This window comes from Scyliorhinus torazame, chromosome 11 (genome assembly GCF_047496885.1).
Source record: "Scyliorhinus torazame isolate Kashiwa2021f chromosome 11, sScyTor2.1, whole genome shotgun sequence".
Lineage (NCBI taxonomy): Eukaryota > Metazoa > Chordata > Chondrichthyes > Carcharhiniformes > Scyliorhinidae > Scyliorhinus > Scyliorhinus torazame.
The window spans coordinates 17,782,716-18,071,073 of NC_092717.1; the positions used below are offsets into that span (position 1 = coordinate 17,782,716).

The 288,358-nt window shown below is 48.1% G+C and overlaps 1 protein-coding gene across 1 annotated transcript; it reads left to right on the plus strand.

Moving 5' to 3' along the window:
• The first annotated feature begins 11,251 nt into the window (after nucleotides 1-11,251).
• ofcc1 (orofacial cleft 1 candidate 1) lies at nucleotides 11,252-222,138 on the plus strand. Its single transcript, XM_072468662.1, has 13 exons — nucleotides 11,252-11,404; nucleotides 16,220-16,363; nucleotides 28,334-28,519; nucleotides 28,639-28,702; nucleotides 40,610-40,698; nucleotides 48,845-48,969; nucleotides 87,350-87,565; nucleotides 94,242-94,494; nucleotides 105,220-105,383; nucleotides 141,404-141,563; nucleotides 165,206-165,418; nucleotides 209,908-210,032; nucleotides 218,502-222,138. Exons 1-13 carry the CDS (start codon nucleotides 11,252-11,254, stop codon nucleotides 218,545-218,547), a joined length of 1,938 nt encoding a protein of 645 aa, XP_072324763.1. The 3' UTR covers nucleotides 218,548-222,138.
• Nucleotides 222,139-288,358: the final 66,220 nt, after the last annotated feature.

Below are 288,358 nucleotides of genomic sequence, written 5' to 3' on the forward strand. Positions count from 1 at the left end.
GGAGGTGCGAGGGTGAGGGCTAAAGGGCTGTTTTTTGTTTTGCTGTCAGCCATATGACTGGGATGAAGTCCCAGCGTACTGAGGTGGGCCTTTTAATAACAATAATAATCTTTATTATTGACACAAGTAGGCTTACATTAACACTGCAATGAAGTTACTGTGAAAAGCCCCTAGTCACCACACTCCGGCACCTGTTCAGGTACACAGAGGGAGAATTCAGAATGTCCAATTCACCTAACAAGCAAGTCTTTCGGGACTTGTGGGAGGAAACTGGAGAGCCCGGCGGAAATCCACGCAGACACGGGGAGAACGTGCAGACTTCACACAGGCAGTGACCCAAGCCGGGAATCGCAACCGGGTCCCTGGTGCTGTGAAGCAACAATGCTGAACACTGTGCCTCCTTAATCAACCTACCTTGGCACCCGGCAGCCCCGTCTGCTGCCTCCAAAAACTTTCCCAGAGTGGAGCACCCAACCACAGTTAGCACCACCACTCCTCCTGGAAGCAATATCCCCACGTCTGGTGGCACCTTCTCCCAAAGCGGACGGGCCAGCAGGGAAACTTCCTGGCTCCCCCCCTCGAGAATGAAAATCTCGCCCTATACTTCAAAAAACTCTCGACTGACTGTGAAGCAATTTGAAGATTCCGAGTGGTGCTTCACAAATGCAGGTTCTTCCTTACAAACACCTTTCAAACAAACTCCAAATGAAATTCTCAAAGATTTATTTCAGACGGCTGTCAGTTAAAAATGATTAAATTTCCAATTAGGTCAACACAGATCATTTTCAAACTCACTGGTGATTATCATAGAGATTAGCATAGAATTTACAGGGCAGAAGGAGGCCATTCGGCCCATCGAGTCTGCACCGGCTCTTGGAAAGAGCACCCGATCCAAGGTCAACACCTCCACCCTATCTCCATAACCCAGTCACCCCACCCAACACTAAGGGCAATTTTGGACACTAAGGGCAATTTATCATGGCCAATCCACCTAACCTGCACATCTTTGGACTGTGGGAGGAAGCCGGAGCACCCGGAGGAAACCCACGCACACACGAGGAGGATGTGCAGACTCCGCACAGACAGTGACCCAAGCCAGAATCGAACCTGGGACCCTGGAGCTGTGAAGCAATTGTGCTATCCACAATGCTACCATGCTTCCCAAAACTTTCACAGAACATACAATGCAGGAGGCCATTCAGCCCATGGAGTCTGCACCGACCCACTTAAGCCCTCACTTCCACCCTATCCCCGTAACCCAATAACCCCTCCTAACCTTTTTTGGTCACTGCAGGCAATTTATCATGGCCAATCCACCTAAACTGCACGTCTTTGGACTGTGGGAGGAAACCGGAGCACCTGGAGGAAACTCACGCAGACACAGGGAGAGCGTGCAGACTCCGTACAGACAGTGACCAAAGCCGGGAATCGAACCTGGGACCCTGGAGCTGTGAAGCAACAGGGCTAACCACTGTGCTACCGTGGCGCCCTTTTAGCAGCAACACTTTTAAAATTCTAGCTTTTCATTAAGGTTATTTATTGAGAATTGATTGCTATTTTCTCAAAGGCACAGTGGGAAGTTATTATTTATTTCTTTTGAGCTAGTGTTGGGAGTTTAGAAGAATGTTTTTATATTGAAGACTGGGAAACGGTGTTGAACTTTATTTCTGGAGGTTTTCTATTAAGTGATTTTTTTGAAATAAATTTAGAGTACCCAATTATTTTTTTTCCAACCACGGGGCAATTTAGCGTGGCCTATCCACCTACCCTGCACATTTTTGTGCTGTGGGGGATAAGACCCATGCAGACAATGGGAGAACGTGCAAGCTCCACACAGACAGTGACACCAGGATCTTTACTCCACATATTCCAGGCCCCACTGTTCCCAGAACAACAGGAATGCCTTCTGAAATGTTAGAACTTGGAACCTTCCTGAAAATACCGCTGAACCCAAAGTCTTCATCCCAAGACACTAGGCCCTCAATGCTAATAAATTAGTACCCATGATAATACGATTTGATGTAACACCTCTCTTTATAGAATCTCTGTTTCACCGTGAGCAGCACCTTAAGAGATTTGTATTTTTACAAAATCATGCAGTTTTCAGAAAAATATTTAAATGCAGACTGAAATATTTATGTCAGAATGACATTTACTTTTCCCCTTTGGGATCTCTAAATGGCTCATTCACTTTTGATTTTCCTCTGGGTAATTTGCCACTTCCACTTCCTTCTCTCTCCTCTGATGGATTAGTTAAATTTGCATAGGAAGCTTTTCTCTATGATCTACGATGTGCCCACTCAAGAGCGGGTTTCAGGTGAAAAATTTCAGCTAAGTTGCAAAGTGCGAGGTTTTAGGAGGAAGAATGAAGAGAGACCATCCCAGGCTAAATGGTGCCAGACTAAATGGGGCTCGGGAACAGAGACACATGGGCATTTACGTAGGGCGTGCTGGTAAGGTTGTTAAGAAAGAATGCAGGATCAATAGCTTTAGAGGCATTGGGCTGGATTCTCGCCACCGAGATGGGTAGTTCCAGTTGGAGAGCTTATTACTGTCGCAGACCCAACTCAATATAAAGGGCCCCCTCAAACGCAATTTTCATTCGGGTGAGGCTGCGGCATAATGGAGTTGGGCCTGCTCCCTCTGAGGGCAGTTCGGAGGGCGCCATAGAAATGGGTGAGTGCTGAGGAGAGGCTGGTGAGAAGGCCCGCCTTGGTTTTCTGAGAAATTGGCCGGTTTAAATAGGCTTTTCGGCCCTCTAGCCCTCACCCCTGCCCATCCCCATGCCTCCTCCATAACACCTCACACCCAATCCCCTCAATGCCCCCTCCATAACCACTCTCCCACTATCCACTGGAGACCTCAGGAGCCATGTGGAGATGAAAAAAATATAAACTTCTGACAATCTGACATAACTCTCACTCATAAACACTTGATAAGGCAAGAAACCTCCCATTCATGAAACCCATTCAAAGAGTTTGAATCCTCTCTGTGGCGAATATGCCGTAAAACAAAAACACTTCTATTCCGTAAGACAGCTAATCCATTAATGCCCTCATGAAATTGTCAATCAAAATGTGACCCCTGCAAGCCGCTGCCGCCCCCCCCCCCCCAAGGTTTGTAAATGTCAACAACAAAGTCGATTGAAATTGTAATTTTTAAGCGATACCAGATGGCCTGTCAATATACTCTGCTACATGTAATTTCTTTTATTCCATCTGACTTCTATAGCCTAGTTTCATTTCAGTTTTAAAGGGCTGGAGATTTAATAAACTCAGTTCATGATATTTAAACAAACCTTGTCAAGAGCAATTGCGCCTCCTCCATAAATTCTCAATTCCCACACTGTGGGCTGAGGTGAGGCCTTTGCACAGCGGAAATTGTCTCTGTTTAAACTCAGCACCATTTTCAATTGGCCACAAGATTCCTGTTTATTGCCTGTGTGATTCACGCCCCCACCACTTTCACCGTCAGCCAAATATTGGTGGCAAACCTCCACAACTGGGTCATGCCGCCATTCTTAAAGGCCCCCAAGGCCACCCTGACTCCACAAACATCCATCCCAAAACATAATGGAAGTTATAGAATTTACAGTGCCATTCGGCCCATCGAGTCTGCACCGGCTCTTGGAAAGAGCACCCTACCCAAGCCCACACCTCCACCCTATCCCCATAACCCAGTAACCCCACCTAACACTAAGGGCAATTTTGGACACTAAGGACAATTTAACATGGCCAATCCACCTAACCTGCACATCTTTGGACTGTGGGAGGAAACCGGAGCACCCGGAGGAAACCCACGCACACACGGGGAGGACGTGCAGACTCCGCACAGACAGTGACCCAAGCCGGAATCGAACCTGGGACCCTGGAGCTGTGAAGCAATTGTGCTATCCACTATGCTACCGTGCTGCCCCTGCTTATGTTAAACCTTTATAACTCATGGGTTATACTCCAGCCGGAAAGTTGTGCCTACTTCTGTCAATGCGTCAGGACCTGGGAGAGTGCGCCAAGGAGATTTTACCTGGTCGGTGAGGGACTTCACTTACGTGGAGAGATTCGAAAGCTGGGATTGTTCTCCTTGGGGCAAAGAAACCTCAAGGTAGATTTGACCGAGGTGCTTAAAATATGAGGGGGATTTGACAGGGAAGGTAGGGGGAAACTGTTTCTGTTGTCAAAAAGGCGGGTAACCAGAGGGAACGCCTGTAAGGTGAATGGCAAAAGAGGCAAAGGCTTGATAGGGAAAAAATATTTTTATGCAGTGAGTTGTTACGATCTGGAACGCACAGCCTGGAAGTGGAGTGGGAAGCAGATTGAATCATCAATTCTGAAAGAGGACCGGACAAATTTACAGAGCCATTGGGGGAAGGGGGGGGGGGGTGGGGGGGGGGGGGGTGGCGGTGGGGGGGAGAGTAGGGGAGTGGGACTAATCAGAAACTCTTTCACGGAGCTGGTGCAGGCACAGGGAGCTGAATGCCCTCCTGTCGTCCATGATGTTATCGTCCTGAGCTGGGGATCAGGCGGGCTGAGCCTCACGTAATCAGTTAAAGTTAGAAGGTCGACAGGCGGGTCAATCAGCTGCGCAGAGTGGGGTGCACATTCCCCCAGAAAACATGGGAGATGTTCATGATGGGCCCTGCACTGCACGGTGTCGATGTTGAACACGGAATGTCGGTAGCTGTTTGCAGAGGATGTAGTCGGTGCTTCTGGTAATGTGGTGAGCATCACATGTGTTTCGTTCAGTTTCTGATAACGGTGCACCATGCACGCTGAAATAATTTAGAGGAGTTTTAATTAAACACAAGCATTTTAATTGTTTTAACCACATCCTGGAAACATGCTCCAGAGTAATACTATTAATGTAATCAAACATGGAACATTTAATTAATCCACTATTGTAAATATATTCAAAATGACGTCAGATCGGATCTTTTTCCTATCACTTTGATAATCCAACTTTAATGAATTGTAGCTGTTTGTTGAAGGACAGAACTGATAATAAAACTTGTTTCTTAAACCAAACGGTTTCCTGTGTTGGGTCCCGAGCCAATCAATAACTTTCAGCTTTTGGTGCTTATTTTTTCTTGAATTCAGTAGTTGTAAATTTTTGGCTTCATTGCATTTTGTGTTTTTAATTCCTCAGTTTTGTTTAATGCTTTCTGATGCTACCATCCCCGGGTTCAGTGCAGCATCTGTATTCTTATTGTTCGCAGAAATCTAACTGGACCAGTCACTTTATTACTGTGGCGAAAACAGCAGGTGAGGGACTGGGCATTCTGTGGTGTCTATCTCTTCTCCTGACTCCCCAAAGCCTTTTCACCACCCACCAGGCACGTGTGTGATGGAACAGTCTCCACTTACTTGGATGAGTGCAGCACCAACAACATTCAAGAAGCTTAACACCATTCAAGGCTCCATTGGCACTCTGTCTACCACATGAAACATTCACCCCCTCCACACTGCTGCCCAGTGGTGGCAGTGTCTCCCGTCAAGGAGAGGCACTGCAGCAACACGCCAAGGCTCCTTCGACACATGCTTTCCAAACCTGTAACCTCTGCCATCTAGCAGAACAATGACAGCAGATGTACGGGAACGGCAATGCCTGTGAGCTCCCCTCCAAGCCAAAAGGTTAGGTGGGGTAACTGGGTTACGGGATAGGGAGGGTTCTGACCTTAGATAGGGTGCTCTTTCAGAGGGGCTGAATGGCCTCATTCTGCACTGTAGGGATTCTATGTTTCCTCAATGATTATATGAGAGGCGCCCTCTCAGTCATGGAGTCTGTGATGAACGGTTACTGTAACACTGTACCCTTGTCATCATGTAAGGTGATGTCCCCTTTAAGACCGGGCTTGGAACCCTGGGGAACTCCGCCTCTGCCCATTTGGGAGCCATATATAAGGGGCCGCCTTGTGGGCGGCGTAGCTGTTAGCACACGTCTCGGCACCAGTCTAGTTCTTCGTTTATTAAAGCCTTCTTTACCGTTTACACTCTAAGCTTCGTTATTGAGGTTACCACAGAGTCTTTACTGCAGCCTGCTGCTCTGTCGAGCTGGAAGGCCTCTGATTGGCCGGCCTGCTTCGAGAACCACTCCCCACCCTTAATTGCACAAGGAAACAATTTTCATGCTGATTATGGGGATTAGAATGAACGACTGTTTCTCCATGGGGGCACTGCCAACCTGTGCCAGAGATGTACCTCTCCCACCAGGGATATACTTACCTTTGTGCACCCGGCGAGATTCCCTTGGCTGTTTACCGTCTTCCTAGAGTTGTTATGAACCTCGCCAACATGAAGTTGCATCGTCACGGTTTGAATGTTCAGTGAGGGGGGGGGGGATCACGTGATGGCTTGGCCCTTTGACGATGCGCAGATTCATTAAAATGGATTTAAATGCGGTTCCCACCCTTCCTGGGCAAGAACCACATTACGTCACCAGCGGTGGGGGCGGGAAATTCACAAAGTGAAAATGGCCCTCTTGGTGTAAATTAGGATGCGGGGCAGCAGGGTTTTGGATGAGTCCAAGTTTAAGGTGGGTGGAGGTTGGGACAATCTCAAAGCAACCTCTCCAGCGATTCTCCGGGTGATCATCGGAGACAGGGGTCTGGATTCTCCGCCGTCGGGGTGCTCCGTTTTGCCCGGGGGTTTCCCGACGGCGTGGGGCTGCCCCACAATGGGAAACGCCATTGACCGGCCGGCGAAACGGTGCATCCCGCCGGCGTGCTGAACCGGAAATCTGGCGCGGCGGGACGGAGGATCCAGCCCAGGTTTTCCGTTTCCGTATCATGGCACTCAACATTAAAACTGGAGAGCTGTTGAGCATCACTTGGGAGCCCCCCCCCCTCCCCCAAATGCCCCCAATGAAATAGGTGAGCTCCTGACCCATCTGCCAGCCAGGACATGGCATTCAAGCCTCGAGAACCACTTTCACAGTTGAGCCATTTTTATTTTACTATAAAATTGTACTGCAGCATTTTACAATGTTGAAGTAACATATCGTAAAGGCTTATCCTATGTGTTTTAGTGTACAACGTATGAACATGAATTCTCATGTATTACGTAAATGTCAGCAATGGTTTGCCTAATGGCTTTAAACTGGTTTGAAAAGTTAGTTTGGAAATCGCACTGACACTATCAAATGAACACCAAACGTGCTTGTGTCAGATTGCTGTTTTGAGAGGCGTTATTCCACAATTGATGGATTTAAGGATAATGAGGGAGAAAAGTATAGTAGTATATGCGCTGAGGTGACGTAGGGAGTGAGTAGGCTTAATGTGGAGCATTTATGGTCCTATGGTTCTATAAACACCAGTACAGGGAAGTTGGGCCGAATGGCCTGTTTGTGTCCTGCAAATTCTATATCATGTCGTTTTAAAAATTGCAGCATCAAACGTCCAAGCTTATGCTTCGGACTGGTCGATCCCGATATTTAATTTAGGACTAAGTGAGTTTGTACTTTGGCAATTACAGATATGAGTACTGCCACACTTGGAAAATAAATATCCAATAATTTAAGTTATCGTGCATTTATATATTGGGGCCTAAACAAATGCTGAGGATAAGATTGCATTCATACACTGCATACGATTCACCCCAGGGGGTCCCACCATGATTTAAACAGCAACTTTTCAAACTTGACATTTAATCCCTGTCTATAAATCACTCAAGCCCTATTATTCATTATTATAAGGGCACAGTAGTTTTTTTTATTATGAATAAAATGAAATACAAATGTAGTGAAATATGTAATGTCATTTCTGCAGATTTCTCACACTGTCTCGTATGCGTTCCCAGTCACAGATAACATAAACGTGCTAGAGATAGCGCTGTTAAAAAAAAAAAGTCTTGTTGGTTAACAAATTGGTAATCATTTTTAGAAAAACAAAACATAATAGTATATGAGCATATTTTTACATTTGATTTATAGTCCAGCGGTTGTATAATGCCTTTAGACAGCTGTGTATGAATAATACAGTTCATTTCCTCGTTGTCATTTATTATGCCCACTCTTTCTCCATTCGAAGAATGTTTAGAAAACTCCACTATCAGGACCTGATTGATATCTCCTCAGTTATTCATTCCTTTAGCATGATGAGTCCAACACCTTCTAGACGATTTCTCAATATTCCAACGTCTACTCCATTGCACACTTTGTGCAGTAACTATTTCAATGCATTCTTCATGAACAGATTTTTTTGGTAATTATTGGATCAAAAATGTCAATCTCAGGATTTGGCTGTCGCTAACACGGACGACACTTAGGACCTGGTTTCCCTTGAGAAAGCGGTTCTCCTTGAACTGTTGCAGTCCACACGCTATAGATCCACCCACAGTGCTGTTAACGATTTTGACCCGGTGACGTTGAACGAATGGTGATATATTTCCAAGTCGGGATGGTGTGTTTCTTGGAGGGTAGCTTGAAAGTGGTGGTGTCCGCATGTACCTGCTGTCCCTGTATTGTTATGGGCCAGAGTTGAGAGAACCCCAAAATGTATCATGGAGTTCACCTGACCCAAAACTTTTAATAGATTGTGGTGTGGGGAGCACACGGCCCACTCTACAGGTGTGGTACAGCAGAAATGGAAAAGTATTTTTTAAGGCAATACAATGTTTATTCTATGAACTCAAGTTAACCTTTTTAAACCATACAGTGACCATCTTAGCAAGCATCAATTCAAATATAACCCCCAAAGAATACAACACTAAGTAATCCTTAAGCTGTCCTTTAAGCTGCCATGGGCAGCTCGGTAGCAGTGGGCACACGGTAGCATTGTGGATAGCACAATTGCTTCACAGCTCCAGGGTCCCAGGTTCGATTCTGGCTTGGGTCATTGTCTGTGCGGAGTCTGCACATCCTCCCCGTGTATGCTCCGGTTTCCTCGCACAGTCCAAAGATGTGCAGGTTAGGTGGATTGGCCATGATAAATTGCCCTTAGTGTCCAAAATTGCCCTTAGTGTTGGGTGGGGTTACTGGGTTATGGGGATAGGGTGGAGGTGTTGACCTTGGGTCGGGTGCTCGTTCCAAGAGCTGGCGCAGACTCGATGGGCCGAATGGCCTTCTTCTGCACTGTAAATTCTATGATTAACATCCATAAGACTTAAAAAAACCGTTAAACAGAAGCACATCAGGTTAAAGTCACTACTGAGAGCAGTTATTAGTTTTAAATCACCAAAGGATCGATTTACTGTCTTTAGATTACAGAGAGAGAGATTCATACACCTTCTGGCTGTGACTGCAGCTATCCAGCTCTGAAAACGAAACTAAAACACACCCTGCAGCAAACAGCCTAAAACAAAAGTAAAACGCTGTTAGACAGCCCAGCTCCACCCACTCTCTGACATCACTGCAGTAGTAAACACCCATTTCTTAAAGGTACACTCACTACAGATATTTATATACATACCCATTTATAAACACCCATTTCTTGAAGGTACTCTCACATGACAATATACTACTGGTATCATGTCAGGGAAAGTCTGCCAATGGAATGAATTTACAGTTAATCTGTTGGAGTTAATCATCTGTCCTTTACACAACTGGCCGGTTGCACATTCTGTTGATTTAAGACAGGTTCCACGAAGGGAGCAACCTGCCCCATCAGATTAATGTCCACCCATTGAAGATGGAAATTAGCCTTGAGGTGTCTAAAAGCAACAAGGTCTACATTGCGCCAAATGTAACAATAGGGAGCAGTGGAAACCTGCACCTCAGATGAATGGTACAATTTGTGTTTATTAGCCCCATTGAAGTGAACCCATGTCCTGGTCTGCTCTCCAAACTGTTAGGCATCTTAAGAGTTACAGAATGACATGGCACAGAAGGAGCCGGTTCAGCCCATTGTACCTCTATTGGAAATAATTTTACCTAAACTTAAATCTGATTGCACAATGCCTTTCTCTCACTCTAGGTTTTACCTTCTGAAAGTGACGTTCAACCGGAAATGGTCCTAATCTTTGAGCTCTTTTTGCTCCGTGGAAGTCATAGCAATATTGACCGGGCAGTAGGATGGGCTGCATTTCCAATCTGTAACAGCCAGCAGGAGATTTTGGAAGGAAAATACAAATGTCCCCTTTTAAGGGGACACAGGGACGTCAAAATAGATGAATTCAGAAAAATCGAACACCTTATATCATCAGACATAGATCATTGGCTGTGCAACCTCTACTTCCAGGTACAGAATTGTGTAAAGGGTTACTGTGATTCTAATGGAGCTGTATTTCACCAACAATCACAACACTTTGCAGGCCGAACAACTGATGAGCATCATTTACTGCCAGCATGTTACATGGTTCCTTAAAGGGCGTGGTAATGTTTCACTTTCACTGCTTACCTCACCTGGTATGGATGCCTTCAAAGTTTTTTTTAAAGCAGCAGTTGTATAATGCAGATCAATATTAAGTTAAAGATAAAGGGTCACCTTTACCTCTTCACTATTCCTCAGTTCTCCAGGGAAAGCAAAGGGCAATGGGGACTGACGGCAGTTGTGGTCAGGTCGCGCACGCTCCCACAGCCGTGCCCCAGTAAGTTCCCAAAGAAACATTTTTGGATCTGAGCCTGGAGCTGTGGTAAAGCCATGTCAATAGCTGAGGACTCTGGGTCTGTACTCGATGGAGTTTAGAAGGATGAGGGGGGAATCTCATTGAAACTTACAGAATACTGAGAGGCCGCTACAGGATGGACGTGGAGAAGACGTTTGCATGGGTGGAAGGGATTAGAAACCGAGGGCACAGCCCCAGACTGAAGGGTGGAGCCCTTAAAACTGAGATGAGGAGGAATTCCGTCAGCCAGAGGGTGGGGAATGTGTGGAATTCCACAGCAGAAGGCTGTCGAGACCAACTCACGGAGTGTCTTTAAGACAGAGATAGATAGGTTCTTGATGAATAAGGGGATGAGGGGTTACGGGGAGAAGGCAGGGGAATGAGCATTAAAAACATGTCAGCCATGATTGAATGGCGGAGCAGACGTGATGGGTTGAATGGCCATATTCTGTTCCTATATTTTATGGTCTAATATGATAATAGTGAGGCAGGAAGGGGATTTCCTATTTTTCCATCTAATCTTCTTTTAGCTGTATCCATGAGGTGCCCAAATGGAAGAGCATAGGGCAAAAACCTGGTAGTGGGTGTTGTGCTGTTATACTTTATCGCCTGTCGGGCCTCTTACTCTGGGTCACCCCCTCCTGAGATCAGACATTGCCGTCCCACCCCTCCCCACCTCAACTCGGGACCTACTTTAGTTGGCATTTATCAGAATGATGACAGCAATAAGGGACTTCAGGTGTATGAAGAGACGGAAGGTGGAAGTTGTGATTGCTCTTCTCATATTAGAGAAGATGAAAGGAAGTGTTCAAAATGATGAGGGATTTTGCGAGAGCAAGCAAGGAGAAGCCATTTCCTTTGGCAAGGGGGTCAGTCACCGGAGGTCATAGGTTGAAGATAATTGGCCAGGGATATGGAGGGTAAATTAGGAGAAACCCTTTCACACAGTGTTGTTGTGATCTGGAATGCATTACCTGAAGGATAATTAATTGCCTTCAAACGTCAGTTGGACAGGTACTTGAAGAGAACCACTTTGCAGAGTCATGGGGGGAAAGCTGAAGTATGGGACTAAATTAGAGAACTATTTTCAACAAGCACGACAGGCGGAAGGATCTCGTTCTACCCCTCAGCAGCTTCACCTCACTATCGCAAATTTACAAGATCGATGGTGCAAAAACTGGAATTATTTGCACGAGTAACGAGTGGCGTGTTGCTTAGTGCATCTTACATCATTACGCTCCTCGTTGAGAGCTTAGAATAATCCAAATGTAGTAAAGTTAAAGTTGCTTGTGACAGTGGCAGTCACCGACATTGCTCTGTCTCCAAAGAGTTTATCTGTAAACCACCTTGTGTCACGGAGTCAGCAGCCTCCCTTGTAATTCAGATTTGCAGTATCCCCAAATTGCATTAGGCATGCTTCTGTCTATAACTGTTATTACGATCTCAGACCCGACCCCAACAGTGCCTAGGATACTGGACAGAAACCCCAATATTTTATTTTAATTTTGTAAGACGGTGAGGAAAGGATACCGTGCTCCAGCGATGATTTCACGCAAAATAGGGATACGGTATATTAAAACAAACTTTATTACTAACACAGTATTGAAATGTCTTTAACATCACACAAGAAAATAGCTTACAATTACATCTTAAACAATGCTGATCAATGCAGTGACACAATACCCCTTAACTGCTATCTTTATTCCCACTCAAATAACAAAAAGCATCTCAGATCCCAATCCACTTTTAAATACAGTTAGCTTGCTGTAAGAAGATGTCTAGGATACTCCACTGTGAGAAAAAGAGATCTTTAGAGCCTGCTTAAAGAAAGAGACCTGACACCCTGCAGCTGCCGAGAAACACCTGGCTAAACGCGCCCTAAAGCGGATTCTGTTTTTTTCCTGTCGAATCACGCCCAATGTCTCCAATTATCTACTCCGCAGGGAACCCTCTTAATATAAATAGAAGTTCATTAGCCCTAACTTTTACGATGCTTTAATTGCACCTCTGGCTCCAAAAAGCTGAGCTGTCTCTCAAACCAGGATTTTTAAAAACACTACTGCAGCAGTCATACACACACTAACCCAGGGATTTAGCCCTTACTGAACCACATACATATAGTACACTATATCTGAAATTCCTACATTCATCATACTGTGACTGAGGGCGCTGCTGTGGATTGTTGGTAACACCCTCACCTCGGAGTCAGAAAGTTGTGGTTCAAGTCCCACTCCAGAGGCTTGAGCACAAAATCCCGGCTGGTGTTCCAGTGCATTACTGAGGGAGTGCTGCATTGTCAGAAGTGCCATCGTTCGGATGAGAGGGTCAACTGGAGCTCCACCTGCCCTCACAGGTGGATGTGAATGACCCTATGGTGCCATTTTGAAGAAGAGAATGGCGTCCTGACCGATATTTAGCTCTCAATCAAAATCACTGAACAGAAACTTTGATGCGTTCAGTCCCACACTGTTGTGTGTGAGAGCTCGCTGTGTGAAAATTAGCTGCCGCTTTTTCAATATTACCACAGTGACTGCACTTCAAAAGCACTTCATTGGTTGTAAAGCCCAGTGGGACATCCCCAAGTTGTGAAAGACTTCTCGAGAAATGCAAACCTCCTTTTTTTTCCGACCATTGGGTGCATTTAAAGTGCGTCTGATGTAGCCTAACCTGGGTGGTGGCCCTGCCTTGGTATTCCTCTTTCAGGGAACATTTGAACAGAGGAATTCCCGTGTGCTGCCGTTGTGGTTGTAGTCTTCCAATTTTCCTGCCAATCATCTTCCAATGCTCTTTAAACCACTTCTACAAATGGCACTGCTCCGGGCAACCTTTGGCAGCCATTTGTTATTGATGGGCGCATCAGAAACTGCTTTGCCAGTGTGCAAACCAGGGCAACGATATACGTAGGCCTCATTTGCATGGATCGGTCTAGCCGGTGTTTCTGGCGTCTTTGAAAACTGCTGCAGGGAGGATGGGCGTAGAGAATCCAATGCCATCCCTCTCTGCTGCTTTTGCCCAGTTGATGCCCATTTATCAGACGTGACCCACCTAAAAATCCACCAAGAATTTGTCAAGTGAAATAATGAGTATTAACAGAAGGACTGGCAATGGGGAAATAAGAAAGAGACTGGATCTTGAGGCAGCAATGGTGGTCATGGAGCTTGGACTGAGATTTGACAGCTGCATTAGTGAGGCTTGCCCCCCCCCCCCCTGTAGTGTCACAGGCTAGACCATCTGTGGCGCACAAAGACTCCGTGAGACGAATAGAGTGAAGTCGATGAGGCTTTATTAAGCGTGTCTGTTCCCCAGCAGTAGGAGTATGAGGTCAACGGCCAACCAGGACCCGGGATCTGTCAGCCAATGACATTAGGGCTTCCAGTCCCACATGACCCCCAATACATACTACCACACCATCTTCAGCTGCTTTATTCCTCGGCCATAAGGTCAGAAGTGGGGATAGTCTCTGCGGATTTCACAGTGTTCAGGAAGCGTGCAGCTCCTCAGATACTGAAGCAATCCATGCCTGCATGCAGCAAGACCTGGACAATATTCAGGCTTGGCTGATAAGTGGCAAGTAACGTCCACACCAGACAAGTGTCAGCCAATGATTGACCATCTTCATCCAACGAGAGAGTATCTAATCACCTCTGCTTTACATTTAATGGTACCACCATCGCTGAATCCCCCATTATCAACATCTTGGGGATTACCATTGCCCAGAAACTGAACTGGACCAGTTTTATAAATACCCCGTGGCTACAAGAGCAGGCCATAGGCTGGGAATTCTGTGTCGACTAACTCCTGATTTCCCAAAGCTTGTCCACCATCTATAAGGCACAATTCAGGAGTATGATGCAATGCTCTCTGCTTACTTGGATGAGTGCAGCTCATACAACACTCAAGAAGCTCAACATCGCCCAGAAGCAAGTAACCCAATTTATTTGCATACCATCCACCACCTTAAACATTTTCTCCCTCCATCAACGATGCACATTGGCAGTTGTGTACCATCTATGAAATTCACAGATGCAACTCACCAAGCCTCCTTCGACAGCACCTTCCAAACCTGTGACTGCTACTATCTCATAGAATTTACGGTGCAGCAGGAGGCCATTCAGCCCATCGAGTCTGCACCGGCTCTTGGAAAGAGCACCCTACCCAAGGTCCACACCTCCACCCTATCCCCATAACCCAGTAACCCCATCCAACACTAAGGGCAGTTTTGGACACTATGGGCAATTTATCATGGCCAATCCACCTAACCCGCACATCTTTGGACTGTGGGAGGAAACCGGAGCACCCAGAGGAAACCCACGCACACACGGGGAGGATGTGCAGACTCCGCACAGACAGTGACCCAAGCCGGGAATCGAACCTGGGACCCTGGAGCTGTGAAGCAATTGTGCTATCCACAATGCTACCGTGCTGCCCTTATCTAGAAGGATAAGGGCAGCAGATGCATGGGAACCCACCACTTGCAAGTTCCCTAGCAAGTCACACACCATCCTGACCTGGGACTATGGACGCGATCTAAAAGAAACGTTTCTAAGTGTCATATGTGGCGTGCTTTGCTGGGATTTTCCCATTGTCTTTGTTGGCAAGTTCCCCACTGCTATCTAACCATACTTAGTCACTTTTTGGGGCCCTGGGGAGTTTCTCCCTGGTCAAGTCCACACTTAGAATTATTTTCATCACAGTTGAGCTGAACTTGCTGGCCAGACCAGCTCCTCAGTGATCGGGCCACCATTTTGAAAAGGTGCCCAATCTCAAAGACAGGTTGTTCCCCCCACCCATGTGCAATTTCAGGTCCCTCCCCCCACACACACAGACACATGGGCATTTCCCGACACCCCTCAAGTGATGACACCCTGCTATGGGGTTGCTGAGGGCCCTCCGATTTTAGGCCTTCCCATGGCCCCCTTTTGAGACCCCTCCTTTCATGTGCATAGCTTCCCCAGGCTCTGACCCTTGGCACTGCCACCCTAACACCCTGGCAGTGCCTTCTTCTCTTAACACTTACCCGCACTTCCCTTACTTTCTATTTATCTTTATAGTAAAACAATCTGATAGTCCCAATTATTATATTTCTGTATATTTATGATGATGTTTATCATGGAAGCCACCTACGTAAACTTATCAGGTTATATTTGTGTCCACTGCAACAGCTCCACTGGCAGAAGGATATAATAATAATAATAATAATCATAATCATCTTTATTGTCACAAGTAGGCTTACATTAACACTGCAATGAAGTTACTGTGAAAATCCCCTAGTCGCCACATTCCGGTGCCTGTTCGGGTACACAGAGGGAGAATTCAGAATGTCCAATTCACCTAACCCGCACATCTTTGGACTGTGGGAGGAAACCGGAGCACCCGGAGGAAACCCACGCAGACACGGGGAGAACGTGCAGACTCCGCACAGACAGTGAACCAAGCCGGGAAATCGAACCTGGGACCCTAGTGCTGTGAAGCAATAGTGCTAACCACTGTGCTACCATGCTGCCCCAGTACCATGCTACTGATATATAAATTACTATTGTATAATTCTATCAAGCATTCTTGGAATATTTTAGTGCTGTTGACACTATTTAATATATTTCTTCGCTTGCAGCAACAGCAACGATTGTAATTTATATAGTGTGGAGAAATGTCCCAAAGTGCTTTGATTTTAAATTCTTTAACAGGTAATAAAGCTCCCCAAATCCCTTGTTGGGCGGAAGGAGTATGGAGGGGAAATCCAGCTACCTCCACACACTCCTGAATGTTCTTGCGCCTCTGAGAAGAATGAGACCAATGAGAACTTCCTGGGCACCGACTCTGGCCTAAAGGTAACTGCGCAGTCTGATATCACAATCTAAATGCAGGTGGTCCTCAATTACAACCCAAGGTTAGTAACCTCATCTGATTTATGTGTCCGATTCATTGTAAAAGAAACAAATTGTGTACTGTATCTTTGACAAATGTTCACAAAACATTTCTGAAAAAGCCATGAAGAAAGGGGGGCATTCAGTCTTATATTGACGACCACATTACTTTTTTTGGATAGGTACATGATGGATATTCCATCTGACCAATCTTTTCATCTGACTGCTAAATGTTCCTTTTGCCTTTTTCCGTTTTCCTGTGGCTCTGTTCCAACTACGGCAATCAGTGGGTTTGTCCTTCTTTCTTTTGGTATCTATATTCTCATGCTCAGAGTCGGCAGGTATCAAATGATACCACCACAAGGTTCAACCGGCTATCGATCAAAGAGCCAAACACCAGTTTGTTAGTTCAAGGTCAAGGGTACTTTATTTACACACAATTAGTCATGCAACATAAACACGACTAGTTAAATACACCCATCGACTAAGACAACCTGTACTTAACTTCAGGCACCCGGCTTAGGTCAGAGGAACAGTGGCCGCTGTCCAATTCTGGATCTATCGAGTCTGAAGACGTAACTGCTGCTCAGCTGGGCTCATCCGTCTGGTAGCTAGCGTTGAACTTGGACTTGCTTCTGGTGGTGCTACGATTGGAGAGGGACGTTGCCGGGGCACCAGGACCAAAAGAGAATGAACGTATGGTGGATTCGCTTCTTCTAATTGGGGGGTTTTTGCGCTGTTTTGGGCGGTCCTTCAGTTTGGACTAATTGGGTGATCCCCGATCACTGTGTTCGATTTCTGACCAATAAATAGGCGGGTGCCTGGATGGCTGGGCGTGTCCCAAGCGGTCACTGACCCCGTTGTTTATGCTTCCCTAGAACAGGGAGTGGCGCCAAAATGTCTGGGACTGTACCGGTCGCTCAAGTACCAGTCCTTTGTCTTGGTGGAGATGGGCCATCAAATGCTAATCGGCCCATCAAAATGCTAATTGGTCGGAGTTTCGATACCGTCTGGACTTCTTGCTTGCAAATATACATTTCAGGCTCTGAGCCTGCCTGAGTCTTGCCTTGTCCATTTTACCCGCTAGGCTTTGCGAGTTTCTCTGTCCCTAGTTGTAAGTGGCCATCCCAGATGGCTACACTCTTTAATATTTTTCATTTGGTTTTACTCTCTGCGTTTGCAAGCCTTAAGTGCAGCTAAAAGGAAGGGTACCACAATTCCAATGCAAAGTCACCTTGCATGTAATAATGATGAAATGCTTAGAAATTTAATAATGTCTAAACAAACAAAAGATAATTTAATTCAAATTAAAATATTATGTGATGGGTTAATGAATTTCTTCTCATTAAAATAGTAAGATGTTGCAAATGTTTGAATTAAGGTTTACCTAAATGAAGCTGATATATAAATTGTTCATCTTAAATGTGATTGTCTATAAAAATAATGATCCTAGCTCTGGCCATTCAGGAGAATGCACACTAATTGCATATAGGCCATAGCATTTGCACTAGTGTAATTTTCTGCAATATTATTGTTGCAGTTTTTCCTCAAGTAATGAATAGTGTCTAACAGGAAAAGGTAGAGATATTCAATAAATACTTTCTGTCTGTTTTTTATACTGGAGGATAAGGACAAAATACAAACAGTATAAGGGAACCTAAAAAGATAAGCCAAGGTGAGGAATTTTGTAGATTTAAGTAAAAGAGTAGTAAAAGGGAAAATAATGGGACTTAAGGTAGACAGACCTCCACGATCAGATGGATTCCATTCTGTGGTATTAAAAGAAACAATTGATAAAATTACAGATGTGTTTACCATTGCACCCCACAGCTCTCTAGATTCACAATAGTGGCCTTGATTGGGAAAATGAATGTCACTTCATTGTTTGAGAAGCGAGGTTGAGAGAAACGAGAGGCACCATCTAACGGAATGGAGACAGAGTCCTGTAACGAGTGCGTTTAGCCGGGTGTTTCCCGGTGCTCACTATCTAACCATGCTATCTAACGGGACTTTGGTTCGTTTCGGGGTCTGAGCGGGGGATACCCTGCCGAGGCCGTACTTTGTTCCATTTCCTGCACTGAGGAGCTCCGCTCGCGTGGCCAATCCACCTAACTTGCACCTCTTTGGGTTGTGGGGGTGAGACCCTGTAGACACGGGGAGAATGTGCAAACTCCACACGGACATTGACCCGGGGCTGGGAACGAACCCGAGTCCTCAGCGCCATGAGGCGGCAGTGCTAGCCACTGCGCCACCGTGCTGCCCTACAACATGGGATAGTAATTGGTTAGGAAGGTAGCAGGCAGAGAGCATGATAAAGAGATAATTCTTTGATTGGTGGGATGTGACAAGTGGCGTTCCTCAGGGATCTGCACTGCTATCTCAGCCCTTTACTGGATACATTAATGGCCTGGATGAAGGAATCAAGTTTTAAATCCAAGCTTGCAGATAATGTACCTATAAGTTAGGAGGTAGGAAGTTAAGTAGATGGGAGCAGCTAGTTAACAATGGGGGATATAACTGACTCAGTGGGCAAACTATGGAAGATGGTGTTCAATGTAGGGAATGTTGAATCGATCCACTTTGGATAGGAGGAAGGTGAATTAGAAAGTGTTTGTAATGCTAAGGGGTGAGAGTAGCAATTGGCATGTCTCGCATCCGATATCCACCTGTAGGTTGGATATAAAGTGCAGCAGTTTAGCCCCTATACAGCTTGTGCCCAATCTAAGCAGGCATCAGATCCACTGCCAAACCAATAGGGCCCTTTTTTCAGGCATCCTGGGCAGACACCTAAAAGAGCCATCCGGCCTCCTGATCTTGTAATTCCGGATTTAAAGCCCCCCTTTCAGAAAATGGCAGTCATCAGCAAGGTAGGTATAATCTTTATTAGTGCCACAAATAGGTTTACATTAACACTGCAATGAAGTTACTGCGAAAATTCCCTAGTCGCCACATCCTGGCACCTGTTTGGGTTCACTGAGAGGGAATTCAGAATGTCCAATTCGCCTGACAATGACGTCTTTCGGGACTTGTGGGAGGAAACCGGAGTGCCTGGAGGAAACCCACGCAGACACGGGGAGAACGTGCAGACTCTGCACAGGCAGTGACCCAAGCCGGGAATCGAACCCGTGTCCCTGGCACTGTTAAGCAACAGTGCTAACCACTGTGCTAGGTACCTGATGGCTCCCTCAGAAACTATTGACGGGAGATGAAACTCTCCAGGGACAAAACACAGGTGAAATTTTCAACTTTTCGAGTGAGACACAAGTTAAGCTTTGGAGACTCCGTTGAGAGTCTGTCAGTCCATGTGGGGCTTCGAAACCTAATTGACTAATTTCATGGATAAAGTTGGTGATGTTTTACCCCAAATTTTGTGATTATTTATGCTTATTATATCCTGCGACAAATTTTATTTTTAGCTGTAGGCACTGATCTGAATCAGGAAAGAAAATGGTACTCTTAGCAATTTAATTAGTTTTGTTGTCATTGCTAGTTCTGGATTGCTGAATTTTAGAAAAGAGCAATTTGATGAGATGGCTTTGCAGTGCTTGCTAATTGATGGTTGGTAGCTTTCTCCAAATATTGTCAGTGAAAGTGTTTTTGATTTGAGTGAAACCAAATAGCATGGTTAATGTACTAGATAGAGGCTTAGCTGTGCTAGCCACTATATTGCGATTTTTATGTGTTATTGATGTGTAACACTATATGGATGAACTAAAAGTACATTGATACACAATGTTGCCAAGATAAATAAAACGGTCTCAGTCACAATGGGGAAGATTCTCTGACATCCCCATAGCGTGTTCCTCAGCGGTGGGAGGCAACCTGCCATTGGCTGGAGTTGGGATCTACTGGTCCCTCTGCTGTCAATAGGATTTCACATTGAATCCACCTCACGCTGCTGGCAACCCCGTGGCGGGGCCGCGCCATCGGCGGGATTAGAAGATCTATCCGCCGTTAAGTAGCTGGAAGATCTCGCCCAATGTCTTTGATGACAATCGTATCTTTAGGTAGGGTCAAGTTACCAACTACTTAACTTGAAGCTGTTTTTTAAAATAAATTGTATCGAACTTCCAGTGACTATGGGAAAATTTATGGAGGATCTGTCCACCAGCTGCAAACCTGTTGCAATCCTGCTGTGGCCTTTTCTGGGAGGCCCATTAGACTATCATAGAATTTACAATGCAGAAGGAGGCCATTCAGCCCATCAGGTCTGCACCGGCTCTTGGAAAGAGCACCCTACCCAAGGTCAACACCTCCTCCCTATCCCCATTAGGATTCAGACCTGGTCAAGCACGTCCCACCCTCGGGCTCATGTGAGGGGAATTCTCTCCCCACAGAATTCTTAGTGTGGGCTGAATGGCCAAATGTCCGGATGGCCAGTCGGAGGCTGACAGTTCTCCAGTACCGGCATCACCACCAGGAGTGGTGGCTACTGCTGGTGCTGCAGTGTAGCCTGGGAAGAGGATCGGTGATGGAGCGCCAGGAGTGAGGTAAGGGCCGCGATTTACCGGTCGCCTCCCTCCAGAATCAGAATGGGGCGCATCCCGTATATCCCAGGGGAGGTCGATTTCCGGCGATCGGTACGTCTAACGAAATCTTGCGCGATGTTGCGATCTGGATACCGCCCAACTCGCATAGCTAAAAGAACTTAAAAGCTCACTTAGCTATGCTGCCGCCAGATCGAACGACCACCCCACATCAATCTGCCTCGCCGAGAAGACCCCATCCGGGCACTGCTCAGCACTGGTCACCACAAAAGGGGACCAGGCGCAACAACACTTGGGGATCTCCCAGGCAATCGGAGGACCCTGGGTGGGCAGCCTCTGGCCAGGCTGGCACCCTGGCACTGTTGGTGCCACCTGGGAACCTTGGCACTGCCACCCTGGCAGTACCACCTGGGCACCCTGGCAGTGCCAGAATGTCAATGCCAAGGTGCCAGGCTGGAATTTTGCCAGGGTTCGTGCCCAGGGGTGTCCTGCTGATATGTGGTTGGGTGCGGGGGGGGGGGGGGGGGGGGGGGGGAGGAGCTCGAGGACCCCTCAACAGCGCCAAACACTTCCTGCACTGTGGAACTCCGCTCATCGGAACTCCTCAGTGCAGGAAATGCAGCTAAGTGTGACCTCGATGGGGAGTTCCCCACCAGGGGCCAAAAAATAAACCAGAGTGCCGTGAGGTATTGGGGTCGTTCCCGGCGCTACAAGCACTGGGACTGACCCTCGATTCCCGCTCAGATTATGTTTTTTTTAATCAAATCGTGCCCAAGGTGGGCATGTTTGCTGGGGTCTAGGTGAGGGGGTGCAAGAGAAGGGGGAATGCAGTGAGTGTTAAGGAAGATGGGGATCTTCATCCGTGGGTGACCCTTGCCTCCGGTGGGTGGCTCCATTAGGCCTGGGCTGTTCAAGTGGAAGCGACCACTCTCACCAGGCCACAGGCCTACTCACAAAGTTTTATCTTAAATGGCCACTTCAGGGCCTCAATTGGCCTCGGGAAGGCCAGCCTTGGGCCTTTCCATCCTGGACTAAAATTCAGGGAAGTCGAAAGGCAGTGGGATTTCCACTCGGCACCTCCCCACCCCCCCCCCCCCCGCCAATCATCCCCCCCGCCAATCATCACCCCCCCCCCCCCACCAGCCTCTGAGGGGTGGAGGGAGGGGGGGATTCACTTAAATTCCAGCCCCTATGAATTTGTAAGGATAATTTCCCAGCCTAAAGCTACTTGCAGGGTGATCTAACACAACATCTGACACAAGATCACTCCACATACACGTCCATGAAGTATAAACCTCTTTGGAGGGTGCCAGCAAGTGGAACTGCGTTGAAGGCTAGCTCGTGTATTGAAATAGTACATTGTAAAGCAAAATGTATGTGTTGAGGATCGCTTAGGGTTGGTTTAGCACAGTGGGCTAAACAGCTGGCTTGTAATGCAGAACAATGCCAGCAGCGCGGGTTCAATTCCCGTACCGGCCTCCCCGAACAGGCGCCGGAATGCGACGACTAGGGGCTTTTCACAGTAACTTCATTGAAGCCTGCTTGTGACAATAAGCGATTATTGTTTTAAATGTTGTTGCCTGTGTCAGGTACTGATTCCAGTCGTTCTTATTTAAAGTTTCACGAAGTGATTCATCCAAAGGCTATAACACAACAAATACTGACTTTATTTTGGCTTGAAGTTGCCAAATTGATCCCCACGAAGAGTCTGGTAGATTAATAATTTGCAATGTCAAAGAGCTGTTGCAATACAACATTACTTAACTATCCCATAGAACTAAAGAAAATAGCCAAATACTGGGGGTTACAAAAATGTGATAATCATTATTGAATTATGTTGTAATTATTGCATCTCTGATTGGTTACAAGGGAAATCTAATATTACTACTACAGAGCAGCTGTGTCAGAGAACTTAAAAGTTTTGTTAAACTCCAGACCTTTCCCAGATTAAAGCTCCAGCACACCAGACTAGCAGTCATTTATATTAATGCGTAGGCCCACTTAGGGATCATTACATTGCCTCTGAGGTTCAGAGGTCTATGCTAACTTGAGTAAGATCCCATTAAGATATCAACAAGGAGTCTATGATGTGTGTGGTCACTTGACATGAATATTACTTACATCCTCATCTATTTCAGCAAGGTTACAAAGTCGCTTCTGGTTGTTAACTTTTATTCTCAAAGGACGGTTTTTCATCTTGCCGTCAAACACATTTGTAGGTCTTAAAACGGAGTACGTTTTTAACATGTAACCGAGGTCTAATCAAGATATATTATATAAATAGAATCCTACGGGTAATTTCTTGGCAAATTATTATTTGAAACCAATTATTTGTGCTGGAGCTAAACGGCATTTGTGTCTGCAAAGCCCAATTTCTATTTTCCTGCTAAAGTTTTGGAAATAGGTCCCCACTTCACAGTGAGATCAGTCACGGTATAATAATAATCACTTATTGTCGCAAGTCGGCTTCAATGAAGTTACTGTGAAAAGCCCCTAGTCACCACATTCCGGTGCCTGTTTGGAGAGGCCAGTACGGGGATTGAACCCGCGCTGCTGGCCTTGTTCTGCATTACAAGCCAGCTAGTTAGCCCAGTGTGCTAAACCAGCCTCACAGTATCCCCTCTCTGAGATTTGATCTGATTCTGTACGGCCACAAACTGAAGGTACTGCAATCCAATCTACAGAACAATGCAAATAAAATGTGGCTTCCAGATTCTGAGTATCTGAGCATGGCGTGGACTTCTAACAGTCAGGAGACTTACAAATAAAGAATTCTACTGACATAAGCTCCTGTCAGGAGAGTTCGGTCTATTATGAAAAGGGTTGTTTTCAGCATGGAAAGCAAAGCATTTTTTGCACTATCTTGTTCAGCAACGTGCATCGCCATTGACTGATATCAAAACGGTTTGTCCCTTTTAATTAAAAAAGGCATTTCTTTCTGCCTTTGATATCTCTATTCTCCTGCTTTGTTACATCCAAATTATCCTTCCTCAGACAAGCTGTTGAGTATTATGGAATATCAAAACGGAGGCCGTTCGGCCCATGCTCGCTGTGCTATAAAATCAGTGCCACTCTCCTGATTTTTCTCCTGCTGTCCTGCAATTTTTCTTGTCCTTTTAAAGGACGTGTCCTGCACTTTAAAAAAAAATTGATTTGTGGGTGCGAATTGCGCTGGCTGGGCAAGCTTTTATTGCCCTTCAACAGATTGTTTTGCTGGGGTCATTTCAGAGAGCATTTAACAATCAACCACACTGGATTTGTATTGGATTTGGGTTTATTGTCACCTGTATTGTTCTGCATACAGTTTCAGACAGATTGTTCCTTACATGAAAAAACATAGGATATACGATAGATACACAATGTAAATACATAGACACAGACATTGAGTAAAGCATACGGAGTATAGTGTTACTCAGTCGAGAAGATGCGTGGAGAGATCAGTTCTGGCCATAAGAGGGTCATTCAGGAGTCTGGCAACAGTGGGGAAGAAGCTGTTTTTGAATCTGTTCGTGCGTGTTCTCAGACTTTTGCATCTCTTGCCCGATGGAAGAGGTTGGAAGAGAGAATAACCAGGGTGGGAGGGGCCTTTGATTATACTGCCCGCTTTCCCAAGGCAGCAGGAGATATAGACAGCGTCAATGGATGGGAGGCTGTAGTTTCTTATGGCCCTGGGCCAGGATAGATTATTGGTGATGTGCACACCTAGGAGTTTGAAGCTGTCAACTATCTCACCTTGGCACCATTGATGCAGACAGGGATGTGTACGATACTTTGCTTCCTGAAGTCAATGACCAGCTCCTTAGTTTCACAATACTGAGAATCTGGAGTCACATGTAGGCCGGACTAGGCAAGGAAAGATTTTCTTCCCCAAGGGGGCATTCGAGAACCAGATGGGTTTGTACAACAATGCTCCATGGTTTCGTGGCCATCATTAGATTAGACATTTAATTCCAGATTTTAAAAAAAAGTTGGATTCAAGTTTCACCATCTGCCGTGATGGGATTTGAACCTAGGTCCCCAGATCATTACTCCATGTCTCATAAATTACTAGCCTAGTGATAAGGCCACTAGGCCACTGCCATCACAACCTCAAAGCCAATGGCTCACATGGTCCTATGTTTCTATTACAGCTGCACCAATCTGAGGCTAACGATAAATGTAAAGTGGTCACAGAAGCTTAGTAATTAATGATGATCCTAATGTATATCAAAACTAGTTTGAAACCGGGTCTACACAATAGGGGAGCAACACATTACTATTTAAAGCTGAAACCCTTTGCTTAATAGCATTATCATATATTGAGTTGATGTGAACAGTTTACATCTATTGTTGCCAAATGGATGTATCTATATGGAAAGTTTGGAAAATACCAGCCATATACTTTGATGGTTCGATTTACCAAGTTGCCAGGGCGTGGCGGCATGGTGACGCAGTGGTTAGCATTGCTGCCTCACAGGGCCAAGGACCCGGATTCGGTCCCAACCCTGGATCACTGTCCGTGTGGAGTTTGCACATTCTCCCCCTGTCTGTGTGGGTCTCGCCCCCACAACCCAAAGATGTGCAGGGTAGGTGGATTAGCCACGCTAAATTGCCCCTTAATTGGGCAAAAAAAGAATTAGGCACTTTAAATCTATTAAAAAATATATTTACCAAGTTGCTAATGCAAATGTTAAGTTCTGGCCGCCAGAAAGGATGTGAATGCATTGGAGGGAGCGCAGAAGAGGTTTACAAGACTGGTTCCGAGGATGAGAAACTTCAGTCATGAGGATAGTTTGGAGAGGTTGGAACTGTTTTCCTTAGAGAGGAGAAGGCCCAGAGGAGATTTGATAGAGATGTTCAATATCATGAGGGGGCTCGACAGAGTAGACGGGGAGAAACTGTTCCCCCTCATAAAAGGACCGAGAACGAGCGGAGGCAGATTTAAAGTGATTTGCAAAACAAATCCTTTTTCACACACCGCATGGTTGGGGTCTGGAATGCACTGCCTGGGAAGGAGGCGGGTTCAATTGAGCGTTCAGGAGGGCATTAGATAATTATTTGGATAGAAACAATGTGCAGGTTTACAGGGAAATGGCACTAAGTCATGATGCTCGTTTGGAGAACAGGTGCAGACACGACGGGCCGAATGGCCTCCTTGGGCGCCTTAACAATTCTGTGATTCCGTGATGCTGAGGCGGATTATTTTATTTAAAGTAAGCTCTCAGCCACACAAAGCCATGGGGGGAGATTCCCTCTGTTGTGTTATGTGCAATCTGTGAAGGATGGCTTTACGATATTATTGAGCACAGTGAAAATCTTTTCCATGTGTCTATAAAGAAATTGAGATGATCCACCCAACTCACTGGTCCGTGTCTTCCTCCACCTTATTGTAGCAGCCCAATATCTTGACTGTGTGCCGTCCTAAACTGTGGACAGCAATAAAGAGATGCTGGAGATTTTTATCTCTATGTTATCAAAGATGTCGGTTGCAGTTAGTGACCATCTGGAGTTTCTGTTCAATTGCACCAGGTTTTTCAGAGTAATTCCACCAACCTTGGCTTCAGCAACACAAACCTTGTTGCATTTTAAGCGCAGTTTGCGTCCGGCGCAACTCACGTTTCGCAATGTTTTGTGCTAGTTTTAAAAACATTGCTTTCGAAAACGGGCCACACCCACAAAGCTGGCCGCCTGCCCCCTCTTGTCTAATTAACCACAGTTGGGAGCGGATTGAGCTGACATGTGGCTGAGTTTGAGTGGAAACTTGGAAGGAAAATAACACATCTATCAAAATGGATGCAGTTTTGGGTGAAATAGGAGTTCGAATCGCTGACTCTGCCCCAAATGACAACCATACCCCAATATGTTTAATTAAGGTAGTATGGAAATCTCCTGACTTGACGAAGCTGACCCGGGGGACAGAAATCTGGGTCAAGACGTGTTTCACCTGAGCTGCAATTGCGCTATCCCTCTGGAGATTTTCCATGTTTTAACACACGGGTTCCCAAACTGCGGGTTGCCACCCTCAGTGGGGCCGCAGGACAAGCAATTGGGGTCGTGGGCTCACGCTCCTCCATGGCAGCAACATGGAGCAGAGATTCAGATGGGACAGTTCTGGAACATTCTCTGAAGGCACTTGACATGGGCGCGGACACAATTTATTTTCTTGCCTCGCTTCAGTGGGCGTATCCAAAGCCTGAGAGTTGCCCCCCCCCCACCCCCCAAAACAAAGCCTGCAAAACGGTCGGTGAAATAACGTTACCACCTGTTCTCTGACCCCCCCGCACCTCTGCTCAAACAACCTTAACCACTCCTCCCTCTCCACTCACACCTCTATCCCGACTCTCACAACTCACAACAGGGGGTTAGAGCTGTGAGAGTGTGGCTGAGTAGGGCCTACTCAGCCACACTCTCACAGCTCTAAGCCCCTGCTCTCCATAGGTCCACCCCCTCTCCTCTCATCAATTTTCTTCCCTCACAACTTCCACCCATCCTCTGCTCTGACAGCACGGTAGCATAGTGATTAGCACAATTGCTTCACAGCTCCAGGGTCCCAGGTTCGATTCCCGGCTTGGGTCACTGTCTGTGTGGAGTCTGCACGTTCTCCCCGTGAGTGCGTGGGTTTCCTCCGCGTGCTCCGGTTTCCTCCCACAGTCCAAAGATGTGCAGGTTAGGTGGATTGGCCAAGCTAAATTGCCCTTAGTGTCCAAAATTGCCCTTAGTGTTGGGTGGGGTTACTGGGTTATGGGGATAGGGTGGAGGTGTGCGGTTGGGTAGGGTGCTCTTTCCAAGAGCCGGTGCAGACCCGATGGGCCAAATGGCCTCCTTCTGCACTGTAAATTCTATGAAATCGATGACAGCTCTATCTCTCCCCCCTCACTTCCTACATTCACAGATCTATGTCCCACTTGCTCTTACTCAAATGGCAATTTGAAGCCTTTGAAATGGAGTCACAGTTGGAAAAGGTTGGGTACGCACTGTCTTCATAATGTCTGTGTGATGCGTTGTAAGCAGCGTTGCCTTCTTCTGAGTGACTGTTCAATGCACCAGCACCAGTCTTTCACCAAGAGTTTTTTTTCCACATCTTCTACTACAAGATGCAAATGTATGCGACAAGGTACTGAATAAGATAATTTTTTCATTTACCATTGTCCCAAAGGAAGCAATGGGATTGATTTATATCCTGCAGTTAAATTTGATCCTTGTTCAAAATGAAAATTTATTTTCATGTTTAAACAACTTTGAAAGTTTTCAAGGCTAATTTCGAGCACATTTCACTGATATATGTGGATACAACCTACTGGAACAGTAAAACTTTATAACCAAATACAGCTTCTCTAATTATAAATTGAATTTGACAGGCAAGTTATATTGTAACCTGGTCCATTTTAAAACGATGCTGGCTGACAACCCCGGACTGCTTTCAGAGCGCAGGAACATGTGGAAAAAATTGTCCTTTTATATTTCGCAGCTTGTCACTTCCTCCCCAGGACAACCTTTGACCTCCCAAAGAGATCCTATCACCCACAAGGGAAGTATTCCCACTGGTGTAAAGGAAGCAGAGAAAGGTTTTCATGTTGTGGAGGGCGGGGAGGAAAGCAAACACAAAGAAAGAGGGAGAAAAAAAGAGGAAAGGATCTTAAAGTGCTTCCATCAGGTTGGCCATCTGATTTTATTTTGTTGTTGTATGCATCACCACATTCCTTTGGACTCCAAAGGGCAGAACATGAAATGTGATTAAATTAGCACTCTTTCTCCGTCTTCTTATTCTATTAGGAACCAGCAACAAGGAATGATTGTCATAGGAATGGGGAAGAAAAAGCAAATTTGAACCTTCAAGGTATTGCCAAATGAATTGTATCCATGAATGTGCTGACAGGATAGTTCTTGTATGCAGTCTGTCAACTTGATGTTTTATCAATAGGGCGAAAACAAGCATACTTAAAACCACTTTAAGTAATAAAGAGTCCAAAGCAGTTTTTTTTTTGTCTGCACATGCTTGAGATACCCAAGTTCAAAGAATAACTTCCACCCTGCTATGCGCGTATTTTGTTTGGCCAGTTGTTTCTCGCTGAAATTAGGATTTTCCTTCTGCACAACACATTGCGCAGTTTAATATTCCAGCTCTGCGTAAAACTAGAGGAAGTTGATTATTAGAAGGGCAAGCATGTTTTAAATTTTAGAAAGTCTTCCACTGCAGTTAAAATTAGGCAAGAAACTGTGTGACAGAAAATTCCCACTCATCATCACTGTGAATTCCTGGCAAGTGACTATTCCTGACGTGTGAATCCAATTTTGTGGCAAATAACTTATTCAGCTAACAGGATTTAATTTTTTGCCTCGACACATTGATATTTACAACGCAGTAATGTTCTCAAATACTTCACTATTTCACACTAACCGGATTCAAGGGGATTGCGGCTTAATACTTCTTAGAATTATTTCCCCCCCGCCATAACAATCGGCCATTCAAGGGTTTGATCGAGTCAATAGGAATCGTAAATCATGTCAGAAATCTTGTGTTAATGCCATAAGTTCTTGCATCAAAATATCAAAATGGTATCGTTTAAGCAAGGTTGCCGTAACAATATAGACAGTCATTCTTGCAATCTGGAATGTGATTCTGTCTCAACATTTTCAGCATGTTGCAACTCAAGTCTGTCTTTCCCATATATTTGGAAGGAGAATGGAGTTTTATTTTTAGAAATGCACTAAGAGCAGCTTACAATAATTGCTTTCTAATGTGAAGACTTCAACATGCCTAGAGAGTACAGGACACAAAATAAAATCTTAGCCTCTCTGTGCTTGCCACTTTTATTCAGCTGGCTACAGAGAAAATCAGTCGTGACTAGACTTCATTTTGGGGACGATTCTCCGATATAGAGGCCAAGTGTTCGCGCCGTCGTGAATGCCGTCGCGTTTCACGATGGCGCGAACAGGGCCCGGGCCCCCACAGGGGGCTAGCATGGCGCTGGAGCGGTTCACGCCACTCCAGTGTCCACTGCGCCAACCCGCGCATGCGCAGTTGGGGCAGCCCAATCCTGCACATGCGCAGTTGGGCCGCGCCATCCTGCGCATGTGCGGGGAACGTCAACGCACGCCGGCCCCTTGCCAACATGGAGCCGGTGTTCTGGGGCCGCGCGCGGAAGGAGGTAGGGGGGGGAGAGAGGCCGGCCCGCCGAACGGTGGGCCCCGATCACGGGCCAGACCCATCGGAGGCCACCCCAGTGAAGGAGCCCCCTTCCCTCTCCCACAAGCCGCCCCCCCCCCAGCGTTCCCGCGTGGCGCGTGGCGCGATTCGCGTGGTGCAATTGGGAATTGAACTGTGCTGCTGGCCTGCCTTGGTCTGCTTTGAAAGCCAGCTATTTAGCCCAGTGTGCTAAAGGCTTGGTGTGTTACACCTCCACTGCACTGAGCTTCAATGTCATGGGGACCCTCTGAATAATAATGTGCTCAATGGGATCGTTTGGTCTTTATAGGAACAATAAATATATTTGGAAGGTATTTTCTGGCAAAAATTTATTTTTGAAAGCTTTACCCCTGTATTTATCGCACTGATAATTCTACGAATATGGTCAAGCATCAGAAGACTGCTCATTTCCAGTTGGCGGGCGGGTCTCTACTGAATAAATGTTCAGATAAATTACTAAGAATTGTAAATTTAAAAAAATTATATTTTTGTGAATGAATGGTTGATAAGTCAACAATGTTCTCTCGCACTTTAAAACAGAAATTATAGTTTCTGTTTTGGACAATGTAAGTTCAGCAGCTACCCACACAAGAGCTCTCTGTTACCTCTTCAATCAAATGAGAAGCAGATCCTTGTTATTTGCAGCATGCTGATTGTGTGATGACATTCCCAGCACACTGCGAAGATGTCCTAAGAGTGATCCAGACAGTGTGAATTTAAACAAACCTTATTAATGAAATCAGCTTGTAAACGCTGAATAATTAAACGGGAGCCAAAACTGTAATAGCTGCGTTAACATCTCATTGACATACTGGGCGCGATTTAACCACAAAGTTTCTCAGTGTGGTAGCGAGCGGGAACTGCTGCGAGCTTCCCAACGCTTGGCCCGTCAATGCGCTAAAATGTTAATTGGTCCAATTAACGAGGCCCCATGGGCTTCTCGCCACTGATTCACAGAGGCAGCGCTCACCAGCCTCCCAGTAACAAGGGGGAAGCAGCACTTAAACCGCTTCTGCGCCGTCAACCGCACTCAGCTCACAGCCACGGTGGCAGACTACTCGAAGCGGTCGAGGCCAGACAGGATGCCTTCTTCCACTGAAGGTCTGGGAGGGTCAGCCACAGGGCAGCCAGTGGGAGGAAGTGTCAGCGGCAGTCAGCTCGGGGGGGGGGGTTGACACGAAGAGCCGGCAGCCAGTGTCGCAAGGAGGTCAACGACCTCCACCCGGCCACTCGGGTGAGTTTGCACTGGACCCCCCCCACCCCCGCAAAAGAATAAGCATGGCACTGCCCCCGCCCAGCACCGTTCTGTGCCCCAGCCCAGCCATAACACCATATGACATCGGAGCAGAATTAGGCCACTCGGCCTATCGAGTCTGCTCCGCCATTCAATCATGGCTGATATATTTCTCATCTCCATTCTCTTGCCTTCTCCCCATATCCCCGATCCCCTTATTAATCAGGAACATATCTATCTCTGTCTTAAAGACACTCAGTGATTTGGCCTCCACAGCCTTCTGCGGCAAAGAGTTCCACAGATTCACCACCCTCTGGCTGAAGAAATTCATCCTCATCTCTGTTTTAAAGGATCGTCCCTCTAGTCTGAGATGGTGTCCTCTGATTCTAGTTTCTCCGACAAGCCATGTCCAGCAGTGACGCCCAAACCGCTCCATTCCTCCCCCCTCCCCACCCCAAATGACCCATTTTTCCAAGCCCCCTCCCACAACTCCCAAGCCCCCCTCCCTCACCCCAGCGAGGAACCAAGCGGCGGCTAACCGACGAGAGAGGGTCCAGACAAGCGGCAGGGTGGCGGACACCAGAGCCCTATGAGGACTCACCCCCTATGAGGAACGGGCCCTGGAGGCTGCAGAGGTAGCCAAGAACAGAGAAGTGACCACCGTAGAGGTCGGCATACGGCCCAGAGGTGAGGATCCCCCGCTTCCCCGCCCAGATGACCTGTCAAAGTGAGTTGTTAGTACCATGCAGACTGACCCATCTCTCCCACCTACCACATGTCCATTCTCCTGCAGGACCTGCGGCTGACACCGCCGGCCCATCCAGGTTTGCAGAGGATACCCAGTTGGATGGGAGGGTGAATTGTGACGAGGATGCAGGGATCCTACAGCATGATCTGGACAGGTTGGGCGAGTGGGCAAATCAATGGCAGATGCAGTATAATTTGGATAAGTGTGAGGTTATTCACTTTGGAAACAAACACAAGAAGGCAAATTACTACCTGAATGGCTGTAAATTGGGAGAGGGGAGTGTGCAGCGGAACCTGTGTGTCCTTGTGCACCATCCGCTGAAGGTAAGCATGCAGGTGCAGCAGGAGATAAAGAAGGCTAATGATATGTTGGCCTTCATTGCGAGAGGTTTCGGGTACAGGAGCAGGGATGTGTTGCTGCAATTATACAGGAGCCTTGGTGAGGCCACACCTGGAATACTGTGTGCAGTTTTGGTCTCCTTTTCTGAGGAAGGATGTTCCCTCTCAAGGGAGCGCAGCGAAGGTTTCCCAGACTGATTCCTGGGATGGCGGGACTGACGTGTGAGGAGAGATTGACTAGGTTGGGATTGTTCTCGCTGGAGTTCAGAAGAATGAGGGGGGATCATACAGACTTATAAAATTCTAACAGGACTAGATAGGGTGGATGCAGGAAGGATATTCTCCATGGTGGGTGGGTCCAGAACCAGGGGTCACAGCCTGACATTTCTTCACCCAAAGAGTGGTGAGCCTGAGGAAGTAGTTGAAGCTAAGACATTGAATACATTCAAGAGGCGGCTAGATACGGCACTTGAGGTGAATGGGATTAAGGGTTATGGAGAGAAAGCAGAATTAGGCTATTGAATTGATGATCAACCACAATCGTGAAGAATGGCGGAGCAGGCTGGAAGGGCCGAATGGTCGCCTCCTGCTAATATCTTCTATGTTTCTACAACATTTCAGAGGAGAGCTCTGTTGATACCAACATTATCGCGGCACAGCCGTAATTCCCAACCTCCACCAGCGCAGAGACACACACTTTGGGGGTGACAGTAGTGATCAGGTTTCTGGGGTATATCCTGGTGAGCACCACACGGTTACTGATGCACATCAGGTGGAGGCAGGAATGCCCAGGCGAGACAGCAGTCGGAGGTCTGCTGGATCCCAGGACCCAGTCAGATGCTGAGCCTGTGGAAGAGGTTTACCCGGAGCTGATGTAGATTATAGGGTGCGGACGTGAGATTCGGGGGGGGGGGGGGGGGGGGTGAAGGTGGTATCAGCAACACTCCAACAGGTCTATAGCCATTTGGAAGAGCCCCAGAGGCTACGGGTGCAGGAGATGGTGCCGGCAATGCGTGCCACCAAGGCCAACACTGCTCGGGTGGCGACCGTGTTGGAGAGCTTGGTGCACGATGTCGGCACCATGAGTGGAGGTGTCCAAGGTAGGGCTCAGTCGGTGACGGCCATGGCTGAGTACCTCAACAGCATGTCCCAGTCACTGAGGGACATCACCCAGTGCTAGGTGGACCTTGAGGAGGCAGAGCATGTATCAGTCCTAGGTGGGCATAGTTGAGGTGCTGCAGAGCATGTCCCGTCGCTGGGGGACATGTCCCAGTCTCAGATGGGCATGGCTGGGTGTTCCAGAGCATGTCCAAGTCACTGAGGGGCACCGCCGAGGGTGACAGCACCATGCTGCAGACATTGGAGAGCCGCCAGGGCTGCCAGAGCCAGATGATGGAGGAGCAGCAGGGGCTTGATCCAGCTACCCCTCCGTCCCGAGGTGAACCCCAGGGCCCAATGGGCACCGACCGGGAGGAGGGGGCGCCATGTCAACCTGAAGCCATCCTACTGAGTGGCAATGGCAGCCACCAGCTCCCCAGAGTTCCACCCCCCTGACAATGGCGCGCCTCGCAGTCAGCACCTGGGTACATTGCGGCAGAGTGGGGCCTGTGCCACCGGCAAGTGCACCGGGGCCCTCTAGCCCCAGAGTCCCCAGAGGACACCCACCAGGGGCATCGAAGGCCATGGGACGTGGTAAGCAGCTGGCTGCCTCCACCTCAGATGTGCATCCTGGGGACACATCTAGACGTAGCGGTAGTGCAAGGAAGGCAAAGCACTTCGAGGATCACTGAGAGGGCACGGGGGATTTTCATAGATCATTATCATAGAATTTACAGAGCAGAAGGAGGCCATTCAGCCCATCGAGTCTGCACCGGCTCTTGGAAAGAGCACCCTACCCAAGGTCAACACCGCCACCCTATCCCCATAACCCAGTAATCCCACCCAACACTAAGGGCAATTTTGGACACTAAGGGCAATTTATCATGGCCAATCCACCTAACCCGCACATCTTTGGACGGTGGGAGGAAACCGGAGCACCCGGAGGAAACCCACGCACACACAGGGAGGATGTGCAGACTCCGCACAGACAGCGACCCAAGCCAGAATCGAACCTGGGACCCTGGAGCTGTGAAGCAATTGTGCTATCCACAAGGCTACCGTGCTGCCCGAGGCTTGGGGTAAGGGGGGGTTGCGTTGGGAGAGGGGAGTGTGGGGGAGCATCTGGGAAGGGTGGGGAGAGTGGGGCGGCACCACTGGGACAGTGGGGCAGTTGGGGACACTTCTGAAAATCATTAAAATCTGTTGACGTTGATCAATAAGTGCCTCTGGTACTTTATCCCACAACATGTGCCAAGCAGAAATCCCTGGTTTTCTCTCACCACCTACCTTGTTCAGCCCATTTGTAATTTTAAAGATCTCTATCCAGTCACCTGGCAGCCTTCTCTTTTCTAAATGAGCGAGCCCCAGCCTGTTCAAGCCTGCACCCAGGGTGAGGATTAGATTCCATCAGCTTCTGGAAAAGGGTCAAAGAGCTGATATGTCAACGCCACCTTCCCCTGTCCATCAATCTGCCCATGCTCCCGGACCTGTTGAAAGCATTTTCTGGCATTCTTCATCTTTTATTTTCAATTCCCAGCCCCCTGCGACATTTGTTGTCAGACCCTGTTTGTTCTGCTTTTCCTGCTCGTTTTTCAAAATAAATTTAAAGTACCCAGGCACAATTTAGCGTGGCCAATCCACCTACCCTGCACCTCTTTGGGTTGTGGGCGTGAGACCCACGCGGACACGGGGAGAGTGTGCAGACCACACACGGAGAGTGACCTGGGGCCAGGATCGAACTCGGGCCCTCGGCGCCGTGAGGCAGCAGAGCTAACCACTGTGCCACCCTGCCGCCCTCTCCCTCTCTTTTTTTCGAACTGGCTGCTTGCTAATTTAAGGCTCTGTGTCACAGAAGAAAGCACGCAGCAGAGTTACGCGATCGCGCAAAGTTGGAGATCTTTGGCGAACAGAAAAAGTGCCACAGACAACTAAGTTTAAACTTATGGTTTGTGAATACTGCGTGTGAAATGTGATATTCATTTACCATTACACAAAGTATCTGGATGTTAACCTAAGTGCTTTAGGTGTCTTGCTGATTGTTCGCCTTTATTCAGAGTAGCTGATTACAGTAGATATATTTGAATCCCGAAGCGAAAGAAAAATTACATCGGTTTAAAATTTTCCATATTTATTATATTGCTGTGACTGGCTGCAAAAGAAATTTCTTGTATTGCAATTTTCGCATGCATCAAGCAAAGGTTTACTTAATTAGAACCTCGAGGCAATGAAGAATTCTTTTTTACATTCTGTGGGTCTTAATATGCTAAATAATGCAAAGCTTCAACTCTTCAAGCATGAGACACACATCTGGTGGCTTAACATTTAAATTACAGAAAAAACACTTTGGTAGTAATTTTCCAGAAAGGGAAGAATAGAAGTTGTATTACAACTAAATTTAATTTCTTTTTAGATTTTTCATTTCCCCTAATTGCGAGTGTTTGACTGATTTTCTTTATATGTTTTATTCAGATCTTGGTGCAAATTATATTGAACTTCAATTTGAGTAGCTCCTCGCTGTTGTTGCAGTCGAGAAATTATTGTTATTGCGTTTTATTTAGCAAATTATTACAAGATATTTGGAGAGTAGGAGTTGAAATGAATTCAGGCAGCCATCGCTGCAGCTTTGGGTAATATCATTGAATCTTGGGCAAAATGAAGAAGAGGGTTTGGGTAGTCTTGGTAAGAAACTGGACTGACTGTGTGTTGTTTCTTTTTAAATGCTTGTGAAAAATAGAAATGTATTCTAGGAATGTGAAAATCGACAAATATGCCGACTCGATGGGTCGAATGACCTCCTTCTGCACTGTGGAGATTACATGGCTCCATGTAGAATTCAGTTTCTGGTCACCTAGACCTCAATGCGGGCGCAGTGGATTGGCATCCCTGCCTCGGAGCCAGAAACCTCAAATTCGAGTCCCACCCCAGGACCTTTTTTTAAAATTTAGAATACCCAATTCTTTGGAGGCACCGGCCCCTAGGAGCACCTCACCACCCAGATCTTGCCTGGGGATAGTCAACTACTATGGCCAATTCCTCCCAAATCTATCAACATTACTAGCACCATTACTTGTGCCATTAAAGAAGCACCAGAGATGGTGCTGGGGAACACCACCAGGAAGATGGTTTTAACCAAGTTAAACAGGTACTTGGAAAAAAAACACCTTATTGTCACAAGTCGGTTTACATTAACACTGCAATGAAGTTACTGTGAAAATCCCCTAGTCGCCACACTCGGGTGCCTGTTCGGGTACACAGAAGCTGTACGGGAAGTCTTCATGCATATTGTTACATTTTGACCCCTCTAAGAAGATAGTACTTAGATGTGATGCATCTCCATCTGGGGTTGTGTTATCCCATACAATGGACACGTCCGAGAGACCCCATTGGGTTCATATCAAGAACCCTAACCGACGTGGTAAGAGGATACCTCAAATAGAGAAAGAAGGCCTGGTTATTATTTACAATGTTGGGCGTGGTACTCATCAGCATTGAATATAACGTCTCCATTGGCCAGGAGCACAATTAGCCAATGCAGACGCTTTAAGTCACCTCCCGTTACCAGAAAGCACGCCACCCCCTCTAGTCCTGGAAGAGAATGGAATAATGGCCTTAAACTTTCTGGACTCCATACCTGTGATAGCACAGCAAGTTAAGTCCTGGACTAATAGAGACTTAGCAAAGGTTATGGATGGCGCTGTATAGATGGCGGAAACAGAAAACCTTGGAGGAAATTAAGCCTTATAGGCTCAGGGAAGATTAGCTTTGTTGTGAGGATGGTGTCATCCTTTGGGGATGAGAGTGATCATTTTGACATGTCCAAGTCGGGCGTGCCCAAGATGAAAATCCTAGCGAGAAGCTATATTTGGTGACCTGGCATCGACGTGGATAAGAAAGGATTCTGAAACAATGTCACCAATGCCAGATATACCATAAATTGCCAGCCGCAGCTCCCTTGCACCCCGGGAATGACCAGGTTGACCATGGGTGAGGGTTCACGTAGATTATGTTGTCTCATTCATTGCCGTTATGTTCCGTTTGCCAGTGAACGCCCATTCAAAATGGATGGAGGTATTTGAAATTGAAGTCAACAGCTTCATATGCCACAGCTGAGAAACTGCGCAAATGTTTCGCCAACCACTGCGTTCCAGAAGTACTTATCTTGAACAACGGAACGGCATTTACAAGTGTGGAGCTCCAGAAGCTCACGACGTGTGATGGAATAAAACATGTTCCGAATGCACCACATCACCTTTCATCCAGTGGTTTGACCGAAGGCGCAGTTCAGACGTTCAAGGCTGGTCTGAAGAAGAAACCACCTGTGTCACTAAGAACCAAGATAGCACGGTTCCTGATAGCCTACAGAACCACCCCACATACACCTGGCATAGCTCCAGCTGAGTTGCTGATGGGTCATCACTTGAGAACCAGGTTGAGCCTGGTAATTCCAAGTTTGGCTGGTCGGGGGGGAGGCGGGGGGTGGGGGGGGGTGGAGACAAGGCAGAGTTGTCAGGAAAGGAACCATGATTCAGCAGATGCGGAGAGAGCATTTGAGATAGACGATCCAGTTTTGTAAGAGTTTTGGAAGCGGACCAAGTTGGGCTCCGGGAGTTGTGGTGACTAAGACTGTCCAATGATGTGAAAATGCAGGACAGGTTTTTGAAGAAACACATAGATCATTTTCAGAGCAGTTGGGAGCCCTCCCAAGGGCCAGGGCTACTGCCTGATGCAATGGTTCCAGCAAGTTGTGTTGTTATTTGTCCAAGGAGTGAAGTTACTGATCAGCCAGAGGCAGGCCAAAGTGCTGCTCTGCATGCAACTGAGGAAACAGTGGAAAGCGATGTACTGCTACCAAGGAGAGTTCCAGTGAAGCAAGTCTTGTAGAAGCAATCTCTACGGCAGAACCTCAACCAGCTGAGCTACACCAATCCCAGAGAAAGAGAAAGTCCTGTGATAGACTGAGGACGAGATATACTGGTCACGCTGCACCGCAAAAGCAGCATGGCGTGGCCGGTAGATGCTGAGAGATCCCACTTCCGGGATGTACTCGGAGCGCAATTCCTCGTGAAACCTAACACGATCTTGCGAGATGTTACGATGTGAGTCCCACCCATTGTGGGCAGGATCACTTTCTGTCAAATCTGCATATTACAGTGAAAAAGCTAGTCTCACTCTAATATGCGTTCCTGGATGTAACTCCCTGGCCTTGTAGACCTCGTGCGAGCGCTGTTCAGTGCTGGTTTCCACAAACGGGTCCAGACAGAGCTGAGCTCATGGGGGTCTCCCAGGGAATCAGAAGCCCCCAGGTGCTTGCCCTCTGGCAGGGTGCCACCCTGGAACTGGGGGTGCCACTGGCACACTCTGGCAATGCCTTCATGGCACCCTGGCTAAGTGCGGCCTCAGCCACGTGTTCCTGGTTGAGGCCCCCGATCTACCCAGATGGGCGTTAGATAACGGGGTGTTTCTCAGTTCTCCGAGCAGCGGGAAACACATGGCTAATTGCGTGTTATGTATTACGGGCCAGGGTTTAGAGAACCCCAAAGTGTATCATAGAGTTCACCTGACCCACAACTTTTAATAGATTTTGGTTATGGGGAGCATAAGGCCCACTATAGAGGTGTGATGCCATAGAGATCTAAAGTACTTTTAAAACAAAACAATGTTTATTCTATGAATCCAGTGACCATTTTATAAACACACAGTAAACATCCTAGCAACTATCAACTCAAATACTCCTCCCAAAGAATACAGTACTCTATAAGTAACCCTTAATCTTTCCCGGCAAAATCCATAAGACAAATAGCCTCTTTAACACAGGCAGCAGATTTAAATTCTCTATTGAGAGCAGTTATCACTTTTAAATTAGCAAGTGATCTGAAGGCATTCTTTACATGCAGCGAGAGATCAAAATTACAACTTGTTTGGCTGGATGCAGCTCCAACTCTGAAAACGAAACTAAACGCACACTGTAGCTGCCAGCTCACAAATGAAAGTAAAAGCAAACAGGCAACCCAGCTCCACCCACACTCTGACATCACTGCAGCTATTTGATAAATACCCATTTCTTAAAGGTACATCCACTACAGCTATTTGATAAACACCCATTTCTTAAAGGTGCTCTCACGTGGCATATGGAACTCTGTCCCCGTTCGGGTATAACACGCCCTGAAAAACTATGTTAATAAATTGTTCATTATTGCTCATGCTTTGCAAGTTGTTTATGTTATCACATAACATAATAAAGGACTAAAATGGGAGGGATGTAAAACCCCAACCCCCCATGGGGGCGTGCATTGGAAAGTCATGTGACCTGATCAGCCAATGGGGAATGAATGCGGGGATCCCGGAGCAGAGTGTGGGCTTTGTCGCTAGTTGTGATCCTCATGCCGAGAATGAAGACGTCGATTATTGTGCTCTGCATATAGATCATTTGTTAATAAACCCTTCGTTGTTCATTGACCAACTGGACAATCATTGCATTTAGTACAGTCTGAAATAAAACATGGTGAGATTTCTTCACCTCCCCCTTTTTGTGTTGATTAACACACCACATTCCATGTCTGGGGATTACCTTTCCTCCATTGCTTTCAAAACACAAATATTTCATGTTTGCAAACATTGCGAAATAGCACCGAAGAAATCTGTGCCATGGCCCAATTTGTTTTATTTGCAATCATCTCAGAAATAAAAGTCAATGAAAATGCGATAGCATTTCATTGATACAGTGCTCCCCGCGTAATCATTCCGAGTCTTGGCTTTCACCCAGAGGACTTTGCAGCTGCTAAGCATGTTGCCCAACAGCAGGGGCAGATTTCCTCTGGTTGCTATTTCCAGTCATCAATGTTTTCGTGAAGAATCTGTCTCAACAATTCTGTTAGAATAACCGACAGAGGAAATCTTCCCAACTGTACTCACAGTGCTGCTGCACTCAGTGAGTAGAGAATGCTTACATTATCTTGCCTATTTAGCGGGCAATCTCGTCACGTCAGAAAATAAGGGAATGTCCTTCCATTCTTCTCCTTAAATCCATTCAAGATGGCGTCTCCCGGACGATTTGATTGTGTTGTTTTGAAAAATGTGGCATTGGCAGAGCAATACCTTTACCGGTGCCTTTACCGGTATTTTTTGCTCCTTTTTTGCAGCTCAGGATTCCTGTGGAACTAACACCGGCCACGAGGAAAGATTTGATGGGCTGGTCGCAGCGAACAGCGAGAGTGGAATGTTCTTCAGGGTGAGCATGTTCTCCTGGATACTCGATGCAGTGTCACTGCACATGTTTGCAACCGTTAGCTACATTTTGTCAAAATACGTCTTACACCTAAAGGCATTTACTATCTTCCGGGGTAAATAAGATGTTTCTGACGAGTCAAAACCAATGACAGTCTGTGAAATTGACAATGCCAGCCAATCCCTTATTGTTGAGAACACCTTCTCAGTCTCAAGAAAAGGCCACTGAAATCAATCAAAGTCGGTCATTAACCTGCCAGCCTTTCAAATGAATCCACGGGTCCATTCTTCATAGAATCACAGAATTTACAGTGCAGAAGGAGACTATTTGGCCCATCGAATCTGCACCAGCCCTTGGAAAGAGCACCCTACTTAAGCCCACGCCTCCACCCTATCCCCATAACCCCACCTAATGTTTTGGACTCTAAGGGGCAATTTAGCATGGCCAATCCACCTAACCTGCACATCTTTGGACAAAACCCACCCTTCCCGCCAGCAGGTTCCTCTTTAAGTTTCCCAATTTGGTTTTGCTGATTCCATTGGACCTCAACGGGCTAGCATAACCTGGGAGCTGAGCAGGGAATAGCAAAGGTTTCCCCACCAGGCCAAATCTGCCAGGAAGAGAAGCAAGTTCTAAAATAAAATTGTAGGGCAGGAGGATAAGCAACATCTTTGCTCCTTACAAAGAGACCATGCGCCTTCCTTGCCCAGGGATTCCCTTCCTTGTGCCCTACGATGGGCTGAGCTTGCACCGGGAACCATTCACGAGGCCTCCTAATGTTGCTCAAACTACTGTTCCTGGTTGTCATCCAAGCAGTGATTCCTGCTGGGTTCAGTAGGGAGCCTGATATTTAAAAAGATATTTCTTCATTCATTCACAGGATGTGGATGTTGCTGGGAGGACCAGTATTTACTGCACATCCCTAATTTCCCTTGAGAAGGTGATGGTGAGCTGCCTTCTTGAACCACTGCAATCCAAATGGTGTAGGTACATCCACTGTGCTGTCAGGAAGGGAGTTCCAGGGTTTTTAACCAAGAGACGGTAAAGGAACGGCACTGTAGTTCCAAGTCAGGATGCTGTGTGGCGAGGAGAGGAACCTTCAGGTGGTGGTGTTCATGGAATCCCAACAGTGTAGAAGGAGGCCGTTTGGCCCATCCAGTCTGGACCGACCCTCTGAAAGAGTACCCGAACCGGGCACTCTTTCAGAGGGTCGGTCCAGACTGGATCGGCCGAATGGCCTCTGCCTTATCCATGTAACCCCACCTAATTTACACATCGTTGGACACTAAGGGGCAATTTAACATGACCAATCCACCTCACCTGCACATCTTTGGACTTTAGGAGGAAATCAGAACACCCAGAGGAAACCCACGCAGTCACCCAAGGTCGGAATCAAACCAGAGTCCCTGAGCAGTGCTAACCACTGTGGCACCGTGCCATTCCTTTAAGTTCCCAAGTATACGCTGCCCATATACTTCTTGGTGGTAAAGGTCGTGGTTTTGGAAGGCGCTGTTGAAGGTCGTCAGTTACTCCAGTGCATCTTGTAGATGGTACATCCTGCTACTAGGTAATGGAGGGAACAAATTTTTAAAGTGGTGAATGGGGTGCCAATCAAGCAAGGGACTTTGTCCTGAATTCTGTTGAGCTTCTTGAGTGTTGTTGAAACTACACTCATCCAGGTAAGTGGAGAGTATTCCATCCCACTCCTTACATGTGCCATTTCTAACATGTGCCTTGTAGATCATAGAATCTACAGTGCAGAAGGCAGCCACTCGGCCCATTGAGTCTGCACCGGCCCCTACAAAGAGCACCCTACTGAAGCCCACGTATCCACCCTATCCCCGCAACCCAGCAACCCCCACTTAACATTTCTTGGACACTAAGGGCAATTTAGCATGGCCAATCCACCTAACCCGCACATCTTTGGGAGGAAACCGGAGCATCCGGAAGAAACCCACGCAGACACGGGGAGAACGTGCAGACTCCGCACAGACAGTGACCCAGCCGGAATCGAACCTGGGACCCTGGAGCTGTGAAGCAACTGTGCTAACCACTGTGCTGCCATGCTGCCCTTGGGCAGTCTTTGGGGAGTCAGGAGGTGAGTGACCCGTTGCAGAATTTCCAGCCTTTGACCTTGTGGTGATATGCATCACTGTAGATACACAAGGGGTTAATGTAAATACACTACAACTAAATAAACACTAGAGGGAGCACCAGAGACATCATGACACACAGACATTCAACCAATAGGTCAGTAAGATAGGACACGACCAATGGGCAGTCAAGACACACCCAGAGGTGACACTACCACAAGGGGGCTACCCATATAAAAGGACTGGGCACACATGCTCTTTCTCGTTCCATAGGCGACACTCAGAGACACAGGGGCAGATCAGGGAAGCATCACACCCACCGCATGGATTAGAGCAGACTAGTTAGGTAGATCGAGTTATTATAGTAAGATTAGCAGGAGAGTCGAACCCAAGTAGGAGAATTGTTAACTGTTCAATAAATGTGTTAAATCTATCTCCAAGTCTGAACCTTCCTTTGTCAGAGTATACATCAAGGAAGCAGCTTATGCTACATGAAGAAACATAACACAACAGACCTGTTCTTGTAGCTACTGTATTTACATGGTCAGTCCAGTTCAGTGCCTGGTCAATGTCGTGATATTCAGGTAAACATCATAGCACATACATACATACATACTGATGGACAGATCAACGGACCAATCTACACACACAACACGACAGCCAATCACAGGCAAGAGCATACACAGTACAAAACAGGGAACACGACAGTTCCTGGGGACTCGAGCAGGAGACGGCTCAGGGCACAGAGCTCATTACAAGCCACTCAGACATCCACCATGTGCTGAGTGCCACTACAAGATAGAATTAGGAATAGGTCCACAGAATCAAGGGTCATGATCGCACCTCAGTAAACAGTTTACCACTGTAAATAGATGTTTGAAATAAAACCGCGTTGTACCATTCGCAACCGCGTTGGTTCGTCTGTGTAGCAGAGTACCCAACACTTCAGTCAATGGTAAACCCCAGGATATTGATAGTAGGTTGATTCAGCGATGGTAATGCCATTCAGTATTAAAGGGAAATGGTTAGACAGTTTCTTGTTGGAAGTTGGTCATTGCCTGGCGAGAATGTTACTTTCAAATGTAAATGAGGGCCTCAACGCCTCAGCATATGAGCTTGTTGCTTCTACTGCACCCCCCGCCCTTCCCTTCCCTTCCCAACACTGATCACACCTGAGTTAAAATTGAGGCTTTACTGCTTAATCTAATGTATTTTATTCTTTTTATTTCGATTCAAATTTCACTTTGGCTGAGCAGTCATAAATACAAGAATTACCTTTTAATGCATCCCACAATAGACTCTAAATTAGGAAATAGTCCTGTTTCTGGTCGCGACCCTGACATGCACCCAACCTACCAATCGCAGGCAACCCCGATTTGCCCTTGTCAGGGTCAATATTGGAAGTCCGGTTGACTTCAAATCGATCAACAGTTCGATTTGGGAATGCTGACTGAAGGAATACTGACTTCCCTTCCCGATTCCCGAATGCAAACTTGCATCCTATAAAACTCTGCACTGCGAGCCTTGCATAATTAGTCCTTTTTGTGAAACGAAACGTGCAGCTTGTAACTGGTTGAGTCCTGGAGGCCAGGAGAGAGTTGTTGGTATTACTGCTGCTTCGATGGCGGTGAAATCGGAGTTCAGAACACCAAAATCTGTTGGAGTTCGCAGCTCGGGAAATGTGCAAATTAATCGGAACATTCATTCAAACTTCCTAGTCTAGGAATGACTGCTGGCAATATGAGCAGATGAATGTTTAACTTGCTCATATAATGCTCCTCGGGTTCTTGTTTAAGCACTGGTATTAACCCATTTTGTTCACCTTTGACTTCCCCGTTACCCACTCACTGTGCCTATCATTCACTTGGTATTTCAATATAATCCCTCTTTTGATCTATATACCCTGACTTTGAAATTGCCATTGTCTCTCAGCCATTTTCCATGCCTTCCCCATGTATTTCTTCCTTCTGCCCCATCTCCCCCTCTACTTTTACTGACCTTTCCCATGAACAGCAGCGGTCAAACCTTAAATTCACGTCTCCCACTTATGTTTGATGCTGAATTGATCCGTGGTCTCTGGCTGGGCAGTCGCGAGAGGTGTGCGTCAGGGCGATCAGGCACAGGGACCCTCACGGATATCTGGGTGGCCAGAGACCAAGTTGGGAGGGATGGGGATGACCCAGGGACTGGGATTACTGAGCGAGTGCTGGGCCGAGAAGATACTGCCTGTGCCTGGTAATCGCGCAATAATTCTCTCCAGGGCCAAATAGGAGAAAGAAAGGTACAAATGCTGAAAATCTGCAGCTTTATAGAATTTACAGTGCAGAAGGAGGCCATTCGGCCCATCGAGTCTGCACCGGCTCTTGGAAAGAGCATCCTACCCAAGCAAGCCCCCCCATCCCCATAACCCACCCGACACTAAGGGCAATTTAGCATGGTCAATCCACCTAACCTGCACATTTTTGGACTGTGGGAGGAAACCGGAGCACCCGGAGGAAATCCACGCACACACGGGGAGAACGTGCAGACTCCGCACAGACAGTGACCCAAGCCGGGAATTGAACCTGGGACCCTGGCGCTGTGAAGCAATTGTGCTAACCACTATGCTACTGTGCTGCCCTTAAGGGTAAGGTGGTCAGCCGTCATTCCCTGAGGGAAAGGCACAGGTTAATATTTCAGCTAGTTTTCAGTACAGTCCCTTGGGTTGTACCACAGGACAGGGAAATCTTTGGGACATGACAGTCAGTGAAGAGCAAAATAATTGACATGATGATGCAATAATTTGGGCAGGGTAGGACAATCAATTAATCTGTCCTACTCTTTACTTTATGCTTTTCAGTCCGTCTGTCAGTATCTAACATGTTAAAAATATTAGATCGACACGCACTTTGTTGGTTTTTCCATTATGAATTCTTATATCCACCACCTAATGAAAACTGCCTTATAAACATGTGCTCCTATGGAAAGTTGTGATGCAATAATAACAAACCTATACTGTAACTTCCCCCGAAAGAAGCAGCAAGTGATACACTTGATAGGACAGCACGGTAGCATTGTGGATAGCACAATTGCTTCACAGCTCCAGGGTCCCAGGTTCGATTCCCGGCTTGGGTCACTGTCTGTGCGGAGTCTGCACATCCTCCCCGTGTGTGCGTGGGTTTCCTCCGGGTGCTCCGGTTTCCTCCCACAGTCCAAAGATGTGCAGGTTAGGTGGATTGGCCATGATAAATTGCCCTTAGTGTCCAAAATTGCCCTTAGTGTTGCGTGGGTTACTGGGTTATGGGGATAGGGTGGAGGTGTGGACCTTGGGTAGGCTGCTCTTTCCAAGAGCCGGTGCAGACTCGATGGGCCAAATGGCCTCCTTCTGCACTGTAAATTCTATGAAATCTATGTTCATAACTTGATAGTTACAAGCTTGATAGTCACCATGTTCACTCTAAGTAATCAACTATTGTCTTAAAAACCCTGGATCTCTGGTCAATCCTTCCAAGCAGTGATTGTCGCATCTTTACAATCCTACAGGCAGCAGTGACCGATTTTTAAACGGATTTCACTTGTTGAAACTCATTGCTTTGACTAAACATTCTGACTGCCAGAAAAAGGCATTCAAGATTTATTTTTTCCCCCCGAGCTGGATCTTCAAAATGAAGTTTGAAAGACAAGCCAAAATGACCTACTCCACGACAATACAAAAACATGTACCAGTTGAATTTTTAATGCCAAACCTCCTGATACTTGGTCATGAAGTTAATATTTTCGTCCAGAGCTGGGCACCTGTGATCTGACTTTAGAATATGCATCCATAACATTTTTTGTGTGCCAGCTCAGCTAAGATGTGATGGCACAGTCAATTGGTTAGCACTGTTGCTTCACAGCGCCAGGGTCCCAGGTTCAATTCCCGCTTGGGTCACAGTCTGTGCGGATTCTGCACGTCTCCCCGTGTCTGCGTGGGTTTCCTCCGGGTGCTCCGGTTTCCTCCCAAAGTCCCAAAAGTTGTGCTGTTAGGTGAATTGGACATTCTGAATTCTCCCTCAGTGTACCTGAACAGGCGCCGGAATGTGGCGACCAGGGGATTTTCAGAGTAACTTCATTGCAGTGTTAATGTAAGCCTACTTGTGACAATAATGAAGATTATTATTATTATTTAGCTCTTAGTGCTCAGTTGAATGCTTGAAATTATTTTGCCATATGAAGAGGCAATTTTAGCATTCTTTTTCGAGCCACAATTTATCGTAGAATCGTGGATGGTTCGAGCACCGAGGAGGCAATTCAGCCCATCAGTTGTGTGCTGATTCCTCACAAGAGCAACTCCACCTGGTCCCACTCTCCTGCCATTTTCCCCACGGCCCTGCAAATCCGACTTTTCAGGTAATTATCCAATTCCTTTTTGAAAACCTGGATTGAATTTGCCTCCGTCACACCCGCAGGCAGCGCATTCCGGATCCGAAGCACTCGCTGTGTGAAAGCATTTTTCCTCATGTCACCTCCGATTTGTTTGGAAATCATCTTAACTCTGTGCCCTCTGGTTCTTGATCTTCCCATCAACGGGAACGGTTCACCCCCATCTACTCTGCCCTGATTCTCCAACCCCCCCCCCCTTCATGACTTTGAACGCCTCCATTAAATCTCCTCTCCATCAACTCTCCTCCAAGGACAACCCCAGATTCTCTGATCCATCCACGTAATGGAAGTTACATCCTATAAACTGTCAACACCAGGAGATTATTTCCGTTGCGATTATTTTTTAAAGGGGCCTTGTGTGTCTCTCTCTGCCTGTAGACAAGGGGCGGAATTCTCCAACCCCCCCGCCGGGTCACGCCACCCCGACGCCGGGACGCAATTCTCCACAGTGCGGAGGATCGGTGCCGGCGTGGTCAATGCGGTGCCGGTCGGGGTATGCGCCGACTCTCCGGCCCGGGCCAGTGTGCCGATTCTCCGACCCGGATGTCCCGCCGGCGACGTTATAACATCCTCTGAGCCGGCGGGACCTCGGCATCGAGGGGTCCGGGGGCGGTCTGTGGGAGGGGGGGGGGGGTCGTCTGACCCCAGGGGGGGCTCCGTAATGGACTGGCCTGTGATCGGGGCCCACCGATCGGCGGGCGGGCCACTCTGCCCCCCCGGCCTCCTTTCCCCCGCGCCGGCTCCTGTAACCCTGCGCCATTATGCGTCGGGGCCAGCGCGGGGAAGAAGGCCACTGCGCATGGGCTCGTTGGCACCGGCCCAACTGCGCCGCGGGGATTCAGGCCGGGATCGGCAGCTGGAGCGGCGTGGGCCAGTTGCCGTCCTAGCCCCTTGTGGGCGGCAGAATGGGGGTCCCAGAACGGGCGCCGACGCCGCAGTAAAACACTCCCGTCTTTACTCCGGCATTGGCACTTAGCCGCCCGTTGGGAGAATCCCGCTGCTTACGTGTGATCACGTTCCTGTCGCAGTCCACTTCAGGAAGTGTATTAATCTGAAGGGTGGTGAGAGGGGGAAAGGGCCTTCCTTCATTCAGTGCTGATCTCTCATAACATCAGTCAAACATTGAAGACGACTAGTTAATTCATGTATCCATTCTGCTAAAAATGTCAATCAACAAGCAAGGGGACTTATGGACATTAATCCCCTGGAATCTAAATGCTTTCTTAAAACAACACTGAGAAGCACACGCGTGCAGTTTGTGAGGCACCATGAACCCTTCAGAAGAAAAAACATCACAGATGGAAGTAAAAAAATGGGGGTTATTTTTTTCCAAGTAATTAATTGTAGCTCTGGATCACTGTCCGTGTGGAGTTTGCTCATTCTCCCCGTGTCTGCGTGGGTTTCGCCCCCACAAACCAAAGATGTGCAGGGTAGGTGGATTGGCCACACTAAATTGCCCCTTAATTGGAAAAAAATAATTGGGTACCCTAAAAAATGTATTTTTTTTTAAAAGTAATTAATTGTAGCAAAATATCTGGTCAAGAGCGTGGTAGTCTCCCCTTTAACGTGCCCAGGATGGCTCTTTGCTCGAAATGTTAGTAATTTTTCAATGGTTTTCTGGCAGGTTAATATTCCTCAATTTGTTTTGTTTACAGGCTATTCGTCATAATCTGCTTGAATTCAACACCAAAGATGAATGTCCAAATCCTGTTGAGAAGGTCAGATCTCCACAGGTGCCCTCATACCAGGTGGACCCGGATCAATACCGTTTCTCTGTCGCGTGAGTGCCATTCAAAAATAGGCTGCCCTTTACAAAAGGCATTTCTTCTCCGCACCCATTCTTTCATTATTTTTACCGAGTTATCCTTTTGGCACGTACAATTACGTTTAATAGGTTCCTCTTTTATCTGTTGGGGAATCTCAAAGCTAGGGGATTAAGGTGCCTGTTCTTGACTGACTAAAGGATCAGTGTTGAGAAAAAAAATCATGTTAATTAGATTAGCTTAATGCAGGAGTGAAGATGTTAAAGGGACATTGTCAAAAAAGCGCACATCTAACCTTTAAATTCTGATTATGTGAGGGAGAATGCGTACGTTCTTGGCTTCAAACTAGGATGAATTCCGGAGAGAAACATGAGGATGATTTCAGATTTAACTTGTTATTTTTTGATTTCATTTTGAATATTTTCGTTTCAGATTATCAATCTTAAGTCATTTGTACACATCGGCGTCTGCCATATAGAGTTTGTAACTGCAAATTATATAGGCTGTATAGCTAGTGTTTCAGTAGGAGTACATGTTTTCCCAGATCCAAATCATTGTTAAGTACTTTAAGTCGTGATGGTCCCTCGCCCTGAACACTCTGATGCACTCTGATGGTCATCATAAAGGCATGGATTATTGTTGAGTGCTGCTTCTGTGAACCTTGGGGGAGTGGGCCTAGCTGCGTTGCTCTTATAGAATGCCTCATGGACAAGATGGGCCGAAGGGCCTTCTTATGTGCTGAATCCTTTCTATGATTCCATGTAAAATCCAGCAAGAGCTACCTTTCGCAATGTGTAATGTTGGAGCAACTGCAGTCCTTGGTTCACTGCAGATGCCAAGTTTCAAAACTTCGGAAGTCTTTGAGGGTTGATTGTAACTCATCACAATCTTTGCTGACGAGGAATTAGCAGCCACAAAATGGTGCTGGTGAGCTTAACGCCTCTGCAGAGATGACATTGTCCGCTATCTGGCTCTGAAGGTCCGAAGCTCCTACCTGTTTCAGGTGAATGATCCCGTTTAAAACCTAATTGGCGCTTTCCTGGTGTACACAGAATCCCAGTTACCTAACTACAATAATTGGTTTGAATATGTACTGTGCAATCATGGACAGGTTTCACTGTTGATGGAGCCATCGTGATCCTCCAAAAGTAAGTTTTTTAAAATAGCCGTGTTCGCTGATCTGGACTTAATTGGAATGTGCCTTCCTGCCCCTGACTTATGTAGCCCGAATCTAGTGCCTGAACCTAGCAAGCGGCATCCCAGGACAATCATCTCAATGCAGTCTGGGACTCAGTATGGATACTGCCTTAGATTTTTGTAAGAATAATAATAGCTTATTGTCACAAGTAGGCTTCAATGAAGTTACTGTGAAAAGCCCTTAGTTGGGGGTTTCTAGAGTTGGAACATAGAACATAGAACATACAGTACAGAAGGAGGCCATTCGGCCCATCGCGTCTGCACCGACCCACTTAAACCCTCACTTGAAATTAAATGAAATGAAAATCGCTTATTGTCACAAGTAGGCTTCAAATGAAGTTACTGTGAAAAGCCCCTAGTCGCCACATTCCAGCGCCTGGTACGCGAATTGAACCGTGCTGCTGGCCTGCCTGGGTCTGCTTTCAAAGCCAGCGATTTAGCCCTGTGCTAAACAGCCCCTATCCCCATACTTCCACCCTATCCCCATAACCCAATAACCCCTCCTTACCTTTTAGGTCACTAAGGGCAATTTATCATGGCCAATCCACCTAACCTGCACGTCTTTGGACTGTGGGAGGAAACCGGAGCACCCGGAGGAAACTCACGGAGACACGGGGAGAACGTGCAGACTCCGCCCAGACAGTGACCCAGTGGGGAATCGAACCTGGGATCCTGGTATTACTTAAAGGTATTTCCTCTCTATATGAAGACACTTACCACTGTTGACTGACCATAAAGGTTTTAATTTTGCAGCCCAGAAGCAAGAGGCGTGTGGTGGTCTTGCAGTGATAAGGCGAAGGTGCTTTGTGGAACAAACAGAATTTATGGATAACAAGGGACGATAGTACTGAGGCCGCTGGACTCACTGCCCTGGAGCAGCACGGAGCTGCCCCTCCAGCCTTTACATCTTTACTACATGGCTCCCCGATATATTCTGCCTGAGAGGGCACTCCACCCTCTAGGGTGATCGTCTGCTCTCGGTCCCCATTGGTCCCCGGAGCCAGGACACCCTCCTCTGCTGTGCTAAAGGGACTGGCACTTTAATTCACTATCAGGGAGAGAAAATGAAACAGGAATCGAACTGCCGGAGGGCATCGGATAACCCAGGACTTTCAAGCAATAAAGTTTGATCCACCAGATAAAGGCACTTACATCCTACCTCCCCACCAAATCCAGCTGTTTAGCACAGGGCTAAATCGCTGGCTTTGAAAGCAGACCAAGGCAGGTCAGCAGCACCGTTCAATTCCCGTACCGGCCTCCCCGAACAGGCGCCGGAATGTGGCGACTAGGGGCTTTTCACAGTAACTTCATTTGAAGCCTACTTGTGACAATAAGCGATTTTCATTTTCATTTCATCACTTACCAAGACTTCTGTCAAAATAATTTACAAGGCAGGAATTTAAATTCCTGTCATCCAGGGCGAAATTCTCCCCCAACGGCGGGATGCCCGCCGACTGGCGCCAAAGCTGGCGCAAATCAGACGGGCATCGCGCCGGCAAAAAGGTGCGGAAGTCTCCGCATCTTTGGCGGCCTAGCCCCAACATTGAGGGGCTAGGCCGACGCCGGAGGGATTTCCGCCCCGCCAGCTGGCGGAAATGGCGTTTGTTGCCCCGCCAGCTGGCGCGGAAATGCGGCGCATGCGCGGGAGCGTCAGCGGCCGCTGTCAGTTTCTCCGCGCATGCGCGGGAGCGTCAGCGGCCGCCGAAAGTTTCCCGCGCATGCGCAGTGGGGAGAGTCTCTTCCGCCTCCGCCATGGTGGAGGCCGTAGCGGAGGCGGAAGGGAAAGAGTGCCCCCACGGCACAGGCCCGCCCGCGGATCGGTGGGCCCCGATCGCGGGCCAGGCCACCGTGGGGGCACCCCCCGGGGTCAGATCGCCCCGCGCCCCCCCCCAGGACCCCGGAGCCCGCCCACGCCGCCTGGTCCCGCCGGTAAATACCAGGTTTGATTTACGCCGGCGGGACAGGCAGTTTCTGGGCGGGACTTCGGCCCATCCGGGCCGGAGAATCCAGCGGGGGGTCCCGCCAACCGGCGCGGCTGGATTCCCGCCCCCGCCCAATCTCCGGGAGCGGAGACTTCGGCGGGGGCGGGGGCGGGATTCACGGCGGCCAACGGCCATTCTCCGACCCGGCGGGGGGTCGGAGAATGACGCCCCTGATTCCCGAAAGTTAAAAGCATGCACAGAAATGAATTCTGAGCTCTGCATGAGAAACAACTTCTACCAGCAAATGTGAACACAATTCATTGCCCCTTTCTACATTTGCTTTTGAACCCTATGGCCGGGATTCACCGGCTGCTCACGGCGGCGGGAAATTCAGGTCCCACGCCGGCGCACGGGTTTCCCGGTGGCGAGGAGTCAACGGTGGGATGGTGAGGTCCCACTCGCGGACCGACCCCAACGCTGAAAAACAGGCCGGCGGGTGGCCGGTTAGCCCTCTGATTGCCACTTGTGCCAGATTAGCTAATCTATTACTGCTGTGAAGCGCCTCCTGTGCAAAATGAGGTTGAACAATGGCTGAAGGAGCAAACTTGAGGAACAGCACCTCAACTCCGATGAGACAGGTTACAGCCTTCTGGACTTAGCCTTGAGTTCAACAACTTCAGACTGTGAACTCTCCCCTCCACCTTCACCCCATTTTTATTTCTATCAATTGATTTTCATTTCTTCCTTTGATTTGTTCCTAGTTGCCCTTTGACACACTGCTCACCTCTGTTCTGCTATTCACACATTCTAATATCTTTATGTGCCACTCTCGGCACCCCCTTAATCACCTTAATCACCCCCATTTGCATTCCTTTTGTCTTTCTGTCTACGGCATCTTTGTCAATCTCCACCTATCCCTGGCCCCCTATCCAGCCCCACCGCTCCATGCCTCCCCCCTCCACAACAGTATAAATCTGACCCTATTCCCATTCCTCTCTCTACGACAAAGAGTCGTCCAGACTAGAAATGTTAGCTCCCTTCTCTCTCCACAGATGCAGTCAGGCCTGCTGAGGTTGTCCAGCATTTTCTGTTTTGTTTCAGATTCCAGCATCCGCAGCCATTTTGCCTTGATCAGCTGCTTGCTGCAGTTGGACCACTGGCTGAAAGCCTTGTACTTACACTAACACGGGGTGCCAGGCCCAGCTCGGGAATACCCTGGCACTGAAGACATTCAGTGAATACACTGGCACCAGGCTGTACTATCTCTTCAGGCAATGGGACCCTGTGTGAGAACCTCTCTGGCTACATCAAGAGCATCTTGAAACCCATCGTACAAGGTACGCCCAGCTTCTGTCGCGACACGACGGACTTCCTACAGAAACTCAGCACCCATGGATCAGTTGAACCAGGAACATTCCTCGTCACAATGGACGTCTCCGCACTCTATACCAGCTCCCCCATGACGACGGCATTGCTGCAACCGCCTCAGTACTCAACACCGACAACTGCCAATCTCCAGACGCAATTCTGCAACTCAACCGCTTCATTCTGGATCACAACGTCTTCACCTTCGACAACAAGTTCTTCATCCAGATGCACGGAACAGCCATAGGGACCAAATTCGCACCCCAATACGCCAACATCTTCATGCACAAGTTTGAACAAGACCTACTCACCACACAGAACCTTCAACCGACATTATACACCAGATACATCAATTACATTTTTTTCCTTTGGACCAACGGCGAAGAATCACGGAAACGACTACACGATGACATCAATAAGTTCCATTCAACCATCAGACTCACCATGGGCTACTCTCCAAAATCAGTTGCATTCTTGGACACACTCGTCTCCATCAAGGACGGTCACCTCAGCACTTCGCTTTACCGCAAACCTACGGATAACCTCATGATGCTCCACTTCTCCAGCTTCCACCCTAAACACATTAAAGAAGCCATCCCCTATGGACAAGCGCTCCGTATACACAGGATCTGCTCAGACGAGGAGGAGCGTAACAGACATCTACAGACGTTGAAAGATGCCCTCATACGAACGGGATATGGCGCTCGACTCATCGATCGACAGTTCCAACGCGCCACAGCAAAAAACCGCACCGACCTCCTCAGAAGACAAACATGGGACACAACCGACAATCGTCGTCCAGTACTTTCCCGGAGCGGAGAAACTACAACATCTTCTTCACAGCCTTCAACACGTCATCGATGCAGATGAACATCTTGCCAAGGTCATCCCCACACCCCCACTACTTACCTTCAAACAACCGTGCAACCTCAAACAAACCATTGTTTGCAGCAAACTACCCAGTCTTCAGAACAGTGACCACGACACCACACAACCCTGCCATGGCAATCTCTGCAAGACGTGCCAGACCATCGACATGGATATCACTATTACACGTGAGAACACCACCCACCAGGTACGCGGTACATACTCGTGCGACTCGGCCAACGTTGTCTACCTCATACGCTGCAGGAAAGGATGTCCCGAAGCGTGGTACATTGGCGAGACCATGCAGACGCTGCGACAACGAATGAACGGACATCGCGCGACAATCACCAGGCAGGAATGTTCCCTCCCAGTCGGGGAACACTTCAGCAGTCAAGGGCATTCAGCCTCTGATGTAAGACCTCTTACCTTCTTACCTTACAATGTTGTAAGACTTCTTACTGAAGACATTGGAAGGGGAGTTGAGGAAGAAGGTTCGCTGCCTCCTCCACGGAGACTGCAGCCAGTGTGCCCACTTCTTGATGATGTGGAGATGCCGGCGTTGGACTGGGGTGAGCACAGTACGAAGTCTTACAACACCAGGTTAAAGTCCAACAGGTTTGTTTCGATGTCACTAGCTTTCGGAGCGCTGCTCCTTCCTCAGGTGAATGACGAGGTAGGTTCCAGAAACACATATATAGACAAAGTCAAAGATGCAAGCCGATACTTTGAATGCGAGCATTTGCAGTTAATTAAATCTTTACAGATCCAGAGAGAGGGGTAATCCCAGGTTAAAGAGGTGTGAATTGTCTCAAGCCAGGACAGTTGGTAGGGTTTCGCAAGCCCAGGCCAGATGGTGGGGGGTGAATGTAATGCGACATGAATCCAAGGTCCCGGTTGAGGCCGTACTCATGTGTGCGGAACTTGGCTCTAAGTTTGAAAATGAAATGAAATGAAAATCGCTTATTGTCACAAGTAGGCTTCAAATGAAGTTACTGTGAAACGCCCCTAGTCGCCACATTCCGGTGCCTGTTCGTGGAGGCTGGTACGGGAATTGAACCGTGCTGCTGGCCTGCCTTGGTCTGCTTTAAAAGCCAGCTATTTAGTCCAGTGTGCTAAACCAGCCCTGTTCTGTTTGCCGATTCTGCGTTGTGCGTCCTGAAGGCTGCCTTGAAGCATTCTTCACATCTTCGATTACCCGAAGATCAGAGGCTGAATGCCCTTGACTGCTGAAGTGTTCCCCGACTGGAAGGGAACATTTGTGCCTGGCGATTGTCGCGCAATGTCCGTTCATCCGTTGTCGCAGCGTCTGCATGGTCTCGCCAATGTACCACGCTTCGGGACATCCTTTCCTGCAGCGTATGAGATAGACAACGTTGGCCGAGTCGCACGAGTATGTACCGCGTACCTGGTGGGTGGTGTTCTCACGTGTAATAGTGGTATCCATGTTGATGATCTGGCACGTCTTGCAGAGATTGCCATGGCAGGGTTGTGTGGTGTCGTGGTCACTGTTCTGAAGGCTGGGTAGTTTGCTGCAAACAACGGTTTGTTTGAGGTTGCGCGGTTGTTTGAAGGCAAGTAGTGGGGGTGTGGGATGACCTTGGCAAGATGTTCGTCTTCATTGATGATGTGTTGAAGGCTGCGAAGAAGATGTTGTAGTTTCTCCGCTCTGGGGAAGTACTGGACGACGAAGGGTACTTTGCCGGTTGTGTCCCGTGTTTGTCTTCTGAGGAGGTCGGTGCGGTTTTTTGTTGTGGCGCATTGGAACTGTCGATCGATGAGTCGAGCACCATATCCCGTTCGTACGAGGGCATCTTTCAGCATCTGTAGGGAGAAAAGACAAAATGGTTCATGATACATCCACAAACCCTGTAGCAAAGGGTGTACATTAAGTAACATGCAAGGAGCAGAAACTCGATCCAACAGGTATTTAACACACTAAAACAACTTTATTTGCATCAACGGTGCGAGGGGAGAAATGGCAGCGGTGTTTGCAAACCCATTTCAAAGTTCGAAACAGCAACACGCCTTGACCCGGGAGCAGATGTGAAGCTGCTAACAGAAGTAAGGCAGCTACTGTCGGAAGCAGCACATGTTGAGCCGACTCTCCAGGAGTTCCTCCCTGGGGTCCTGCTTTCATGTCCAATCACAGATTATTTCCTCATCCTCTTCATATGCGCTGTTTCTTCTGCTTGTTCATCCAGAAAATAGAGCGTTTGGAAGGAAAGCCGTGCCTAATGGCCAACCTTTATTGGAGAAGCCAAACATGTCTTTGCAGGCCAGGGAGGAGAACGTGCTTGTCGGTGGAAGATTACCTGCACTATAGTGAGGTTAATGAAAAATTCTGGGACAGGCATGGGAGTGGGATGTGCGTGTGAGTGGAACACACACGGGGGGTGGGACATGCATGTGAGTAGCACATGAGTGTGAGCAGCACGTGTGACGATCAGACCATCAGCTTGTGTTACATTATTTAAAGGGTGAATCTACAAGCATTTGCTTCTAATGTGGAAGGTGCTATCGTCTTGTTTCTGATCTGTGCTTTTGTCTACTTAACTTCCATGTCTTCCCAAATTACCCCAACACAACTTTAAGTGCATATGAGCATGTGAATTAGGAGCAGGAGTAGGCCACTCGGCCCATCGAGCCTGCTCCGCCGTTCAATAAGATCATGGCTGAGCTGCTTGTAACCTGGTGCCTACCCCCAATAACCTTTCACCCGCACTAGTTTATCAAGAGTTTATCTTCCTCCGCCTTAAAAACATTCAAAGACACTGCTCCGCTGCCTTTAGTTCCAAAGAGCCTCAACGCTCGAACAGAAAGCATTTCTCCTCATGTCTGTCATAAATGGGTGACCAGTTATTTTTAATCAGTGACCCCTAGTTCCAGATTCTCCCACAAGAGGAAACATCCTCTCCACTTCCGCCCTGTCAAGTCCCCTCAGGATCTTATATTTTTCAATCAAGTCGCCTCTTAATTTTTTAAACTCCAGTGGAGACAAGCGTAGCCTGTCCAATTTTCTCATAAGACAACCCGCACATGTATTAGTCTAATAAACCTTCTCTGAACTGTTTCTAACGCATTTACATCCTTCTTTAAATAAGGAGACCAATACTGTACGCAATACTCCAGATGTGGTCTCATCAATGCCGTGTACAACTGAAGCATAACCTCCCTACTTTTATATTCAATTCCCCTCGCAATAAATGATAACATTCTATTAGCTTTCCTAACTATTTGCTATACATGCGAACTGGCCTTCTGTGATCCATGCGCTAGAACACCCAGAATCCTCTGAAACTAAGCTCTTCAATTTCTCACCATTTAGATAACAGATTCCTTTTTTATTATTCCTGCCAAACTGGATGATTTCACATTCATGGTACGTCTCCACCCTATCCCCATAACCCAGTAACCCCACCTAACCTTTTGGACACAAAGGAGCAATTTTAGCCTGGCCAATCCACCTAACCTGCACATCTTTGGACTCTGGAGGAAACCGGAGCACCCGGAGGAAACCCACGCAGACACGGGGAGAAAGTGCAAACTCCGCACAGTCGCCCGAGGCCGGAATTGAACCCGGGAACCTGGAGCCGTGAGGCAGCAGTGCTAATCACCGTGCCACCTTCATCACTCAGCAGGTGAGCGATGAAGGAGCTGCGCTCCGAAAGCTAGTGATTCCAAATAAACCTGTTGGACTTTAACCTGGTGTTGTAAGACTTCTTACAGCGATTGCACTCGAGAAGGTACAGAGGGGATTTACAAGGATGTTGCCAGGAATGGAGAATTTTAGCTCTGAGGAAAGGTTGGATAGGCTGCTATTGTTTTCTTTGAAACAGAAGAGGCTGAGGAGAGACTTAATTGAGCTTCTGAAGCGGGCAGCACGGTGGCGCAGTGGGTTAGCCCTGTTGCCTCATGGCGCCGAGGTCCCAGGTTCAATCCCAGCTCTGGGTCACTGTCCGTGTGGAGTTTGCACATTCTCCCCGTGTTTGCGTGGGTTTCACCCCCACAACCCAAAGATGTGTAGGCTAGGTGGATTGGCCATGCTAAATTGCCCCTTAATTGGAAAAAATGAATTGGGTACTCTAAATATATATTTTTTTAATTTAAAAATTGAGCTTCTGAAAATTATGAGGTGCTTAGGTAGGGACAATAGGCAGGACCTATTCCCCTTGGCAGAGAGGCCAGTAAGAAGTAGGTGTAAATTTAAAGTAAATGGTGTAAGATTAGCGTAAAATTTAGGAGACATTTGGTCACCAAACTCCTCGGTATCCTGCCTAGTTCAATCACATCCTTGCTGTAATGTGGTGACCAGAACTGTGCGCAGTACTCCAACTAGTGTTTCATGCAGTTCTACCATAACTTGTTGGGGCCTGGAATTCACTGCTTGAAACCGCATTTAAAAAATACGCACTTCAGATGCTGGAACCGTCAAGGCTACGGACCAAGAGCTGGAGACCAGGATTAGACTGGATACCTCTTTATTGGCTGGCAAGAATGATGGGCTGAATGGCCTCCTTTGGAGCCATACATTTTCGCTGTTTCTCAAGTCAGAAGGATGTGAATTCGGATATCAGGCACAAAATCTAGACTGACTCCCCAGGGCAGTACTTTGGAGCCACCGACTTTCAGGTGGTACATTAAGTTACGTCTCCCCTCTCCTGATGGACATAAAGGTTTTCTGGACACAATCTCGAAGATGATCGAATGACTTCTCCCCACTGTCCTGATTGATATTTGTCTCTCAATTAACACCTGAAAACAGATATTTCTGGCCATTACCAGTGCTGTTTGTGGGTGCTTGCTCTGCACAATTTTTATTTATTCGTTCATGGAATGTGGGCGTTGCATCCCGAATTGCCCTTGAGGGGACAGTTAAGAATCAACCACATTGCTGTGGCTCTGGAGTCACATGTAGGCCAGACCAGGTAAGGGCATTACTGAATCAGATGCTTTTTTTACGGCAATCGACTTCATGATCATCATTAGACTTTTCATTCCAGGTTTTTATTGAATTCATATTTCACCATCGGCAGTGGCGGGATTTGAACAGCATTACTCTGGGTCTCTGACCAATGACAATACCACTATGCCACCACCTCCCCAGGTCACTGTGGTTCCTATATTACACCGGTGAGGACACCTCAGAAGTACTTCATTGACTTTACCGTGCTTTGGTGTGCCCTGAGGTCACAAGGATCTGTACAAATACAAGTCTTTCTTTTGTTTTTATTTTTTCATTCCTTTCTCATTGTTTTACATGCTTTTTCCTCTGTTAGCCCATACAGTTTTCAGGAATTCAGATATTTTCGATGCAAACTGAGATCCTTGGGCGCAATAGTGAGGGATTTATGGAAATCCTGTACTCCATAAGAAAAGGTTCAATAACATATATATCTTTGTGCGTCATACTCTGTGTCCTACCATAGCATTGTACACCCCCCTCAAACAATTCCCCTGAAGGGCGGCACAATGGGTAGCACTGTCGCTCCAGGGGTCCCAGGTTCGATTCCCGGCTGAGTCACTGTCTGTGCGGAGTCTGCACGTTCTCCCCGTGTGTGTGTGGGTTTCCTCCGGGTGCTCTGGTTTTCTCCCACAGTTCAGAGATGTGCAGGTTAAGTGGATTGGCCATGCTGAATGGCCCTTGGTGTCGAAAAATGTTGGGTGGGGTTACGGGGATCGGGTGGAGGTGAGGGCTTAAGTAGGGTGCTCTTTCCAAGGGCCGGTGCAGACTTGATGGGCTGAATGGCCTCCTTCTGCGCTGTAAATTCTATGAAAGGTTTTACCTTGGGCAACTATATTTTCTTACAATATTTAAGTGATATTTATATCCCAAGGTGAAAAATTACTCTGCCATCAGGGCAACTTATTGACGAATATGATTCACCCGAATATTTTATTCCTAATGCATCAAAATCTTAGTACGACAGTTTGGCCAATCCATCTGAGGCACTGAGCATGTGGATGTGTACAGTTGTTGAAAATATGAACGTACGCTTTGGTTGCGAAGATTTCGCGAAGTTGCAAAATTTTGTTGGCCCAATTCTAAAACTGATTCCGTGAAGTACATCCCACTCACAACACTGAGGAATCTGGTGCACCGTGATTAAAATGCCACTGGCATTCTTTTGAAATTCGAGCACGTTTCGTTCACTTAAGTTTAATGATGGTGAAGTGTTTGGAATGAATTTCAGGTCAGCTTTCGTCTCCGCTGCCCGGTTGGACAGCCCCTCGCTTGTCGATTGTGCCCAGAAACGGTAGGGGCAAGAAAGGGGAGGAAAGTGATGCAAGGCCCTGGGAGAGACTTTCACACAGCTGTCGACTCAAAACCTTACTCTGGGCACTCGCATTCTTCAGGAAAATAAAGCACATCAGTTAGAAATTTCTCTCAGCTTTATGCCGGGTCTTGGAATGAGCTTGTGACAGCACAGTGGTCAGTAAAGATTTTGGCTAGCTGAACAGAGTCATATTGTTAGATGCATGTAGTTCCCACACCCGATAACTAGGCGTCTGTTGTCCAGTGATAAAGAAAGCACAGATACATGAGGCAGACGACCCAAAGTGCACACACTTTCTTCCATTGTTCCCCTGAAAGAGGTGAGTATTCCAGATCTAAAGAATAATTTAGTCATTGAAGTTCTGCTCTTGACCGAATCCCATCGATTCAGAACATGTTGAGTCTTTTTCTTTTGGGGAAACCCTGATTATATTCACAATAATGCCATTAGCTGCGTGCCGGTAGATTTTGAAGAACTATCTCTTTGCTTACACACAAGCCACACTGCTTGTAGCTCTCACGCTTAGCTTAGAGATTGGTCCCCCAAATCCCCACTGCAGGTTTTTATGGCATTCTGCTAGAATGGTCTCAGGTGTGTCCAAGACCAGGATTCAGGACAACCAGGCCTTAAGCCGCATTTTCCTGGATTGCTTTGTGCCTCTGCCCACATCTACAGGACCATTGACTGAACAGGGCAAGACGCGTTGCGGGGACATCCTTAGACTAGGCCTTTCTGCTCCCCTGCCTTCATTCCAAACCCAACCCAGCTACCCTCTGAGATTTCTGCGTAGCTCCACCTCTGGCCTCTTGAGAATCCCCGGACTGCTTATGCCCCAGCATTGGTGGCTGTGCCTTCAGTCATCCCAGCGCTCAATACTGGATTTCCCCCTTGTCAATCATTATGTGTCAGAAATATGCTAAAGCTGTCATGCATCGTGGTGTTAAACCATCTGTGCTGGAATTCCGCTTCATTTACCTGCTGTAAAAATGATCTCACTGGGTGTCACTGTGATGGATCTTGATGGAAAGATTGTATTGATGAATATTATTGAGGCTTTGATGACAGATATAAGATCATTTAAATGAGTTCAATCACTAATAAAATATGCAGGAGTAATTACCAATGATAGGAGCAGCGTTATTTCTGGGAAAACTGGCGGCAAGATCAAAAAATAACATGGAAATGCACATGTTTGATTGGATTTTGAAACTAGAGCAGAAACACACAGTAGGGCTGTGCAAGTTATTCCAATCCGTGTTGGTGGTGGAGGGAATGATTTTGTTTTTGGATGGGGTGCCAATGACGTGGGCTGCTTTGTCCCGGATGGTGTGAGCTTCTTGGGTATCGCTGGAGCTGCACTCATCCAGGCAAGGGGAGAGTATTCCATCACACTCCTGAATTATGCCTTGTTAATTGTGGATAGGCATTTGGAAGTCAGGAGATGTTGATAGTGGGGGATCCAGCGAAGGTAACACCATTGAATGTCAAGGGGCAATGGTTAGACTCTCTCTCTTTGGAGGTGGTCTTTGCCCGGTACTTGTGTGGTGCGAATGTTACTTGCCACTTATCAGCCCAAGCCTGGATGTTGTCCAGGTCTTGCTACATTTGGGCAGAGATTGCGTCCTTATCTGAGTCGCGAATGGTGATGAATATTGTGCAAGCATCAGAGAATTTGCTGTACATTATTTGCCTGCTGATGCAAGTAACAGGTATGGATCCTTTTTGATGTCTTCCTCCACGCAGAAAGCAGCAGTGAGCATGTTAATCGTGCATTCCCAATCATTTTTGAAATTACCTCATTCCATATGCAGGTTTTAGGTGCATTTTACTTGTCTGCACCAGAAATAAAAATCAGTTTTTGGGTAATAGCTGCCTCTCGCTTAATCTCCACTTTGCTGCTTGGCTTGTAGTCGGATTCCATTCCAATTGTAATAATATCAAAACTGAAGCCAGGCCCTTTGGCACAGGGATTACTTATTTGTCTGCAATTTTTGATTAATGTGAGACACGTTATTTTCCAGGCTGTGTATTGTAAATGCATGAATAAATCTTATGTGCAAAGAAAACATAAGAAAATGAGTAAAGTATTGTCAGCATAATTAATTTCTCTCCCTGTCAAGACAGTTGTATAATATCTCTTGCATTCTGATTGGTATTCATTACAGCACACTCGCTCATCCACATAGGTGTGCTCCTTTTGCATAACTTTATTCATATTATTCAAATTTGTTTATGGTACCATATAATAAATAACCAGCCGGCTACAGCAGGGAACATGCATAGGGTGCCAGAAATTTACCAGAATTATTATAGTGCACCATAATCCACTTATAATACAACCAACTTGCATGGTACGTGTGCAGTAATGACTCAACATCAGCACCATTATCACCAGTTTTGGTTAAATCTGTTACGCATCGAAACCCTTATTTCTGACAAATTAGTGATAACTTTTTGACTTGAATCTCAAACAAGTCTGCAGGGTTAGCATTCACGTATGACCTGAGATCTACAGCACACAGACAAACCATTCAACCAAATTGGCCCATACCAGTGTTTGGGTTCCACCACAAGCCTCCTCCCACCCTCGTACACCTCACACTATCAGCATAAACCCTTCTCATTCCTTTCTCCCCGTCTACTTATCCTGCTCCACATTTAAACGTATCCATGCTGTTCACCTGAACTATTGCATTTGATTTGATTTGATCTGATTTTGTTTATTGTCACATGTACCAGATCATTAAGTACATGAAAATAAAATAAAATAAATGAAAATACATAATAGGGCAACACAAGGTACACAATGTAGCTACATAACACTGGAATCGGGTGAAGCATACAGGGATGTAGTGTTAATCCGGTCAGTCCATAAGAGGGTTGTTTAGGACTCTGGTAACAGTGGGGAAGAAGCTGTTTTTGAGTCTGTTCGTGCGTGTTCTCAGACTCCTGTATCTCCTGCCCAATGGAAGAAGTTGGAAGAGTGAGTGAGCTGGGTGGGAGGGGTCTTTGATTATGCTGCCCGCTTTCCCCAGGCAGCGGGAGGTGTAGATGGGGGTCAATGGATGGAAGGCTGGTTTGTGTGACGGACTGGGCGGTGTTCACGACTCTCTGAAGTTTCTTGCGGCCTTGGGCCGAGCAGTAGCCATACCAGACGGTGATGCAGCCCGATAGGATGCATTTGGTCGCAAGTTCCACATCCTCACCACCCTCTGAGTAAAGAATTTCCTCCCAAATTCCCTTTTGGGTTTATGAATTGCTAGCTCATGGCCCTTAGTTTTGGGCCTCCCCATAAGGAGAAACATTTCCTTCACCTCTATCCTATTAGCCCCTTCTATTAGCTCACCCTTCAGCCTTCTCTGTTGCCTTACGTGGTGCACAGAGTGAGTTGGATTATGTTTGCTTTCGCCACTTTCTCTGTAAACTGCACCTTTAAGCATGCACTTTATTTGTTTTTGCAGCTTCTGACCCTCTGAGAATCCTAGGCGGGATTCTCCGCTCCCGGGAGTAAGTGCCCGCGCCTTCGTGAACGCAGGGGGCCAGCACAGCGCTGGAGCGGTTCACACCGTTCCAGCCACCTTACGCGGCACCAAATGGGCACCGCGCCAACCCGCGCCTGCGCGGGGAACTTCTTACGCGCGCCGGCCCCTCAGCAACATGGCGCCGGGGTTCTGGGGCCGGCCCCGGAAGGAGGTAGGCCCGGGGGGGGGGGGGGGGGAGAGGCCGGCCCGCCGATCGGTGGGCCCCGATCGTGGGCCAGACCCCATCGGAGGCCCCCCCCCGGTGAAGGAGCCCCCCTCCTGCCCCCACAGGCCACCCCCCCAAGCGTTCCAGCACAGTTCCCGCCGGCAGCGACCAGGGGTGAATGGCACCGGTGGGACTGTCATTTTTTTCGCCGGCCGCTCGGCCCATTCGGGCCGGAGAATCGCCGCTCGCTGTTTGCGGCGATTCTCCGAGCGGCCCGGCGCGATTCTCGTGCCGCTGGTTTCGGGGGGGGGGGGGGGGGGATAATCGCGTGAGGTGTCGGGACGGCGTGGCGCGACTTGAGCGGCGCCCCGGAGATTCTCCCACCCGGAGAATTACTATGGAGTAATGGTAAAGAAAACAGATGCCGGAAATCTAAAGTGCAGCTAGTTAAGTAAACTAGAGAAATGAAGAGAAGTTTCCGAGAAGTCTGGAGTTAATGGAACAGAGGAAACTGAGAACCAGAACAGATTACTGTTCAGTAAAGTCACAGAGAGTTGAAAAGGCATTGGACTATGATAGGTCAGAAAGATATTTGCGGCAGTGCTAAGGTTTGTGATAAATTCCGACAGTTTGGGAGACATTGGCGGGGATTCTCCGACCCAAATCCCCAGGGGGGGTGCGAGAGAATCGCACCCTGCCGCCCCAACTTCACCATTCTCGGGAGCCGTTTTTTAGGCGCCTGGCCCGCCGCGCCAGTCAGGGGCCGTTGACAGCGGCCCCCCTGCCGATTCTCCAGGCCCCGATGGGCCGAGTGTCCGACGAGTTTGGCCGAGTCCCACCGGCGTGGGTTGCTCAGGTCCCACACGGCGGGACCTGGAAGGTGACTGTGCTGTCCTGGGGGGGGGGGGGTGCTCCTACGGTGGCCTGTCCCGTGATCTGGGCCTGGTGGGCTGGTTCCATGGGGGCCTACTTTACTCCGTGCCGGACCCCTGTAGGGCTCCACCATATTGCCCGGGGTCCGGCACGGAGAAGGGAACCCCCGCGCATGCGCGGAAATACACCGGCCATTCCGCCCATGCGCGGACTCACACGGCCGTTCCGCCCCGGCTGGAGCTGCGGGGACGACTCCAGCGGCAACCCAGCCCCCTATAAAGATTAGAATTCCTCACTTTCGGGGGCCGTTGATGCTGGAATCATTGGCGCCGGTTTTCACGCCAGCGTGAGGACATAGCCCCATTACTAGCGAATCTTGCCCACTGTGTGAAATAAGTGACTGGGGTTTGTGTAAAAGCCTTTAATACAAAGGAAACCTGAAGAGAGAGGGTGTAAAACCTGAAAGTGAAACTTTGATGGAAGCAGTGGAGGGAAAGCATAATTTAAAAGAAAATTTGAAAGTGTGACTCTTGAAAGCGGAATTTGAAATCGCTCATGTGAAAACTGGAGTTCAGTGAAACGAGGTAGCTCACGGTATAAGAATCATCTGGGGGGGGATTTTGAGGGGAAATCCACAGACATTCAATTGGGTTCAAAGAGGAGTGTGTCTTACCACAGTCATCTTCTGTGCTTAAAAGGGACTTTGTGTGTTAATGAGACCATTGTAGTTTAGGATGTACTTTGTAATCTGTGTTAATCTTAAAGTCTGTGTGTATTTGTTACGCTAAAGGGGGGAGTCAAGGAGGATAGTTTCACAATCCAACTTTTCATGTTTCCTAAATGTTTTTTTCTTGGTGTTGAAACTAATTAGCGGTGCCGTGACTCTGTTCCTCCATGTTTTATGCAAAAAAGTAAAAGTTACGGTCTTTTGAGCCAGGATTCCACTCTGGGATATTCCAGTCCTTGTTATAACATAAGAAGATAAGAACTAGGAACAGGAGTAGGCCAGCTGGCCCCTCGAGCCTGCTCCGCCATTTAATGAGATCATGGCTGATCTTTGTGGACTCAGCTCCACTCTCCGGCCCGTACACCATATCCCCGAATCCCTTTATTCTTTAGAAAGGTATCTATCTTTTTCTTAAAAACGTTTAAAGAAGGAGCCTCAACTGCTTCACTGGGCAAGGAATTCCAGAGATTCACAACCCTTTGGGTGAAGAAGTTCCTCCTACACTCCGTCCTAAATCTACTTTCCCTTATTTTGAGGCTATGCCCCCTAGTTCTGCTTTCCCCGACCAGTGGAAACAACCTGCCCGCATCTATCCTATCTATTCCTTTCATAATTTTATATATTTCAATAAGATCCCCCCGCATCCTTCTAAACTCCAATGAGTACAGTCATCAACTGGGATCGTAACACATACAGAAGCAAGGATAAACAAATGCCTTGTGCACATTACTTAGAATAGTAACTAATCAAGGGACCAATTTCAGATGTAAGTCGGATCCCCGGTGGTTTTGGGCCTGTGCCCATGGTTTTCTCACATGTGGACTCAGTGACCCAAAGCCAACCAGGGACCACTACACCAGGCATCTGTAATTCACTCCTAGCCATCTGCTGTTCTTTAGCAAGCAGAAACAAACACTAAAATGAGTCCTTACGAGGAATGGATGGAATACATATTGGCTAGGTTGCCTTTTGGCAAACTACAGATGTAAACATCAACTCCTCAAACCTGAAATCGCAAATAAACACACTGATTCTATTTATTAGCATCACATATGAAACAAAAGACGATTGCTGGGAATGTGAACATTAAGCTGCAAAAAAAACTTAAGCTGTCATGCGTGACCCAATAAAGCAGCAAGGTGGCTGAACTCTCATGATCATAGAATCATAGAATCCCTACAGTGCAGAAGGAGGCCATTCAGCCCATTGAGTCTGCACTGTGACCCTCCGAAAGAGCACCCATCCCAGGCCCACTCCCTTGCTCTATCCCCGTAACCCCACTTGACCCTTGAGTACTAAGGGGCAATTTTAGCATAGCCAATCCACCTGACCACATCTTTGGCCACCAAGAGGCAATTTATCATGGTCAATCCACCTAACGTGCACATCTTCGGACTGTGGGAGGAAACCAGAGCATCCGGACAAAACCCACGCAGACACGGGGAGAATATACAAACTCCACACAGTCAGTCACCCGAGGCTGGAATTGAACCCGAGTCCCTGGTGCTGTGAGGCAACAGTGCTAACCACTCTGCCACTATGACCTGATGTTCAATATTTCAAGTGATGAAGTGAGACCTGTACTGATGTTCTGAAAAGCTTCGGGAAAACAAGGGGATGCAATGATGGAATGGTATTGTCACTGGACTATTAATCCAGAGACCCAGGATAATGTTCCGGGAACATGGGACGTGATTCTCCAACCCCCCACCAGGTCGGAGAATCGCCGGGGGCCAGCGTGAATCCTGCCCCCGCCGTGTCCCGAATTCTCCGCCACCGGCGATTCGGCGGGGGCGGGAATCGCGCCGTGCCAGTCGGCGGGTATCCCCCGGCGATTCCCCGGTCCGCGATGGGCTGAAGTCCCGCGGCTGTCAACCCATGCCAGCCGGCATGGATTGAACCACGTTTCGAACGGCGGGACAAGGCGGCGCGGGTGGGCTCCGGGGTCCTGGGGGGGGCGTGGGGCGATCTGGCCCCGGGGGGTGCCCCCACGATGGCCTGACCCCCGATCGGGGCCCACCGATCCGCGGGCGGGCCTGTGCCATGGGGGCACTCTTTTCCTTCCGCCTTCGCCATGGTCTCCACTATGGCGGAGGCGGAAGAGACCCCCTCCACTGCGTATGCGCGGGGATGCTGTGAGCGGCCGCTAACGCTCCTGCGCATGCGCCGCACGGCAAAGTCATTTCCACGCCAGCTGGTGGGGCACCAAAGGTCGTTTCCACCAGCTGGCGGGGAGGAAATCAGTCCGGTGCGGGCCTAGCCCCTCAAGGTGAGGGCTCGGCCCTCCAAGATGCGGAGAATTCCGCACCTTTGGGGCGGCGCGATGCCGGACCGATTCGCACCGTTTCTAGCGCCCGCGGACATCGTGCTGATTGCGGAGAATCCCGCCCATGGTTTCAAATCCCACCACGGCAGATGGTGAAATTTGTTCACTAAAAATTAAAAGTCTAATGATGACCATGAAACCATTGTCGATTGTTGTAAAAACCCATCTGGTTCGCTAACATCCTTTCGGGAAGGAAGTCTGCTGCCTTTACCCGGTCTGGACTACACTTGATTTCAGACCCACAGCAAGTGTGGTTGACTCTTAAATGCCCTCTGAACAAGCCACTCAGTTCGAGGGAAGTTAGGGGCGGGCAACAAAATGGCCACATCCCCTGAACCAATTTTTAAAAACCTAAAGTATCTTTTGAAAAATTAAGCGATATTCTAAGAAATATCAGCCTGAGAATCTGTGTCTGGAATGTTCCAGTGCAATTATGGATGTCAAGCTTGGAGCATTGAGAAAGAGGAAGGAAAAAAAAATCAACAACTTTGAACTGCGGTTCTTAAGAAGGGCCCTAAGGTAAGCTGGTTGGAGAAAACAGCCAATGAAGAAGTATTGAATGAGGCCGGAAGAACAAGGGGATTCTTAAATAATATCGAAAGATGACAAATGGAGTTCTTCGGACCTGTTATCCGTATGGCAGAGTTAGAACCCAATTGCCTCCGGATGGGTTAATGGAAGAAGAGCAAGAGGCTGACAGTGAAGGAAGCAACTTGACAACATTAAAGACTGGCTTAACCAGAATGCCAGGCAAAAGCCTGCTAGAAGGACAAAGGGAAGGGCGTTGTAGTCAGAAATTAGTTTTAAACCTAGCAAGATAACACAATGATGTGGGGAAATATGGAATCCTCTTCATTTTGTGCTGTGATGTGATTCTTGTAATAAGTGAGTTTGGCTAGGGAACTCAGACAACTGAAAAGGAGGAATGTGTTGGGTTATGGGCAGGGAGAAGGCAGGAGAATGCCGCTAAGGGAATTGTTCATTCATTGAAACATAGAAAATAGGAGTAGGAAGGAGCCATTCGGCCCTTTTAACCTGCTCTGCCATTCATTATGTTCATGGATGATCATCGAACTCAATGGCCTGATCTCGCCTTCCCCCAAATCCTTTGATCCTCTTCACCTCAAGTGTTATGACTGCTTCTTGAAGACATACAGCGCGGGATTCTCCCATCGGGCGGCTAAGTGTCGACGCCAGCGTAAAAACACGAGTGTTTTACTCTGGCGTCGGCGCCCGTTCCGTGACCCCATTCTCCTGCCCACAGGGGGCTAGCACGGTGATGGAGCGGCCCATGCCCTCCAGCTGTCGATCCTGGCGTGAACCCGGTGGCACGGGGTGCGCACATGCGCAGTGGCCTTCTTCCCCGCGCCAGCCCCGATGCCAAATGGCACGGGGCTACAGGAGCCGGCGCGGAGGAAAGGGGGCCGGGGGGGCAGAGAGGCCGGCCCACCAATTGGTGGGCCCCGATTGCGGACCAGGCCAAGACGGAGGTCCCCGCCTCCCCAGGGCCGGACCCACCCTCCCCCCCCCCCCACCCCCCCCCCCCCCCACAGGCCACCCCCCGACCCTTCAACGCCGCCGTCCCGCCAGCTCAGAGGATGTTAGAACGGCGGCGGCGGGTCTCGGCCTTTTGTTGACGGCCGCTCGGCCTATTCGGGCCGGAGAGTCGGCGAGTACACCGACCGGCGCCACGCCGGCACCGATGGCGCCGATTCTCCGCACTGCGGACAATTGCGTCCCGGCGTCGGGGTGGCGTGGCGTGATTCGCGCCGCGCCGATTCTCCGACCCGCCCACAATGTTTTGGCCTCAATTATTTCCTGTGGTAAAGAATTCCACAGGCTCACCACTCTCTGGGTGAATAAATGTCTCCTCATCTCTGACCTAAATGGGCTACACCGTATCCTCGAACTGTGACCCCTGGGGCGAAATTCTCCGGAAACGGCGCGATGTCCGCCGACTGGCGCCAAAACGGCGCAAATCAGTCGGGCATTGCGCCGCCCCAAAGGTGCGGAATGCTCCGCATCTTTAGGGGCCGAGCCCCATCCTTCAGGGGCTAGGCTGGCGCCGGACGAGTTTCCGCCCTGCCAGCTGGCGGAAAAGGCCTTTGGTGCCCCGCCAGCTGGCGCGGAAATGACATCACCGGGCGGCGCATGCGTGGGAGCGTCAGCGGCCGCTGACGGCATTCCCGTGCATGCGCAGTGGAGGGAGTCTCTTCCGCCTCCGCCATGGTGGAGACAGTGGCGAAAGCGGAAGGGAAAGAGTGCCCCCGCGGCACAGGCCCGGCCGCGGATCGGTGGGCCCCGATCGCGGGCCAGGCCACCGTGGGGGCACCCCCCGGGGCCAGATCGCCCCGCGCCCCCCCCCAGGACCCCGGAGCCCGCCCGCGCCGCCTTGCCCCGCCGGTAAGGTAGGTGGTTTAATCTACGCCGGTGGGACAGGCATTTTAGCGGCGGGACATCGGCCCATCCGGGCCGGAGAATCGCGTGGGGGGGGGCGGGCCGCCAACCGGCGCGGCGTGATTCCCGCCCCCGCCGAATATCCGGTGCCGGAGACTTCGGCAACCAGCGGGGGCGGGATACATGCCAGTCCCTGCCGATTCTCCGACCTGGCGGGGGGTCGGAGAATCTCGCCCAGGTTCTGAACACCGCTCCCCCCCCCCCTACTGGGAACATCCTTCTGGCATCCACCCTGTCTAGTCCTGTTAGAATTTTACAGGTTTCTATGAGATCGCCACCTCATTCTTCTGAACTCCAGCAATCCTAACCCAGTCAACCTCTCCTCATATGCCAGTCCCGCCATCGCAGGAATAAGCTGGCCAGAGAGCTAGCTATCAGTCAGCGAGTCAGAGCCAAATGGCCCCCTTCTGTGCTGTTTAATTCATGATTCTGCGATTCTAGTTGAGATACTGGATGGGCAAAAATGTGATTCAGAGAGTTAGAAAGGCTGTTTGTCCTTCAAATTGATAAGTTATCAGACTGGATCAGATGTATCTGAGAATATTCAGAGAGAAATAAAGATGGAAGTTGCTGAGGCACTGACCATAATCTTCCAATTGGATACCAGAGGACAGGAGAACAGTAAATGTTGGTCAGGGTGTCATCTCACCATGTTTACTCTCAGCCCACCCTCAAAAAAGGATACGGACTGGAGACACAGCCACAGGTCACAAGGGGGCTATTAATATACTGCCAGGTTTCACATCTTGAACTATATTTGACTACATGCCTGGGACTTCCAAATACTGGAGGAGAAGAGCTTAGCCAAATATATTTTTTAATATTTTAGCTTGACCTCCTGCCCAGTTATTGTGTTTTTGCACTCTCAGTGCCACCGGTCACTCCCAAGAGCAGACCTTGAGCTCTCTGTGATCCACAGTGCAGCTTTTGCCACTCAATACTTCAATGGGAGCATAACCTGAGGAATACAACAGTGAATCCTTGCATGTGTATGCTGGCAGCTGAATTCTCTCATGTGCTTTTGTTTCACTTTACATGAATGAAGGGTATGCTGGCTCTGATACCATCCAATTTCTGGAAGTCCCTGGCTATGACAAGCAATGAGGTTGTAACTTATTAACTATTTCAATGTAGGTTCTTAAGCTCGAGCTAATATCTCAACACCGTACTTACTCCCTGTTTCTGGGAGAATGAGAATAAGCCCGTGAGATAGAGATCTCCAGGATCTTATGAAGCTCCCCAAGCCTAAATCAATAGTGGTGCCAAATTGGCAGTACAAGGCATTTTGCCAGGGGAAAGAGATCTCAGTCCAGCAAACCCATCCATTAGGTTTACTGTTCAGAGCCGGGGGCGAAATTCTCCTACCCGCCCCGCCACATTTCTGCCCCGACCGGCCGGCGGGAGTCTCCGTAACACCGGCCGGTCAATGGGGTTTCCCATTGTGGGGCACCCCCACGCCGTCGGGAAACCCCCGAGCGCCAGCAGAACGGAGACTCCCGCCGGCGGAGAATGACGCCCCCGGGTTTCTACCCTTTGATGAGGGAAAGGAAGTCCCCTGCATCTGTTTCAATGAAGTCTCCTGTTGTGCAAATGGCATGAACTGATCTCGGATCCTCCGCCAACCTCTCAAAAGGGTCCTTCGGTCTTCCTCTTTCGGCTTTTCCCCATGTTACATGAGGTCACCAGAATGTTGATTCCTTTGACTCCAAGCATCGTTTTTTGGATTTGGCAGGTGATTTTACAGACAGATGACCTTCCTGCTGCTAAACCTTCCCCATAATCTGGGGCTGGAAATTGTAGCGTGGCTAACCAGGTCTCTTTACTGCTCTTAACGTCTGTCATAGGCACGTTGGAAGGGTTTTTAGGTTAAAAGCCAACCGGTTTGGCCATGGTTTCGGAACCGACCTTCCTTGGACATCAAGTCCTGGAGTGGAACTTGAACCCAGAGCTTCAGGCTTGGAGATAGTCCACCCTCTGTACCGCAGGACCTCCCATACATTTGGATAAGGCATAGAGGTTATAACCTTGTTTAAACTCTTGGCACAGAGAGGGCATTCCTGGTGTAGCTGGTGAGTATTGCATATCAGATGACATTGATGGAAATGCTGCCCAATGGGTGTGGTAAATTCATTTGAGGGCGAGCGGAGTGGAAATGCTGCTGAAACCGGCTGTTAGTGCAGGCGAGCATGAATTGTTCAGCTGAGCCATTCTTTAGGGAACTGCTGCTGAAGGACTCTGGCTACATTCAGGGGCAAATTGGTGCAAAATCCAGCAGACACTATCAGAGCATCGTAGAAAGCTGCCAGGGAAGCAGGTGCACACCTGCTTGATGCACTGCAGGTGATTCACACCAGTTAAGCATCACTGGATTGGAAGGTCTTGTAATTCCTGAAGCCAGTGAGATGGGTCTCAGCCAGTTTGAGTCGCAGTAAATTCACGTCATGGAGTTTATTATCCTATGTGTATCTGATGAAAGAAATCACCTTTTTATTAATCTTACACAACTGGAACCATTTTAAATCAGAATTTCATCAGTTAAAACTAATTCTGAAAAGGTTATTATCTATTTGCATTCTTTGTCATTAAACCTTAAACAAAAACAATTATTTTCTGACAACTGACAAGTGCCACACTATGATTTATTCACTTAAGTAGACTTCTCTGGTGGACGTAGTGAGTTGAACAATACTTTCCTCTGGCAAAATGCCTTGTACTGCTAATTTGGCACCACTATTGATTTAGGCTTGGGAAGCTTCATAAGAAAATAGCTTCAAGGTGCAAGCGGTAAGCAATAAATATTTCTCTCAGTGAAAAGAAAAAGCTATTAATGGATGTGAAAGCGTGTGTACATTGGACATTTTACCAGGATAGTTAATGGTTTTACACAGTTCTTCACTGGTGCTGTTTTTTTTCTCAAAAGTTAAAATGGCACAGGCAAATAATGAGATGGACCATTATGAGGGGAGGATTACAGTGCTCTGTTGAGTATAATGATTGTCCACAGGAAAGATTGTAATGAAGATTTTTTTCAGTCCACTTAAGCTCTAATTCCTGGAAACGGGACAGATAGAGTTCAATTGGCACATGGTGAAAGGTCACCTGAGCTACTAAAGTAACAGGCAGATTGTGCTGGGGTCATTATCATGTTCTAAAACCCATGTTTTATATCGAAGATGACATTATTGACGCAGTTGAAACCACTGGATCAGTAAAACTACTGAACAGCAACATTTTAAATTACTTAAACAGCAGCATCCAAGATAGCTGTACCCGGCATTTTCCGTAGCCATTAGAACAGAGTTGGGCTGTCAAGAAGTCGCCCAACAGAGACCATCAACTTAGATGCACTTGAATGACCCATCTCCTGAACCATTCACATACATCCAGACATCACCTGTGTATTCAGCTGAGTGTGGACCAAATCACTAGGCTTAATCACTTTGCACAATGGATCTTGGCTAAGAAGAAAAATCTTCATAATCAAAGCACCTGGAATAAGCTTGCTATGACCATATTCGTGTAACCGGTCAGTCTTCGAGGGGATCATGTGACCTTCTTTGTGGTTCAAGAAAGCTATTTTTTCTAGGCCAGGCAGAAGAACAGAGAGTCTGAGTGAGATCAGAAAGACCTGGAGCGAGCCCTCTCTCTCTTTCCAGCCATCTTGCAACCTGGTGCCCTACTTGGTGCTCAACCAGTCACATGCCATGGGCAGTGTCTTAAAAAATCAACCCAACAGCTGCTGACTCCAGAAGAAAAGATAAAAGTTGTCTGTCCAAATGTTTTAATTACCTCAATGCAGAAACCAGAAATACTATCAAGCCCAGTGTGAAACCATCTAAATCGTTAATCTACCGGATCCCTCGACAAGTGACTTTGCTTTCGGACTCTTAAAACAATTTAGCGTAATCTTCCAATTTGTAGTTTATACGCGTGTGTGTGTGTGTGAATTGTTGAATGCATGTGTGACTGAGAGTATGAGCATTTTTTTTTCTGTGGTGTTAAGTACAATAAATACTATTTCCTTTTCTTCAAAAGACTACAAGGAAAACAGGCCCTTCAGCCCTCCCAGCCTGCGCTGATCCAGATCCTTTATCTAAACCTATCACCTATTTTCCAAGGATCTACTTCCCCCTGTTCCCTGCCCGTTCATATATCTGTCTAGATGCATCTTAAATGATGCTATCGTGCCCGCCTCTACCACCTCCGCTGGCAAAGCATTCCAGGCACCCACCACCCTCTGCGTAAAAAACTTTCCACGCACATCTCCCTTAAACTTTCCCCCTCTCACCTTGAAATTGTGACCCCTTGTAATTGACACCCCCACTCTTGGAAAAAGCTTGTTGCTATCCACCCTGTCCATACCTCTCATAGTTTTGTAGACCTCAATCAGGTCCCCCCTCAACCTCCGTCTTTCCAATGAAAACAATCCTAGTCTACTCAACCTTTCTTCATAGCTAGCACCCTCCATACCAAGCACCATCCTGGGGAACCTCCTCTGCACCCTCTCTAAAGCATCCACATCCTTCTGGTAATGTGGCAACCAGAACTGCACGCAGTATTCAAAATGTGGCCTAACCAAAGTCCTATACAACTGTAACATGACCTGCCGACTCTTGTACTCAATACCCCGTCCGATGAAGGCAAGCATGCTGTATGCCTTCTTGACCACTCTATCGACCTGCGTTGCCACCTTCAGGGTACAATGGACCTGAACTCCCAGATCTCTCTGTACATCAATTTTCCCCAGGACTCTTCCATTGACCGTATAGTCCGCTCTTGAAATTGGATCTTCCAAAATGCATCACCTCGCATTTGCCTGGATTGAACTCCGTCTGCCATTTCTCTGCCCAAGGTTGAGTCTTTCTGCAGGAAGAGCAGCAAAAGTAAGTGGAGAGGCTTCCTGGAGAGAGGCCATCGACAAGAGTTAATATTGTCATCCAAATCGATAACACCTGGCTGCAAACAAGGAAAATGTTGGCCAGTATCCAAAGCATGATATTTCGTGGGGCCCATGAGACTTGGAACACCCCTAAAGCGGGCAGTACTGCACCCTCTGGGAGATTGAACTATTGTATGCAACTATTGTTCTGTCACATGCACTCTTTGTGCTGTAGGGGACAGGCGGAGGCTAAGGAACAGCAAACTGCGAGATAGGATTCCAGCCGAGGAACTTGCTCTGCCTTTAGGATGCTTCTGAATAAGATCAGCTTCCTGCCTAATGATGGCTCAGTTGCTCAGCATGCTCATCTCTGAGTCAGAAGGTTGTGAGTTCAGATCCCACTCCAAGGACTTAAGTTGAGACTGTCACTCCAATGCGATCTTAAAACAGGTGACCAAATGGTCAAAAGGAATAAGGATTGTCTCAAACGAGGTGGAGAGGTTTGAGGCGGGAACCTCAGGCCAAGCCAGCTGAAGGAGTGAGAACTGTTGCACACTTCCTTGACTCAGCAGTGACCACAGAGATCAGTTGGAAGATGTGATTAATAAGAGCTATTACTTTCCAGCTATCTTTTCTGAAGTGAAATATTCAGCTGGTCCGGAAGAAAAAGTTAGTCAATACCATGAGAATGTTTCAGTGACCATTTTGCAATGGTGGAATAATGTATCGGTCCCCGTATTACATTTGTTTGCCAAGAGATGGTTGACTCAGCCTTCACTGCTATATAAGACTAAAATTATTTAACTAAAATATCAGCAAAATTATTTAATTGAAACACTTAGAGGAGTGCTGTGGACTCAGGAGGAAATGCAATAACTTCCTGTGCTGTATGTTTGTACCTTATTGATACTCTTTGAAAAGGATAAAATTCTGACAGGGATTACAGACTGAATGCAGGGGCAGAAATTTACTACCATCCCAACCTCAGAACCTGTCTTGGGGGGAACATTGGCGGGGGCAGGGTGGGAAACTGATTAAAAAAACATTTTCCCATTCCGGGTGGGAAGGGGGCAGAGCCTCACTCTCAAGGGCCCCTCAGATTTGAGATGACCTACCCCTCCTACTCCCCCCTCCCCCCCCCCTGGAGATTGGAGTGCCAGGGCAGCTCCTGGCCTGCCCCCCAACGCTGTGATTGCTCCCCTTCCCGACCACACAGGGGATCCCCTACCCTCCCACCCTGGGACCCCAGGGACTTTGCAACAGTCCTGGCACTTAGACCCAGCCACAGCATTGCAGTACCGCTTCTAGCCACTGCTATACTGTACCTGGCCAGGTTAAAGAGCTGTCGGCCAACCTCATTGGCCGAGAGCCCCCATGGGTGGGACCTCCTTCCAAGAGCGGACAAAAGTCCTGCCCCTTGCCAATCAACGTTTAAAAGAGCATTAAATGGTGACAAATGATTGCTTGTTATCCTCAAGCTCCTACCCCAGCCTCTGGCTGGGAGGGTGGGGGGTCTAAATCAATGAGTCACAGTGTCAGGATATTGCACGGACCATTTAAGACTGAGGTAAGGAGAAACGTCTTCACTCAGAGGGTGGGGAACCTGTGGAAGTTTCTCTCAGCCGAAGGCAGTGGAGGACATGACACTGAATAGATTTAAGAATGAAAGAGATAGATTTCTAGGCAGTAAAGACATCAAAGAGTATGGGGAAAGAGTGGGATATGGGGAAAGCGTGGGAGTATGGGGAGAGAGTGGGAGTATGGGGAGAGAGTGGGAGTATGAGGAGAGAATGGGAGTATGGGGAGAGAGTGGGAGAGAGTGGGAGTATGGAGAGAGAGTGGGAGTATGGGGAGAGAGTGGGAATATGGGGAGAGAGTGGGAATATGGGGAGAGAGTGAGAGTATGGGGAGAGAGTGGGAATATGGGGAGAGACTGGGAGTATGGGGAGAGAGTGGGAGTATGGGGAGAGAGTGGGAATATGGGGAGAGAGTGGGAGTATGGGGAGAGAGTGGGAATATGGGGAGAGAGTGGGAGTATGGGGAGAGAGTGGGAGTACGGGGAGAGAGTGGGAGAGAGTGGGAGTATGGAGAGAGAGTGGGAGTATGGGGAGAGAGTGGTGGTATGGGGAGGGAGTGGGAGTATGGGGAGAGAGTGGGGGTATGGGGAGGGAGTGGGAGTTTGGGGAGAGAGTGGGAGTATGGGGAGAAAGTGGTGGTATGGGGAGGGAGTGGGAGTTTGGGGAGAGAGTGGTGGTATGGGGAAACAGTGGGAGTATGGGGAGAGCGTGGGAGTATAGGGAGAGTGAGGGCGTATGGGGAGAAAGTGGGGGTATGGGGAGGGAGTGGGAGTATGGGCAGAGAGTGGGAGTATGGGCAGAGAGTGGGAGTATGGGGAGAATGTGGGAGTATGGGGATAGTGAAGGAGTCTGGGGAGAGAGTGGAAGTGTGGGGAGAGAAAAGGAGTATGGGGAGAGAGTGGGAGTAGGAGGAGAGATTGGGAGTATGGGGAAAGAGTGGGAGTATGGGGGGAGAGTGAGAGTAGGGGGAGAGAGTGGGAGTATGGGGAGAGAGTGGGAGTATGGGGAGAGAGTGGGAGTATGGGGCGAAAGTGGGGGTATGGGGAGGGAGTGGGAGTATGTGGGGAGAGTGGGAGTGTGGGGAGAGTGTGTGAGTATGGGGAGAGAGTGGGAGTATGGGGAGAGTGTGGGAGTATGGGGAGAGTGAGGGAGTATGAGGAGCGAGTGGGAGTATGGGGAGAGAACAGGAGTATGGGGAGAGAACAGGAGAATGGGGAGAGAGTGGGAGTATGGGGAGAGAGTGGGAGTATGGGGAAAGAGTGGGAGTATGGGGAGAGAGTGGTGGTATGGGGAAACAGTGGGAGTATGGGGAGAGTGTGGGAGTATGGTGAGGGTGAGGGAGTATGGGGAGAGTGAGGGAGTATGGGGAGAGAGTGGGAGTATTGGGAGAGAGTGGGAGTATGGGGAGAAAGTGGGGTATGGGGAGGGAGTGGGAGTTTGGGGAGAGAGTCGGAGTATGGGGAGAAAGTGGGGGTATGGGGAGGGAGTGGGAGTATGGGCAGAGAGTGGGAGTATGGGAAGAGAGTGGAAGTATGGGGAGAATGTGGGAGTATGGGGCGAGTGAAGGAGTCTGGGGAGAGAGTGGAAGTGTGGGGACAGAAAAGGAGTATGGGGAGAGAGTGGGAGTAGGAGGAGAGAGTGGGAGTATGGGGATAGAGTGGGAGTATGGGGAGAGAGTGAGAGTAGGGGGAGAGAGTGGGAGTATGTGGAAAGAGTGGGAGTATGGGGAGAGAGTGGGAGTATGGGGAGAGAGTGGGAGTATGGGGAAAGAGTGGGAGTATGGGGAGAGTGAGGGGGTATGGGGAGAGAGTGAGAGTAGGGGAGAGAGTGGGAGTATGGGGAGAGAGTGGGAGTATGGGGAAAGAGTGGGAGTTTGGGGAGAGTGAGGGAGTATGGGGAAAGAGTGAGAGTGGGGGAGAGAGTGGGAGTATGGGGAAAGAGTGGGAGTAATGGGAGAGAGTGAGAGTAGGGGGAGAGAGTGGGAGCATGGGAAAAGAGTGGGAGTAGGGGGAGAGAGTCAGCGTATGGGGAAAGAGTGGGAGTATGGGGAGAGAGTGAGAGTAAGGGGTGAGAATTGGAGTATGGGGCGAGAATGGGTGTATGGGGAGAGAGTGCGAGTATGGGGAGAGAGTGGGAGTATGGGGAGAGAGTGGTGGTATGGGGAAACAGTGGGAGTATGGGGAGAGTGTGGGAGTATGGGGAGGGTGAGGGAGTATGGGGAGAGTGAGGGAGTATGGGGAGAGAGTGGAAGTGTGGGGACAGAAAAGGAGTATGGGGAGAGAGTGGGAGTAGGAGGAGAGAGTGGGAGTATGGGGAAAGAGTGGGAGTATGGGGAGAGAGTGAGAGTAGGGGGAGAGAGTGGGAGTATGGGGAAAGAGTGGGAGTATGGGGAGAGAGTGGGAGTATGGGGAAAGAGTGGAAGTATGGAGAGAGAGTGAGAGTAAGGGGAGAGAATTGGAGTATGGGGAGAGAGTGGGAGTATGGGGAGAGAGTGGGAGTATGGGGAGAGAGTGGGAGTATGGGGAGAGAGTGGGAGTATGGGGAAAGAGTGGGAGTATGGGGAGAGTGAGGGGGTATGGGGAGAGAGTGAGAGTAGGGGAGAGAGTGGGAGTATGGGGAGAGAGTGGGAGTATGGGGAAAGAGTGGGAGTATGGGGAGAGTGGGGGAGTATGGGGAAAGAGTGAGAGTGGGGGAGAGAGTGGGAGTATGGGGAAAGAGTGGGAGTAGGGGGAGAGAGTCGGAGTATGAGGAAAGAGTGGGAGTAATGGGAGAGAGTGAGAGTAGGGGGAGAGAGTGGGAGCATGGGTAAAGAGTGGGAGTAGGGGGAGAGAGTCGGAGTATGGGGAAAGAGTGGGAGTATGGGGAGAGAGTGAGAGTAAGGGGTGAGAATTGGAGTATGGGGCGAGAATGGGTGTATGGGGAGAGAGTGCGAGTATGGGGAGAGAGTGGGAGTATGGGGAGAGAGTGGGTGGATGGGGCGAGAGTGTGAGTATGGGGAGAGTGTGGGAGTATGGGGAGAGAGTGGGAGCATGGGGAGAGAGTAGGAGCAAGGAGGTGAGATAGAGGATGATTCGAGTGGCACGGCGGCACAGTGGTTAGCACTGCTGCCTCACGGCGCTGAGTACCCGGGTTGATCCTGACCCCGAGTCACTGTCCGTGTGGGGTTTGCACATTCTCCCAATGTCTGCCTGGGTCTCACCCCTACAACACAAAGATATGCAGGGTACGTGGATTGGCCGTGCTAAATTGCCCCTTAATTGGAAAAACATTTTATATTGAGATAGGAGGTCAGCCATGACCAGGTTGTGTAGTGGAGCAGGCTGGAAGGGGCCGAATGACCTACTCCTGCTGCTATTTTCTGTGTCTTTCTGTCTATATTTCTATGTTTTGGGTCTGATACTTGCTGTGCTGCTAATGAGCACCACAAATAAATGAGAAGAAGATACAATGGCTGACGTTTTGACACCAAGCCCATCTGTGACTGCAGCATTTTATGCTGGGGGAAAGAGTAATGATTAGCTAAGTGGAGTAGGTTAGTTCAGTTGGGAGTTGCAGCCTTTACTTCAGCTCAACCTGATTCCTTGAAAATGAACTGTCTCGCTGCTCCTATCACTAGAAGAACTTCCACATTTCACAGGTTCCAAATTTGCCAAAATATAATCATGTTGCTCTAAAGCCCAAAACCCACTAAAGACCACACACAAAACGCCACTCTATATATGGGCAGACTTCGCCCAAGGGCCAGTAAGCAGCTTCGGTTCAAAGTTGCTGCACAGGTCGATGCCACGAGGACATTGATGCACTGGAGGATGCCCTTCTGAGGTTGCGGCTGTATTTATCGGTGCTGCACCTGAATGGTAGTGCTTGATGCTGGCACTCGGAAATGAAATGTTCTTCACCGCCATAACCCCCTCACCTTAATCAGTGCAAAGGTAAAAGAAAGCCAATTTGAACTCCGCATTGTCCTGAGCATTTATGATGACTAATTAACCATGAATTAACCCTGAAGCAAGGAACGGCAATTACACCTTGCTGGCTCACGAGGAATCATAGAATCCCTACAGTGCAGGAGGCCATTGCAGTCGGCACGGACCCTCTGATGGAGCACTCTACCTAGGCCCACTCACGCACCCTATCCCTGTAGCCACAACCAATCTGCATACCTCTGGACACCAAGGGGTAATTTAGCACAGCCAATCCACCTAACGTGCACATATTTAGACTGTGGGAGGAAACCGGAGCACCCGGAGGAAACCCACGCAGACACGGGGAGAAAATGCAAACTCCAAAAGCTCGAAGTTGGAATTGAACCCTGGATATTAAATGACTGCCTCAATATGACTCAATGGCCAAGATGTAACCCCCAAAAATCCATGTCCAGTTTTGCGAACGTTTAGCGAGGTGTTTCGAGGCAACCCCGCTGTTCAACGGCACTTTGTCATTTTTGTTTGGCCTTAGCAAGGAACTTACCGTCAAGGCCGCACTTTAGTAATTTCCTGTACTGGCGATCTAAGCGCACGGAGACTACCCACGATTGGGTCGCCATTTTTAAAGTCAGCCCCGATCTTTCGACCCCACTCAGCGAACCCACTGCGGCCTCCGGTCCCCCTCAATTCACCCAGCTTACCTCTTCTAGGGTCCCTGAACCTCCCTCTCCTCTTATGGGCAAGGCACCCTGCACCAGACCCCTGGCACAGGCAACCTGGCACCCAGACATTTGGCATTACCAACCTGGCACCCTGGCAGTGCCTCTGCCAGCCAGGCAGTGCCGAGGTACCAGACTGGCAGTGCCTATGTGTCCAGTTGCCAGAGGGAGTGCCAGAATGCCACCCTACCCAATGTCCTACCACCAAGGGGTCTCCAATGGCCTGGGAGCCCCCCCCCAAGATGTCATTACGATTAGTCCACGCTTGTGTGGCCCAGTACTTAATGACGCCCTGGCGAGATCTCCCAGGCGCAGCCGGTGAATTCCCGGGCCGCTGAGAGTCCGACAGACGGATATTTCAGTGAGCCTAGTGGATCATTTAAATATGCATATCTAGATCTCACCCAGCAAGAGCGAGATCCAGATCGTGACATTTCAAGTGTCGTGCATCTCGTGAGAGGCCTCACACAAGATTCAATGGCCTCGTCCCGACATCAAATCAGGCATGACGAGGCCATTGAACAGCACCCAACATCACTTGTACCTGCCTTACATTTAAGTCATTTGAGTAATCATGTCAAATGATTCTACTGCTGAGCAGATCAGCATTTTGGGCCTGGACTCTGTTGGGACTTACTTGTTTTACTTGTTTGTGGGGTGCAGGTGTTGCTGGCAAAGCCAACATTTGTTTCCCGTCCCTTGAGAACAGTTAATAGTTAATAGGTCTGGAGTCACGTGCAGGCCATTCATGTGCCAAATTGTCATCCCACTGCCAGTGGGTGGGTTGTGCGCATTGGCCCCTTCGCACCCCCCAACTCAATTGCGGGACAGTCCTCCCCCACCCCCGCCGGCAGCCTGATGCGCAACCTCCTGCATGATTTAGTGGGCCAGGCAGCTATGTTTGGCACCACAGTGGGTTGGTTTAAATTGCAGCCCATGTCATTTCCAAGCAATCAAGTGTGCCGCTTCCACCTCTGAACAAACCCTCATTGTAAACAACTGCAGCAAAGAATTAAGCTTCACCATGTTCTTGTATAATGTTGTGTGTGCTTGCATGTCCTCGAGCTGAAAAGGTGCTCGCCCATGGTATGATGTATAGAGTCACATGGTATTACACTCAGAGGGAAGATTCTAGGGAAGTAGTTGGTGAGAGTTGCTAGCAGTACTGTGCATGCTGTTAACTGGGATCTGCACATAGTTATGGATTAACTGTGGATGGTTCATGTTTAAACATACAAGTCTCAAGATTTCATCACTTACACACCAAATGAACCATGAAGCAACAATTGTAGATGAGAAGGAATCCATTTAAAAGAGTTATTTTCCTATGAATAAGTGCTTAAAAAATTTAAGAGAGTTAATATTTCTTAAAGGTTAATAAATGAATACTGCATGGCCATGGGCTCCTGAGCAAGGGAGCTTTCTTCAGCTTAGAACCATCAGGGTAACTTTTGATAAGAGGGATTCACCCCTCAAGTCTCAAACCTTACCACAGGTTAAAAGATTGATATTGTAGTTTTGGCAACTGCCACGCAAGCTGCAACAGTTTAATGTTAGATAATTGATGATTTTATCCTTATAGTCCTAAACCACAGTTAAGTGAAATTTTGACAAAACTAACCCAACCCAAACTGTATCATGACCTTTAAACACAACCAGATGAATAATGAAAATTTGAAAAGAAAGAGGTACGTTGAAACTTTTCATGGTGCACTCATCAGGACATCAGTGACCTGATGTGTGCAAGACGAAAAGCTTCGACAAAGAATGCCTCTTTTTTTCAGCAATGCTCAAGTTCTGCACGGCCAAATGACTATTTGTGTACATGAAACAGAGGTGGCAAAGAAAATGAATGTTTGACCACCACAAGGCTCCCAGCTTGCTCCTCTGCTAGTTTTTTCAAAAATCGGGGATGGCTGGGTAGAAATGAACAAAATAACAATATTTGAGAAATAAAAGAGGATGGACTTATCATGCCTGCATATATAAGACATTAACTATAAAACCTAAGAAACAGTGTAAAAGTGCTCATTGAGGGCGGAATTCTCGCTATTCGCTGGCAATATTTAAATATAAAAATTAGATTCTCTACTAGAAGAATGTATTTTCGACTTTTTCCTGGAACTATTGACTGCCTCACCACTTACGAATTGCGTGTTCAGTTCTTCAATAAACTCCGACATATTTTTAAATGTACAATATCTCACATAATCTTCTGTATCGCTAACACGTGACCCCATCTCTTGGGTGAGGAGGTGCATTACTGAAGAGAGATGCTTGCGCCCTCCTAAGATCTCGACAATTGTAATCTGCCTGAAACTTTTTAGAAAGGCTACATGTAGGATGGTAATGTTCCAAGCTGGTTCCTTTCCTATGGGAAGAGTTAAATCAGTGCTTCAGATCTATTCAGTGATTTAGGATCTGCCTTTCTCAACCTTACGTCGAGAGTGATCAGCTGAGAAATGCAACTGATCTTGAATGGTTCCAAAAAGGGGCTAGGATTATTATCCACCACATAGACATGTATGTGTCTGGTAACCATGCCGACATTAAGCAGACAAATTCTAACCATGTGCAATGCATCCTGATAAAATACGTTCCAACCATATCTTATTCAGTAGCAGTGAATGAAATGTTCAGCATAATAAATTAATTCACACTACAGTTTAACAACTGTGTGGGGAAGCGGTAGTATTAAAATGATATGCAAAAATTCACATGAGCGTTTGGAAGTCTTCCTCAGCGTTGATTTATAAACTTGCTGATCTGTAACAGAATAAGAGCAATTAATAATTTCAGTCTTCAGAATGATTTAAAAGCTGCAATTGAGTATATTTAATTTCATATTATCCAAAGTTACTGAAAGAAACTGTCTAAATTGCAAGGGAGTCTATTTAATTAATAATATTGTTCTCTATAATGATTCATAAAAGTATTATATGTACAGCGGAAGGTACCTCTTAGTTTAGAGTACATGATAAATCTCACTGATAGAATAGCTAACATCTTGTGCTTTATAATTACATGGTCACATTTGCTCCATGGACAATCTACTGCATATTGTAATTTTATCATATTGACAACATAATAATTGACCTGCTTCTATGAAATATGATTCCGTGATATTGTATGAATTTGCAGATTACCTTTAAAGTAGACACAAGTGTCAGGCAATGACCATCTCCAACAAGAGAGCGAATCTAACCATCTCCCCTTGACATTCAATGGCATTACCATTGCTGAATCCCATCAACCTTGGTGGTACTATTGTCCAGAAATTCAACTAGGCTAGCCATATAAATATAGTGACGACAAGAGCAGGACAGAGGCTAGGAATTCTGTGGAGAGTAACTCACCTCCTGACTCCCCAAAGCCTGTCAAGGCACAAGGCAATGTCAGGAGATTGATGGAATACTCTTCACTTGCCTGCGTGAGCATAGCTCCAACAACACTCAAGAAGCTCAACATGATCCAGGACAAAGCAACCACTTGATCGGCATCCCATCCATCACCTTCAATATTCGCTCCCTCCACCACGAACACATTGTGGCAGCAGTGTGTGCTAAATACAGGATGCACTGCAGCAACTCACAAAGGCTCCTTTGACAGCATCTTCCAAACCCACGACCTCTTCTATTTAGAAGGACAAGGGCAGCAGTTTTATGGGAACACCACCACTTGCAAATTCCCGTCCAAGCCACCCATCATTCTGACATGGGGCTATATCGCTGCTCCTTCACTGTCGCTGGGTCAAAATCCTGGCAGTACTGTGGGCGCACCTACACCACGTGAACTGCAACAGTTCCAAAATGTGGTTCACCACCACCTTCTCAAGGGAAATTATCGATAGGATAAAAATGTTGGCCTAGCCAACGACACCCTCACCCTGTGAATGAATAATTAAAAAAAATCTTTGCTATAATATCCATTCAGCCTCCATAGAACTAGATTGTACGATCACATATGGTTTAAATCACTTTAGGCAGTATTCAGATTTAAAATCTAGAATTGCCCTCATGTTTAATAAACAAAAAGGCACATTTCAATCAGGGGCAAACACTGCGATAAACTTTTGCGTCATAACAGCTGTAAGAACACAGAGGATCATCCGTAGCACAGATCCGTATCACACGGCAGCACAGTGGTTAGCACTGTTGCTTCACAGTGGCCGGGGTCCCAGGTTCGATTCCCGGCTTGGGTCACTGTCTGTGCGGAGTGTGCACATCCTCCCCGTGTGTGCGTGGGTTTCCTCCGGGTGCTCCGGTTTCCTCCCACAAATCCCGAAAGAAGTGCTGTTAGGTGTATTGGGCATTCTGAATTCTCTCTCCGTGTACCCGAACAGGCACCGGAATGTGGCGACTAGGGGCTTTTTGCAGTAACTTCATTGCAATGTTAATGTAAGCCTACTTGTGACACTAATGAAGTTTACTATTATTATTGTGTTGTACAATTGGTTGATGTCAGGATTTTGGAAGCTTTAACATGATGAAGATGCCACAGTAAATTGTAAAATGTTCTCCTCCTTTCAGAGATGGAGTCCAATGACTCTGCTGGGTCTGTCCTGCCGGTGAGACAGGACATACCCAAGGATGGTTTTAGTGGTGTCTGGGACATGGGACTGGATTCTCCACAAATGGGGCTCTGCCCCCACGCCAGCGTCAAAACGCTGGCGTTTCACTCTGGACTTTCCTTAAGAAAGTCCTGAGTGATTCTCCAACCTGCAGGGGGCTGGCAGGGCCCCGGAGTGCTTCTCGCAGCTCTGGCTGCGGATACGGGGCCCTGCACGTCCGGTCTGGAGTCCGCGCATGCGCACGGTGGCGGCCTGCGGCAGCTGCCCCGTGCAACATGGCGGACTCGCACCGCGGACCCTGATGCAAGAAGGAGGTCCCTCCGAGATCAGGGGGGGTGCCATTGTCAATGGCCACCTGCCCGCGCCGCGTAGACCGCGCGTGTGCGATTCGCGGCGATTCACCAGGGACCGGAGAATCGTTTCAGCGGTGCCTGTTACGATTCCCGCGCGAACGCTCATTCTCCGCCCCCGCGGTAAACGCGATTTTGGCGCGGAAACTCGAAGAATCCCGCCCATTGTCAGTAAGGTATGATTCTGTGAGTATGACCTATCAGGCTGTTGCTTAACTAGCCTGTGAGACAGCTCTCCCAACTTTGGCACAAGCCCCCAGATGTTAGTAAGGAGGATTTTGTAAGGTCGGCAGGGCTGGGTTTGCCGTTGTCGTTTCCAGTGCCTGGTTCGATGCTGGTTGGTCCATCCGGTTTCATTCCTGAGATTCCGGAGATCCTGAAAAAAGAGGAAAGGAGGAAGATTATAGATACGGTGGAGGATGCTCAGCACCAGCTGGCTGGACAGAAAGACAAATGAATGGGTTTGACCAAGAAGAGAAATTCAGGAATCCAAAGGGTTGCTGAGTACAATTAGAGAGAGAAAGATAGTCAAATACGGACATTGGAAAAGGGGGAGAAAAGAAGAAGAAAAAAATAATGAAATCACGACTCTGTAAACGCAGTAAAGCCTAGGAACAGTGACGTCTTCCTTAGTTCCCTGGTCCCCAGTCAAATGATGAATTATTTTTGTGATTTTCCAGATCAAATTCTTCCCCCGACAACGCAGTGAAAACTCTTGCCACGCACTCCCGGTTTATGGGTCGTATGTTCCTGGAAGAGCTCGGAATTTCGGACTGGTGCTCGTCGGAAGCCTGGCTCATTGTGCTGCTCGTAGCTTTGAACTGGTTTGTTCGCCTTTACCTGCATTACTGCAGCCAGTGGCTCTACCTCCAGGCGATTGGTGTCCCCGTCAACAAGTAGGCTCGTTTGGCTTTGATATTTATGTATGAGATGCCGAGAAGCAGCTCAAACCAAACTTTTGCATCTTTAGTAACTAGTTTATTTGCTCTTTATTGAAGGAATCAAAATGACATGACAAATGAGTTTGTGCAAAAAAAATGGCAAGGGTATCAATTTTATGTATTTATTATACCACAGTGACCTCTCGAAGTGTCTATACTGAGGATTCGTATTTATCTTTGAAACGTATTTAATAATCAACCGTCTCTGAGTTGTAGGGAACTCAGAAAGTAACTGTGAATTTTGAGGACGATGGTTACATGTTGTCACGCAACGTATGCTACCATTAATGGCCTCTCACCAATCCCAAATTGTGCGTATCATATGAGCTTTTGTTTCAAATTGCTCCAAAACAAAAGCTTTTCATCCGTCAACCGTGCATCTTATCTTCTCTTTCTGCCTTTCCAGAATTTAGCATTCAAGCCGTTAGATAGTCATTGCAAAAGGGAACTGTCTTCATGAAAAAGTGTCTTAATTTATTTTCAAATATGTGACGCCACAGCATAAACCCATTGAAATGCATCATCCTGTCACTGCCCTGTGACATTGGAATACAGATGATCCGCAACACATTCCATCTCCTCTGCCCTCGTACAAAAAGGTTTCTGAAGCGTGCTTTCACCTTCAGTTAAAAAGATAAGTTGACAAGCACCACAGCGTGCTACTGTAGGGTCACTCAGCATGCTCGTCAGACATTCTCACCCTTGATTCTTTAGTAAAGCCGGAAATCTGATTTTGTGCCTCCATTAAAGCAACAGTTTCCCCCACTGCAGTGTGTAGAATTCGGGATTATAATTGCAGGATAATGGACAGGCCATTTAGGATTGAGATGAGGAGACTTTATTTCGCTCAGAGGTTGTGAACCTTTGGAATTCGCTACCCCAGAGGGGGTACCCAGTCATTGCATACACTCAGGATTGTGTTTGCGAGATTTGTGGACACGTGCTGAGGGCAGCACGGTAGCATTGTGGATAGCACAATTGCTTCACAGCTCCAGGGTCCCAGGTTCGATTCCGGCTTGGGTCACTGTCTGTGCGGAGTCTGTATGTCCTCCCCGTGTGTGCGTGGGTTTCCTCCGGGTGCTCCGGTTTCCTCCCACAGTCCAAAGATGTGCAGGTTAGGTGGATCGGCAGTGATAAATTGCCCTTAGTGTCCAACATTGCCCTTAGTGTTGGGTTGGGTTGCTGGGTTGTGGGGATAGGGTGGAGGTGTTGACCTTGGGTAGGGTGCTTTTTCCAAGAGCCGGTGCAGACTCGATGGGCCGAATGGCCTCCTTCTGCACTGTAAATTCTATGCTCTGTCTATACAGGAATCAAGGGATATGGAAGGAAGGTGAGTTTTGAGGGAGAAGTATGGAATTCCTACAGTGCTGAAAGAGATCATTTGGGCCACTGATTCTGCACCGACCCTCTGAAAGTGAACCCTATCTAAGCCCACTCCCCACCCTTGTCCCCGTACCTCCACCTAACCAACACATCCTTGGATACTAAGGGGCAATTTAACATGGACAATCCACCTGACCTGCACATCCTGTGACTGTGGGAGGAAACCGGAGTACCCGGAAGAAACCCATGCAGACACGGGAGAAAGTACAACTCCACACAGTCACCCAATGCATGAATTCAACCCTGGTGCTGTGAGGCAGCAGTGCTGACCACTGTTCCACAGTGCCGCCCAATGATCAGCCATGATTTTATTGAAGGGCGGAGCAGGCTCAAGGGTGTGTAGGGCCCACTCCTGCTCGTCTTGTTCTCCAAGGGATGAACTTAAGACAAATTCACAATGCATTTATATGATAGTATCACACAGAATAACACGTAGCCCTGGCGGTTTACATATTCAATTTGGCGTTGAGTAAATGGCATCATAAAAATGCATACTTTCAAATCCTCGCTAATAACGTTACATCAGATGATAAAAAGATGAAAAGTGAATAAAATACATTGTTGATGAAGGTGGCAAACCGGGCTGGGGCTCGCAATATTTGGGGTGGCAGAGGAGCCGGGAGTGCAGGAGGCGAAAGAGGCCGGAATTCTGGCCTTTGCATTCCTGGTTGCCCGGCGAAGGATTCTCCTTCAATGGAAAGATACGAAGCCCCCAAGCGTGGAATCCTGGATCAGCGATATGGCAGGGTTCATTAAATTGGAGAGGGTGAAATTCGCCTTGAGAGGGTCAGTACAAGGGTTCTTTAGGCGGTGGCAACCGTTCTTAGACTTTCTGGCAGAACGCTAGACATTGGTCAGTGGCAGCAGCAGCTCGGGGGGTGGGGGGGGGGGGTTACTTTATTTTTGTTTATGTTATTTACACTGGAAGGGTCTGAGGGGGTGTATGCACCTGTTGTCTTAAGTTGGGGTGTTAATGTTAATTTATTATTTAGGTACGGGGGGAGGGGTTTGGGGGGTTGCTTTTTTAGATTGTGTTTTGTACTTAACCCTGTTGGGTTCTTTTTTCTTTCTCATTTTGTTATTGATATTTTATGAAAACCTTTAATAAAAATTATTTTTTTAAAAAAGATGAAGGTGGCACCATCAGTTAAAGCTAGTACCGAAGCATTCTTCCCCTTCTCAACATCATCACTTCAGCTACTTACTCTCCATTGGTCAATGTTGCTTCTGGAAAATAAATGCAGAACTTATTTTCATAATCGTAGAAGAAGATACAGCTAGGGAGGAGGCCATTCGGTCCCTCATGTCTGTTCTGGTTGCAAAACGACAACCTGCCAACTCTTGGTCAGTGTCGTCTGCAGCCCTCTTTAAATGCTGTTGTGGGCCAGGGTTTAGAGAACCTCAAAGTGTATCATGGAGTTCACCTGACCCACAACTTTTAATAGATTGTGGTATGGGGAGCACACGGCCCACTCTACAGGTGTGATACAGCAGAAATGGAAAAGTATTTTTTAAAGCAAAACAATGTTTATTCTATGAACTCAAGTTAACCTTTTTAAAACATACAGTGAACATCTTAACAATCATTAATTCAAATACAACCCCCAAAGAATACAACACTAAGTAATCCTTTAAGCTTCCCTTTTAACATCCATAAGACTTAAAACACCTTTTACCAGAAGCACATCAGGTTAAAGTTACTACTGTTATTAGTTTTAAATCACCAGAATCGATTTACAGTTTTTAGGTTACAGAGGGAGACTCCGATACATCTTCTGGCTGTGACTGAGCCTATCCAGCTCAGAAAACGAAACTAAAACATACCCTGCAGCAAACAGCCTAAAATGAAAGTAAAAAGCTGACAGACAGCCCAGCTCCACCCATTCTCTGACATCACTGCAGTAATATGAGCAGCCAAACATTTCTTAAAGCGACATTCTCATGACAATGTAGTGAGGATTTCCACTTGTAAGACCTTTTTAGGCAGTGAGTTTCAGACCACCCAACATCCAAGGATGAAATAAATTCTCCCAAATTCCTCAAATTCCTCCACTTACCTTAAATCTGACCACCATTTGCTGACCTCTCTGTTCAGGGAAATAGTCCCTTAATGATTTTACAATACTTTATATATAGAGCTGATATGAAGAATGCAACAGACAAGCCCAAAGGTCACCAATGCAACATTATTTTGATGATTGTTACTTACATTTTTACCCACAATATTTTTTGTCCCAATTTTTCCCTTGTGCCTCCCTTTTCTCTGGGTCCATGAACCTATTCTCTGGCTGAGGTAGACCATCTGCAGTCAGACAGACCGCTTTTAATGATGGTTAGTGGCTGCCCTCTATGCAATGCCACTGGACTGAAATAACTCCATCCACCCATTGTTAGCATCCTTCATTTGGAACAGCATCCCGTGACACAGGCCTGGATTTTCATCTGTGGGTCGAGTGCACAGAGTCGGATGAATTCATGGCTCTGCGAAACAGCCTTAAAAATGGCTATCCAGACGTTGACTATTGGTCTGGGTGGTGTTGGGGGAAGGAGGGAGGGGGTGTTGGTGCGGTTGCTGGGCTGGATTAGATTTCAGGGTGGATGACCCTGGAAGAATTGAGGAGGGTGCCAGGTGCTCAAGCAGATTGGGTGGAATTGCGTCCAAAGTTCTAAAATAAAGATTAAAACATGAAACATCCCTTCAGCCTTTACTCCTCACCCGCCTCACTTCCCGGGCACTCTCCATGCCCCATGCATGCCAGTTCCATGTCAGCTCATGCCTTGTACCCACCCATCATGGCCCTCATATCCTCCATGCCAACCTATGCTCCTCCACAACCCCATAACGTCAAACGCTTCATGCGAATCGATGCCCCTGTACCCAGCTCCATTGCCCTTTCCAATCCCTGTGCCAACTTATGGCAACCCATGCTCCACACTGGACTTCCTTTTCCGTGCAGCTACCATGCCAACTCTTCCAGTATCCACCATGGGTAGACCCCATGACCCAGACTGAGATGAGATAATATAAAGTTCTATAACCTAAAGTTCTGAGTGCCTATGGCAGGCTTCATTATATTGAAAAGAAAGTCTCATCCATCAAAGTACATTTACTCCATTTACAGTCCTTCAACTAAATAAAGCCTTATAACAACATACATTTAATTTGCATGCACAATTCCTTATAATAACAAGCATTGGAATTCATGGCCTCACTTCAAAGAGTATGTAACCATTTGTAGCTGTCAATCAAACTGTGCAGGCACCCTACTGTAATAACGGATGGTTGTGAAATCAGTCATGTAGCAGTAATCTAGTAATGGAACCCTCAGACATAGTGAAATAGCAAGCAATGTTTTTTTCTCTAACTCTCCAGACATTTGTTTCAAAGGATTAAGGCGAAAGTCTCTTAAATGCTTTGACAGCTTCATAGTTTTCTTTGACAGGTATTTTTGACAGTTCCTCTTAACAGTTTTGACAAAGTCGGGAGAATTCTTGACTCTGCGAAACAAACTTAAAAAATGGCTGCCTAGATGTTTTTTTATAAATTTAGAGTATCCAATTATTTTTTCCAATTAAGGGGCAATTTAGCACGGCCAATCCACCTAACCTGCACATCTTTGGGTTGTGGGGGTGAAACCCATTCAGACACGGGGAGAATGTACAAACTCCACACGGACAGTGACCCAGGGCCGGGATTCAAACCCGGGTCCTCAGCGCCGTAGTCCCAGTGCTAACCATTGCACCACATGCTGCCCTGGCTGCCCAGATGTTTGACATTTGGTCTGCGGGGTGTTGTGGGGAGGGGGTTGGATGGGAGGGAGGTGGTGGTGGAGGACAGGGGGCTAGTACGGGAGGAATTAGATGTCAGGGCGGACGACCTTGAAATAACTGAGGAGGATGCCAGGTGCAATGACAGGCACCTTCGACAGGTGCTTTTGACAGTTTTGGCAATTGATTTTGACAGGTTTGTTGACAGTTAATGAGTTAATGCCCTCCTTACGCACATTTATGCCTACTTTTAGGAATTCCAAAGAGCCTCTTACCTCCTCCAAAGGTGCGCAAGACCAGATCCAAAGGGGTACCTGACCTCCACAAAGTAGTACCCTGGCTATCCAAATGACACCACAAAGTTCAGACCTGTTTTTACCAGGTCTAATCTGCACACCTTGGGTTTCACACTGCAAGGCTACCAAAATGCCACTTGAGTGGAGGCAGTTGATGATTTAAATGGCCATCTGCCTCTGTAAATAGTGCACGTGTGAAACTCATCCACCTGCCATTTTTACCACCGCAAAAATCATATTTGGGTTGGACTTACGATTTCTGACCACATCTGCCATTTTCGCCACAATTTGAGAGGCTCGTTAATTTGATGAAAATCTGGGCCATAATGTCGGATTGAAATATGGATGTGACTCTGGTCCTTCAACTATACTGCTCTTAACATTGTGTTGAGAATGACATTGAGACTGTCAGCACTGATTGTTTAAGAACAGTGTCCACATGCATAGTTTTAAGGCTGGAAATCTGTCGGAATTTCTGTCAGAGATGCCCTGGCCCTCTATAGGTTCTGGTATGACAGTCTTCACTGATAGGCTTGACATGGAAATCAATGCATTGGTATGAATTTGGGATTCTTTGGTATTAGGTCCCATTAAACATGTCCAAAAGGTTAGGGCTGATGCATTCTACACTAAGAGAACTTTTAATGGTAAGTGAGAAATTACTGCCAACAACTGCCCTGACTCGGAAAAACCTTATTTAATAAATTTGGAGCCTCATGCCTTCAGAAATTAATTAGTGTTTGAGATTTACAAGCAATAAATATAAAAAGTTAGTTTTTTTTTAGTTTTTCTGTCTGCCTGGTTTACCTCGCTCTCTTAATCCCAAATATCTTCACCAATCTTTATTTCTATTTCTCTGCATGAATTAAATTTATTACTTTATATTTCTTGGTTCAAGCTCTGTGTGGCTCAGTAAGGATTTTTAAATCTGATTGGTTGAAGAGCTGGTTCCTCTCCCCCCCCCCTGCTGACAGAGGGCCCATTGTAGAGAGTGTCACACTGGATTAAAGGATGTCTTTGCTCAAAAGCCCACAGAAACTTGTGAGCAACTGTCAGTGAGGCACATGTCGAGTGTCGTTCTTCGCCAATGACAGCCTAATTTGGGCCTTACATCGTGTAGTCATGACATTGTAAGTACAGATATAATCATGTTAAGTTTTTCAATTTTTTTTTTTGCCTTTAAGGTTCCATTTTTATCCACACACAGTTGAACTCATCTACCAGAATTCTCTGTTGCATACTTGCGAGGAGCTGGCCATTGTAGCCCTGGGACCTCTGACCTTGAATGTAGCGGTGCTTATTATGGCTATGATCAGATGGGTCTGTCACGTATTGTTTGGCTCATTCCCTTCCTTCCTGTCAAGGTTTATCATGGCAATGGGACTTTGGATGGTGCTTGACCCTCTGGCGATATTTATAGTGGATGGCATCCTGGGGGTAAGTCAGTTAAAATAACTTGTACACGCAGACTTTAAATAGATTGCACCGCATCGTGGAAAAGATTTGAAAGTGAATGGTGCTGTGATGAAACAGACAGTTGCCGATGGTTAGCATTTTTACAGTAGATGGGAGATAAGATCGCGAACGATGAATGTGACCCTGTGCTGGAAACGCTATTAGTTGTGTGTTTCGTTGGAACTCACAGCCAACACATGGAACTAATATTCTGCAAAAGACCAGCTGTTTCTTTCAACCTGCCCCATTCCGCTGTGATGCCTTAAGCATTGGAATTCACCACCCTCACGCCCCTCCCAAAACCCCACTGCCCCACACAACTCACCTGAAACCAGGTAACCTCCCAAAACCAACAAATAATTATTTTCGAAAAACAAGGCTTGTTTTGGGAGAGCGAAGATGGAACTTTTCTCTCAGACACTCGTAGGCAATTGAAACGAACACACGAGGCCATGGTGATCGAGATTTATATTACTTAGTATTCCGTCTACCTTTTGTATGTTGTGATCTCTGCTCCAGCTCCCCCATGAAGCAATACAGTGAATCAGTAGAGCTTGCAACATCTCTCATGGGTCTGCTGTCCACTGGGAGGAGAAACGCCACCTCACATGGAATCATAGAATCATAGAATTTACAGTGCAGAAGGAGGCCATTCGGCCCATCGGGTCTGCACCGGCTCTTGGAAAGAGCACCCTACCCAGGCCCACACCTCTATCCGATCCCCATAATCCAGTAACCCAACCCAATACTAAGGGAGATTTTGGACACTGAGGGCAATTTAGCATGACCAATCCGCCTAACCTGCACATCTCACCTCATTCTGCCACGCGTGTTTTACTGGTCCTCCCAATACCTTTAACTGAACTAACTTGCTGGTGTGAACATAGTCTAATTCCTTTATTACTTTAAATGCCACCGCCACCTTTAAGCATTTGAGTCTACATGTTACTATTGTACCTATCTCTGTGACTGAGGTGCTTTAAGATGGCTATCATTCTCGTGGTCCTCCAGTGAACTTTACACAAAGCCTTGTTATTACCCACCACATGGGACACAGTGTTCCAAGTGATACCTAAAAAAAGTCTTATACAAGTACAAAGTGCACAGATGTGCTGGTTATGTGGATTGGCCATGCTAAATTGCACTTTAGTGTCCAAAGATGTACAGGTTAGGTCGGGATACGGTGATAGGGGGAGGAGTGGGCCGAGGTAGAATGCTCTTTCGGAGGGTCGGTGCAGCCGCAATGGGCCGAATGGTCTCTTTCTGCACTGTGGGGAATCTCTGGAACATGGTTAGTTTCATTTTGTGTTAAATCATTCTGTCAAGGCAGGGTAATAAAACCCCTGGATGAATCAGGTTGGGCACCTTAAGCGAATTATTTATTACAACGCCAGTGTCTTTTTCTTTACCAACAGACTTCAGTCCTGTACCAAATAGAGTATAAGTATACTTGATACTTTGTTTTACCCAGGTGCGGATTCATCACCTAGTGTCAAGGACACGTCCATTCCCCCAATGGTTCAAGATCTGTTTGCCGTGGCATATTCTCCATTGTAACACTCACACAAACCTTTGTGTCATTGACAATCTACCACATTGTTCACAACCTTGCCGATCCCAACACCTCCATCTCGGTCAGTAATGAATACAGTGAAAACAATGGTCCCGACACAGATCCTGGGACATCATTGGGAACCCATCTTAAAGCAGACCCACTTTCCCCCTATGGGAATGCAACAAATTCCCTGTCCACAACAACTTCCTACCATCTTCAGAAATTCTGTCTCCAGGGATGGAATTTTCCGGCTCCTCTGGCCGGCAGGATTTTCCAGTCCTGTCAAAGTCAATGGAATTTTGAACAACTCGATGCATTTTGTGATCCCGCCCTGCTCCCGCTGCGACCTGGCCATAAAACTCCGCCTAAAGAGTAACCTATTGTAAAGTATCTGATCAAAAACTTTCTAAGTGGACAATATCTGACATTCATGAGCCTTGTAACCTTGTAAAATCCAATCAAGTTATTGACTGATGATCAGAATCAGGGTCTGGTTTAGCACACGGGCTAAATTGCTGGCTTTTAAAGCAGACCAAGGCAGGCCAGCAGCACGGTTCGATTGCCGTACCAGCCTCCCCGAACAGGCGCCGGAATGTGGCGACTAGGGGCTTTTCACAGTAACTTCATTTGAAGCCTACTTGTGACAATTAGCGATTTTCATTTTTCATTTCATTCAGAAGTTGGATTGAATGCTAACATCTTCAATATCTAGGTGAGCATAGATAACATTGCCAATAATCTCTATCACCTTGCCTGTGACTGATTTCAGCCTCATTCATCTATGGTTCCCTGGTTCTTGACTTGTCACACACTTGGATAATAACAAGTTCTTGAGATTCATCCATTTCGTGGAAACTAACTCCCATTCTAGTAGACTGTTATAGATAATCTTTGGCTGGACGACATCTGAACTTGAAGAAGCCTGGAGACATGCCTGCCTCTTCTCTTCCTCCTCTCCTGACTCTACTCAGGTTCAGATGAAGATCAATAATATACCAGTGGTTGCTTCAAGAGGCAGGTCCACCCCACAGTTCGCTGAGGTTTTATGTTAGCCCATTACTTGTGCCATTCACTGGGCGCATAATGTATTTTCCTCAGTTGCTGAGGCTGAAGTGCAGATCTGCTGCTGCATGTGCACACTTCACTCCCCACACACACTCATCTCAGCCAACAAGATGGCACTGGTTGCGCTTGGGTGCGCCAATCCCGCTGATGGGTTGGCTGGGGCCAGAGGGCACCTAAGTGGGTGCACGGGGGGAGGGCACCCATATGACCTGTGGCCCTAAGTTCACAGTGGACAGTTAGCGGCGAGTGCAGCTGCATGGCTGCCTTGCACGCCGTGGCAATGGTGTTCCGTGCCTCTCCACCCTGGCCCCACCTCCTGGCCACTCCCCGCTACTCCCCCCCGGCCCTGGCAGAAGAGCCCTGGCCAGCGGCACGACTGTCAGCGAACTGTGGCGATGTTGGACATTTTCTGAACCCCCTCTCTCTCCCTCAGCAGCCACGGTGCCTGTTGCGCAATTTTTAAAAGGTCAAGTGAACCTCCCCTTCGGGAATTCACCCCGGTGGAGGCGAAGAATCGCGAAGGCCCTGGAGAATACTGGGTTAGGCCCGCTTATGATATACCAAGGGTGTTTACTGTACATGTGGAGTGGAACACATTGACGCCGTTGTCGAGACACTGGAGAATTGCGATTCGGCGTGAAACCGGCGCCCGCCACGATTTTGGCCTCAATACCGATTCTCCGTCTAATCACGTTTCCCGAATCCGACGTCGGCCGATGGAGAATCCCGCCCCCTAACTTTCATCTGAAGAAAACAATTTTGGAATAGCGCATGTGGCTTGTGCACATCTGACATCCGCTGTCTCGCATTCTTCCTGGTGAATCGGGTTCATTGTGATGCTTAATGTCCGTCACCGTGTGTGCCTGGCTTGAGTTTCCTTACTACTTTACAAGTGGGAAAACTGGCTCGGGAAGTGAGATTTGAAAGAACACTTTAATATAATTGATGGTCAGTTACTGTGTTTATTCCTCCACTGTGGAACGTTAGCTGTTTTAGATTTTTAATTCAGATACGAGCAATTGCCTATTGCATAGTTTGTAGTGATTCAAAACAGAAATGCCCGAGGGCATTTTAGACTAAAAAGAGTTATAGCACAAGGCATGACATGGAATAACCGGCGATATAATCATGTAATACAGTATAAGGCGAGTGAATAAAAATTTAAGTTGCATGCTGCCCAATTCACCGTACATTTTAATACAAAGTGATTATGGGTGAGTTCTGGAGCAAAACCCAACTTTGGCAGTTTGGCTGATGGAATGCCTCAGAGACTGAAAGGAATTATTTTGGTATCTGACTGCATTTGTTTTAATGAAATAAAACAAGCACAATACAGATAACATATTAAACAGCTTACTCTACAAAAACTTAGCAGTTCAAATTCTGTCAGCTGGTTTTTAAAGAGAGAATATTATTGATCAGGAAGTGAACTCTACTCTGCAATCTAATCAAAAGGTTCAGGGGAGATCATTTGTGTAGCGCCTTTCTTGGCTGGAGAAGGTCCCTAACCACTTCTCGGCCAATCAGTTACTTTTCAAGTGTTGTAATGTGGGAAATGCGGCAACCAATTTTCACACAGCCAGGTCTCACAATGTCACAGTGACCATATAATCTGTTTAAGAACATACAGTGCAGAAGGAGGCCATTCGGCCCATCAAGTCTGCACTGACCCACTGAAGCCCTCACTTCCACCCTATCCCCGTAACCCAATAACCCCTCCTAACCTTTTTGGTCACTAAGGGCAATTTATCATGGCCAATCCACCTAACCTGCACATCTTTGGACTGTGGGAGGAAACCGGAGCACCCAGAGGAAACCCACGCAGACACGGGGAGAACGTGCAGACTCCGCACAGACAGTGACCCAGCAGGGAATCGAACCTGGGACCCTGGCGCTGTGAAGCCACAGTGCTAACCACTTGTGCTACCGTGCTGCCCTTTATGATGTTGATTAAAGGATTAATATTGTTCAAGGCACGAGGCAGAGTTCCCTCTGCTCTTCTGCAAAGCAGTGCCGTTCGATCCTTTATGTCCGCCCCAGAGAGCACACCACCTTCAGTTTAACGTATCGTCCGAAAGACGGCACCACCGACAGTGCAGCACTCCCTCCGTATTACACTGGAATGGGACTCAAAGCCACAATTTGCTGACTCCAAGGTGAGAGGGCTACCCAACTGCACCGTGACAGTGAAACTCGGCAATTTTAATAGTTCTCTAAACCCTCAAGATTAAATTACAACCATAAATTCATTTTCAGGTGACATTTTGGAAAAATAATATGCCGACTTCTTCCCGTGTGGAGGTTTGGGCCATTTCTGAGAGGCTACAAGTTGAGTTGTGGAAGAGTACACTGCCAGAAAGGATATCACAGCCAAATCCAACCCTACTCTAATCTGGGGCGGGATTCTCCGATATCGGCGCGATGTCCGCCGACCAGTGCCAAAAACGGCGTGAATCAGTCCGGCATCGCGCCGCCCCAAAGGTGCGGAAGTCTCCGCATCTTGAGGGGCAGAGTCCTTACCTTGAGGGGCTAGGCCCGCGCCGGACTGATTTCCGCCCCGCCAGCTGGCGGGAAAGGCCTTTGGTGCCCCGCCAGCTGGCGCAAAACTGACATTGCCGGACGGCGCATGCGCGGGAGCGTCAGCGGCCGCTCACGGCATCCCCGCGCATGCGCAGTGGAGGGGGGTCTCTTCCGCCTCCGCCATGGTGGAGACCGGGGTAGAGGGGTCAATTACTAGGGGGAACAGGTTTAAGGTACAAGGGGCAAGATTTAGAGGAGATGCACGAGGCAATTTTTTACACAGAGGGTAGTGGGTGCCTGAAACCCGTTACCGGAGGAGGTGGTGGAAGCAAGGACGATAGTGACATTTAAGGGGCATCTTGACAAATACATGAATAGGATGGGAATAGAGGGATACGGACCCAGGAAATGTAGAAGATTTTAGTTTAGACGGGCAGCATGGTCGGCACAGGCTTGGAGGGCCGAAGGGCCTGTTCCTTCACCTGAGGAAGGAGCAGCATTCCGAAAGCTAGTGACATCGAAACAAACCTGTTGGACTTTAACCTGGTGTTGTAAGACTTCGTACTGTACTTTTCTCTGTTCTTTGTTCTTGTTTGTTCTTTGTTCTTTGTTTATGCCTGGTCCCTCAATCAGGCACTGAGCACCTTTGAAGAAAGCCCCTACCACCCCATCCGGGAGCCTGCAAGCAACCCCACGTAAGTTTGCTCACCATGCCCGCCGCATGGTGATGCCCCACGACCACCACAGGGTGGATACCAGCAGTGGCAGGATGAAGCCCTTGTGTGGCCATTAATTATCCAATAACGGGCATCAGTTGGTGGCTGGGTGTGAAGGTCATCTCCCTGGGCCTACCCGCCACAGACTTAATCGGGGGGGTGGTGTGAACGCGTGGGGTCCACACATATCCTCCCTCCTGACTGAGTGGCCCCCTGTCAACAAAGTCGCCAGGTGGGAGGGCATTAAGTTACACCCACTGGCTGTTCAGAAATGCAAGCTGATGACCCCTTCTACACACTGAGTAGGAAAAGTTAATGGCTTAAACAGAAAATAAAAGAAAGGAGGAATGGGGAAAACATGTAAGAATGCCATGAGTTCATTTTAGACTTGGCAATGCGTGGGATGATTCAGGAGGAAGAGCCAGCACCAAAAAGAATCCCATGGAACCTGTTCCCGCAAGAAATTACTTTCATCGGATTTCAGTGGAGAACTGTCCCCATTTCTAGCCTGACCACCCTGTGACCTGAATGTGGTGGGAACCGTGCACTGTCCCGTTCTTTCCCCCCTGAGACATTCTTGTTCGACAAAGTGAACACAGTGCGCCCAAAGGTTGCACAATCAGACTTTTGGGAATGCGCCTGGCCAGAGTCTGCACTGCAACTAGGAGCAAGAGGAAGCCTTTCAGGCGCTTGATCCTGCCCCACCATTTGATGAGACCCTGGGCAACACTTATCTGTTCACCTGTCTTTGCTCCATTAGTCTTAATGTCGCTGCCCGACGAGAATCTTTATCAATCTCGGTGTTGAAAGTTTGAATTGATCCTGCAGCCACAAAAGAATTCTAAGGGAAGTGAGGTCCAGATTCGCACTCGCCCACTGGGAAGCACATCCACAAATTAAACCATTGGAGGAGTGTATCAGCTAAAAGATTTTAACCTAAACTTGTCTGCTACAAGGTTTTAACATGATTCCTGATTAAATTGCTGCCAGTTTATTACATGCTAGGACACATGCTGAACAGATTAAAGTGTCTTCCTGTGACTTTCACTTTTAATTTCAACCCTTTAAGAATTAAACTGGATACACTTCTTTAAAACGTGCATGCATTATTAATCGAGAGAGATCTGCAAGCATTATTCTCTTTACACTTCCTTTCTGCTTCCATTGTGAGTCGGCCGCAGCACTCACACCTGCAAGAGATAAGGGGCTGGATCCTCCAAAAATGGGGCTCTGCCCCCACGCCAGCGTCAAAACGCTGGCGTTTCACTCTGGACTTTCCTTAAGAAAGTCCTGAGTGATTCTCCTACCTGCAGGGGGCTGGCAGGGCCCCGGAGTGCTTCTCGCAGCTGTGGCTGCGGATACGAGGCCCTGCACTTCCGGTCAGGAGTCCGCGCATGGGGCCGCTCCATGCGACATGGACCCTGATGCAAGAAGTAGGCCGCCCCCGAGATCGTGCGCACCTGTGGGTTGATGACGCCCTCGCTTGCCTCGCCGTCCATGAGGCCCCTCCTGGTGATCGATCCCCCCCGCCCCCACCAGGGCGGCCGCACGCTGAGTCCGCAGCCGCCAGGTGGCGTTCCCGACGGCCGACAGGTGGTTCGAACCACGGCGTCGGGAACTCAGCCGATTTCACTCGGAGAATCGCGGGAGGGCGCGCTCTGTCGATGTTCCGCGCTACCGTAGTTCGCGTGCGATTCACCGAGGACCGATTTGCCGACCATTCTCCGCCCCCCGCACCGAACGCGATGTCGGCGCGCAGAGTCGGAGAATCCTGCCCAAGCTTCTGGGTTTATGCCACACTCAACACAAGTTTGGGCGTCATTCTCCGACCCCCCGCTGGGTCGGAGAATCGCCGGGGGCTGCCGTGAATCCCGCCCCCGCCAGTTGCCGAAGTCTCCGGCACCGGATATTCGGCGGGGGCGGGAATCGGGCCGCGCCGGTTGGCGGGCCCCCCCGCTCGATTCTCCAGCCCGGATGGGCCGAAGTCACGCCGATAAATTGCCTGTCCCACCGGCGTGGATTAAACCACCTTTTGAATGGCGGGACAAGGCGGTGTGGGCGGGGTCCGGGGTCCTGGGGGGGGCGCGGGGCGATCTGACCCCGGGGGGTGCCCCCACGGTGGCCTGGCTCGCGATCGGGGCCCACCGATCCGCGGGCGGGCCTGTGCCGTGGGGGCACTCTTTCCCTTCCGCCTCCACCACGGTCTCCACCATGGCAGAGGCGGAACAGACTCCCTCCACTGCGCATGCGTGGGAAACTGTCAGCGGCCGCTGACGCTCCCGCGCATGCGCCGTCCGGAGATGTCATTTCCACTCCAGCTGGCGGGGCACCAAAGGCCTTTTCCGCCAGCTGGCGGGGCGGAAATTCCTCTGGCGTCGGCCTAGCCCCTCAATGTTGGGGCTCAGCCCCCAAAGATGCGGAGCATTCCGCGCCTTTGGGGCGGCGCGATGCCCGTCTGATTGGCGCTGTTTTGGGCGCCAGTCAGCGGACATCGCGCCGTTTCGGGAGAATTTCGCCCAAGATCACCACTCACACTGCAACATGGTAGTGAGGGGTACCACACTTTTGGAGGTACTGTTTCTCAGATGAAACCTTAACCTGTTTTAGTTGGATGGGGAAAAAAAATCCCACTGACCTAACTTGAAAAGGAACAGGGGAGTAATCCCACTATTTATCCCTCTATCTGGTCATTATCACATTGCTGTGTCTGGGAGCTTACTGTGCGCAGGTTGACTACATTTCCGACATGACTGCACTTCAGAACAGTACTTCATTGGCTGCAAAGCACTTTGATCTGTCCTGTGGTTGTGAAAGGCGCTATAGAAATGTAAGCCTTTCTCTTACTGAAGAATGGAAGATAACATTAGAAATTACACAGATTAACATACAATTTACAAGAAACCATTGGGCCCAACAGATCTATACTGGTGTCCCACAGGTATATTCACACTCTACTTCACCTCATACCATCAGCATATGTCCTTCTGTGTCTTTGTCCCTCATTTACTCATCTAGCCTCCCCTTAAATGCATCTTCACTATTCGCCTGAACTACTTGTGCAAGTTCCACATTCTTCGGGTGAAGAAAATTCCCGTTGACTTAAGATGAACTTTGTATTAAGTCCAGGATGCAATAGACATCACATAGTTTAATTGCTGTAACTTCTTTTTATAAATTTAGAGCATCCAATTTTCTTTTTCCAATTAAGGGGCCTGCCACCCTGCACCTCTTTTGGGTTGTGGGGGTGAGACCCACGCAGACTTGGGGAGAATGTGCAAACTCCACACGGACAGGGACCCAGAGCTGGGATCAAACCTGAGACCTGGGTGCCATGAAGTAGCTGTGCTAACCACTGGGCCACTATGCCGCCCATAATTGCTGTGATTGTCGGCTTTGCAAATAAACCATACTAGGACCCTTTAGGTGATGCCAACTACTATTTGTTTATCAGTTGAATTGGTTCATGGTGCCCCGGGTAGGAGCATGGGGCCTTATGCTGGTGAATAAAGTTAATGTTGTGAAATGCACAATATATCATGGTGACGGTGATGATGTTACAGTTCACTCAGGGAGTCTGGATTGCCATGGCAACATGCATATTTTTACATGTGTGTCTTAGTTTGGAGCTATGGATAGTGACTGCAGCATCTCCAACATTTTTTTGCATCACATGGCTGACCAGACATTCCTCCCACTCTTGCCACCTGCCATTGGAGTGCGTTGGGAGGATTTGCAGGTTGCTAATCAACCTATTTGGCCACATTACAAACACACCTTCCTTGGCCGTAAAGCCCTGGACTGGGACTTGAACCCGGAGCTTTTGGCTCAGAGGCTACTCACTGCACCAAAAGACTGTCTCAAATGACAACATGCGCAATGGAAAATAGCTGAGTTCGTTGGGGGAGAGAAATGACACATCTTTCCCCCCTTTTTCAAGCTTAAAATGCTCTCAAACATGACGGGTTTTTCTGTCATGTTGCATGCCCAAATGGCAGCAGACGTGTGCTTGATGCCATTTTGGGTCAGGTGCTCATTAGATACTCCTGGCAGCCCTCTGAAACCTAAGAGAGGCCTTAGCTCACTCGGCCAGATGACTGGTTTGCGATGCAGAGCAAAGCCAGCAGCGCCGGTTGAATTTCCCGTACCGGCTGACGTTATTCATGGAGGCTCGCCTTCTAAACCTTGCCCCTCGCCTGAGGTGTGGTGACCCTCAGGTTAAATCATCACCAGTCAGCTCTCCCCCTCAAAGGGGAAAGCAACATGTGGTCACTTGGGACTATGGCGACTTTACTGGAGAGAGGCCCTTTAAAAGACCCAGAGACACCCCTTCACCTCCTGGCTCGTGACTGCTGCCAGGAACCTGGGCACAAACATGGAGCATCTTTGTAATGCGAGCTGTGCAAGAACTGGAGTTGCAATAGAGTGAGATTCTTGGCACTTTAAAGGTTTTTGTTGTCTGGACAGTTCTGAAGGAGCCCTTGGGTTTGGCCACATAATCGAGTGTCCGCACTGACCATCTTGCTGCCCAAAACAGGCCTGAATCAATTTCCTTCCCGTTGCATATTAAGAGAGTGTAAGGTATTGGTTGCGTGGCATGAGCAAGCGAAACATTTTGTCTCGCGTCATATAATCTGTGTAAAAATGGTGCAGCAGTGCAGATGCTGCCCACAAATTCCTCTAAGTTTGTAACAGCTTTGTGTGTAACTAACTGTATAATTAAGCAGAGATTTCTGGATTGTAGAACTACCCGCTGTCCCTGTAAAATTGTTAACATGCCAGCGACTAGCTGTGAACTGAAAAGCACACAGAAATTGTTTTGTGAAACACTGATTGGTGTATCTTGCTTTTCAGCGCCTGGCTTACAGTACAGATACTCCAATAGCAGATGCAGCCAAGCTTTACTGGCTGTTTTACAGAACGCAACATTCTGGGAGACCTGGCATACTGATTACAGTCATCTTGTACACTGTGACGTTCATTAGCTCCATTACCATACTCTGTTTCTATTTCCTAAGGTAAGAACTACTTCAGTAACTTGTCAAACACTTTTTTTTAAAAAAGGAGGTGGGGGGATTGTGGGCTTTTCAATTGTGCTTAACTCACTTGTACTCTCTCTCCCCCCCCCCCCCCCCCCCCCCAAAACCGCGGAGGTTCAGTGAGAGCTGAAAGCATCTGGAAGGGGTGAGAAAAATAGGCTGCAGAGTTCCCCGTAATCTCAGAAGCTTGTGGTGTTATTTACAGGGCGACATTGGGTTGAACTCTGCACAAGCGTTGGCGTCTATCAATGTATTTTTTAAAATCCTGTGGTAGGCACAGATAATTTGCTAATATACCAACATACGCTGATATTTCTACAGTCTGTACTTCAACAGAAGGTTGGGTTCACATGTAAGGGGAGAAATCTGTCAAAGTGCTTTGCACTGCTCTAAGCTGAAAGGCTGTCTGGCCTATCAAGCTGGTACTTTGTGGCTTCTGTTGAATATGACTCCTCCAAAGTGCCTTTTCTGTCTTTCCACCAGTATTATGATCTTGTTCCTTGCTACATAGCATTACATCGGATTTACCGCACAGAAACAGACCATTCGGCCCAACAAACCAGTGCAGATGTTTATGCTGCACGTGTGCCGCTTTCCATTGTATTTCATTTAACCTTATCTGTGGGTGGAATTTATTGTCCTCCCCCAGGGGATGTTTTGTGGTGGGGAGGGCATTTAATAGGGCAGGGAGAATGGCGTAAGAGGACCCTGCCACCTTCCTGCCACTGTCCTGATTAAGCCTGTGACGGGACGGCCTCCTTAGTCCAGTACCAATTGAAGATTTTTACGTGGGCAAATAATGGACGTAGAAAGCAGAGGAGCAGGCGGAGGCCATTCGGCCCTTCAAGCCTGCTGACCTCATCAGGGATGGCACCACGGGTAGCACTGATGCTTCACAGAGGCAGGGACTCGGGTTTGATTCCGGCCTTCGGTGATTGTCTGTGTGGAGTTAGCAGATTCTCCCCTTATCTGCGTGAGTTTCCTTCGGGTGCTCCGCTTTCCCCCCATGGTCCATAGATGTGGATTAGGTGGATTGGCCATGCTTAATTGCTCCTTAGTGTCAAAAGGTTAGGTGGGTTTACTGGGGATAGGGTGGGGGAGGGGGCCTAGGTAGACGATAGGTGCAGACTCGATGGGCCGAATGGCCTCATTCTGCACTTGTAGGGATTCTATTCTATGATCTTGCCACTGCTGGTATTCAACCAATAATGGGCAGAGGGAGTAGGGGGGTGGGCGGGGAGAGTGCTCGCCTTGCAGGAAACGCAACAAACCAACCCTGCTGAAATTGCTTGCGACTTTCTGAAGGGGATGGGGGAGTAGATGGGGTGCCGTGTCCAAAAACACTCAGTGCGTCTTCAAGGAACCCAATATCAGGAAGTGTGGGGGGGGGGGGGGGGGGGGCACTGAGAGTCACCCTGTGTGCCCTCGCTGTTGACTCACTTCCTTCCTTCCCACGACCCCGATTCAGAGCATACCCCTCCCACCATCACTCAGTGTGGACAACCATATGGCTGGGTGGGTGTATTACCGACAGCAGCCACCACCCCCCCCCAGTGGCACTACCGAGCAGCGAAGAGTTGCCAACCTCTGATTGGTCAGCAGCGGATTGGGCTTCTGTCCCTGATGTCCTTGACCCCAGTGAAATCTCACCCGACCTAGTTAAGTGCCTGATTGGTACTTAATGCAGCGAGTCGTCCTGAAAAGCCAGTGGGCAAGATCCCTGTCGCCTCCAGTAATACTGCCTTGCATACACTTCTACTTTATTCCCCCTTCTATACCCATCCAGCTTTCACTTCAATGCAACAGTGTTATTTTCCATAACGACTTCTTGTTATTAATATGCTGGTGGCACTCCACTAGTTACAACCTGCCAACTTGAAAATGCCCAGTTTATCCTACTTCCTGTGCATTCAGGGTGATCCAACGGCCCTTATTTTATGTTATTGTCCCATAACTAAGTCCACTGCCTGGGTTGCGTGCACCTGGAATGCTGTTTTTCATGTCATTTAGACCTTTAAATCTTGTGCATGTGCAGTAACTCCTCTCATCTCATTTTCGCCCTCCCACAGCTCTGGCAGGAATCTCCCCGCCCACCCATCCACGGCTACTTACACAGTCCTGGCACAGCCCCCCCCCCCACCATCACCACCACCCTTCCACCGCTGACCATCCCGGTCTCTAGGCTCCCCCATGCCAGAGTGTCCATCAACCAATCTTCCACCCAACACTAATATTTTACCCCCCAACTCCACAAGATAAACCTCTGCTCAGCACCTGATCAAATACCTTTTGGAAATCCGCGTGTGTTGCATCCACTTGTTCCCCTTTATCTACCCGACCAGTAACATCCTCTAAGAGAACACTCAATAGATTTAACAAACACGATTTGCCTACTATAATACCATGAGGACCCTGTTTGACTGCACTGTCATTTTCTAAATGTATTGTCCTTCTTAATAGTAGATTCCTGCGTTTTCTGAATGGCTAATGTCAGGCTAGTTCATGGCCTGTGGATGTCTGCTTTCTCTCTCCATGCTTGCTTAGCAGTCTTACATTTGCCAACACCCTCCTAGACTCAAGGAAAATCGGGTAAATCATAACCAGCGCACCCATTATCTCGGCAGTGACCGCTTTCAGAACCCTCGGATGTAGACCGTCAGGTGCTGCGGATTTGTCGACTTTCAGATCCCTCTAGTTTCCCTCATGTTTTTATCTCTGCCGCTATCAATTACTTTCATTGCTTCCCTCTCTTACAAGCCCCTCTGCAACGTGGCGGAAAAAGGCCAAGCTGAGTTTTTTGTTGTTGAAATCATCCTGGAATTCCACACTTTCGCACTTCTGCTTCAGTCTGCAACACTTTATCACCTGTTTGATGTTTCAGGCTCAGCTTCCCCATGATCGATGCCTCCCAGAACCGCCACTGATTGATGGTTTTGTGCACCCCTGACATCCCTTTCTCCTCCACCCCCAGTTCTCTGAGCTTTGCCTCTGACAACTGATGCCTCCTGCAGCTTTGCCCGTCTCACCACCGGTCGATCTCTCGGTCTCCCCTGGCTACCTACGATTGATGACTGTGCCATGTTGCAAGGAAAGCCACCTTCTTTCCCTTTGCAGATTTCCTGATTTTTAAAAGGGGTTTTTAATCACGTAACTGTTTTAAAATAAAATATGGGGTCATAAATTTAGTTGAGGTTAGAGTTCAATCCAATGTTGGACGCTAAAATGATTGAAAAACAGAACAATGTATTGAATTTTCCTGTAAAAATCCAAGGATACACTTTGTCTGGGCCTCTTCCAGTGAAAGGTTTAAATTGTATGTTTAGCTATTTAAAGATTCTTGGCAAAGTTCCCTTCCGTGATCCTGCTCAAAATTAGTTGGGATTCCAGTGGGAATGAAAGCTAAGTTTGAGAATGGGCGGCACGGTGGCACAGTGGTTAGCACTGTTGCTTCACAGCACCAGGGACCCGGGTTCGATTCCCGGCTTGGGTCACTGCCTGTGCGGAGCCTGCACGTCCTCCCCGTGTCTGCGTGGGTTTCCTCCGGGCGCTGCGGTTTCTTCCCACAAGTCCCGAAAGACGTGCTGTTAGGTGAATTGGACATTCTGAATTCTCCCTCAGTGTACCCGAACAGGAAAGTGTGGCGACAAGGAGATTTTCACAGTAATTTAATTGCAGTGTTATTGTAAGCCTACTTGTGACACTACTAAAGATTAAGAATAAAGTTAGGGGCAGCACGATGGCACAGTGGTTAGCACTGCTGCCTCACGGCGCCGAGGTCCCAGGTTCTATCCCGGCTCTGGGTCACTTCCGTGTGGAGTTTGCACATTCTCCCCGTGTTTGCGTGGGTTTAATCCCCACAACTCAAAGATGTGCAGGGTAGGTGGATTGGCTACGCTATATTGCCCCTTAATTGGACAAAAATAATTGGGTACTCTAAATTAAAAAAAAAAGAATAAAGTTAGTTCCCTGACTGAGTTATCCCTTCCTCACCTACTGCCTCCCCTCCGCCAGTACTCCTGTCAGGATTGCCTTCATTCCGTCTCTCCACCTCCAACCAATCGCTGATATTTTCCAACTAACAAATGAAAATGCTAAAATAAAATCAGAACACACTTTTTGTTTGAATGCCTTTATGATTTGTAACCTTGCTTTTGTTGACAGCTGTGTCCAGGAAATTAACCTTTAATTCCTGAAGATGGTGGTTGTTTAACTCAGTTGGTTGAGCAGCTGGTTCGTGATGCAAAGCGATGCCACCAGCAAGGGTTCAATTCCCATATTGGCTGAAGTTATTTATGAAGGCCCCGCCTTCTCAAACCTGCTCTTCGTCTGAGGTGTGGTGACCTCGGGTTAAATCACTGCCAGTTTGCTCTCTCTCAAAGTGGAGGACAGCATGTTGTCCTCTGGAACTGTGATGACGTTTACATATAAAGGGCGGCACAGTGCCATAGTGGTTAGCACTGCTGTCTCACAGTGGCAGGGACCCGGGTTCAGTTCCGGCCTTTGGTGACTGTGTAGAGTTTGCGCATTCTCCCCGTGTCTGCGTGGGTTTCCTCCGGGTGCCCCTGTTTCCTTCCGCAGTCCAAAGATGTGCAGGTTAGGTGGATTGGTTGTGTAAATTGCCCATTAGTGTCCAAATATGTGTAGGTTAGGTGGATTTATGGAGATAGGGCAGGGGATTGGGCCTAGGTAGGATGCTCTTTCAGACTTGGTGGGCTGAATGGCCTCCTTCTGCAATGTAGGGATTCGATGGAATTCTGGAGAGTTGGCACCCTGGGCGGGATTCTTACCCGGCAGGACCTCGGCGTTCATCCTGTGGGGGGCAGCCCGGTGTGGCGAGGGAGGGTCCGAGCCCAGGGGGGCCTCGACCTTGGCCTGGCCCGCAATTGGGGCCTACCGTTCGGCGGGTAGGCTTCTCCTGGTGGGGGCCTCTTTTACTCCACGCCGGGCCCCTGTAGCTCTATGCCCTGTCGCGTCGGGGCTGGCGCGGAGAAGGCAATTAGTGCGCATGCGCGGGTTCGCGCCGGTCGTAACACGCATGCGCGAAATCGCTCCGGCTGCAGCGCCCATACGCAAACCCTTGGCACCCGTTTGTCGCCGGTATCGGCAACTGGAGCTGCATGAGTCACTCCAGTGCTGAGCTGGCCCCCTGTGAGGCGCTGGGTCGCCGATCCTGGGGGCCTGTTGACGCCGTCGTAAAATGCGACCGCGTTTACGACGGCGTCAATACTTAGCCTCAGGATCAGAGAATCCCGCCCATCTCTCGCTAAAGGCCCTGCTGGCCCATCTCCAGGAACGATTTCTAGAAAAAGGCTCTGCTTTTCTCAATCCTTTTCCACGGTATTTTATTTCTTAAGTCTGTGATAATGATTCAGGGCAGGGAAAGATTGTGTTTACAGAAAGCAAATCCTACTTCAACATTCAACAGTTGCTAGTCTGCCGTGCAGGGCTTAAAGCTTGAGGGGCGCCATTTCACATCAAGCATGGTTGACCAGGAGTCTTTCCCGCTCTTACCGCCAGTAATTGGTGTGTTTGGAAGGATTTGCAGGTTGACGCATTCAACCCGCCTGACCACGTCATCAACGCACCTTCCTTGGTATATGAGTCCTGGGGTGTGGACGCACACCCACTGCGCCACAAAACCTCCTCCTACCCATTTGGACATTTCTTACTGAAGCAATAATAAGGGAAAGATCATTTATATTTGCCTAGGGGCTGAATTATTGTAAAAAAAAATAATCTGACTTGATTGCATAGAATGTACAGTGCCGAAGGAGGCCTTGCAGCCCATCGAGTCTGCACCGGCCCTTGGAAAGATCATCCCTACCTAAGCCCACACCTCCACCCTATCCAGGTAACCCAGTAACCCCACCTAACATCTTTGGGCTGTGGGAGGAAACCGTAGCACCCGGAGAAAACCCACGCACACACGGGGAGGATGTGCAGACTCCGCACAGATAGTGACCCAAACTGGGAATCGAACCTTGGACCCTGGAGCTGTGAAACAACTGTGCTAACCACTGTGCTACTGTGAGGCCCACTGCTATCGTGCCGTCCATGGTTCTTATCTTTTATTCAGTTGCGCTAGTATGCTCGCCAGTCCCTTTACATCTTGCTGAACCTTTCGCATTCTCCTTGTACGTTTGGTATGCCATCTCTCGATGTCCCAAGTCACTCAGCAGATGACTCAGTAAGGAGATTTTCTGTCATTTGTGTTGCTAAATTGTGTGTATTTCCCCAGGAGTGTGCAACTAAATTAGTCCATTAGGCCTGGATTTGCATGCCCAGATGCCTGTGTTATTATGAACATGGTTAGGGGTTGTCTCCTTGTGAGCAAGCAATTACAAACCACTCAGCTCTCCTCCTTTCCTTTCTAGCCATTTGCTTCTGGCCTGTAAATACGAGTACGGAGTGCAGAGCTTTACAAGTCCCTAGTTAGTCCCTTTAGCCAGAGGCATTTGCAGGTAAACGTGAGATTAGAGCCAAGGTAAAAGATAGAATTTCACAGTATCTATGTTGGCAGTGTTAAAAAAAGAAATACTGAATCTATGACGGTGCATTTAACACTTCCCTTGACCTTAGTGCCATGTGAGATGTTAACCCTGCCAGTGCATGAATGAATGAGTTTGCATTTATGTAGCACGTTTCCTAACCTCAGGATTTCCAAAGGCAGCTTTCCAAACCATTCACGCACTTTTCAATTGTAGTCAAAAGTTGCAATGTAGGAAATGCAGAAGCCAAGTTGCAAGACAGCAAGATCTAATGAATGAGATTATTTGTTCTACTTTTGGTGTTTCAGTGATACATGTTGATCTGGATATTGCTGGGGACATGTGTCGGACAACCACAACTACGCACTGTCACACTGTGACTGTCTATTCTGGTAGTGACTGTCTATTCTGGTAGTGACTGTCTATTCTAATAGTGACTGTCTATTCTATTAGTGACTGTCTATTCTGGTAGTGACTGTGTATTCTAATAGTGACTGTCTATTCTATTAGTGACTGTCTATTCTAATGGTGACTGTCTATTCTAATAGTGACTGTCTATTCTGGTAGTGACTGTCTATTCTAATAGTGACTGTCTATTCTATTAGTGACTGTCTATTCTAATGGTGACTGTCTATTCTGGTGGTGACTGTCCATTCTAATAGTGACTGTCCATTCTAATAGTGACTGTCTATTCTGGTAGTGACTGTCTATTCTAATAGTGACTGTCTATTCTATTAGTGACTGTCTATTCTAATGGTGACTGTCTATTCTGGTGGTGACTGTCCATTCTAATAGTGACTGTCCATTCTAATAGTGACTGTTCATTCTAATAGTGACTGTCTATTCTGATAGTGACTGTTTATTCTGGTGGTGACTGTCCATTCTAATAGTGACTGTCCATTCTAATAGTGACTGTCTATTCTGATAGTGACTGTCTATTCTGATAGTGACTGTCGATTCTGATAGTGACTGTCTATTCTGGTGGTGACTGTCCATTCTAATAGTGACTGTCCATTCTAATAGTGACTGTCTATTCTGATAGTGACTGTTTATTCTGGTGGTGACTGTCCATTCTAATAGTGACTGTCCATTCTAATAGTGACTGTCTATTCTGATAGTGACTGTCTATTCTCATAGTGACTGTGTATTCTGATAGTGACTGTCTATTCTCATAGTGACTGTCTATTCTGATAGTGACTGTGTATTCTGATAGTGACTGTCTATTCTGATAGTGACTGTCTATTCTGATAGTGACTGTGTATTCTGATAGTGACTGTCTATTCTGGTAGTGACTGTCTATTCTGATAGTGACTGTGTATTCTGATAGTGACTGTCTATTCTGGTAGTGACTGTCTATTCTGATAGTGGACGTGTATTCTGATAGTGACTGTCTATTCTCATAGTGACTGTCTATTCTGGTAATGACTGTCTATTCTCATAGTGACTGTCTATTCTGATAGTGACTGTGTATTCTGATAGTGATTGTCTATTCTGGTAGTGACTGTCTATTCTGATAGTGACTGTGTATTCTGATAGTGACTGTCTATTCTCATAGTGACTGTCTATTCTGGTAGTGACTGTCTATTCTCATAGTGACTGTCTATTCTGATAGTGACTGTGTATTCTGATAGTGACTGTCTATTCTCATAGTGACTGTCTATTCTGGTAGTGACTGTCTATTCTGATAGTGACTGTCTATTCCCATAATGATAGTCTATTCTGATAGTGACTGTGTATTCTGGTAGTGACTGTCTATTCTCATAGTGACTGTCTATTCTGATAGTGGACGTGTATTCTGATAGTGACTGTCTATTCTCATAGTGACTGTCTATTCTGGTAGTGACTGTCTATTCTCATAGTGACTGTCTATTCTGATAGTGACTGTGTATTCTGATAGTGATTGTCTATTCTGGTAGTGACTGTCTATTCTGATAGTGACTGTGTATTCTGATAGTGACTGTCTATTCTCATAGTGACTGTCTATTCTGGTAGTGACTGTCTATTCTCATAGTGACTGTCTATTCTGATAGTGACTGTGTATTCTGATAGTGACTGTCTATTCTCATAGTGACTGTCTATTCTGGTAGTGACTGTCTATTCTGATAGTGACTGTCTATTCCCATAATGATAGTCTATTCTGATAGTGACTGTGTATTCTGGTAGTGACTGTCTATTCTCATAGTGACTGTCTATTCTGATAGTGACTGTGTATTCTGATAGTGACTATCCATTCTCATAGTGACTGTCTATTCTGGTAGTGACTGTCGATTCTCATAGTGACTGTCTATTCTCATAGTGACTGTCTATTCTGGTAGTGACTGTCTATTGTCATAGTGACTGTCTATTCTGGTAGTGACTGTCTATTCTGATAGTGACTGTCTATTCTCATAATGACTGTCTATTCTGATTGTGACTGTCTATTCTCATAATGACAGTCTATTCTTGTAGTGACTGTCTATTCTGATAGTGACTGTGTATTCTCATAGTGACTGTCTATTCTCATAGTGACTGTCTATTCTGGTAGTGACTGTCTATTCTGATAGTGACTGTGTATTCTCATAGTGACTGTCTATTGTCATAGTTACTGTCTATTCTGGTAGTGACTGTCTATTCTCATAGTGACTGTCTATTCTCATAGTGACTGTGTATTCTGATAGTGACTGTCTATTCTCATAGTGACTGTCTATTCTGGTAGTGACTGTGTATTCTGATAGTGACTGTCTATTCTCATAACGACTGTCTATTCTGGTAGTGACTGTCTATTCTGATAGTGATTGTCTATTCTCATAATGACAGTCTATTCTGGTAGTGACTGTCTATTCTCATATGACTGTCTATTCTCATAATGACTGTCTATTCTGATAGTGACTGTCTATTCTGGTAGTGACTGTATATTCTAATAGCGACTGTCTATTCTGGTAGTGACTGTCTATTCTGATAGTGACTGTCTATTCTGGTAGTGACTGTCTATTATGATAGTGACTGTCTATTCTGATAGTGACTATCTATTCTCATAGTGACTGTCTATTCTGGTAGTGACTGTCTATTCTCATAGTGACTGTCTATTCTCATAGTGACTGTCTATTATGATAGTGACTGTCTATTCCAGTAGTGACTGTCTATTCTGATAGTGACTATCTATTCTGATAGTGACTGTCTGTTCAGATAGTGACGGTCTATTCTGGTAGTGACTGTTTATTCTAATAGCGACTGTCTATTCTGGTAGTGACTGTGTATTCTGATAGTGACTGTCTATTCTGGTAGTGACTGTCTATTCTCATAGTGACTGTCTAATATGATAGTGACCGTCTATTCCAGTAGTGACTGTCTATTCTGATAGTGACTATCTATTCTGATAGTGACTGTCTATTCTCATAGTGACTGTCTATTATGATAGTGACTGTCTATTCCAGTAGTGACTGTCTATTCTGATAGTGACTGTCTATTCTGATTGTGACTGTCTATTCTCATAGTGACTGTCTATTATGATAGTGACTGTCTATTCCAGTAGTGACTGTCTATTCTGATAGTGACTGTCTATTCTGATAGTGACTGTCTATTCCAGTAGTGATTGTCTATTCTGATAGTGACTGTCTATTCTGATAGTGACTGTCTATTCTCATATGACTGTCTATTCTCATAGTGACTGTCTATTATGATAGTGACTGTCTATTCCAGTAGTGACTGTCTATGCTGATAGTGACTGTCTATTCTCATAGTGACTGTCTATTCTCATAGTGACGGTCTATTCTGATAGTGACTATCTATTCTGATAGTGACTGCCTATTCTCATATGACTGTCTATTCTCATAGCGACTGTCTATTCTCATAGTGACTGTCTATTATGATAGTGACTGTCTAGTCCAGTAGTGACTGTCTATTCTGATAGTGACTGTCTATTCTGGTAGTGACTGTCTATTCTAATAGTGACTGTCTAATCTCATAGTGACTGTCTATTCTCATAGTGACTGTCTATTCCAGTAGTGACTGTCTATTCTAATAGTGACTGTCTATTCTAATAGTGACTGTCTATTCTGATAGTGACTGTTAAAGCCGGGTGGCACGGCTGCTAGCCCCCCTCCGGGCGGAGTATCGTGCGGGGGCGGCGCTGACTTTTTGGTCGTTAAACCAGATGGATCCTAGGAACATAGCCTCAAATTCAGAGAACCCAGCTCTATGTTCTCCCGCCGGAGCTGAATTGCTCCTGCTTGGAGCACAAATCACAAAGCAAATCAGTATCCCTTGCCATGCAAATCTATGCTGAGGAATTCCAGGGATTCCTGAAGAAATACCGCTGTCGGGTTGCCATTAAGCGGGCAGCCCGATAGCAAAGTTCCATGGCCACGTCCCCACAACGCCCCCTGCTGCAAGTCAGCCCCCTTTCCCCACCGCATTGCAAAGTAGCCCCCCAGCCTGGACGTACTGGGTGCCTCCCCTTCCTCCAAGTATGTGGCTGACCCGACCCATCAACCCCCCCCCCCCACCCCCCGAATCCCCTAGATAGGGAGACCTCCCACAAGGACCCACTAAATAAAGGAACCAACCACAGGGACTCCCTAACTGATGGAACCCCCACAGAGAATGCCTAACTAGAGGGACCCCCCACAGTGACCTCTCCCAGGGATCCCAGAAAGAGACCCCTGTCTAGAAGCTGGAAGCACCACGTGTCCATTTCTGGACAGAGAACTGTGGTGACCTGTGTTTAAAGCCCTCAAATCCATTAGCTGCAAGACATTCCTTCATTTCTGGTAGTAAGCTGTGATTGACAGCTTAAATAAAACAGCTGTTAGCCTTACTTCATTCATCTTCTTCATGGCCTTCACCTTGAGGGGCTAGGCCCGCGCCGGAGTGATTTCCGCCCCGCCGGCTGCGGGAAAGGTCTTTGGTGCCCCGCCAGCTGGCGCCGAAATGACTTTGCCGTGCGACGCATGCGCGGGAGCGTCAGCGGCCCGCTCACGGCATCCCCGCGCATGCGCAGTGGGGGGGGGATCTCTTCCGCCTCTGCCATAGTGAAGACCATCGGCGAAGGTGGAAGAAAAGAGTGCCCCCACGGCACAGGCCCGCCCGCGGATCAGTGGGCCCCGATCGCGTGCCTAGCCACCGTGGGAGCAGCCCCCGGGCCAGATCGCCCCGCGCCCCCCCCAGGACCCCGGAGCCCGCCCGTGCCACCTTGTCCCTGCCGTTCGAAAGGTGTTCAATCCACGCCGGCTGGCGTGTGTTGACGGCGGCGGGACTTCGGCCATCGCGGACCGGAGAATCGCCGGAGGGTGGGCCCGCCGACCAGCGTGATTTCCGCCGACCGGCACGGCGCGAGTCCCGCCCGCGCCGAATCTCTGGTGGCGGAGAATTCGGGACACGGCGGGGGCGGGATTCACGCCAGCCCCTGGCGATTCTCCGACCTGGTGGGGTGGTCGGAGAATTGCGCCCATGAAGTGGCATGATTGGAATGCACCTGACCCTCTCCGCCGCCTGGACATCCAAATCTCCTCCACATCGGGGACCCCACTACTGGCAGTGGGCAGCGGAGAATGCAGCCCAATGTCTTTAATTATTTACTCCCCAGGGAACCCTATTTAAATAAACAAAATTCATTCCATTCGGCAAACTTTTACGATGCTTTAATTGCACCTCTGTCTCCAAAAGGGCCTGTTTCCTTTCAACCCAGGATTTTTAAAAACATGACTGCAGCAGTCGCACACACTAACTCAGGCATTTAACCCTTACTGCACCAATTACATATAACACAATGGGCGGGATTCCCCATTGGCTGACGCTGAAAACGGGAAACCCGATTGGGCGGAGAATAGTTCCAACGGCAAATTTACGGCGGTCGGTGCCTCGACAGCCGCGTCAATGCGGTTGGGAACACATGCACTATAAACACCGTTTGCATATCATTATTGTGTCTGACCCGGTATTCTCCGGGGCCTCCGTGATTTTATGCCTCCGATGATCAAGTTCCCGATGGCGGCAGTTCACTTGTGCTTTTAAAAATTGTGAAACTGGCATCATGGCTGCTGAGGGAGAGAGAGGGGAATGGAAAGTTTCGAACATCGTCAAAGTGTGCTGACAGTTGTGCCACTGGCCAGGGAGCTTCTGCCAGGGCCAGGGGGAGTGGCGGAGTGTGCCAGGAGGTGGCCTGTGGACGGGGCAGACAGGCACAAAAACACCATTGCAGTAGCCTGGAAAGGCAGCCATGCAGCTGCGCACGCAGCTGACAGCCCACTGTGAACTTAGGGCCATGGGTCGTATAGATGTCCCACCAGGCCAACCACCCTAGGTGCCCTCTTGCCCCAGCCGGACCCATCGGTTGTGTGGGTGTGCTCCAGAGCAACCAATGGCCATCCTGTTCGTTGGTTTGAGCATGTGTGGGGCATGTAATGTGTATGTGTGGCTGCAGCTTGTCAGCCTCCTGAACATCATTCACAGACCCCGTGAATCCTGCACCATTTCTCATTGGAATCGGTCATGGTCCACATGGCGATGGTGCTAGTCCCTCCACGGTAGCTGAATCGGTCCAGGTTCGGCACCAGTTTTGCTGTTGTGAAAGCCCACGAATCCTGCCCCGTCGCCAACACTTACTCTCAAGAACAGAGAATCCAGCCCAATATATCTCAAATTCCTACATTCATCACACTGTTTATTCTAATAGTGACTGTCTGTTCTGATAATGACTGTCTATTCTGATCGTGGCTGTTTATTCTATTAGTGATTGTGAGCAGATTGGAAAGCCATGGTGTGCTCCACCTGCTGTATGTGGGAAATTGCAAATGTTTCCAATGCCTGTGGCCAGCCTGTATGCAGAAAGTGTCTCCAGCTGCAGCTCCTAGAAATCTGGGTTTGCGGAGCTGGAGCGGCGGCGGTGGGAATCCTTTGGAGCATCCACGAAGCGGAGAATATTATGGATAGCACATATGGATATTAATGTCGCCATAGTCCTCGAGGACCATAGGGCATCTTTTTGGGAGAGAGCTGACTGGTGGTGATTGAACCTGAGTGTCACCACATTACAGGCAAGTGGCAAGATTGAGACGATGGTGCCTTAATCGATAACCTCAGTCGTATAGCAAGATGGTCACATCAAAGGCGAAGCCTCCACAGGCAGGAAGGGAAGGGTGACCACCAGGTAGGGCAAGAGGATGAGGCAGGAAGTGCAGGAATCTCCTGTGGTCATTCCCTTGCTTTGCATACTGTTGGGAGGAATAGCCTCTCAAGGCAAAGTAGCAACAGCAAAATTTGGTTGGCTCTGCTGGACAGGGGAGAATTAAACAGTGTGGGAATGGAATAATTATAGGCAATTCAATTGTAAGGGTAAGAGAAAGGTGTTTCTGTGGCTGCAAACGAGATTTCAGGATGGTGTGTTGCCTCCCTGGTGCTAGGGTCAAGGACATTTCAGAGCAACTATAGGACATGCTGAAGGGGGAGGGTGAACAGCCAACGGTTGTGGTACAGATTGGTGCAAACAACATAGGTTAAAAAAGAGGATGAGGTCATAAAAGCGGAACATAGCGAGTTAGGAAGTAAGTTGAAAGGTAGGACCTCAAAGGTAGTGATATCAGGATTGCTACCAGCACCACGTGCTAGTCAGAGCAGAAATAGCAGGATATATCAGAGGAATACATGGCTGAAGAGATGGTGTGAGGGCCAGGGTGTCAGATTCCTGGGACATTGGGACCCGTTCTGGGGAGGTGAGACATTACAAATGGGATGGGTTACATCTGCGTAGGACCGGGACTGGTGTCCTGAGGGGAGCAATTGCTAGAGTGGTGAGGGAGGGTTTGAACTAAAATGGTCGGGGGGCGGGAACCTAAGCAAGGAATCAAAGGAGGGGGAAACACGGGCAAGAACAAAAGACAGAAAGGGGAATAAGAAAAGTGATAGGCAGAGAAATTAAAGAGGGCCACAGTGAAAAATAATGGAATGGGACAAGGAATGTTTAAAAGACAAGCCTTAAAGCTTTGTGCCTTGATGCACGGAGCATCTGCAATAAAGTTAGTAAAGATTAATCGCACTAATAGATGTATACGGGTATGATATAGTCGGGATTACGGAGACATGGCGACAGGGTGACCAGGGATGGGAACTGAACATCCAGGGATATTCAGCATTTAGGAAGGACAGACAAAGGAAAAGGCGGTGTGTTTGCATTGATGATGAAAGAGGAAATTGACACACCAGTGGGGAAGGGTGTTAGCTCCGACTTTGTGGAATCTGTAAGGGTAAAGTTGAGAAACACAAAGGGCCAAAAAACATTCATGGGTGTTGTATATAGACCACCAAACTGTCGTGTTGATGTTGGGAATGACATTAAACAGGAAATCAGAGACGCATGCTCGAAAGGAACATCTGTAAATATGGGTGATTTTAATATGCATATAGATTGGACAAATTAAATTAGTAGCAATACGAAGAGGAGGAATTCATGGAATATACATGGGATAATTTTCTGGACCAATACGTTGAGGAACCAACTAGAGAACAGACCATCCTAGACTAGTATTAGAACAAAGAACAGAGAACTAAGAACAATACAGCACAGGAACAGGCCCTTCGGCCCTCCAAGCCTGTACCAGTCGTGATACCAACTTTTGCCAAAACCCTCAGCACTCTCTTGTGCCGTATCCCTGTATCCCCATCCTATCCATGTATTTGTCGAGATGCCTTTTGAATGCCGTTAATGTATCTGCTTCCACAACCTCCCCTGGCAACACGTTCCAGGCACTCACCACCCTCTGTGTAAAAAACCTGCCTCGCTTGTCTCCTCTAAACTTTGCCCCACGGACCTTAAATCTATGGCCCCTGGTGACTGACCCCTCCACCCTGGGAAAGAGTGCCTGCCCATCCACTTTTTCCATGCCCCTCATAATCTTGTAGACCTCTATCAGTCACCCCTCAACATCCGTCTTTCAAATGAAAACAGTCCGAGTCTATTCAGCCTCTCCACGTAGCTAAGCCCTCCAGACCAGGCAACATCCTGGTGAACCTCCTCGGCATCCTTCCAAAGCCTCCACTTCCTTCTGGTAGTGTGGCGACCAGAATTGTGCGCAATATTCCAAGTGCGGGCTTACCAGGGTTCTATACAACTGTAGCGTGACTTGCCAGCTTATATACTCAATGCCCCGTGCAATGACGGCAAGCATTCCGTATGCTTTCTTGATGACCTTGTAACCTTGTGTTGCCACCTTCAAAGATCTGTGGACCTGCACGCCCAGATCGCTCTGACTTTCTATATTCCTAAGAGTTTTGCCATTTACAGTATATTTCCCCTCTATGTTAGACCTACCAAAATGCATCACCTCACATTTGTCCGGATTAAATTCCATTTGCCATTTCTCTGCCCAAGTCTCCAACCTATCTATGTCCTGCTGTACCTTCTGACAATCCTCAGCACTATCTGCCACTCCCCCAACCTTGGTGTCATCCACGAACATACTAATCAGAACGGCTACATTTTCCTCCAAATCGTTTATGTGTAAGACAAACAACAGAGGCCCAAGTATCACGGAGGGAGTTGCAGACGGGGGATGGCGGGGGGGGGGGGGGGGGGGGGGGGGAGTGAGGGGCTGTAGGGATGGGATGCCGTGCCCCTGGCCAGTCCTCCCCCTCCAACTACCACCCCCCCCCCCCCCCTCGTCAGTGAACCTAGAGACGATCAGAGCGTCCCGTGCGCATTGGCCCTGGCGCACGCGTCGTGCAGCCTCCCCCGCACGGTAGCATTGTGGATAGCACAATTGCTTCACAGCTCCAGGGTCCCAGGTTCGATTCTGGCTTGGGTCACTGTCTGTGCGGAGTCTGCACATCCTCCCCGTGTGTGCGTGGGTTTCCTCCGGGTGCTCCGGTTTCCTCCCACAGTCCAAAGATGTGCAGGTTAGGTGGATTGGCCATGATAAATTGCCCTTAGTGTCCAAAATTGCCCTTAGTGTTGGGTGGGGTTACTGGGTTATGGGGATAGGGTGGAGGTGTTGACCTTGGGTAGGGTGCTCTTTCCAAGAGCCAGTGCAGACTCGATGGGCCGAATGGCCTCCTTCTGCACTGTAAATTCTGTGATAATCCTCCGTATCCTCCCCGTTGAACGAGGCCTGGTGTTGCACCTCCTCCTGCAGCACATCGCCCCTCTGCTGCGCCATGTTGTGAAGTCGCAGCAGGCCGCCACGATGCGGGCAACCCTCTGAGCATTATACTGGAGGGCCCCTCCAGAGTGGTCTAAGGACCGGAACCGCATCTTCAGGAAGCCAACGCACTGCTCGATCACAGACCTGGTCACCGTAGGGGCGTCGTTGTAGCGGATCTCAGCATCGGTCTGTGGCCTCCGGATAGGCACCATCAGACACGACCGCAGTGGATAACCCCTGTCACCCAGGAGCCAACCTCCCAGTCAGGGGGGCATCTCAAACATGTCACGATTTGAATGTGTCAGGATGACTGTGTCGTGCAAACTACCCAGGTATCGGGCACAGATGTGCATGTGTGCAGCTGATGGTCCCATATCAGCTGAACGTTCATCGAGTGGAACCCCTTTCGGTTGGTGTAGAGCGGCCTGTCATCTGCTGGTGCTTGTAGGGCAACATGCATTCCGTCGATCACACCTTGGACCTGGGGCATCCGGTCATTGGCGGATAACACCGCTGCCAGGGCATCCTGGTGGGCTGGGTCCACATCAAAATGGATGTATTGATCTATCTGGGTATATAGGGGCTCCTTGACGGCGTGGATGCACCTGTGTATCGACGTCTGTGAGATCCCACACAGGACCCCACTCGGCATTTGGAAGGACTCCGTGGTGTAAAAGTTCAAGGCAACCATGATCTTGACGGGCACCGGGAGCGGGTGCCCTCCCCATACCCCCGTGGTGCCAGGTGTGCCATCAGCTGGCAGATACGTTACACTGTCCCCCTGCTCAGCTGGAGACTTCACCGACATGCCTGGTCCTGCAGGTCCTCCAATCACAGGCATTGCGGTACACATGAGGTCTCATGCCACCCCCCCCCCCCCCGGGCCAGTGACGTGCCCGGCAGCCCATGGTCGCGCCTCTTGTGTCCTACCTCATCTCTCTCTAACCCATCAGCCACGGCGCCGGTTGCACGATTTTTAAAAACACAAATGAACCCCGTCGTCGGGAACTCGGCCCATCGGAGGCGGAGAATCGTGGAGGCCCCGGAGAATACCGGGTCTTGCCCGCTAATGACATGCAAACGGTCTTACTGTACCTGTGTTCCGGAACGCGTTGATGCCAATGTCGAGGTGATGGAAAATAGCGATTCAGCGTCAAATTGCTGCCCATCGCGGTTTTGGCGTCGGCACCTATTCTCAGCCCAATCACGTTTTACGAATTTGCTGTTAGCCAATGGAGAATCCTGCCCTGTGTTCTCCCACCAGACACCCTCCACTAGGGATCCCTGTAATAGGGAGACCACAGCCCCCAGGAATTCCTTGACTAAAGGGAGCCCCCCAGGGCCCCACTGACTAGAAGGCCTTCCCCATAAACCCCTCCGCCCCGACTGGCCCAACACCCTCCCCACATGAGGGAGCAATCTACACAGGGGCAGTGAAATGAATTCCAGTTGTAACACTTACCTGGAAGCTCCACGTGGAGAGCAGCGATGACCTGCATCTTGACTCCACAGATCCATTATCTGCCAGCCACTCATAACTCTCTGATAGTGGGCAGTGCTTGACAGCTTCCACAAACCAGCTGCAGCCTTGATTCATTCAACTGCCCCATGGCAGTGATTGCACAGCACCCACCTCTCTTTGGCATGATCAATGTTTGTAAACATTGCTGTTTTACCACTTAGAGCCACTGATTCATGAAGGGAATTCGATCCCACCGCCAGCGGGGGTGTTGGAGCATTGTGATCGAATCGGCGCCTGGTGTCAATCGTGATCTACCCACAATGCCCGATTCTCCGTCCCATCAGGGAATGCAATCCAGGTGTTGCGGGAGAGAGAATTCCGCCAAGTAACTGTCTGTTCAAAAAATGACTGTCAACTCTGATGGTGATTGTCAATTCTGATGGTGATTGTCAATTCTGATGGTGACTGTCACTTCTGACAGTGACTGCCAATTCTGATGGTGCCTGTCAATTCTGTTGGTGATTGTCAATTCTGATGTTGACTGTCAATTCTGATGGTGACTGTCAATTCTGACAGTGACTGCCAATTCTAACGGTGACTGTCAATTCTGATGGTGACTGTCAATTCTGATGGTGATTGTCAATTCTGATGGTGACTGTCAATTCCGATGATGACTGTCAATTCTTATGGTGATTGTCAATTCTGATGGTGACTGTCAATTCTGATGGTGGCTGTGAATTCTGATGATGACTGTCTATTCCGATGGTGACTGTCTATTCTTTTTGTTTTTTAAAATATTTTTTAAATTAAAGTTTTGCAAAGGTTTTCATAATAAATAGTAATAATCCTAACACAGCAAAATAGAGTGAACATTAACATAGTGCAAAAAGAGAATATACAATAGCAATTGACTAGACATGACCCCACGCGCCTCAGTCTTCCCGTACCCTCCCAATGGAGCATTCACCCCCACTCCCCTATGCGTCGCTGCTGCTGCTGACGTTTTAATTTTCCCTGAGAAGCCATCGGACGGTATTATGCCCCCACTCAACAGCAGCAGCTCTGTATACTTGGCAAAATTATTTACACACATAAGTAGGCATCTGTTCGTGGTGTTGTCGTCCCTTGCATCTCCCAGACGGAGTTCGCTGCCGTTGTCGTCTCGTTCCGCTTCTGCGCACTTCCGCTTCTGCGGCCCTCCCGTCTTCCCAGTTTTCTCTGTTCCTGTGGACGTTAATAGATTTCATAGGTTGCATAGAATTTACAGTGCAGAAGGAGGCCATTCAGCCCATCGAGTCTGCACCGGCTCTTGGAGAGAGCACCCTACCCAAGGTCAACACCTCCACCCTATCCCCATAACCCAGTAACCCCACCCAACACTAAGGGCAATTTTGGACACTAAGGGCAATTTAGAATGGCCAATCCACCTAACCTGCACATCTTTGGACTGTGGGAGGAAACCGGAGCACGCGGAGGAAACCCACGCACACACGGGGAGGACGTGCAGACTCCGCACAGACAGTGACCCAAGGCGGAATCGAACCTGGGACCTTGGAGCTGTGAAGCAATTGTGCTATCCACAATGCTACCGTGCTGCCCGTTAAGTTTGTTAACGTTTCCCTGCCTCCGCCCTCCCCCTCCCTGGCTCTCCTCCATTGTTCCGTCTCTTCCCTCTACCCCCCCCTCTCCCCGCTCCTGCCATCCCCCCCCCCCCACGTGGCTTGCATTTCCTTCCTCGTAGATTTAGCTGTCACCCCCCCCCCTCTCCCGGTCTATCTCTCCCTTTCATGCTTTGGCTACTCTCCCCTGTTTCTTGGCTACCTGGCTATTCTTCTGCTTGTTCATTGGCCACAAACAGGTGCCGGAACAATTGGGTGAATGGCTCCCACGTTCTGTGGAAGCCGTCGTCTGACCCTCGGATGGCAAATTTGATTTTCTCCATTTGGAGAGATTCTCAGAGGTCGGACAGCCAGTCTGCAGCTTTGGGTGGTGCTGCTGACCGCCAGCCGAACAGGATTCTACGGCGGGCGATCAGGGAGGCAAAGGCAAGGGCATCTGCCCTCCTCCCCAGGAGTAGATCTGTCTGGTCTGAAACCCCGAAGACCGCCACTTTCGGGCATGGCTCCACCCTCACCCCCCCCACCTTGGACATTGCCTCGAAGAAGGCTGTCCAGTACCCCGCAAGTCTGGGGCAGGACCAGAACATGTGGGCGTGGTTGGCTGGGCTTCCTTGGCACCGCTCACATCTGTCCTCCACCTCCGGGAAGAACCTACTCATACGGCTTCTTGTTAAGTGGGCTCTATGTACCACTTTTAGTTGCGTCAGGCTGAGCCTTGCGCACGTGGAGGTGGAGTTGACCCGTGCAGTGCTTCGCTCCAGAGTCCCCACCCTATTTCGATCCTGAGGTCCTCCTCCCACTTCATTCTTGTTGCGTCCAATACGGTGTCGGCCCCTTCTACCAGTCGGTCATACATGTCACTACAGTTTCCTTTATCTAGTATGCTTGCGTCCAGTTATTCTTCCAGTAGTGTCTGTCGTGGTGGTTGTGGGTATGTCCCTGTCTCCTTTCGTAGGAAGTTTTTTAGTTGCCGGTACCTTAGCTCGTTCCCACTGGCTAGCTGGAATTTCTCTGTCAGTTCGCCCAGTGTTACGATCCTGCCGTCCGTGTATAGGTCTCTGACTGTCAATGTCCTTCTGTCCTGTCTGCACCTTTTGAAGGTGGTATCAGTCAGCGCTGGTGTGAACCTATGGTTCTTGCAGATGGGAGCTTTACCTGACATTCTGGTCAGGCCAAATTGTTGCCGTAGTTGGTTCCAGGACTGGAGGGTGGCTATTACCACCGGGCTGCTGGAGTGTTTTTTGGGTGGGATGGGAGTGCCGCCGTGGCGAGGGCTGGGAGGGAGGTCCCCATGCAGGAGGCCTCTTCTGCGCGCACCCATTCGGCTTCTGGCTCCTTGATCCAGCCCCTTATTCGCTCGGCCATCGCCGCCCAGTGGTAAAGTTGTAGGTTTGGGAGGGCAAGCTCCCCTCCCCCCCTGGATTTTGTTTTTTGTAAGACCTTCTTTGGGATCCTAGCATTCCCCCCCCCCTCATACGAACATCATGATTAGTTTGTCTCGTGTTTTGAAAAAGGTCTTGGGGATGTCGATCGGGATGGATCTGAATAGGAAGAGGTACCTGGGCAGCACGTTCATTTTGATCGTCTGGACTCTCCCCGCGAGGGAGAGTGGGAGTGTGTTCCATCTTTGCAGGTCCTTTTTTACTTCCTCTGTCAGACTGGTGAGGTTCCATTTGTGGATCCCTTTCCAGTCATGGGCTATTTGGATCCCCAGGTAGCGGAATTTGTGTCGGGCTTGTTTAAGCGGCAGTCCCGTTAGGGCTGCCCCACCTACTTGTGGGTGTACCGGGAAGATCTCGCTTTTGCTCATGTTGAGTTTGTAGCCCGAGAAGGCGCCAAACTCTTTCAGGAGCGCGATGATTCCGTCCATGCTGCTTTGTGGGTCCAAAATGTAGAGGAGCAGGTCATCTGCATAGAGTGAGACTCTGTGCTCTCTGCCGCCCCTTCGGATCATCCTCCAGCTTTTTGCTGCTCTGAGCGCGATTGCTAATTGTTCAATCGCTAGAGCGAACAGCAGTGGGGACAGTGGGCATCCTTGTCTGGTGCCCCTGTGCAGCTGGAAGTATCGGGAGTTGGTGTTGTTGGTCCGTACGCTCGCCATGGGAGCGTTGTGTAGGAGCTTTACCCAGGAGGTGAATCCTGTTCCAAGCCCGAACCGCTCCAGGATCACTGAGGTATTTCCATTCGACTCTGTCAAAGGCCTTTTCTGCATCTAGGGAGACGATCACCTCTGGTGTTCTCTCCCCGGAGAGGGTCATTATCACGTTCAGCAGGCGCCTGATGTTCGAGGTAAGCTGTCTACCTTTGACAAAGCCCGTCTGGTGCTCTGCGACCACCTCAGGTACACAGTCTTCTAACCATTTGGCTAGGATTTTGGCCAGTATTTTGGCATCTGCATTCAGCAGTGAGATGGGTCTGTATGACACACATTCTGTTGGGTCTTTATCTTTCTTAGGTATCAGCGTGATTGAGGCCTGTGCTAGCGTGGGTGGCAGTGTGCCCTTAGCCAGCGAGTCTGTGAACATCTCCCGCAGGTGCGGGGCCAGTGCTGTCGCAAGTTATTTGTAGAAGTCCGCCGGGAACTCGTCTAGTCCCGGCGCCTTCCCCGCCTGCATGGAGCTAATGCTGTCCATGATCTCTCCCAGTGCTAGTGATACTTCCAGGCCCTGTTTTTTGCCCTCCCCCACGACTGGAATATCCAGTCCATCAAGGAACCATTTCATCCCAGACTCCCCCATTGGGGGCTCTGAGGTGTACAGCCCTTGGTAGAAGGCCTTGAAGGTTTTGTTGATCTTTTCTGGTTCTGCTTCTAGTGTGCCTCTGGTATCCCTGATTTGTGCAATTTCTCTGGTGGCTGCCTGCTTTCTCAGCTAGTGTGCCAACAGGCGGCTGGCTTTGTCTCCGTGTTCTTATAGGGTCTCACGTGCCTGGCGGAGTTGGTGCACTGCTTTCCTGGTGGAGAGCAGGTCAAAGTTCCTTTGTAGCTGTGGTGAATGTATAATTACTGATAATTCACCAGTGCACTGTGTTAGGTTATTAACCCTGTGGGCTCTACCTATGGGCCATTGTGTGGCTCCACCCACAGGGGATATGTTGGGGCATGTACGGGCTCCGCCCATGGCTCCACCCCCTTTACAGGAAGTATAAGAGCTGCTGACCTGCGGGGCCGCCTTCAGTGTTGTACCGGTCACAGGCAGGCTCAGTTCTAAGCTGATTAAAACCACGGTTTACTTCTCCACGTGTCTTCGAGTGAATTGATGGTCGCACCAATTTTTATTTTTTTTAATTCTCCTCCTTTTTCACATTTTCTCCCACATTTACATTCATCAACAATAAACAATAATCAGCAAGATATGTCAGCCCCCATAATAACAACGATCCCATCTACCCACCAACCCCCAAACCTCAACCCGCATGTTTGCATAAACAAATGACAAAAAGGAATCAGGGATTACCCGTAGTCACCCTTAATCTTACACAGCTACCTGCCCCCCCCCCCCCCCCCACCCCCCACCACCACCACCACCACCACCACCCACCCACCCCAGGTCTCCAGCTCCTCCCGTCCACTGCCTCTTGTAAAACTCCTCCCCCAACCTCGGTTCCTTCCCCCCAACTTTCCACCCCGGCTAGACCACTCGGACCCTGTTCTGCCAGGCTCCGATGGCCGCAGCCCCTCCCCTCACCTCACTCCCGTTCACTGGCCGGCTTAAACCGGCCAGCGTGGAGGCCCCCGCCCGGGTCCCTTTCCCACTTGCCCGGCCCTGGGAAAGCCCAAAGATCCCCTTTTAGCACACAAACCCCGCAAATCCACCTACACCCCAAAGAACCCTCATTTAGAGTGAAAGTCCCGTCCCTTCCCTTGTCCAAATATATACAACATTGGCCCCTTTAGCCCCTACACCCGCGCGCAGTGATACAAAAAAGGAAGAAAATACAGTCATGAGGTTACATCGGCACATGGCCATTCCTCAATTTGTCAGTTCTGCCACAGTCCTTCTGCTTTCGCAAACTCCTCCGCTGCTTCCGCCGTTCCAAAATAAAAGTCCCTGAGCTTGTAAGTCACCCTCAGCTTCGCTGGATATACAATGCCGCACTGCACCTTGCTAATGTACAGTGCCCTCTTCACCCGGTTGAAGGCAGCTCCACCGTAAAGTCCTGGTATACACGTATACCAGCTCCAGCCCACTGCACCACCGGCTTCTGCTTGGCCCAGCTCAGGACCTTCTCCTTCACACTGTACCTACGGAAGCACAGAGTCACTGCCCTTGGCGGCTCACTCGCCTTTGGTACAGGCCTCCACGACCGATGAGCCCGATCCAGTTCATATCGGGAGGGATCCTCTCCCTCCCCAATAGTTTTGCCAGCATCGCGGCAAAATACTCAGTCGGCTTCGGTCCTTCAACTCCTTCGGGCAGCCCCACAATCCTCAAATTCTGTCGCCTGGATCTGTTTTCCAGGTCTTCCATTTTTCCTCGCAGATCCTTGTTAGTATCCATCACCTTCCGCATCTCTTTCCCCATCGAGGCAAGTTGATCACCGTGCTGCAATAACGTCTCCTCCACTTCCTTCAGCTCCTCCCCTTGCTCTCGCACCTCCGCCACTGCGCTCACCACCTCCGTCCTCACCGGAGAAACCGCCTCCTCCACCAGCACACTCAAAACCTCCCTCATCTCCTTCCTCACCATCTCCATGCATTTCGCAATCTGCGCCAACTGCTTTTCAAATTCCGCAGTCATCACCTTAGTTATGTCTTCAGCCGTAAGCAGTGCGGCCTTCCCTGGTGCTCCAGCCTCCATTTTTCTTGGTGACCCCGCGGTGACCTTTCCACTCCCCAACGGACCTTCAGCTGTTTTTCTTTCGGCTGTTTTCTTGCTCACCCTCGACATTTTTCTTTGGGTTTTTTTTTTCCTCCTGTGTCTTCACTGTGCCTCCTCCGTGCCTTCTCCCTGCTTCTGCCGCCTCCGTGGACCCTGGGACCGGGCTTAAAGCCCCGAAAATGCCGTTCCCGAACGGGAGCCCTCCATTGTGCGGCCGCCTCCCGCCCGCCGTCACCGGAAGTGACCGGTCGCATCAATTTAATCAGCTTAAAATACTACTATGGAATCAGCCCTCAAACCTGACAGACTGGAACTCGATCCACAGGCCGCGGACGAGAAAGAAATGTTTTCACAATGCCTTTGATGCTTCAAGGCCTATCTCGCCGCGTCGTCTACGCCATCCGTCACTGATGAACAGAAGCTGAGCCTCCTCCACGCACGGGTTAGCCATCGCATTTCTGTGCAGCTCGACGAAGCCGCTTCCTATACAGAGGCCCTCGCACTACTCGAACGCCTCTATGTGCGGCCTGTGAACGAGGTATACGCGCGACTCGTCTTCACCACTCGCCGCCAGCGTCCCGGGGAGTCGCTAGATGATTACCTATGCGACCTCAAAGCTCTCGCGCGTAACTGTAACTACCGGGCCGTAACGCCCCCTCAGCATATGGAGCTCGCCGTCCGAGACATTTACGTGGCGGGGGTCCGATCGAACTATGTGAGACAGCGCCTGCTCAAAAAAGGCTGCCCAGGACCTGGACGACACGGTAAAACTGGCTACCTCTCTGGATGCCGCTTTTCAGAGCCTTACTGCGTTCCCGGCCGATCACGCGACCCCCTCGTGGGCCCCCGAACCGAGACTACCCCAGGCCTGTGCCGTGCGGCCGCCCGGCCATCATGGGGGGCTACCCTGCTACTTTTGCGGCCAGTCCCAACACCCCCGACTGCACTGCCCGGCCCGCAATGCGAACTGCAGCAGCTGCGGGCGAACAGGACACTTCGCCAAGGTCTGCCTGGCCAGGTCTAAGAACTCAAACTCACAGACCCGATCCACAGACTCACAGGCCCGCAGACCCCGCAAGGTGGCAACGTGTCTGCCGACTCCGCCTCCGCATAACATTTGCGACTCATGGGGGCCGCCATCTTGGACGGCATCTTCCTCACCGTCCGCCTCGCTCGACCAACGGGGCCCGCCATCTTGGCCGCCATCTGCTACGCCGCTCGACGCGTACAACCTACACGGACAGCCATCGCGGGACCGCACCAGCACCACCGATCACACCGCCGGCTACCCACACCTCAGCGCGGTCACCCTGGACCAGTCGCGACCTAAGCACCTCCGGAGCTCCATGATGGCCGTCCGGGTTAACGGGTACGAGGCACCTTGCCTTTTCAACTCCGGGAGCACAGAGAGCTTCATTCACCCAGACATGGTAAGACGCTGCTCGCTCCCAATATTCCCGATGCAACAAACCATATCCCTTGTCTCTGGGTCGCACTCGGTGCAAATCCAAGGGTGCACTACTGCAACCCTAGCGATCCAGGGCGCTGAGTATGCTAATTTTCAACTATATGTGCTCCCAGACCTCTGCTCTCCTCTCCTCTTAGGACTCGATTTTCAGTGCAACCTCAGGAGCCTAAGTCTTAAGTTCGGGGGGGCCCCTGCCCCCGCTCACCATATGCAGCTGCGTGACCCTAAAAATCGACCCCCCCCCTCTTCGCAAACCTCACTGCCGATTGGTGGCCAGTAGCCACCAGAAGCAGGCGGTATAGTATGCAGGACAGGACGTTCATTAGGTCCGAGGTCCAGCGTCTCTTGCGGGAGGGGGTCATAGAGGCCAGCAATAGCCCCTGGAGAGCTCAGGTGGTGGTCGTCAAGACCGGGGAAAAGTTCCGGATTGTGGTTGATTACAGCCAGTCCATTAACCGGTTTACGCAACTCGATGCGTACCCCCTTTCCCGGATTGCAGACATGGTAAATCAGATCGCGCACTACCGCGTGTTCTCCATGGTGGATCTGAAGTCTGCATACCACCAGCTTCCAATCCGCCCAGAGGACCGCCACTACACGGCGCTTGAGGCAGACAGCCGCCTTTTCCATTTCCTCCAGGTCCCCTTTGGCGTCATGAACGGGGTTTCGGTGTTCCAACGAGCGATGGACCGAATGGTGGACCAGTACGGGCTGCGGGCCACGTTTCCGTACTTGGACAATGTCACCATCTGCGGCCATGATCAGCAGGACCACGACGCCAACCTCCACCAATTTCTCCAAACCGCCCAAAAACTCAACCTCACCTACAACAAGGAGAAATGCGTTTTCCGCACAACCAGGCTAGCCATCCTCGGCTACGTCGTGGAAAACGGGGTCCTATGGCCCGACCCTGACCGTATGCGCCCCCTCCTACAACTCCCTCTCCCTCACTGTCCCAAGGCCCTGAAGAGGTGCCTTGGATTTTTCTCCAACTACGCCCAGTGGGTCCCCCAGTATGCGGACAAAGCCCGCCCACTATTTAGGGCCACCACCTTTCCACTGGCAGCCGAGCTCGCCAGGCCTTCAATTGCATCAAGGCGGACGTCGCCAAAGCTGCGATGCGCGCGGTGGACGAGTCCGTCCCCTTCTATGTGGAGAGCGATGCCTCAGAGGTCGCTCTCGCCGCCACCCTAAACCAAGCAGGCAGACCGGTAGCGCTTTTTTCGCGCTCTCTCACCACCTCCGAAATTCGACACTCCTCGGTCGAAAAGGAAGCCCAAGCCATCGTGGAAGCCGTGCGGCACTGGAGGCACTACCTCGCTGGTAGGAGGTTTACCCTCGTCACCGACCAACGATCGGTTGCCTTCATGTTTGACAATACGCAGCGGGGCAAGATCAAGACTGATAAGATCTTGAGGTGGAGAATTGAACTCACCACCTATAACTACGATATAGTATATCATCCTGGGAAGCTCAACGAGCCCCCAGATGCCCTGTCCTGCGGCACATGCGCCAGCGCGCAAGATGACCGACTATGGGCTATCCACGATGACCTCTGCCACCCGGGGGGTCACCCGGCTCGCCCATTACATCAAGGCCCGCAACTTGCCCTACTCCACCGAGGAGGTCAGAGCTATAACCAGAGACTGCCCAATCTGTGTGGAGTGTAAACCGCACTTCTATCGACCGGATAAGGCCCACCTGGTAAAGGCATCCCGGCCCCTTGAACGGCTCAGTATCGATTTCAAAGTGCCGCTCTCCTCCAATAACCGCAACACGTACTTCCTTAACATCATAGATGAGTTCTCCCGCTTCCCGTTTGCCATCCCCTGCCCTGATATGACCACCCCCACTGTCATTAAAGCCCTGCATAGTGTCTTCACCCTGTTCGGTTTCCCCAGCTATGTCCACAGCGACAGGGGCTCGTCGTTCATGAGCGACGAACTGCGACAGTACATGCTCAGTAAGGGCATCGCCTCGAGCAGGACTACCAGTTAAAACCCCAGGGGAAACGGGCAGGTGGAGAGGGAGAACGCGACGGTCTGGAAGACCGTCCTACTGACCCTGCGGTCCAGGAATCTCCCAGTTTCTCACTGGCAGGAGGTCCTCCCCGATGCGCTCCACTCTATTAGGTCCCTCCTTTGCACGGCCACAAACCAGACTCCTCATGACCGTTTGTTTGCTTTCCCTAGGGGAACGACCTCAGGGGCCTCGCTTCCGCCCTGGCTGATGACACCGGGTCCAGTCCTCCTCCGAAAACATGTTCGGAGCCATAAGACCGACCCCCTGGTAGAGAGGGTCCAGCTCCAGCACTCCAACCCACACTATGCGTACATCGAACACCCCGATGGCCGGGAAGATACCGTCTCCCTCCGGGACCTGGCGCCCGCAGGCTCCAACACCACTCCCACTACTGCATCCCCCACACTATGTCCCGTCCAACCTCGCATATTCAGCGCCCCCACCCCTATATGGTTTCCGCGCTCCCTCCCACCCGCTGCACCGGTCCACATGAATGAAGCTCCGGAAGAGCCGCTCCCGGAGTCCACGCCTGTGCTGGAGGCCCAGTTCCACAGCTACCCGAAGCGGCTGGAACACCAGTGCTTCGGCGGTCGCAATGTACAATCTGGGCACCGGACCGACTGAATCTATGAGCCCCTCACCCCCGCCGGACTTCATTTTTAAACAGGGGGTGAATGTGGTGAATGTATAATTACTGATAATTCACCAGTGCACTGTGTTAGGTTATTAACCCTGTGGGCTCTACCTATGGGCCATTGTGTGGCTCCACCCACAGGGGATATGTTGGGGCATGTACGGGCTCCGCCCATGGCTCCACCCCCTTTACAGGAAGTATAGGAGCTGCTGACCTGCGGGGCCGCCTTCAGTGTTGTACCGGTCACAGGCAGGCTCAGTTCTAAGCTGATTAAAACCACGGTTTACTTCTCCACGTGTCTTCGAGTGAATTGATGGTCGCATCAGTAGCTCTTTCCTCTCCGCCAGGAGCTCTACGGTCGGGGCCTCGGAGTACTTACGGTCTACCTCCAGTATGGAGTCGACCAGCTGCTGCCTCGCCACCCTTTCCTCCCTATCTCTTCGCTCTTTGAAAGCAATGATTTCCCCTCTTAGTACGGCCTTTAGTGCTTCCCAGAACGTGGAGGGTGAGACCTCCCCGTTCTGGTTGTTCTCTGTGTACTCTGCAATGGACCGTGATAACCTTTCGTTGAAGGCCTTGTCCGCTAGTAGGGTGATGTACAACCTCCGTGTGGGGCGTTGGGCCCTGCCCACGTCCATGTAGTGTGGAGCGTGGTCTGATATCACAATTGCGGAGTATTCCACCTTGTCTATCCCCGGAAGCACAGTTTGCCCCACCACAAAGAAGTCAATTCTGGTGTATACGTTGTGACTGGGGAGAAGAAGGAGAATTCCTTCTCCCCCGGGTGGGCGAACCTCCAGGGGTCCACCGCTCCCATCTGTTCCATAAAGTGACTGAGTTCCCTTGCCATGCTTGAGGTTCTCCCCGTTTTGGGGTTTGATCTGTCTGTCTTTGGATCCTGTACACAGTTGAAGTCCCCCCCCATGATTAGTTGATGTGTCGCTATGTCAGGGATTTCTGTCATGGTCTTCTTGATGAAGCTCGTGTCGTCCCAGTTGGGTGTGTACACGTTAACTAGTACTACAGGTGCCCCATCCAGGGCCCCGCTGACCATGATATACCGTCCCCCTGGGTCCGTAACCGTCTTTGTCGCCCTAAACATCGTCCTCTTGCCGATCAATATCGCCACCCCCCCTGGCCCTCGTCCCATAGCAGGAATGGTAGGTTTGTCCCACCCAGCCCTTTCTTACCCGCAGTCGGTCCTGCTCTCTCAGGTGTGTCTCTTGGAGGAAGACTATGTCGGCCCTCATATTTCTTAGGTGGGTGAAGACTCTGGATCTCTTCACTGGGCCGTTGAGTCCCCTTACGTTCCAGGTGACTAGCCTGGTGGGGGGCTTCTACCCCCTCACTCCTGTGGGATTAACCATACTTACCTGGTGGACGCGCCCCTGCCCTCCGGGGTTTCCCTTTGTTAGGGGGTCGTCCAGGATGGCCGCTGTCACTGCTCTCTCCATGCGGTTGGGTCCCTGCGCTCCAGGGTTTCCCTTTGTCCCGGGGGCACCCGACATGGCCGCCCACTGTGCGTCCGCCATGCGGGTAGCCCCCTGCACTCTGGGGTCTCCCTTCGCCCAGAGACCGTACTGGGTGGGTGCTTGCAGCGATTCCTTGTCTTGAGCCCTTGGTTGTGGCTCATTGTAGCCCAATTCCTTTTCTAGCCCTGTTTGTCCCTCCTTCCCTGTGTCGCCCCTCCCCGGTCTCTCCTTCCCTGTGTCCCCCCCCCCCCCTCCTGGTCACTCCCCTTCCCCCCCCTCTCCCTGTACCCCTTCTTTGTCCCGCTTTCCCCTGTTCCTGTCCCAGTTTGCTCTCCCGTCTCTGTTGAGTGGTCCCCCCCACCTCCAGCCTGGCACCTTCCCCCTGTTGGGGGCGCGCTGCGGCCCTGCTTTGTTGCATGCCCCCGGCGCTAGCTTTCCCGCTAGTACGGTGGCCCCACTCTCGGGAGTTACTGTCTCGCTTCTCCCCTGCCTGGCCTCTACGGTTTTCTGCCGCTCTTCCCCTATCCTACCCTGCATTCCTCATGCTTGCTCTCCCTTCTCCGCGACTCTCGTTCCCTCGTGTTGGGGCCTGGTCTCCCACCTGAAGCGGTCCCTCGGGCAGTGGTCTGTTCTTAGTTCAGGGTGCGCTCGCCGTGGCGGGGGGGCCTGGCGTTGTCTCACCCCTCCCCTCCGTGTTGTTGCCCCCTGCCAGGGGCCCCTCATTTCTACCTTCGCTCGTGGTTTTCCAGCCCGTGTTCCTCGACAAACTTGTTTGCTTCGGCGGGGGCTGTAAAGAAGTATTCTCTTTCTTGGTATGCGACCCAGAGTTTCGCTGGGTACAGCATACCAAAACGTACGTTGCTCTTGTGAAGAGCAGCTTTCGCTCTATTAAACTCGGCCCGTCTCCTGGCTAGGTCTGCCCCAGTGTCCTCGTAAATTCTAATGGCATGTCCTTCCCATTTGCAGGTTCTGTTTTTCCTGGCCCAGCGTAGGATTGTTCCCCTATCTTGGTACCGGTGCAGTTTAGCTATAACTGCTCTCGGGTGTTCCCCTGCTTTGGGCTTCGGGCGCAGCGACCGGTGTGCTCTGTCCATTTCTGGTGGGCTGGGAAAGGTTTTCTTCTCCATTAAGTTGCCCAGCATCTCGGCCACGTATGCCGTGGGGTTTCTACCCTCGATCCCCTCTGGTAGGCCCACTATCCTGACATCTTGCCTCCTCGAGCGGTTTTCCTGGTCGTCCACTCTGCCCTTCAGGCTCCCCTGTGATGTGCCCAGTCTCGCCATCTCCCTCTCCAGGGCCGTGATCCGGTCGCTCACGTCAGTCGCTGCTTTCTCCAGCTCCTTGATGGTCGCCTCTTGGGCTTCCAGTTTCTTCCATTGGGCGTCCAATTTCTCCTCTGCTCTGCCCAGGGCCTGCACTGCGGCCTCTACGTCTGCCCCAGCCTCTGCCTTGTTTACCTGCTGATGTCCCCTCAGCGCATCGGCAAAGGCTGCCTTCCAGTTCCAGCTCCCCCCTGGCCCCGGGGAGAATGCACCTGTCTGCCCAGCTCTTTTTGATGCGGCGATACTTCCGTTCTGCCGCTTTGCTCGCTGATTGGCACGTCTGAACTGGCTCGCCCATTGTCCCGTCTGCCTCTGGTGCCCCTTCTCCCTCTGCTTTGGCTCCCTTCTGGCATTTCCCCCCCGCTTTTCTTCTCCTCCCCCCCCCCCCTTATTTATTTATTTATTTATTTTCTCCCCCCCTTCCCTTTTTCTTCTCCCCTCCCTTCTCTCCTTTACCACTTGATTTTTCCCTCGTTTATAAAATTCTTCTCAGGTGAACTTGTTTTGGGTGAGAACAAGAAAAGTGCAAAAATAATTTTTTTAAAAAAGTTTTAAAAGTTTAAAAGTTTTCTTTTCAGCGTTTTGTTTTTGCAAAAGTTCTTTTTTCCTTCCTTTTCCCTCACTCACCCAGGTAGAGAGAGAGAGAGAGTGTGTCTTCTGGTCTGGAGACCCTCTTTGTTCCTGCCTCGTGGTGGTCGCCGCCGGGGGGGATGGGGATGGGGACGGTCGGACGGTCCCCGCTTCATTCCCCGCTTCGTTCCCCGCTGCTCGGTCAGGGCCGCCGCTCATCGCACCCTGCGCTCTCCTGCTGGGGTGTCACTCCAAACACCAGCACTCACTCCAAACACTCACTCCAAACACCAGCACTCACTCCAAATACTCACTCCAAACACCAGCACTCACTCCAAACACTCTCTCCAAACACCAGCACTCACTCCAAATACTCACTCCAAACACCAGCACTCACTCCAAATACTCACTCCAAACACCAGCACTCACTCCAAACACTCTCTCCAAACACCTGCACTTACTCCAAAAGCCGTGACTGTCTATTCTGATGGTGACTGTCAATTCTGATGGTGATTGTCAATTCTGATGGTGATTGGCAATCCTGATAGTGACCATCAATCCTGATGTAATCAAGGCAAGTATGCTGCGCCTGTCTCCTCTTCCTTCACACTCCTTATCTGAAGAGGGAATGTTTGCAGTGTTACCTGTAACATGCAGGGGATTGGGACTAGGTGAGTTGAACATGCAGAGAACCAGCACCGACCTGACAGGCTGATTGGCCTCCTTATGTGTTGGAAACCTTCCATGATTCTAATATTCTTGCTCTTCAGCTGTCGAGGACATCCAAAACAATCTTTCCAGCTGAGAAGTGAGTATTGAACTCCTCATCCCACGGAACCTCTCTCCTTGGCACTGGTCGCTGGTTTACCCTGACAATATGTGGGTGCGAACCCTTCTCCTATCTGCGATAGAAGACTAAAGCCTTGCCAGCATTGCCAGAGAACCTGGGGGGAGTGGGGTGATGGTTGGTGTATTGGGAGGAGGGGGGGCGCTGTATTAGGGGTGGGGGGGGGTTGGATTGGGGGAGTGGGGGGGGGGGGGGGTTGTCTCATTACCAGAGTAACTCAAGCTGACACCTTGTCCATAAGGTTTAAGGGACACAAACACCATCCCTCCCATCCCATTTATCATCTTTGTTGAAAGACTCTTCTCTCTGTCCAATGTTTTTCATTTAAACAAGTGTCTAAACAGAACCAATTATTTAGTTTTTGTTTTATAAATTTATAGTACCCAATTAATTTTTTCCAATTAAGGGGCAATTTATTGTGGCCAATCCACTTACCCTGCACATCTTTGGGTTGTGGGGGCGAAACCCACGCAAACACGGGGAGAATGTGCAAACCCCACACGAACAGTGACCCAGAGCCGGGATCGAACCTGGGACCTCGGCATCGTGAGGCAGCAGGGCCAACCCACTGCGCCACCCTGCTCCCGAAACCAATTATTCAGTACAACTGAGTCACTGTGCAGAAATTAGGTAAGTTTATTAGAAATAGCAAAAGAAACCTACTCTGGGCCATAATTGCATCCCCGGTGCGATATTATTTCACTCGCTATTAACTTAAATTTTAGGCTGGATGCTCCGATTGTGAGGCTATGTCCTCACGTCAGCGTGGGAACGGTGGCATTTTACGCCCAAACGTTTGGCGTAAAACGGCCACCGATCCTCCGTGTAGCTGGGGCCTAGCATGCTGACTGCGTAGAGCACCCGGCTCGAGCTGCCGACACGGCCCGAAGCATTGCCGGGTCAATGGCCGTGCGTGCGCACGGTGGTGGCCAGCAGCGGTCGCACCGTTCAGCATGGGACCCGACCTGCAGAAATAGTGTCCCCCTTTGGCCGGCTCGCGAGCCCCGGACCAACCCCCAACAGCACCCCCAGCTCCTGATAAAGTCCCCCCTGCCTGCGGATCGGCCCTCCCCCGACTGAGTCCGCAGCAGCGACGCCGAGTTCCCGACTAGTGAGACCATGAGAGACCCCCGCCGTCGGGAACTTGGCCTGTCGGAGGCGGAGCACTGGGGGGGTGGGCCGCACGCAACGTCTTGAAGCTGTCAATACGTACCTCTGCGACAAAGCCGCTTTGGAGGGGGCGAAGTATTGTGAGAGTGGAGCACCCCCAATTTGGTCGGAATCAGGGCCAGGATTCTCCCCTACCCAGGGGGAGGGGGGTCCCGGCGGGATGGAGTGGTGGGAACCACTCCGGCGTCGGGCCGCCCCAAAGGTGCGGATTTCTCCGCACCTTTAGGGCCCAAGCCCTCACCTTGAGGGGCTAGCCCCGCACCGGAGTGGTTGGCGCGCCGCCAGCCGGCGGGAAAGGCCTTTGGCGCCACGGCAGCCGGGGCCGAAAGGGCTTCGCCGGTCGGCGGAAGTCTGCGCATGCGCGGGAGCGTCAGCGGCTGCTGACATAATTCCCGTGCATGCGCAGGGGAGGGGTCACTTCCGCATCGGCCATCGCGGAAAAGAGTGCCTCCACGGCACAGGCCCGCCCGCGGATCGGTGGGCCCCGATCGCGGGCCAGGGCACCGTGGGGGCACCCCCCAGGGCCAGATCGCCCTGCCCCCCCCCAGGACCCCGGAGCCCGCCAGCGCCTCCAGTCTCGCCGATAAGGTAGGTGGTTTGATTCACGTCGGCAGGACTGGCGTGGCAGCAGCGGGACTCCGGGCCATCGCGGGCCGGAGAATCGCCAGGGGGGGGGGGCCCGCCGACCGGCGCGGCGCGATTCCTGCCCCTGCCGAATTTTCGGTGCCGGAGAATCCGGCGGCCAGCAGGGGGGGGATTCACGCCGCCCCCCGGCGATTCTCCGACCCGGCGGGGGGTCGGAGAATCCTGCCGCCCGGGTATTCTCCACCGAACACGATTTCAGCATCAGTGACCGGAGTATCCCACGCGTTGTTTTTAATACAGGATTGAATATTTCTCTTCTCGAGTAGCATTTCTTTCTGATATTGCCTCAACGTGGAATAAGACAAAGCAATTAAAGGGTTACAGGCAGGCTTCTTGCTGTGAGGATGCGCTTGATGTGCAAATGGAATGTTCATATGTATATACAGCATTTAAATAAGCATTTTTGTGCCCTTTGATTTAGTGCGCAATCACTTATTCTGGTGAGAAATACTAAAGGAGCATGTTGGACAAATGCAGCTAGGCATTGGTCATTTTAGATCACAGTATTCGCTGGCTTCCTTCAAAAATGGTTTCCTGTAACAACCCTTAATTAACAGTGAGGCTCCAGAATACAAGTCCTTAACCCTATTTGTCCTTGCCAAGCAGTGGGACGAGCGGGCTGACAAGTGCAGAGGATTAATAAACAACACACAAAATTTAAAAGAAAAAAAAACACACACACACACTAAAGCATTCAGAATAGGTAGACAATACCTCTGGGCTTCGGTGTTCGAATGTACACCTCTCCCATTCTTTTAATGTCAGGCACGGGCGCTACTGCTGAACTTGGCCATCTACCCGCTAATATCAATATCACACCGTTACTGCAGATTATCTGCTTTAACTAAGTGACCGATATTAAAATGTGAGCCAAAAATAATGGCTTCTGCCACTCACAGTGCAATGGTTTGTTGTAAATCTAGGACACTGACGCATCTTGGCTTCAGATGCAGCTGATTCCTATTGGCTGTCAGTGGAACCCGTGACACGCTGTTTGACCTATTTCTATAAAGGTGCCTCAGGGGCTATACATAGATGGGCTGTGTTGCTGTTCCAGTTTTAATTACATATTAAAGAGGTACCGTATATATTTTTAAACATTGCATTGATTTTATAGTCACACCTTAAGTACAAAATGATGCTATTCCCAGGTAGGCTGTGCGGAGCCCAGAAGTTTGACTGGTTAGAATTGTTCCCTTAAATTTTAAATAACATCCAACTCTGAGGCCAATGCCCCGAGGAATGCAGGATGGACTTTTGGGACTGTGCTCTCCTTGTTTGTGTGCATAATATTAAACACAAAGATGTGAGGTGAATAACTATGAATGAATTTTGAACCACTTTGAAGGCTGCGCAACAGTGGGAAGCTGCTAGATGTCTTCTACCGTCTGCACAGCGCCGAGGAGAGATTTCTTGTACCCCTGGACTTGGAGATGTCAAATCAAGAGCTGAACTACATATTAAAAAAGACAGAGCAATGGAGGGGGATCAGTGGCGAGAGAAGAAAGGTGAGTGAGCAAACCAGCGGGAATCAGTTTACCAATTGAAATATAACAATGCACTGGATCCCCATCAGAGAAGAAAGCAGCCCCCTTCCCCCACCCCCACCCTCAATTCATTAGATACCTCAGATCATCTCTCTTAATTGTGCTAAATATGAAGCTGAATCTTCTGCTTCATAGTATCTCACAAATCCAACTTGGGCAGCACGGTAGCATGGTGGTTAGCACAATTGCTTCACAGCTCCAGGGTCCGAGGTTCGATTCCCGGCTTGGGTCACTGTCTGTGCGGAGTCTGCATGTTCTCCCCGTGTGTGCGTGGGTTTCCTCTGGGTGCTCCGGTTTCCTCCCACAGTCCAAAGATGTGCAGGTTAGGTGGATTGGCCATGCTAAATTGCCCTTAGTGTCCAAAATTGCCCTTAGGTGGTGTTACTGGGTTATGGAGATAGGGTGGGTAGGGCGCTCTTTCCAAGAGCTGGTGCAGACTCGATGGGCCGAATGGCCTCCTTCTGCACTGTGAATTCTATGAACTTCACCTTCATCTATTAACACCCATAGAAACTCACCACGAAAAGCTCCCCCCGGTTCTACCACAGGGCCCCAGCTGCAGAGGTCAGCCGCAAAGCCCATGGCTATTTGCCTTTCCACCCATCCTATTGGCAACCTCAGCTTCGATCTGCCAGCTTTAAAATCGGCTTTCAAAGTGGGGCACGCCGCACGATAATGCATTGAAAACAGGTTCCACTCCATAATCCAGCAGCACATCTTGACAATCAGGCTCGCTGTTGTACTGTCACATCAGCAGCCCCTTTGGAAAGGGGTGTTGGGTTGGATACCGACATGATTGCTGGAAGTGAGTGCTTGTTGTTGAACTGTAGCCCCAATGGTGATTTTGATTGAGTTTTCTTGGCCGTCTCTCTCAACTGCAAGGCCTCAGATCAGCGGATCCAGTGTCACCTGACTTTGCCTTGTCCACATAAATTCACCATTATTCAGGGACGTGTCCCCACCCACCAATACTCAAGAACAAGATAATGGCATTGGATGACAAAGATGGGACTGCAGGAAACAAATTCTAGAAGTTAATTACATTTTAATTAGGTAATCATGCTGTGCCATTTTTGTGACAAACACGTTCAAATGAAATCCCTCTGATTGCAGTTGTAATCAAGGTTTATAACTCATTTAATGTTTCCTACATTGCAACAATGACTGCACTTCAAAAGTATTTCAGCGGTTGTAAAGCACTTTCGGACGACCTTAGGTCATGCAAAGCTGTATAAATGCCGGCCTTCCTTTGTAAAGTCGAAGTGATTTCATATTTTGTGTTACAAACAACATCGGGCACAGTTTTGCCCCACAGTTCTGTAACGGAAACTAGAGTACTTGCTGTTTTTAAGGGTGACAGATTCATGAAAATCCGCAGTCACTTCACAATGCCCTGGTCAGTGACCACTAGACATCAGAGTTCGCGATTCAGACTCTCCTTTTCTGTTGTTATTGTGCTAATGATAGGAAGCTATCTTTTGTTATTTACTGATTTAATGTCACACTGTTGTTGCATCTTCCCTCTTCGAGACACAGATGGTGCATCATTTCCAAAGTTCAGTGTGGCCCATGTTTCTATTCTAGTGTTGCAATATAATACACAATACTCCGTTAAAACCTCTGATCAAGCCGAAATGATGCCCTGCGGAGAAAATAACCAATTTACAACCAGAATTATATATTATCATAACTTATTAAAGTTTGGTCACCACTTGAACTTTGCAGGTGGGATGAAAGCAACATTGAATTCTGGAAATACGATAGCTGCTGTGTTTATCTATGTTTATCCTCCATTGTGGTTTGAACTTTGCAAAATGTTTAGCAAGAATTGGTTTTGGGAATGTATATGTAGAATACATGTTTCATGAGATGTGGATGAGTTTATTTTGTTGCTCTAATTTAATTATTTGAAATTAATGATATGTGCAAAACAATTTGATAAATACAAGCTCGCACGCTAAGTTGCAGTATTTGCATTTAAACGCCATTAACTTTTAATTATGTAAAATATTAAAATTGTGACAACGGAAAATGTTACCCAATTTAATATCCAAGCAGTCACTGATCATACATCTTAAAGTCTGTATCATAATCCATGTTAACTTTATGTCCTAATGAAATAATGCAGCGTTTCAGAATTAGCGAATAGTAACAATCACCTTGCCAATAATCTTGGACCTCCATTAATAACCCTGCTCTCTTTTTTGGCAGAATAAGCTAAGTAATTTGCTTTTTCAATCATCCCTCTTCTTCCTTAACGAATAGTGCTCCCCCATCACCACTCTGGCCTGTCACACGGTAATGTGATATCTTCTTCAAGGCAGCGTGATGCTGCATAATAGTACTATTCTTTCCATATGCCAGTGACTTCCATGTGCCTTATTTTCAGTGAGAGTGAGCTGTGAATACTACAAGGTGCCTCTGTAACTGGCAGGTTTCAAGAGGGGAGCCTTTACAAATCTGATCTCATCATTTGATATGACATGTGCTGATTTAGCAGAGAAAATATCTCCCCTTCAAGGTGGACAGCATAAAATAGAAGAAAATGCACTGGAGGATGTTAAAAGCAAGATTAGAATTCAAAGTGAAATAAAAGAACAAAATGCATATTTTTCAAAAGGGGGTGCTTCTGAAGTGATTTAGAAGCTATTAATGACTGCATTTTACACAGAAATAAGTTATGCATTAAATGATTCAAGTAGCTTGTTAGCAGCTTGATGATTCGCTATATTATTTCTTTAGCTGCAGTGCTTTTTAACTTCCAGAATATTAAGATTTCCTGTCAGCCTGACAATAAACTAGCTAATAAATTGCAGATGTTCATGTGGAAAATATCAGAGCATGGAGATTCAAAATGCACTTTGATGCATGGGAGATACACTCGCCCGGGGACTTTAAAGCTGGTTGCTGTGCTGTTTGTGCCCATATTTAAGCTACTGAGAAGCACATACAGTGTGCCTAGGTGGTAGTGGGCCTGCTTGGGAGTATATTTTGTGAATCCTCACTTGAGTTGCTGAGTGGTAAACCTCCATATGCTATGAGGCATGGATCATTATAGAACAGGAGGAAGTTAATAGGCTGTAAGTGCACCTTCAATTGATTGTAGAAAGGCACCAATGCAAACGCAGAGCAGTGTGTCACCCAGATTGCCCCCTTTCCCTTGAGTAACAGAGGTTGTCTGGCTGTGAGAAGCCTTTGTCAGAGGCGTTGTGAAGAGGAAGAACACCAACGATTTAAAAGAAAGAGTCCTTGCGAATTACCGACTTGCCTCTGCAAAGAAAAAAGACGTCCAACATTTAGACGAGTGGTTCACTCAGCCGGACATGTTTAACAAATAATTTATAGTTAGGCATTTAAGAATTAAAATTTTGATTTTAAAATGACCTGCACGCCCACACTCAAATTAAACTTACATTAGGAATGGGAGCAACTTTAAAGTATTATGGCATTTATTTCGAGAAACAAAATGAAACACATTAAAGCCAAACCATAGTCCTTTACTTTGCCAAGATTCCCTGGGGTTTTTGGTGTATTCTCCGCAAAAGCTGAATCGGATCCATTCATGATGCACACAGGTTTCTGACAGAGAGCAAGAACAAGAGGCAAAATATAATTTCCTCCGTCTTTTAAATGATCTCATCCGTTTGGTTCAAATGGAAGGGTAGACAATACAAAAGCAGGTATTATTTTGAGCGGATTTCCTAATATCGTTAGGGGTTTTTTTTCTTTAATATTTTTGGGGACGCTGTCATGATTGGGCAAGAAATGAAATCCTGTAGCAATAAATCCGCTGGTGAAAACTGCTTTGCTTACTGTATGTTGAGGAGGTGAGTCGCCCATTGTTGTAACATGCTCTATTTTCGCTTTAATTTGCTGCCAGCAGACTGCTAAAATATATTAGAATTTAAATACTTCTGGCATTATGATGAAAACGCAATTTTATTTCACTTGAGTCTTCTCTTTTTGCGGGGTTGAGCTATGGCATTGTTCAGTTGGTCACGTAATTGTTTGAGCCAATTTTTTTTTGTAGCAGGGATAAGGTCACTTTCTCCAGTTAAACAAGTCATCTCCCTATTAAACTAATTTGCCTACATGCAAATTTTGTCATTTTTACCTCATTAACTATTTATCATGGAAAAAAAAATTTATATTCATGAAGGAGAGGCTAGCAGCTTGATGGAGCTGGAACTAATATTTTGCAACTGTAATGATTTTTGCATCCTTAATTAGGTAGAATAAGGTTGATATGATTAGGTCAAGATGTAGTATTTTTCATTAAAAATACATTTCAGACACTGTATTCATAATATGTCCTTGCAATTAAAATAAGGGAGCAAATGTGATTCATGTAACGTTCCTTGATTAATGCCAAGACAGGAAACTGTATCATTTTAGTGCACAGCCAGAGGTAGCAGCTTCAGCGCAATACAGGTGTGGTACGGAATGTTTTATTTCAGGTAAAGTGTACCAATCAATTCAAGTTCATAACGAAGACATTAATTATTTAAAAGCAGCCATGTAGATGGATCTAATTAATTGTCTCATGTCATCTTTGTGATTATTGTCCCTGTAAAAATGGGGGAGGGTGGGGTGGAAGCTTGGGGGTGGGGTGGGGGAGGGAGAAAGGCAATTTGTTAAATTGTATAACGCTTGCGTAGATATGCAAACTCTTGTCCCGGAATATTTGGACAGTGATGGAAAAGCTATGCGGTTTTCTATAATTTTTGTAGTAATTCATTTGAAGCTTTGCTGACACGTGTTAATAGCACTTGATTGCCCTCAAGATGTTTTCACAACAGAAATCTCAAAGTGTCACATCAAAGTTTGCTCAGCCACACAGTTTTTATTCCCTCCCCTTCACATCCAAGATAATTTGTGACCACAGGCAGACATTCAAAATCCAAGGTGGTTTGCAACCACCCTTTTGGGCGAATCTGTCATCAGTTAGATGGCACAGATTCGATCCCGAATTAATAATAATAATGATCTTTATTGTCACAAGTAGGCTCACATTAACACTGTAATGAAGTTACTGCGAAAAGCCCCGAGTCGCCACATTCTGGCGCCTGTTCGGGGATACAGAGGGAGAATTCAGAATGTCCAAATTACCTAACAAGCACGTCTTTCGGGACTTGTGGGAGGAAACCGGTGCACCCGGAGGAAATTCACGCAGACACGAGGAGAACGTGCAGACTCCGCACAGACAGTGACCCAAGCTGGGAATCGAACCTGGGACCCTGGAGCTGTGAAGCAACAGTGCTACCCACTGTGCTATTGTGCTGCCCATCTGTGCTGAACACACCTGTGCCCACCTGCGCTGAAGAGTAACTACATGCGGTTCTCGCCATTCACATATAAGCAATTCTTCTATCTGATTCTGAGCTGGCAATATAGTCAGACCTGTCCTGTCCTATGTAGTCTGCCTCCTCGCAGAATCTTATCCACGCTCATTCTTTTCGCACGCTGATTTCCATTTTGGGCATTTTGGAATCAGGAAGCAAGAATATGGGGCAGGATTCTCTGATCCTGAGGCTAAGTGTTGACGCCATCGTAAACCCCGTCGCGTTTCTCGACGGCGCCAACATGGCCTCAGGAGCAGCAATTCTGACCCCTTTAGGGGGCCAGCACGGCACTGGAACGACACATGCCGTTCCAGCTGCCGATCCCCGGCATCAGATGGGCGCCGTGGGTCTGCGCATGCGCAATGGGGCCAGCGCCAATGCGCTCCCTTCTCTGCGCCGGTACCGACGCAACATGGCGTAGGGCTACAGGGGCCGGCACAGAACAAAAGAGGCCCCCAGCCCGAGAGGCCGGCCTGTTGATTGGTAGGCGCCGATCGCGGGCCAGGCCACAGCGGAGGCCCCCCCCCCGGGACCACCTTCCCTCCCCCCCCCCACCCACCAGGCCGCCCCCAGATGCATCCACGTCGAGGTCCCGCCGGGTAAGAGCAGGTGTGGACGGCGCCAGTGGGACTCGGCTTTTTTAGCGTGGCCACTCGGCTCATTCCAGGTCGAGAACCGCCAGGAGGGGGGCCCCGTAGAGCGGCCCCTGACCGGCGCCGTGCCGACCGCGCCAGTACCAATGGCGCTAATTCTCCACTCTCCGGAGAATCGGCGTCGGGGCGGCGTAGCGCAATTCGCGCCGGTCCCGTCGATTCTTCGGCCAGGCCCCCGGGTGAGAGAATCCCGCCCATGATAATTGGGTTACCCTGTTATGTACACCTCACTTAGTTCACTGTTTGAGGTGGAGTGGTATGTCTTCATCAGAACATAGAACGATTACCAAATTGTCCCTCCTGTGGACACCATTTTAAATTCAAAATAATGCAGTGGAACATATCAGGATTGACTTTATGTGGGCCTCTTAACGGGTACAAATTAGAAGCATTTTTACTGTTGGAACTGACCAGGCAGCTTAAGCCAACATTTATTAAAATAAATAATAAACCAAGTTGTTTGCCCTTTAAAGTCATCTTTATAAAAGCGAGGGTTCCTCAAGCAAATCTCATGTGTAAACAGCCTCTTTTCTCTGGCTGTGCTTTTATTTGAAGCTACAAACTCAGGAGTGCCAATATTTTGCAGACGATTGCAGCTTAGTCGCCTGTTAAGCCAGTCAACGGGGGTAACGAGAGGTACATTGCTTTTTTGACCTACTTAGCCTGTTTTCATTTGCTCATTATCACAAGGGGCAAGGCAGAGCAGTTCACAGGGCAGAGAGCTGCATGCCTCGCTGTTGCAAAGGTAGCTTAAGTTTTCAGAGAGACGTGGGAGGAACAGGACAAAGGCAGATCGAACAATGTGATTGTGAGGGCTCAGGTCTTGTAAAGCAACATGGTTGAAAAAAAAGAATCAAATGATCCAAAGATTAAACTTCACAAGTAGCTGCAGACACGGTTTGCAGTAGTTTAGCAGGATATAGTATGATACAAACCTACACTATTGCAGAATTAGTGATGCAATTCATCTTGTTTCTGACTAATTATAACTGAAAAACATATAGGGCTGGATTCTCTGATCCTGAGGCTAAGTGTTGACTCCGTCGGAAACGCTGTCATGTTTCTCGACGGCGTCAACATGGCCTCAGGATCAGCAATTCTGGCTCCTACAGGGGGCTAGCATGGCAGTGCAGCGGCCCACGCCGCTCCAGCTGCTGATCCCGGAGTCAACTGGGCGCCGTGGGGTCCGTGCATGTCACCGGCGCCAACACGCGCATGCGCAGTGGCTCCCTTCTCCGCGCCGGCCCCGACGCAACGTGGCGTAGGGCTAAAGGGGCCGGCGCGGAAGAAAGGAGGCCCCCCCGCCCGAGAGGCCGTCCCACCAATTGGTGGGGCCCGATCGCGGGCCAGGCCACAACGGAGGCCCTCCGGGGTCGATCCCCCCCCCCCCCCCCCGCCCCTCCACAGGCCGCCCCCGGACCCTTCCACGCCGAAGCCCCGCCGGCTGAGAGCAGATTAGAACGGCGCCGGTGGGACTCAGGTTTTCTGTTACGGCCACTCGACCCATCCCGGGCCGAGAATCGCCGGGGGTGGGGGTGGGGGGGGGGGGGGTGTGCCGAGTAGAGCGGCCCCCGACCGGCACCGCGCCGACCATGCCGGCACCAATGGTGCCGATTCTCCCTTCTGCGGAGAATTGCGTCGGGGCAACGTGGCACGATTCGCGCCGATCGAGGCGATTTTCCGGCCCGGCTCCGGGCTGAGATATCCCACTCATACATCTGCTTTCTCTTATTTTGGGGGGCATTTTTGACTTACCAGTTTTGATTCTGTACTGTGTCCCTATAACATGGTCTAAAATGCAGCTCAGAGTGCCATTTCTGGTAACATCGGCTGGTGGAGCAGTGCACTGGAATTATATTTTCTTTCCATGTTCTTCCTTTTTCGATCAACAGACTTCAAGTGAATGCTTATTTTTAACAGGAAATAATGGACCATGAGAACCAGCAGCTGAACCGACTTTCAAATGTGTTAAATTGAAATATACAATATTGTTGCCTAGTGATGCCTGTCTAAATATCTGCTGGTTGTCTCGAAATGGTATTGTTGCTCTTACAATATCAGAGCGCAATCTCCTCTGTGCTGCACTGTGTTCACTTTGCTCTCCAAACCATTAGGTATGTTTGACTGTGCTTTATTTTAACAGAGTTGCCTGCCACCTTCAGAGAGAAAAAAAATGTTTCCCTCACCAGTCACTGACTTGCTACCCTTGCGTGCGCTACCTTTCATTTTAAATGGAGCAGGAACCCTCGAAAGGGACGTCTCCAAAATAAAAAGCAACACAAAACACCCCGGCCTATCGGCGAAGTGCAGCAACATATTTCACCAGGATCCACTTTTTCATGACTTTAAATCAGGGCAGGAGCAGTGGGGGTAGAGGGGGGAGGGGGATAAATAGCGGGAGACCCAACCTTGTTTGCGGAGCGCGTGTTTATTTTATTTCCCCCTCGCAAAGTACATTTGAGGAGGCTGACAGGGGTCAGAATCGGGGGATTAGTTGCAGAATTTAATGTGGGCGAAGTCTGCTGTCCATTATGATGGCCAGACCGTTCTGTTAGAATGACACATAAATAACCTATTATGTCCCCCACCCATGGAAATTCAAATGCACCTGTCAACTTGATAAAGCACTCGCCCAGAGGGAAGCATTGTTTACATTTTCACTCTGTCTTCTGAAAAGTGAGATCCTAATTATTTTTTCCCTTGGAAATTAATGCCGGGTGTGATTGAAGTGTAAAAAAAAGCTGTGAACGTCATCCATAAATGGCGATAAATGTATTGCAGGTTTTCTTGTGTTTTAATGAGACCTGTAATGTTTACACTGTAGACTCATTACTTTCTTAATGTGCAGCCGTTAGTTCATTGACTACAATGAGAAAGGTTAAGGCAAAGCTGACAAGTGTTGTGCCGTTGTGTGATGCAGATGAATAGAAAAAAGCACATGCATAAACTCACATGCGCATATATATTTAACCATGTTTGCAATATATACCTACATGCACATGTCTGTACAGTACATTCTCATATGCACACTTTCACATACAAAAAAAATGTAAAAAACAATTACGTATTCATCAATATAAATAATAAAATGTTTGCATTTTGATTTTTGGTACATAGAGGTTTTGAAAGGGTGATATATCAACATTGAAAGAGGATTTCTCCCTGGAAGTATCGAAAGTCTTTAATTTCCCCCTTGTCTTTCCATCAAATTTGGTTGTCTTTTACAACTTCCTCTTCTCATCCATCACCAATACTGCGAACAGGTCAGGGGAATTTGTACCATATCTAGATGTTAGAATGGGTGCAATGCATCTGCCTCAGACCTTTTATATTCATCAGGTTAGTGCAGGCTCAAGGCAAGGTCGCCCTGAATTCATTATCAGATGACTTATTGAAATGATTGCTCTTCATGGACACCCTGCAGGGAATGTCTTTATCCCTCGCTATTGCGCCTTGCAGGAGTGCATGGTCAGCAAGCAGCACTGTTGTGGAGAGTTTTTCTCATGCTGGATCTCCCATGCGATTGTTTATGGCAAATTGGATTAAACTCTGTTCCATAATGACATGAACATTACTCTGCTTTTGAAGTGGAGGTGGGCCTGGTCAGGCCGCCTCCTTCAGGCTTCCAGGTCCAATTCCTGAAAATAAACACAGTCAGAACTCAATGGTTGTTTAGTGAGGTAGGTTTGAGGATTGAAAAGCACTTGAGCATTCATGAATCCAGGAGAGTGAGAAATGCCTTGGGAAGGCGGATAGATAGGGGAGTGTGGTACGGTAGCGCCGTAGTTAGCACAGTTGCTTCACAGCACCAGGATCCCAGGTTCGACTCCGGCTTGGATCACTGTCTGTGCCGAGTCTGCACTTTCTCCCCGTGTCGGCGTGGGTTTCCTCCAGGTGCTCCAGTTTCCTCCCACAATCCAAAGATGTGCAGGTTAGGTGGATTGGCCATCATAAATTGCCCTTATTGTCCAAAAAAAAAAAGGTTAGGTGGGGTTACTGGGTTACAGGGATGTGGTGGTGATATGGGCTTAAGTGGGATGCTCTTTCCAAGGGCCGGTGTAGACTCGATGGGCCGAATGGCCTCCTTCTGCACTGTAAATTCTATGATTCAATGACACTAACAAGACCTAACAAAAACATCTATCAATCACAGTTTTGAAAATTTAAATCAATCCAATACCGAATGCTTTTATGGGGGGAGATTCTAGATTTTCACTACTATTTATTTAAAAAAGTGTTTCCTGGTCGCACGCCTAAAAGGTTTAACTTTAAGATTATACTGCCTTGCTTTGAGTTCTCCGTCAGAAACAGCTTCTCTTTATCTTGTCCATTGCATCTTTTAATGGACTTAAATTATCTCACCCAATTCGTCTTTGACACTCAAGGTAATTCAGGTTAAGTTTCAACGACCTGCATTATAACTTAATCCCTCAAACTCTGGCGTCATTCTGGTGAATCTGCAGTGTAGCCTCTCCAGGGCCTTTGCTGAGATTTGACATCCAATACCAAATGCAGCGTTCCAAATGGAGTCTGACACAAGTTGCGGAAAGCTCCTTACTTTTGAATAACACGGCGTTCTGTTCACCTTTTTAACTACACTTTTTAGTCTTCGATCATGGGGTGTTTGCACCAGCGTTTATTGCCTCACCTTAATTGCCCCCGAGAAGGCAATGGTGAGCCTATCCTCTAGTTTTTAGAGATTTCCATACACGGGTCCCTAAATCTCTCTGCTCTTCCACAGTTCTGCCTTCAGCTGTAACCTTATTAAATGGTGGAACAGATTAAAGGGGCTGGGTGGGATTCTCTTAGCCCACGCCGTGTCGGAGAATCGCCGGGCCGGGCGCAAAGCGTGGCGCCGCACCGACGCCGGTCTGCCGATTCTCCGCTCACCGGAGAATGACCGCGCCGGCGCCGATTGAGCGCCCCCCCCCCCCCCCCGGTGATTCTCCGCCCGGGGTGGGCCGAGTGGCCCCCCAAAAAAGCCTGAGTCCTGCCGGCGCCGCTCACATCTGGTCTTACCTGGCGGGACCTCAGCTTCCATCCTGTCTGGGGCGGCCTGGTTTTTTGGGGGGGGGGGGATCCGACCCCAGATGGGGCCGCCACCATGGCCTGGCCCGCGATCGGGGCCTACCAAACGGTGGGCCAGCCTCTTGTGGTGGGGGCCTCATTTGCTCCGCGCCAGCCCCTGTAGTCCGACGCCATGTTGCGTCAGGGCCGGAGAGGAGAAGTAGGCTACTGCGCATGCACGCATTCACACCGGTCGCAGCGCGCATGCGCGCATTAGCTCCGGTCGCAGCACCCATGCGCAGACCTGCGGCGCCCATTTCACGCCGGTATCGGCAGCTGGAGCGGCGTGGATCGCTCCAGTGCCGTGCTGGCCTCCTGTAGGGCAGAGGATCACTACACTTAGCGGTCCGATGACGCCGGCGTTAAACTCTCCAGTTTTTACGACGCTGTCAATGCTCTGCCTTCAGATGGGAGAATCCCGACCCTTATGTTCCTCCTCCTAGTTTCAGATGAGTTCACCACAGATTCGAGGTTGACTCTCTGACCTTCCTGATCAGTATGGTTCAGGACTTCAGCACATGGTGCATTTACTCACAAAGCGATCGGGAAGCTTGACTTTTTTGCAGATTTAACATAGTGTGGCAGATCTAGCGTTTATCAGAAGACATTAGATTGAGTGATCTGCTGAGCTGAAAAAGTCAAACCACAAAGAGTTGGGATGGGCTTGTTGACAATTGGTTGACATGGAGCGATTAACTCTTGTTTTGCAAAGGAAAAGGCCCTTTATTCAAAATTGCTTAACCAACAATTGGGAAATTAAAGGGATGATACACATTTTATTGACATGAATAGATTTGGCTACATGCTTCCAATCGTTCAGTTTGGATTTCAGTGGTCAGATTGAACTGAGATTCTATATTAAGCCCAGTACATTTTATTCATGGTCTATCTACTGTAACAACAAAATAATGAATTGGTTACAGTCCATTAATGTTACCCTTTTGTTTTATGTTTTACTCTCATTCAGTTCCAGTAACATCCCTCAATTTCACAAGGATGGAATGAAGCAAGAGAAAGCTTTTGGTTCGAACATCAGATACAATTCCTTACTTGCATTTTCTTAAATGGTCAGGATGATTGAACATTAGCTATTTAACACCCCCATCATTCTTTACTCAAATATAGATTCTCTTTTGAATTTATAAAACTATTTTGGTTCATTTTCCATAGACCATTAAAGAATTTATCGCTTCTGCTTATTTAAGTCCCAACAATCAGGATGTAATGCTGACGGCCATTGACTAAACAGGAGATGTAATAATTACTGATTTTTTTTTTTAACCATTGATTAGTAATGAATCATAGCATATTCAATAAATATTCAGATGATTTGATTTTGGCTAGTTCCTTTTCAGTTATGGGCGTCACGGTAACACAGTGGTTAGTACTGTTGCTTCACAGCGCCAGGGTCCCAGGTTCGGTTCCCGGCTTCGGTTACTGTCTTTGCGGAGTCTGCACGTTCTCCCCGTGTCTGCGTGGGTTTTCTCCGGGTGTTCCTCCCACAAGTCCCGAAAGACGTGCTGTTAGGTGAATTGGACATTCTGAATTCTCCCTCCGTGTACCCAAACAGGCGCCGGAATATGGCGACTCGGGGATTTTCACAGTAACTTCATTGCAGTGTTAATGTAAGTCTACTTGTGACAATAAAGATTATTATTATTATAGATTTTTAAAAATTCATAATTATGTTTAGATGGTTACCACAATTTGAACATCCTCATATTTGTGAGGATTTAATGTTCTCGGCTCTCTATTGTTACCTGTTTCTTGAGTCAGTGGGTGGTGATTAGGTGGGTTTTGATTGAGTGGGTGGTGATTGAGTGGGTAAGTGGTTGAGTAAGTGGGTGAGTGGGTAAGTGGTTGAGTGAGTGAGTGGGTGGGTGTGTGGGTGGGTGAGTGAGTGGATAAGCGAGCGAGTGGATCAGTAAGTGGGTAAATGAGTGTATGGGTGGCTGAGTGGGATGGTGAGTAGGTATGTGAGCGATTGACTGGATGAGTAATTGAGTGGGTCGGTGAGTGGGTAAGTGAGTGAATGGATGTGAGTCAGTGAGTGAGTGGCTGAGTGATTGATTAGGTAGGTGGGTGAATGAGTGGGTAAGTGAGTGAGTGGAAGTGAGTGAGTGGGTGAGTAAGCGGGTGATTGAGTGGGTAACTGAGCAGGTGAGTGCATACTCAATTTGGGGGGTTTGGGAGATAGTCGGGTCAACGGTTGGGTAGTCGGGCTGGAATTGAGTGAGTGTTTGGTGGGCAGTGGGTAGGTTGGTTGGGGGGAGTGGCGAGTCTGATCAGGGGTATAGATAGTCTGGCTGGTGTGGGGGGTGCACATGGTGTTGATCGGATGAGTGGATAGTTGGATCAGCGGGGTGCGATTGGCCATTGGTTGTGGTGGGTTGGGTTGTGTTGTTTTTTTTAATGTATTCATTCACATGATGTGGGCTTCGCTGGCCAGGTCATCATTTATTGTCCATATGGTGCAGGTACACCCACCGTGCCGTTAGGGAGGACGTTCCAAGGGTTTGACCCAGGGACATGTAAGGGATGGCAATAGCATTTCACGTTAGGATAGTGGGCGGGATTCTCCGACCCCATGCCGGGTCGGACAATCGCCGGGGGCTGGCGTGAATCCCGCCCCCGCCGTGTCCCGAAGTCTCCGCCACCAGAGATTCGGCGGGGGCGGGAATCGCACCGCGCCGGTCGGCGGGCCTACCCCGACGATTCTCCGGCCCGCGATGGGCTGAAGTCCCGCTGCTGGAATGCCTGTCTCGCCAGCGTGGATTAAACTACCTTTTGAACGGCAGGACAAGGCGCCGCGGGCAGGCTCCGGGGTCTTGGGGGGGGGGGGGGGGGCACAGGTCGATCTGGCCCCGTGGGGTGCCCCCACGGTGGCCTGGCCCGCGATCAGGATCCACCGATCCACGGGCAGGCCTGTGCCGTGGGGGCACTCTTTTTCTTCCGCCTCCGCCATGGTCTTCACTGTGGCAGAGGCGGAAGAGACCCCCTCCCCTGCGCATGCGCGGGGATGACGTCAGCAGCCGCTGACGCTCCCTCGCATGTGCCGACACGCGTCGCCCAGCGAAGACCTTTCAGCCCCGGCCGCGTGGCGCCAAAGGCCTTTCCCGCCAGCCGGTGGTGCGCAAACCACTCTGGCGTGGCCTAGCCCTCAAGGTGAGGGCTTGGCCCCTAAAGGTGCAAAGAAAGTATCTTCCAAACCCGTGATCACTACTACCTCGAAGGACAATGTCAGCAGATGCCTGGAACGCAATCAACAGAAAGTTCTCCTGCAAGTCACACACTGGGCGGGATTCTCCCCTACCCGGCGGGACGGGGGGGTTCCGGCGTAATGGAGTGGCGACAATCACTCCGGCGTCGGGCCGCCCCAAAGGTGCAGAAGTCTCCATTATGCCGGAAGGGAATTCTGGAACTTGGGCCCCTGATGGCATGGTCACCAATGGCAGAGGGATTAAAACATTGGATCGACAAGAGGCTGGAAACCTCTGTATTATTGAGGCTCTTTCAACCAATCAAAGTGAAGAATCATCACTGAGGTATGCAGTGTCTAAATCTGATGGTCTTCCACCATTTGAAGGGACTAAGGAGGCCAAGATAATGAAGATACGCTGAACTCAGTTTCATACACACAGCCAGCAGCTGACACAGTGAACCATCACAGAGTGAAGGTGTGATACTGTTGCCAGGAAAGTGGACACTGACTTGTTTGATTCGGTGCCTGTAGTCACACACCAGCTGGAGATTGAAAGAGTGGAATCTCTTGGTTCTGGTGTAGGGCAGAGTTGACGTGGTGTCTGCAAAGTGATGTGTGTGTAGTCAATAATACCCCTCACAAAGGGGAAATCTATAGTCCTTGTAAAGTCATGCTCAACACTCTATTCCTTCTCTGTCGCTGGGTCAAAATCCTGGAACTCTCCATAACAGCACTGTGGGTGTACCTACACCACATGGACTGCAGCGGTTCAAGAAGGCAGCTCATCACTACCTTCTCAAGGGTAATTGGGTGACACGGTAGCACAGTGGTTAGCACTGTTGCTTCACAGCGCCAGGGTCCCAGGTTTGATTCTCGGCTTGGGTCACTATCTGTGCGGCGTCTGCACGTTCTCCCCGCGTCTCCGCGGGTTTCCTCCGGGTGCTCCGGTTTCCTCCCACAAGTCCCGAAAGATGTGCTGTTCGGTGAATTGGACATTCTGAATTCTCCCTCAGTGTACCCGAACAGGCGCCAGAGTATGGCGACTCGGGGATATTCATAGAAACTACAGTGTTAATGTAAGCCTACTTGTGACACCAATAAGGATTATTACTAATTAGAGATGGACAACAAATGCTGGCCGAGCCAATAATGACCACCTCCCATGAACGAATAAAAACAGCTATTTGAAGTATAATTTGACAGAAAGTCATATAAAGATTGGGGATTAAAATAAAAAACAAAATATCAGAAACGAACAGTTTTTCCAGATTCAGTTTGTTCAGAGATTGTCATTATAATCCTTCACATGCATATTTGCGGAGAAGTACAGGATGTATGTAATGATTAACAATTGTTCGGGTGCGCTGATTAAATAGGCTTGCAGCTCAATGGTTTGCTTGTATTTGTAGTAATCTAACAGAGGAATCTTTGTGGATATTTAACTACTTCTTCCTCAGCTTTGTGTCCAGTTTTACATTGCTTTCTTCTTCTGTTAGATAATATTTTAACTGATTGCATCAGCAGGGGAATTTAAACACGTTTGCCTTTAACCCTTAGACCAGCATCTCAAAGGAATTCCAATCACCTTAGGCAGATCATTCTTTTAAGAGTTCAATTCACACTCAGCAATTCTCAAACTCCTGTAATGTTACAGCAATAAAACCGATATTCGGAAGGAACTTTATGTTGTAATATGCGACCAAATTAAAACATTTTTAAAAATTAAATAAAAAGTAAAACCTTTAAAGAAACCGTAGACGTTTCTTCCTCCCTTTCATACTCTTCTATTTTCTAGTTTATGGTTTTTTAAAAATGGACATATTGGGCGCGATTTAACTGGGAAATTTCTAAGGACACGATTCTCCGGAAAGATTTCGAAGTGTGGTAGCGAGCGGGAATTGCCGCGAGCTTCCTGGCGCTCGGCCAAGCAAGGCCGGCAACGCTATTCAATGTAAATTGGTCCACTTAACGAGGCCTCACGGGCTTCTCGCCACAAATGAAGGCTCGGCAGCTGATTTGCTGGCACCGCGCTCACCAGAACCCCGCTAACAAGGTCGACTTGCAGGGTAACTTGCTCAGCCAACCCCTGCCAGCTCGCAACAATGATGCCGAGGAGACCATCCCCAAGATTCAGGGATGCAGACCTGGGGAGGCTGTTAGACACAGTGGAGATATAGTGGAGGCCAGGAGGGATATCTTGTTCCCCTGAGGTGCCAGAGGGTTAGCCATATGGCAGCCAGTGCCTTCACACCCGCCCTCCCATCACTGTGAACTACGCGTGTGGCTAACAATGCCCTCTCCGTGTCTTCTCAGGAAAAGCTCTCCCACAATTGGCTGGAGAGGGCCCAAACTGGCGATGGTGTGCCAAATATCAGGATCTTCACCACCTTCGAGGTGCTGGCCCTGGAGGTGACTGGTGTGGTCGAGGACAGGGCAGTCACCAACGTGGAGGCTGGCGGATGCCGCAATGATGAAGAACCATCGGGCCCCACCCAGAAGACCAGTCAAACGTGAGTTGTTATTGTCTTACTGAGTGACCCATTGCTCCCACTGACCCCTTGTCCATTCTGCCAGGCGGCACCCACTCCAGCCTCCCAGGAGACCACCTTGGAGGAGAGCTTTGAGGATACCACCGTACTAATCACGTCACAGCTGTCATTCCTCCCCCCTCCACCAGTGCAGATACACACACCTTGGTGGGAAATGTTAGTGGACAGGCTTCTGGGGCACAATCTAGTGAGCATCACACTGCTGCTGATGTACATCAGGTGGAGGCAGGAAACCCCCAGTCGAACGTCTGCTGGACCCATCTGGGTCCCAGTCTGATGCTGAACCTATGGTCACCCCGGAGCTGATGGAGATGATAGGGTGTGGCCGGGGCATTCAGAGGGAGATGCCAGCTGATCCATAGCTGCTGGGAGCAGTCCCAGAGGCTACAGGTGCAGGAGATGGTGCCGGCAATGCATGGTGCCGAAGGCAACACTGCTAGGGTGGCGACCGCGGTGGAGAGCCTTGTGCAAGATGTCGGCGCTATTAGTGAAAATGTCCAAGCCGTTGCGAAGTTGGTGACGGCTACCGCTGAGGGTCTCGACAGAATGTCCGCCTCGCTGGGGGATGTGATCCAGTACCAGGCTGACCTTGATGAGGTTGTGCGGGACATGTCCCGCTCTCAGATGGGGATGGCCGAGATGTTGAGGAGCTTGTCCCAGTCGCAGGTGGGTATGGCTGAGGCGCTGCAGAGCATGTCTCAGTCACTGAGGAGCATCGCTGAGGGCCTTGACATGATGGAGGACTGCCAGGGCTGGCAGAGCCAGATGATGCAGGGGCAGCCGGGGCTTGAAGGCCACGGGATGTGATAAGCAGCTGGCTGCCTCCACCTTAGAAGTGCATCCTGGGGACACATCTAGACGCACTGGTCGAGCTAGGAGGGCCAAACACATTGAGGATCACTGAGGGCACCAGGGGAGCGTGGAAGGGGGTGGGGGAGTAGATAGGGGGTGAGGGGGCTGCACCATCGCAAGGGTGGGAATTGTCAAACACAATGAGCACCTTTGTACACAACCGGTATGATGCCTCTGTCACCTTTTTCCGCAATGCGGGACAACCTCCGATTCTTTGGCCCATCTCTCCAGGCATCTCCCCCACCGTGTGGCACTCACCCACCCTCTGCCCGTGGACATGTCCCTGGAGCTGTGCACCATCCAGTGCCAGCCTGGCACTGCCATGGTGCCCGAGTGCCAGAGGGTGAGCCAGGATGTCATCCTGCCCTGTCCACCTAGGGATCTCCAACGGCCTGGGAGACCTGCTTGGGTGCCATTATACCTGGTCCACGTTTGTGGGACCAGTGCTAAACGGCACTATGTCCAGGTCTCCCAGGCATGGGCATTCATTACTGGACCTCGGGAGAATTGGGCGTCGACATATTTAAATGAGCCTAATGGCTCTCTTGAATATGTAAATCTGGATCACGCCCAGCTAGGGCGAGATCCAGTTTGCGACATCCTGCAAGACCCCATTAGATCTCGCGAGATGTTCCGGGCATCGCAAATCTCGGGAGAGGCCTCTTGGGAGATTCATCTTGTCGCGTCACCGAGTCAGGCGTGAGGTGTCCCACCGGGAAGCACGCAGCGGCACGCAGCGGGAGTGCACCATCGGCAGGACTGGAAGATCCGCTGGTGCAAACAGCCGGAGGATCTCACCCGTTCTCTTCCAGCAGCGGGCCAGGAAAAACAGGAAATAGGAGCAGAAGTAGACCAGACGGCCTGTCGATCCTGCTCCACCATTCAATACCATCATGGCTGATCTCGGGCTTCAACTTAATTTTCTCTTCAGACAAACGCATCCACGGCAGTGGAATAACGCATCCGTGGTCAATCCCACGACTGTAGCTTGAGATGCAGCTTGTCGCTTGCTAAATGATCAAAGTTCAATGATCCCACACGAGTGGTCAAGGTCAATGAAAGCATTTTCAAACGCCATATCCCACTAGCTGCACCCAGCCACAGACACTGCTCAATTAACCACACCTCTACCACTCGCCGACCAACAATGTCGAGAATTCGCATCTTGTAACATTGATAGTCCATACACACTTAGCACTGTCACACTCACAACTCTGAACTTGCACATATTGCCAGCCATTCGACCATGGCTCCAACATCACCCAAGCACACTCAGTGACACTTTTCCTTTCCCTAGCGGAACTATAACAGGAAGCGGCAGGAGCTAACTGGCAGAGGTCAGGGAGCAATGCTACATGTTCTCATCCCAATGGAGGGTACAGTGTTTACCATCACTGCAGTGGCCATGACTGAAACCAGAGCCAGTGGCGGCACTGGAACCATTGAAAGTGACAATGTCCTCATACCTAATCCTCCTCCTCACATCCCTCTTCCTCCTCACCCCATAATCTCTTCTGCTTTAGAAGCTGCAGATGGGCGTGAACTTTCACCTCTTGCTTTCACTCACCTGACCTCTAAAACAACCGTGCCCTCGTGCCTTTCTCCTTTCAGATTTCCCAGGAACTGCAACCTGGTCAGCCAGTGGTGGAAGAGAAGAGGGTAGAAGAGCAGGAACATGATGACGAAGAAGAATCAGCCGCACTCGCCCTCAGACTCACAATTACAAACTCAGGCTCTGACACTGTGCGTGCGTCAGTGCAGTGTTTTTCAAACTTTCTTTCCTGGTACCCACTTTTTCAAACCGGCCGACTTTTGTGACCCACGCCACGTTTGCTTACCTTTAATGCAAAAGGGGAGCCTGCTTGGTCCTCACGATCTCACTTCAATCAGGTTCACAGGAGGAGAGGGCAATGTTCATATCAGGTGCAGAGTTCAGCCAGTTCCTTTGTGCCATCTTCACCTTTGTGAGAGCGGAAAATCCAATCTTGCACATGTAGGTCGTTGTGAAGGGCAACAGCAACAAAATTCTTGTTTTACTCAGCACTGCATACACCCGGGGGATGCTAATCCAGAATGCTGACAGCCTCATGGACTTGTGGCGTGTTTTTAATGTGGTATCAGAGGTCAGATACAGCAGCATAGTCTTTTAATTTGGAGTCAGCTGTAAGTTAATAACTGACTCTGGGGAATCAACCTCAAAAGGAATTTTTCATCCACCACTTCTCTTTCAAAATCTGAAACTTCTCCTCTCATTTGCCAGTACTTCCCTGCATATAACACACATGGGCTTTGCATTTGATTGGCATTGGCACAATCGAGAAAACGATATCTCAAGAAATCATCTTTATACTGCTTTGTTCTCGGGTTAAGTTTCTTCTTTGTAGACTGTTAGCCAGAGACCCTGGAGCTTTGTACAGAGCTAACACAATCGCTGTTCTGGCCTGCCTTGGACTCTCTTGAGCACCTCTCGCCAGCAGATTCAGTTGTGAGATCCTGACCAGAAGGTACACTGCATAATTGTGCCTCTGGTGGTCTCTTCCTTGTAAGAAAATGATTGATTTTCACTGTCTTCTTACCTTGCTTGCCAGAAGCTAGAAAATTGGATAAGCTCTCCTCCATGATTTGACACCAAAAGCAGGTACATGCAGGGCTCTGTGATCTGCTCACTGCTGTCACTTCTGGCTGCGAGACTGCACACTCATTTCATTCGTATTTAAACAGGAGCGGTGACCGCCATAAATCAATAAAAATGCCAGTTGCGGCCATTGGGCGCTTCTTCTGTGATCAAAACTACTGCGACCGACTACTCTGCAACCCTCCCGGCGCCTGCCGCCTGCCACCGACCAACCCACAAGTCATGACCCACACTTTGAAAAACCCTGCGTTGGAGGAAAGCCTACAGGTGAGATCTGTACATGGTAATACCCTCAGCAAGGGTGGCTTGTAACCATGGTGGCAGGGACAGAGGTGGCCCGGGTGTCATCTCGCCAGATTGCGAGGCAGAACTGTATTTCCAACTAAGAGCATAATTGCGCATCTGTGGTGGCTGCTACCTGCTTGCTTCTTATAGAATTTACAATGCAGAAGGAGGCCATTCGGCCCATTGAGTCTGCACCGGGCCCTGGAAGAGCACCCGACCTAAGTCCACCCCCCCACCCTATCCCCATAACCCATCAACCCCACCCAACCTTTTTGGACACTAAGGGCAATTTAGCATGGCCAATCCACCTAACCTGCACATCTTTGGACTGGATAAGGTCACCTAAAATACGCGTGTGAAACAAAATAAGAAATGTAGAAAGGAGAAGTTCTGAAAAATTTGTTTTTAGTGATCAAAAGTGTTGGGAGCTTTCACTTTGAGTTTTTAACACTCCGCAGTCAAGTGATCCAAGGAGGGGCTGAATAAGTTAAGCTGTTTGGCTTAGTATTAATCTTTTGCCTGTCCCAACTTGCTGTGCTAACACATTAAAGCTACAGCACTGGGTGTACACACACACACATGTATATAGCAGATCCCTACCCTGCACAATTTTTTTGAACTATTTTGTGCTTTTGTTAGAGAATAATGTAGCACAGCATTAGTGCATCAAATCTGTACTGCCCGACCAATTGGGTCCACTCCCTTAGCCGTTCCCCATAACCGTGCAAATTTATTACTTTTTAAATAGAGAGGCAATTCTATTTTGAAAGTTACTGTTGAATCTGCTTCCGCCGCCCTTTCAGGCCATAGCAACACACTGAGCAAAAAAAATAATGTATATGGTAAAAAAGAATTCTGACATTTCACCCAACTGTGAGTCATTGACTAAATTTCACTTTGGCACGCTTTAAAGGCAAATTATGTGAGTTTGTAGATCTGGAGTAAAATTTAGCTTGATTAAGTTCTGCATGCAGCTATTGCAATGCCAGCTTTATTCTAGATCAGGCATTGTCAAACTCGGGGGCGTGACCCGTGGGTGGGTCGCGGGCGGGTGTCGGGAGGGTCACGGAGCCGTCTGTCGCAGCGCTCCCGATCTCGAAAATCCACAGGCAACAGCCGTAGCAGCTGGCTTTTAATAATGCCGGCTGCAAGCGGCCTTCAAAATGGCCAGTAACAGATTAAAAAAACTTGGCCGCACTGCGCATGCGTGCACAATCATTGGTGCACACGTGCAAAATTATGCGTATGCGCACCGATGATCGGGCACGCATGAGCAGTGTGGCTGCATTTTTTAAATATGGTCGCAGCCTTTTTTCTTCCAAGTTCGGGGGGCCAAAGGCACCATTGGGGCCAAAGGGACCCAAAACCATTTTCTCCATTTTTGTCAGCAACAAACAAGGTAAGAGAAAATAGCGAGTCACGCAGGTCGGCTGGCGTGGGCCGCGAAGGTCGGCCAGCGTGGGCCGCAAAGGTCGGCCGGCGTGGGCCGCGAAGGTCGGCCGGCGTGGGTCCCGATGGTCGGCTGGGTTGGGTCGTGAAGGTTGGCCGGTTGGTAAAAATGGGTCCCCAGAAAAAAAGTTTGATAAACACTGTTCTAGATTGACATTGCTGTGACCTTTAAACTGCACAGTCCGACAATCCTGGTAACGGTGATGCGGGCAAGTTTGAAAAACATTCGAAAAATTCCACTGCGACTTTCAGGCTCCAAGTTGCCATGTGTTTACGATCTGTAATTTGCCAGCATGAACGCGAAAAGACTCGACGGCTCCAAGTCGAAGGAGAGTCCATTTTCTGCGTGTTACTTATTTATGTGCTTTTGTAGTAGGTGAAATCAATGCAATTGATTTTTTTTAACCTTTTATTCACTCCGCACTCCTGCTAATCGCAGCTGAGAGGATCGTGCTGGATTTGTGGGGCACTTGTGAACACAGAGCACTGTCAAGAACCTGTCCTGCATTTTAAAGCAACAACAAGCCTGCACAGGGATCATTTTTTGAGATGAGAGTTGTGATGAGCAGTCAGTGTTAATGGTTGGAAACATTTAAAGAACTGCAGTTACATTAAAATAAACCCCATGAGGGATCTGAACAGCAGCGACTGCACCCAACAAACTCTGCAAAACTTGCAATATGCCAGCGTGTCCTCACTTGCCCGTCGTCATCGGTTTTAATACTTTTTTTGTGTTCCTCCAGGATGATTTTCAGTGGTGTGTTACAGTTCAGCAAGAAAACATTGTGGTGTCTCCTCAGCTGAGTTGTTGGGGAGACAGTCAATGTGGTTGACGCAGTCATGTGCAGACAGCCTTTGACCACCTGGCTCATCAACTGTGCGTGGCTGCACTGTTTAACACTCGCGCATTTGCGTCCGTTTAAAGGTGCCCCAGGATCTGCGGAGCGATGAACTTCATAGAATCACAGAATTTACAGTGCTGAAGGAGGCCGTTCGGGCCATCAAGCCTGCACCGGCCTTTGGAAAGAGCACCCTACTTAAGCCCATGCCTTCACCCTATCCCCGTAACCAAGGAACTACCACCTAATCTTTTGGACACTAGGGGGCAATTTAGCAAGGCCAATCCACCTAACCTGCACATCTTTGGACTGTGGGAGGAAACCGGAGCACCCGGAGGAAACCCACGCAGACACGGGGAGAACGTGCAGACTCCGCACAGTCACCCGGGACCCTGGAGCTGTGAGGCAGCAGTGCTAACCACTGTGTCACCACCGTGCCGCCCTGTGCCACCGTGCCGCTCGGCTGCTGGCATGCTTGCACCCCGATTTGTAAAGCTGCAGCGGTCCCCCCTCCCCTCTTCCCTGTTAAAGGAAAATCCAGGGAATGTACGCCAATTGCTTTGAGCAGTCGATTGCTTTGAAATGCTTTATTATATAGAATAATAATGTGATGCAGGTATGATTGTTATGTGCTGTTGAGACAGGGCGCATCTTTGAACAATGACTAATCGAATTCATGGGGGGGTGTTGCTTTTTTTTTGTGGGGGGGGGTCTTCCGTTATCTCACTAGGTGGCAGTGTACGACTACATCTGGAATGATGAGCTGGCCGTGTACCCATCCTGGAACTGCTGGCCACCCCGGGAGCGACACCAAACCCCTGGCTCAGAGGCGGGCTGCGGAGATGTCACCACCACTCGCGTGTCCATCTACACCATCCACCCCAGCGGCTTGCCCGAGCTCTACAGGCATTTCCTTCGGCTGCCTGATGGTGCCATTGTCGAGGTATTTATTTTAAAAAAAGGAAAGCTGCGTTTCACAGCCTTGTTGGAGGGGTGGTTGCAAACGGGCGTTAAGCGAATGAAGCCACAGAGGTGTCTGTGCGTTTATTGTCTCCTCTGCCGTCACACACCAGGAGGGGAAGGGGTGGGGGAGGGGGAGGAAATGTAACATTTGCATGAAAATAGGATGGATGGCAAAGGCAGTCTCAGCCTCCTGCGAGCTCAGGATATCTCCAGCAATCCGGATTTGCAACAATCCACCTTCATTTTCCCTTTCCTGAGCGGTAATGTGTCCCTTGTGTTGCAGTTTTCTGAGTGTCGATGGAACGTTGTGACATTCCCTCCCCCCGCAGCAGCAGCAGGCGACAGTAAAATATTTTACCAGGCGCAGTAAAACGCTGGCAATTTGTAACTTGGATTTTAACGATCAGGAAAATGTATGAAGTTCATTATCCGATGGCCAAATAAATATTTCTTTTTTAAATGTATCCAGTCGCGGAAGCGAGGTTTGGAGATAGGGGCATTTTAAGAAAAGTGGCGATTTCTTTTTTTATATACTTGTAGGTTAATAGACAATATTGTTCGTATCTTAACGATTTCGAGGACTCGTATTTTCTAGTGCCCTTGACCATGGCAGGACGTCCCAAAGGAACTTCCGACCAAGTTGAAGTAATTTTGAAGTTCAGTCAGTGCTGCAAATGAGGCAAAAGACACGCAGTCAGTCAGCTTTCGCAGTGTCTGTTGGTGCTATACTGTTTTTTTAAGTCTCACCACACCAAGTCTAACAGGTTTGTTTCGAATTATAGAATTTACAGTGCAGAAGGAGGCCATTTGGCCCATCGAGTCTGCACTAGCCCTTGGAAACAGCACCCCACTTAAGCCCACTCCATCCCCGTAACCCAACCGAACCTTTTTGGACACTAAGGGCAATTTAGCGCGGCCAATCCACCTAACCTGCATATCTTCGGACTGTGGGAGGAATCCAGAGCACCCGGAGGAAACCCACGCAAACACGGGAAGAATGTGCACACTCCACACAGACAGTGACCCGAGCCGGGAATCGAACCTGGGACCCTGGAGTTGTGAAGCAACTGTGCTAACCACTGTGCTACCATGCTGCCCTAGCTGTCACTAGCTTTCGGAGCGCAGCTCCTTCTTCACCTAAGGAAGGAGCTGCCCTCCGAAAGCTAGTGATTCAAAACAAAAGAACAACAGACAAAGAACAAAGAAATGTACAGCACAGGAACAGGCCCTTCGGCCCTCCAAGCCCGTGCCGACCATGCTGCCCGACTAAACTACAATCTTCTACACTTCCTGGGTCCGTATCCTTCTATTCCCATCCTATTCATATATTTGTCAAGATGCCCCTTAAATGTCCCTATCGTCCCTGCTTCCACTACCTCCTCCGGTAGCGAGTTCCAGGCACCCACTACCCTCTGCATAAAAAACTTGCCTCGTACATCTACTCTAAAACTTGCCCCTCTCACCTTAAACCTATGCCCCCTACTAATTGACCCCTCTACCCTGGGGAAAAGCCTCTGACTATCCACTCTGTCTATGCCCCTCATAATTTTGTATACCTCTATCAGGTCTCCCCTCAACCTCCTTCGTTCCAGTAAGAACAAACCGAGTTTATTCAACCGCTCCTCATAGCTAGTGCCCTCCATACCAGGCAACATTCTGGTAAATCTCTTCTGCACCCTCTCTAAAGCCTCCACATCCTTCTGGTAGTGTGGCGACCAGAATTGAACACTATACTCCAAGTGTGGCCTAACTAAGGTTCTATACAGCTGCAACATGACTTGCCAATTCTTATACTCAATGCCCCGGCCAATGAAGGCAAGCATGCCGTATGCCTTCTTGACTACCTTCTCCACCTGTGTTGCCCCTTTCAATGACCTGTGGACCTGTACTCCTAGATCTCTTTGACTTTCAATACTCTTGAGGGTTCTACCATTCACTGTATATTCCCTACCTGCATTAGACCTTCCAAAATGCATTACCTCACATTTGTCTGGATTAAACTCCATCTGCCATCTCTCCGCCCAAGTCTCCAGACAATCTAAATCCTGCTGTATCCTCCGACAGTCCTCATCGCTATCCGTAATTCCACCAACCTTTGTGTCGTCTGCAAACTTACTAATCAGACCAGTTACATTTTCCTCCAAATCATTTATATATACTACAAAGAGCAAAGGTCCCAGCACTAATCCCTGTGGAACACCACTGGTCACAGCCCTCCAATTAGAAAAGCATCCCACCATTGCTACTCTCTGCCTTCTATGGCCTAGCCAGTTCTGTATCCACCTTGCCAGCTCACCCCTGATCCCGTATGACTTCACCTTTTGTACTAGTCTACCATGAGGGACCTTGTCAAAGGCCTTACTGAAGTCCATATAGACAACATCTACTGCCCTACCTGCATCAATCATCTTTGTGACCTCCTCGAAAAACTCTATCAAGTTAGTGAGACACGACCTCCCCTTCACAAAACCGTGCTGCCTCTCACTAATACGTCCATTTGCTTCCAAATGGGAGTAGATCCTGTCTCGAAGAATTCTCTCCAGTAGTTTCCCTACCACTGAAGCAAGGCTCACCGGCCTGTAGTTCCCGGGATTATCCTTGCTACCCTTCTTAAACAGAGGAACAACATTGGCTATTCTCCAGTCCTCCGGGACATCCCCTGAAGACAGCGAGGATCCAAAACTTGGACTTTAACCTGGTGTTGTAAAACATCTTACTGTCCTCACCCCAGTCCAACGGCGGCATCTCCACGTCATGTTTCTTTAACCCTTTGGTGAATAGTTGCGGGGGGGGGGGGAGTAAGGATTTCCAAGCTTTGGCTCAAGAGAGGAACATTCTCACCTCTGAGTCAAAAAACTGAGAGTTTAAGCGCCACCTCCGCACAACAGCCCTTCCAGCGCAGTGCTGAGGGAGTGCTGGATGGTCACTGGTGCTGCCTTTCAGGTCAGAGGTCATCCTTGGTGCCCTAGCCAATAATTACACCTCAATCAACAAGAGGAATGTAAATGATCAGGTCATTATAACATTGGAAGCTTGCTGTGCACACATGCTTTTCTGATTGGAGGGCTGTGACTAGTGGTGTTCAGGGCTGGGACCTTTGCTGTTCGTAGTATATATAAATGATTTGGAGGAAAATGTAACTGGTCTGATTCGTAAGTTTGCAGATGAAACAAAGGTTGGTGGAATTGCGGATAGCGATGAGGAATTTCAGAGGATACAGCAGGATTTAGATCATTTGGAGACTTGGGCTGAGAGATGGGAGGTGGAGTTTAATCCGGACAAATGTGAGGTAATGCATTTTGGAAGGCCTAATGCAGGTCGGGAATATACAGTGAATGGTAGAACCCTCAAGAGTATTGACAGAGAGATCTAGGTGTACAGGTCCACAGGTCACTGAAAGGGGCAACACAGGTGGAGGAGGTAGTCAAGAAGGCATAGGCATGCTTGCCTTCATTGGCCGGGGCATTGAGTATAAGAATTGGCAAATCATGTTGCAGCTGTATAGAACCTTAGTTAGGCCACATTTGGAGTATAGTGTTCAATTCTGGTCGCCACACTACCAGAAGGAAGCTTTAGAGAGGGTGCAGAAGAGATTTACCAGGATGTTGCCTGGTATGGAGGGCATTAGCTATGAGGAGCGGTTGAATAAACTCGGTTTGTTCTCACTGGAACGATGGAGGTTGAGGGGCGACCTGATAGAGGTCTACAAAATTATGAGGGGCATAGACAGCGTGGATAGTCAGAGGCTTTTTCCCAGGGTAGAGGGGTCAATTACTAGGGGGCTTGATTTAAGGTGCGAGGGGCAAGGTTTAGAGTAGATGTACGAGGCAAGTTTTTTACACAGAGGGTAGTGGGTGCCTGGAACTCGCTACCGGAGGAGGTGGTGGAAGCAGGGACGATAGTGACATTTAAGGGGCATCTTGACAAAATACATGAATAGGATGGGAATAGAGGGATACGGACCCAGGAAGTGTAGAAGATTTTAGTTTAGACGGGCAGCATGGTCAGCACAGGCTTGGAGGGCTGAAGGGCCTGTTCTTGTGCTGTACTTTTCTTTGTTCTTTGTGTCTCCTACATTGCAATTGTGATTGACTGGAAAGCACTTTGCCACACCTTGTGGTCATGAAAAGAGCTGTATAAATAGAAGTCTTTCCTTTACCCTGCACCCATATTATTACAACTTTTTTCTCCCTTTTTTTAAAGAGGGCAGCACGGTGGCGCAGTGGGTTAGCCCTGCTGCCTCAAGGCGCCGAGGTCCCAGGTTCGATCCCAGCTCTGGGTCACTGTCCGTGTGGAGTTTACACATTCTCCCCATGTTTGCATGGGTTTCACCCCCACAACCCAAAGATGTGCAGGTTAGGTGGATTGGTCACACTAAAATTGCCCCTTAATTTGTAAAAATGAATTGGGTATTCTAAATTTATTTTGAAAAACTTTTTTCTCCTTTTTTTGTGTTTAATTCACCTTTGAAGAGGACTTTTGAATCTGTATCTACTGCCTTATCAAGCAGTGCATTCCATCTACTCATTTTGTAAATAAATATTTTCCTCATGTTGTCTTTGGTAGTTTTGCCAGGCAACAAAAATCTCAATCTTTCAGCCATTGCAATTTCTCTTCATTGACTCGAATGAACCCACCGTAATTTTAAACAGCTTCACCAAACCTTGTCTTAGCCTTCTCTAATTTAACATTTACCTTAGCTTCTCCAGTCTATCTAAACAGTAATGCCCCATCTCTGGGACTATTCTGGTACATTGCTTATGCATCTTCACTAAAGCAAACTTGTGTTTTCGATAGGTTTAACCCAACTCCCGACCTGTGATACTCCATGGCTCTATTTATAAAGCCTAGGATCCCAAATACATTATTAACAGTTTTGTTTACCGGTCCGGCCCAATGTTCCTCTAATTTCATTTTTTGGGGGGGCGGTGGTGGTGGTGGGGGGGGAGGGATCTGTTTAAATGCGACGATCCTTTTAAATTATAAAATAATAAACATTTTTATACTGTAACTACTTGGAGCTGTCAATCAAACTGCTCCCTTAACAGGCACCCCTTATGAAAATGTTAGTCTGTAAAATCAGTCAATTCAGCACAAATCCCAGAATGACAACCCAAGGCTTACGTCAACAGGCAGAATTAAATATCAAACACTGATATTTTAAACTCCAGACATTTGTTTTTAATTTAAAGACAGACAGAGTAAAATCCATTGACAACTTTGTCAATTCCAATGACTTTTGACAGTTCTAATGTGTTTGGAGAGTTCATTGGACAGCTTGACAGTTCATAATAATAATCGCTTATTGTCACAAGTAGGCTTCAATGAAGTTACTATGAAAAGTCCCTAGTCGCCACATTCCGGCGCCCTTTCGGGGAGGCTGGTACAGGAATTGAACCCCCGCTGCTGGCATTGTTCTGCATTACAAGCCAGCTGTTTAGCCCATTGTGCTAAAGCAGCCTCTTTGGGCAGCACGGCAGCACAGTGGGTAGCACAGTTGCTTCACAGCTCCAGGGTCCCAGGTTTGATTCCCGGCTTGGGTCACGGTCTGTCCGGAGTCTGCACGTTCTCCCCGTGTCTGCGTGGGTTTCCTCCGGGTGCTCCGGTTTCCTCCCACAGTCCAAAGATGTGCGAGTTAGGTGGATTGGCCATGCTAAATTGCCTTAGTGTCCAAAAAGATTAGGTGGGGTTACTGGGTTACGGGGATAAATTGGAAGTGTGGGCTTAAATGAGGTGCTCTTTCAAAGGGCCAGTGCAGACTCGTTGGTCCGAATGGTCTCCTTCTGCACTGTAAATTCTATGATTCTTTGACAGCTTTGTCAGCTCCAATGAGTTTATACACATTTTAAGAACTTTCATATTTACTTTTAACAATTCCAAATGATTCTTTACCTCTTGCATAGGTGTTCCAGGGCCATATCCAAAGGAGTACCCTGGCTGTTCAAAATAATCCACCAAGATCAGATTAGCTCTCACCAGGTCTAATTTGCACACCCTCCTGGTCAACTAAAATCCCAATTCTGTTGAGCCAGTGAATGATTTAATACCACCGTAAGTGAGTGCCGCCGTAAACCGTGCATGCACGAACCATAGTACCACATCCTTTCCCATCCCTGCATAAGTAGTGCCCTTCAGTAGGAAGAGGCTCTCTGTCATGACGAAAACCTGGGCCAGTGTTCATTGTGCGAAACAGTTCCAGCAATGCTGCAAGATCCAATTCATTACTTCTGGCATTTTAGGTAAGTTTAATTGCATCATGCCCAGCCTTTGCAAACTAGCACCTATTGATTTGGTGCCCTGATTGTACAGCACTATGTGGGAGGCACGCTGATACTGAAGGAACTCTGCTTCTTAATGTGTCATACGGTATAGCTATTATGGTTTTATCTCAAACTTGGCACAAACCAGAACAAAAACTAGCAATCCATTGTGCTGGGTAGGAATAGAGGAACAGAACTTGCCCATTCAGCTTCTTGACCCTCATTCAGTGAGATTGTGGTTGATCTGTATCCTAACTGCCTTGGCTTCATATCCCTCAATACATTTGTCCAGCAAAGCATATAATAATAATAATCTTTTATTGTCACATTAACACTGCAATAAAGTTACTGTGAAAAGACCCTAGTCACCACATTCCAGCGCCTGTTCAGGTAATGAGCCGGCACAGGAATTGAACCCGCGCTACTGGCCTTGTTCTGCATTACAAACCAGTCTAGCGCACTGAGCTAAATATATAACATATTGACCTCATACTTAAAATTACAAATTGAGTTAGCACCTGCTACTTGTTGTGCAGGAATATTCTAAACTTTGACCACCCTTTGTATGCAAAAGTGTTCGCCAACTTCGCCGTGGAGTAGCCTGGCTCTTAATTGATAGTTATGGGCGGGATTTTTCCAGCCATTTCTGCCAGTGGATCGTCCGTTCCCGCTGACGAAGGGCTCTCGCCGTGGGTTCCTTGGCGACAGAGGATGCGAATGACGGGAAAGCCCGTTGACAGCGGCGGGACCTTAAGATCTCGCCGCCGCCCAATGGCAGATGGCCTCCGCCGCCACAAAACTCACACGGGGCACGGAACATACCACCCTATGTGCCCTTCTCTTGGATTTTCCCACCATCGGAGGAAGGGATTCCTCAGTGACCGCGGCACGGTGGCACAGTGGTTAGCACTGCTGCCTCACAGCGCCGGGAACCCGGATTTGATTCCAGCCTCAGCTCACTGTCTGTGTGGAGTCTGCAAGTTCTCCCGGGTCTGCGTGGGTTTCCTCCGGGTCCTCCGGCTTCCTCCAACAGTCCAAAGATGTACAGGTTAGGTGGATTGGCCGTGCTAAATTGCCTCTTAGGGTGGGGTTTCAGGAATAGGACGGGGGTTTCGGCCTAGATAGATACAAAACGTACGCATATTGGCTCAGAAATGTAATGATTTACCCAGACTCATCCAGTCTATATATCCTGGAACAACAGAATCAGCAGCCATCAGATTGCTTGACCATCAGCTTTTCAAATCTGACCTGAATGTTGTGATTCTTTAACGTATCGCCTTGCATTTTCTCAGATCTCTCGTGACACCTCATCTATCAAATTAAAAATGTTGCACTGAACATGTGAAAAATGAATCATCATAGATTATCATAGAATTTACAGTGCAGAATGAAATGAAAATCACTTATTGTCACAAGTAGGCTTCAAATGAAGTTACTGTGAAAAGCCCCTAGTCACCACATTCCGGCGCCTGTTCGGGGAGGCAGGTATGGGAATTGAACCGTGCTGCTGGTCTGCTTTCAAAGCCAGCGATTTAGCCCTGTGCTAAACCAGCCCCTATGGGTCAGTAGGATTGGGAATTCTAGTTGGATGTATTTTGGGAGGGTGCATAATAATAACTTCCTGCCTCCAGCAGGACCTGCCATGCTCATCTGCCATTGGTCACATGTCCATTGTCACATTACACTGACTTCCTGTACCAGTTGAATCGCAAACCAACTTTCATTTTATCCAATTGGTTGACTCTTGTCCGTCAGTCTCTTATTTTCCCATTGTACCCTTTAACTTTTCTCTCATGTTTCTTGCCGCAGCACGTTAGAAATCACCATTAATCTCTGCAGACACTAGGGTAATCTGGAGGGATTGGCAATCCTGCATATGAACCATCTCATACCTTTAAGGTCACACACTTTAGCGTATTACATTGTGGTAGTAGAGGTATTACGGTACCTGATATGCTGGAGCACCATTGGTGGAAACTGTATGCTTTCTATTGGTCAAGATGTATGGTAGCTCCGCCCTGCTAGGCGGGGTATAAGAGCCCGGGCCACCCCAGCAGCCTTCATTCTGTACCTGAGCGTCTGGGGGAAACATCTAGCTTATTAAAGCCTTCAGTTGGACTACAACCTTGCTTTAGTGGTCATTGATCGTGCATCACACATTTCAATGCTATCAGTTCTTCAAGCGAAAAAATTGCTCCCTCGTTATACACTCGCTATCCAGAGGAAACAGCCTCTCAGCATTTACTCTGTCAGGTGTGAGTAAGAGAAAGGCAGACAGACGTAAAGATTCAGTTTTGAATGAATACCATGACAATAGTGTGGTCCCAGCAGAAATACCACAAGTAGCAGTGTTGTTGCTATGAGCAGTGACAGCTTTTCCCCGAGTTTAAGCCATGCAGTGAAACGTTTTTGGGACTTGTTGATCGGGATGGGTTTATTCTTGCGTTGGTGAGGCAGAGTGACCTTTGTGACGGGGTCACAGGAAGCTCCAGGAATCGCATTGACATTGAGCCTGACCAGGGTCATCTGGCCACTGAGCCAGCTGCTCGGGTCAGCCGCTGATCATCAGAGACTTCCGAATGGACCAACCATCCTGAGCTGGGTGAGGTCGGGGACGTTGAGCAAGTGCCACAAATCCACCATGAGACGCAAGGGCGAAGAAAACCCGGGGCGGGATTCTCCGACCCCCCCGTCAGGTCGGAGAATCCCCGGAGGGGGGGGGTGGCGGCGCGAATCCCGCCCCGCGACGCCGGCTGCCGTATTCTCCGGCGCGGTTTTCGGGCGGGGGCGGGGTTCACGCCACGCCGGCCGGGGGCCGTTGGCAGCGGCCCCCCCGGCAATTCTCTGGGTTCTGATGGGATGAGCGGCTGTCGATTTTTGACCAGTCCCGCCGGTGTGGATTAGACATGGGCTCACAGGGCCAGCTGGGGCGGTCTTTGGGGGGGCCGCGGGGGGATCCAACCCCTGGGGGGGCCCCCACAGTGGCATGGCCCGCGAACGGAGCCCACTGATCTGCGGGCGGGCCTGTGCCGTGGGGGCACTCCTTCCGCGCCGGCCCGTGTAGGGCTCCGCCATGGATGGTGCGGCGAAGACTCCCCCCTGCGCATGCGCCAGAATATGCCTGCGGTTCCGCGCATTCGCGGGATCATGCCGGCCCTTTGGCACATGCGCAGACTCGCGCAGTCTCGTCGGCGCCGGCTGGTGTGGCGCCAACCCCTCCGCCGTCCACCGAGCCCCAGGAAACGCGGAATATTCTGCTACTTCCGGTGGCCCGATGCAGGAGTGGTTTGTGCCGTTTTTTACTCCAGCGTCAGGCCATCCCGCCGATTCCGGAGAATCCTGCCTCCGATCTTTAATAATCCCATAAATAACTCAGAAAAAAGGAACACATTTTTTAGAGATGGGCATTGGAAAACAGAGTAAATGCTGCAGGAGTACTTTGGGAGGTAGAACAAAAAGAGTAAATAACTAGAAATACGATCCAGTGGGGAGACAGCGCAAGGTTACTTGCACCTTTTGTAGAGCAGCAAATAAATATTCATATAAATATTGTGCCAGCGAGCCCTTTATGTTTTAGCGTCAGCAAGTTATGTAGTATTTTTATTTTTTATTTAGCCCTGTGATGTGTTGCTTCAGCACTTTTGTTGTGCAACAGTGAGGGATTAATGTGAATCAAGACTTTAATTAGCATCAAAAATATATCCTGCTCTAGCGATGAGGGTGGTTAATAATGAATGGTTGATAAGTAGTCCATGAAGCAAAACCTGGACAATATCCAGGCTTGGGCTGACAAGTGGCAAGTTACATTCACATCACGCAAGTGCCAGGTAATAACCATCTCCAACAAGAGAGAATCTAACCATTGCCTCTTGACATTCAATGGCGTGACCCTTGCAGAATCCCCCAGTATCAATATCCTGAGGGTTACTATTGACCAGAGACTAGACTGGAGCAGCCTTATAAATTCCGTGGCTACAAGAGCAGTTCAGGTGCTGGGATTAACTCACCTACCCAAAGGTTGTCCACCCATCCGCAAGACTCAAGTCAGGTGTGTGATGGAATACTGGGCGGTGGGCGGCACGGTAGCACAGTAGTTGGCACTGTTGCTTCACAGCGCCAGTGTCCCAAGTCTGATTCCCGGCTTGGGTCACTATCTGTGCGGAGTCTGCACATTTTCCCTGTGTCTGTGTGGGTTTCCTCTGGGTGCTCCCATTTCCTCCCACATGTTGCGAAAGACTTGCTGCTAGGTAATTTGGGAAATTCGGATTTCTCCCTCAGTGTACCCAAACAGGCACCAAAATGTGGTGACTAGTGGCTTTTCACTGTAACTTCATTGCAGTGTTAATGGAAGCCTACTTGTGACAATAAGGATTATTATTATTTAATACTCTCTACTTGCTTGAATGAGTGCAGCTCAGACAACACTTAAGAAACTTGACACTATCCAGCACAAAGCAGTCCACTTGATTGGTACGCTATCCACCACTTTTAACATGAAAATGAAAATCACTTATTGTCACAAGTAGGCTCCAATGAAGTTACTGTGAAAAGCCCCTAGTCGCCACATTCCGGCACCTGTTCAGGGAGGCTGTTACGGGAATTGAACCGTGCTGCTGGCCTGCCTTGGTCTGCTTTCAAAGCCAGCGATTTAGCCCTGTGCTAAACAGCACTCCCTCCCCCATTCAGCCCATTAAGTCTGCCTCCACCCTCCGAAACAACACTCTACCTAGGCCCACTCCACTCGCCCCACCCCCATCCCCACAACCCCACGCATTGTTCATGGCCAATCCACCTAAACTGCCCGGGCGGCATTACTGGTGCGCCGCCCCTCCGCCTGCAGCGAGATTCTCTGTCCTGCCAGCCGACCAATGGGTTTTCCCATTGTGGTCCCACTTTGTCGGGAAATTCCCGGGCGTGGGTACGCTGCGGCGCAACAGAGAATCCCGACAGCGGAGAATCCAGCCGCACATCGTTGGACACAAAGTAGCAACTTAGCCTGGCCAATCCACCTCACCCGCACATCTTTGGACTGTGGGAGGAAACCGGAGCACCCGGAGGAAACCCACGCAGGCACGGGAACTCCACGCGGAATTGTACACAGGTCCCTAGCGCTGTAAGGCGACAGTTTTAATCACTGTGCCATCATGCACTGCAGCAGCTCACCAAGCTTCCTTCGACCACACTTTCCAAACCTCCGACCCCTACCAGCTGGAAGGTCAAGGGCAGCAGATGGATGGGAATACCACCTGCTGCAAGTTCCCTTCCAAGTCACTCACAATCCAGAATTGGAAATATATCGGCGTTCCTTCACTGTCGCTGGGTTAAAATCCTGGAACTCCTTTCCTAACAGCAGTGTGGATATACCTTACCACTTGCACTGCGGAGGTTCAAGAAGCCAGCTCACCAACACCTTCTGAAGGGAAATTAGGGATTGGCAACAAATGTTGGCCTAGTCAGGGATGCCCTCATTCCACGAAAGAATAAATGTGAAAAGAATGTGTCACTGTTAGAGCTTGACAAAGGCAATTGAATTGCCCTCTCTTGTTTAGGCTGTTGACATATTAACCCTTTCCAGGAAATACAGTATTGGCGATCGGTTGGATTGTATTCCATTTCTTAGTGAAAGTGAAGCTTTTGGAAACATTAGGATAAAAATATATTGGCCCAAAATGTATATCAACATTGTAAATGTGGTGATGAAGGTTGGTGTTCAGTATCTCTGGTAAAATCACCAACATGTTTTCTTTTTTAGGAAGTGCCCCTGTTTTTGTAAGAAATACCATACAGGAAATATTTGTGAATACATTTACAATGCCGTTGTCTATTCTGGAATCCAGCAATCCATTTGTCAATTGAACCATCTGTTTAAATTGGTGCTCCTGTAAACAAGTATGGTCACAGGGAAGAATTCTGATTCCTTTTAATATTCTATCCTTCGGTCTGTTTTCTAAAAATATGTACGTACGAATTCTGATGACAGCATCAAGGATCCAGGTCGGAGGAACTCAGTGAAGCTGACAGGAGGAGGAAGTCAAATTAACATGGGCATTTGAAATGACAAGCTCACCCAAGCCTTAGCCGAGATAAATGACTTTCCGCTGATGTTAAATCACTTCCTTGACATGGTCAGATGTTGCAGCTCCTCCCTGCCAATTCCCCCGTGGGCCAATCGGCTGTGACAATCAGAACTCAAAAATAAGTATTCACCTAACACATATGGACAGAATACTTCCTGTTCCAAACTAGTGAGGGTGATTTTAAACTGCAGGCTGTCCATTTCTAGTCTGAGAAACAAGCAGTTGACCGTTGAAACTTGGCGGTGGGGAGCTCCCAAGGCCCACCTGCTGCAATTCTTGTCAATTTCCCGTGAATGGCCAAGGAGCCTGTTTGAAGAGCAAGGCTGCTCAAATATGCCACTGGGGGTCCCAACACCAGCTGGAGAACCCCGCTGGTGCTTTCAAGGTACAGACGGGAAGAATGGACACACTCCCGCCATTTGTGCCAAGTATTGAGTGACCTAGCCAATGGGCCTTTCAAAGGGTTGAGGGCAGCTGCTGTAGAATAGTCCAAATTTGCCATTGGCTTCTGCTGGCCTGTGCGAGGGCGCCGACCCGCGCCTTGCATGGAAACTGGTCAGTTCCTTGCACTCTCACAATGGTAAAATGTGGCAGGAGAAGAATCCCGGTTGGAGAGACTCAACTCTGGATTTGCAGGAAGGATGGGCCGGGTTTGGAGAGCACTTTGAAAGGGAAAGGCAAGGTAGAAGTGGGGCGGTACTTGCAAGGACAGAGGAATCGGAAGACCCTTCGTGAGGGTTAGGGTGATGATGGTAATTTTCAAAGGAAGGACAAGGAATCGTTCATGATATATTGGCTAGCGGGGGGGGGGGGGGGGGGGGAGGGAGGGTCCAGAAAAGGGATTGGGTGTAGATCAATTTAGGGAAAATGAGTTCAAGGAAGAAGGAGGTGGTCCTCAAGACGAGCTCAGTGATGGCATAAGGGGCGGTAGGAGAGAAAGTTGCAGGTTTACAGCAAGGTCAAGTCTATACCTCGGGAGGAAGTTAGCTTTTGTGCAAAGGGAATGGGAGCAAACAGCAGAGGCAGCCTATGAGCTCCTTGCACTTGGTGTTGGAAAGTGGAGCAAGCAGGAGAGTTGGTTGGTTGTTGTAAAAAGGAACTGGGGGCATTTTTGTACTGCAGGGTTATCCTGAAGCAGTCAGTGGTTTGGCACGAGTGGGACCATACTGAGGGGAATGACTAGGATGTGGTGAAGTAAAGATCTTGTTGAAGTTAGGGGGGCACCGATAGTTGAGGTCATTTAAGTGGTTGAGCAAATTAATGACATCTGCAGATGTCTTGTGGGTAGTGGAGGATAAAAGCTACGCAGCGGGGAGTATGAAAGTTAGAGAGACATGAGGGAGAACCTTTTTCTCAGGGGTGCACGAGGTGGAAGTGCTGTAGAGAAGTAAATCAGGGATCGCAAATGGCTGGAATTGGAGAAATGTCGAGATAAGAAAGGATTATAGGGCTGGACGAGAGTACAGAGATAGCGAATGGTGAAACCATGGATGAATTTGACAACAAGGCTGCTAATTCTTAAATCGATGTTTGACTGGGCCAAGAGCCAATGTAGATCAGAGAACATGAAGATGATGAGTGAATGAGACATGGCATGAGTTAGCAAGCGGGCAGGAGACAATTAAATGTGTTCAAGTTTCCAATGGGGTGGGGGGGAGGCCAAGCAGGCGATTTTATGCTAACCTTGTGTCAGTGAACAGGTGCCACTTGGCGTGGTCAAGTGAGATGAGACATCAAAAATGGACTTTCTTTCAGAATGTATCGGCTTTGGGATGCTACAGTTTGACCAGTGTCTGTGAGTTTGTATTGGGCCAGATATTTGGAACAAGGTCATTCGCATTACACTTGGATCCTCCTTCAGGCACTATGCCCAAAGGGGAAATTGGCAACCATGGATATCCATTAGATTGGTCCATGATTATCCTCGGTAAAGTACTGCCGTGGTTTGCCGTTGCCACCTGCAGTATGACTGACCAGGAAACTGTCCCGCTCGTTACCGCCTGCCACCAGGATTTACAGGCTGGTAATCAACCTATTTGGCCATGTCATGAATGCACCTTCCATGGTCATCAAGCCCTGAAGTGGGACTTGGATCTGGAGATACTGTCCCAGAGGTAGAGACCTTACCAGTGCGCCACAAGTCCTTCCATTGCATTTGGATCCGGAATCCAAGACAGTAGATTTTAATGAGAAGCAGTTTGGTACATTGGAATTCTGTACTTGAATCAGATAATGTACTTATGTGGATCTGAATATAGATTAAATGTAACCGGAAGGCAGCAAGTTACTTGTAAAGAAAGGAAGATATTAACTACTGAACTGAACTGGAATTATCTATGGTGAATTGAACAGAGCAATTGTGGCATTGCAATGAACTGCACATTAAACTGCACGGTGATTAAATAATTTAAAATTACAATAAACCCTAAATTTGCTTAAAAATATGGAAAAAATGGAAAATTTGTGAAGGATTAAACCAATTTGTTCAAATTAACCCAAGGAGAATTCTTTCTAATAGCAAATACCATGATGAGCAAGAACAGGGACTACAGTGAATACAGTTTAAATGCTTGGACTTCTATTAAAAATGACAGTTATTAAAAATAATTAATGTTTGTAAACACAGTATGCAGGAAACAAGTGAATCTTGAAATATCATTGAGATTATAATATGCTATCATTAAATCATCCAGTTTAGTGCTTACCTTCCAGTACAAAAAAGGTAACTTTTTTTTTGGTTTGCATTAAGTTGCTAATAATCTCTTTGATTAGCACTGACAGGTCGCATGCTGTGATGTGGCTAACAACCCCTTTCTAACCAATAGAGCCACACTGGATGTCAAAGCAGGACCATATAAGGCTCACCATCATTTGCTGCTAGGCTGATCGGTGATGTCTATCGAGGCACGCATCTGCAAATACTACCCCCCAGCTTGGAAAACATGATTACCTGAAGCAGTCCGCTCGACATTGCTCCCAGCTAACGGCGACACGCCTATTGCTGTCTAAAATTGCACATGTGTCAGAGTCCAAACGGGATGTTCAGCAATACCTGAATAAAACACTGAAACGCCGTTGCACCATTTTGATGCTTAGTCCCATTTAAAACGTTTCATTTCCTGAAATTAAATGAAAATCCTGGTTCAGGAAATGAAAACGTAAGTACCACATTTAGACTTGTTGACTTGTATATTATAGCCTTAGTTCTCATTAGGGTGTGTGCCATCAAGCCACTTAAGCTTGGTTTAAGACTAACTAGTTAAAAGGGGAATTCGCAATCTTGTGGGTGGGTTTACTGGCCACAGAGGAGTCTAACCGAGAGGCGTAAAGGAAGTAGTTTTATTGCAAGGTAAACTAGACACTCCAGGTCCCAGCCGGGATTACTAATGCTCGGCTTGCACCTGGGCCGGCTTTAATGCTAGAGTCCATTTATTGCGCTGATGGGCCCCCATCCTTCAGCGGGGAAGCGCTGTTTGGTCCTTCCCCTAGGTCTTGTGGGGGTTGTGGGGTGAGGTTCGATTTCCCCTGCCACTTTCCTACTTAGACCAGTAACTAAATTATAGACCCATCCTTTTTCATGCCGTTCATGGTTTTCACACATTTGGGGAAATCTTCCTCCTGGGCATGTTACAATGGGATCTATGGGCGGCAAGGTAGCACAATGGTAGCACTGCTGCTTCACAGCGCCAGGGTCCCAGGTTCGATTCCTGCTTGGGTCACTGTCTGTGCGGAGTCTGCACGTTCTCCCCGTGTCTGCGTGGGTTTCCTCCAGTTTCCACCCACAAGTCCCAAAACATGTGCTGTTAGGTAAATTGAACATTCTGAATTCTCCCTCTGTGTACCCGAACAGGCGCCGGAGTGTGGCGACTAGGGGCTTTTCACAGTAACTTCATTGCAGTGTTAATCTAAGCCTACTTCTGACAATAAAGATTATTATTATTATTATTAATAATGGTGTTGAGCGTAATGTGAAGTGCCCTCAAACAGCCATGGAAATCTTAATCACCTAGTTTTATATTACATATTATATTATTATTGTCACATGTAGGCTTACATTAACACTGCAATGAAGTTACTGTGAAAATCTCCGTGTCGCCACACTTCGGCGCCTGTTCGGGTACACAGAGGGAGAATTCAGAATGTCCAATTCACCTAACAAGCACGTCTTTCGGGACTTTTACCTGAACATGGTTAGTGTCTGGATTAACACGTGCGCACCTTTTGAATGATGTTCTCCACAGTGTTGCAGATAATTGCACAATTGATTCATGCTAATTATTTATGGCTTTGAGTCCTTGAGAGGCTTGGCAACCAGGCTCAAACTCTCGAAACGAAAACTGCGCGTGAGATTTGAAGATGCATGCATGCCTACCCTGGATATAAAATAGGATGCAATATGCTGAGTGACAGTTCAGGGAATAAAACAGCAGATTCAATCCATTCTCTGAAGCAATCTTGACATTTTGGTTTTATTATGACCGAACAACATCCAACATTTTCACAGTCATGAGAAGAGGCTGTTTTTATTTTACATATTTAACACAATTTCGGGGGGAAATAGGCACTTGTTCTATTTATAATGGATTGTCTAAACAGAATGCGCTGACTGCCCACTCGATGGAATACTAGAAAATGGTCTTATTGCTGTTTGATGTCATTGTTTTTGAAGAATGTATGAAATGAAGTCAGCAAAAAAGAATGAAACTGGCTTTCAGATCAGAATTGATAGATGCTCGTCGGAAGGCAACATTCAGATTTTCCTTTGGTTCATTGAGCCCTGAGTTTTGTCTGTCAGTTACAAAGTGATGAAGCGGAGATAAAGAATAACCTGTTGAAGTGAATAAGATGGAATAGCAATTGTCCACTGATACAAGCGACATGCCAGCTCATGTGCCACTTTGTACGGCTTACACTTTGCAGCTTGGAGTATATTTAGAACCATAGAATTCCTGCAGTGCAGAAGGAGGCCATTCGGCCCATTGAGTCTGCACCGACCCTCTGAAAGAGCACCCTAATTAGGCCCACCCGCCCGCCCCATCCCTGTAACTCCACCTAATCCTGCTGGACACTAAGGGACAATTTAGCACGGCTAAATCCACCTAACCTGCACATCTTTGGACTGTGGGAGGAAGCTGGAGCATCTGGAGCAAACCCACGCAGACACGGGGAGAACGTGCAAACTCCACACAGACAGTCACCCAAGGCTGGGATTGAACCTGGGTCCCTGGCGCTGTGAGGCAGCAGTGCTAACCACTGTGACACTGTGTCACCGTGCCATGTTGAATTTAGGGAAAATGACAGCAAGAGGGAAAAGTGGGGAAATGTTTGCGAGCAAACCTCCTTCCTGGCAGAGCTGAATATTACTTCATAAAGCAAGAGAAAGACTGTTTTTTTCCCCTGAGCCTTTCACCATCTCAGGATGTCCCCAAAGTACTCAACAGATAATGGAAATGTACTTAACAGTTGTAAGTGTAGGAATCACAGCAGCTGCATTAGACCCAGCAAAGTCACATTGTGAAAAGAACAGGTTATCTGTCTCGCATGGTGAGAATTGAGTGATAAGTATTGGCCAGGATGCTCGGGATTTGCGATGGAATCTCCCACGCTTACCTGGGTTTGATGTCCCATCTGAAACACGGCACCTCCAACTGTGCAGCACTCCCTCAGTACTGCAGCGGTGTAACAACCTGGACTTTTGTGCTCAAGTCTCTGGATTGTGAGGGTTTGGTGCTGGGAGATCTGGTGAGAGCTCCCCTGAATCTAACCAGTATTTGTGGTTTGGTGAAGAGAGAGGTATTTGGAGGCAGGGGTTGTGGGGAGATTAGAACAGAGGACGGTTTATGTAGGATGGTGGTGTTTAGTTGTTGATGGTACATCAGGCAGCAGGTACAAAGAATCTTTGGGGAGACACGGGAGATGCATTTGTGCTCCTCCTCACCTCAATAAACCTCAAAAACATTTAAACCGCAGCAGCTTCACATCATACCCCAATGGTCCTTCATCAGACTGTAGGCATGACTGCTTTAAGAACTGCTAAGAGGGACAGGGCTTTTAACAGCACAATAATCTGGTGTTTTCCTTCAAAAACTACATTGGAGTCCCACAGACATCAGACTGCACTGTTAGTGAATGCTCATCAGCGATACATGAATGAAATGAAATGAAAATGAAAATTGTTTATTGTCACAAGTAGGCGTCAAATGAAGTTACTGTGGTACCCTAGTCGCCACATTCCGGCGCCTGTTCGGGGAGGTTGTTACGGGAACTGAACCGTGCTGCTGGCCAGCCTTGGTCTGCTTACAAAGCCAGCTATTTAGCCCTGTGCTAAACCAACCCCTGGAATGGAAAACTGAGCTCAACTGCAGGAGACCTCCTAGCCATGTGGAGGCAGTCAATAACGCCCAAAACTTGGGGAATGGCTACACCAAAGCTTGATCTGTGAGAAGCTATGATTTCTGTGTGATCCAAGGGGAGCACATTTTTCGATGCTTCCAAGATCAACTTACATTTTCGATGCTTCCAAGATCAACTTACACATAGGCCGACACCTATGGCACATTTTTCAGTTAAAGAAATTGGCTGTGCGCAAGTCCCCCTACAATGTAACATTGCGCCATTTTGTTTCGCCCATGCTACAATTGTTTGCGTCCATATTGACCAGCGCTTGCCTGACAGGGAATGACATGGCGGAATAAGATTGGGGGGAGGGGGGGAGATCTTCCAGTTGTTCATGTTGGCAGGATCTTCCTGTCCCAACGATGGCACATCCCTGTCATCGGTTTCCCGACAGCGTGGAGTGGATTCAATGGGAAATCCCATTGACAGCGGCGGGACGAGAAACATGGCGTGGGAGAGGCCAGAGAATCTCACCCAAGATGTTTCCCTGGCTGCTGAGTCTAGAACCAGGCGACATAACCTCAGAATAAGGGGCAGACCATTTATGACTGGGATGAGGAGGAATTTATTCACACAGAGAGTGGTGAATCTTAGGAATTCTCTACCGCAGAGCGGAGCGGAAGCTCAATCATTGAGTATGTTCAAGACCGAAATTGCTAGCTTTCTGGAGGTGTTGTTTATCCTTACAGATTGTGGTCTATGGGTCAGAAGTCGAGGATCCAGTTGCAGAGGGAGGAACCGAGGCCTAGGTTTTGGAGTTTGATATGAGCTTGGCTGGGTGTTGAAGGCTGTGCTACAGTCAATGAGTCGGGGTCTGACATGGGTGTCCTTGTTGTCGAGATTCTCCAGGAATGAGTGTCGGGCCAGGGAGATAGCATCTGCTGTGGACCAGTTGCGGCTGTAGGCGAACTGCAGTGGATCAAGGCAATCTGGAAGATTGGAGTTGATGTGTCTCATGACCAAGCTCCCGAAGCACTTCATAATGATAGCTGTCAGGCCATCAGGGCCAGGAATCACTTTAAATTTGTTGTCCTCCCGTTCTTGATCCTTTTACGATGGGGAACAGTTTATCCCTCTCTACTCTGTCCGGCCCCCTCACGATTTTGAGCATCTCTACCAAATCTCCTCTGAGCCTTCTCTCCCTGGAGTACAGTCCCAACCTCTCAAACCTATCCTCATAACTGAAGTTTCCTGAAACCATTTCTTGTAAACCTCTTCTGCACCCTCTCCAATGGGTTCAGTGCAAAGTGTTTTGGATTTCCACTGGTCAGAAAAGGTGCTGCATAAATGCAAGTCTTACTTTAAAGCCAAGTGCACTTTAAGTGTCTTTGAATAGTCAAACATTTTCAATTTACTAATACTTGATTGGGGCAGCACAGTGGTTAGCATGGCTGCCTCACGGCGCCGAGGTCCCAGGTTCGATCCCGGCCCTGGGTCACTGTCCGTGTGGAGTTTGCACATTCTCCCCGTGCCTGCGTGGGTTTCACCCCCACAGCCCAAAGATGTGCCTGGTAGACGGATTGGCCACGCTAAATTGCCCCTTATTTGGTAAAAAGAATTGGGTACTCTAAATTAAAAAAAATATATCTGACTGCTGTTCACCAATGAAAACAGGAAATGGCTGTGTGTATTTTTTTAAGATTCTACGATTACTTAAATTCAGGTTACTCACAGATGGCAGATTAAACATTATTAAAAATTGGCGATAAACCCATTTTTATTTATATTAATCAAACTGCACCAGGTTGAAATCATAGAATTTACAGTGCAGAAGGAGGCTATTTGACCCATCGAGTCTGTACCGGCCCTTGGAAAGAGCACCCTACCCAAGCCCACACCATCACTCTACCCCCATAACACAGTCACCCCACCCAACCTTTTTGGACACTAAGGGCAATTTAGCACGGCCAGTCCACCTAACCCGCACATCTTTGGACTGTGGGAGGAAACCGGAGCACCCGGAGGAAACCCACGCAGACACGGGGAGGATGTGCAGACTCCGCACAGACAGTGACCCAAGCCGGAATCGAACCCGGGACCCTGGAGCTGTGAAGCAACTGTGCTAACCACAATGCTACCGTGCTGCCCACGGTCTATAACTTGACGTATCAAGAAATTATTTTTTTAACCCGAAAGAAAACCTTCTAAACGGCTGCCCAATTGCACTGGCTCACTCAAGATTTTTTACTTTTGCTGAAGTGTGTATGAACATGAACTTCAGCAAAAGATTGAATGCAATATATAGCGCAACGTTTAGTGCAGTTTACACCTCGATCATGGATTGCGGTCAAAGCAGAAATTATATCCCAATTTCGCAGTCCAGCTACCCGCTACATTAACTGCAAGAATGTACATTCCAAATTCAAAAACCAAAATTAACAAGTGGCTCGAATAATAAGAACAATTCTCAGGTATATTGTCACGTTCCAGCAATGCCTCTACAGCTCTCCAAATGGCACAGGTGGTAACGGAGAGGAAGTAACGAAAACAGCAATTTCTCGGGGCGTTTAGAGGGAAGGAGCACATACTTTCCTTTTGACAGGCAGACCGTGCAACCTTTCAGGGCCTTTTGGAGGGGTGGGTATGGGTCTTGAGTAAAACGGTGCTGTGTTACACCACTTTGATCACCGAGTGCCATAAAACCAGATGTGCTTGGGAGAGTAAGAGGAAATAAAATTCCTGCGTCGGCAGACATGGTTGTGCCATCTCCAGTTGTTTTCCTTCTCTCCCTCTTGATTTCAAATGTGAAAAGCAAGGACAAAGGAGGCAACTTCGGGAGCAGGGTAACGGTCTCATTTCTGCGTTACTGTGTTCACTAGTGGCTGGAGCAGTTATGAAATTCGGGTGATTGTCAAGCCCATGAAGCTGTGAACGGACAGAGCAGAAGGTGAATTAGAAGGTTTGTGAAAAGGAGCTAGGAATCAAGAGTAGATGAGTTGAACAAGGTCTTTGCCACTATTTAATTGCAGCCAAATGTTAACAGTGAGCAGGTGAGAGGGGGAAGGTTTAGGGGAGATGTGCGGGGAAAGTTTTTCACGCAGAGCGCGGTGGGCGCCTGGAACGTGTTGCCAATGGAGATGGTGGAGGCGGGCATGATAGCAACGTTTAAGATGTATCTTGATAGATACATGAACGTGCGGGAAAGGGAGGGATACAGATTGTTTGGACAATAAGTAGTAGGTCTAAATAAGGAATCTGGATCGGCGCAGGTTAAGTGGGCCGAAGGGCCTGTTCCTGTGCTGTAATGTTATTTGTTCTTTCACTGGGGTTCCTCTGTACACACGTTCGGACCAAATCGGCAGTGTTGGGGAATAACTGGCACAGCTAGTGCAAAGGGGACATCGAGCTGGGAAGGTGGACACTGCCAATTCGTGTCCAGTGGCTGTTCTTTTTTGCTTGCATCATTTGTCTTTTGTTTGTTGGCACTTCCTTTGCAAACCCATTAAGATCTCAGACCGAATGGAAACATATTTAAGTGCATGTTCAGCACAATTAATCCACATTTTGGCAGGGTTTGTCCTTTTTGCTGTTGTGTGTCCATGAGGAATGGAATCAAGGGAAGTTACTTGGGTACAGGGGCTTGATAAATTGCCCTTGGCAGAGTTTTATTGAAATATTCCACCTACCTTTCCAGTGCAGTGCTTTTCTTTTCAGATATTCCTCTCATACCTTTTTACTTTTATTGGTAACTTATTTGTACCTCCAGAAGGCATTTGATAAAGTTCCTCTAAGATACAGTGAGATGAAGTTGAAGCTAATGGAATTGATGGCAAACTGTTGCCTTGGTTAAGAAATTGGAGGCAGACTGAGTGGTTCTGAGCACCACACCTTAGGAAGGAAATATTGACCTTGGAGGGAGCGTAGATTAAGTTCACTACCTCTTGACACTACCTCTTGAGTTCTTTGACCGGTGGCAGGTCTAACTAATAATAATAATAAGCACGGCAACACGGTAGCAGGGCAGCACGGTAGCATTGTGGATAGCACAATAGCTTCACAGCTCCAGGGTCCCAGGTTCGATTCCGGCTTGGGTCACTGTCTGTGCGGAGTCTGCACATCCTCCCCGTGTGTCCGTGGGTTTCCTCCGGGTGCTCCGGTTTCCTCCCACAGTCTAAAGATGTGCAGGTTAGGTGGATTGGCCATGATAAATTGCCCTTAGTGTCCAAAATTGCCCTTAGTGTTGGGTGAGGTTACTGGGATATGGGGATAGGATGGAGGTGTTGACCTTGGGTAGGGTGCTCTTTCCAAGAGCCGGTGCAGACTCAATGGGCCGAATGACCTCCTTCTGCACTGTAAATTCTATGATATCTATGATAATAATCGCTTATTGTCACAAGTAGGCTTCAATGAAGTTACTGTGCAAAGCCCCTAGTCACCACATTCCGGCGCCTGTTCGGGGAGGCTGGTATGGGAATTGAAACCGCGCTGCTGGCCTTGTTCTGCATTACAAGCCAGCTGTTTAGCCCACTGTGCTAAACCAGCCCCTAACCCACATTGCCCTGACTTCCATCACAGGTAGGTAAAGGAAACAAATCCAATGGGGATCGAACCCCATACTGTTGGAGCTAATCTGATCCAGACTGACTGCCCAGCCGACCAAGGGGTCTGAGTTGTGTGGCAATAATCACTTTTACACGCATGTTGTAACCTGGAGCTTAGATAGAGGCACCAAAGTTCTTTCCGTCACAAGGCTGACCAGGAATCTCTCCCGATCTTGCTGCCTACCACTGGCATGTGTGGGAAGGGTTCAGGAATCGATATTCAACCTGTTCGGTCACAATTCTGGATTTTCATTGTCCATCGATTCCTGGGATGGGACTTGAACGTACAGCTTCCGGCTCAGAGGCAGGGAGACCACCCAGTGCCGCTCCTCCACCTAGACTCCAAGTGTTAAACTAAGAGGAGAATTTACACAAGCAGGGGTCCCTGAATTTAAGGGGGTGATTTAAATGAAAATTTCATGATATGTAGAGGAACATATAGGGTAGATGGAGAGAAACTACCCCTACTAGTTGGACGTTCTCAGATGAAGGGATGTAGTCTAAACATTTACGGCAGACCTGTCAGAAAACACTTCTAGGTGCTAAGGGTGGTAGGAATTTGCAACTCTCTTCCACAAATGAAAACTGATGCTAGGTCAGTTGATAGATTTTTGTCAACCAAAGGTATTAACGGATATGGGTTAAAGGCAAGTAAATGGATTTCCGTTGCACATCCGTGGTACGGTGGCACAGTGGTTAGCACTGCTGCCTCACAGCGCCAGGGATCCGCATTCGATTCCAGCCTTGGTTGACTGTCTGTGCGGAGATTGCACGTTTTCCGTGTGTCTATGTGGGTTTCCTCCGGGTGCTACGGTTTCCTCCCACAGTCCAAAGATGTGCAGGTTAGATGAATTGGCCGCGGTAAGTTGCCCCTTAGTGTCGAAAGATGTGCGGATCAGGTGGGGTTACAGGGATAGGGCGGGGGAGTGTGCTGAGGTAGGGTGCTCTTTCGGAGGGCCGATGCAGACTCAATGGGCCGAATGGCCTCCTTCTGTACTGTGAGGATTCTATGGATTCTATCTTATTGAATGGCAGAACAGACTCGAAGGATTAAGGTTAAATGCTCTCCTCCAGTTCCTACGTTCCTGAGTTCCTATTGCTCTCTATTGAAATTGGCACTCATATTTCCACTCATTAAGCTACGTCTGTTTTAAAGTTTCTTCAAATGTAGTATTTCGTTGTGAAAGGGCGCGAAAACAAACCCGTGCGAGAGAGACCATTAGGACCCTGAAAGTTCGGAAGACCCTGTCACACCCACTTGTCAGAGTTGCAGGGCAAGCTGTCTCAGTTTGCTACATGTAGCAGGATAAAGCTTCCTTTATTAGAATGGATATCAGCAAAAAAGTTGCGATGCAGGAAGAGCAGCTATCAGTGCTTGTGAGCATCATGACAGCACCACATGATCAGTGGGTGCAACAATCGTTAGTGCTGCACTTATGAAAAAGATGGATTGATCAGCATGATCAGTACCCTTATTTTTGTTCCCACTGAATACCATGATACTTGCGTCCCAAAGCGCACAAGATAACTTTGATTGCCTGAAGCCTGTAGAAAGTGTGAGTGCAGCAAGACTTTCAATTATACTTCGCTTTGGCTGACTGCCCAGCTGTGGAGTGTTTGAAGACCGAGACCTCAAACCCAGCACCAAGCTCATGGTCTACAAAGTAGCCGTGGTCCCCGCCCTCCTGTATGCATCAGAAACATGGCCAATGTTTAACACACACCTCAAATCACTGGAGAGATATCACCAATGTTGTCTCCGCAAAATCCTGCAAATCCACTGGCAGAATAGGTGTACCAACGGGAGCGTCCTCTCCTAGGCCAATATCCTCAGTATCGAGGCACTGGTCACACTCGACCAGTTGCAATGGGCGGGCACATTGTCCGCTTGCCTGACACAAGACTCCTGAAACAAGTGCCCTACTCCGAGCACGGCAATGGCAAGCGATCTCTAGGAGGACAGAGGAAATGCGACAAGAGCACTCTAAAGGCCTCGCTAAATAAATGCAACATCCCCATCGACACGTGGGAATCAGTTGCCTTAGAACGCACCAACTGGAGAAGGAGCATCCGCAAAGGCGCCAATCACCTCAAGCGTCGCAGGGTGGAGCACGGGGAGGCCAAGCGTAAACTGCAGAAGGAGAGCGCAGAATCCAGAGCGGCCCACCTCTTACAATCTCCCCACCTTTGTCCAACGTGCCTTCCGTGCTCTCGGCCCTCCACTCCAGAATCTCCCTCCCTAAACATAAGAACATAAGAACTAGAAGCAGGAGTAGGCCATCTGGCCCCTCGAGCCTGCTCCACCATTCAATGATCTTTTGTGGACTCAGCTCCACTTTCCGGCCCGAACACCATAACCCTTAATCCCTTTATTCTTCAAAAACTATCTATCTTTATCTTAAAAACATTTAATGAAGGAGCCTTTACTGCTTCACTGGGCAAGGAATTCCGTAGATTCACAACCCTTTGGGTGAAGAAGTTCCTCCTAAACTCAGTCCTAAATCTACTTCCCCTTATTTTGAGGCTATGCCCCCTAGTTCTGCTTTCACCCGCCAGTGGAAACAACCTGCCCGCATCTATCCTATCTATTCTCTTCATAATTTTATACGTTTCTATATGATCCCCCCGCATCCTTCTAAATTCCAACGAGTACAGTCCCAGTCTACTCAACCTCTCCTCGTAATCCAACCCCTTCAGCTCTGGGATTAACCTAGTGAATCTCCTCTGCACACCCTCCAGTGCCAGTACATCCTTTCTCAAGTAAGGAGACCAAAACTGAACACAATGCTCCAGGTGTGGCCTCACTAACACCTTATACAATTGCAGCATAACCTCCCTAGTCGTAAACTCCATCCCTCTAGCAATGAAGGACAAAATTCCATTTGCCTTCTTAATCACCTGTTGCACCTGTAAACCAACTTTTTGCGACTCATGCACTAACACACCCTCAGCCTGTCCAGCAATTTCTGCTCCTTTGAAATCTCTCAAAGTGCATCTCATTGGTTGAACTTTTGGCCACCTTTCCTGCAATCCCCTTCTTTCCCTCGGTCACCATTTTCTCCCTGAGGTCCCTGTGAAGCGTTTGATGTCAATTTGTTTCTCTTTACAATAAAGACACCATACAAACATAAGTTGCTGTTGATAATGATAAGCAAATACAATGTCTGGTATACAATCGTTCCAGAGCAATGAAATGAGTGGAATAAATATGCTCTTTTTGGAATAACAATGAGAGCAAGCTCCGGCATTACTGTGAGACTATAAACTGAACAGCCTTTAATATTTATCCCAACATAAGTAATTCATTGCTGTCTCCTTATGTTTCATTGCATGTTGAAACGCTGTGAAGTGCATCTTTGGCTGTGTTGTTTCTGAGGTGATGCATTGAAATACGCTGCACCCCCTGTCGCCTGTCCTTTGTCTTTGTTTTGATTTGAGAATGAAACGTTCCTCTCGAAATGTTGCACGTCGTTCATCTGTGAAGTCCTGGTTTCACAACCCTGATGCTGAATTTGCAGAGTTGCCCGAATGGCCAGTCTTTGGGAGAGGAAAAGGGGCGGTGAGCACAAGCTCTGATCCTGAGTTACTTCGATTCTTATTTACAACATGAGTTTGCCATCACCTCATCGCGTCTCTCAGAAGCGCCTTGAGAGCACTACCCGTGCCAGGGGAATTTTGCACCCTTGCGCAAAATGTACCCCATAGTCAGCCACTGTGGGTGGTGCGGTGCAGAGCAAGATCCTACAGCGGGCAATGAGGTGACCGAGAAGTTAATTTGGTTTCGGTGGCATTGGCCTAGGATGGACTGCTGGTGGCACGCTGCACTTACCTTCATTGTGCCCCGTAATTTTTAACACACGCCTAAATTAAGAGGCTGCAATTTACTGTCCCGCCCACAGGACAGCGATACCATCACTTTAGCGCTGCCACAATGCTACATTGGACTGTCAGTCTGGATAATGGGGAATTTGAACTCACAATCCTCTGGCTCAGCTACAAGTGTACCACCAGCTGTGCCAAACTGACACACTGGCACCTTCTGAATTCCCACTGGTTTCAGGCTTTATTATCAAGACAACAGGGAAGAATTTCACTCAGAAAAATGAGAGCAGAGGACAGAAATCAAGAAACAGTCACTGGGCAAGGTTAAGTTTTGACCATTAAAAGCATTGGAGCCGAAAGAGAAAGCTGAGACTTGGGTGTAGTTCCAATGGGAGGAGGAAATGGGGGAAGATGGTGGCATAATGGTAACGTGACTGGGCCAGTAAACCCGAGGCTCAAGGTCCTGGGGACACAGGTTCAAATCCCACAATGGAATTTAAACTCAATTAATAGTCTCATCTTATCGATTGTCGTAAAGGTTTACTCATGCCCCATTCGGGAAGGAAATCTGCTGTCCTTACCCGGTCTGGCCTACATTTGACTACAGTTGACTCTTAACTGCCCTCTGAAACTCAGTTCAAGGGGCAATTAGCAATGGGCAATAAATGCTGGCCTGGCCACTGAAGGAATTTTTAAAAAATGGTTGGTGGGTGACATGTTTAAAGGATCGGTAGAATAGGAGAGTAAGCAGGGGAATGCTGTAATGAGATAGAGACAATAATGGGGGTGGCTCTAAACCTGCATGAACCTGGCAGGTGGAGAGTAAAGGTCACCCATGTCCCTTACCCACCCTGCAGTGGTGACCTACCAGCTATTTTAAGCCCGCTCCAATGAGCAGGTAGCAAGGTCACCCACACAGGGATATCGGGACCTGAAATTAAATAAGGAACTAAATGCCTTGGAGAGTTTACAAGGCTCAAAAATAGCCCAAACATTTTGAGATTTTGTAATGGCCATATCAGTGGGGGGAGAACAGACAGGGGATGGAACCAGCTGTACCACAATGTTCAAGCATGAACTGGAGTCTGTTAACAAATCACAGAGCTACAGTGATCTATAGCTGGGGAAGATATACTCAGTTGGATGAGGTGGATATGGGGATGATTACCATTATATGGGTATCTACTCAGGCAATGGCAGTATGCTGTGTCTGGTAGGAAACACTAACTCAATTGAACCATGAACAATGACCATGGCAGCAGTTCTCAAACTGGGACCCACAGGCTCCTTTGGGGTCCATAGGCCCTTTGCCAGGTGTCCATCGATTGATAGGAAAGCGCTTACTGATCAGGGCTCGCCATACACGTGGGCGGCGTAAGTGATGTGGGCAACCATCCAGGGCAGGGGTGACCTCATTTGCCAAATGACCTCATTATGAATGTTCAGCTGAGTTCCAAGGCCAACTAATGGGCTCAGCCTGGTAGGCAGTATTGACATTGCTTGAAGGGGAGTACTAGCTTTGTTTTATAGATAAAAATATAGACATACCTGTATCAAAAAAAGAATAACTTATCAAAAGCTCAAGGGCAGGCTCCCACTGCACCACCCATTTAGAGGGCCAGAAGCTTTGGAGTGTCAGAAGCCTGACTGGAAGAGGAGAGCACATCAGAGGCAGGTTAGGGACCCTAACAATAGCTCAATATGGAGGCCCCCTTGCTGATAAACCAAGAAAGACTGTACTGGAAACTGGCATGGTTATGGGATTGGAGGAGAAGCCCCTCAGCCAGCCTATTCACTGACTGGGCCTTGTATCCCTGCACCTCGGAGAATCATAGAATCCCCACAGTGCGGTAGGAGGCCGTTTGACCCATCGAGTCTGCATCTGCCCTCTGAAAGAGCACCCCACCCAGGCACACCCTCCTGTCCCATCCTCGTAACCCCACCTAAGCTGCACATCTTTGGACACTAAGGAGCAATTTAGCACGACCAGTCCATCTAACCTGCACATCTTTGGACTGTGGGAGGAAACCGGAGCACCCGGAGGAAACCCACGCACGCACGGGGAGAAAGTGCAAGCTCCACACAGGCAGTGACCTGAAGTCAGAATTGAACCCAGGTCCCTGGCGCTGTGAGGCAGCAGTGCCAACCACTGTGCCACACTTGCCGCTCTTGTTGAAGGAGTGAGCCCGCAGCCGCAGGCCCCTTGGTCATGGGTGGCGGGGGGGGGGGGGGGGTGTGCGGGCGCAGGGGGCAGCACTCTGGAATTGGTAGAATACCTATGCTGGCTCAAAGTAGCTCCCAGGCGGGGCCTTCATTGGAGCAATTGGCTATCTGCCTTTATGGACTGGGCAGCAGACTTGGTTCTCAGCATACCCCTGGGAAAATCTCTCCCGGAGACGGGAATGTTTTTGGGCACCGCGCTGGCGCTGCTCCCTGCTGGATGCCCAAATCCAAGCCAGCTATCTGTGGCTGGCTTTTTGTGTCAATGAGACATGTTGCACTTCATTCAATCTAAAAAAAACTGCAGCGAATAATTCTCTTTTTAAATAAAGCTTTCGCATTGAAATAAGATGGCCCCTTTTTAATAATAGAGGGCTTTAAAATATCTTAAAGGGAGTATTTGATCAGGTGGGTGCTGGGCTTGTGCAGCATGGAGGCATAAGACCATAACGCCATAAGACATAGGAGCAGCATTAGGCCACTCGGCCCATCGAGTCTGCTCCGCCATTCAATCATGGCTGATATTTTCTCATCCCCATTCTCCTGCCTTCTCCCCATAACCCCTGATCCCCTTATTAATCAAGAAACTATCTATATCTGTCTTAAAGACACTCAGTGATTTGGCCTCCACAGCCTTCTGCGGCAAAGTGTTCCACAGATTCACCACCCTCTGGCTGACGGAATTCCTCCTCATCTCTGTTTTAAAGGATCGTCCCTTTAGTCTGAGATGGTGTCCTCTGGTTCTAGTTTTTCCTCCAAGTGTAAACATCCTCACCTCATCAACTCTATCCAGACCTCGCAGTATCCTGCAAGTTTCAACAAGACTTCCTTCCAAGATCCAACGAGCACAGACCCAGAGTCCTCAACCGTTCCTCATACGACAGGTTCTTCATTCCAGGGATCATTCTTGTGAGCCTCCTCTGGACCCTTTCCAAGGCCAGCACGTCCTTCCTTAGATACGGGGCCCAAAACTGCTCACAATACTCCAAATGGGCATGGACCTCTCCAGTGAATATGACAATGGGGTGGTTAAAATCGGCAACTCATAACCCCCCCCCCCTCCCCCCGCAACCCACCCCCCTCATCAGCAACCTTACTTAGCCCTGCGCAAAAGCTACTGCATCCAGACATCAGTTGAAAATGTCAAAGCAGATTGACAGATGTTTGTTCCCCCAAGGGCACTAAGGGTTATACAATCCGAGACAGATAAATGGAGTTCAGATACAGCTCAGCTGCACACCCAAATGGAATGGTGGATCAGGCTTGAGGGGCTGAATGGCTCATTCCTGTTGCCATCCCACCTGAATTAAACGGGAGGCTCCGACGCCAATTAAACCAGCGGCAGGCAGAATGCGATGGGCAATTCGAGTCTGTTTTTTTAAAAAAACATAGACCTCCTTGCACATTTCAAAAAACCTTTTATTTAAAATGTAAATCCCCTATGACAGGTACAGGATTGGAATGAACTTATAGATAATAAGGCATGGGTTGCCATTGGGGAATTCGGTTTAAAGAAAATTAATTAAAACCTGTCTTTGCCACTAATAGATTATCTAACACTAGTGGGAGAAAGAAGTTTTAAAATGTTTAAAAGAGGCAGAGAGGGATTGAAACCGCAAGTGTATCGAGGAGCAGGGTTCAAATGCTTTAACTGCCTACTCAAGAATGAATTTCGAAATGGAGAAATAAAAATTAAGTATGGCACTGTTTATTATTTTAAAACTTCCCTCCCCAGTAATAATAGGTAATTACTGAGGAAGGAAGCTTTCAGATAAATAATACATTGCAACAGATTTTATCTTCCTAATTGAAAAAGTAAATCAGAGTGATAAATCACAGCAAACTATATGGGTGTCCAAAACGAACAGGACTTGAATGTCCCATCTCCTATTGCCATACTTCAAGGAAAGAAAGCAACTATTTAATCACAGAGGCTTGAATCTATAACCTCACTCAAAATTATTATTTTTCCCTGTACCACAGATCATCGATCATAGGATTTACACTGCAGAAGGAGGCCATTCGGCCCATCGAGTCTGCACCAGCCCTTGGAAAGAGCACCCTACCCTGCCCACACCTCCACCCTCTCCACGTAACTCAGTAACCTCACCTAATCTTTTTGCACACCAAGGGCAATTTAGTACGACCAATCCACCTAACCAGCACTTCTTTGGACAATGGGAGGAAACCGGAGCACCCGGAGGAGACCCACACAGACACGGGGGAGAACGTGCAGACTCCGCACAGACAGTGACCCAAGCCGGGAATCGTACCTGGGACCCTGGAGCTGTGAAGCAACAATGCTAACCACTTTGCTACCGTGCCGCCTGTACTGGTCATCCCCTTGCTTGCCATTATTAATTCCCCAGTTCCACCCTCTCGAGGACCATTGTTTACCTACCCCCTTCATTTTTATATATTTGTAGAAGCTTTTATTGTCTGTTAGATGCCTTGCTAGATTTTTTTTCCTCCAATTTCACCCTCTCTATTCTTTTATTCATCCTTTTCTGGTTTCTAAAATAATCCTATCATCTGGGCTAACACTAAACCTTGCAACATTATACATCTTTTCTTTCAATTTGATACTATTCTTAACTTCCTTAGATAGCCATGGATGGTATATCCTCTTCATATCATTTTTCTTTTGTAATAGAATATATCTTTATTGAGAGTTGTTAAATAGATCCTTAAATGTTTACTACTGCATTGCCTTTTAACCTATTTTCTCATTCTGCTTTAGACAACTCTGTTGCCTTCATTTCAGTTTAAGACACTAGTTTCAGACGTACATTTTTCACTCTCAAACTAAGTGTGAAGTTCCATCATGTTATGATCACTGTTACCGAGAAGGTCCTTTACTATGAGTTCATTAATTATTCCTATCTCATTAAACATTACCAGGTCTAAAATAATCCCCTCCCTGGTTGGTTCCAGGATATATCCTTCTAAGAAATTGTCACAAATATATTTGATGAACTTATCCTCCAGGTTATTTTTGCCAATTTGACTCAGCCTAACCACATGAATATTAAGATCTCCCTCAATTATCACAGTATTTTCCTTACAATCCCCCATTATTTCTTGATTTATGCTCTGTCCATACTCAGTCCTATAGAGTTAAGGAGCCTCTCGGCTTCATCCACCAATGACTTCTTTCTCTTACTATTTCTTATCTCCTCCCAAACTAATCAGTCTAAATTGATCCTTTAAACCAAGATCGTTTCACTGTACTGACCTCATCCTATATTAACAGAGCTACCCCACCTCCTTTTAATTTCTCCTGTCCTTCCAAAGTGTCAGACACCTTTGAATATTCAGGTCCCAGCCTTGGTCACTGTGCAACCATGTGTCTGTAATGACCAGCAGATTTTAGTCCTCTCTTCTGTATTACTGCTGTTATTCTGTCAACATCTGCATGCAGTATCTCACTGGGGATGTGATCTTTCCAGCTGACATCTAAGGTTTTTCTCTCTGGTCTTGCGTAGGTGTCATCTGAAACCTTTCCCAGTCCCCTGGTAAAGGTACAAGAGTCAGTGCCATTTATCAACACCTACTCCACCTTGTTTCTGAATATCTCCTTATTTTTACTGTCCAACTCTTTTCATTTTCCAGGCTCTATTGATTTGATTGTAAGCTGGCCAAATCTTCATCGATTCTCGTGGAAATTGCCTTTCCTGCTGTTCCCGACCACAATGCCAACCACTGACAATAATTAGCCTTCTCTGCTTCATTCTGCATAGTTCCTGGTTGCATTGCTGATGCTTAAAAGACTTGTAACGTTGTTCACAGCCTTGGGATGTCCCACAGTGCCCTATATCAGTGAAATGAAATGTAATCACTGTGTAACGTGGGGCGTGCAACAGGCACATTTGCAGAGAGCAAACTCCCAGCAACGTAATTAGGACCAGATGATCTGCTTTACCCTCTTAATATAGTTGTTCACTAATAGTACCTCGCTATTAGTTCATATGGACAAGTAAGTCACACCTCGATTAAATTGTGCAAGCTGCTCCTCCACAATCTCCAATTTACTCCCTCTGAAACAAATCCCTCGTTTTGTTGTGAACCAATCCAGACCTGATCCTCCATGGATGTGAGCGTGAAACCCAATAAGGGACATCCACTTACAAAAGCAAATCCCAAACCTGAGTTGGGAATCTGAATGTGTTATGTGGAAAGTTAATCAGCTTGTTTATTTATTTACATTTTTGTATTCGCCCTTGTGATGTGGGCCAGCTTTTTTTAACCCATCCCTGAGGGCATTAAATTTTTTTTTTTGTTATAAATTTAGAGTACCCTATTAATTTCTTTTCACAATTAAGGGGCAATTTAGGAGGCCAATCCACCTACCCTGCACACCTTTGGGCTGTGGATGCGAAACCCACACAGACACGGGGAGAATGTGCAAACTCCACATGGACAATGACCCAGAGCCGGGATCGAACTTGGGACCTCAGCGCCGTGAGACAGCAGGGCTAACCCACTGCGCCACTGTGCTGCCCTCCTGAGGGCATTTAAGAGTCAATCACATTGCTGTGGTTCTGGAATCACATGTAGGCCAGACCAGGTAAGGACGGCAGATTTCCTTCCCTGAAGGACATTAGCGAACCAGATAGGTTTTTACGACAATCGACAATAGGTTCATGGTCACTTTCAGACTTTTAAGTTCAGATTTTTTTATTGAATTCAAACTTCACCATCTGCCATGGCAGGATTCAAACCCGGGTCCCCAGAGTATGACTCTGAGTCTCTGGATTATTAGTCCAGCGACAATGCTATTATGCCACCGCCTCCCCATTGATATCACTAACTACTATGACATTACCCCAGTAGGGGTGCAACCAGCGATTTAGACCACAAAGTCTTTGACCACACGCGTAGTTAAAAAAGAACACAAATTTAATTTTTGGATATAAGACCAATTCAGAATTGTTCTAATTATCCATTGCATCACATTGTACATGTTGAAAACAACACCTGTTTCGACTGACATATTTCCCAGTGTGAGTCTTGCTCCGTAAGACAGCTTGGCAAGCTGAGAAACATCACTACTTGCCTGTGCATGCTATTCATCAGCCGAATCTGAGGTAGAACAGTTTAATAACCACATTAGACATTTTGGCTGTGGGTGAAGAGCGTTATGCTTTTATTGATCGATATTGGCTTATATTTTAAAACAAAACAATGAAACTGCACATCAGCACCTTTGAACAGATGCCACCTTCCACACATCACAGATCATTTGTTTCATTTAAGTGCAGTTAATCCCAAGAACTTAATTTAATTTCTGGCCTTTGCAAAAATAGATTCCTTGTTATTATTCCCACCAATGCCACCCACAGAGGATTTGTGAGGAGTCCTGTTCATTTACAACTCTTCTGTTTAAGGACGAAAGTTAAAAAGCTGCATGTTTCACGGGGACATGATCCCGTTGGGAATGTGGTGGGGTGGGATGGGACGGGGCAGGACTTCCCGCTTTTGGTAGCCCCTGCACTCGCCCACCTGTCACCTCATGGCCAAGATGTAGACGTTCTAAATGCATCTTGTTTCCCAGCTTGACACCCTTCCAAAGTTCCGTAGGGCATGCGCCAGCTTCTTCGGATCCTCGGTGAGGTGAGGGATGTTAGTGCTGAGAAAGCACCTGCACTTTGCCGCAGGATAGACGATTTGTCCTGTAAGTCATTGAGAAGCTGTGTTATAAGCCTCCCATTCTGAATTTCCACTCCCTCTGTCTCAAACATGGCAGGGTGGTCAAATGGTTATGGCACCCTATGGCACACTATGGGGCTGGTTTAGCACACTGGGCTAAATCGCTGGCTTTGAAAGCAGACCAAGGCAGGCCAGCAGCACGGTTCAATTCCTGTACAGCCTCCCCGAATAGGTGCCGGAATGTGGCGACTCGGGGCTTTTCACAGTAACTTCATTTGAACCCTACTTGTGACAATAAGCGATTTTCATTTCATTTCATTTTCATTGTGCTAGCAACCCAGATGTAATACATTTAAACCTGACGACAGCAGTTTGTGAAAGTGAATTCAGTGAAAGTAATTCTTGTAATTTTTGAATGAGCACCTAAAGAACCTGACGGGTTCATTACTACCAACCATGTACAAAAGGTGCACATCTAAACAAGCCCATTTATGAGAACAAAATACAGCATTGTGTGAAATTTTGTCCTGAGTAAACAGGCTCCAATTCCTGCCTGAATTTTCAATGTAGTTGCAATACAATGGCAGGAATAAGGAATAGTTGCATTGAGTGGCTGCTAAATGGAGAACTTCTTTTTTTTTCTCTAAATTTAGATTACCCAATTCATTTTTTCCAATTAAGGGGTAATTTAGCGTGGCCAATCCACCTAGTCTGCACATCTTTGCGTTGTGGGGACGAAACCCACACAAACACAGTGAGAATGTGCAAAGTCCACACAGACAGTGACCCAGAGCCGGGATCGAACCTGGGACCTCGGCGCCATGAGGCAGCAGTACTACTCACTGCACCACTGTGCTGCCCAAATGAAGAACTTCTAATGACATACATTATCTGTTGGTCCGATTTGTGTATGCATGCATGTGTGTGCGTATGTGTATCCAATGGACTGCATCTGCTCCTTGGAGTACAGATATGATTGTATACGACAGCTAAGGGCACTATAAAACCCTTTTTCCTCTGCCTCATTAACAGCCTGGGAAGAGGACGCTATGTGAGCATCATTTCCATATGTAACCCAAGAGTGTCCCATGATCTTTCTGGGGAAGGATGCCAGTTTAGTGTCCGTCTTCGCCAGGCACTGGCCGTTTTATATAGTGGACATGGCCTGTTAGGAATTGGATTGTCTTCCATAGCTCGTTTCATTTAGGACCCAGGGAGAAGCGGCCTTACCTCATCAGTTGGGTTGGATTCAGACCTGGGACCAAGTGATTAAAGGCCAATGTTGTAACCGAGTGCCGAGGAGTGTCAGCCTTTTATAATTTTCTCCTCTTGTTCTGGTCTTTTTATCCTTCAACTGATCAGGTACTAGTCACTGCTGCCACATTCATATAACGTTCCTTTCACCCAACATCTTGGTCTCTTTGTCAGCACACAGATTTGCCCATGCCCCATCACATCATGGCAAGGCACGTTGAAGCCAGTCTTCATGATGACCTTAAGCTGTTCAAATGGGTGGGCAGGTGTATTCCAATCACCGACCCTCACTGTTCGAAATCTGTAAAGCTAAATCTGCTTCAGAGTATTGAACATATTCATATTTGAATACAAATAACCTTTTTAAGTAAGATACAGAATCGCTTGAAGCTACAATAATTGGCAGAAAATGTATAAATTATTTGTGCCTTTATTATTTACCCTTTAATTACACCCACCAATGACATGGAAAGGAAACTTCAATATATATTTCATTAACTGTAAGGTCATTAGGAAATGATGCTGCTGGGAAAATCCATATCACACTGTATTTTGGAGAACTTGTGAGCATGTTTTATTAAATACAATTGATCATGCAGAATTACTAAATTACTTACTGGTTGCTGCTCATTTCATTGGGGTGGGAGTTAAGGTGAACTCCGTCGTTTCATCAATACTGCTTAATTTATTTAATTTTTTCAATAAGCAGGCTTGAATTTTTAAATGAAAGTTAATCTTAAGAATTAATTGAATATTTGTTATTTCGTCGACATTTGCAATGTCATCTAAATGTAGAAAGCTTAAATGCTTCATTATTGCCAATACTGGGGTTGTTTCAAATTTGGGCGCACTGGCAAACTGTGTTAGGTTGGAGAACCTCGCCATATCAGGGGCTGGTTTAGCACAGTGGGCTAAACAGCTGGCTTGTAATGCAGAACAATGCCAGCAGCACGGGTTCAATCCCTGTATCAGGAACCCTGAACAGGCACTGGAATATGGTGACTGGGGGCTTTGCACAGTAACTTTATTGAAGCCTACTTGTGACAATAAGCGAATATTATTATTAGAAGTGATTTTAACCTCGCCCTAATTTCCACTCAAATATATGCACATATCACGGACTGCAAAATTTTGCAGTGTTTTTAAACACCATTCTCCTTGATACAGTTAAGTGTAAGTTGTAAGTTGGTGCAGTTTAATTAATGCTGGAAATTGGCTTTTCACAAAAAATAAGCATTTTTTTAGTCACAGCATCAATCCACCATCTGAGTAACCAGATTTAGAATCACTGAAAATGACTAAAAAAAACTGCACAACCAGTTCCTAATCCTATTGACATTATTAAGATCCCAGACCAGACAGTGGCTCTGATACTGGCCAGGAACCCTAATATTTTATTTTAATTTTGTAAGACGGTGAGGAAAGGATACCGTGCTCCAGGAGTGATTTCACACAAAATAGGGATATGGTATATTAAAACAAACTTTATTACTAACACGGTATTGAAATGTCTTTAACATCACACAAGAAAATAGCTTACAATTACCCCTTAAGTAAATCTAATCAGTACAATGACACAATATCCCTTAACTGCTATCTTTATTTCCACTCAAACAACAAAACCCTCTCAGATCCCAATCCACTTTTAAATACAGTTAGCACTCAGGAATACTTGCTGTAAAGAGATGTCTTGGACACTCCATTGTGAGAAAAAGAGATTATTTAAGACTGCTTAAAGAAAGAGACCTGACACGCCGGGACGTGATTTTCCGCAGAGTGGAGAATCGGCGCCATTGGCGCTGGCACGGTCGGCGCAGAGCACGGCCGGGGGGGCGGTCTAGGGGCCCCACCCCGGCGATTCCCCACCCGGGATGGGCCGAGCGGCCGTACCAAAAGTCCCGAGTCCCACCGGCGCTGTTCTAACCTGGTCTTACCCGGCGGGACCTCCGCGTGGAAGGGTCCGGGAGCAGCCTGTGGGGGTGGGAGGGGGTGTCCGCTGTGGCCTGGCCCGCAATCGGGGCCCACCGATCGGCGGGCCGGCCTCTCAGGCTGGGGGCCTCCTTTGTTCCGCGCCGGCCCCTGTAGCCCTATGCCATGTTGTGTCGGGGCCAGCGTGGATAAGGGAGACACCGCGCGGAAATCGCACTGTTCCCACCGTGCATGCGCGGACTAGCAGTGCCCATCTGATGCCGGGACCGGCAGCTGGAGCGGCGTGGGTCGCTCCAGTGCCGTGCTGTACCCCTGTAGGGGCCGGAACTGCTGATCCCGAGGCTATGTTGATGCCGTCGGGAAACGCGACGGCGTTTACGACGGCGGCAACACTTAGCCTCAGGATCAGAGAATCCCACCCCCTGTCAGAATAATGCAGAATCTTCGGCTGTTTTTCTTCAGAAACCTTCTCAGCTCCTCTTCCAGCCAAAAGCTAATTCTGAACCTCAACATTTGACTGCTTCAAGCCTTCGATCCTCCCATTAACTACATCAGCTTACTGAACTGAACACAATGGGCTGGATTCTCTGATTCTGAGGCTATGTCCCCACGCCGGCGTGGGGTGGTGGCGTTTTACGCCAGAAGAAATGGTGTAAAATAGCCACCGATCCTCTGTTTGGCTGGGGGCTAGCATGCCGGCAGCATAAAGTACCCAGCTCTAGCGGCCGATACGGCCCGGAGAATTGCCGGGTCCGTGGCCACGCATGCGCACGGTGACGGCCTGCAGCGGCCGTGACGTGCTACATGGCGGAGTCCGCTCGCGGACCCGGCCTGCGAAATAGTGCCCCTCTTTAGCCGGCTCACGCGATCAAGACCAACCCACCCCAATAGTACCCCCAGCCCCTGATAAGGTTCCCACCAGCCTGCGGATTGGCCCCTCCCCCGACTGAGTCTGCAGCCGTTAGTCGAGTTCCCGGCAGATGAGACCACACGCGACTGACGCCGTCGGGAACTTGGCTGGTCGGGGGCGGAGCATCGGGGGGGCGGACCTCAGGCAATGTCTTGAGGCCGTCGATACGTCGTGCGGCCTACCCGCCACTTTGGACGGGGCGGAGCATCGCGAAAGCAACGCCGCCCCCGATTCGGTCGGGAACTTTGATTCTCCGGCCGATCGCCGAATGCAGTTCCGCCATCGGCAACTGGAGAATCGAGCCCAATGTCTTTGATTAAACCTTCTTAATAGAAATGAAAGTCCATTTGCCCAATCTTACACGATGCTTTAATCGCACCTCTGGTTCCAAAAAGCCTAGCTATCTTGCAATCAGTTCTTTTAAAAACGTGACTGCAGCAGTCAAACACACACAAACCCAAGCTTTTAACCCTTACTGCATCAAATACATATATTACAATATCGCTGAAATTCCTACATTCATCACAGCATTCAGTGATCAATCTCTTCGTCAATGAAACAAAATGAACATTCAAAAGCTTGTCAAATGTGGATTTGCTCCCCAAAGAACCAGCTTCATTTGAGAGCCTCTTCGAAGACTTGCAAATGAGCATAATTAATGGAAATTGGCCATGGTGATGAAATTATTCTGCATGTGCTCCTGTTTGTGAGGGGGACGGCATCCAGCTCAGTGTCTTTCATTAATCGAGTGCAAAAACTCAGGGAAAATAGATTTGCACTGGATATAATTGGCACTTAAATATCTATGATCTTTGGTGCCGGTTATGTCGATTTTGAGAATTACACCAGAGAAACCAGAACATCTGTACGGTAAACCTGCAAAGTCCGTATAAATCATTTTAAAGCACTCTGTTGCAAGGTGGGGGGTAGAATTGTTACATGAAGCAACAGTAACGTGCACCCCCCCCCCACCTTTGTATTATGTGCTAATCTTCCAATGTATCATTTTCTTGCTAAATGTAATAAACCCTGATGTGTCGTTAGAGTAACAGAAAAAAACGCACCAACACTTCACATCAATATGCAGCGCCCGCTTCGGGTCACTGACTCACCGCACTGAACAAAATGTTTTTTTTGTTTGTGAAGTGGGGATTATTGAAAGTGACATTCAGTAATCAATGATTTATTTATGGTAAAGCGGGAAAACTGCATAGTTAAAATGTGTTAAATGTTAAATCTGTATTTCATGTGTGTTTCTGTCAGGATAGTCAATAGTCAAATAACACAGCTGATAACATTGGCTAATATAGATCCATAATGTTTCAAATTTTATATATATATTTATGTATATAATATATGTATATCTAACAATGAGTGAGCGTCGCCCCATTTATGGATACATTGTAGCTATTGGGCAGGATTCCCAGGTCCGCCAGCCGCGTTTTCCTGCGCGGTGCCTCCCCGCCGGCAGCAGGAGTCTACGTTCTCATAGCCGGCCAATGGGATTCCCTATTGTGGCCACCCCCAAGCCGTTGGCGAACCTGTTGACGTGGGTGTGCTGCCGGCGGACCGAAGGATGGGTCCCCCCTGTTGTATTAGGGAAACCCACTCTTCCTGCTGGTATTTTATATTAATTGCTGTAATGTCCTATTATTTTATCAGAACTTGGTGGTGGTGTGTTACAGTCTATTCAGCGCGTCCAGGTTGCTGTGACAACATCCACGTTTACACACATGTTGTAGTCTGGCGCTATGGTTAGGTGATGGTAGTGGCTCCAATATTCCTGGTTGACCAGGAATCTCCCCCGCTCTTACCGCCTGCCATTGGCATGTGCTGGAAGGATTAGGAGGTTGATTATCAGGCTCTTTGGCTTTGAGATCTGCGTACCTTCCTTGGCCATCAAGTCCCGTAGTGGGATGTGAAGCGTGGGCCTCTGGTTCTGAGGCAAGGACCCTACGCACTGCGCCACACAGCTTCCTCATAATCGCCTCGCGATCTGAAATTTACAACCTTTTCTTGTTGGACAGTTTTTGAAAATGTTGGTTTCCTTCCTATTAGCTCTCAAATATTTGAATTGGTATTGCAAAGGGGGTTATTGCAGTATTTTGTGAAGTTAACCACAGCAAGTCGCACAGACATAGCCCAATTCATCTCTATCCGGTTCTGCATTGACTGCTCCTGCACTAATGCTTTTGCCACATATGTTTGGCAAAATTTAGAAAACTCCTCTACCGTTTTGTTGTATTTCTAATTCTCCATTTTCTCACTAATTTTAGTATCAGCTGTGCTTTTGCCACTCACAACTTATATATTTTTCAATGTCTGTTCTCGCGCTCATGCCACATGTAGCCCGACTCAGTTGTGATGGCCATCTTAGTGAAGCCTGGACACTGACGTCGCTTGACACATTTCAGCAGTGTAGAAAAGAACTCTCTTTGTTACACAATGTTCCTTCAACCCACACGGAATATAGAAAATAGGATCGGCCCTTCGGATCTCTCTGCCATTCAAGGTGATCACAGCCGATCTTCTATCCCAGCGCCATACTGCAGAGCTCTCCTCCTACCCCTTGACATCTTTAGAGTCTAGAAATCTATCTACTTCCTTCTTAAATATATTCAGCGACTTGGCCTCCACAGCCCTCTGTGGTAGGAAATTACTCCTCATCTCAGTCCGAAATGGCCTACCCCGTATCCTGAGGCTACGACCCTTGGTGCTAGACATTTCCACCCCAGCCTGAGGAACCAACATCCAAGCAAAGGACGGTGGTAGTCGGCTGTCAGACATTGGATTTCCTTCATTCTGTTCTGGAGACTGCATGCGTTTCTATCAAAATCCATACGATGTCGTAAACTGTTGTTGATGGAATCGTAAGTTTTGCCGAAGGATTGAAGGCTCCAGCTACATGGGACGATGAGACAAACTGGTCTTGTTCTCCAGAGGGCACGGAAGGATAAGGGAAGATATGTTACAGGTGCTCAAAATCTTGGAGGGCTTTGATCATTAGAAAATGAAACTAAACCTTTTCCAGTGGTGGATATAAAAAGAGGACACAGATTGAAGGTGTTTGGCAAGAGAACCGAACGCGACTTGAGAATTATTTTCACACAGCAAGCTGTTGCGATCTGCAGTGTACTGCCTGAAAGGGCGGTGAGAGATTCAGTCGTGATTATGAAAAGCGGTAGCACAGTGGATAGCAATGGTTCTTCAACACGCCAGGGTCCCAGGTTTGATTCCTGGCTTGGGTCACTGTCTGTGCGGAGTCTGCACGTTCTCCCCGTGTCTGCGTGGATTTCCTCCGGGCGCTCCAGTTTCCTCCCACAAGTCCCGAAAGACGTGTTTGTTAGGTGAATTGGACATTCTGAATTTTCCCTCAGTGCACCCGAACATGCGCCAGAGTGTGGCGACTAGGGGCTTTTCCCAGTAAAGTTTCAGTGTTAATGTAAGCCTACTTGGGACACCCAAAAAGATTATTATAGATTATTAAAAGGGATTTGGATAAACACTTGAAAGTGAGGAAATTGGCTGGGCCATGTGGGAGAATGGAGGGGGAGTAGGACTAATTGGAAAACCCTTCCCAAGGGCCAGCACAAGGAGGATGGGTTGAATAGCCACCATCTGTGGTGTATGATCCTCCAGCGATCCTGATGCTGGCACAATATCCGGAAGGCAAATTGAAACATTTGTGCCAGTGTTAATAGAATCTATTATTTCTCCGCACATTACTGAAGAAAGCACTTCCTTATTCCAGTGGCGTTGTTCATTGTCCTGTAAAGCACTCCAGCAGTAATGCAATCTAAATTCCAAATTCAGAAGAGTGCCACTTGTATTGAAGTGCGTGACATTTTCATTTTCCACACATTATAATCAGAGGTGATACCGAAGAAATATTTTATAATTTTTTCTTTTTCTCTGTGAACTTTACTCATACTTACATAACATAAATATTACACTAAGTTAACAGCCTTCAGTGCATCAAATTCATTCTATTTTTTGCGGCAAATTTAATAATGTGCTTGCCAGTGAGGCAAAGCGTAGGACATGTTCTCAATGCTGTGCAGTCTTCTAGCTTTGACTGGATGTATCAGCCCCACCATTAACGGGGAGGAGGTATAATAATAATCTTTATTGTCACAAGTAGGCTTACATTAACACTGCAATGACGTTACTGCGAAAAGCCCCTCGTCACCACATTCCGGCGCCTGTTCGGGTACACAGAGGGAGAGTGCAGAATGTCCAATTCACCTAACAGCACACCTTTCGGGACTTGTGGGAGGAAACCGGAGCACCCGGAGGAAACCCACGCAGACACGGGGAGAACGTGCAGACTCTGCACTGACAGTGACCCAAGCCGGGAATCAAACCTGGGACCCTGGAGTTGTGAAGCAACAGTACTTCTCACTGTGCTATCGTGCCGCCCAGTGCGCAGTGGTATTGTCACTGGACTAGTAATCCATAAATCCAGTGTACAGCTCTGGGCATCCAGGTTCGAACCTCACCGCAGCAGATGATGAAATTTGATTTTGATTGTTGTCAAAATCCATCTGGTTCACGGATGTTGTTGGGTGTAATGTGGGGAGTCTGCCATCCTTACCCGGCCAGGCCTACATGTGACTCCAGACCCACAACAATGCGGTTGACTCTTAAATGCCCTCTGAAATGGACTCGTTCAAGGGGCAATTAGGTATGCCCACGTCCCCTAAACGAATAAAGAAAAGGTGAGAGGAGGAACTCAATCGGCTGAAGAATCGGCAAAGTGGGAGACGCAGAGGCCTTGCCAATCTTAATGGCGGGGTGGCGTTGAAATAAGTAGCCACAGCCAGGCAGACCTTCAGTACGGGGAAAGGATGAGGTGGGGAGAGGAAATCCGATTTGTGCGGCCACCTTGGCTCCCAGAATCTTGGAAATTAAATTTCTCTTGGCGGGTAATCAGCCATTTAGTGAATCTTTGGAAAGCCCCAGAGCGGGGCTGTGGATGCCCAGTACTTGAGTATATTTAGGCTAGAGGGAAAACATTTTTTGAGAACTAAGGGAAATAAGCAACCTGGGGAAAGTGCAGGAGGATAGCGTTAAGTTAAAAGTTCAGCCATGATCTTATTGGATGCCAGAACAGATGTGAAGGGCTGAATGGCCTCCTCCAGCTCCTACTCCTTATGAATTTATTGATTTATTTTTCTTGGATCAATAGTTTCAGCCAGTGTTATCAAAGCCTGTGCCTGACCTACTCAAAGGAGCAGTTAGTATGGGGACTGAGGCATCCCATTAATTCAACAGCCATCACTCTCCCCCTGGTTTGTTCCAATGGGGGAAGGTGGGGGTTAAAATTGAACCCATTATTTCTCCCATTTTACGGAATGCAAAGTAAAGTGATTTTTTTTCTCTCTCTATTTCTTCCGTAACCATCTTAGGTGTTTGGTGCAATTAGTAGCGCAAACGATGCAGGCGGTGAGGTGGACACGCAGATACAGAGGCAGGTGGACAATGAGTTACAATCCTCCGCACCACCTGAACTTCGAGAAAGGCAGAGGAGCTTGTGAGTATCCTTTATACATCAACAGTTTGCGTATAGCAGAATGCCCCAACATGCTTCAGTGTCGCGATTGTCAAACGAGGTAAGGACTTAAGAAAATTAGATAAAAACAAGAATGAACTAGATTCCAAAAATTATTGCACGCAGAAAGGTCTGTTGTGTATATAAAACTATACAATCAGTAAATGATGGAAGCTTCTTTAATGCAATGGGAGATCCACCTCACATTGATGGTTCTTGACACATGGGACAAGAAAGCCAACCTCATTTTATGGCATAAAATCAATATAATAGAGACCCATTTTGGAGACCATGTCTTGCAACCCAAGGATGTGTACACGACGTCTAACCTAATGCTGGCCATTCAGATGCTTGGGATGGCCAGCTGAAATGTCTCTTAAACACCTGGAATTGTTAATGAAGGGGCGAATACCTGTTTTAGTTCCTGTCTGGCAAATTGTGTAGCCCTAAGCAGCTTTTGGACCTGCTCCATTCAGGGTTACCTGTAGTGGTAGCATCCGGGAACATGGTTGACACCAAGAAGGTAGGTTCAACGTCAAACCGCGAGGAGCAAGCGTTCTTCTTCTGCTGCACAGTATTTCTGAGAGTTTCCAATTGTGACATGCCTTCCCCTATTGGCAGCCCTCCCAGCACTGACCCGAGGACAAGAGAGCTTTTTCCCTCCCTAATCCTGGTCTTGGTCTTCTGTTGCAACACTAGACATCCCCTTTGGTAAAAGATCTGCAGTAACTAGTCTTGTTCTGAAATTGTTGCTGGGCTTCAATCAGATTTAACCCATTTACATTCATATCGGCGCACTGCAGTTCTGGTGACGATATAAGAATTCTGCTGAATTTTCGAGCAGCCGTCTCGGTACGTGTTTCTCAAGACCTGGCCAGTGGCTGGTCCCTGATCCCATGGTGCATTTCTCACTGGGAGCCTTCTTCAGGGTAGACTCTTTCCTCTTCCATTCTCTCACCAGTTTTTTCACAAACACCAAATTCCCCCACTGCCGCACAGTTATTTGAGGTGTTAGCAAATATTTTGACTGAGAAATTGTAACCAGATTCTCGCAGGAGTACCGATTCCTGTTCATCGGTGGCCCTGTGTGGCCTCCTGTTTATGGGTACGCTTTGCATGTTTTTGGCAACATGGCCCATATTGCCTGCTTGATCCCATGCGCCGAGTTGTAAGGCGAGTACACCGTTAAACATGTATCTCTGAACTGAAATATTCTGGCCGACTTGTAACGCAAGTATAGTCCAAAACATGTATTTATAAGCTGAATAATGGGGAACTAACTGAGATGCCAAGCATAGGCCGAGTATATTGGCACTGGAATAATTGGGTTGCCCGATACACTGGATCACCATCTATGCCACAACTTATGGTAAATGCAGTTGTGGGGAAGCTAGGTTACTAAAGTCAAAAATGCGGAGGGTGGGGGAGGAATGGAGGGATGTTTTGATGGGTTGAGGGGAAATATGCTGGGAGGAGGCTCATGTGGAGCATGGAGCTGATGGGCTGAATGGCCTGTTTCTGTGCTATACATTCTGTACGTTCAATTTTCATTCACTTAACAAATAATCCTTTGCAAGTATTTGCCAATATGGCACGGTAGTTATATATTTTTTCAATACCCACAAATCATTGGTAAATGTCTTCATGGTGGCTTGTTTATCATTAAAAAGAGAAAAGAAAATGGAGTGAACTAGTCTCGAAGCAGAAAGTGCATGGCAGGCAGCTGTGTCTGTATGCAGTCAACCCACCATGTAAATAACATTAGTTTGCCACACATAATACTTGTTAAATGTGGGTGTTTGTTCAATGGTGGGTTTCGTGTCTCTTTAAAAAAAAATTCTCAGTGCCTCAGCTTCCCTGTCACATTCTCTTCAAAGTTTGATCCATGTTCTGCAATGACTTCCTTCAGCTGCCGATAAACCCAACACACCATTTGTGACTGCAGTTTCCTCACTTGCGCTCATATTGGAATGGAGGTCATACTGGGAAGTCAATTCGAGACTGTGAAGGAGTGCCGAGTGTGAGTGCCTGGCACTGGAATCCTCTGAGTGCAAGCGATGGGATTAGCAGCTGCTTCCCAGAGTTAGTAACAGCCTGCTCTTTGCAGCCAGCTTGCCTTTCGCTCCTTCACCAGGCTCTTCAACTTCTGTAAAAAAATGCAGCACAAATGTGTTGATTTGCACTTTAATGGTGCTTGCCTATAACATTGGAAATGGCAACCCATCCATTTGACACAGAGCTGGATTCGAGTAGGCACTTTTCAAGCTGTGCCTTGTTGGGAGGGATTCATCACAACTAGATGTACAAAAAGTCAGGACCACTGAGTGCTGGTAGAACTGATTTGTTTTTTACAGTGCAAAATAGACGTTAGAGACTTCTTGAAAAATATCCGTTCTTTTTGCTTCTCTTCCACACACACTGATAACTCCTCCACCTTGCCAATGTGACAATTAACATTTCCCAAAATAAAGTGATGTGCATCATTTTTAAGTAACAATTAAATATATTCACTTGAAATGTGATTTCTTTCTCCCCACCCATGAATTGTATTTTTCCTTCAATTCCGGCCCCTTGCACAACCTTGAATATAATCGCGCCTCTGTAGACGACCATGCCTTCAGTTGCTTACTTTGGGGCCTGAGAGTTTTGTCCGTCATCACACATTGGGGCAGCCCCATCACACACAGACCTCAGTCCCCTGACACCTTTGACTCTCGCACATGCCCACCGACCGAATTGCGAGTGCGCCCGACGTCTCATGACAGAATTTCACACACTTCTGAACCAAGTGCGTGCCGATGCTAGCAATGTAAAATTCTGGCTTGGAATTCCCTCCCTAAGTCGCTCTGCATCTCTTCCTCGTCTCACTTCTTTTAAGACTGCTCTTCCAACCTATCTCTTTGACCACGGAATGTTGATACAATGTGATGCAAATCCAATGTTTTTGCTACATTAATTTGGATCCGTGTTTAAAATCGCTATGAACTGAGTCAGGGGCAAATGTGGGGGACCGGGACAACTATTTTGCGAATTGACCATATCCTCCATTAACTTGGCGGTGCTGGACTATCAACCAAACAATCTATTGAATGATCCTAATATTCCAGTTAAAAAAAAATTCAAATCTAAAATTTTGCTGATTTGGATCTTTTGAGTTTTGGCGGCATTAGGTTCAGCTGCTGACTTTTGTGAGCTTTTAAAGATTTGCAGTGCAGCATAGAGAGAATGTGGCACTGTCCAATGTGCTGTCTTTTGGATGAGACATTGAACAGAGGCCCTGGGCTGGATTCTCTCTGGCTACGCCGGGCCGGAGAATCGCCTGTCCGGGTGCGAATCGCGCGGTGCCACCCCGAAGCCGATTCTGAGCGGAGAATCAGTGCCATTGGTGCGCCGCGGTCGGCATGGTGCCTTCGGGGGCCGCTCTATCTGGCCCCCCCCCACCGGCGATTCTCCACCCGGGATGGGCCGAGTGGCCGCAAAAAAATCTGAGTCCCATCGGGGCTGTCCATGTGTGGTCTTACCCGGCGGGACCTCGGCGTGCATCCTTTCGGCGGCGGCCTGGTGGGGGGGAGAGGGGGTCTGACCCCGGGGGGGGGGGGGCCTCCGCTGTGGCCTGGCCCGCGATCGGGGCCTACCGATCGGCCGGCCGGCCTCTCGGGCTGGGAGCCTCTTTTGCTCCGCGCCAGTCCCTGTAGCCCTACGCCATGTTGCGTCGGGGCTAACGCGGAGAAGGGAGCCACTGCACATGCACGCAATCGTGCCGGTCCCACTGCGCATGCACGCATTGGCGCCGGTCGCAGTGTGCATGCGCAGAGCCGCGGCGCCCATTTGGCGCCGGTATCGGCAGCTGGAGCGGCGTGGGTCGCTGCTCCTGAGGGCATGTTGACGCCGTCGTGAAATGCGATGGCGTTTACAACGGCGTCAACACTTAGCCTCAGGATCAGAGAATCTCGGCCCCTGTCTGCCCTCTCTCTCAGGTGGATATGAAAGATCCAATGGCACTGTTTTGAAGAAGAGCAAGGGAGTTATCCCTGCTGCCCTGGCCAATAATTATCCTTCAATCACAAAAACATGTCATCTGATCATTATCACATTGCCGGTTTGCTACATTACAACAGCAGCTATCGTTCAAACGTACCTACTTGACTATAAAGTGCTTTGGGGCACCCTTAGATTGTGACAGGCACTCTATAAATTCCTTTCTTAGCGGCAGCACGGCGACACAGTGGTTAGCACTGCTGCCTCATGGCGCCGAGGTCCCAGGTTCGATCCCGGCTCTGGGTCACTGCCCGTGTGGAGTTTGCACATTCTCCCCGTGTCTGCGTGGGTTTCGCCCCCACAACCCAAAAGATGTTCAGGGTAGTTGGATTGGCCTCGCTAAATTGCCCCTTAATTGGAAAAAATGAATTGGGTACTCTAAATTTGTATTAAAAAAATAAGTTCCCTTCTTTGTTTATGGGGGTGTGGCGGGGGTGTGGAATTTGGCGTTTGTTGTATCAATGACTGGTAAGGCACAAGAGAGTTTATTGAATGTAGATGGGGCAAATTATTGGATTGAGTCAATGCTTTTGACCGGTAAGTATGGAAGGAGGTTTGGGTGGAGCTGTGTAAATTCAGGATGCTTGCTGAGGACTTTCAGAACATCTCCGTTTAGATTGGCTTGACTATAGGGCAAGAAGCCTGCTCCAGAGGGATGTGGGCTAGAGAGAAGGCCACAATGCTATGATATCAATTCTCCATCCCATGTTCTAATTAAACAAGGCAACCAGCTGTGAATATGTGATCTGTAGATTTAGCCAAATGTATTACTGTCATTTTCTTGGGGACCGTATGGTACTCGTTTAAGTCATTAAAGGTGTATGGGTTATATTACAGGCTTGCCCAACTTTTGTTGGTAAGTCAAATGTGTGCTTTGAAGCTTCCAATCGATAAAATGAGAAATCTAGGATAAGATACTGATAATACTTTGTTCAAGTACAAGAAAGTGAGCTAGTACAGTGGTGTGTGACTGAACTTTTATATTTTCAACACCTGTTGTAATTTGCATTTGTAAAAATTCAGAGCCTTGTCGACAAATCTAATGACGGGAGTTAAAATGACCCATGCAGCTGTGGAATTCAAATTAAGTTACTTCAGCAATTCTGCAGTAAAAAGCTAGTCTTAGTAATGGTGTCCATGAAACCAACGGGTTCAATCATGTACTTTTCAGAAGGAAATCTGCTGTCCTTACCCGGTCTGGCCTGTAAGTGACTCCCAACTTACAGCAACTAACTTCAAAAATGGCCATTAAGTTAAATCATAAATCACTACAGTAGATTGCAACTGTTCAAGAAGACCACCAACTTCCCAAGAGCAGTTAGGGATTGCCCTGCCTGTGCTGCCCGCATCCTGTGAATGGATAAGAAAAAGTTAATTGATGCCACATGATGCTAATCAACTTTAGTCAGCAAAATACAAAACAGCTCACGCATGCACTAAAGAAATAGGCGTCTCTATCTGAAAGAGATTAGATTATACCATGCACTCTATCATGGTTATAACCAAACAAATCAGGAAGTTAAATTATTTACATATAATTTAACATTGCAATACTGTGATTTGCCAACAAATGGCTTTTAATAGCTTAGTGCAGCTTAATTCAATTAAGATTAGTGGCTTTATCCTTTTTGGGGTAATAAATTTATTAGATTCCAATACTAAAAGAACACTCAAAGCATATTAATGGTTAATGAAGTACAATCGATAGGGTGGGTCATTTGTAATGAAGAGGGGCACTGTGCAACATAACTAGAAGTATATTCAGAATCTGTTAACTCCACACATAACATGGTAAACAGCACAAAGAAATAAATGCCACAGATGTTTTATTATTGAAGATAATTTTTTAAAAACCTGTGTGTGCACATCTTATACATTTAGCAGCAGTGAGGAGTATTTCAAAGACGTAATTTAACATAAGTGTGTCTGCTCAGACAGAATAATACCTTTATTACAAATTATTCCCCTGATTTAAATCGAGATAGGGGAAAGAGAAAGTGATTGGAGGCGGTGTTCTTTAACGCTGGGATTGCTCCTACACATATAGCAGAGGAGGTTAAGGAGAAATATGATAGTATATGCATATCCCCGAATCCCTTTATTCTTTAGAAAGGTATCTATCTTTTTCTTAAAAATGTTTAAAGAAGGAGCCTCAACTGCTTCACTGGGCAAGGAATTCCAGAGATTCACAACCCTTTGGGTGAAGAAGTTCCTCCTAAACTCGGTCCTAAATCTACTTCCCCTTATTTTGAGGCTATGCCCCCTAGTTCTGCTTTCCCCGACCAGTGGAAACAACCTGCCCGCATCTATCCTATCTATTCCCTTCATAATTTTATATGTTTCAATAAGATCCCCCCGCATCCTTCTAAACTCCTATGAGTACAGTCCCAGTCTACTCAACCTCTCGTCATAATCTAATCCCCTCAACTCTGGGATCAACCTAGTGAATCTCCTCTGCACTCCCTCCAGTGCCAATATGTCCTTTCTCAGGTAAGGAGACCAAAACTGAACACAATACTCCAGATATGGCCTCACCAATACCTTATACAATTGCAGCATAACCTCCCTAGTCTTGAACTCCATCCCTCTAGCAATGAAAGACAAAACTCGATTAGCCTTCTTAATCACCTGTTGCACCTGCACACCAACTTTTTGCGACTCGTGCACCAGCATCTCCATGTCGCACGTACCTGGTTGCGAGGCTGGGTGTCTATCAAATTGTGCCGGGTTTGTGGAGAATCCCACACAATATATGAGCAATTGGAGACCAATGATTTGTCGTAAATATTCGAAACTTGGGAGGAAAAAGGTGACTATGGACCAATGGTTCCCAAAGCTCCAAATCGCCGGGAGATTCCCTCATATCCTGCCTGGGTCTGTTATAGACTAATTGATATAAATCAATCGCTCTGACTCGTAAACAGCCTCCAGCAACAATGTCCGCCCTGTGGCAGCATCATCACCTGTCTCCACCAACACTACCACCTCAGCCCCCTCACCGAGACCTGCCTAACTGGCCCTAGCATCCCCAGACCGCACTGGCCTGCTTGTGCAGGTGGGTGTCCATCAGAATGTGCCGTTCCTCCAGCTGCAGTCCCAGCAGCGGCCACCACTCCTAGTGGCACTGCTGAGGCAGCTTAGCTACCAGCCCTCTGATTGGCCAGCAGCTCTTCAAGGTGAATTGGATCCGGTCGACCACTAAAGTGGTGTCACATCCCTGTTTACCGACCCATGGCGAGACCCCTGCATTAAATTTGGCACACATCCTTGGAGGGAGGTCTCCAGTTTGAAATGTGAATTATATGTTCACACATGTAAGTGTGTCATGCAGTGACATTTTTGCGAGTGCAGGGGAGTGGGGGCCCTCTTACTGCTGTAGGGGTTTCCCCTCTGTTCCCAAGGCCCTGCTGCCTTGGCCGACGTAAAAATGTATTTTATGCTCAGCCTTCCGGGGGCACGTTGAAATGGAGGCAACCACACAATTCTCCGTGCCCACCACCCTCTGTGGCACGGCCAAAGTTCCAGAGCTACCAGTCCCTCTGACTGGACCAGCAGGGTGGAAAGGCGAGCCTGACATTCTTGACTGTTCACCTCCCCTACCTGCCCTTAATTCCCGCCCTTAATTCCACCCGCAGGCCACCCGCCAATGCTGGAACCTCCACCACTTGGGCTGCTTTGACCGACGGACAACTCTTAGTCTAAAGAAGTTAAAACCAACCCTGGAAAAATACAACAAGCTGCTAGGCCACAACAACAACAATTTGCATGTATACAGCATGGAGCTGGCCCATGGCCACCCTCTTCCTCTTTTCCTCACGTGCCCACTATAGAAGACCAGATGCACATATGGATGTTTGCCAAGGATGGGAATTCCTCATGCTAAGAAATCCCATATCCTCGATCTCATGGAGGCCTAGTTGGACCTTCATGGGCCAGTAGATGTAGAGGATGGTTTTCAGCCCCACAATGACAGACCAGGCTGAGGGCTGTGGCCAGGGTCTGAACCACCAAAAGGCAGCCGAGGTTTTGACAGGGTTACCCCAAGACATGCTGTTAGGCAATTTGGACATTCTGAATTCTCCCTCCGAGTACCCGAACAGTCGCCGGAATGTGGCAACTAGGGAATTTTCACAGTAACTTCATTGCAGTGTTAATGTAAGCCTACTTGTGACAATAAAAATATTATTATCTGCGAAACGTTGACAAATGATCCACGGGAACCCTAGAGAAAGGCATGGCCGTGTAGCCCAGAGCTTAGAAAGGAAGAAATCCTGTGGAAGTTAATAATGCAAGTCCATTGTTTTACATAACTTGTGGGAAAATATCAAATACTTTTGTATTTGTGGAAAGTGCCAGTGCCGTTCTTTGCATTTTACGGTCCATGAATTACGAACATCTTTTATTTTCTTCCAGATATAATGCCGGAAAGACCTTAATGCCTGATAACTACACGAAATAGGATTGAGCATCACTTCTGAATGTCTGGATTCGTCTTACAAAACATTCTGTTCACCTTTTGTGAATTTTTCCCTGAGTATCATATCAAACTGTGAATTATTTGATGTAAACATTCGTTCATGTTTATGCGAATCACTATGCGAGCAGACATCAAGTCCATTTCAACAGAAGTCAAAGCACTGGGGAATTCGGAACGCATAGTGGGTGATGTTAATCTGTTTGCAAACAACAAAAAAACACAAATTGTACCTTGGAGCTTTTCTTATGACGATTCGATTTGACACTTTATTTCAAATTCTGCTTTGGAAGATTTTTTTTCAAACTTTGGGCATCAGTTCAATTTGCGGTGCCCCTCCTTTGATGGGTTCCTGTTTCATTCAGCTGAATACATAAATGATACCTTTGTGAGACGGCGTATCATTGCAAATTAAATTACCTAAAATGAAATTGATTTCATGTTTAAGCAGTAAATATGAACATGAATATGACAAAAATGCCTGTAGGTATTTGGAGCATATGGTCAAAAGCAATAATTTATTTATTTTGGTGTGTACAATGGCAGGGGATTGAAGACAAGCTATTTGATGGCAATGGCTGGATGATTAAGCTGCGGGGCAGTGCTAGCCCTCCTCTCTCTGAGTCAGAAGGTTTTGGGTTCAAGCCCTACTCTGGAGACTGGAGTATATAATGCATTCTGACACCCCAGTGCAGTACTGAGGGAGCGCTGCACTGTCGGACGTGGAGTCTTTCGGATGGAACGTTCAACCGCTCAGATGGAAGTAAAGGATCCCATAGCACGATTCAGTATCATAGTATCATAGTACCAGAGAATTTACACTGCAGAAGGAGGCCATTCGGCCCATTGAGTCTAGAAAGAGCACTCCACTTAAGCCCACACCTCCACCCTATCCCAGTAACCCCACCTAATCTTTTTGGACACGAAGGGCGATTTAGCATGGCCAATCCACCTAACCTGCACCTCTTTGGACTGTGGGAGGAAACCGGAGCACCCGGAGGAAACCCACGCAGACACGGGGAGAACGTGCAGACTCCGCACGGACAGTGACCCAAGCCGGGAATCGAACCTGGGACCCTGGAGCTGTGAAGCAACAGTGCTAACCACTGTGCTACCGTGCCGCCCTCCGTGAAGAGTTGTCCTCTGCCTCCTGACTAACAGCTTCTCCCTTATCAGAATATCTGGTCATTATGTCATTGCTGTTGTGGGGGCTTCCCGTCGGCAAATTGCCTGTCGTATTTCTACTGGAGCGACTTCTAATTGGAAATGCTACATTGGCTGTAAAGCACTCTGGGATGGCCTGAGCTTGTAAAAAATGTGCTACAAGAATGCAAACCTGTTTATTCTTCCCACTTGCCAATATTCTTGCCAATATCAATTGGCAGTACAGGAGAGCACACTATGAACTTGGCACTCAACCGCCAACAGCGAGGTCTCAGACCAGTAAAAGTAACAGGAGAAACGCAAAGATAATTGTTGACGTGATTAACGTAACCATTTGACTGACTTCTTGGTGGATTCTGGCACAATAAATTTAAGAAAGTACGGGATCAAGGATAATTACAAGAAAAGTCTGCTCATGATTTATGATCATTAACATTTGCTCGTTCACTGGTGCAACAGAAGCATTCATAAAGGACTTATTTATTCATTTGGAATATTTCTCTGACTGCACCTTTGCATTTAAAATTTAGCAGACAAACAAGTAGGATTCTCCTAGAAAATAAATGGCATTTTAATGCTGCAATTATGGAGTCTCTTCAGCCTGAAGGTTGAATTACTAGAAAATTAGTCCTGTGTCATGAAGTTGGCTTACTTTACAAGCATCTTCCCAATAATGTATCTGGTAATTCACCACGTTTTTGCAATATTTAGGCAGAAGTCATTTATTGTTTTGAATAATTCGGAATTTATTCTTAGCTGTTGTGGCAATCATGATGTTTAGTTAAGTGAGGTCATTAGTTAAGTGATTATCTCGTGCACCTAGAGGTGCATTATCTGACACCGTGTGACTTCCCTTAAGGCCTGAGGCCTCCAAAGCTCCCGAGGGTGGTTTATTGCAAATTGACAGGCAAACATCTCCCATCATTTCCCGACCTTTGAAATCGACGCACGCAAATACACAGAGAGTGAAAGCAACATACTGCGGATGCTGGAGATCTGAATTAAAACAGGAAGAACGGGCAGAACCCGGCAGGTCTGGTAGCATCTGTGACGAGAGAAACAGAGTCGACATTTCGAGCCTCTACTTCGGAACTCCAGACCGCAGAGAGTGCTCGTTAACTTTTTTAATGACCGCTGAATATGCGACTCTGCTAATGGCGCGGATGTCCACAAAGAAAGCTTTGTCCCCGGAACCCCTGTTCAAGTCAGCAGACATGATACAATTAAGAAGAACTTGTAATTATGCAGGACCTCACTGTATTTCTCAGAGATCTCAAAATAAACCTCACCTAAAATGAATCGTTTTTGCAGCGCAGTAACACTTAACAAAGGACGCATTGCACGCACAGCAAGATCCTACAAATGGCAATGAAACAAAAAACTAGACATTGTCATAGAGTCATAGGGCAAGGAAGGGGCCCTTCAGCCCATCATGTCTTCGCCGGCCGTCAAGCACCTATCTCTTCAAACCCCATTTTCCAGCACTTGGTCTATAGCCTTGTATGCTCTGGCGTTTCAAGTGCTGATCTAAATGCTTCTTAAATGTTGTGAGGGTTCCAGCCTCCACCAGCCTTTCAGGCAGCGACTTCCTGATTCCCACTGCCCGCTGGGTGAAAAGGTTTTCCCTCAAATCCCCTGCCCCTGACCTTAAATCGATACTTCCTGGTTATTGACCCTTCTGCTAAGGGGTAAAGTTTCTTCCTATCTACCCTCACTATGTCCTTTAGAATTTTGTACACTTCAATCAGGTCCCCCCCTCAGCCTTCACTGCTTAAGGGAAGCAACCCCAGGCCAACATCCTGGTGAATGTGCTTCATGGCAAATGTGCTTTTGCCACGTTGGCTGAGTGTAAGGAAGGAATATCAAACCTTGCTGTGGGGATCATTACTGCCCAACTGAACCATAAAAATGTGAAATGAGGCTCTGGTTTAAATGATTCAATTCCACCTCAGTGTGCTCAAAGCCTGGGCTGGCGACTTTGAACAGTTGGTTCCACTTTGCTTTTTTGTTAGTTCAAGATTTCAGTAAACGTTTATATCTAGGATATATCTGAAGTTGTGTGAAAAAAAAAAGCATTTGGGGAATAATGCACAGTGCAGTCGATTAATGAAATCTTTATTGGTTTGTCCTTCATGAGATTGTTTTTTTATTTTAGAATCCTATTTCAGGAGGTAGTCACAATGTTTTAAATAGCAATGACCATGTGATGAACGGTTACTGTAACACTATACCCTTGTCATCATGTAAGGTGATGTCCCCTTTAAGACCGGGCTTGGAACCCTGGGGAACTCCGCCTCTGGCTCCGCCCATCTGGGAGCCGTATATAAGGGGCCGCCTTGTGGGCAGTGCAGCAGTTAGCCCATGTCTCGGCACTAGTCTGATTCTTAGTTTATTAAAGCCTTCTTTACTGTTTACACTCGAAGCGTCGTTATTGAGGGTACCACAGACCATGGAGTGGAATTTGCGGGGTTGGGGGGGTGGGGGCGGTTGGGGGTGGTGGAGATGGATTACCTGCTACAGGTCGGAACATTTCGCGGCACCGTGCCGACCAGAAACCTGACTGCTCCGCAGCGATATCGCGCTAGGAGGCAACCTTAATTGGTTAAGAATGGGACCACTTTCCCCAACGGGGAGGAAATCCTGCCCTGGCGAGCTGCTGGCCAATCAGATTGACTGGTGGCTCTGGAGCCTCAGCAGTGCCGGGATCAAGGTGTGGCCACTGCTGGGACTACACGCAGTCTGCAAAGATGAAGAGCAATGGATCCCCAACTCCATGTAGCTCGGGGATTTTGCTCTGGCCTGCCTGACAAGAGAGGAGTGGGTGGCCTGTGTTTTAAAAGTCAGGGAGGGGCAAGGATTAAAGTGTGATATCATCTGGGTGGGGGGTGGATTCAAGATTGCATCTGCAGGCCTTGGAGGTTCAACCAACAGGTAGAGCTTTATTGAGGCGATGTGAAAACGAGAGGCCAAGATGACTTCACACAATTGTTTCCTTCAAGTGCCCCTGTTCAGCTACAAAGCTGCTTCTGGGGAAACACTGAATATAGAAATTTCCTCCTCCCTTAAATCAAAGGTCATTGACACAATAAACATTATAACATAAACAATCAATTAGCAATATGCACTATGGGTGGGATTTTTGGCGGGGAGGCAGCCCGCCAGCGGGTTCTACCGGTCCCACCATTGTCAACGGGATTCCCCGTTGACTGCACCCCTCGTTGCTGGGAATCCCGTGCGCCAACGTGGGACCGGAATTTCCCGCCAGCGTGAACAGCCATAATTCCCACCCAATCAATCAACAAAGCAGTCAAAAAGTCAATGTTCCAGAGGTCGTCGTTCTATGCGTGGCTGTCGGTGGACTTCCGAAATCTGCTTTTCAGTCTTTGCTGCAACCCCTGCCGTCTTTAGCTGTTGTGAGCGTTCTCAGTGGTTATCATAACCAGAGTTGACCTGGTGATCTCGAGGTTGACTCGGGTGTTTGATTCACAATTGAGTTGCTGTTTTGCCCAATTGGTTTGGTTAGTGTCAGGTCCCCGGGAAGGTTCGAGTCATCTCGCGGCACAACTGGATTTGGATTCTCTGTCGGTTCTGCCTCTTGTGGATTGGTTCTTGTTGCCAGAAGTTGGTCCGCGTGCCTTCTCCATATTGCATCGTCTCGTATTTGTACGAAATGAAATGAAAATCGCTTATTGTCACAAGTAGGCTTCAAATGAAGTTACTGTGAAAAGCCCCTAGTCGCCACATTCCGGTGCCTGTTCGGGGAGGCTGGTACAGGAATTGAACTGCTGGCCTCACTTGGTCTGCTTTAAAAGCCAGCTATTTAGCCCTGTGCTAAACCAGCCCCTATGGAGGAGACCCATCACGTCTGTGCTAAGATGGTGGCAGAAATCCACTTTTCACTTGTGGTATAATTTCTTGCCAGAACCTCTTGCCCCGGCAAAAAAAACACAATGTTTTGCCTTGGCTCTCTCGCTGTACGACCTGATTCTGCTGCTTTTTCTTGTCAATTTCTTTTGTCTTGGGCAATTTTAACAAATCGAATGCCATGAGTCGTTGACATTTAACCATACCAATGCCAGAGATTGGGTTGTTGAGTGCGCAGTATTCCTGAACGCGAGCAAGAATTGACTCAAATATTTCGATAATGAACCTTGGTCTCTCGTTATTTTTAACGAATGTTTCATCGCATGTCACAAATGTTCTGCCAGTCCATTTGTGGCAGGGTGATAAGGAGCTCAATGTGTTGAATTCCATTCTCCTTCAAGTAGTTCATGAACTCTTGAGATATGAACTGCGGCCCATTATCACTCATCAGTTGTTCAGGGTAACCGAATCTGCTGAGGATATCACCCAATCTCTCAATTGTTTTCTCCAATGACGTTGACTCCATGACGGCAACTTCAGGCCATTTCGAGTGAGCCTTGACGAGAATGAGAAACAGGCAGCATTCAAACAGTCCGGAATAATCAACATGTACCCTTTGCCAAGCCTCTTCTGGCCATTTGTACAGGTGCAACGGGGCTAATGGTGGCAGCTTCTGCATTTTGCACAAGACAAATACATTCCTGCCTTCTCCACATTTTCAGCATTTAACGCCGACCACCAAAAATCTCCTTCATCCTTAAAATACCACAGGGCTTTTGTGTAATTGGTTAAATACATGGTTTCTTAATAATGGTGGACTGATGACTCGCATTCCCCAGAGGAGACAACCTGACTGTATGGATAATTCAAGTCTTTGGGTGGAATATGGCTCCTGGAGTCTTGCCTCAAAGCACCATGCCCATAAGCTCTAACGGTACAAGATCATTTATGCTATGCTTATTCACCAGTCCCGCGGTTTCGCGATTGTCATCCACTTACTCGAAATAGAAAATCTCTGCAGTCTGCTCGCTGCCAGTGATGCAAGCCCAGTATGAGATCCAAACACCGTTGTGAGTGGACGATGGTCTATCATAAAGTGAGTTTCCTCCCATACAGGAATTGGTAGAACTGTTCTGTTCCAAAAATGATTCCTAAAGCTTCTTTCTCTTTCTGAGCATAATTGCTTTTGGCTTTATTCAAGGTCCTTGACACAAAGGCTATCAGCTTCTCTTCACCTGTAGGCTTTATGGGAAATCACCGCCCCAACCCTATAAGGTGATGTGTCACATGCCAGTTGCAAGAGTAAATTTGGATCAAAATGTGTCAGGACTTCTGACTTAAGTAGCATCTCTTTGGCTTGCATGAATGCTCTCTCACATTGATCCGCACATTTCCATTTTTTATTTTGACACAGTAGATTGCGCAAGGGTTTTAGAATAGTCACCAGATTAGGGACAAACCTTCCGTAGTAATTTAGTAAGCCTCAGAAAGATCAAAGTTGGTTCACATTCTGAGGTGCAGGTGCCTTGGTATTGACTTTGCCTTTCGAAGGAGACTATGCAGTCCCTTGGCATCGAAGACTTATCCCAGATATTCAATTGATGATTGGAAAAAAAATCACATTTGTCTTTTCAGATTCTTAATCCATAATCTTCTAATCTCTGGAGTGTGGCATCTAGGTTGTGGAGATGTTCTTCCTCATTCTTCCCAGTAACCAAGATGTCATCCGGTTAACACTGGACTCTGCCTAATCCACTTGGTCCGTAGCTCATTGGAACAACGCTGGCGTTGAAGTGATGCCAAATGGTGATATTTGTATCGAGATAACCCTTTGTGGGTCACAACCGTAAAGAACTGTTTATGCTTGACTGAGATCGATTTTACTGAAGTGTTTACTCAAGTCCAGCCAACCCAGCAAATAAGTCAATAATAATTGGCCGAGGGTACCGCTCTGCACACAGTACAGGATTAATAGTGACTTTAAAATTGCCACAATTGTGTACTAATCTGTCTTTTTTCATAAATTCCTAAAATATAGGAACAGAATTAGGTAATTTGGCCCATCGAGTCTGCTCCGCCATTCGATCATGGCTGATCTCATCCTGGCCTTAACTCCACCGTCCTGCCTGTTCTCCATAACCTTTCAACTCATTACCAATTTAAAATCTGTCAAACTCCTCCTTTTACTCACTGTCCCAGCATCCACCGCACTCTGGGGTAGCGAATGCCACAGATACATGACCCTTTGGGAGAAGTAATTTCTCTTCAATTCCATTTTAAATTTTCTGCCCCTTATCCGAAGACTATGACCTCTCGTTATAGAATGCCCCACAAAGGGAAGCATCCATGTCTATATTATCTGTACCTTTTATTGTCTTGTATACTTCAATTTGATCTCCCCTCATTCTTCTAAACTCTAGAAAGCATAGGCCTAAACTGTTCAATCTCTCTTCATATGACAAACCCCTCATCTCTAGAATCAACCTAGTGAACCTCCTCTGAACTGCCTCCAATGCCACTACATCTTTCCTCAAATAAGGGGACCAAAACCGCGCACGTTCATCACAAGCACAATTGACGTAGCTCAATCACTCACATTAACGGGTTCAAGGACTCCTGTCTGACCAGCTATTTGAATTCAGTCTCTACCTTAGGTCTGATTGTGGATGGCACTAACCTCGCCTTTAAGCATCTCACCTGACTTCCTTCCTTGATCTTCAGCTTTACTGAGATATCCTTCGTGCTTCCCAGCTCACTGTTGAAGACAATGGTATGTTTCTTCAAGATTTTGGGTAAGCCTGAGTCCAATTCTGTATTGAGATTTACCTCGGCCCAAATTAATCTGATCTTTTCCAGCCAAGTTCTTCCCATTAGTGCCGGATAATTTCCTTTGCCTATGTGCAAGGACAAATCTGCCGCCTGTCCATTTAATTGCACTATTACATCAATACGGCCCCTCAACAGAACCACTTCTCCAGTGTAGGTTTTTAACACTATCTTCGAGGGTTACAGAGCAATGTGTCAGAGCTTTTCTTGATAAATAGTCTCCAGCACCGATGAGACAGCTACCCCAGTGTCCACCTCCACCTTGACCGGCTGACCGTCCAGTAATGGAGTGACCCAATATCGGTTAGCCCGATCCAAGGGGGACCTATCTTCTTCCGCACTGGCCCGCTGTGTGGCTCCGCCATGTTGTGCGGGCCCGGCGCGGAAGCGGCCGCCGGACCCGTGGCCGGCAGTGCAGGGCCCCGTATCGGCAGCAGGAACAGCACGGCACATGCCGGGGCTCTGCTATCCCTCTTAAAATCGGAGAATCACTCAGGACCTTTTGAAAAAAGTCTGGAGTGATTCGCACCCGTTTTCTGGCGGACGTGGGGACATAGCCCCATTATTGGAGAATCCCGGCCCATATATTTAATGGCATCTCATCTTAACTGTGAATTGAGTTCCTTCTCGCGTTCGTTTAGCACCAAGTAGACGCTTCTTCCTTGATTCAGTTTGCCATTTGATTTATTCGGTTCTTGCTCCCTGCAGCTTTTGCCTGAAGCTTGTATCTTTTTCTAACAAGCCCGTGCAATGTGGCCCTTTCTGCCACAGTTTATGAACATGACTTCTTTGCACCAATCTGCCGCTGAGTGCCCAGTTTTGGCACACCGATGGCCAGAGTTTGCGCTTGGGTTTCAGCCGACACCTTGTGAATTCTTGCGCGCGACCTCAATTCTTGAGCTTCTTTGGCTGCCAATTCCACGGATACAACAACTTCCAAGGCTCCCTTTCAGGTCAGGTTGCTCTCGGTGAACAACCGCTTTTGAATAGTTATCTGCTGCCCTCTGGTTAGCTTGAACAAAATAGCCGAATTGTTCCTTGTACGAGCTTCGTCGCTCTATTGTCATCAAATGGTCCCATGGCTCCAAACCGCCCCCCCCCCCCCCCCACCATTTTTCTCCACAGAAGGACCTGCGTGTGCACAATGTGCCACAAATTCTTAGCACTTTCTTGCTTCCTTTCTCCTCAAAACAAGGCACAACACGAACTCAGCCTGTTTCCCTTTGTGTTTTGTAAGGCCCCCAGCTCGAAATCTCTTGTTTTAGGGTACTTGCTTCTCACGGCTACTGAGCACGTGGCAGGCACCTCTGCATGGTTGATTGCTTCGGATGTTTTGGTGATTTCTTTTGGTTCTTCTGGTGGTTGAAACCATTGTTTTGCACCCCCGTCGCCAGCTTTCCTGTCGCGAGGATTTCAATGATTTCTTATTTCTTTGGGTGCCGACAAACGCTGCTCGCCTACCTCGTCGCCAGTTTTTAATGCGGTGGATTCAAGATCACACATTGACGGTTCAACCAAAGCGTCGAGCTTTATTTAGAAGACGTTAACACTACAGGCTGGGATGTTAGACCGTCTGTTTACCCACGCAAACGGCCGATGCGGCACGCAATCGTTCCCTTAAAGTGCCTCTGTTCAGCTACCAGGCGGCTTGTGATGATACATTAAAAACATGATGAATGGCACAGGGGACCACCAAACGTGGTAACCTCATTCCTGTCCACCACAACCTGTGCAGTGAAAGCTGCCTGCCTTGCCTTCTTCTGCAACACACTATAGCTCCAGAGTCGGCCACTTAAGAGATTCGCTGGGCCCAAGGGTGGGTGGGGACTGCCTGATGCCTTCGTCATAATATGGAAGACAGGCTGGGGTGGGGAGGCAGACCGCACATTTTGTTCCATGAGCCCCCGCACCTTCAAAACCGTCAACAAGAGGCCATAAATAATAATAATTTTAATTGTCACAAGTAGGCTTACATTAACACCGCAATGAAGTTACTGTGAAAAGCCCCTAGTCGCCACATTCTGGCGCCTGTTCGGGTACACAGAGGGAGAATTCAGAATGTACAAATTACCCCACAGCACGTCTTTCGGGATTTGTGGGAGGAAACCGGAGCACCCGGAGGAAACCCACGCAGATACTGGGAGAACGTGCAAACTCCGCACCCCCGTACCTGCCTCCCCGAACAGGCGCCGGAATATGGCGACTGGGGTTTTTTCACAGTAACTTCATTTGAAGCCTACTTGTGACAATAAGCGATTTTCATTCATTTCGACAGTGTCCCAAGCCGGGAATCGAACCTGGGACCCTGACGTTGTGAAGCAACAGTGCTAACCACTGTGCTACTGTGCCGTCCATGAAATTCGCCCCTTAACTTCAAAAGTACTTCACTGGATGCCAAGCACATTGAGATGTCCTGAATGTGTGAATGGTGATACATTAAAGGCACGTTTGTTTTATTCCACAATGCCTGTTACAGTTATCCTGTTTACATTCAAGCATTAAAGCATGGACAACAATAAGCCCCCTGTGGTAATACCAGGTATTGCGATACCTGAGAGGTGGATGACCACTGGTTAGACCCAGGAGTCTACCATTGGCTGATGTACGTAGCTCCGCCCTGAGAGGCAGAGTATAAGAACCGGTGCCGTCCCAGCAGCCTTCACTTTCTGTATCGAAGTTGCTGGGGAAGAGTTCTAGCAGATTAAAGCCTTCAGTTATGAATCACTTCGTCTTGAGAGTAATTGATTGTGCATGACCCCCATTACTACATGCACAGCCATGGGGTAATACTACCATGCCGCCTTTAAGACCTTGAGTGTAGTAGCAGAGAATTCAAATCGATCATTTCTTCAAAGGTAACTGACACAATTACTCCTTCAGTTCTGAACAAGGAGCAGAACAAACAAAAGTCTCCTAAAGTCACCAATCCCGAGGGTGGGGGGAATATCAATAATCTACTCACTGGGCATACTTGAAACCGACTAATATTCTGGCTGCTTGATTGGTATTGAGTTCCTGCCTAATGGCTGGAGAACAGTCTAATGAACTATCCCACAAATCACGCTTTAATGTGAATCTGCTTATACATATTGCTTAATTAAAAGTTGTGATCTTATTAACATGTGCTTTGGCACTGCAGATGTAATCTTCCCGTCTCATCCCTGTGAATAGAACTAGGCTGTAAAAGTTTTATAGATGGCCTTGCCTATTAAATCGTATCTCTTAAGAAGCTGTCATTTAATGTGAGTTTTATCCTCTCCCTTTTTCAGCATAGCTTTTGTCTTTGAAGTGGGAGGGTGGGGGAATGTAGACCAAGGGGACCTGTGCAGTACCGCACTCTGCATTGTTTTGGATCATTTTGACCTTGTGTGCGGGTGTAAAATGGGACCAGTTTCCAGCATCAGGGAAGAGGGAAGAAGCTGGCTGCAGCCGCCCATTACATCCCTCGTCCCATTTCACTTTTCAGTGAGGGCAATGGATGATCTAGATGCCCCATTGCACTGGTGCACATTCCCAGGAAATTCCAATTTTCTTCCCACAACTAAGGCAAACTTTCATCTTTTTCCATAGCTAGTAATTCCCAGAACAGTTCGTTAGTCTGTCGCCAGGGGCTTGTAGCTTGAGGGGCACCACTCCACATCAAGTGTGGCAGGCCAGGAGTTTCTCCCGCTCTGACCACCAACCATTGGAATGTTTGGAAGGATTTATAGGTTGGAACCTGTTTGACCGCGTTATGAACGCACCTTCCTTGGCCGCCAAGTCCTGGGATGGGTCTCAAACACAGAGCTTCAGCCTCAGAGGTATGGATGCTAACCCACTGCGCCACAAGACCTCTGACATTCCCAGTAAAGTCTAAGCTATTCAATCATTGCTAATCAAATGGAGGCAGTGACATTTGTAGTGATCTCTATAGGAGCATGCACACAAGGGGTTAATGGGTAAATAGCAGCACCACATGATCACTAGAGGGCTGGACCAACAGGGTATAAAAGCAGCCACATGGGGTCTCTCTCTCGTGGATGTACTGTGAACAGGGTAACATCAGAATCACATAGATAGTTAGTGGAGTTACGTTTAGTTATTATTGTTAAATCTTGTTAACCAATTCCTAGTTTCCATGTTACGGTAAAGAACTCACGCATTTATAGTTATAGCTACTCAATAAATCTTTGTTGTTACTGGACGAGTTTGAGTCTTCTTCAACAAGATTCAGAGGACCTCACCATCAACCAAGGATTGAGTAACACGTGTTATCGACCACGCAGGTAACACAACAACATTGTCACTGGACCCGTTATCCAAGGGAATGCTGGGAACGCGGATTCGAATCCCACCCCGACAGATCGTGAAATTTGAATTTAAAATCTAATGATGGCCGTGGATCGATTGTTGCAAAAACCCACCTGGTTCACTAATGTCCGTTAGTGAAGGAAATCTGCCGTCCTTACCCGGTCTGGCCGACATATAACTCCAGCTATGGTTGACTCTGAAATGGCCGAGCAAGCTACTCAGTTCAAAGGAAATTATGGATGGCTCCAGCCAGTGACTCCCACATCCCATGAACGATTAAAAAAAGCTAGAGAGATGAGATGGAAATCATTTTATTCAAATATTGTTAAAATAAGAGACATGTGCACTAATTTAAGGTACTCCATTCTGTCTAATTGTGCGCTGTACAGGAAATGTTTCGGTGGAAAGAAAGAAGTTAGATAGAAAGATAGAAAGAATGATTTAACATGGAGGTGGTGGCCATGCTCACTGGCTGAAAAGTCAAAGGTCATCCACCTCTGTTCGCCCTGGAAGTCAGTACCCTGATTTAAGGCAGTTCCGGCAATTATTTGCCTGATATTGTACCTACTGAGCCTCTGAGGCAGGTTACCCTGGCTCTAAGTGCTGCTGGTTAATCAGAGGGCCGACAGCTCTTCAGCCCCAGAAGCGTCACCAGGGGCAGAGGCCACCTTTGGAACTGCAGCCAGTCTCTGACCAGGAGCAGTGCTGGAGGCCAGTGAAGCAGTTATGTGGGGTGGACTTGCTAGGGTCAGCCAGACAGGCCCCAATAAGGGTTCTGGATCTGGCGATCGAGAGGTCTGGGGCGGGATTCTCCCAATGGGAGTCTAAGTGCAGACGCCAGAGTAAAAACCGGAGTGTTTTACTCCGGCGTCGACGCCCAGATTCCTATTCTCCCCCCTCCGTGGGGCTAGCAGGTGCATTGCGCGATTTACGGGCGTGGGGCCTCGGCGCGGCGTCAGAGACCCGGCACCAACTAGCGCATGCGCGGTGGCCGTACTCCCCCAGGCCGCCCCGCACAAACATGACGGATGGATCGAGGCTCGCCGGCGGAAGAAAGGAGGCCCGCCGACAGAAGGGCCGGCCCGTCGATTGGTTTGTCCCGATCGTGTACCAGGCCACTCCGGAGGCCAACCCCGGAAACGGACCCCCCCCCCCCCCCCCCACCACCACAGGCCGCCCCCCAAGCCTTAGCGATGAGTACCCGCCGGCAGCGACCAGGTGTGGACGGCGGCGGCGGCGGCGGGACTAGGCCGTTTACGCGCGGCAGCTCGCATCCGGGCCGGAGAACCGGCGCTCGCCGTTTGCGGCGATTCTCCGAGCGGCCCGCTGCGATCCGCGCGGCGCTGGTTTCGGGAGGGTGGGAGAATCGCGTGCGGGGTCGGGGCGGCGTGGCGCGATTCGCGCGGTGCTCTGGCGATTCTCCCACCCGGCTCATCCTCTCACAAACCTGATCCAGCGGGTATACCTGGTAGCCTTGCACATGGCACGGTCTGACCTCACCAGTGATGGTGGGGAGAAGCCACTTAAGGAGGAGCCCTAATTGGGCCAAGGGCAGGCAGATTTCCCATCACCTCCCCTTTTGCTGGGAAAAGTCCAATGAAGGCAGATACATGAAGAGCAACTCACTCAACAACACCCCAACAGGTTTACCCCACGCCTGCCGCCTGCTCACAGTGTGGGGGGTTGAGGAAGGGTTTTGCGGGGGGGGGGGGGGGTTTGGTTGCCGGCACATAAAAACCTGGCCTCGCGTTTTTTTCTGCCAGCTTCCATTACCTCAGGGTGTCCCAAAGCCAACTACAACCGATGAGATAACGCTTGAGGAGCAGCCACCTTTGTAATCCAGGGAGTGAGTTCAAGGCAGTTTGAGATTTCGATTTCAACTTTAAAAAGACAGAAAAAGCCGTCAGCCTCAAAACCGACAGTGATGCCACCTCAAATCCCAACCGCTTCACGCCTCTCCTTTTGGGAAGGAAACCGGGCGTCCCTGTCGAGTCCGACATGCATGTGATTTCAGTCCCACTGCCCCTGAAGCTGGGCGAGCCATTCAGCTGATTCCAACTGTTGTGTTATGTTATTGCGAGTAACATAAGCTGCCACTTGATGTAGGCTCTGCTGAAAGATGCTCCAGACTCGGAGATAAGTTTAACGTATTTATTGAACGATTAACAATGCTCTTAAATGAGTTCAACACTCTACTAATCTGCCTCTAGTAACTCCGTCTATTCTGCTAACTATACAAGCTTGCTCTCGACCACGTGCTAGGGTGTGATGTTGCTGATAATCAATCCTGTCTTGCTCTCTTGGTTTCTGCCGGTGGAAGAGACAGAATCTGTGTGCCTTGTCCTTTTTATATGTGTCGTGTACTGCCCCCTTGTGGTAATGCCACCTCTGGGTGTCCTGATTGCCCATTGGTTGTGGCCTGTTCTAATGACCCATTGGTTGCGTGTCTGCATTTCATGACATCTCTGGTGCTCCCTCTCGTGGTTACTTATTTGTAGTGTATTTACATTAACCCCTTGTGTCTATACAGTGATGCATATCGCTACACCAACCACTTGTCGCAGTGCTACCTCCTCAGGGTAACTGTGGATGGGCAGTAAAAGCCAGCCTTGCTAGCAATATCCCATTTTCCAAGAATCAGCATTTTAATGAAGAGGAAAAACAAATAATGGCTCAAACATGTTCAGCACCGATTGCACCAAGCCTGTGCTACAGCAGTCCTGGAACATGTAGCCACATACAAGAGAGGCAGCGTTTCCTGACTGGGTACATCCCTGACTTTTGAATGCCGCCTACTTGCACCTTTGTAAGGATGACACCTTCTCATCATTATTGTTTGGACAATACCACCTCGAATGCAATAATGAAACGGGCTGCAGATTACATTCATGCATCTTAGTTGTCATCAGCTTAAGCATTTTAAAAATGCACCTAAAAGAGTGACGGGGAAGACGACTGGACAAATCATGGCAGTCACGTCTGTTACAATTGCATCAATCATTAAGTAAACACCCAGGCCACATTTGTATAAAATATATTGAGTTATTTTGCTCCAATTTATGAGCAAGACGGTCCAATTTAAAAAATGAACTACTTCATGGGACGTGGGTATTTCTGGCAAGGACAGTATTCGTTGTCCATCTCCAACTACCCTTTCAGAGGCCACCCACTGCTGCGTGTGGGGTGGGAAGGAGGTGTGGGGGGGGGGGGGGGGAGCAGCGATGCGAAGATGGTAGCCTTCGCCGCATTGAACCCGCCTCCAGACTATGGTAGTCACAGGAGTCCCGAGGAGGTGCAAATTTAAAGACTTATTTAGTTAAAGATACTAAACGGCGGCCAGTACATCCAGTCCCAGCTGGGACCACCTTGGAAGCAGGAAAGTGTGGGGTCGACCAAACCCTGGCGGGTCACCTTAGAAACCTTTCTGCGAGTCCCCGCAAAGGCCGGACTGGAAAAATTCAGCCCAAAAATTCAGGTCCATGGCTTCTCATCAGAGCTGAAACGTTAACTCTTTCTGTTTCTCTCTCTCAGCAGATGCTGCCACAACTGCACGGTAACATTGTGCATAGCACAATTGCTTCACAGCTCCAGGGTCCCAGGTTCGATTCCCGGCTTGGGTCACTGTCTGTGCGGAGTCTGCACGTCCTCCCCGTGTGTGCGTGGGTTTCCTCCGGGTGCTCCGGTTTCCTCCCACAGTCCAAAGATGTGCAGGTTTAGTGGATTGGCCATGATAAATTGCCCTTAGTGTCCAAAATTGCCCTTATTGTTGGGTGGGGTTACTGGGTTATGGGGATAGGGTGGTGGTGTTGACCTTGGGTGGGGTACTCTTTCCAAGAGCCTGTGCAGACTCGATGGGCCGAATGGCCTCCTTCTGCACTGTCAATTCTATGTAAAAACTGGAGAGCCTTTCCAGCATTTGCTGTTTTTGCTTGAAAGGTACCCCATTGCCTGTGAGATATTTTGGGATGCCTTGAGGTTACGAAAGGTGCTAAGTAAATGCAAGTCCAGCTTTCTCACAGGCTGGTTATAATTGTGTGCAGCATAAATGGTGATGGCCGAATACCATTCCCGGGTTTTAATGAACTACATTTGATTCAGTCTTTCCTCTTTATGAAGTTAATCCACACTCTGCCCGCTGCAGTGGTAGAGGTTATTTATTCACAGTACAATCAAACTAAGAGACAAACTGGCGCCCCGAGAAAGATGCCCCAGTGTAGAACGGTTCAGGCAGTGGAAGCTAATAGAAACAGCTGAGTGATATAAAAAAAAATACATTTGAATTAAATACTGATCTGGGAGCTTTTTATTTTCTCAAGCTATGGATTACAATTAATTTTAAGTGCGCAGACTTTCAGAACTATCATGAGGCAGTAGTTTTCACAGCGATATAGATGATTAAAAAGTCGTTTCCTCAAATGTTCTCACTGGAGTTTTTTGGAAGAAAAAACATTTAATTGCGGCTATAAAGCACATATGCTTTCCGCACAACGTGTAATCTGTGCGGTGGTGTGACATGGCACATGGTTATTTGTCATATTTCAATTCAGCGTAATTCCCGATTGCATTTGCACAGTGTTATCATTACGACCGGCTGCTTAAAAAGACAAGGCAACAATTTATCACCATCCACCGCCACAGACTAAGGGCACGAGTCAGCACCTCCTTAAGTGGGGACCAGGCCCCGGTATTTTGAAGCAAAGGTTCACTTTGGAGGCAGTGCTAGTTAGATCCCAAGGCTGCAACTGCTTCACCCTGCCTGAAAAGCAAGTTCATCGTGGCAGGGCGAGGATGCCAACGGGACTTTGTTCAGCTCCAGCAACGGCTCGAGGCAAGCCTGCCTTTCTTTCCACGTCCGAATCATTTCTCTGAATGAGGAAGATTTGTGTCTACTCACTGTCTCTGGCAGAATCATTTTTTTTTTAATGTTCCCTAAGAATAGGCTTTACATTTTGCCTGGAATTACCAAGAAGTTATCCTACTGTGTTACTGAGTCATTAACACACAGCAACCAGAATTTCTTTCCCCCTGCAGTTGCTATCCGTGCACACGCACAGATGGTGCAGGATATATTTGTGTACACTTATATGGAATGTATGCTATATATATATATACATAATTAAATAGGTTTTCAATTCAATTTGTCCTATTTTACTTTCTTTCTATTGTTTTTTTAAATCCATTCATGGGATACGGATATTGCTGGCAAGGCTGGCATTTATTATCTATTATCTATACAACTAAGAAAGTTTGCTGGGCATATCAGAGGGCAGTTAAGCACCAACCACATTGCTGTGAACCTGGAGTCACATGTAGGCCAGACCAGATAAGGTCGGAAGATCTTCTTCCCTGAAAGACATCAGTGAACCAGCTGGGCTTTTACAGCAACCTGGTAGTTTCATAACCACCATTACAGACAGGGATTTTGTTCATTCACTGAATTTGCATTCTCCATTTGCCATTACGGGATTTGTACTGATGTCGCCGGGTCATTGAGTTCAAATCTCGAGATTACTTCTGCGGTAAGATAATCACTATGCCATCCTAACTCTGCGCCAATAAAGAACCAGCATTGGCTGGTCTTAATATTTCTAAATACACTCAGTTTGAGACTTTTTAAAAATACATTTAGAGTACTCAATTCATTTTTTCCAATTAAGGGGCAATTTAGTGTGGCCAATCCACCTAGCCTGCACAACTAGGGGCTTTTCACAGTAACTTCATTGAAGCCTACTTGTGACAATAAGCGATTATTATTAGATGTAATAATAATAATTATTATTATCATTATTACATCTTTGGTTGTGAGGGCGAAACCCACGCAAACACGGGGAGAATGTGCAAACTCCACACGGACAGTGACCCAGAGTCGGGATCGAACCAGGGACCTTGGTGCAGTGAGACAGCAGTGCTAACCACTGCACCACCGTGCTGTCCCCAGTTTGAGAAGGAAAGCAGAGACTCTGATTTGGAAACTTTCTGCTGTTGAGCAAAATTTCAAACTCGGCGCACAAACGTTTTTGCGTTTTGCTTTCTTGTACACAGGCACAGTTTTTAATCGAACTCCGGTGCCACAGTGGTTAGCACTGTTGCTTCACAGCATCAGGGTCCCGAGTTCCACTCCTGGCTTGGGTCACTGTCTGTGTGGAGTCTGCACGTTCTCCCCGTGCCTCAGTGGGTTTCCTCCGGGTGCTCCAGTTTCCTCCCACAAGTGCCCTCCCGAAAGGCATGCTTGTTGGGTGAATTGGACATTCTGAATTCACCCTGTGTGCACCTGAACCGGCGCCGGAGTGTGGGGACCAGGGGATTTTCACAGTAACTTCATTGCAATGTTAACGTAAGCCTTCTTGTGACACTAATAAAGATTATTCTTATTAGCTGCATTTGATGAAAGGATGCTGAGGGTGAAAGTTGAAATATGGAGGCGGAGGGGGAATTTTTGCCTCTGGGTAATGGAATAAAATTGAGTATTAAATCAGTTGTTTGTTGTACATCTAGACAGTTTCTAGTCAATGAACGTGATAATGAGGGGAGAAATACCACATGTAGCGGATGCAATATCACCCAGAGATAAAATCATTTCATCTCGGTTAATAACAGTATAAAACACAGCCATTCCAGAATAAAGCCTCAGGGGAATGTTATGGTGGTAAAAGGGGCTGTTGGCTGATTCCTCCTGGGAAAGCCTTTTTTTAAATGTGTTCATCAGATGTGGGCATCACTGGCTAGACCAGCATTTATTGCCCATCCCTAATTGCCCTTGGGAAGGTGGGGTTGGCAAATCTTGCATGACAAGAGCTGCTGGCCAATCAGAAGCCAGGAGGTACAGTCATCAGAGGCCCAGGCTCGCAGAATGACCCAGGCCAGAGAGAAGTGATTGGTGGGAAGGGATATTTGCAGAGTGTGGGGTGGGGGGGGGGGGGGTCAGTGGCAAGGGCAGGGAGCAGGGTCTCAATGTGTCCGTCCATTCTCAAATGCAGAACCCCTCGATCAGGCATTGAGTGCCTCTGAATGGGGGATACTCCTTGCCTCCCCCGAGCAGCCACAAGCACCCCACAGGTTTGCATGTCATGCTCCTTGCATGGTGACAGTCCTTTGTTAAGAAGCAGTGGCAGTGGGGAAAGGCCCTCATTTGGACACTAATTGCTTACATAAGCGCCTCAGCTGGCACCGGTGTAGGAAAGCAGCCCATGCACCTTCCCACCATGGAATTAATAAGGGTCAAGGCAGAAACAAGGAGACATCTCCAGTGGCCACCATCTCGGCCAATTTAATACCCTCAAACCTTGTCATGGATGAAAGCATAAAGTCCTGCCCGCTATGTATTCGCCAGTAAGAGTTTTCTGATGCCAGAGGTGGGAACTTGCGTACTGCTGCAGCATGTGGAGGGCCGGAGCAGGTCAAAGGGCAAACACCAATAAGATGTATACTAAGCAGCAGTTCCACAGAAGGTCGTCGATGGAATATATAAGAGCCGAAGGTTCACCAATGAGGCTGTAGATGTGCTTCTCAATAATGTTAAGCAGAGGAGGGAGGCATAGTTGCCTGAAAAGACTGCCCTGCAAGGAGAGCACGAATGTATTGGTGGCAGAGAGGACTCAGGGCAGTCATCTTACCGTCATGACTTGGTAAGCACTGCCTGTAACAGTGGTGAAAGTAGATTCAATAATAACTGTGAATGGAAGGTGGATAGATACTTCTAAAATATAAGAATTACTGGACTATTGTTACTAGAATCTTAATGATACTGTTAAGATACACATGTGAAGGGCATTGTTCAATTAATTACCAAGAGCATTTATAAAGAGAGACTCCTTGGGTATGGGATAGAGTGCTGGCAGCAGCCACAGACAATGCTGAATTCTGTAACTAAACCTATTATCAAGAAAAGTATTAGTGTCTAGTTTCATACTTGAATGACCAGCTTGGGATTGATTTAACAATTAAGGGCAAAATAGGGGGGCTAATTGGATAGCAATTCCAAAGATACCATGCAGACATTATTGACCCGAATGGCTTCTTCCGTGCTACAAGATTCTATGATAAGACTGTCCTCATCAGCAGAGAGGGACGGCCATAGGTGATGCACCATTTGCTTGTAAGGGAAGACAAATGAACCTCCTGAGGAATTCCAACTCCAACACGGGGCAGCACGGTAGCACAAGTGGATAGCACTGTGGCTTCACAGCGCCAGGATCCCAGGTTCGATTCCCCGCTGGGTCACTGTGCGGAGTCTGCACCTTCTCCCCGTGTCTGCGTGGGTTTCCTCCGAGTGCTCCGGTTTCCTCCCACAGTCCAAAGACGTGCAGGTTAGGTGGATTGGTCATACTAAATTGCCCTTAGTGTCCAAAAAGGTTTGGAGGGGTTGTTGGGTTACGGGGATAGGGTGGAAGTGAGGACTTAAGTGGGTTGGTGCAGACTCGATGGGCCGAATGGCCTCCTTCTGCACTGTATGTTCTATGTTCTAACATACTGCATCCACTCAATATAGTGGGGGATGGGAGGAGAGGGTGACATAGTGATAATGTCGCTGGGCTGGTAATCCTGAGATCCAGGTAATTCTCTGCGGACATGGGTTCAAAGGCCAGCAATGGAATTTGGATTCAGGTTGACAGCTGGATAAAAGCTAAATATCGTGTATGCTGGAAATCTGAAATAAGAGACAAAATTGCTGGAAAAGCTCAGCAGGCCTGGCAGCATCTGTGGAGAAAGACACAGTCCATATGACTTCTTCAGAGCTAGACAGATGGGTTAGATTGATACATATTACATTCAGTTAAGCCAAGTAGGTTGGCAGCGACAGAGGGAACTGCAGAGAACATCATTTGAAAAATGGATTTATCTGGTGATCTGTGTTTTTGATTGACAGTCAAAAAAAATGGAATGTTAGCGTTCATTGCAAAAGGACTGGAGTACAAAAGTAGAGAAGTGTTGTTGCAATTGTATCGGGTGTTGGTGAGACCACATCTGGAGTATTGTGTCCAGTTTTGGTCTCCCTATTTGAGGAAGGATGTGATGACATTGGAGGCAGTTGAAAGGAGGTTCACCAGATTAATTCCAGGGATGAAGGGGTTTCCGTATGAGGAGAGATTAAACAGTTTGGGTTTATACTCGCTAGAGTTTAGAAGAATGAGAGGAGATCTGACCGAGGTATACAAAATACTAAAAGGGATTGATAAAGTAAATGTAGACCAAGTGTTTCCCCTTGTTGAGCAATCTAGAACTAGAGGTCGCAGATATAGGTTGAGATGAGGAGGAAATACTTCTCGCAGAGGGCGATGAATTTGTGGAACTTGCTGCTCCATAGTGCGGTGGAATCTGAATCATTAAATGGTTTCAGGAAGGAGGTAGAACTATTTCTGATTTTTAAAATGGGTTAAAGGGATATGGGGAACATGTGGGGAGGTGGATTTGAGACCAGGAAGAGATCTGCCATGATCTGATTGAATGGCGGAGCAGGCTTGAGGGGCTGAATGGCCGACTTCTGCTCCTAATTCCTGTGTTCCTATTTTCCTATATCCTAGTAACAATTTTTGAGTTAATTGAGATCTGAACGTGTAAAAGTGAAGGCATAAAATCAAAGGACACATTAGGAAACTCGAATGGATTTCCATACAGTGTTTTGAAAAAAGTATACCATTTTTGAAACTGTAGTTTCTTTATTAATTAGATTTCATTGGAGTCCAATGTTTTCATGCAGAATAGAATAAATCTCCCTTTCGGTGCAGCAGGATGCAGAATGGCTGCGTGGGATTCAACATGTTCAACTCCTTAATCACCTCTTGTAATTAAATGCAAAATCTGCAGTCGTAACATGTAGCCCCGACGATCAACATGAAGCACAACATGGAGAAGGAAGTAACCCCCATTTTATTTTCGCCACGAGATAGTACGGCATGAAGCCCCCATCATTTTAATGAAATACTGTTCCTGGTATTTCTAATTTGAGCTTTCTTCCTGAACTTCTCACCTATTTGCATTTCAGTGAGGAAGCGCAAACATTCATCATGTTATAACCGTGAGCTACTTGGATCTAAATTACCCTAATCTGGCACCACTCCAATACACTATAAATGGAGTAATTGTCCTTGACTATAAAATTTGCATTTTTTGCCTTTAATTGCTATCATTATATTTTTGTAATTCTATTAATTTACCCTATGAGAAATGTTGCTTTTAATACTTTGAATTTGCATAGAGCAGTATTAGCGTCAACACTTTGATTTTCACATTTTGTTGGATTTCTGCTGTTGCATGAACATTTCTTGACTGCAAAGCGCTGAGGCTATGATTAATCAGCTGAACAATTCAGAACCCACAATTGCACTTCATTTGCAGCTGCAGAGCCAGCGCTGCATTTCCCTGCTCTGTTTAATTTTATTTATTTGCGCTCCATATCAGCGCTAAGGTCAGTGACAGCGCCTGTGGCCCCTGGACCCTACTGACTGGAGCCTCAGCCACAACGTGGGTCACAATCTGCCACTGCGAGTTCTCCATTTGTTAAACTCAGAGCCTTTCACAATGGGAATGTTGTCAAATATGCAGAGCAACTGCGGTGAAGACGGTGACACACACTGGATCTGTTAGACAGTGACGGAAGGGAAGGCTTCAGAAACTCACTCATTTTCTCACCGGAACCGTCATTCCGTTTTATTGGGGTTCAAAGGATGTGGGGAACGCTGGCTGGGCCAGCATTTATTGCCCATCCCTAATTGTGGCATCCTCCACCGTTTCACAGGGCAATTAAGAGTCACCCACACTGCCGTAGGTTTGGATCTGGAGTCAACCAGACCAGGTAAGGATGGCTGTCGTAAAAAACCCGTGTCCCGCCGGCGCCGTTCACACCTGCTCTCAGCCGGCGGGACCTCGGCATGGACGGGTCCGGGGGCGGCCTTTGTGGGGGGGGATTGACCCCGGGGGGGGGGGGGGGGGCGCCGTTGTGGCCTGGCCAGCTATCGGGGCCCACCGATCGGCGGGCCGGCCTCTCGGGCTGGGGGCCTCCTTTCTTCCGCGCCGGCCTCTTTGGCCCCTACGCCATGTTGCTTCGGGGCCCATGTAGGGGCCAGAATTTCTGATCCTGAGGCCATGTTGACGCGGTCGGGAAACGCGATGGCGTTTCCGACGACGTCAACACTTAGCCTCAGGATCACAGAACCCCGCCCCAAGTATCCAGATTTTTTTTCTGGAATTCAAATTAAACCCTTTGCCAAGGTGGGATTTGAACCTGTCAGAGCATTACCCTGGGTCTCTGGACTACTATTCCAGTGACAATACCACTGCACCACCACCTCCCTTTGGTGGTGCATTGTTCTTCACCCTTTATCAATCAAACAAATTTAGGCCATGGAAAAACATGGAAAATACAGAAAGATTTACAGCACAGGAGGAGGGTGTTCGGCCCATCATGCTTATGCTGGCCCACAAGCGGCCATCTTGTCTCATTCACCTTCCGGATTGTGGTGTTGCAGGTTATGGCACTGCAAATATATAGCCAAGTGTTTTTTTTGAAATGCAATGTATGTTTCTATCTTGCCCAACCTTTCAAACAGCAAACTCCAGACTTCCACCAGTCCCTGGATGAAAAGAAAAATCCGTCTTTATTCTCTTCTCGTTCTCCCATCAATCGTTTTAAACCCTGGCTACTGACTCTCGGTGAACGGAAGCCGGCTCTTCCTATCCACTCTATCGAGGCCCCTCAGCCTCCTCTGTTCCAAGGAAACAGCATGTTATTCAATCTTTCCTCATACTAGAATTCTATATTCCTGGCAACATCCTTGTGAATCTCTTCTGTATCCTCTCCAGTGCAATCACAGCCACCCCATAATGAGATGGCTCAAACTACATTCAATATTCTAGCTGGGGTGCAACTCATGTTTTATACAATTCCAGCATAAACTCTTTGCGCTAGGCTTTGGCTTATGCGTTTCCTTCATGCATTTTTAACTTATCCACCGGTGCTGCTGTCTGTAGGAATCTGTAGACTTATACTCCAAGATCCCTCTGTTCCTCTACATCTCTCAGTATCCACCCATTTATTTGTTTGTCCGTCTCATTGCCTCACACATCTCGGGTTGAATTCCATTTCCCACTTCTTATTCCCACTTGACCAGTCTGTTGATATGATCATCTTGCAGTCCATAGTTTTCTTCCTCACTGTCAACCACACAGCCAATTTTCAGACCATCTGGACTGCAGTGGTTCAAGAAGGCGACTGACTACCGCCTTTGCAAGGGCAATTAGGGATGGGCAATAAATGCTGGCCTGGTCAGCGATACCCACAGCGCATGAATGGACTAAAAAAAATCAGCAGACTTCTTCATCAGAAGCGTTAATTGATACGTTAACGTCATTCAAAAGGCATCTTGTCAAATACAGGGATAGAATGGGTATAGAGGGATACGGCACAATGAAGTACTGAGAGTTTTGGCCAAGGTTGGTATCATGACCGGTACAGGCTTGGAGGGCCAACGGGCCTGTATCTGTGCTGTATTCTTTGTTCATTGAATCTTCCAAAACACCATTTGCAGCAGGTTACGTCCCAGTGTGATGAAAGCATTGAGGAGTATTGGGCTTGATTTTCAATCTGGGGTCAGGAACCCGATGCGTAAGATCAATGACGCGACCCAATCTGTTACGAATGCGGGACTTAATAAGATGATCGTTTTAAATTTAAGGTAAAACAGAATGCTCTGAATGGCAGATGGTATGATCACACTAATTCTGCCTGGAGACAGGCCCACGGGATTTGCAACCAGAACTTGTAGAAAATCAGTTAAAACGTTCTCACACCTTGACACAAAACCAGAGGCAACTGGTATTTCTGGACATAGACCAAGAGAGGAAACCAGCAACAGCTGTTGCTGTGAAAGGCAGAGGTAAGGACTGCATTCATTTTTATGTTGGTTACCAAGCAGGATGCTGGTGGGAATTGATTCTCCATTTGCAGAGACAGGACTTGTGGAGATTTAAGCCAGAAAGAGTTTCTAGAACGATCCCAGTGACAGGCAAGGCTGGAAAATCCCACCCTTAGTCTCGTTAATTAAGAAGGAATATTGGAAGTAGTTCAAAGAAGGTTCACTATTCCTGGGATGAAGAGATCATCTATGGGAAAAGGTTGAGCAGTTTGGGCCTTGAAGCTTAGAAGAATGAGAGGTGATCTCATTGAAACATAACATTTTGAGCAGGCTCTAGATGTTGAAAGGATGTTACCCCCTCATGTAGAATATAGTATTAGGGGGTACAATTTCATAATAAGAGGTCTTCCATTCAAGATGGAGATGAGGGAGAATTTCCGCCTCAGAGGCTTGTTAGTTTTTGGAATTCTCTACTCCAGAGAGGAGTTGAGACAGGGTCATTAAATATATGCAAGACTGAGGTATCTACGAGGGAGATAACCTGAACCTAAATGGCAGCAAACCCAAATTGTCCACCTGTCTCAAAATTAATGTAGTTCCCTGCCCTCTGGAATACGGCATCCATGGCCTACCTGATGGCATGCAGAGCTGCCAATTGTGAGATGCCTCCCAGGTCTGCAGCTGATCCCTGGAATGACCCAGGGTCATGCAAATTCAAGGTGATGGTGACCTTGCTGGCTGCAGGTAGGAGAATGGCAGCAGGGACGCATCAGGTCATTGTGGACCACCGCGCAAATGTCCAACTGGACAAGTGCAGTCTCCAACAACACAGGCACTCAGTCTGCAGGCAGCTAAAACTTAGAGGTTACACTTGATATTATGGACAGTACCTTCTTCCCCTTGCAACTTCTCACCTTTTCTGGCCTCCTCACCTGCTGAAACTCCTAAGCACTGCTCTGCCCAATGTCACAGTAGCCTGCTCCCATTTCAGCTCCTTCAACAGTCGCTTGTTCATTCCCCAGGGACTCCTCTACCACACGCCTAATGTCCAAGGCATGCCAGCAGCCTCACGTCCCTTTCATAAGTTTGCAAATACAAGCCTCTCAGCAACTTAGTGCCATTGGCTGAACAATTGAGCATAATTCTCTGCTTCGTAAATGTGCTCACCTGTACGTCTATTAACCCTCATGGCTTCCCATTACGTTAGCGTCAGCTGCATCCTGATGTGTCCCAGACACTCGGTTTTCCCCGTACATGTTTCAAACTACGGTTAAAAAGCCCTTGAATGAGCTCAACCATGAGGTCAACAACCTGTTAATTGGAGGCGCGCAGGTTTCTAGTTCCCCTTCTCCTGCCTTCCCTTTGAAAATTGCCTCATATCCGGAATTGTGGGTATATCAGTGAAGACTCCGTGAGCATGATTTTCACTGCATGCCCACAACCAACTCCCCGCCAAGTGGCAATTGTGAATCCAGTCATGGTGCTCACAGCTGCCAACCCTTCAAAGTGTACACTGTGCGAACAACCATGGGTGGGCCAAGGAGGTAGCTTGGGAGCAACCAAATGTCACCGGAGAAAGATACAGCAGTTCACACCAGCCATCTTAAGTACCATGAATATCATAGAATCATAGAATTTACAGTGCTGAAGGAGGCCATTCAGCCCATCGAGTCTGCACTGGCCCTTAGAAAGAGCACCCTACCCAAGCCCACACCTCCACCCTATCCCCATAACCCCACTTAACCTTTTTGGACACTAAGGGCAATTTAGCATGGCCTAACCCGCACATCTTTGGACTGTGGGAGGAAACCGGAGCACCCGGAGGAAACCCACGCACACACGGGGAGAATGTGCAAACTCCACACACAGACAGTGACCCAAGCTGGGAATCAAACCTGGGACTCTGGAGCTGTGAAGCAACTGTGCTAACCACTAAGCTACCGTGCTACCCTTAACGATCAACCCTCAATCGGGCTGCCACACTGCTCTCTGTGTGTCGCCTCTTTTTAAAGGCCAAGGTAACAGGATCCCTTGGAGATAGTGCAGGACAGATTTGCCAGAATGACAGTGGAATCCATGGGTTAAATTATGAGGAGATAGTTCAAAAATTAGGCTGTGTTCCTCTGAATTTAGAAGGTTAAAGGTGATTTAATCGAAATTTTCCAGATTCGAAGGGGAACAGATAGGGTTGATGGAGAAACATTCCTCTATTTGGGGAGGCTAGGACTAGGAGGGGGCACAGTCTAAAAATTAAACAAAACTAGTGAAATTAGCAAACATTTCGACAAATGGTGACAGTGATTCAGACCCCACTTCCCCAAATGGCAATGGATGCTAAGTCAATTGTTAATTTTAAATCAAAGATTGATAACTGAAGATGTTGAGGGATATGGGGCAAAGCTGGGTACCGAGAGTTAGGTCATAGATCAACCATGTTGTCATGGAATGGTGGAGGAGGTTCATGGAGCTAAATGTCCTCCTTGAAGGGAATAATACATTTAATGCAGGAAAAGAAAGTAATAACTTCCATTTTAGAAGAACCTTCACATCCTCAGGTTGTCTGAAAACACATCACCATTAATTATTTGAACGTGTCATCGTGGTTGTTTTGCTGTAGGCAAACACAGCCAATATATGCACACAGCAAAGTCACACAATTCTCAAGGTCAATGACTAGTTAATCTGCTCTGGTGGCTTTGGGTAAGAGATGAATATTGGCCAGGACACTGGAAGAACATACTGCTATTTTATAAAAACCCTTACATTCACGTGAATAGGTCTGTAAGGGCCCTTAGCTTAATGTCTACTCGAAAGACAGCACCTTTGACAAAGTAGCAAACATGGAGCACTCCCTCAGTATTGGGTTTAAAGGTCAGCCGGTATCTATACATTCAAATCCTAGAGTGGGTCCTTGAACCCTCAGCCGACTGACTCTGGGATGAGAGTGCTCTTTCGAACCTGTAAAATTTATGCCATTTAATGTTGAAAACTGTTACTTTTTAGGTATCGTCTCTTCCACAATACTTCCTTTTAGTCAGGAAGCACAATATAATTGAGGGGAAACTCACGATATCATTCACATTGCATTGAGCCATGAAGGATGTGTTAACAAGAAAGCCCAAGCTTGTAACGAGGAAAACACTCATAAGATGCTACATTCTATCCAGTTTCCTGTATGCTTCAGAAGCCTGGACTTGAATTTTCAAGATGTTGAGCATTCGGCATCCGTCATTCGGAGCATTGACATCCCCGCTTTCCCATCTTGCAGAGCTATCAAACAGTCAGATTGATCGACAGCTCAACAGCTCATCCAGGCACATTGCTGCAGTGGTCGGAAGAGGTACTGCAGCACTGTGCCTGAGATATATCCCAGAACCGCAATAAGGAGGGCTGCCACCCATGCCGGCGGGATCTTCCGGTCCCACCGACGGTGCACCCCTGCCACAAACCTCCTGGAGGCGAGGGGTGCATTCAATGGGAAACCCCATTGACAACAGCAGGGCCAGAAGATCCTGCTGCCCGCCAAGGCTGGCCGCCGCAAAGCACATGGCGGATTGCGCGGAAATGGCAGTGATGGGCTGAATGGCCTACTTCTGCTCTTGCGTCTTATGGTCTAAAAGTGCAAGAAAGTATTCCCAATATAACGGTCATAGATCATTTATGTGTGAGCTCTTTCTTGCACGGCAGACAGGCCAACTGTTCACACCACTTTAGCAGCAGATGACTTGGCCAACTCTTTGACTTAATCAATCAAGGCCCTTGGAAATTAGAGTTCAGCCTTTAAAAAGGCAATTCTGGCTGAAGATTGCTGCAGCAGCAGTCTGGGGAGGAACAGCGGGTCAGCAAAGAACGCTGCTTGGCTCAGTCGGACTTGCCAGCTAACTTAACCAACTGTTGCATGATTGGTTTTGTGCAGCTTCCCAACAATGTCTCATAAAATAGGTAACTGCAAAATAACAGAGGACTGACCGACTCCTGCAAGGCCAGGAGGTTACCCGCACCGTGTGGAGTGAGAGGGCAGACACTGAATGCCAAATCGTTCACCCTCAGGACTGCAGCCCAATGTAGTGAAAGGTTTCATTTTTGTAGCACAAAATTGCACAGCGTGCAACAGAATATGATGACGTTGGATGTTCCAAGAGGTTGGGGTTATGTGAAAAGTGTTTGAAATAATATAAGTACACGTTATATACAGGGTTTATGCAGTGTATATATAGGACTGGTTTCAGCGTGGGTTCAATTACCACCTCGCCTGAGGTGTGGTGACCCTCAGGTTAAAACCCCACCAGTCAGCTCCCCCCCTCAAAGGGGAAAGCAGCCTACTGTCATCTCCAACTATGGTGACTTTACCTTACCTCAATACAGTGTTACATAGCATTTATTGCACAGATACAAGCCATTCAGCCCAACTGGTATATACCAGTGTTTATACTCTACGGGAACCTCATTCCATCAACCTATTTGATATTTCCCCTTAAACACATCGCTGCCTGAACCACTCCCTGTGGCAGTGAGCTCTGGCGAAAGATGTTTGCCCTGAATTCCCTATTTGCTTTAACCATCTTATATTTTTGCCCCTTAGTTCTGATCTTGCCCACCTGGAAACATCTTCATCAGGTCACCTCCCAGTCTTCTGTTTACAAGAGAAAGTTGGCTCAGCTCCTTCATTCTTTCCTGATGGATATAATCTCGGAATTCTGGGATAACCGCTCAGTTCTGGCATCATTCTAGTCAATCATTTTTGCACCTCTCCCCCTGCTTCTGTGTCCTTTCTTTATAATATGGGCATCAGAACTGCTCCCAGTACTCCGAGCCTGGGAGGGTTCTGTATATGTTCAACATAACTTATCTCCCTTTCAATTCGGTCCTTCTAGAAGTGAACAGCGGAGCTTTATTTGCTGTTGTTGTTGCTGTAATATGCTCAGCGCCACCTCCAGATTTCTTTCAGCCTTCATCCTTGGCTACTTTGATGCTATTCATGAAGCAGAGGACACAATCTCACAACGACTAACACTAGAAGCAGGGGACACAATCTCAGACTAAAGGGACGATCCTTTAAAACAGAGATGAGGAGGAATTTCTTCAGCCAGAGATTGGCGAATCTGTGGAACTCATTGCCGCAGAAGGCTGCGGAGGCCAAATCACTGAGTGTCTTTAAGACAGAGATAGATAGGTTCCTGATTAATAAGGGGATCAGGGGTTGTGGGGAGAAGGCAGGAGAATGGGGATGTGAAAAATTTCAGCCATGATTGAATGGCGGAGCAGACTCGATGGGCCGAGTGGCCTAATTCTGCTCCTATGTCTTATGGTCTTATGGTCTAATAGGGGGCCCATGAGACAGACAGCATGGGTTTAATCCCGGTACCGGCTGAGGTTATTGATGAAGGCCCCACCTTCTCACCCTTGCCCCTCGCCTGAGGTGTGGTGATCCTCAGGTTAAATAACTACCCTTCAGCTCTCAAAGGGGACAGCTTATGGTCCTCTGGGACTGTGGCGACATTTACATTTGTTCATTCATGACTGTATAATGTTGTTTACCATTTGTCCAATCTTGTTTTGTTTAAATGTACATGTTTTATGATTTCTTCCAGGTTTGCAAATCTGACCAGTTTGCATTGAGCTTCTGAATCCAAGTCACGAATGGAAACGGTGGAGATTCCCATTTCTATCCCTAGGCCTGTCAGCGTTCCTCAACTGTCCCTCCTTCCTGTGCGTACCCTGAGAAAACTACCTGCTGCTTTCTACAATTCAGCCAGTTTCGTATCCAGTCACACGCTTTACTCTGAACCATCACCACTTAAGTTTATGTGCTCCTTTGTCAAGTGTAAATCAGGACACAATGCCTCATTGGGCTTTCCACAGTCCACTGCGATCCTATTTCTTCAGGAATGCCAAGAGAATTTTGTCTGGTAGGAGCTTTCCTTTCTCAGTGCAAACTGGCTGCAGTTTGGCAATTGTCTAGTTAACACATTGACGGGGAAAAAATGAATTGGGTACTCTAAATTTAATTTCTTTAAAAAGTTTACATAATGACATCTCACCGTGTGCCCCATTGGCTGGACATTTTCCTGCAATCTTAAAAATGTTTTGGGTTGACAACAGTAATGACAACGGGGAACCGAAACCTCTCAGTTCTTTCTTTATTCCAATTAAGGGGCAAGTTAGCGTGGCTAATCCACCTACCCTGCACATCTTTGGGTTGTGGGGATGAGACCCACACAGACATGGGGAGAATGTGCAAACTCCACACAGACAGTGACCCGGGGCCGGGATCGAACCCGGGTCCTCAGCGCCGTGAGGCAGCAGTGCTAACCACTGCGCCACCATGCCGCCCTGAAACCTTTCAGTTCTGATATCATTCTAATAAATTTTGTTTCCCTTCCTCCATGTCTCTATGACATTTTTAAATAATATGGGTCGCAGCACCCCGAGTCTGGTCCAACCAAGCTTCTGGACAAGTTTAACACAAAATCTTTGCTTTTTCAATTCACTGCATTTAATGAACAATTGGATCAACACGCCATCTCCGCAACCAATGAAATTAAAGGGTTGAGAAATAAAGAGAGGAATTGGGGTTGTCAAATCAGGTATACAAAGAGAAATAAAGGGAGGGATTAAAGATAGGATTAAGAGAGAGAAGAAAGAGGTCTACGGGAAAACTTAATTTTATTTATAACAAGTATTAAGCTGTTAAACGGAGATACTTAATTAAATACCAGGCTTAATCTTTCTGTGTTAACTTTAATGTGAAAATGTCATTAAAACGCGCAGGGACGTAAGGCTGAGATGCTGGGAGTCTGGATTCCACAGCATTCAACTCTGAATGAACAAGGGGGAGAGTTTTACGGCCCCTCCACCTGCCGATGTCTTCAGGTCCTGCCGAGGTCAATGAATGGCTTACTGTATTTTCCGGCCTCCCCTCCCACCGCAACAGAGCAGTAAAACCCCACCCACGATCATGACATGGAGGTCAAGCCTGTCTGACAGAGCTGCCACCTCCTGTCCCATTGGTTAAACCTGGATGTTGACAGGCTGGAGTCGGATTTTGAGAATTTTAAAGTTGTAATATCTCACCCGGACCCAACCCACCCATTGGTGTTTAACCCCCATCCCCAGAGATTGATTCACTTTGAGCTCTTTTAGCCCACCTGGGACTTCTATCTCATGCCAAGATCGTTAGGTCTACTTAGGGAAGCCATGTTGTTCATGTCATGCTTATGTGAGTGCATGGTTCAGAGTATCTACACTATACGCTTGACATTTCAATATGTGCAGTGCCCAGGTGATCTAGACCCAACCTATACCCAACAAAATCTCCTCATATGTTTCCTCAGTTCCAGCCTATTCCCTTTCAAGGATCTCACCTCTCTGCATGCCCTGTTACTGAAAGATTATATGACGTTTCGTGTCTATTGCTGGGATATCTTCTTGGTATCATCCCTTCCCCTTTGGCCAACCTCTTAATTTCCACTATGTATTTCTACATTGATACCAGTTGAATGACAGGTCTCATCTGAAGCATTAAGTTTCCTTCACTGCAGGCTCTGAGCGAGGTGTGTCTGCCGGGTGTTATTTTCTATTTTAGCCAATGTTAGCTTCCCCCACCAAAACAAAATAATTTGCAGTTATCTACAGGAGCCCCATTGTAACCGCAGTTTTCCAGGAATTACAGTAACAATGGGGTGTGTTGTCCAAGGCTAGACTAGCAGCAGGGAACCTTGCCCATTGTCAACGCTGATTGTACAATCTCACTCTACACAGAAAATAGGTACAGAGTGCGGCAGTAAAAAGGAATGCGTGTGTCTCCCAACAGTTATGCTGCTGATTACCACAAGTGTAGTATGCAGGAAAACTTCTGGAGAGTTGCCATTGCTCAGCACTTCCAGTGTATAAATAGCAAAACATATCTCATCAAACATCAAGCTTGTTGTGTGCAGGGTAAATAAATAAATCATAAACTTGCATAAATGAGGTGGGAATATGAGGGGGGAATGCTTTTATTTAAGGGGCAATGTTTATCAGTGCATGCCTGGTATTCCAGTGTCAGCTGTGACTCAGTGGTACCATACTTGGCTTCGGGTCAGAGGGTGGTAAGTTCAAGACCCACGCCAAAGACCTTGGCACCAAATCCAGGCTGACACTCCTAAGTGCCTGCTGAGCGCTGCATTGTGGGAGGTGCTGTCTTTCAGATGAGCTGTTAAAATGAGCAACCCCCACCCCCTTCTGCCTTCTCAGGCTGGCGTCTTGCCGTGGAAGAGAAACAAGAGTCTTTGCCGCTCTTGCGGCCATTATTTATCCCCTTGGCCAACAACTGGCCATCATCACACTGCTGCCCATGGGAGCTTGCTGTGCGCAAATTGGCTGCCATCTCTCACAGTGACAGATGGCTGTCGGGGATGGCGAAAGGTGCTATAGAAATGCAGGACCTTCCCTTTGCATCGATTGTCCTACAATTTGAACCCAAACACCAAATTAAGACATGCTCCTCTATCCCATATATAATTTCACAACATTGACACGTTCCAAAAATATAGCTCTAATTTAGGAGCAGGAGGAGAAGATGGCGGGTTGGGAAGGCCAAACTGTTTTTGAAAATTGTGCAATTTAAAAAGAAACTGCACTGACAACAGAGTTCAGCTGATGGAATTACCCAAGCTTAATGGATATGAACACAGAAATACATTAGCCATCACTGTATATGACTATCTGACCTTTAATGCAGTATTCTCCAATTATGTTGCTAAATGCTACAAATGTGCCAAAACCTATTAATCTCATTAATGTCTGGAGCTCATTTAAAAGGAAATAATGGGGTATATTTTAGATAGTGTCATGTTCCGAAATGTGACTATATGTGTATGGTTGGGGGGCTTGAGGGGGGAGGGAGGGACACGAGGTGTGAGTTATTAGAAATGTCAGGTTGAACGAAACCTTTTTTCCCCCTTAACTCTGATATTTAGTTTGATGAGATGCTGCAAAATGTTAAGAGGTGTAGTTCTTCCGGGTAGCCTTGGGTAAATTGCAGCTGAATGCTTTAAGGACTTTTCCGAACCACCTGAATACTGTAATTCAAGGAATGCTCTATCGACGCTGTTGGAATAGTGCACTGGTTTGTGAAGATATTGCTTCACAGGGTGATGAAGCTGAGCTCTTGTCCACATTTCCCTGTGTGGTGATACTGTTGTCTGCGAGCATGCACTGAGTTTACCCCAGAAAAAGACGATCGTGAAGTGCCTGCTCAAATTAGTGTCTAAAATTGTCTGGTAATTTGTGACAAGGAAGAGCTATACCTTGAACTGCAAATCGTCACAAATTGCTGGAAGATGTGTTTCACTGCACTGCTGGCCAATTGGAAACCAGGGCTGGATTCTCTGTTCTGGAGACTGAGTGCTCGCGCCAGCGGAGAACCGCTACTGACCTCCGCTGGCTCGAGGAGCGGGGCCCGGATGCAATTCCCTCTCTTTTAGCATGCTACTTTTTGCATGGAGGAGAGCTTGCCAGATTCCGTCAAAATCCCGGTATCGGGTCGCCACTTTGAAGTGTACCTGGCTTTTGAGGAAATCTCTGACAGTTGTAACAGCTGCTGCTTTACCCACTTTTGTCTGAGGCTGTAGATGTTAGGGAAGGGTAAGTGAAAATGCCCCGATTTTTCAGTCTACTGCCTGGACTGCTCTTCAGCTTTTATACAGGGGTTCTCTGTTGAGAGCTTCTGTTAGGAGGCCCTGATGGGGGGCTGGAGGAGTCAGTGTGGGGAGTCGGGCAGGAGGCATGATTTTCATTGTGGGGGGGGGGGGAAGGGGGCTTGCCGATGGACTTTAGGTGCACCTCAGTTATGAACTGATGACCTTGACCCACTGCAGAGTCCACGTCCACCACATCAGGGCCACACTTGAAAAAACTTGCACCAAATTTATTTCAATGTCCCGTTGTGGAGGTCGGTGCATAATGGTGGTGGTGGTGGTGGGGGGACGCATTTTTCGTCCGACTCTCCATTCCCCGCTCGATCGGGAAACCCGATGCCAGGGTCGGGCAATGGAGAATACACCCCCAGATCTCACCCTCTGCCTCGCCATGAGTTGCAAGAAATTACAGCATTTGCGCGTCAATTGCCAATTGTACACATTGTAGAAAACCACACACATGCACTTTTAATGACGCTCTTTACGCTTCTGCAATGCCATTCAAAGGCCGAGACCCCACTGTGCCGGGATCCTCCACAGGGAATGTGGCGGGCCAGCCAAAGGCTATTGACTTTCTTTTTTTTTTTTTTTTTTTTTTTTTTTTTTTTTTTTTTTTTTTTTATAAATGTTTTATTGAAATTTTTTTCCCCAAACAACAATTTTTCCCCTCTTACAAAGCAAACGCAACAATAACAATACAGAAATTTTAAACAATACACAAGTAACAAAACCCCTTTATCTTTGACCTAAACTAAACCCCCCCTCCCCCCCCCCCCCCCCCTCCCCCTGGGTTGCTGCTGCTGGTCATCTGTCTTCCCTCTAACGTTCCCCTAGGTAGTCGAGAAATGGCTGCCACCGCCTGGTGAACCCTTGAGCCCATCCTCTCAGCGCAAACTTTATCTGCTCCAGTTTAATGAACCCCGCCATATCATTTACCCAGGCCTCCAGTCCGGGGGGTTTCGCCTCCTTCCACATGAGTAGGATCCTGCGCCGGGCTACTAGGGACGCAAAGGCCACAACGTCGGCCTCTTTCGCCTCCTGCACTCCCGGCTCTTCCGCAACTCCAAATAGAGCTAACCCCCAGCCTGGTTTGACCCGGGCCTTCACCACCCGCGAAATCACTCCCGTCACTCCCTTCCAATACCCTTCCAGTGCCGGGCATGCCCAAAACATATGTGCGTGGTTTGCCGGGCTCCCGCCACATCCTCCCACATTTGTCCTCCACTCCAAAGAACCTGCTCAATCTTGCTCCCGTTATGTGTGCTCTATGTAGCACCTTAAATTGAATCAGGCTAAGCCTGGCGCATGAGGAAGAGGAATTTACCCTGCTTAGGGCATCAGCCCACATACCCTCCTCTATCTCCTCCCCTAGTTCTTCTTCCCACTTTCCTTTTAGTTCGCCCACCGACTCCTCCCCCTCTTCCCTCATCTCTCGGTAAATCTCTGACACCTTGCCCTCTCCGACCCACACCCCTGAAAGCACCCTGTCCTGTATCCCCTGTGTCGGGAGCAATGGAAATTCCCTCACCTGTTGTCTAGTAAATGCCCTCACCTGCATATATCTCAAGAAATTTCCCCGGGGCAACTTATACTTTTCCTCCAATGCTCCCAAGCTCGCAAAAGTCCCATCTATAAATAAATCTCCCACCCTCCTAATTCCCAACTGGAACCAGCTCTGAAATCCTCCATCCATTCTTCCTGGGGCGAACCTATGGTTGTTCCTGATTGGGGACCCCACCAGGGCTCCCCGCACCCCTCTCTGTCGCCTCCACTGTCCCCAGATATTTAATGTTGCCGCCACCACCGGGTTCGTGGTAAACTTTTTAGGTGAGATCGGTAGCGGCGCCGTCACCAGCGCCTCTAAACTCGTCCCTTTACAGGACTTTCTCTCCAGTCTTTCCCACGCCGCTCCCTCACCCTCCATCATCCATTTACGTATCATTGCCACATTGGCGGCCCAATAGTAATCGCCCAAGTTCGGTAGTGCCAATCCTCCTCTGTCCCTACTGCGCTGAAGGAACCCCCTCCTTACTCTCGGAACTTTCCCTGCCCACACGAAGCTCGTGATGCTCCTGTCTATTTTATTAAAAAAGGTCTTAGTGATTAGGATAGGGAGACATTGAAATACAAATAAGAACCTCGGGAGGACCATCATCTTAATTGCTTGCACCCTGCCCGCCAGCGATAGAGGCTGCATGTCCCACCTCTTGAAGTCCTCCTCCATTTGTTCTACCAACCGTGTCAGATTAAGTCTGTGCAAGGTTCCCCAGCTCCTAGCGATCTGAATCCCCAGGTATCGGAAGTTTCTTTCCACTTTCCTTAGAGGCAAGCCTTCTATCTCTCTACTCTGGTCCCCTGGATGTATCACAAATAATTCACTCTTCCCCATGTTTAGCCTATACCCCGAGAAATCCCCGAACCCCCTCAAAATTCGCATAACCTCTATCATTCCCCCCGCTGGGTCCGACACGTATAACAATAAGTCATCCGCATATAACGAGACTCGGTGTTCTTCTCCCCCTCTAATCACCCCTCTCCATTTCCTGGAGTCTCTCAACGCCATGGCCAGAGGTTCAATTGCCAACGCGAACAACAATGGAGACAGCGGGCATCCCTGTCTTGTTCCCCTATATAGTCGGAAATACTCCGATCTATGTCGACCTGTAACTACGCTTGCCGTTGGAGCCCCATAAAGAAGTCTAACCCAGCTAATAAACCCGTTCCCAAACCCAAACCTCCTTAACACTTCCCATAAATACTCCCACTCCACCCTATCAAATGCCTTCTCTGCGTCCATTGCCGCCACTATCTCTGCCTCCCCCTCCACTGGGGGCATCATTATCACCCCTAATAGTCGTCGCACGTTAACATTCAGTTGTCTCCCTTTTACGAACCCTGTCTGGTCTTCGTGCACCACCCCCGGGACACAGTCCTCTATCCTCGATGCCAGTACCTTTGCCAACAATTTGGCGTCCACGTTCAACAATGAAATGGGTCTATAGGACCCGCACTGCAACGGATCTTTATCCCTCTTCAAAATTAACGATATCGTCGCCTCCGACATCGTCGGGGGTAGAGTCCCCCCTTTCCTGGCCTCATTGAACGTCCTCACCATCAACGGGGCCAACAAGTCCACATATTTTCTGTAATACTCCACCGGGAACCCGTCTGGTCCTGGGGCCTTCCCTGCTTGCATGCTTCCCAGTCCCTTAATAACCTCGTCCACCCCAATCGGTGCCCCCAGGCCTACCACCCCCCGCTCCTCCACTTTCGGGAACCTCAATTGGTCCAGGAACTGCCGCATCCCCTCCTCCCCCTCTGGGGGTTGAGACCTATACAGTTCCTCATAGAAGGTCTTGAACACCTCATTTATCTTTCCTGCCCTTCGCACCGTGTCTCCCCTTTCGTCTCTAATTCCTCCTATTTCCCTCGCTGCTGCCCTCTTTCGCAATTGATGAGCCAACAGGCGACTCGCCTTTTCCCCATATTCATACCTCCTCCCCTGTGCCTTCCTCCACAGTACCTCCGCCTTTCTGGTGGTCAGAAGGTCAAATTCCGTCTGGAGTCGTCTCCTCTCCCTGTACAATTCCTCCTCCGGGGTCTCTGCAAATTCCCTATCCACCCTTAAAATCTCCCCCAGTAATCTTTCCCTTTCCTTGGCCTCTGTTTTCCTTTTGTGGGCCCCAATGGAGATCAGCTCTCCTCTGACCACCGCTTTTAGTGCTTCCCATACCACTCCCACCGGGACCTCGCCGTCGTCATTGACCTCCAGGTATCTCTCAATACACCCCCGCACTCTTGCACACACTCCCTCATCCGCCATCAGTCCCACATCTAATCGCCAGAGTGTTCTCTGCTCCCTTTCCTCTCCTAATTCCAGGTCCACCCAATGTGGGGCATGATCCGAAACCGCTATGGCTGCGTACTCAGCTTCTTCCACCCTAGAGATCAACGACCTTCCCAAAACAAAAAAATCTATCCGAGAGTACACTTTATGGACATGGGAGAAGAAGGAATACTCCCTAGCCCTAGGTCTAAGAAATCGCCATGGATCCACTCCCCCCATTTGGTCCATAAACCCCTTAAGTACCTTGGCCGCTGCCGGCCTTCTTCCGGTCCTTGAGCTGGATCTATCTAGCCCCGGGTCCAGCACCGTATTAAAGTCCCCTCCTAAAATCAAGTTTCCTACCTCCAGGTCCGGTATACGCCCCAGCATCCGTCTCATAAATCCCGCATCGTCCCAGTTTGGGGCATACACGTTAACCAACACGACCTCCATTCCCTCCAGCCTGCCACTCACCATTACATATCTACCTCCGCTATCTGCTACGATGTTCTTTGCTTCAAATGCGACCTGTTTCCCCACCAAAATGGCCACCCCTCTATTCTTTGCGTCCAGTCCTGAGTGGAACACCTGTCCCACCCATCCTTTCCTTAGCCTAACTTGGTCCGCCACCTTTAGGTGCGTCTCTTGGAGCATAACCACGTCTGCCCTTAGTCCTTTCAAATGCGCGAGCACTCGGGCCCTTTTTATCGGTCCGTTCAGGCCTCTCACGTTCCACGTGATCAGCCTCACTAGGGGGCTACCTGCCCCCCTCCCGTGTCGACTAGCCATTACCTTCTCTAGGCCAGTCCCATATCCCGCCTCCGCGCTCCCGCTCGCTCCCCCAGCGTCGCACACCATCCCCGCCCACCCACTCTTTAGCCATTTCCTTTTGGATTTCCGCAGCAGCAACCCAGTTGTCCCCCCCCCCCTTCTCCCTCCCTCCTCCCCTCCCCGCTAGATCTCTTTCTAGCTTGATTGCTCCCCCCATATTACTTCCGTAAGTCAGCTAACTTCAACTGACCCCGGCTACTCCTGCTCACTCCTCGACCCCCCCCATGTGGGGAACTCCCATCCGCCTTGCGCCTGTCTTCCCGCCTTATTCTTTCTGGTGCGGGAACATCCCTTTACCTGACCCGCCTCTTATGGCGCAGCTCCCTTTCCCCTCCCCCTCCCCTTCCCCATTCTCCAACTATGTCCCGTCTTTCCCCCCTCACCGGCGCCCACATTTCCCCAATGTCTCCCCCCTTCCCTGTTTACTTCTCAATTAACTTCCACCGTAACATTAACAATAACATTTCCTGCAGCATCAGTCCCTCAGTTCCGATCCAATTTCTCTTCTTTGATGAAGGTCCATGCTTCCTCCGCCGTCTCGAAATAATGGTGTCTCTCCTGATACGTGACCCATAGTCTTGCCGGCTGCAGCATCCCGAACTTCACCTTCCTTTTATGCAACACCTCTTTGGCTCGGTTGAAGCTCGCCCTCCTTCTCGCCACCTCCGCACTCCAATCCTGGTATACCCGTACCACTGCATTCTCCCATCTGCTACTCCGCACCTTTTTAGCCCATCTCAGGACCTCTTCTCTATCCTTAAGGCGGTAAAATCGCACGATTATCGCCCTGGGTGGTTCTCCCGCTTTTGGTCTTCTCGCCGGAATCCGATTTGCCCACTCCACCTCCAAGGGGCCCGTAGGGGCCTCAGCACCCATCAGTGAGCTCAGCATCGTACTTGCGTACGCTCCACAGTCCACTCCTTCCACACCCTCAGGGAGACCCAGTATCCGAAGGTTCTTCCTTCGCGCTCCATTTTCTAGGGCTTCGATCCTTTCAGTACACTTTTTATGAAGTGCCTCGTGCGTCTGTGTCTTAACCGCCAGGCCCAGGATCTCGTCCTCAATATCTGTCACCTTCTGCTCCACCACACGGAGCTCTGTCTCCTGGGTCTTTAATGTCTCCTTGAGCCCCTCAATTGCCTGTAGCAACGGGGTCAGCACCTCCCTCTTCAGCAGCTCCACGCACCGTCTCACAATTTCATGCTCAGGCCCCCATGTCGCCTGCGCTTTCCTCCGCCGCCATCTTGTACTTCTCTCTTTCTGACCCTTTGGTCGACGATTCCTCGCGCTGCAGCCGCCGCCGCCGGTTTTTTCCTCCTTCGTTTGGGGGGGACTCCCTTCTCACACGCCCCACACCGGGTTGCGTCGTCGAAAAATTCCCCGTTGGGGCTCTTAAAAGAGCCCGAAGGTCCGTCGGAGCTGGAGCCGCCGAAGCGTGCGGCTAGCTAGGCATCACCGCAACCGGAAGTCCCTTCAGTGGCCTTGATGAGGTCTTTTCACAGTTGTTCCCTCTGCTGCTAGAATTCACCTTTGATACAGGCCCTCAGGTCAGCTTGCAGCTTTAAGCTTGCCCTTCCCCCGCCTGCATGCTGGAAGAGGCCCTGTTTATCCTGTAGTTGCAGCCAAATCCTTCACTGTTTCTGCGTGTGTCTGGCAACCAAGAGACATACCCTTCCTGGGGGACACTGTCGGGGGAATATTGCCGCCTTCTTCCCACACCGGGAAATGTCAAACAAATGCCGTGGGGGCCCTGTAAAAGAGCCCAAAAGTCCGTTCCAAGCAGGAGCTGCCGAATGTGCGACCTAGCTCTGCATAGCCGCACCCGGAAGTCGGCTATTGACTTTCAACAGGACTGGATGATCCTGCCGGTGGGCGGGACTGAAACATCACTTCGGCTATGAAAGAGGACAACTCAAGCTATGGCGTCTCATTCCCAAATGTGGGAAATTGTTACTTGAGATTTAAAAAAAAAATTAAATTAAAGACATTTCTCTTTGTTTTCCTCTCCATCTCTTTTTGCCACGCTCTTCATCTAATCCTGCCTGTTATCTTTTTATTTCCTTTCCTACCCCTGATTTGACTCAAATTCACCTAATTTCCTTCATGGTTCCTTTTTCCCGCTAATCATTCAATGCCATTAATTATAGATCATCGAATTTACAGTGCAGAAGGAGGCCATTCGGCCCATCGAGTCTGCACTGGCCCTTGGAAAGAGCACCCCACCCAAGCCCATACCTTCACCCTAACCCCACACCTCCATCCTATCCCCGTAATCCCACCTAACCTTCTTTGGACACTAAGGGCAATTTAGCATAGCCAATTCACCTAACCTGCACATCTTTGAACTGTGGGAGGAAACCGGAGCACCCGGAGGAAACCCACGCACACAAGGGCAGACTCCGCACAGACAGTGACCCAAGCCGCAATCGAACCTGGGACGCTGGAGCTGTGAAGCAACTGTGATAATCACTGTGCTACCATGCTGCCCCTAAATGAGGTTAATGAGATAGAATGGTGGTTCCATTGTCTACCAAATTGCCAGATGCTCCAGTGCCCTCATTGTGCAGTTATCAGCTCACTCTTATTTCAAACTGAAGTTTAACAGGAAATGTCCAGCTCATTGGTCAGGCAACTAGAAATCCCACTCAGCAAAGTCTGAGCTGACCCACACCAAGTCCCATTCGCTCTTGCACTCACTGACCTACAGTTTCTCCCAACCTGGCAAAGCAAAGGCTCAAATTTAACATTCGCCTCCGAGGGCTCAAGGACCTTTGTCGCCTCACCGGTAACCTCCTCCGGCCCTACAAACCCCCAACACCTCAACATTCCTTCAATTCTGGCCTCTTTTGTATCGCCGATTTCTGTCTCCCCAGCTGGCCTGGAATTCTCCGGAACACTGTGGAATTCTCTCCCTAGACCTCGCTGCTTCTCGCTCCGCCGTTAAGATGCTCTTTGGACTTGCCTCTTTGATTGAGTCTTTGGCCGCCTGTGCTAATCGCTCCCTGCGCAGCTTGATGTCAAATTTTGTCTGGTAAACTCTCCCATGCAGCAGCTTCATTAAGTGCACAGTATAAATGTAAGCTGTTTAATTGTCAACTTTGTACAATTTTAAAAACGAGGCCTGACGCCCAGTTCTGGGAAACCCCCCAGTCTCAGTGTTCAGTGTGTACTCACCATTGCAGTAGGCAGAAACCAATTTCTGGCCTTGTTCTCCCTTTCATCCTTGATGTACCGTCAATTAACACGAGGCGTGAATGGTGAAACAATCGAGGCTTTATTGCACAAGATGTTGTGCCTCCTGTAGCTGGAACCAGAATGGGAGCAGCGCAGGAGAGCATACACTTTTATACGCCACCTGCTGGGAGGAGCCAGCTAGCTGGGATTTACTGTGGTACCTGTAATACAGTGGCAGTGCCGTAATACATGTAATGTGTTACTAGCGGTGTTTACCACAATCCTCTTGAATTATTATTTTCTGGTTCTCTTGTTTGCCAATCATATCAGGGAAAGCTTTTTTTCCCTGTCATTTACAATGCCTCCAAAATCACATTCTGCCACAAAACCTCAGTGCAACACAACTAACGTAAAAGTCACCCGGCCTACTCTACCTGCCCGAACCTTCCCTCCTCACTGTAATCTCCCTCCTCCCTGAATCCACTCTTCCTCCCATACCCTCTCCTCGTTGTGACGTACCTTCTTCCTCACTGTGATCTCCCTCCTTCCGATGTCCTTCTCTTCTCTCTACCCTCTCTTTCCCATAACCTCCCTCCTCCTTATAGTCTCCCTTCTCCCTAAACCACCCCAACCCCCTCCCTTCCTTCTCGCCGTATTCTCATAACAATAACACCCACGAGCACATAAAAATTCTATAATTTAAAGAAAATAGCTCCCCCCCCCTCTCCCCCCCCCCCCCCCCCCCCCCCCACCCCCGCATTGGCTGCAGCAGTCGATTGTAAATATTGAATTAAATCAGACAGACCCAGGAAACAATGCTGAGTGTAGGTCAGAGAAAATTTAAAAATGTGGAGGTTCGGATCAGCAATGATCTCATTTCCCAGTTTAATAATCCATCTCTGTTGATGTATCGTATTAAACAAGTTCCCATTATTGTTCTAATAGTGGATACAACAATCTATTAAACTTGCAATGTCTCATCATCTGGGGCCTCCGTTTACTCAATTAATTTCCTGTACCTTTAATTTCCCTCTTTCTGTTCAATCTCTCTGTCCAGCTCAGTTGAATTGGGGAATAAAACAATCGTCACTAAAACTTGGCTTCTCTGACTTGAAGCAGCTGCCAATAAAATTGAGCATTTTGGATTTTCAGAAACCCCTCTATTTCCTTTCCGTTGGAATTCCGACTAACATATACTTGTTCTGTTCTTCTGCACAAACATTTTCACATTGGATTCAGATCTACTCAATGGGTTTGATTCGGCCTCTACTCCACCATTCTTCCCGTTCTCCATAACCTTTCATCCCATTACTAATTAAAAATTTGTCTATCTGCTCCTTAAATTTACTCAATGTCCCGGCATCCATTGCACACTGGGATAGTGAATTCCACAGATTCACCGCCCTTTGAGAGAGTAATTTCTCCTCATCCCTGTTCGAAATCTTCTACCCCTTATCCTAAAACTATGCCCTCTCGTTCTAGCCTGCTCCACAAGAGGAAACATCTGCTTTACGTCTACTTTGTCAGTACCTTTTATCGTCTTCTATACTTAAATTAGATCTCCTCATATTCTTCTCAACTCGAGAGAGTATCGGCCTAAACTGCTCGATCTCTCATCATAAGACAAACCCTCATCTCTGGAATCAATCTAATGAACCTCCTCTGAACTACCTCCAATGTAACTACATCCCTCCACAAGTAAGGGGACCAAAGCTGTACACAGTACTCCAGGTGCTGTCTCACTAATTCCTTGTACAGTTGCAGCAATACTCCCCTATTTTTATACTCTATCCCTTTAGCTATGAAGGCCAAAATTCCATTTGCCTTCCTTATTACCTGTTGTACTTGCATGCTAGTTTTCTGAGATTCATGCACAAGGACACCCAGATCCCACTGCACTGAAGCACCCTGCCATTTCTCTCCATTAGATAACAAGTTGCCTTTCCATTTTTCCGACCAAAATGGATGAACTCACACTTATCCACGTTAAACTCGGTCTGCCAAATTTTGACTCACTCACCTAACCTATAGATAGGATGCAGAGCTGGGCTGAGAAGTGGCAGATGGAGTTTAACCCTGAAAAGTGTGAGGTTGTCCAGTTTGGAAGGACAAATATGAATGCGGAATACAGGGTTAACGGTAGGGTTCTTGGCAATGTGGAGGAGCAGAGAGATCTTGGGGTATACGTTCATAGATCTTTGAAAGTTGCCAGTCAAGTGGATAGAGCTGTGAAGAAGGCCTATGGTGTGCTCGCCTTCATTAACAGAGGGATTGAATTTAAGAGCTGTGAGATGATGATGCAGCTGTACAAAACCTTGGTAAGGCCACATTTGGAGTACCGTGTGCAGTTCTGGTCGCCTCATTTTAGGAAGGATGTGGAATCTTTGGAAAAGGTGCAAAGGAGATTTACAAGGATGTTGCCTGGAATGGAGAGTAGGTCTTATGAGGAAAGGTTGAGGGTGCTAGGTCTTTTCTCATTAGAACGGAGAAGGATGAGGGGCGCCTTGATAGAGGTTTATAAGATGATCAGGGGAATAGATAGAGTACACAGTCAGAGACTTTTTCCCCGGGTGGAACAAACCATTACAAGGGGACATAAATTTTAGGTGAATGGTGGAAGATATAGGGGGGATGTCAGAGGTAGGTTCTTTACCCAGAGAGTAGTGGGGGCATAGAATGCACTGCCTGTGGAAGTAGTTGAGTCGGAAACATTAGGGACCTTCAAGCGGCTATTGGATAGGTACATGGATTACAGTAGAATGATATAGTGTTGGTTAATTTGTTCTTAAGGGCAGCACGGTAGCATTGTGGATGGTTCAATTGCTTCACAGCTCCAGGGTCCCAGGTTCGATTCCGGCTTGGGTCACTGTCTGTGCGGAGTCTGCACATCCTCCCCGTGTGTGCGTGGGTTCCCTCCGGGTGCTCCGGTTTCCTCCCACAGTCCAAAGATGTGCAGGTTAGGTGGATTGGCGATGATAAATTGTCCTTAGTGTCCAAAATTGCCCTTTGTGTTGGGTGGGGTTACTGGGTTATGGGGATAGAGTGGAGGTGTTGACCTTGGGTAGGGTGCTCTTTCCAAGAGCCGGTGCAGACTTGATGGGCCGAATGGCCCCCTTCTGCACTGTAAATTCTATGATAATCAAGGATTAATCTAGGACAAAGGTTCGGCATAACATCGTGGGCCGAAGGGCCTGTTCTGTGCTGTATTTTTCTATTTTCTATGTTCTATCTATATCCATTTGTAAATTATTTCTTCATTGCAATTTACTTACTATCCCACCATTTTACCGTCATCTGCAAATTTGACGATAGTATCTTCCAACCCTACACCCAGGTCATTCATATATATTATAAATAGTAGAGGCCCAAGGACAGAACATTGTGGCACCACACGAGCTACATCTTGCCAAGCAGAAAAAGACCCATTGATCCCGACTCTCTGCCTTCTGTCGCTTCGCAAGCCTTCTACCCAAGCTAATAAATTACCCTTAATCCCATGTGGCTTAACCTTGTGTATCAACCTTTTCCTTATCAAATGCCTTCTGGAAGTCCAGATATCCAACATCTCCACGATATCCATTATCCACATGGCTTGTTACACCTTCGCAGAACGCTAACAAATTAGTCAAACACGATTTACCCTTCATAAAACCATGCTGCGTGTGTTTCTGATGGATTGTGTTTTGACTTTCTCAATGTCCTGTTATTACTTCCTTAACAATGGATTCTGACAATTTCCTGGTGACAGATGCTAAACTAACTGGTCTTTAGTTTCCTACTTTCTGTCTCCCTCCCTTTTTGAATAAGGGTGTTGCATTAGCATTTTTCCAATCTACTGGAACCTTTGCCGCATCCAGGGAATTTTGGAATATTATAACCAATGAATCTACTATCTCCGCTGCTACTTCCTTCAAGACCCTAGGATGTAGGCCATCAGGCCCTGGGGACTTTCAATCCCAATAGATTGTTTGCTACCTTTTTCCTTATCAATGATGATTTTTCTAAGTTCCTTTCTATTACCTCTGCATTATCTGTTACTATTGGGATGGTACTAGCGTCCTCCACCCTGAAAACTGGGGCACAATATTGATTTAGCGCCTCTACCATTTCTGTGGTTCCCACTATTAACTCCCAGGTCTCATCTGCCAAGGGACAAACATTCACTTTAGCTACTTTCTTCCCTTTTATATACTTACAGAAACTTTTGCCATCCTCATTTACAGTTTGTGCTAGTTTTCTTTCATAATTCACCGTTGCTCATTTCATTGCTTTTTTAGTTAATCCTTTGTTGATCTTTGAAAGTATCCCAATCTTCCAGCCTGCCACTGGCCTTTGCACCATGGTATGCCTTCTGCATCTTGTGGTACATGCAGCTGCCACTGTGCCCCGAAGGCGGAGGGAGTGAATGTTTGAGATGGTGGACAGGGTGCAGGTCAAGCGGGCTGCTTTTTTCTGGGATTGTATCAAGCCAGCTGCTTGAAGTTCGACACGTCCAAAGTTCTCCACTGGCTCACCCGAAGGCTATGGACGATGTTAGTCATGCTGTCCCCTGCGCATAATAGGACGCACGAGCGAGGATGCAGCCATTCAGGGTTACGAATTCTGGTTCGATTTATTCATGGAGGTTCAATCATGTGACCTTCATTCAGGTGACACCGTTCATGATTGCGACCGTATTTACTTCAGCAACCTGTCGCACTATCAGCAAAGGCTGACTGAAATACTTCAACAGCGCGGATTTCGCTGAGATGGGTCAGAACATAACTCGTAAATCAAAATGCGCGAAAGAATGGAAAGATGTAATGATAAATGACGTTCAACTTAAAACCACTCCTGTGTTTCTGCAGTATTGACCGCAAAATAAATACAAGTAAATTCCACTGATGCTAATAAAAACAAACAGGTCATTGATGTGAGTTCAAACCGAAGATTCTGCACAATTTTATTTCAGTGGATGGCATGTTGTAAGAATAATTAATGAAAGCAAAGGCAAACCTAATTCAATTCACTGATTCCCACTGTACAAACCCAGGAGAGATGCGTCAGTCCTCAGGGAGAAACACCAAAGCTGGCTGTACCTGCTGATCAGACATGTTGTACAACAGCGCAGCACAGGTTGTCATGGGCAGCCCGTCTCCCCCTGCTTTGTTGAACCCTTCTTTAGCTGTCCGTGATTAAGTCACACTTAACGTCACACCATTCGCTTCCCCCTCACCCCTCCATCAAAACTCAGCACATAACCCAAAAACGAGGGTGTTTCTCTCCCTACTCCGTTCACCCCTTGCCCAACCCCAAACCCTGAACACCGGCCTCAACCTGCATTCATATAGTGCCTTTAATATAGTAACACATCCCACTGTGCCGCAGAGGAACATTGAGCCTTGCCTAGATCTTGCTGAGTGAAATGGTTGCGATGCCAACAGTTCATAGTAGTGTTGGCTTTCTGGGATGGATTCTCCGTTCCTGCGGCTAAGTGCCGGCTCGAAAGGAGAATGCGCGGGAGATGCCAGTGCTGGTGAGGGGCCAACACAGGCGGCGACTAAAAATCCTGCCTCCTGCCGCCGAAAACAGCCGGAGAATGGGCGGGTCCCAGGCCACGCATGCGTACGGCTTCGACCTGCAGCGGTTGCGCCGTGCAACATGGCGCCAGCCGTGCACAGACCCGACCCGCAAACTGCGACCCCACAGCCCACCCCATTGGCCAATCCCAACAGTCCCCCTAGCCCTCGCTGGAGCCCACCCTTCGGCGGGCGGCACGGACCCCGGCCGAGTGCGGCAGGGTTCACGATTTTTTTGAGGACACATATCCCGCGCCGTCGGGAACTCGGCCCATCGGGGGCGAAGCATCGCGAGTGGGCCAGCCGATGAGGCGGCAACGGTTTGCGACGGCGCGTAGCACGTGTCACGATGATGCCGGTTTGGAGGGGGTGGAGGCTTGCAAACTGGCATCAAACCAGCGGCGTCCCCGATTCCGGCGTCAGAATCGATTCTCAGCCCAATCGCCGACTACGATATCGATGTCGGGCAACAGAGAATCCTGCCCTCTGTCTTCCTCCTATTCGCATAGAAGGAGAGAATGAAGGAACCTCCTGTTAATCCGGCCTGTAAGAAGGAATCATCTCTGAGGAGACACAGTTGCCTTTTTATGTGTTTCTGGTCGTCGGCTACTGAATATTGGGCCTTGCCTCAAATGACTGAGAGAGATTAGTTAATACAATACAGCTCTTGTCACACAAACGTAGCCTCGCCAGACACAACACATTGTCAAGTGCAATTTCCTGCTTTTTTTTAAACATTATCTTATCAATACCTGACAGTACCAGGGCCGACATCTTAAGTTTTGAGATGGGCAGCACTTGCTGAACAATCCTGAGTGTGCTAATAGCTACACTAACAACCCAATTTAAGATATCAATCTCATAACATGGCTCATTTCCACTTGCGAGGAGAGATATACATTAATAGAGAGGGAGCTGTTCTCTGCAAGCAAATGAAATACATTCAAGCCTTGCGCCTTTTTTGAATTTACCAGGAAGTCGTCGACCCTATAGTTCCCATTGCTTTCTCCATGGTAATTTTTCAGCCAATCAGAGTTGACTTGCCAAGCAATCATAACCCTTTTCTCCTGTAGCATAAATTGTGATTGTTTGAAATATGGCATACTTGCCTTTGGTCTGATGAGTGCCAGACGAAAAGCTTTGACAACATGTACCTCTTTTCCTATCACCAACCTGCCTCCAACCCGCTTCCCCCCTCTCCCGGCATCGCGGCTGGCGCCGAGAGGCCCATGTGTCAATGGAGGCAATTAAGTGGCCTATTAATGGGTATGCAAGGGCCTCAACCCACTGCTGCTGGGAGTTTCCCGTGGCAGGGTAGGCTGGCACCAATTCTCTAGCCCATCAGGTGAAACCAGGCGGCCTCATGGTCAGGCTCAGGTCTGTGCCTCCTTTTTGGGATCTCTGTGCTCATCAGGACACCCAAGGTTCTCCCTGTGATTTCGCTCCCCCTATGCCGTCAAACCCATCCAACCACCGCCCTTTGCTGAGGCATGCTGACCTAGCCCCAGTGAGACTCTGGGCTCACCTGTAAATCTGTGCTCCAAGACTTCCCTTCTTCAGGGCTAGCTGCAGTCCCAGCAAAGGCCACAACTCCTGGTGGAGCAAGAGAGCTGTTAAACATTTGATTGGATGGAGGCGGGACTTCCTCTTCAATGGGATGGAAGGCCTACCTCAAACCAATTACTGGCATAACAGCAGTTAAATGGCTGCGGCACGAGCCAGCCAATTCTAATCAGAACATTCCCATTACTCCTCAAGGGCGGCATGGTGGCACAGTGGTTAGCACTGCTGCCTCACAGCTCCAGGGTTCCAGGTTAAATTCCGGCCTTGGATGACTGTGTGGAGTTTGCACTTTCTTCCCGTGATTGCGTGGGTTTCCTCCGGGTGCTCCGAGTTTTCTCCCATAGTCCAGAGATGTGCAGGTTAGGTGGATTGGCCAGGTTAAATTGCCCTTAGTGACCAAAAGGTGAGGTTGAGTTACGGGGATAGAGTGGAGATGTGAGCTTAACTTGGGTGCTTTTTCCAAGGGGCCGGTGCAGACCCGATGGGCCAAATGGCCTCTTTCTGCAATGTAAATTCTATGATTGATTACAATCTGCAACTTGTTTAAATGAATTAAGGTGAATCAATCTGGATGGTCATCAAGTTATTGAGTCATTATTGCAGGAGGCCATTCAACCCATTGAGTCCATGCCGGCGCACAGGAACCTCACTTTCATATTGAACGCAGGCCTGGACTTACTTTAAGCAGCTGTCAAAACAAGGCCTGACCAACCTGGCAGTGACCTGAACATCCTATTGGGTATGAATCTCCATCCCGGTATATTGGTGATTATTGCACATGTTTTAAGCTTCGATAGCTGGTGAAACAATGTTGAATTTACAGCCCGGCGTCCGATATGTGATTTGCTGCCTGCTGCAGAACTTTCCTCTGCTTCTAGAACTGCACATGACGCCACCTTTGGGCGAGGACCATCCTGAAGGAGGTGGCACTCATGAGAGAGGATGGCGTGAGCCCCTTGAGGAGCGCTTTGCCTGGATGATCCCTGTTTCCCTGCCTTAACTAGTCATGTTCAACATCTCAACGTGTCCTTACATCCTCCAATAAACTGCGTCAGCCCAAAGACCACGATTGATCGTCCGATCCATTAGAATTGTAGGGTTACCTGACTGTCACAGCAACACCAGTCTGTAAGTGAGTGGGGCAGAACTGGTGAAACGACTTCATTGGCTGGAAAACACATTGGGACATTCTGCGGTTAGAAAAGGTGTTTGGGAAATACAAGTCTTTCATGTAACTTGGCATCATCATAGAATTTACAGTGCAGAAGGAGGCCATTCGGCCCATTGAGTCTGCACCGGCTCTTGGAAAGAGCACCCTACCCAAGGTCAACACCTCCGCCCTATCCCCATAACCCAGTAGCCCCACCCAACACTAAGGGCAATGTTGGACACTAAGGGCAATTTATCATGGCCAATCCACCTAACCTGCACATCTTTGGACTGTGGGAGGAAACCGGAGCACCCGGAGGAAACCCACGCACACACGGGGAGGATGTGCAGACTCCGCACAGACAGTGACCCAAGCCGGAATCAAACCTGTGACCCTGGAGCTGTGAAGCAATTGTGCTATCCACAATGCTACCGTGCTGCCCCAAATGTTGGCATGTTGGCTCCATTCCACCAACAGGCAACTGTTTCTTGTAGCGTAGTGGTGTCCAAAGATTTAATCAAGGTGTTCACAGGGAGAGCGTGGTCTGGTTAGGATATTATAATGCTGCCATCCTTTTGTGTAATTTTGTGTTATTATTGTCGTGTTATGTACTCTGAGATAACACAGGCTGCAACTGGATGCAGCTTTGACCAAAAGATACTCCAGACCTTGAAGTTAGTTCAATCTGATTTATTGAACCAGTAGCACAGTTAGCACAGTTCTCTATGAGTTCGACTCTGCTAACCTAAGTGTGGTTACTCTGTCTGACTGAACCAGACTAGCTCCTAGCCACGTGCTGGAGGTGTGATACTGTACATACACCCTGACTCACTCTGTAGATGTTCGTCAGTGGAAAGAGGCGGAATGCGAGTGCCTCATGCCTTTTATAGTGAGATACCACCCCTGAGTGTTCTGCCTGCTCATTGGTCATATCCTGTTCTCTGTGTTCATTAGCTGCCTGTCTGTGCCTGTCTGTCTATCATTATCTGCATGTTTGCATATCATGACATATCCCCCTTTTTAAAAATGTTTTGTTGGCACGTGGGAACATACTTACATGGGGTGGCATATATTAACATATTTACAAGCGGTGGCTTATGTGAACGTATTTACATGTGAAGCCAGCTGTCTAATGTGAGAAAACAGAACATAGCAAACAAAACAAATGTTCATAAGTCCAGTCTCTGGGTCTTGAGTCTGATCCTTGTCGACCGTCAAAGAGGTGGTGGTGGGGATGACGGTGCCTTGACAAGCGGGATGGAAGCCTGACTGGTGGCCGCGTAGTTCGAGGTATCAGGCGGTGGCAAAACAACGGACGGAAACGGAGAAGAAAGCAGTGTGGGCAGGCAACTTTGCGCAGTGCCCATCTGTTTTGTTGCACAACAGAACCATCAGCCATATGTGCAACATACAAGCGGGGCGCAACCTGTTGTTGCTGCTAACTTTAGCCTTAGTTTAATTGCTCTGTTCTATCACCTTTGCTCTTGAGTCGCCAGGTATCTTTCTGATACCGCCATGTGGTTCAAGTCCGAGTAATGATCAATAATCCAACACACCGCTTAGTAAGAGTTAAATCAACGCACATTTATTATATACAGTAATCAATACTCATGCATAAATTCTACTTCTAAGCTACTTCCTACAACTAACAGGCCAATACTTAACTTGGAAATGGCCCACCAGGTCAGGGAAACGAATGGCCTTTTGTTTGGGTTCTGAGCCTGCGGGATTCGAAGCTGATACAGATCGATAGCTAGGAGCACCTGTCTCGTAGCGAGCGTTGAGGTAAGACTTACGATTTGAGCGGTTGTTGCAGAAGGTCAGCAGAAGGGTTGCAGGAGGGTGGCAGAGAGGAGAAGGGTCGATTCGAACTTGGACTCTATACTTATAGTCCCCAGGGGCTTCCCGCCTTTCGGGGCGGACCCTGTACCTGGTTCCAAGTGATTGGACTTTGTCCCAATCACTTGGTTCGATATTCTCCAATGCTGGAGCGATTCCTTGATCGATGGGCGGTCTTGGGGTGATCGTTCACCTCCCTTTGTGTAGGCTCCTGTTGGCGCCGAAAAGTCTGGGTTGGCTTTGTGTCTAAAATGTTGCACATTGTTCCCGGGGAATGCTCATTAATATTCAGGTGGCTGGTGTTTTGTTGTGCTAATGGCTGCAGGTATCGATCTTGTCTGGCCTTCCTAGAGGCGAATACACAGTTTTACCTGCAGCTGCTTGTTTTAGTCCTGTTGGCTGATTTTCCCATCAGCCTTTTCCGTTCGCCATTTTAAATCGGGGTTGGCCATTCTAAATCGGGAGTTAGCCATTTTAACTGGCTACACTGTCAAACAACGACAGCTGGAGCAGACCAGCCACCATCCGGTATCTTGATCCTGACAGTGTTTGCCGGGGATAACACGGGCAAATCGGTGGCATGAGCATCATTGCCCTCTCTTGCAGGTTTCGGAGCTGCTGCACCTTTTGCAGCACCGGGAGGTGGTCCAGGTTGGGCAAGTGTATGGCTGGAAGTATCATCCGCAGGTCCCTGTTCATCAGGAGTTGAGCCGGCAACATGCCAGTGGACAGTGGGGTCGTCCTGTACGCAAGCAGCGCGAGGTAGATGTCAGAAGCATAATCCGCGGCCTTGCAGATGAGCTGTTTCACAATGTGCCCCTTTTTCAACCTTCCCATTGGACTGCGGATAGTGTGGGCTGGAAGTGACATGTTTGAAATGGTGTGACTTGGCAAACATAGACCACTCGTTGCTGTTGAAGCACGGGCCATTGTCACTCATGACAGTGAGTGGGATACCATGCCTGGAGAACGTCTCCTTACAGGCCTTGATGACGGTCCGAGATGTGAAGTCTGAGAGCTTCACAACTTCAGGGTAATTGGAGAAATAGTCAATAATCAACACGTAGTCACAACCATTCGCACGAAAGAGGTCGATGCCAACCTTGTACTACGGGGAGGTCTCGATTTCATGCTGCTGGAGCGTCTCCTTCCTCTGTGCTGGCTGGAAGCGTTAACAGGTCGCACAGTTGAGGACCATGTCCGAGATGTCCAGGTTAATACAGAGCCTGCCTGGCTCTGCGTCTGCACATCTCGATGCCCAGGTATCCCTCATGGATTTGGCGGAGCACCAAGCTCTGGAGACTGAGTGGAATGACAATCCGGTCCAGCTTGAGGAGGATACCATCAATCACCGTCAGGTCGTCCTTTACATTGTAAAATTGAGGGCACTGCCCTTTCTGCCAGCCATTGGCGAGGTGGTGCATGACACGCTGCAAGAGGGGGTCTTTGGCCGTCTCCTCGTGGATACGAACCACCTTCTCATCAGACGCCGGGAGGGTGCTAGCACACAGCTGCACCTGTGATTCAATCTGCCGGATGATTTCCAGCGGTTCACTAGGCAATGTGATGGAGCGGGACAATGCATCAGTAATGATGAGCTCCTTGCCAGGTGTATACACTAAGTCAAAGTCGTACCTTCTGAGTTTGAGGAGGATGCGCTGCAACTGAGGCATCATGTCGTTCAGGTCCTTGTGGATAATGTGGACCAGAGGCCTATGATCTGTCTCGACAGTGAATGTCGGCAGGCCGTAGACATAGTCGTGAAACTTGAGAATGCCAGTGAGAAGACCCAGGCATTCCTTCCCTTGCGCATACCTTGTTTCGGTGGGCGTCATGGCCCTCGATGCGTCGACTACTGGTGCCCAGGGTGAAGTGTCATCGCGTTGAAGCAGCACCGCACCGATGCCATTCTGGCTCGCATCTGTCGAGATCTTCGTCTCCCTGTCTGGGTCGAAAAATGCCAAGACGGGTGCAGTGGTGAGCTTGGCTTTCAGCTCCAACCACTCTGCCTGATGTGCTGCCTTCCACTCAAAGGCAATGGACTTTTTCACAAGGTTTCGTAGGGCCATGGTGTGTGAGGCCAGGTTTGGGATGAACTTGTCCAGAAAATTGACCATGCCCAGGAAGCGCAACACCGCCTTCTTGTCTTCAGGGACCTTCATGGCTTTGATGGCCTTGAGGGGCTGGTTTAGCACACTCGGCTAAATCGCTGGCTTTTAATGCAGACCAAGGCAGGCCAACAGCACGCTTCAATTCTCGTACCAGCCTTCCCGAACAGGCGCCGGAATGTGGCGACTAGGGGCTTTTCACAGTAACTTCATTGAAGCCTACTTGTGACAATAAGTGATTTTCATTTCATTTCACCTTGTCTGTGGCCGGGCGCACGCCCTGCTGAGAGATCTGGTCACCTAGGAACTTGAGTGTCGACATGCCGAAGCAACGTTTGAACCTGTTCAGCTTCAGGCCATTGGCATGGACACGGCGGAATACCTGCTGGAGATGGGAAACATGCTCTTCAGGGGTTGTGGACCATATGATGATGTCGTCCACGTACACACGAACCCCTTCAATGCCCTCCATCATCTGCTCCATGATGCGATGGAAGATCTCTGATGCCGAGACAATGCCAAACGGCATGCGATTATGGCAGTATCTGCCAAACGGTGTGTTAAAGGTGCAGAGCCTTCTGCTGGACTCATCCAGCTGGATTTGCCAAAATCCATGTGAGGAATCTAATTTGGTGAAAAAACGTGCGTGTGCCATCTCACTGGTGAGTTCCTCCCGCTTCGGGATGGGGTAGTATTCACGCATTATTTTCTTATTGAGATCCTTGGGATCGATGCAGATGCGCATCGAGCTGACCCAGTCAGTCGGTTCGGTTACCTTGGAAATGATGCCCAGTTGCTGATGATCCTTGAGCTGTGCCTTCAGGCGCTCCCGAAATGGACCCGGCGTGGTGCGTGGACAACTGGCTTAGCGTCAGGTCGTAGCAGAATCTTGTATCGATATGGCAGCGTGCCCATCCCGTCGAACACATCCAGATACTGAGCGGGGATGTCGTCAATGCCGGCCTGAAGATCCACATTGCAGGATGTCGTTGTGTAAACCCGCTGCACGAGGTTCAGCTGCTTGCAGGCCTGCGCGCCAAGTCGGGATGCCCTGTCTGGCTTGACAATTTCAAAACGTAACCGTGCATGGGTGCTCTGGTTGGAGATGAGTAGATGGCAGGATCCCTGTGCCGTGATGGCATTTCCGTTGTAGTCCAGGAGCCTGCAGGAAGGACCTTGGGGGGCTTCTTGATGCGTTTGAAATCTGCCTGTGAGAGGAGGTTGGCAGAAGCACCTGTGTCCAGCTTAAACTGGATGGAGCAGTGGTTGACCTGCATCACCGCACGCCATTCGTCCACAGAATCCACAGCGAGGATGGATTGAATTTGTGATGAGTTGGATGTGGTATATTCACATATGGTAATGATGCCCACACAGTAGGCGGAGTCCAGGCATTCTTCCTCTGGATCTGTTGTGCTGGCAGGATCAGAATCCTGTAATCATTGTTGCACACTCTGAACGCGCCGTCGTTGGAATTGGGAGCGCTGGCCCCTGACTGGTGGTGCAGACCTGCACAAGGCTGCATAGTGTCCAGGCATCCCGCAGTTTAAACATCGCCTGCCTCTTGCAGGGCAGTGTTTCTTTAAATGGGCGTTGCCGCAGTTCAAGCATGTCATGATGTCGGCGTCCTTACGCTCCGCGCATCGTCGCACATGCGCAGTGCGGATGTCGGCCGCTTCGTTATCCCGTTCGCATAGCGCATGCGTGGGGCCCCGGGAAAAGCACACAAAATGGCCGCTTTCATCAATGCTGAGGCGCTGCATCCGGGAGGTGGCCTGCACACTCTCTGCCTCGTGGGAGGCAAGTTTCTCATTTTCAGCCGATTTGTACTGGGCATAGTGATTTTTGGCGTGCTCATGCGCTGTGCATGTTTCAATCGCAACTGGCAGTGTCATATGCTTGATTTTCAGTAGCTGCTCTCAGAGGATCAGAATGAACTCCAAAAACAATTTGGTCTCTGATCATGGAGTCAGCAATATCACCAAAGTTGCAGGACAGCGCTAGCAGGTGGAGGTTAGTTAAGAAGGAGTTGAAAGATTCATCTTTATCTTGTTTGAGTAGCGCTCGAAGATTTCATTGGTGTCCACTTCACAGTGACTGTCAAACGTGTCCAGGATGGTCTGAAACTTTGTCTTGTCATAGCCTTCAGTGAAGTGAAAAGAGTTGAAGAGTTTGATGGCTTGATCACCCGCTATTGAGAGGAGAAGCGCGATATTCCTTGCATCAGACACACCCACGAGGTCTGAAGCTTCGATGTACAGCAGAAACTTTTGCTTGAATGTCCGCCAGTTGGCACTGAGATTGCCGGAGGTCCTGAGCTGGTGAGGAGCCTGAATCTTCTCCATGGTGCCGGGATACATTCGCTGGTCGTCACGGAACAGACTGAGGTAAACCACCTAGATTCAGCAGTCTCCTGGTAGCATGTCATGTTATGTACTCTGGGATAACACAGGCTGCAACTGGATGCAGCTGTAACCAAAAGATACTCCAGATCTTGAAGTTAATTCAATCTGATTTATTGAACCAGTAGCACAGCTAGCACAGTTCTCTTTGAGTTCGACTCTCTGCTAACCTAAGTGTGGTTACTCTTTCTGACTGAACCAGACTAGCTCTTAGCCACATGCTGGAGGTGTGATACTGTACATACACCCTGACTCACTCTGTAGATGTTCATCAGTGGAAAGAGCTGGAGAGTGAGTGCCTCGTGCCTTTTATAGTGAGATACCACCCCTGAGTGTCCTGCCTGCTCATTGGTCATGTCCTGTTCTCTGTGTTCATTAGCTGCCTATCTGTGCCTGTCTGTATATCATTATCTGCATATCATGATAATTATGTTCTCATTCAACTTCTCGTTCAATTTATATGGGGTCGATGGTGGGACAGTGGTTAATGCTCTGGGGACACGGTGTCAAATCCCACCTCAAATTTAAATTCAATTAATGACCATAATTCTCCGGCCGTTCTCCAGCGGCGGAATTCTCTGGTCCCACCGGCAATGTACCCCGCATTGTGGCGTGGGTGGCTTCAATGGGAATTCTTCATTGGGAGTGGAGAATCCCACCACCGGGAAACACATGGCTGGGAGGCTGGAGGATCCCGCCCACTAAATCTGGAATATAAAAGCTGGCCTCAGTAAAGTTGACCATGAAGCTATCATCGATTGTTGTAAAATCCGGTCTGGTTTACCAATGTCTTTCAGGGAGGGATATCGGCCGGGCTGGCCGACATGTGGCTCCAGGCCTACAGCAATGCGGTCGACGCTGAACTGCCCTCTGGAATGGCCTAGCGAGGTCACTCAGTTTAAGGGCAATTAGGGCTAAGTGACAAGTGTTGGCCCAGCCAATGATATCCACATCCCAAGAAAGAACAAAAACTCATGAAGCCAAACTTAAAGAGAAAGTTAAACTCCAGCCCCACTGCTCCCCCCCCCCCCCTCCCCCACAACAGTATAAATCTGACCCTATTTCCAGTCCTCTCCAGCTTTGACAAAGAGGCATCCAGACTCGAAACGTTAGCTCCCTTCTCTCTCCACAGATGCTGCCAGACCTGCTGAGATTGTCCAGCGTGTTCTGTTTCTGTTAAAGATAAAGCTAAATGATCACCATGTGGCAATCTCCGCAAATAAAATCATGGAAACCGACGCGCCGGCTCTCTTCGAGTTGCTCTCTGCAGATGAAATGATTCATTACTCTGCGGACTGCGCAATACCACGAGGGTAGCAATCTGTTTGCTTTTTATACTGTCTCTAGAAACTGCTGACTCACGTCCTGCCATCGCAGGTGTACAGACGTGTATGTGCACAGCGCAGGTGTGTGTCAAGTTACATTTTGTCACTGATATTTCTAATGAAAACCACCATTGTCAGTTCATCTGTGGATTCAGCAAAGCCGGCCTGTGCATATTACACTGTTCAGCTGAGGTGGATGGAGGATGTTTTTTTTAGAGATGACTGCATTGATCATTGCTAACGATCCTCGAATAAACTATCCACAAGATGAACGGTGGAAATCCGAGTGCAACTGATGCTGAAAACTCTCCGCCCTTACTCCCTATGAATGTATATCGCAACCGTATTAATTGCCTTCTTTACCGCGTACTCAGGCTCCAAGTGCACATTGCACGACAGAAATATGCATTATATACAACAGCAAATAGGTGGCAGTGAGTGTGAGGCTGCAATTCAATCATAGGAGGACCTGCTGATGTTTTTAACCTGTTTGCGTTTTGCTCTGGTGGTTTATGATATGATCAGAACCCATTGATTGAATTACAGCCTGGCAAGTCACTGGCAGCTATCTATTATCCCATGTGTAATTTATTGAGAGGAGACAGTGGGGGTCACATTAGATACAGGGAATTGCATTATCCTGCATTTAAAAAGCATTGGCCATTTCCTGCTGCTTTGCTCCTGACAGCAGAGACTCTAATAGCAGATTGTAGTACGGTAGATAAACATAACTGCATGAATGAAGATGGGGGATTACACTTAAATACAGGGTTGAGATTCAAATCTGTCAAGGTTTGGGTCTGGTGATTTGGGGATCAGATTAATTTCAGGAGAAGGGCTGTATTTATTTCTTCAGAGCTTGGCTGAAGGTGCTTATTTGGCGAGGTTTGAACCTTTTAGCCATGTTTGTGCCCCGAGCAAGCAACATCGATTCTTCTGCTAAACGTACGTTGTGCGGTCACTATTCACAAACAATGCTTCTCGGGTTAATTAGCTGCATTACCTGGAAATGTTACATTTAAATTTGTGTTTACTCAAAATATTCTCCCTTTGCATAAAATGATGACTGTTGGACATAGAACCCCTACAGTACAGAAGGAGGCCATTCGGCCCATCGTGTTTGCACCAGCCCTCTCAAAGAGCAACCCATCCAAACCCACTCCCCCGCCTTATCCCAATAACCCCTTAACCTAACCTACACGTCTTAGGACACTAAGGGGCAATTTATCACGGCCAGTCCACATACCCTGCACATCTTTGGATTGTGGGAGGAAACCGGAGCACCTGGAGGAAACCCACGCACACACGGGGAGAAAGTGCAAACTCCACACAGACGGTCACCCAAGGCCAGAATTGAACCCGTGTCCTTGACGCTATGAGGCAACAGTGCTAACCACTGTGCCACTGTGCCGCTCCTGAATTCCCTGAATTTTATTTTGTCCCATTCTTGTCTTCTTGAGAGACGAATCCGGAGGTTTCATTATTTAATATAAAGATACATTTGCCTGAAATGCGACACAGACAGGGTTACTGTGGGGCAAGAGGGTGAAGTGACAACAAGAGCAAGATTTTGTATTATAAAGCACCTCGAACATAATAAAACACTCCAAGGCCCTTGAGAGGAGCATTATTGGACAACATTTGACCCCAAGTCACATGAGGAGGTATCAAAAAAGTTAGCCAAAAAGATAAGTTCTAATGAGGGTAAAAGGAGGAAAGAGCGGTGGAGAAGTTTAGGGAGGGAGGTTCCTGAGCTTATGGTCAAGGGAGTTGAAGGCATGACCTTCATTAGTAGTTTAGTCATTTAGTCTGCCGCATCAGTACCAGAAGTTAGGAAATTAAACATGGGAGTGAATCTTCATTGCTTCCTAGAAGTTGTTCAAGGATTTGTTTTAGAAGAACCCTGACCTATTTCACACATATACAAACATGTAGAAATGATAGAGAGTGTCATAATATCCACTCATGTATATAATGAGATGCAGACAGGCAGTGATTGACACACAGGATGACCAGTAAGCACACAGCACAGTGCAGCCAATCACCAGACAGGACACCACCACTATAAAGCCAGAGGGCACTAGGTTTCCCGCTCTCTCGGGACCCAGCCACTGAGACAGTCAGAGTCCACGAGCTAGCACAGTGCAAACACCATGCAGTCGCTAGTAAGTCTGGTCAGGCTAGTACAAGGTCTCCAGTCAGTTCAGTATAGTGTCGACCCACAGCTGAATATGTATATCAGTTCTATCGTTGAATAAAACAGTGTTGGATCTTCTCCAGTGTTAGGAGTCTGTTTCTAGCTTCCCTGCATTGAGTGCAGTCCACATCGAACATACCTGCCTAGCACATTTCTAATGGCATATCCAGACAGTCGCACACAGTTGTATATGCACACAATACTTACGCATTTTGGTTATGGGAGGAAACTGGAGCACCTAGAGGAAACCCACCCAAACACGGGGAGAACGTGGGAACTCCAGACATCTATCCAGAACCATTGAGATAACACTGTTAGCACCAAAGTGCATACTATAGAGAGAAGCCCAGACTGTCAGGGATTAAGTTGAGGAGCAGGTCAAAGAGGACCTAGACCTAAAGGGCGTGTTTTAACTCAGCGCACATTCGGGAAAGGTAATAATAATAATCTTTACTGTCACAAGTAGGCTTACATCAACACTGCAATGAAGTTACTGTGAAAATACCCTAGTCGCCACATTCCGGCGCCTGTTCAAGTACATAGAGGGAGAATTCAGAATGTCCAAATTACCTAACAGCACGTCTTTCAGGACTTGTGGAAAGAAATCGGAGCACCCGGAGGAAACCACGCACACATAGGGAGAATGTGCAGACTCCGCACAGACAGTGACCCAGGTGGGAATTGAACCCGGGACCCTTGCGCTGTGAAGCAACAGTGCTAACTATTGTGCTACTGGTGGAGTGCAGATCAAGCAAGAAGAGAACACCCATGGAGACTTCACGCTGCCACCTCGTCTGTTTTAACTTTAGACCTTGTTCACATGCTACAAGATTTTGGTCAGGGCCAGTACAGGTCAGGGTCAGAGGGAACAGAAATGGGCATGTGAGCCTGAAGACACCAGGGACCCAAAAGGAACTTGCCCGGCATGCAGTCAATTCTGGAGTAGAGGCTCTCCACAGATGATGCTGGTGCTGGGAGGGGCAGGTCATTTGGGATCAGGCAGGCCCCAGGAATCCTATCGGGGCCTGACGGAGCATACCTATTCTTCTTGACCCACAAGGGATCCCCATTAGCCTCCCTATCTCAAGACTCTGCTGTAGAGTTGGGCCCACTTGATTTTCTTTCAGCTGAGCACGTATTGCAGCGCCAATGATCGGACCAAATTGGTGCTCGGGGGGGGGGGGGGGGGCTGCAGTGGGTGATCCAGGATTTGGTCACCCCCAGACCCCCTTTCCCCCCAGTACTGGGTGAACCGACCCTCCCTCCTCTCCCCCACTGGCCCCCCATGGGAGACGCCCCAAATAAAATGACCCCCACAGAGACCCCTTAAATAAGGAGACAACCCCCCCACCCCCCCCGCAGGGATTCTTTGACATACAAGTGAAGCAACAAATCATCTGTGTGGTCCTCAATTTCAAGGGCGATAGCAATCTCTGAAGAGTTAAGTCAAAATAACTGAGATCAATTGAATAAAAGCAAAATACTGCAGATGCTGGAAATTTGAAATAAAAACAGAAAATTCTGGATAAACTCAGCAAGTCAGGCAGCATCTGAGGAGCGAGAACCAGAATTAAACTTTCGACGCCGTATGCTTATTCTTTCGAACTGAAGAGAGTGGATATCCACAGAATCCCTACAGTGTAGAAGGAAGCCATTCGGCCCAATGAGTCTGTACTGACCCTCCAAAAGAGCACTCTATCTAAGCCCACTCCCCCACCCTATCCCCATAACCCCGCGCGTTGATCATGGCCAATCCACCTAACCTGCACATCTTTGGACCGGAGCACCCAGAGGAAACCTACGCAGACATGGGGAGAACATGCAAACTCCACACAGATAGTCATCTAAAGCCAGAATCAAACTTGGGTCACTGGCGCTGTAAGGCAGCAGTGCTAACCGCTGTGTCACTGTGCTGCCAATATACGATGGATTAGAGAAGTGATGGGGGGGTTTGGTAGTGAAGGTGTAGCGGAATAGCACATCAGGGATAGACGGGAGCAGAGGAGAGATTGACATGGACACAAGACAAAGGGAGTGTTGATGCAGCATTAATTATCACAGAATTTACAGTGCAGTAGGAGGCCATTCGGCCCACCGAGTCTGCACCAGCTCTTGGAAAGAGCACCCTACCCAAGGTCAACACATCCACCCTATCCCCAAAACCCAGTAACCCTACCCAACACTAAGGGCAATTTAGGACACCAAGGGCAATTTAGCATGGCCAATCCACCTAACCTGCACATCTTTGGACTGTGGGAGGAAACCGGAGCACCCGGAGGAAACCCACGCACACACGGGGTGGATGTGCAGACTCCGCACAGACAGTGACCCAAGCCGGAATCGACTAGAGAAGGTGAGGTTAAGGACTAGAGAAGGTGAAGTTAGTGGCATAAAGGTAAGATAGCAGTATGCGCTAATAGGAGATCAAAGGTCACTGCTCAGTGAAAGGAAAACTGAAGAACAAGTGACAGATGGCCCTGTGAGGGTTGGGGTTGTGTGTGTGTGTGGGGGGGGGGGGGGGGAAGTGATTGGCAGCGGGAAAATAGGTTTGCGACAGGACAAGTAAAAAAAGAGGATCACGGTGGAGGAGAAAGTTCACGGATTAAATTTGTTGAACTCAACGTTACGTCAGAAGGCTGTAAATCAGAAGATGAGGTGCTGCTCCTCAGGTTTGTGCCGGGCATTACAGCAGGCCAAGGATGAACATGAGGACATGAGAGCAAGATGCCGAGTTGAAATGGCAAGCGACCGGAAGGTTGGGGTCATGCTTACGGACTGAGCGAAGGTGTTCTGCAAGGTGGTTACCCAAGCCGGAATTCTCCAGTCATTACGACTCACTTTTCCCACCAGCAGCGCACCCCCACTCTTGGTTTCCCAGCGCCATTGGGTGATTAGAATGGGCAATATCAGTGACAATCAGTGAGACGATAGAACTCTACCGCCAGCGAACGGCGTGCGGCCGAGAAACACGTGGTTGGCGGTCTGGAGAATCCTGACCACCCCCCCCCCCACGCCTACGTTTAATCTCCCCGATTTAGAGGAGACCGGATTGGGAGCAGCGAATAGAATAAACCAACTTGAAGGAAGCCCAAGTGAACCGCTGCTTGATCTGACAGGAATGTTTGGGGTCTTGAATGGTGAGGGGGGAGGAGGTGAAGGAGCTTGTGTTGCACCGTCTGCGATTGCATGGGAAGGTGCCGTGGGAAGGGGCTGAAGAGTTGGGGGCGAAGGAGGAGTGGACCAGGGTGCCACGGAGGGCGTGGTCCCTGCCAAATGCTGAGGGGGGTGGAGGGGGTGAGGGGTAGATGTGTTCCATGGTGGCATCCTGGTGGAGTTGGGGGAAATGGCAAAGGATGATCCTTTGAATGTGGAGACTGGCGGGGTGGAAAGGGAGGACAAAGGGGACCGTATCTTGGGAGGGAGAGGAAGGGGTGACGGCAGAAGTGCAGGAAATGGGTCATGCCTGGTCGAGTGTTGTGTCAACCATGGGGTCCTACCACGGTCAACCATGCAAACTGGAAGGATAACACCTCATCTTCCAATTAGACACATCGCTCCCGTTGTCTTGTGTGCATGTCAATCTCTTCTTAGCCCCCAAACATCCCTGACCTTCTATTCTCTTACACATTCTCCATTCCCCCCCCCCCCAACTGTAGAATTCATTACATTTCCACCTCTCTTCAGCTCCGAAGAATCACACAGACTCGAAACATTACTTCTGTTTCTCTCTCCACAGATGCTGCCAGGCCTGCTGAGCACAGCCAGCACTCTCTGTTTTATTACAGACCACATGAACCTGGATTGTCTGGCCTCCCCTGGCCTGGCCACCACCACCAAGGAATCGGAACAAAGTCTCAGAACGTTAAAATAGGACAGAATATCAGAAAATCTGATAGATACAGTTAACAATGTCAAAAATGCTTCCATTGCTAATGTAGAACCAACTGATTTGAGGAAAAGGGAACAAGGCAAATTGATTTTAATTCATGGCAGCAGCGACGAGCAATTTTTTTGTGCAACGTGTGAAAAATGCTTCTCCAAAACCTAACGCTGTTGGAGCAAATTTATTTCCTGGGAAAATACGTGAGAGCCTACCTTCCACATCTACCGAGGATGTGGGAAGCTGTGGTAGCAGCTGTGCGATTGGGGAAAATCTGGAAAGCCTGACGCATTTAGATGGATTCAAGAGCTTTCGTGCACACACACACGGTTTAGCAAAGAGCGGCAGGAAGCTTGACTTTGTGCTGCTAAGATGGCCGTGTGATGACAGATTGGTGTGGCGTGATTCTGCCAAGGTGGCTGCGAGAGAGGTGCAGGTGGATTCGGCGGAGGGTGTTGATGGACTGTCTCGCTGTCAGGAAGCTGAGAGCTCCCTCGCAGCCACGGCAAGGAATGAAAAAATGGGCTCGAAAGAGCAATTTCAGACCCAGATCAAAACGCATCGGAGATCGCTCCCATCAGAAATCTACAGCAGCAGTTACAAGGACAACAGGCACAGCTCCAGAACTATTATCACATTGCACTGAGTGCTAAGAAAGAGCTATTAAAACACATCAGTACACCTTCTGTCTGACAGACGCCGCATTTTTTTGCCTTTGTAGTTCTCCAACTGGCAGAGTGAATGAATTAGAACTGACTTGTGAAAGTAGTCCTGTGAGCTCGGATGTGCAGAGTGGGAAAGAGAGGGAGGGAAGAGAGATTTGTCACCATTCAGACAGGCTGATAAAATTGAATACATTTTTGTAGTTCATATCTGCGCTTCTTAGTGCTATTGTTTAGACATTCTGTTTCTCTACTGCACATAAGGTCTCCTCTGTGTCATTTTCCCCAGCAGGGTTACTGTAAAATGAAACATCACTGTGTTTCCATTGAGGCATCCTGTTTATTAATAGAGTAGCTGACTTTCTCTGTAGCTTTCTGCATGCATTTGTGGAAGGCTGAAGGGTTAAGGTACGTTGAAACCATCGAGGGCAATTATAAACAAATCTATCTGCTGGGAAACTGTTGGGACCTGGAACAATGCTGGATTCGTAGGTTGCCCAGTTGCCCTCTCCATCAGAATCAGGGGAGGCGTTGGTATAGTGCTCTGGGGAACCGAGGTTCGAATCCCGCCACGACAGATGTCGACATTTGAATTCAATAAAAATCTGGAGCTAGACATCTGATGGCCATCACGAAACCATTGTCGTAAAAACCCACCTGGTTCACTAATTTCCTTTAGCGGAGGAAACCAGATCGATGAGGTTAACTCTTAAAAAAATGCCTTCTGAAATGGCCGAGCAAGCCACTGAGTCAAGGGATGAGCAATAACTGCTGCCCTGGCCACGGACACCCACATCCCCTGAACGAATAAATTAATAAAAATCGGTGGAGAATATTATTGGATGGAATCCACTCAATCCCGTCAGATTGCCACCTGTGGTGGGTTAGGGTCTGCCTTTAACGTTTAATTAAGTCGATCACTAAACGGATCAACTATTTTGAAGCAAAACGATCATTTCCAGTACTTAGATTCATAGAATCATGGATTGTTTACAGCACAGAAGGAGGCCATTCATCCCATCATGTCGATGTCATCTCCCCGCAACACCGACTCAACCGATCCAACTTCTCCAGCCTTTCCCTGAATTTCCTGCTGTTGAGGTCCCAGTTGATGTTTTAACGGGACGGGAAGATTCCAGAGTGGAATTCTGGGTCAAATGACCGTAACTTTTATTTTTCAAAATTAAACTTGGAGGAATAGAATCCCAAGACGACAAATTAGTATTAACACCAAGAAAGACACATTTTTTAAACATGAAAAAATTGGATTTTAGTACAATACTCCTTTACAATTACACACAGGTTTTAGGATTAACACAGATTACATTAAGTACATTTTTAAGGTACAATGGTCTCATTCACACAAAGTCCCTCTTAAGCACACAAGATGACTGTGGTAAGACACACTCCTCTCTGAACCCAAGTGAAAGTCTGTGGATTTCTCCTCAAAATCCCCCAAGTTGATTCTTATACTGTGAGGCACCTTATCTCACTGAACTCCAGCTTCCACACGAGTGATTTCAAATTCCATTTTCAAATCTTCTTTTAAATTATGCTTTCCCTCAGCTGCTTCCATCAAGGTTTCACTTTCAGGTTTTACACCCTCTCCCTTCAGGTTCCCTTTGTCTGAAAGATTTTTACACAAATTCCTAGGTCCAGCTACCGATATCTATAATTATTTCAAATAATGGGCGGGATTCTCCCAACGGGAGTCTAAGTGCCAATGCCAGAGTAAAAACTGGAGTGTTTTACTCTGGCATCGGTGCCCGTTCCCAGACCCCTATTCTGGGGCCTCCGTGGGGCTGGCAGTGGCGTGGCGCGATTTGCGGGGGCGGAGCCTCGGCACGGCGTCGGAGACCTGGTGCCGCGTAAAAGACGCAGCGCCTTGGGTCCCGCGCATGCGCAGTTGGGCAGGCGCCAATTAGCACATGCATAGTGGCCGTCCTCCCCCAGGCTGCCCCGCACAACAATGTCGCAGGGCTATAACATTGCCGGCAGAGGAAAGGAGGCCCGTCGACAGAGAGGCCGGCCCGCTGATCGGTGGGCCCCGATCGCGGGTCAAACCCCTTTGGAGGTCCCCCCCCCCGGTGAAGGAGCTCCCCTCCCGCCCCCCCGCACAGGCCGCCCTCCAAGCGTTCCCGCCGGCAGCGACCAGGGGTGAACGGCGCCGGCAGGACTCTGTCGTGTCGGAGCGGCCGCTCGGCCCATCCGGGCCGGAGAACCGGCGGCCCCGCCGATTCCAGCGGCTTGCGGCCAGCGGCCAGCGCCGCGCCAAACCCGCTGGCGCAAATGGCGGTGATTTTCCGCACCTCGGAGAATCGCGCGTCGGCGTCAGGGCGCGGTTGCTCCGATTCTCCGGCCTGGCGCAGGGCTCGGAGAATCACCCCCAATGTCTCCCAAACTAGTAATTTTTCACAAACTTTAGCACCACTGCAGATATCTTTCTGACCTCTCACGACCCAATGCCTTTTCAACTCTCTGTGGCTTTACTGAACAGTAATCTGTTCTCGTTACCAGTTTCCTCTGTTCCATTAACTGCAGATTTCTTGGAAACTTCTCTTCACTTCTCAAGTTTCCTTAACTATTTGGACTTCAGATTTCTGCCATCTGTTTTCTTACTCATTACTCCATAGTCTGGCTTTTCATCTAGCAAGGCTGAGAGAGATGTTCCCTCTTTAGTCTTGTAAAACCAAATGCTTCCAGCAGAGCTCTGAGAGCTGCCTTCTCTCTCACTACCTATCTCCAACTGCAATCAAATTAGTTAAACTAAACCTGAAGTGCTTCTCTACCTTACAAGGCCCCAGTTCCTAAGCAACCACTGCTGGTTGATTTACTCTTCATGCCAGGGCCCTCTCCAAGCACAATAGAGTCACAGTTGGAATTGAAACCAACCCCCACACATACAAACATCTTAGTCCAGCATGAATCTAAGTATAGATTTACCCTCCCAGGCGCAGAAACATTAAATTAAACCTACTTAAAACTATCCTTCATTTCTCTTGTTTACCAATGCAAATATAAACCCCTTAAAACTACTATTGTTTTCCACACAATTCAATTTATTTGGCTTTCAGATAGTTATCCAATTCTCTTTTGAAAGCCTCCTCGCTCCAGTGTTCCAGAGGCCAAACCAGTGTTTTATAATTCCAATTCCGATTCTCTTCCGGCACCTAGTGGGGCAATAAGGTAGACTTCCGTCTGTTTCCATAGCTAGTTATTCTGGTCAATAGTCTGTCACCAGGTGCTGACAGCGAACTGCGTGCCTCCGAGAAACATGTGACCGGGGGATCGGAGAATCCAGTCCCTGATAATCCCAGTTCAATTCAAGGAATGCCGACTCACATTCTTCCTGCAACAGAGTGTAATTCAAAGAATCTGGAACTATTCTACTTAACTTTGCCTGCGCGGTGCTGAAAGCATCACAAAATTACTTTTAGCACTCTGTTCTCTACAATTGCCTTCATTTACTTTCCTCTCATTAAAGGTGACATCTCATTATGGAATATGGCTAAAGATCGAAAGGCTCACATTTATATAATGCCTATCGCAACCTCAATGCACCCCATAGCCAATGAAATACTTCTGGTGCATAGCCACTGTTGTAATGTTGGAAACACAGCAGCCAAGCTCCACACAGCGAGCCCCCACAAATAACAATGCAGCAATCAGCAAATAATCTGTTCTTGTGATATTTGTTTGAGGGGCCAACATTGATGAATATACCAGCAGTTGCTTCCCTACTCTTGTTCAAGATGGTGCAGTGGGATATTTTGCATAGAGCTGAGGGATCAGCCAGGGTCGAGGTTTAATATCTCACCTGACAGCGTTTCCTTAGCACTGTACTGGAGAGTACATCTAGATTTTTGTGCTGAAGCCTGCAGAATGAGACTTGTACCCATAACCTCCTGACTCTGTGAAAAGCCCCTAGTCACCACATTCCAGCGCCTGTTTGGGGAGGCTGGAACAGGAATTGAACCGGCACTGCTGGACTTGTTCTGCGTTAGAAGCCAGCTGTCTTAGTCCACCGTGCTCAGACAAGCTTTTAATTCCAGATCTTATTAATTGAATTTATATTCCACCAGCTGCCATGATGGGATTTGAACCCATCTCCCTTCGAGGATTAGCCTGGGAGTCTGGGTTACTAGCCAGTGACATTACCACTCTGCCACCAATGAAGATGGAATCCTTCATGATTTTTCCTTTGCTTATAGCCTGCGATGCCATAATAACATGAATAAAATTTGTCTCACTCCATGATCTATCAACCTTTGTTAAGGATTTGTGAGGTACGTGAGTGGGCTATATCCCCACCAGAAGGGCGGTCGCAATGTTTGTGAGAAATATTTCTGTGCAAAAACATTTACTGAAGTTGGTACATATAAAGGACTGGTGGGAATTGCAATTGGGTAGAAACCAGGCTGGGGCAGGGCTCAGTTGAATGGAGGGGTGAATTAACCCCCCGAATTAAAAATGTCTCATTTTCCAGGCATATGGGAGGCCCATCTGAGGCAGGCAGGAGCCTCATACATTTATGCAAATGAGGTCCTGTTTGCCAATTGAACACACGTGCCGCCTTAACCCGGAAGCTAATGATCCATTGCAGTGG

Coding starts and splice junctions, on each gene's coding strand:
- ofcc1 (XM_072468662.1), top strand. CDS start 11,252: ATGACAGCAATAAGGGACTTCAGGTGTATGAAGAGACGGAAGGTGGAA. Junction 11,405..16,219: donor CCATTTCCTTTGGCAAGGGG/GTCAGTCACCGG, acceptor ATTCTTTAACAG/GTAATAAAGCTCCCCAAATC. Junction 48,970..87,349: donor CAATACCGTTTCTCTGTCGC/GTGAGTGCCATT, acceptor GTGATTTTCCAG/ATCAAATTCTTCCCCCGACA.